The sequence below is a fragment of the Meriones unguiculatus genome, chromosome X, assembly GCF_030254825.1.
Source record: "Meriones unguiculatus strain TT.TT164.6M chromosome X, Bangor_MerUng_6.1, whole genome shotgun sequence".
In the NCBI taxonomy this organism is placed as follows: Eukaryota; Metazoa; Chordata; class Mammalia; order Rodentia; family Muridae; genus Meriones; species Meriones unguiculatus.
Window position 1 is genome coordinate 66,108,062 of NC_083369.1, and position 288,358 is coordinate 66,396,419.

At 38.0% G+C, this 288,358-nt stretch overlaps 1 protein-coding gene and 1 pseudogene across 2 annotated transcripts; one reads left to right on the top strand and one right to left on the bottom strand.

Annotated features, from left to right (window-relative positions):
• Positions 1–12,873: 12,873 nt before the first annotated feature.
• Positions 12,874–182,052, bottom strand: Ammecr1 (AMMECR nuclear protein 1). Of its 2 annotated transcripts, XM_060374996.1 has the most exons (6): positions 181,535–182,049; positions 117,952–118,062; positions 56,107–56,221; positions 28,952–29,042; positions 27,617–27,713; positions 12,874–17,550 (listed from the first exon to the last, which is right to left on the bottom strand). In XM_060374996.1, exons 1-6 carry the CDS (start codon positions 181,990–181,992, stop codon positions 17,436–17,438), a joined length of 987 nt encoding a protein of 328 aa, XP_060230979.1. In that variant the 5' UTR covers positions 181,993–182,049; the 3' UTR covers positions 12,874–17,435. The 2 variants fall into 2 exon arrangements, with proteins under 2 accessions (XP_060230979.1, XP_060230980.1); XM_060374997.1 differs by lacking the exon at positions 117,952–118,062 and having other exon boundaries at positions 181,535–182,052.
• LOC132650117 (ubiquitin-conjugating enzyme E2 S-like) lies at positions 43,712–44,382 on the top strand (annotated as a pseudogene).
• Positions 182,053–288,358: the final 106,306 nt, after the last annotated feature.

A 288,358-nucleotide genomic window follows, 5' to 3' on the forward strand; every position in this document is an offset into this window, starting at 1 on the left:
TGTGAAAAACTGTAAACAAATTTTAGCATGTAAAATCATTATAACACTTTGTCCTAGCTGGATGTGATAGCACAGGTCTGAAATCCCAGTATGTGGGATCCTCACACTTGGGATGCTGAAGCAGGAGGATTGTAAATTAGGAGGACAGCCAAGGCTATATAGCAAGACCCCATTTCAATCAAAGAACACATAAACCCAAGACTGTTTTCCCTTCTTTACCAGCATTCATGAGGTCAGACCAGCTTTCTGCTTCCTACCTGAGAGGTTCACTCTGTTGAACTGCCTACCAAGACAGGCGGTTTGTGGGACAGATCGTGAGGAGGTCAAGCACACCTGCATCAGAAAGACCTCTGTGCCAAATGATGGGAAGGGAGCCACACAAACCAAACCAGACCAGGCCAGCTCCAACAGCTTTGTTTTTTTGTTTGTTTGTTTTTTGTTTGTTTGTTTGTTTCCCAAAACAGCCTAGAAAGACAGCTCAGTCTGGTTTTAGGGAATTTTAAAGTTAGCCAATGCCAGACATGAGGTGAGCTGACAGCAGTGGAAAGACGGGAGAGAGAGCCTAGGCTGTTCAGAACCTGCTAGGTGGACTGAAGTAGTTGGCAACACAGAGGAAGAGAGTGACTTCCTGGCTTTCTTAAGGTGGAGGAAGGGGAGTCAGCAGGTCCTTCAAGGAAAAGCAATGTTTTGACCCGAGGCAGCGTGAACCCTGGGTATTTCCAGTAGCTGGAGCTGCTGGCAACTGTTACCACCCTTCACTCAGTCCTGGCTGCCTCACAGGTTAAACCTGGCCCATTATAATGTTCAGGTTATGCTCTTCCAGAAGGAGAAAAGGATGTCTGCAGCCAACCTGGGATACTTGGAGTCAAGAAACAGCTTTTGGACATTTTCCCCCTGGACGGTTTAGCAAGATCTGATCATCCTGGATTAGGGCTGCCCTCATGTAACTGGGTTAAAGTGTTGGCCTACTTAGGCCCCTCCTGCTATGGCCTCCTTCAAAGCTGATGAGGCCGATTAGGGGGCTATTTCTGAGCACAGTCATGTACCTACAAGCCCAGGAGCAGTGCTCCCCTGACTAGAAAGAATAACCGTGGCTGAGGCAGAGGCAGCCTTGTCTGTAGGAAAGCACTGTCAGACACACCAGTGAGTCCTTAGAAAAAATAAAGGAGTAGCTATATGTCAGGGCTGTGGATTGTGATCTTACTAAACCTGACCAACCTATCAGTTTTCAGATATAGACCTACAAAACCAGACCATCAATTCATTTTCAGGAATGTACTTAGTCCTACACTTTTTACCATCTCCATTTGTCAAGAGATGGTGGGTCATCAACGGGAGGTTCCAATGGCAGTCACTAGTCTCTGATCAGTAGGGACTCTGCATTTGAAAGATTATTGTCTTAACCCATCTGAGCCTCAGTTTGATGACGTACAAGAAAACAATATCAGTACCCACCTCAGAGTACTATGTAGTACATAAAACAACTGGTACAGTGTCTCACACCTCATTTTGAGAGCTGCTTCCATCAGTGTTCAGCGTCACCACTTCCACTGCCACCACCATAACCATCATCGTCATCACCATCATCTTCATCAAGACCAAGAATGAATGACAAAAGAATCTCAGTCTTTGGAGCCCAATCAGCTTGATTTGAATCCTGGATTTGTCACTTTAGGTAGCCATGTATAAGGGACAGCTTGTGTGGATTTCATTCTTACTTTATAAAATGGAAAATTCATTAGGCTATTGGAAAATGTATAATATGACTCTTAGTTCACAGGAACCATTTGATCCAAATTGCCTTATTATAAATGTTAAAAAAGAATGATCATGAAGAGTTGTGCCTAAGCTTTATGGTTGTGGGTATGAATATGCCAAGCAAGGGATACTTAGTGTAGTGAAATCATTCCATATGATGGTTTAATGGTGGATACACTTCTCAATACACTTGTCAAACCTAAAGGATATACAGCACCAACAGTTTACCCTAATGTAAACTGTAAACTTTGGGTAATAAATATATGACAATGTACATCCATCAGTTTTTGCAAATGTATCATTGTGGCATGGGATTCTGATAATAGGGGAGACTGCAGGGATAGGGGGAACTTTCTGTTCAATTTTGCTGTAAAAACAAAACTGTTCTAAACAATAAAAATCGGTTTTAAAGGAATATTCAGAAAGAAATGATTAGCTAGATGTTATATATATTCTCATGGTAATCACTAAGAAAATAACTAAAAATATAGAAAAAAAGGAAATGAGGAATGAATCAAGGAATATACTGCAAAAAACCATCAAACAAAAAGTAAGGTAGTAATGAAAAGAACTGAGAAACATGAAAAGATATATAGAAATCAGTTGTATAATGGCAGAACTATTTAATTATCAATACTCACTTTAAATATATGTGCATTAAATTCACCAGTTAAAATACAAATATTGGCAGAATGGATTAAAAACCTGGGGTTAGAGCGGTAGCTCAGAGGTTAGGAGTGCATCATACACTTCCAGAAAATCTGACTGTGATTCTTAGCACCCATGTTAGGAGTCTCACAACCACCTGGAATTTCAGCTCCAAGGCATCTGACACTTTTGTCCTCTGAAAGTGCCTGCCCCCATGTTGCATAAACAGACACACATATATACACAAAAAAGCACTTCCATGCAAATAATAACCACAATGAAGCTGAAGTTGTACATTCATTGATATATCAATCAGTAATTAATTTTAAGTAAAATATAAAAAACAAAGTACATTTTTATTGATAAGATGAATATTTTTATGTGAATATATAGCAATTCAAAATATGGATGCATCAAACAGAGTTTCCATCATACAGTTAGGTGGTGTGTTTTGTCAGAAGTGGTTTTTATTGTGGCAAAAATTTTGCGTTCCCTTCTGAATTTGCCACGTGTTCTCATTATGATAGAGTTATTGGCTCTTGCCAAATGCCTTGTCTGCCACTGGTGAGAGGATGATGTTTTTTCCTTGTCCAATAAGACTGGAAGTTTTTCTTCTAAGATCAGGAACAAGACCAGTGCATCATATATACCTCTGCCATTAACATGGTACTGGGACTCCTAAGCAGAGTAGTTGATCAAAGGTCTTTGTTCCCTCGTTTAAGTGTATATATTTATGTTAGTTTATATATGTTTATTTATAAATAAAATCTAGAAACCACAAATTAGGGAAATAGAACCTAAATTATGAGATATTTTTCTTTTTTAGATGTGCTTAAATTCTCTACTTGTATCTATTTTCCTGCAAACAACGTGATTCCATTTTTATCTATGGCTGCAAGAATTTCATTGTGATATATAGCACACAAAAATATTAATATTATACTAATATTAATTAATATTAATATTACACACAAAGGCTTGAAGCTGGGAAGGAAAAGTGTTAGTAGAGTCAGTGTGTAGTTGAAGGGAGGGATGGAGTGGAAATAAATGATCAAGGTACATTACATAAAAAGAATATTTTTTAAAATGGATCAATAAAGGAAAAAAGAAAGACATCTAAATTTGGAAATTAGGAAAAGGTAGGGACTGGGATATGGCTTGGTCAAAAAAAAGCACTTATCGCTCTAACACTGGGCATGAGTTCAGACCTCAGAATCTATGTTAAAATGCCAGGCAGGGTGGCACATGCTTGTTCTCTCAGCACTGGGGAAGCAGAGACAGGAGATCCCTGCAGCTCACTGGTTAGCTGGTTTAACTTACCTGATGAGGTCCAGACCAATGAGAAACATTGCATCAAAAGAGGAAGGTGGCATTCCTGACAATACCTGTTATCCTCTGACATGCACACACTTGAGTGGGAGCACATATAAACATACAGGGAAAAGCAAAACTATATGCAGACATTATCATATTAATATGCAAATGAAGTCCCATAAAATATATACTCTTAATTACCAGAGTCAGTAAGTAAATTCAGCAAGATTACACAACATAAAAGCCAACACACCAAAATCAGTTGTGTTTATGCCAGTAATTAACAATTTGAAAGTGAAGAAAACCCTATTTATGATTGCGTGTAAAGGAATTAAAAAAAAACTTATAAGTGAGTATATACCATGTGTGTCTTTGGATATTAGACATATAATATAGGATAAACATACTAAAATCTGTACACCTAAAGAAGCTAAGCAAGAAGGAGAACTCTGGGTTAAGATGATCAATCCTCATTCAGAAAGGCAAATGAGATGGACATCGGAAGAGGGAGAAAACAGGAAACAGGTCAAAAGCCTGCCACAGAGGGCCTCTGAAAGACTCTACCCAGCTGGGTATCAAAGCAGATGCTGAGACTCATAGCCAAGTTTTGGGTATAGTGCAGGGAATCTTACAAAAGAAGGGGAAGATATAAAGACCTGGAACGGGCAGAAGCTCCACAAGGAGACCAACAGAACCAAAAAATCTGGACTAAGAGGTCTTTTCTGAGACTGATACTCCAACCAAGGACAGTGCAAGGAGAAAACCTAGAACCCCTGCACAGATGTAGCCCATAGCAGCTAAGTCTTCAAGTGGATTCCATAGCAATGGGAACAGGGACTGTCTCTGACGTGAACTCAGTGGGTGGCTCTTTGATCACCTCTTCCTGATTGTGGAGTAGCCTTACCAGGCCATGGAGGAAGAAAATGCAGCCAGTCCTGATGAGATCTGATAGGCTAGGGTCAGATAGAAGGGGAGGAGGACCTCCCTTATCAGTGGACTTGGGGAGAGGCATGGGAGGAGATAAAGGAGAGAGGGTAGGATTGGGAGGGGGTGAGAGAGCGGGCTACAGGTGGGATACAAAATGAATAAACTAATTTATAAATATTTTTTTAAACTAAGAATAAATATAATCAAGGAGGTAAATGACTTGCACATAGTAAACTGCAAAATATTGCCCAAACATGCATAAATAAAATATTCTGTTGGAAAATTGGAAAATTACTAAGACTGCAATCATCTCCAAAGCTACCTACTGTAGCTACTGTTCCTATCAAAGTTTCCATGGCCTGTTTCTCTTCAAAATGGACACGTCAATCCTCAACTTTATATATGTATGGAATCTCAGCATCTTGAATATTGGAAACAGCATTGAAAAAGAAACATTTTTTTTTCAAAGCTTATGCCAAAGGTACTGTAATCAAGGCAATGCAGTACTAGAATAAAGACAAACTAATGGAAAACAATAGAAAAAAAGAAATAATCCCAAACCTTTATCATCAATTTATTTTCAACAAGGACTACCAAGCCATTCAATGGAAGCAAATATTGGGTTAGCCATGTAACCACATTCAAAAACAATGAAATTTCAATAGCTACCTCCCATTCATACAAAAATTAAGCTTAATACACCACATCCTGAAATATAAAGGCTAAATCAATCTATAGGACTATTAGAAGAATGCATAGGGTAAATCTTTATGATCTCTGGTTTGGCAATAAGTTCTTAGGTTTGATAGAAAAAGCATAAAACAGTAACTTAAAACTAATAAATTTGGATGAAGGTTTAAAATCCTGAGTGTATACATTCTTATAACTTGATAGCAAATAAACAAACAGAAGTCCCCCAAACAAATTGTCCAATTAAGAACAAAGAACTTGAACAGAAAATTTCTCCAAAGATACACCATAACCCAAATCATTCCACATTCCTAGTCATTAAAGAGCAAATACAAACCATAATGAAGCTGGGCATGGTGGTGCCCATCTTAAGGAATGTGGGAGTGAGAGCTTCATGAGTTTCAGGCTGCTCTCCATTGCAAGTGAGACCCTGTCTCAAAAGACAAATGCCAAAAAGAGTGTAGCAGATACCAGAGAGACAGAATTTACAAGGAAGAAATGTGTCCTTTTTGGCTCACCGCTATAGAGGCTCCTTGGTAGCTTGGCCTATTTCACATCATGGTGAGAGCCAGTGTTGGACAAAAGTGTGAATGTCATGGCAGCTGGATGCACAGGCAGACAGCAAGGAGCTAGGTTTCCAATACGACCTCCTCTACTCCCAGAACATGCCTGAGTCAATAGACTCACCTCTTAAACATTCCTTCACTTCCCAGTAGTGTCACAGGCTAGGGACTTGGCCTTTGACAAATAGATTTTTGGGGAACACTTACCAAAACCATAACATTGAGGTGTCATTTCACCTCCACTAAGATGGCTTTGATTTTTAGCAAAGACCTAAGTGTGTCTTTCAGAGAAATGAAAACATGTACACATAGAAACTTGTACAAAACTGTCAAAGGCTACACTGTTGCTGAGAGCCAAAAGGTGGTGGTGACAAGACTAATGTGCATCATGATGGACAAATGTTTATTTTTTTTTAATTTTTAATTATACTTTATTCACCTTGTATCCCCTCTCTAGTTCCCTCCCTCCTCCCCTCCCAATCCCTTCCTTTCTTCCCCTTCTCCACCCATGCCAAGTCCACTGGTAGGGGAGGTCTTCCTCCCCTTCCTTCTGATCTTAGTCAATTAGGTCTCATCAGCAGTGGCTGCATTGTCATCCTCTGTGGCCTAGTAATGCTGCTTCCCCCTCAAGGGGAGGTGATCAAAGAGCAGGCCAATCAGTTCATGTCAGAGACAGTCCTTGTTCCCATTACTATGGAACCCATTTGGACACTGAACTATGATGGACAAATTGTTACATGATACATTGAATTATTATTCACCTATAAAAGGGAACAGCACCAAGATGTGGGTGCAGGTTGAGGAGTGGCTTGACACTGTTGTGGGGTGTGTTCATGGAGTGATGCAAATGTGTTTTGAAGTTGAAAGCCGGCGGCTGTAAAAACACTGAAGACACTAAATGCTACTGAGGATGTACACTACAAACTGGTTAATTATATACAATCTCAGTTTTTCCTTAATAAAAGAAAAGGTCCAATAAAAGAATTAAATCCAGCGGTTTGTTTTTCACTCTCCCCTGTGCACCCTTCTCATGCTACTTTCTGATATAACCATCCACAAAGTAAGAATTGCTGCCCATACTTTCCCAGCCTATGCCGGTACATGCCTATTTGACTGGTCTTCAAAGCTGCAGAGTCTATTGGTGCGAACGAATGCAAATCTCCTGCAGAAGAGCAATCCATTCTATCTGAACGAATAGGCCAGCTCATGTCTCTTAAACCTGTCATTCAGTGGGAGTGCTTTTACTAGGTACACTAGGCAAAATGAAGACCCAAATCACCCAGGCGCATGGCTTCACTTACACTAGTAATGAAGGCCACACCATTTGCCTTTGACTGTGTTTCCGGTAAAGACTCTACTTCTGAGGTATGGGCTACAGGGTTACAATGCCTCTATGAATATTTCCTGGAATTCCCTTGGATGTTTGAAATACAGAGAGTGGAGGGATATATTTGCATTACAGCACTGTTCCTCAAAAAGATGTTGTTTTTTTTTGTTGTTGTTGTTTTCTTTAGGGCTGGACAGATGGCTCCATGGTAAAGAGTGTGTACTACTCTTCCAGAGGACCCAGCATCCATGCCTAGTGGCTCATAACCTCAAAATACCTATTTTCAGCTCAATGGGATCAGATATCTCTAGCCTTTGTGGGTATCTGCACTCGTGTATGTGTGCGTGAGTGCACTCACTCTCCCTCTCTCTCTCTCATACACACACTTAAAAATACTTTTTTTTTCATGTGGGTTTCCACTCCTTCCATTCATGCCACTCTTTCTATTCTGCCAGGCTATGCTTGAGTGGGCACTATTATGTTCCTTTCAGCTGTCTGGCCAGGCCCCAACGAAGTCTTATACTGAAACCCATAGTATGTATGCACCATTGTGGATCATTCCAGAATGTTACTTATGAGGAAATAGAAATTTCACAAAATGTGACACAAACATTTCCAGTTTTGGATCCACATGATATTCACTCAGTGGCCACAACTCAGCAGCTTTCTGTCAGTTCAAATGGCATTTAGAGAATGGCTGTGCCTCCTGTCTCAAAATAGTCACAACTTAATTTTGCCTCCTTACCCTTCCTATGTAAGCAGGTGATTCATAAAGTTACCCTGATTTCCCTTTCCTTGCCATTTGACTTTGTTATTCTTCATCTCCTCCTGCCCCATGAAGAGATTTTTGCCTCCTATGGGAATAGCATTCAACTAGGAAATCTTGCTATGTGCACTTTCATCTCCAGCCCAAAGGCAGCCCCTTGGAGCAAATGGCCCAGACTCTGTCTCCTGTCTTCTGTCTTGTCTCTGTCTTCTGTCTTGGTGCCAGAAGGGGCCATATGCTTCTCAGATGACAGGTTCACAGGAAGGAACATGATTTTCAGTGTCTGCATGTACATAAACCTTGTTCTCAAATGATTGTGGGGTGTGTTCATGGAGTGATGCAAATGTGTTTTGAAGTTGACCTTGCACATTTCTCATAGGGATCAAGACAGGCAAGTGGTGAAGATAGGAAAACAAAACGAAACAAAACAAAAACCTGGCCCTACTCACAAATCATTATTGCCTTTCATATGGAGTAGTTTATGGCATTGGCATGTTGGAGGGCCAGACATTAAAATGCCATTTTTCTTAACATCATTCTGCGGTTGAAGCCATTTAGAAAAGGTGTATGATGACAGGACACTGCTGCCTGGGTGTCTAAAGAAGTTTTTGCAGCAAGAACTAACTTGCTAACTTGTATGCCCCTCCCAACTCTTAGTCCACATTATTAATTTGTCTTCTGCAATTACATGATAGTCATTCTGCAACCCAGCAAAGCACTGTGACTCTGAGGCCGCAGGCACTCAATAAATATTGATGGATCACATTGAGCCTGACATTTGGGAAGAAAGGGCCATAAACAGCCATTTCATCTAATGACAGCTTCCCAGTGGCTCCCAGGATAATTTATAGTTAATACTCCAGCAATCCTCTTTGGAGTGTCCTGTGAGATCCTTGGGTTACTGTAATTGCTCCAGTTTTCCATAATCATAATTCAAGCAACACACTTACATGTGTATTTACATATATACTGTTTTTAAAATACGATAAAAACATAAAGAGAACACCTTATGGGCATCTCATATGTTACATCTAGAAAGGCAATAGATACCCACTGGTGAGTTAGCAGAAGCAAGTTGACTCATTTCTGCTCAACCATGGGGGTGATACTTCTTCCTGCTGGAAATTCTTGTAAGTTTTGAATCATTGGTTCAGAAGGTTGTAGCTGCACTAGGCTTTGCTGATATGGACCCACTGCTGTAAGAATGTATGCATTATATCATGCCTTTTCTTTGTGCAAAATTAAGCCTCCTTGCTGTTGCCCAGCCAAACTAAAATATAAGGAGTCTTGAAACTACCTACGACTGCCATTCCTCTCCCCAATCAAGACTGTATTGTAGTCATTAAAGTAGCCTTATTGTTCTTAACATTATAAGCACCTGGCATTCATTTGTACTATAGAGCGATGAAATACCACTTTGCATCTATTTTTAACATAGTCAAATGACAACTATGATTTTGATTAAAAAAATACAGCTCCTTTTTCTACTTTGAAAGGAGACTAATGGTTGGACAAATTAGCTACCTCTTATGACCTGCATGTGTTGGAAAGAGAGCAAGAGCTCAAGGATGCCAGGGCTGTTGATGAGCACTAAGGCATTCATGGCAGCCACTACTTAGCTGCATGCTGCAAACTTAGACAACAGGCTTTCTATATCCCTCAGTGTAAATAAGTAATCAGTGGCCAGGACAAAAATCTACAAATGCAGGTCCACACCTATTTTCAAGAACACATATGTCTGTCATCTCAGAGTTCTCTGAGTGGTCCCACTTAAAGGACTTTAGCTATCTAGTATCCACCGAAGATTACAGAGCTTACAGTCACCTTCTATGATTTAAGATACCCATGATCAACCATAGTCCAAAAATATTAAATGGAAGACTCCAGAAATAAACAACTATTTGTGTTTTCAATAGAATGAAGAACTCTGACACCATCCCACTAGCTCCTGTTCAGGACATGAGTCATTCCTTTGGATACTGTATCTGCTGTACCTACCAGTAGAAATCTCTACCAGATTCACAATTGCAGTATTGTAGTACTTGGGTTCACAGAACCCTTATTTTACTTAGTAATAGTCTAAACTCAAGAGGAGTGATGCTGGTGATTGTACTACAGCATGTGATCACACTTATTCTTAGTTATTAAACTCTTGTTGTGGCTAATTTATAAATTATGCTATATTATAGGTAGTTACAGGAAAAATAGTGTATATTGGGGTTTTCTACTGTTATGTTTGCACCACAGATAAGGAATTCGTATACTGTTCCAGGGCCATTTTTCTTTGTGGTGCAAGAGGTTAAATCCAGGGCCTCATAGACCTTAGACAGGAACTCTATATCTGAGGTCTACATCTACTCTTAATGGGTCATTTTAAAGAGACAGCACCCAAATTTTTGGCAAAATTGCCTGGCTTCTAAATGGTACTTAAGATAATTCCTCCCATTTCTTCTATCAAGCTTGGGACCTGGAAAGTAGGGGGCTGCAGGTATGGAGGTAGGCCTTTCAATAGTTGCCCAAACAAGATTAACAGTAGCAACAACAGTATAACAAGGGCTTGCCATAGCTGCAGTCTCCTACTTAACTTTCTCTCTTGAAACTGGGCAAACACAGATACAGTTATCAAGAAATTGTAGTATATTTACATACTATTAAAAACAAGGAAATCATGAGATTTGCAAACAAATGGTGAGAACTAGAAAAGATCATTCCGAGTGAGGTATTCCAGAAACAGAAAGATACACATGGTATATACTCACTTATAAGTGGACATTAGATATATAATATAGGATAATCATACTAAAATCTGTACACTTAAAGAAGCTAATCAAGAAGGAGAACCCTGGGTAAGAGGCTTAATCCTCATTCAAAAAGTCAACCGGGGGGGGGGGGGTCATCAGAAGGAGAAAACAGGAAACAGGATAGAAGCCTGCCCACAAAGGACCTCTGAAAGACTCTACCCAGCAGGGTATCAAAGCAGATGCTGAGACTCATAGCCAAACTTTGGGCAGAGTGCAGGGAATCTCATGAAAGAACGGGGAGATAGAGGAGGGTACAGGAGCTCTACAAGGAGAGAAAAAAAAATCTGGGCTCAGGGGTCTTTTCTGAGACTGATACTCCAACCAAGAACCATGCATGGAGATAAACTAGAACCCCTGCACAGATGTAGCCCATGGCAGCTCAGTATCCAAGTGGGTTCCCTGGTAATGGGAACAGGAACTCTCTCTGATGTGAACTCAGTGGCCTGCACTTTGATCATCTCCCCCTGAGGGGGGAGCAGCCTTACCAGGCCATAGAGGAAGACAAAGCAGCCAGTCCTGATGAAACCTGACAGGCTAGGGTCAGATGGAAAGGGAGGAAGACCTCCAGTATCAGTGGACTGGGGAAGAGGCATGGGAGGAGAAGAGGAAGGAAGGTGGGATTGGGAGGGGAACAGGGAGGTGGCTACAGCTGGGACACAAAGTGAATAAACTGTAATTAATAGAAAGGAAGGAAGGAAGGAAGGAAGGAAGGAAGGAAGGAAGGAAGGAAGGAAGGAAAAAAGAAAAGAAAGAAAGAAAAAAAGAAAGAGGAAAGAAAGAAAAGAAAAAAAATAAGAAAGAATAAATTCAATTGATCCAAACTCACACAGGTTTCAGCTCCCAAAGGCAGAGCCAAAGAAAGCAGGAGGAGCCATATTGAATGGGCAGTCAGTTGTTCACCAGCTCTGCTATCTCGCAGCTGGGAACCTTCAGGGGTGCTTTTCCCCCAGCACTTTCCCTACCTCACATTGATCCCATGGTGATGATGCCCCATGAACAGAGAAGTGCCTCAGACTACAAATCCACACTTGCCTTCTGCAGTAGTGGAGCTATTTAAAATGTGCCTAGTGCAGCATGCAATCTAAAGATGGAATACTGAAATTTGAGAACCGATTGTGGGAGGTGGAATTTGATTAGTGAAGCTGAAATCTGTCCAGACCATTGAGTTCACTGTTGATGCTATAAAAAGAATGCTGTGGGCCTATATTATTACTCCATTCTACCTGAAACTATTAACACAGTCTAAATAATAATCAAGAAATCTCAATGTCCACTTAAATACAAAGGATGAAAATGAATAAACCACAAGAATATAATGACTGCCTTAACAGAGTACTAGCCCAAACCACAATAGTACCTTAGGGTGTGAGATTGCTGTTTTTAGGTACTATGATTGACATAAGCACATGTTATAAAATTCTCATGGTACTAGGGCTTTGGGGCAATGTAACTGAAAAATTGTCCTGTTTATATTCAACTAACATCTGAGTCAGAAACTCATCATGCATGTCATGCATGATGAAAGCATGACAGCAAAGGGTTAATAAAGAGCCTTCCCATACAGAACAGACCCAAGTGGCAGCTGCTGGAGTTCCACACTGCAAGTGCTCCCTTTCTTCAATCAAGATCTTAGCTGGCCCTTGAAAGACACAGCAGCAGCAGCCCTATCCCTAAGCTTAGGCATTTTCCCCAAGCTGGAAGTCACCAGGAGTCACAAGTACCACTCTGGAACTGGCAAAGTACATGGCGTTAGTGTGTAGCATGACCATTGTGCACAGCCATTGGGTGGCCACCAGGTAAAGAACATTTTCAGGATCCAACCTGTACTCTGAAAAAGAGCAAGGCCTAATGTTAAAAACAAAAAACAAAACAAAATAAACAAACAAACAAAAAACAGGTCTGCACTTCATCATGTGTGTTGTTTATGGTTGGCCAATGTCCCCTACCAGCTCATGAATGATCACCCTTGGGCTCATAAGGCACAGGAGACCCTGTCTTTTAAACACAGAAGTACCATTGAGCCTAGCATCCTATCATGAGGCACATTAAACAAGCAAACAAACAAATTCAAAACAAGGATTCAGTTTTAACATTTTATTGGGTAAATGATTTTAAAGGTAATAACAATAGTGTCAAAAACTACTACAATATCTTTCCACAGCCATACCTTACAGACCCACATAAACCTTTTAATTTTTTTTCTTTTTTCTTCATTTTTAATATTTTAAAGCCATACATGTCATATAAAATGCCCACTTCCAATAGCTTCTTCAAACTAGTAAGCAATTCAATGTGGAAGGAGGGAGGACCTAGTTATAAGGAAAGGGTTTCAGATAATCCGTGATGTCCCAGTCTAATCAAAAAAACCAGGTTACTAAGAAGAAGGAAGAGCTACTCCAGGTAGCTTTTTGCTCATTACAAGTCTCACCATTGCATCATCAAAATTTTTTTATGCTGGTGACTGATTTAAAGTAATTTTGGGGAACATATAAAACATTAAAATAACTTAGAAACTAGATCCAAATATCTCAAAAGTAATCAACTTTGATATACAAAAGCAGTCAGAGGTGGTTACAAAAGTATTTTTGTTTGTTTAGTTTTCTTTTTTTCAGTGCGTCTATGTACCAGCGCAGTTACTGGGTCTGGAGCAAAATAAAAGGTTCATTTTCTTCTGAAACAGTAATAAAAAACAAGGAAAACATATCTTTGTATATAAAGGATCAATGCTGGTCTTAAGAATAATGTAATCAGAAACCCTTAAATTGAGAGGCACACAATGGGTTTCCACTTGTAAAAAATGAAAGGAAAGTCACCAGTTTATTTAAACGGAGGAGGTGCTCACACTCCTCAAATAAACTTAATTCAGTTTAACATCACTAGCAAAAAATCACTTAGAAACTGTACAAAAATAAAAAAGTTAACACATTTAATCCTGCAAGGTTTTTGTAAGGACTGGAAGGCAGGCTTTTGGAGCAGCATTTGGGCATGGCTGGGGGCTTCTTTGGTTTGATCTAACACACATAAAAGATGGAACCTATTCCAGATGACAATTTCGAATTCTTGCACATTTGAAGACAGGAAAAGAGGCCAGTATACAAACTTCCGGTGTGCTGTATGTGTGCAATGGAACCATTTGCATTGGACTGGACATCCTGGGTAAGGGATGGGGGTGAGGGTTGGGAGAGCAAGCCTTGCACTTCCTCCATCACTTTTACTGACCTCCTCAGGATAGGGGAGATTGGAGAGGGTAGCAGCACATTTGTGCAATCAGAAGGCCACTTAAGGGGGTGGGGGTGTTCTTTTAGAATCTGGTACCTGGCTGACCTTGTTTAAGAACAATAACATCTTCCAGAAGTGGAAGCCTTTTGCTACGTAGCAAAATAAAATACACACTGTTTTCCAAGAAAATACCCAGTTGCATTTGGAAAAAGAAAAAAAAAAGTAAAACTTAACTGGAACTAATTAACATTTAAAAGGGGCTCTGTAAACTTTGTGCTACTCAATTGAAGTTCAAGTATTACTTCTGAGCTGTTTAAAGATCACGGAACTTACACAATATTCTGGTGATAAAGAGTGCAATTCACATTTGTGTTTCTGAACAAATAAACCACAACTGGCTAGAACACAACTTGTGCAATTAGAATCTTTGTCTGAGTTAAAGACACATGCTACATATTTCCACATGTTCAAAGGTATTTCAAACCACATATTTAACAGCTTCGTAATATACAACAAAAGTGAAAGGGCCTAGCATTTTTTTGTTTGAAGCACACCATTATAGTTTGTATAACACCCTTTACACTACAAAGTCTTTTAGTCAACAGTTACTTAGACACAAAATGCACTGTGCATCAACTTGAATACAAAAGGAGACAAAACTATCCTTTTCCCCCAAGCCATGGTGGGAAATATTGCTGACCTCGTCCTTTGAAGCCTGCAGGATGGTTATTCTTCAGTATAACATTATTACACTGGTAAGAAAATCTGTATAACATCTGCATATATCAAGGATTTAAAAAAATCTGATATGATTTTAGAGTCCGCATGACCAGTCACGTGACCTGCTCAAGATTGATTAGCACCATTAAATACATGAGCACACACATATGCATGTATGCATGTGTAAGTATATGTAACATACATGCATATATGTATGTGATAGATCTTTTCTTTAAAAACAACAGCAACAACAACAAAAAACCAAAAATAGCCATAAGCTCACCCAGGATGGGGAGCTGTTGAAATGATGAGATGATGGATAAGAGATTTCACAACAATATTGGTCTATTCTGCCTCTCTTCAGTTTGTATATTACATTTACTTTTTTCTTTCCTTTCTATTTATCTTTTCTTTTTCTTTTTTTTTTCAGCAGACAATACAATTCAGCTTGTGCTCACTTTCCCTATAAGGGCAAGAAATGTCAGGTAGCCACTTGCTTTTTATACTGAAAGACTACTCTATCCCCACAATGTGTCCAAGTAGAAACAACAGAACCTACAAAAGCTTGTTCATTTGTTCTAAAGCCCAGCAGCTTATGTTTTTTTCTGCATTCAATGTAACTGGCTACTGAGACTGCCTTTCAGGCTAGCAACTGGCTTCTTAGTTAAGGCATCATAACTTAAAATGGTTACTTCACCAATGGTTGCTGTGGATGAAGGAATTCCAAACTTTGAAGAACTCCCATAAAAAACTGAAGCTGTGTTCTTTGCCCTGTTGGCAAGGAGAATGAATTCAGCCAATTACCTAAAAAAAGGATTTTCGAACTACCAGTCTGTCACTTGTCACAGCATTTAAATGTATAAGCTTGACCATTTCAATAATCACCTGTATGTCATAGTTTTAGAATATATATTCTGCAGCATAATTTCACTCATCACTTGTTATATTGACTTCCTGTTTGAAAAAATTATATATTTCCCAAATATCTATATATACATATATACTTATATATACATGTGTGTGTGTATGTGTGTGTGCGCGCACACACACATACACACACACACACACACACTACCATAAACAAAGGTCATCTTTTGCCAGAATCATCTGTGGGCTTTCGTGGGGATAAACATAAGGGTTTCCCATTGACATCAGTAACCTCTCTTTTATTGTGCTATGGGAGGAAAAGCTCTGAAAATGAGCTGGGCTCTTATTAACATATCTGCTTCTTGCTTAGCTTCTGTAGGTGTACAGACTTTACTATGATTATCCTATATTATATGTCTAATATCCACTTATACGTGAGTGTATACCATGTGTGTCTTTCTACTTCTGGGATACCTCACTCAGGATGATCTTCTCTAGTTTCCATCATTTGCCTGAAAATTTTATGATTTCCTTGTTTTTACTTGTGAATGCCATCTTTGCAGGTCCAACACAACATCTGTCAACATAGAAATGTGTTTCTATTAAAAGTATATAGTGCAGAAAGAGATTTAAACTCTTTATAGTATCTCTGAAACTCAGCATTGACTCCATGTAGACAAATCTGAAATCATAGTGTGTATGAACTTGTTTTACTAGATTATCTTTATCACATCTTAGATAGTAGCTAAAGTTGTCTCTGACCAATTATGACTCATTGAAACTTAAAGCTAATAAATTTAAATTAATACAAAATAGACAAATGTCTTTTTGGTTATTTGCTCAAAATATTTTTTTTTCAGCTAAAAAAATACTTTGGAGTAAGGAATTTGTTTAATGTGCTGTTTCTTATATAGAAACAATAAAATTTTATAAGAATATTTCTCTAAATTGCCTTTTTATACCCCTCTTAATTTGACTTAATTATAGTCTTCTCCAAGGCACTAAATTCTGCATCTGATCTCTTCTTAATATCTGCTGCCTTTCAAAATGATTTCTGCAGCCCATTTGAAAGGTAGCTCGTGTTTTCCTAAAACAGTGTTTTAGTTTGTAAAGTGATTTTATAGCACGAGGCAGTCTCTTCTACAATAACCAGCACAGAAGGCGTACACGGTTTCTTGCTCTCTGTGACAAGCCCTATCACTGACCTTCAAATGTTCATTACTTAAACTAAAGCTCACTTATTTTAACTATGGGAAAAATGTGTACTTGACCCACGTACTAATCTGTCATAACAAAGAGAAGAGAAATATACAAATACCTGAATTTGTTATGAATTAATCTCCAACTCAGCTATCAAAAAATGTCTATCTTACTGAAGAATACTAAAGGCAAACCTAATAAATCCTCAAAAACTGCATACTTTCTTCCATCCACAGTCAAATAAAGGAGGAAACAAAAAAAAAAGGAAAAAAGAAAAGAAAAAAGACAGAAACCTGTTTGAGATAGCAAAGCAAAAATATACCTAATATTTTAAAGAAAGAAAACTCCAAAAGCTGTATGTGCTACTAAAAAAAAAGAAAGAAAGAAAAAGAAAAAGAAAAGTAAAAGAAAAAAAATCAGTGATCTAAAATAACAAAACAGAATCTTCTTAACGAACACCATTCTCCTACCCGTTACCATGATGCACTTAACTCACAATGTTGAAGCTTCACCATGGCAACGGAAACTATCATCATAAAATAGTACAGTAAAAGAGATAGCTAGACCAAGAAGGTGTAGGGTCTCCTGGGAAGAGGTCTGCAGAGAGGCCCAGTGACTGGTTGTGCGGCTCAGTGTCAGGAATAATGGTTGTATGGCGGAAGGGGATGCCCAATGCCATTTTGGAAGTGATGATGCTGGCGGTGAGCAAGGTATTCAGCATAACTCAAGGTCATCTTTTCACTGCGGTACCTGAAAGAGAGTTCGGGAAGAAAAGTTAACATCAAGAAACAGATGACATGCTATTATCAGAGGTAGGAGGGCCCAAAGAGATCATTTTACCATCATGGGAAACAAGAAGCCCTGAGAGAAGCAATTACTTGTCCAAATTCAGAGTTGTTAAGTAGCAAAGCTGAGACTAGAACACAGGAATCCATACTCTGAGTCCAGTGTTCTTTCTGTTCTACTACTCCTTGTTTAAAGTGCTGCAGAAATGACATTACGCCTTTCACCCAATTTGCTAGCAGAAGGAACAAGGAAGAGCCATCTTTTACTGTCATGTATATATCTCCACCATATATACATCTCATTCTTTGGCCTACTTTTCTTCAAAGACCTTCCATCTCTTCCCCCTTTACTATTCCTTTCTTTGTGTACCTATCTTGCGTTTTGGCACTATGTTACAACATACGGGTACTGGAAAACTCTCTTTTGCTTATATCTAGTTATTTTACCATTGCCTTATTTTTCAAGAAAAGAATCCTAAGTTACTCTCTTCAGTCACCTTTTTATTTTATCAGTTGCTCAGGGTTCCTTCGTTCTGTCAATGTTCTTTCATGGCTGTCAGAGGCTGTTTTGGCTTCTGCTGGAACTTTTCATCATGGTGTCATTTGCCACTTGTTCTGTAGTGTCATGGGTTATATACTTCCACATGTCTCTGGTTCTGTCCCTGATTCTCAGATGGCTTCTTATCTCTTTGACAGTTGATTCTATTCCTACATTGTAGGCTTTACCCAGGTTCTAACATTTACAATTTAGACTTTACACTCTGTTCTCCTCAGTACACTGGCATCTTTCCTTACAGCTTCAACTTTGACCTGCTCACAGATTATTCCAGGCTATCAGCTGTATCATGAACTTTATACATATACATTTCAGTGGCATGTTAGACAATTGTATGCAGACATAACTCAAATCCAGGATTAAACATAACCTAAGTCTTATTTTGTGATCCCTTCATTTTTTTCAAGTGATTTTTTTCCTTTTATCTTGCCTCCCTTATGCCTAAATGATGGCAACATACATCATTTCTTCCACAACATGCCTCTCTCTGTCTTAGCTTCCCTATCCTGCTGTCACAGCTCAAGTTAAAAGCCAATACTATATTTAGTTTAGACTGCTGCAGTTTCTTAGATTTCCTGCATCATGTACCAGCCCTAACCTTATACTTCACAGGGTTTTTTTTTGTTTTAATTATTATTATTTATTACAATTTATTCAATTTATATCTCAGCTGTGAGCCCTCCCTAGTCTCTTCCCAGTCCCATCCTCTGTCCCTCTTCTCCCCTATGTCCCTCCACTAAAACACTGATAGGGGAGTACCTCCTCATCCTAGCATATAAGGTCTCATCAGGACTGGCTGCACTGTCTTCCTCTGCAGCCTGGCAAACTGCACCCTTCAGGGGGATGTGATCAGAGAGCCTGTCACTGAGTTCTTGTCAGAGACAGTCCTTGTAACACTTACTAGGGAACCCACTTGGAGACTGAGTCTATGGGCTACATCTGTGCAAGGGTTCTACGTTCTCTCCAAGAAGGTTCCTTGGTTGGAGTATCCATCACAGAAAAGATGCCTGGGCCCAGATTTCTTGGTTCTGTCGCTCTCCTTGTGGAGTGCCTGTCCCCTCTAGGTCTTTCTGCCTCCTCCTTTCGTAAAATTCCATGCATTTTGCCCAAAGTTTGGCTATGAGTCTCAGCATCTACCTCAATACCTTGATAAGTAGAGTCATTCAGAGGCTGTCTGTGGTAGGCTCCTGTCCTGTTCCTGTCTTTACCTCCCGAGGTCTATTTGCTCTTCTGAATGAGGATTGAGCTTCTTCCCTACAGTCTTACTTGTTATTTAGCTTCTTTAGGAGTAGAGATTTTAGTATGTTTATCCTATATTATATGTCTAATAACCATTTGTGAGTGACTATATAACATGTGTGACTTTCTGCTTCTAGGTTACCTCACTCAAAATGATCTTTTCTAGTTCCCACCATTTGCCTGCAAATTTCATGATTTTCTTGTTTTTAACAACTGAGTAGTATTCCACTGTGTAAATGTAACACAATTTCTGTATCCATTCCCCCATTGAGGGACATGTAGGTTGTTTCCAGATTCTGGCTATTATGAATAGTGAGTGCTGCTACAAACAAGGTTGAGCAAATGTCCCTATTTTAGAGTTGAGCATATTTCGGGTATATGCCTAGGAGTGGTGAAGCTGAATCTTGAGGTAGCACTAATCCTAATTGTCTGAGAAAGGACCAGAATGATTTTTAAGTGGTTATACAAGATTACATTCCTACCAGCAATGGAGGAGGAGGGCTGCCCTTTCTCCACATCCTTTCCAACATGGATTGTCACTTGAATTTTTTATCTTAGCCATTCTGATGGGTGTAAGGTGAAATCTCAGGGTTGTTTTGATTTGCATCTCCCTGATGACTTAGGGCGTAGAACATTTCTTTAAGTGTTTCTCTGCCATTCGATATTCTTTTATTGAGATTTCTCTGTGTAGCTCTGTACCCTATTTTTTTAATTGGATTACTTGGTTTGATGGTGTTTAACCTCTTCAGTTCTTTATATATTCTGGATATCAGCCCTCTGTCAGATATAGGGTTGGTGAAGATCGTTTCCCAGTCTGTAGGCTGTCGTTTTGCTCTGATGACAGTGTCCTTTGCTTTAGGGAAGTCTTTTCATTTTCATGAGGTCCCATTTATTGATTGTTGCTCTTAGAGCCTGTGCTGTTGGTGTTCTGTTCAGGGCGTTGTCTCCTGTGCCAATGAGTTCAAGGCTCTTCCCCACTTTTTTTTTTTTTCTAACATGCTTAGTTCTATTTGTTTTTCTGCTGAGGTCTTTGGTCCACTTGGACTTTACTTTTGTGCAGGGTGACAAATATGGATCTATTTGCATTTTTCTACTTGTAGACCTCCAGTTAGTCCAGCACCATTTGTTGAAGATGATATCTTTTTCCACTGTATTGTTTTGGCTTCTTTGTCAAAAATCAAGTATCTGTAGATGTGAGTTTATTTCTGGGTCTTCTATTAAATTCCATTGATCCTCTAGAGTGTTTCTCTACTAGTATCTTGCAGTTTTTATTACTACTGCTCTATAGTACAGCTTGAGATCAGGGATGACGATACCTCTAGAAAATCTGTTATTGAACAGGTGTGTTTTATCAATTTTGGGTTTTTTTGTTTGTTTTTCCATATGAAATTGAGAATTGTTCTTGCAAGTTCTGTATAGAATTGTGTTAGCATTTTCATGGGAACTGCACTGAATCTATAGATTGTTTTTGGCAGGATGGCCATTTTCACTATGTTAATCCTACCAATCCATGAGCATGGGAGATCTTTCCATCTTCTGGTATCTTTTTCAATGTCTTTCTTCAGAGACTTGAAGTTTTTTTTTTTGTTTGTTTGTTTTTGTTTTGTTTGTTTTCATATAGGTCTTTCACTTGCTTGGTTAGAATCACACCAAGGTACTTGTATATTTGTTGCTATTGTAAAGGCTGCTGTTTCCTGAATTTATTTCTCAGCCCTTTTTCTTATGTACACAGGAGGGCTTCAGATATTTTTTTTAGTTAATTTTATATCCACCCACTCCCCTAAAGGCATTTATCATCTGAAGGAGTTCTCAGGTTGAATTTTGGGGGTCACTCATGTAACTATGATACAATCTGTAAATAGTGATACTTTGACTTCTTCTGTTTCCAATTTGTATTGCCTTGATCTCCTGTGTCTTATTGCTCTATCTAGGACTTCAAGTACTATGTTAAAGAGATACAGAGAGAGTGGACAGCCTGTCCATTTAGTTTGATTTGGCTATAGACTTGTTGAATATTGCCTTTACTATTTTTTAGGTGTGTGCCTTGTATCCCTGATTTCTCCAAGACTTTAAACATGAATGGGTGTTGGATTTTGTCAAATGCTTTCTTGGCATCTAAGGAGATGATCATGTTTTTTTTTGTTTTGTTTTGTTTTGTTTTTTCCCTTCTCTTTGTTTATGTGGTAAATTACATTAATGGATTTCCATATACTGACCCTACCCTGCATGCCTGGGATGAAGCCTACTTGGTCATGGTGGATGATGTTTTTTATGTATTCTTGGATTAGGTTTGCAAGTATTTTATTAAGTATTTTTGTGTCAATGTCCATAAGAGAGACAGGTCTGAAATTCTTTTTTTTTTTTTTTTTGTTGGGTTTTATGTGGTTTAGGTATCAAGGTGACTGTGGCCTCATAGAATGAGTTTGGTAATGTCCTTTCTGTCTCTATTTTGTGGAACAGTTTAAAGAGTATTGGTGTTAGCTTTTCTTTGAAGGTAAGGCAGAATTCAGACCATTAGGCCCTGGGCTTTTTTTTGGCAGGGAGACTTTTGATGATTGCTTCTATTTCCTTACGGGATATAGGCCTTTTCAATCTATTTACCTGATCTTGCTTTAGCCTTGGTAAGTTGAATCTATCAAGAAAATTGTCCATTCCATTTAGATTTTCAAATTTTGTGGCATATAGGCTTCAGAAGTAAGACCTAATGATTCTTTGAATTTCCATTTCCTCATTGTCTGTCATTATGTTCCCCTTTTCATTACTGTTTTTGCTGATTTGGATAGTTTCTCCTGTGTTTTAGTTAGTTTGGCTAAGCTTTTGTCTATCTTGTTGACTGTCTTAAAGAACCAGTTCTTGGTTTCTTTGATTCTTTGAATTGTTTTATTTGTTCCTAATTTACTGATTTCAGTCCTGAGTTTGATTATTTCAAACCGTCTATTCCTCTGGGTATGTCTGCTTCTTTTTCTTTTTCTAGGGCTTTCAGGTGTGCTGTTAAGTTGCTTGTATGAGATGTCTCAAACTTCTTTCTGGAGACAGTGATATCAACTTTCCTCTTAGCACTGCTTTCATTTTGTTCCATCAGTTTAGGTAAGTTGTACCTTCATTTTCATTGAATTTTAGGCACTCTCAAATGTCTTTTTTTTTTTTTCTTCGCTGATCCAGCTGTCACTGAGCACAGAGTTGTTTAGTTTCTAAATATGTATAGGCTTGTTATTTTTGTTGTAATTGAGATCTAGTGTTAGGCCATGGTTGTCTGATAGGATACAAGGGATTATTAAGATCTTTTCGTATCTGTTGAGGCTTGCTTTGTATCCAAGTATATGGGCAGCTTTGGAGAAGGTTCTATGGGGTGCTAAGAAGAAAGTATACTCTTTTGAATTTGGGTGAAAAGTTCTGTAGACATCTACTAGGTCCATTTGATTTAGGACCGCTGTGTCATTATTTCCTTATTTAGCTTCTGTCCAGATGATCTGTCCCTTGGTGGAAGTAGAGTGTTGAAGTCTCCCATGGTGTAGGTGTTGGGATTGATGTTGGGATTGATGCGTGGTTTGAGCTTTAATAATGTTTCATTTACAAATGCTGGTGCTCTTGTATTTGAGGCATATATGTTCAGGATTGTGTTGTCCTCCTGGTGGATTTTTACTTTGATGAGAATGAAGTGCCCCTCCTCATCTTTTTAATTAATTTCAGTTGAAAGTGTATTTTATTATATATTAGGATAGCTACTCCAGCTTGTTTTCTGGCTCTGTTTTCTTGAAAAACATTTTTATAGCCCTTTATAATGAGGTGGTGTCTGTCTTTGTTCCATAAGTGTTTTTCCTTTTTTTTTTAAGGGTGGGTTTTTTTTTAATTTTTTAATTTTTTTTTAAATTTACTCACTTTGCATCCCACCTTTAGCCCCCTCCCTCATGCCCTGCCAATTCCACCCTCTTTCACTCTTTTCCTTCTACGCTCCTCCTGCAGTTCACTGATAGGGGAGGTCCTCCTCCCCTTCCACCTGATCCTAGCCTATCAGGTCTCATCAGTACTGGCTGCATTGTCATCCTTTGTAGTCAGGTAAGGCTGCCCCCACCTCATGGGGAGGTGATCAAAGAGCCTGCCACTAAGTTCATGCCAGAGACAGCCTCTGTTCCCCTTACTAGGGAACTCACTTGGAGACTGAGCTGCCATGGGCTACATCTGTGCAGGGGTTCTAGGTTATCTTCATGAAGGGTCCTTTTTTTTCAGTATCAGTCTCAGAAAAGACCCTGGGCCCATATTCCTTGGTTTTGTTGCTCTCCTTGTGGCACTCCTGACCCTCCAAGTCTTTTATCTCCCCCTTCTTTCATAAGATTTCCTGCACTCTGTCCAAAGTTTGGCTATGAATCTAAACATCTGGTTTATTACCGTTTTGGGTAGAGTCTTTCAGAGGTCCTCTATGATAGGCTCCTGTCCTGTTCAATGATTCTCCTTCTTCCGATGTCTATCCCATTTGCCTTTCTGAATGAGGAATGAGCCTCTTACCCAGGGTCCTCATTCTTGTTTAGCTTCTTGAGGTGTACAGTTTTTAGTATGATTATCCTATATTGTATGTCTAATATCCACTTATAAGTGACTATATACCATGTATGTCTTTTTGCTTCTGGGATAAGAGGTGTGTTCCTTGGCTGTCACAGTATGTTGGATCCTGATTCTACAACCATTCTGTCGGTCTGTGTCTTTTTATTGGAGAGTTGAGTCCATTGATTTTGATAGATAATAGTGACCAATGAATGTGAGTTCCTTTTATTATGGAGTTGGTGTTAATAGTGTGTTTTTTGTGCTTGTTTTCTTTTGTTTTGTTTTTTTTGTTGTTGTTGTGAAGTTATCTATGTTCTGTGTTTTCTTGGGTGTAGTTGATTTCGTTATATTGGAGTTTTCCTTCTAGCATCTTCTGTAGGGCTGGGTTGCTATGTAGATATTAAATTTAGTTTTTTTCAGGGACTATTTTCTTTCCGCCATCTATGTTGATTCAAAGCTTTGCTGGTTATATTAGTCTGTGTTGGCATCTGTGGTCTCTTAGAGTCTGCCCAGTTTCTTCTGGCTTTCATAGCCTCTGTTGGGAAGTCTGGTGTGATTCTGATAGGTCTACCTTTCTATGTTACTTGACCTTTTTCCCTTGCTGCTCTTAATATTTTTTCTTTGTTCTGTAAATTTAGTGTTTTGACTATGATGTGACATGTGGAGTTTCTTTTCTTGTGTAGTCAATTTGGTTTTCTGTAAGCCTCTTGTATGTTCAAGGGCATCTCTTTCTTTAAGTTGAGAATTTTTTTTTCTATGATTTTCTTGAAAATATATTCTGGACCTTGGATCCCGGAATCTCCTTTTTCATCTATTCCTATTCTTAGATTCTTTCTTTTTTTCATGGTGTCCTTGATATCTTGGGTGTTTTGTGTTCATAACTTTTCTGATTTTACTTTTTCTTTGAGAGATGTATCAATTTCTTCAAGTTTATCTTCAGTGCCTGATATTCTCTCTTCCATCTCTTGTATTCTGTTGGTGATGCTTTGTGGTTCCTGATCTTTTCCCTAAGTTCTCCAGCTCCAGGGATTTCTGTTTGTGTTTTCCTTATTGATTCTAATTCTGTTTCCATGTCCTGCAGTATTCCCTTCATCTGTTTGAATGTGGATTCCTGTCTTTCCATGATGGCATCTATTTACTTGTTTCCTTTTTATGTGCCTTTAATAACAGGAATAAGCATAGATTTAAAATAATTTTCCCGTGTTTAAAATAGCAATTGATTTTTGGGGTTGTTGGTGAAGCCATCATGTTCTGATTTTTGTTGGATGTGTTCTTATGCTGGCCTCTAGCCATCTGATGGTCTGTAGACTTCACTGTTTGTTCCTGGAGCCTGTACTGCAGACTGGGTCCGTCTGTCTCTGGAGTCTGGAGTATTCTTTAGCAAGATGAGAGAGGTCCACCAGTTTGAGAGTGGGTGTTGGTGTTTCATATGCAGCTAAGGGAGGCAGGTTGCAGGTGCAAGTGTGCAAGGGCAGGAGTGAGCATGGGAGTGTGCCTGCCTGGAAGGGTAGAGTTTTAGGGAGCAGCTTTTAGTGCAGTGTATGGTGCAGATGTGGTTCATGGGAGCAGTGCGCATATGCATGTGCAGGTGCCCCGAATGACTCAGTGTCCCACAGTGAGCTAGTGCTCCAAGTGCTCAGATCTGCCTGAGCTGCACCATCTTGGCTCCAGAAATTGTTTCCAGGAATTGTTTGGCTGGATTCCACTGGGAAACCCACACAACAGGGCTTTCAATGTTGAGAAGGCTGGCCCAGGGAATTCCTATGCTGCCCACAGTGGGTGGGTGGGATCCAATGTCTGGTGGCTAGTGTAGAGAGATCCAGGATCTGGAGGCTCTGTACGCATTCTCTCGAAGATGCACTCACTTGCAGGCATGTGTGGTAAGCACAGAGGCTCCATGTGCACTCACTTGCAGGTGTATGCAATAAGCTCAGAGGTCAAAGTTTTCTACTCTCAGACTTGGGTCCCCTGTTTGGCTGTTAGAGTAAGGAGTCCCAGTACCTGGGGTCATGTGCTCTCTGCAGTTGCAGCTGCTAGAACGCCACCTGAGCAAGTGAAGGTGCAACTGAAAGTGCAGGGGGTCAATAGTTCGCCACCCTCAGACCCCAGAGAGGTTCATAGGTGCATGGATCCAATTTGCCCCAGCTCATGGGTTGTCCCCTCTAGCCCAGGAAGCCTCAAAGTCGATGTTCTGGCTTCAGCTGCCAATCCACTCACCAGTTTTGAAGTTTCGGATCCTCGGCTCTTCAGAAACTGTGTGCATCAACTTGGAGTCTCTCTGTATAATTCTTATACCTTGTTAGGTAACTCCTTCTTTAGGTTCAGGAAATTTTTCTTCACTGATTTTGTTGAAAACATTTTTTTGTTCCTTTTCTTTGAGTTATTTTTTTCTTTTATTATTTTTTTCTCTTACTATTCTTATGGCTCTAAATTTGGTCATGTGGTCTAAGGCTAGGGATGAGAATCAAGTTGATTATTTTTAAGATAGGATCTCTCTACATAGTCCTGGAATTCACTATGTAGACCAGGCTGGCCTTGAAATGATAGAGCTCTATCTACCTGCCTCGGTTTCCTGAATGCTGGGATTAAAGGCTTGCACCACCATACCTGGCCTGGAGTACATATTTTAAAATCCTATAATGGACATTAAATGTCTATAGAATCAGGAACAAATTGCTTAGGTTAGAATGTCAAGTCTTCCATGGTCTGTTTCAAACTACCTTCTGGACCCCATTTTCCTTTAATGATATTTCTTATGTGCACTGAAAGACCAGCTAAATCATAATGCTTCTTTTTCCTTAAAATTGGCTTTGTACTTCACTACCTACATGCTTTGATTCACAGTACATCTTCAGGGAATCTCTTTCCTCCCCCGTTTTCTACCTGTCAAATAGTCTATACATTCTTCAAGCCTAGCCTTAAATTAATCTCCTCTTTGAATTCTTCTGTTACCTGCTGACTTCCTGGAGTTCCTCTTCCCCAGCATTATGATCCTACATACCCATAATATTCTTCATTGTAGTAGTAATTATTTTTATTCATGCCTTCTGTTCTCCTCAAACTATAAACTTGGGGAGAGCAGACATGGGGACATTCCCAAATTTGTAACTCTGCAGAGCTAAGAATAATCCATTTTTAGCTGCAGACATGTAATGCAATTTTCTGGAATTGAAATAAATAGAAACAGTAACCAATTTTCTTAAAATGTTCGATACTATTCTTCTTAAGTAAGTATCCCTATTACTCCATGATGAAATTTATTTAGCATTCAAGTTCAGCTCAATTGTGTTTTTCAATACGTTTTCATAGTAGACTCCTAACACTGCCAAAATTGTAAGGTTTAATTTAAATTTTAGAACTGCTTATCAGAATCCTGGTGTTCTGTTAGGCGATGTCAAAAGCTAGTGAATTCTGGTATTTTCTCCAATAAGGTAGTTTAAAGTCTCATGGGGTTGGTTGTACAAAGCCAGAATAACCACATGGAGCTAAAGATGGAAAGGACGGTCTCATATATCACGCAGTATTTAATGCCAAGCAGAGTTCCAATGTATCCACTCTCAGTATGGCTCTGCCACTTGTTTCTACTAGTTCAGACAAGAGAACCAAGTGTAGCTTGAAAGTCTAAAAAATCAAATTTATATACATACACTTGGATGTGTACTCATTAGTCTTGTGCTACAAAATGCCATCACAGTACCTGGTCAGCTTTATGGTTTTCCTGAATTCATTAGTAATTGGAGCTTTGTATCCTCCTTTTCTCAGTAAGGAGTCTATGGTCTGAATATGGTCCCATCCTGTGGAGAGGCAATCAGATAAAATATCAGTCAAGCGCTTGGTACAACGTGCCTCTGGTTAAATAAAAAAAAAAAAAAATGACTTTATAAAGATCAGCTATCACTGTCACCAAATGTCATCAATTCCTTTGGTCCTAAAAAGTGTCATACAGAATAGCTAAGATTTTATTTTTGTGCTGACTCAGGTTCATTACCACATGCCTTTAATTATCTAAAAAACCATTCAGTCATGTCTCTGTAACAAGTCACAACTACTATACACTTCCCCAGTGGTCATATATTCAAAGGGGAAAGAAAGCTTAAATAAATAAAACATGATTGTGTCAACTCACTACTATGTGGGGCTTCCATATGGTAAATGCTGGTCTTAATGGTATCTTCTATACTCAATAGCCTATATTTACGTGAAATACTCATTGACATTTTATATTGTTTCTGACATGAATGCTATTCCATTATCCTTATGAAGTTGATGATCCTGTAGTATGAAGACATTTTCTAAAGCAGTTCAAATAAATCTTCATGTGAATGCCTTAAAGATTAATATTTTCTCTCATATTTATATGAACAAACATGGGAAAAGTAAATACTTTTTCAAAAGATAAGCTCCATAGAATTTTTAAAAAAATCATTCGTTTGAACTAATGTGAAACTAGAATTTAGTAGTGGCTAGGAAGGACTAAAAATTATAGTGAAGTTGTTTGATGTTACCATATTGGTTCATAAAGAAGTGTGAATTATCTGTGAAACAAGAAAATTATTTTTGGTTATGAAGTGTAGGGTAAACATAAAATACTCCATGTATTTACAATGCTCCCAATCTTAATGAGAAACTTAATTTCACTATTGGCAGAATGAGTAATGGCAATCACATAAGATGAATGACATGGCCGCCTCTAAACCTAAGGCCTGTTAATGCCACCATGATAATTACTGTACATTGGTGCATGGAAAAATTTTCTTCCAAAGTAGTAATAAACTAAAATAAACCACAACTTTTACTAATTTGTGCCATTTTAAAAGTATGAATTTGAGTATGCTGTCAAATATCACTGCAAAGATACAGATTCAATATGAGTAACTCTCCAATTTGAGACAGACACTGCAGTGGCAGTGATGTAAGATTTGGTTATTATAATTTAGTGATGATCACTTATCAGACATAACTGCAAGGTCAGTTACTGCATTGCAGCTTGTTTAAAATCTTCACTAGATCATATGAAATAAAGTACAATGACCTTGCTCCTTTGCAACCTCCGGTAGGTAGGTGGCGGTGCGTTTTGATCCTTTTTCATTGATGAATTCTATTCTAATGCCATGCACACCCACCTGAAAGAAATTGGCAGTTTTATTAGTACAGACTTTTTTCATAGAAACAGAAAGAAAAGCTTATAATTTAACTTTCAATACAATTCTCTTCCCCTTTTTATTGATTTTTTTTTCTCAGAGCCAAGGACCAAACCCAGGGATTTGTATTCACTAGACAAGTACATTGAGCTACATCCACAATCCTTTCCCCTTGTTTAAGTATGTATCAATTTTCTCTTTTCCAATGCTTTGATTTTGGATTGAAAGGCCCGTATAACATCCATAGAGACTGAAAAAACACTGACTTGCATGTATTCAACATACACCAGGCTATGCTATTTTGTTTAGAAATCTGAAAAAAATATGCATAGAGTAGGATAGTTGATGACAAGAAACTTGCCACAACTCCCAACCTGGAATAAAGAAGCTACTTCAATTAGATAGCAAAAAACCCATGCAGTCATACTCACAACTTCAGATTATAACCCCAAACTTCTTGTGCTGACTCCGTCTCAAGCTTTAGTTCCTTTTAAACTTTAACTCATATGTAGGCAAACCAACACTGTCTGATAAGCCTAAAAAGGCAATACAGGAGGATCATATATTTGAGGCTAACCTATGCTACACAGTGAGCTCCAGGGTAGCTTGTACTACACAGAGAGACACTGATTTAAAAAGAATAAAAAGACTAAAAAAGAATGAAAATAATCAGACTGTAAGTTGTATACTATCTTTCAATGTATCAGCAATAAAGACTTCAAATTATTCTGGGACAGGGCATTTTTGGAGTTTATTGTCATAGCCTGGGAACCACTGTAACATTTTAAAGTGTGACACTTTTGGCAATACCCAAAAAGGAAGCCTGTGGGAAGATATGCCACTACCATATTTGTTTTATTTTTATTTTTATTTTGTTTTTAAGCAAACCAATGTGCTCTCCTTTCAATTAGCATATAATCAAAAGGAAGCTGTCCTTTCCCCTCATAGAATAGTGCACAAGGCAGAAAAAAATATTCAATTTTCTTAACTCCCTTGTAAACACTGATAATAAAAGTGAAAAAATTTAAAAGCACAATCGTGCTATTCCATTCTTCCATATCTATAGGTGCTTCAGAACAAGAGTTCACAAGAAGAGTATAAGGCTATGTAAACTATTGGAGGGCAGGTGTAAATGCAGCACACACTATTCCCAGGACAGAGGCTTCCTTTTAGAGTAGATGAGGGATGACAGAGACTTTTGCACTTTCCATATGTGTATACATGTTAAGGTTTAGAGGAAAGGTGCCAGTGACAACCTCTTTTGTTATTTCTGCCCTTAGGTACAAGTTTTTTACTTTTCCACAGTATGAAATGTCCCCTGGGAAATGGATTGCATCCTGTGTTCTAACATATACCCCTTGCACCTGTCATATCTCTTGAGCAATTACTATTTATTATTATTATTATTATTAAAGCGTATCCCTGTGGTTATTCTATCTACTCAATATAAATATTCCTATGAATATCCTCTTGTTAAAAATGCAAACAAGACAGCTGTTTAAAAACCATCACAGTAAGGCCTCTCAGACCCCATGGGATGTGACTGTGGATAGCTGAGAGAAAATATGAATGTTTAGTTACCGTATATTTCCAGGATGAAGGGTATCTACCTATCACCCCAATGTCAGACAGAACACTGAGGCAATGACAAATTTGATACTTTTTCTATACTAATTTCCTGATCGGTGACTCTGAAAGTTTATTTTTTGACAATATCAGATGTTCATAATTTGTTTCTTCAAAATACACAGGTAATTTATGCACCATCATTCACTGGAATGAATTTTGAATCTACCTCTATTTATCAAAAATCTGTCATGTTAAAATTGAAAAAAAATTGGTGTGATTAAGATGTCTAGTCAAAACTTTGAGATGGGTTCCTTATCTGCACAATGAGCAATACTTTCTTGTCTTGGGGTAAGGAAGGGGGTGAAAACTTAAACTGAATTGCAGTACAGATCATGTTTTAGAAAAGGAGCACCTCCTAACGGCAATTTTTATCCTAGTTAAACTAGATAATTTCTAATAACCATGCAAACTCTGACAAATTACAAGCCTCCTTATTGGGGAAAAATCACTAGTCAGATGGAGGAGTAGTTTAGACATATAAATCCTTTCTTTATAAGAGCACATTCTTTTTGATAGAAATCTCTGAGATTTTTAAATCCTTGTAATTTAGTAATTAAAATAGGCTTATTCTAATTGTATGGTATATACATTGTTTCTTAAAAAACCTGTTTATATGAGATCAAAATTTAAGGACATGTTGAACAAAATAAAAAATTACTCACCAACAGGGCTGTTTTTTTACTTTTGTATTATTGTGAGAAAGGCCAGACATCAAATTTGATTAAGAAAAAAAAAGAAAACTTTCTTGGCTTAATGGAGAGTTCCTATGGTGATTTTAAAGTAAATGTGTTGTGTGAAGCAACAATTTCAATAGATCAGAAAGATATTCTACAAACTAGTCAGCCCAAACTAGGATGACTGAGGTTTCAACTAACAGAACCACAAGAATAGGAATAATATTCTTTTTGGTACTTGTTAAGCAATAGTTTTTTCATCATGCTTGGAACACAGATGCCAACAAATAGTTACATTGAAGAATCTAAAGCAGGAGAATGAACACTGGTATTCTGTGAAAAGCAACCAATTCTGATTAACCTGTGGAAATCACTGGCTTTGCAAACTAAGTCTTCTTTACTGAAAAGAATGCCATTGATTGAATATGAAAAGTAGTCCCTTGTAAGCTCCTATATATGAACACTTATCTCCAGCTGGTGACTTTTAGAATGTGGAGATTTGCACTTTCTCAAAAAATTGGGAATAGCACTACCTCAAGATCCAGCTATACCACTGCTAGGCATATACCCAAAAGATGTCCCAACATTCAACAAGGACATTTGCTCAATTATGTTCATAGCAGCTTTATTTGTAATAGCCAGAATCTGGAAACAACCTAGATGTCCATCAACAGAGGAATGGATACAGAAATTGTGGTATGTTTACACAATGGAATACTAAAGCAAATCATGAAATTTGCAGGCAAATGGTGAGAACTAGAAACGATCATCCTGAATGAGGTAACCCAGAACCAAAAAGATAAGAATGGTATAAACTCACTTAAAAGCGTATATTAGCCATATTATATAAGATAGCCATCTAAAGACCCAAAAAACCCAAACACTAAGGAGGACCTTAGGGAGGATGCTTAAATGTCATTCAGAATGGCAAAACAGGATAGACATCAAAAGCAGTGGAAGAGAGGAAACAGGATGGGAGTCTACTATAAAGGGTCCCCTGAAATGCTCCACCCAACAGGGGATCCAAGCAGATGCTGAGACTTACAGCAAAACTTTGGGCAGCAAACAGGGAGTCTTGTGGAGGAGGAGGAGGCGTGATAGAAGGACAGGGAGGGGACAGAAGCCCCACAAGGAGACCAACAAAGCTAAACAATCTGAGCCCAGAGAGTCTCACAAAGACTGATACACCAATGGAAGATCATGCATGGAGAGGACCTAAACCCCCTGCTCAGATATAGCTGATTGGCAGCTCAGTCTTCATGTGGGTTTCCTAGTAAGGGGGCCAGGGCTACCTCTGTCATGAACTAGGTCGCCTGCTCTTTGATCACTTGCCCCTGGCAATGCAGCCTTACCAGGCCACAGAGGAAGAAGATCCAGGCAGTCCTGATGAGACTTGATAAGCCCTGGCAAAGGAGGAGAACTCCCCCTTTCAGTGGACTAGGGGAAAGGGATAGGGAGGAACAGGGATGGAGGGTGGGACTTCGAGGAATTAAGGGTGGGGGCTTCAATTGGGATATATAATGAATAAATTGTAAAAAATCAAAATTAAATTAAAGAAAAGAATGTTGAACCTTTCTAGAAGACGTAATTTAGGGTGAGGAATGAGGTTTTATAGCTTGGCCCCAGTTCTTGTTCTCTACCTGCCTGCTTCCTAATTGCTGATGCAATGTGAGGTACTAGTTACATGTTCCTGCTACCATGCTTTCCTCACTACAAGTGACTATATTCCCCATGGAACTGTAAGCAAAAATAAATGCTTTCTCCCATTAAGTTGCTTTGCTGTTTTATCACAGCTATTGTAGTTATCAATGAGATATAGGATCAGTTACATAGAGAAAGCTCTAAAATTACCTTAGTAACTCTCTTAGGAGAAAAAAAGAGAGTGTATCTAGGCAAAGAATGACAATGAAACAGTAATATATCCCTAAGTAATTGTACCATTCTCCAAAAATATAGCCAATTTGGTAAAAACTGGAGACTTGCAAATCTCACTTCAAGAGACTCTGCAGGTCAGTTTCAAAATGATAAGAATGTCTGAGAAAAAATGCTCTCAAGGTCTGTCAACTGTTGTAATATTGTTATAATCAAGACTGTACTTTTCAGGACTGGCTGCAAAGTCCTCCTCTGTGGCCTAGCAAGACTGCTCCTCCTTTGGTGGGTGGGGAGGTCAAAGAGCCTGCCATTGAGTTCCTGTCAGAAATAGTCCCTGTTCCCCTAACTATGGGAAACTAATTGGTTACTGAGCTGCCATGGGCTTCATCCCAGCAAAGGTTCTAGGTTATATCCATACATGGCCCTTGGTGGAGTGTCAGTCTCAGAAAAGACCCCTGTGCCCAGATATATTTGGTCCTTGTGGAGCTCCTATCCTTTCCACGTCATATTAATTCCCCCTTCTTTCATATGATTCCCTGTACTCTGCCACAGGTTTGGTTATGAGTCTTAGTATCTGCTTTAATACACTGCTAGGTAGAGTCTTTCAGGGGCCCTCTGCAGCAGGCTCCTGTCCTGTTACTTGTTTTCTCCTATGTCCAATGCACATCCCATTTGTTTTTCTAAGTCCTGAAGATACCTGATAAAACAGGGTCAGATGAAAGGGAAGGAGGTCCTCCCCAATCAGTGGACTTTGAAAGGGGCAAGGAGGAGATGAGGGAGGGAGGGAGGGAGGGTTTGGAAGGAAATGAGGGAGCGGGATACAGCTGGGATACAGAGTTAATAAAACGTAACTAATAATAAAAAAATAAAATAACTTTGTAGCTGAAATGGTTTGGTTTAACTGGATCAAATGGGTACAAAGGGGAGATGGATACACAATAGCACAGGCTTTTTGTGGTCAAAGAATAATGAATATCTGACATCAGAGACTTTGAATGGTCAGTATAAGAAAGGAATAAAGTTAATGGATACTTGAGCAGATGTGTCAGATAGTATGCAAAAATTAAAAATGGATAAAATGAAATAGAAAAAAACAAACCTAAAATTGAATAGATTGGAGATACATGTGTTAAGTTTTGTCTAGCTGTAGCTTCATGAACTTAAAATAAAGCTGTTTGGAAAGAAAAAAAGGACTGTACTTTTGTTATGTAGAGCTACAAATCAACTAGAGATGTAGTAAATTAAATGTAGGACTTATAGATAAGAGGATGTGGAATTAAAGAGAGCTATATCTGTGTGTGCTGAGAGAACATGAAGACCAGCTCAACAGATTTCTCTTTCATGCTAAAAAGAAAGCCATATTTATTCTGAACCATTTCATAAGCCAAATATTTTTTACTAATGATATTATACAATTTTTGTTTTTAATATTGTTCAGAATGATTAAATATAGAGATTATATTGGACCCCCAAATATATTATCTTCATTATTCTCTAGCTGATTATCCAGTTTGGGAATTATGTACCCTCAAGTCCACTGGGCCTTGGTACCCATCATCTTTCCTCTCTTGTCCATTTCTCTGTTTGTTCATTCTATCAGAAAGCATGTGGGTATAAGGCAAAGAGATACATGCAAATTAATCAATTTTGCCTCATAGTAAAAGGTTTGGTATAAGAGATTACTACTAATGGCTGAAATGAACCCTGAGACTGTCTGCAGATTTCATTTATCCTCATTATCTGGCCCCTTGTTAGAAATGTGGCTTCACTGAAAGTTATTATTCTCTAATACAGTGACCCTCAACATAAGAGCATTAAAAAAAGTGCTCTCTCTCTCTTTTATAATACATGGTCCATATTATGTTCTCTACAGCAGCATAGTCAAAGCTTAACAAACCCTCTTCTATCTCTAAGGAAAATGCTTGTCCTATAATACGCTAGCAGTACTACAAAAGGGTCCTGCTTTTAACACTGAGCTTAATCACTGAGCAGACAATCTGAGTAGGTTAAAATACGATGAAAAAAAAAAGTCACCTGGCCAACAGTATAACTGCCTATTATTAAATTGTGCGCCAGCTAAGCTGAATGGTCTCCATGAAACCTTTGGCCACTGAGGTCTACAATTATGTGCAAAGTCCTGACACTTAAAGCTAAATCTGAACCTGAGATATTTTGGCCAAGAATGTCAAATACTTTCTTTGGGTGTTATCTCAGCCAACAGCAGGACCACTTTCATTCATTCCTGTTTCACAACCTCATGCTCTTTCAATGGTATGGACATGTCTCACCACACTCTTTTCCAGTGAGTTCATAGTGAACAACATACAGAAATATATAGCAGGAGGTCGGAGAATTCAGAGTTGTTTGGCAGGCCTTTTTGGATGAAATTATTTGGCAAAATATACCTTATAGCTAGCAACACTTCTAGTTACACACCATTCTCAAAAGACTGACCTGTCAGGCTTAATATTCCAACACCATTGAAGTAAATGGAAGGACTCAGTTCTTAATGAGAGAAGAAGAGATGTTTGGCACACTCCCAACTCTTTCAAGGCTTGAATTACTGATGACATACCTATCCATTTAGAAAGAAGCCTAGTATATTGTGACCAGAAACAAATGCTGCACAAGATAGTCCATAGGTGTGACTCTAGAGTCTGCATCTTCCATACTTCTAGGTAGAAAAACTTGATGCTTCTTTTCTCCGAAAATACTACAAACCCACAGTGCTATATATTTTGTTCTCTAAAACCCATCACAACACAGTACATTTTGTCCCTTTCCAACTCAGCCTTTAACAACAGAGACTTTTCCTAGTGAAAGCAAATTTAACCAAAGAGATGACAACACCTCAAACCTGGGCATACATACTTCGGGTTTGTGATCTAGAATAATTCTGTGGGTAAGATTTTACTTGCAGAAGCAGATAGTGATCTGTATAGATAGTACTCAGTAGTTACCCCCAAACTCAGCACTACCAAAACTTTTGGCTGGACAGTGGTGGTGTACACCTTTAATTCCAGCACTTGGGAAGCAGAAGCAGATGGATATCTTTAAGTTTGAGAACAGCCTGGTTTACAGACTGAGTTCCAGAACAGCCAAGGCTGAGCTAGAGAAAGCCTGTCTCAGAAAAAAAAAAAAAAAAATTTCTAGACTGCATATTCTCTAGATTCTCTATTCAAGTTTTCAGTCATGTGGCTAGATGTATCTTTTTGCTCACCAGTATAAATGAAAATTCTGTAGTTCTGCAGGTGTCTATCTGGTTAATATGACCCCTTTAGAAACTGGGTAGTTTATAAATTTTAAAAGTCTTTCTAGAATTTGGATCTCTCTCTCTCTCTCTCTCTCTCTCTCTCTCTCTCTCTCTCTCTCTCTCCTTTTAGTAGCTTTTAATTTGTAAATTGTAACAACTGTGACCATGAATATATTTGTCAATAAGAAGAGATACACACATGTAACTTCTCTTTAGAATAATAGAATGGAGGAAAAGGTGGTGTTATTGTCCTGCAATCCCTAGTATAACTAACAGGTAACTTAGCAACTTAAAAATATTTTTCTCTTAAGCTGAGCCAATAAGAAGTACATCTTAGGCTGCTTTTAGCTATCACATACACAGCTGTTGGAGCACTCTCAATACCTCTTGCGAAGTTTTGTAGGTGAAATACCAGTAATATAAATCAAATGTGATAACTGATTACAAATTCATCATTTGGACACTAGTAATATTTTAACATAGCTGAATGTAAAGACTTGCCTCAGGTAATGTATTATTTTTTTTCTTTTTATGTAACAACAATTACAAGTGTCCCCTTGAATAAAATACATATGTGCCCTGTAAATTAGTCACTTTAGCTTAGCAATAATTAGTTCAGTTTCTAAAGACCAGTTCTTAACTTATGTAGTAATAATTTTGATCCATGTAGGAGACTTAGACTGCTAATTTAGTCACAAAGGCCTACAAACAAAAATCAGATAAAACGTTTATTTTACCTAGTAGCTTGACACCAAAGTACCTGAACTGTCTAACAATAACCCCTATGAACTTCCAAAGAATCACTTAAGATGTGAAATAGAGCAGTAATAATGAAGTATTTCATTCAAAAGCTATGAAGCCAAACATATTTATGTACCATTTACAATGAATGTAAATGTTCTTACTCAAAAGTTTACAGTGAATAAATGACAGCTTAGAATGTAACTATAGAAAAAACATTTCTATATTATGACTAATTATAATAAGCATTCAGAAAAACTGAATGCATGAAGCTTCCCATACAAAGTTAAGGCAACATAGATGACCTTTAAATATAAAGTGTGCTTTTCATCAAAAGTTTAAAGAATGTATTCCTACCATTTTTTAAAAAAGGAATGACAAGATTAATTTAAATATGAAGAAACTGAAGTTATTTATATTTTTCAAAGCCTAGGGCTATGACTTAGTTTATTGTTTAAAGGCTGGGGTAGGGAGAGCATCTCTGGCCAAACACATTCTGTAGGAAATGTTTGCCTGATAAGAAATTAAGAAAACTCTTATCCAAGGTCTAGCTGAAGACTGAATATGTGTCTCAATATGGGCTGAATTATTAAAATAACTAATATTGAAATCATGGGGAAGACAATAAGGAAACTATACTGTGTCCTTCTGCAAAGCAAAGTACTAAACTCCCTAACACAACTTTTACTTAGATTTAGATGTAAAATGCTGACTTAAAGGAAGAAATGACACAGTAATAAAATAAGACATTAATAGCTTAGAATATTTTGATACCAAAGAGAATTCTTTGTGAAAATGAAATGTAAAATGCATAATTTAAAAAAAAATGGACTCTTTGATACTTTTTGGGCAACAGTTACATTGACAATGGCCATTTCAAAAGTTAGAGAACTCTTTTTATGATTTCTAAATGGCTGATTCATTCTCTGGATATAAAATAAAACAGAGGCCATTTCTTTTTTAAAGGGAGTTTGTCAGAGAACCACACTCCGTCAGGAGACCTTAGTCCAACCTTTTCAACTTCCTAGTATAGAAACTGAGGTCCAGAAAGGTCATAGAACCCAAGTCTCCTTTTTCTCAGCAGTTTGAAAAAATTAAATGCTGGGGATACTTGCAAACTGCATATAAAAGGACTGTAACTGAACCTCCAGGGAAGGAGAATGAAGGCAGTCTGGATTTTAGGGAAAAAAAAAAAAAACAAACCAAAACAAAACAAAAAAACTTCCTCCACCAAACAATACACACAGGAAGGCAAGAGACCTGAGAATGGACTCTGTTACCCATTCACTCAGGGTGCAAATATTAATGGACTAAACCTGGTTCTAAGAACTTGCTCTACTGCTTGTTTACCTGATAGGCTTCTCTGTAGGTGTCCAGTAAGTGCAAAGCATTCCTTTCCCAATGTTCCACAGCACTCTAAACAACACTCAAAGCAAAGCTTCATGATAAGGACTGAATTTCTATAACCACAGTAGCATCTTTTACTACATCTCAAGGTCCTTCTGAAAATAATAATGAGGAGCAATTTCCAGATCCAGGTAGACTGTTTGATTTTTCAGTTCTTGTTTGCCTTGTGTTCATAAAGGTAGGAATTTGAAGGCAGAGGAAAATCAGAACATAATGTACATCATAGCTGCAGAAAATAATCAAGGGGAAAATAGACTGTATATATGCAATTAGAAGTCATTTCACTTGGTGACTTTGTGAGTCATGCTACCCATGTCTGTATGAATGGGGACTCTGTTTTTGGTTGTACATTAAGAGGACCTAAATAAAATGGAAACATTTATGGGGGAAGAAAAGTGAAAAGGAGAATATTAACTTTTAAAATATGGGGGGAGGGGGGTATCCAAGGTGGTGGTGACCAGTATGCACCGTATCTGAGGGACACAGAATCCAAAACTCTGAAATCAGTGAGTGGAGGGGCAGCTGAAGCCAGAACATCAACACTGAGGCTTCCTGGGCAAGAGGGGACAACCTGTGAGCTGGAACAGTTTGGATCCAAGTCACCCATGTGTTAATATTTAGGCAGTCTGCTTCTGGGTTGTCTAGCAACCTCTGATGTCATCATGTGTCCTCTGATAGGCAGGCATGGTTAAGTTGCTCCTTAAGAGGACCAACTAGCCACTTTGTCATTCTCTTGCCCTCTTGCTCTCTTACTCTCTCAAGCTCTCTCTCTTTTCTCTGTTGGGGCAGCCCCTTCCCCCTATCATGTCTCGATCTCTCCTTCTCTCTTTCTCTTCATCTCCATCCAATAAACTTCTTTTATATAAAATCTGTTGTGCACATCATCATTTCATTGGTACTAATACCATGGACATCTCCAGGGTCTGAGAGTGGCAAATATTCCACCCCCCTGCACTTCCCCTTGCCCCAAGCATGGGCCTCCCTGCTTGTAGGTGACTTGGTTGTCCCAAGCTCGAGCCTCTGAGCTCAGTGACTGAGATAGCACAGGTGGCAGCAGTAGGGCCTCCCAGTTCTGAGACTGCGGTGCTGGCTAGCCAAAGCAGGAACCTCCATGTTGGTGACTGACACAGAAGAGAAGTCTGCCCAAAGTACGGGTCTCCCAACCTGGTGGCCAAACAGTGGTTGCCACTGAGCTGATAGACCTCCTACACTTTCGTTTGCCCTTGCAGGCCCAAATCTGAGAGTAGAGAACAAGGGGGAACCCCTGTGCTTTCTGATTAGGCCTGCTAGCTAGAGTCAGTGAGTGAGCCTTCAAGTGATTGTGTGCAGTACCCCAGATTCAGGGTCCCTCTACGCTAGCAGCCAGACATCTGATCCCCCCCCCCCCACTGTGTGCAATGTAGGGATCCTTGGGACAGTGTTCTCAACATTGAAGGCCCTGTTCTGTGGGTCTACCAGTGGAGTCCAGGCAAATAATTCCTGGAGCCCAGACAGATTTGAATATAAGGCCAGTACAACAGGCTTGTAGGCCACTGAGGTATTCAGGGCACCCGCACATGCATATTGCAACCACAAACACAGCCCGCAACCCCTCCTGCACTTAAGCTCCACCCTTCCAGGCATCTACATGCTCTGGCACCCTGTCCTTCAAGGCACACTTACATGCACACTCCTGCGCTTGTGCACCCGTGCCTGTGACCTGCCTCCCTTAGCCACAGTTGAAACACCAACATCCACTCTCAAACCGGTGGACATCTCTCATCATCCTGAAAAATATTCCACATACCAGAGACAGACAGACCCAGTCTGAAGTACAGATTCCAGGAACAAACAGTGAAGGTTACAGATGGATAAAAGTAGGCATGAAATCACACCCAGCAAAAGTCAGGATGTCGTGGGTTCACCAGCAAACTCAAAAATCGATGGATATTCTAATTCATCAGAAACACAGGAAAATGATCTCAAATCTATGCTTATCCAGTTATTAGAGGCACATAAAGAAGAAACAAAGCTCTCAAAGAAATACAGGCAAACATCCAAACAAATGGAGGCACATGCAGAGGCACATAGAGAGAAAACTAACAAAAAAATAGAAATTATGGAAAGACAAGAATCCACATTCAAACAGATGAAGGAAATAGTGAAAGTCAGGGAAACAGGATTAAAATCAATAAAGAAAACAAAAACAGAGAAAACCATGGAGCTGGAAAACTTAGGAAAAAGATCAGGAACCACAAAGGTAAGCATCACCAACAGAATACAAGAGATGGAAGAGAGGATATCAGGCACCGAGGATACAACTGCAGAAATTAATACATCTCTCAAAGAAAAAGTAAAATCAGAAAAGTCCCAAACACGAAACATCCAAGAAATCAAGGAACGAAATGAAAAGAAAGAATCTAAGAATAAATAGGAATAGATGAAAAAGAAGATTCCAGGCTCTAAGGTCTAAAAAATATTTTCAGGAAAATCATAGAAAAAAAAATCCCAACTTCAAGAAAGAGATGTCCATAAACATACAAGAGGCTTACAGAACACCAAATAGACTAGACCAGAAAAGAAACTCCTCATGTCACATAACAGTCAAAATACTAAATCTTCAGAACAAAGAAAAAATATTAAAAGCCGCAAGGGAAAAAGACCAAGTAACATACAAAGGTAGACCTATCAGAATCACACTAGACTTCTCAACAGAAAGCAGGAAAGCCAGATGGGCCTGATCAGATGTCATGCAGACTCTAAGAGACTACAGATGCCAAGCCAGACTACTACACCCAGAAAGCTTTCAATCAACATAGATGGAGAAAAACAAAATATTCCAGGACAAAACTAAACTTAAACAATACCTATACAGCACCCCAGCCTTACAGAAGATACTACAAGGAAAATTCCAATAAAAATCAACTACACTCAAGAAAATACAGGATATAGATAACTTCAAAACAAAACAAAACAAAAAAACAAGCATAGAATCACAGTAACACCACCACTCCACAGTAAAAGGAACTAACATTCATTGGTCACTATTAATCTATCAACATCAATGGACTCAACTCTCCAATAAAATACACAGATTAACAGAGTGGTTGTGGAAACAGGAACCAACATTCTGCTGCATCAAAGAAACACAACTCTGCAACAAAGATAAACACTACCTCAGAGTAAAGGGGTGGAAAAAGGTTTTTCAAGAAAACAAGCTGGGATAGCTATCCTAATATTGAATAAAATAGACTTTCAACCAAAATTAATCAAAAAAGATGAGGAGGGGCAGTTTATTCTCAGCAAAGGAAAAATCCACCAGGAGGATATCACAATCCTGAACATCTATGCAAGAGCACCAGAATTTGTAAATGTAACATTATTAAAGCTAAAATCACACAATGATCCCAACACCTTAACAGTGGGAGACTTCAACACTCCACGCCCACCAAGGGACAGATTATCTAGACAGAAGCTAAATAGGAAAATGATGCCACTTACAGAGGTCCTAAATTAAATGGACCTAATAGATATCTACAGAACATTTCAACCAAACTCAAAAGAGTATACCTTCTTTTCAGCACCTCATGGAACCTTCTCAAAAACTGACAAATTAGGCACGTGCAAAGCAAGCCTCAACAGATACAAGAAGACCGAAGTAATCCCTTGTATCCTATCAGACCACTATGGCTTAAAACTAGACCTCAAGGATAACAGAAATAACAAAAAGTTTATATACACATGGAAATTAAACAACTCTCTACTCAATGACTGCTTGGAAAAAAGAAATTAGAGACTTCCTAAAATTCAAGGAAAATAAAGAGACAACTTACCCAGACTTATGGGACACAATGAAAGCAGTGTTAAGAGGAAAGTTCATAGAACTAAGTGCCTCCAGGAAGAAGCTGGAGACATCTCATACAAGCAACATAATGGCACACCTGGAAGTCCTAGGAGAAAAAAAAAGAACAGACACACCCAAGAGGAGTAGATGACTGGAAATAATCAAACTCAGAGTAGAAATCAATGAATTAGAAACAAAGAAAACAATTCAAAGAAACAAAAAGACCAAGAACTGGTTCTTTGAGAAAATCAACAAGATAGACAAACCTTTAGCTAAACTAACTAAAAAGCAGAGAGAAACTAGACAAATCAGAAAAAAGAGAAATGAAAAGGGGACATAATGACAGACACTGAGGAAATCCAAACAGTCAACAGGTCTTAGTATAAAAGCTTATATGCCACAAAATTTGAAAATCTAAATGAAATGGACAATTTTCATGATACATTCCATTTACCAAAATAAAATCAAGAACAAGGAAATAGATTAAATAGACCTATATCTCCCAAGGAAATAGAAGCAGTCATCAAAATTCTCCCTTCCAAAAAAGTCCAGGGCCAGTTGGTTTCAGGGCAGAATTCTACCAGACCATCAAAGAAGAGCTAACTACAATTCTCTTCAAACTATTCCACAAAATAGAAACAGAAGGAACATTACCAAACTCATTCTCTAAAGCCACAGTCACCTTGATACCTAAACTACACAATGACCCAAGCAAAAAAACAAACAAACAAACAAAAAAACAAAAAAACAAACAAAACAAAACACACACACACACACAAAAAAAAAACCTTCAGACCTATTTCTCTTATGAACATTGATGCAAAAATACTCAACAAAATACTCACAAACCGAATCGAAGAATACATCAAAGATATCATCTGGAATGCAGCCTAGCACACATATTGTTCCAAGCATTTTGTAAAGGGAGTTGAAGGTAGTGGAGAGTGGAGCTGAGCCTCAGGAGGCCTCCCTAGGGCCACAGCAGCAGGAAGTTGCCCCTCCCCCTGCCCCGCCAAGGCTGATGGTGCAAGAAGTGCAGGAAGGGGGCCGGGGGTACCCGCCCCAGGCCAGCAGAAGTCATGAACTCCAATGTAGAGAACCAGGGAGGGAGGTTGGGATTGGGAGGGAATGAGGAAGGGGGCTACAGCTGGGATACAAAGTTAATAAAATGTAATTAATATAAAAAAACATAGCTTTTTCATATTTCAAGGTTTCCTTCCAGGATACACAATAAATACCTGGTTAGTTGTAATACCTGGTTTTAAAACAAAAAAAAAGGAGAGAGAATCTGCCTCCCCACATCATCCGCCTAGTGTACAAGGAGGTGACAACACTGATGGCAGACCCACCTGATGGCATTAAAGTCTTCCCCAATGAGGAGGATCTCACGGACCTGCAGGTCACCATTGAGGGCCCTGAGGGGACCCCTTATGCAGGAGGTCTGTTCTGCATGAAGCCCCCACTGGGCAAGGACTTCCCTGCTTTCCCACCCAAGGGCTACTTCCTGACTAAGATCTTCCACCCAAATGTGGGTCACAATGGTGAGATCTGTGTCAACGTTTTCAAGAGGGAATGGACAGCTGAGTTGGGCATCCAACATGTGCTGCTAACTCAGAGTCTGCACGCAACAAAGAAGCAGGCTGCCTGCTTTTGGAGAACTGCAAAGAGTATGCTGCCTGGGCCGTCTGCTCACAGAAATCCATGGGGGTGTAGGTGGCACCAGCAGTGGGAGGGCTGAGGCTATTGGGGACTTTGCCAGTCCCCAAATACTGTGGGCTACAGCCTCCTCCACTAACCCTATGACCCCAGGGGTCCTAGGAGGAGCTGAGAGTCCCATGGCCAAAAAACATGCAGGTGAGCAAGATAAGAAGATGGCAGCCAAGAAAAAGTTGGGACAAGAAGCGGGCACTGAGACAACTGTAGTGGGCCCTTCTCTCTACTTTGTTCCTTCTGTTCTGTCCCTCCCACTCTGTCTCTAAGTTATTTAAATTATGGCTATGGTGGGGGAGGGAGTGGGGAGCACCAGAACCTGGATTTGTTTTTTTTTTTAATTAAAAAAAATGGAAAAACAGAAACAAACAAAACAAAACAAAATAAACAAACAAAAAAAAAAGATATCATCCACCATGACCAAGTAGGCTTCATCCCAGGCATGCAGGGGTAGTTCAGTATATGGAAATCCATCAATGTAATCCACCATATAAATAAATGGAAGGAGAAAAACCACATGATCATCTCCTTAGATGCTGAAAAAGCATTTGACCAAAATCCAACACCCATTCATGTTTAAAGTCTTGAAGAGATCAGGGAGACAAGACACATACATAAACATAGTAAAGGCAACATACAGCAAGCCTATAGACAACATCAAACTAAATGGAAAGAAACTTTAATCAGTCCCACTGAAAACAGGGACAAGGCAAGCCTGTCCAATCTCTCCATATCTCCTCAACACAGTTCTTGAAGTCCTTGCTAGAGCAATAAGAATTAAAGGAGATCAAGGGGATACACATTGGAAAGGAAGAAGCCAAAGTATCATATTTGGAGATGATATGATAGTATACATGACTGACCCCAAAAATTTAACCAGAGAACTCCTTCAGCTAATAAACATCAACAGCAAAGTGGCTGGATACAAAATTAAGTAAAAAAAAAAAAAAAACCAAACAAACAAAAACAAACAAACAAAAAAACAAACAAACAACCATCAGTTGCCCTCTTGTATACGAAAGACAAAAGGACCAAGAAAGAAATTAGGGAAACAACACCCTTCACAATAGCCACTAATAACATAAAGTACCTTGGTGTAACTCTGACCAAGCAAGTGAAAGACCTATTTGAAAAAAAAAATAGTCTCTGAAGAAAGAAACTGAAGAAGATATCAGAAGATGGAAAGATCTCCAAATGCTCATGGATTGGTAGGATTAACATAGTGAAAATGGCCACCCTGCCCAAAGCAATCTACAGATTCAATGTAATTCCCATCAAAATACCAACACAATTCTTTACAGAACTTGAAAGAAAAATTCTCAAATTCATATGGAAAAACAAAAATCCCTGAATTTCTAAAACAACACTGTACAACAACAGATCATCTGGAGATTTCTTCATCCCTCATGTTAAGTTGTACTACAGAGCAATAGTAATAAAAACTGCATGGTGCTGGCATAGAAACAGGATGGTAAATCAATAGATTTGAATAGATGACCCAGAAACAAACCCACACACCTACAGATATTGATTTTTGACAAAGTAGCCAAAACCATACAATGGAAAAAAAAAAAAAAAGACAGCATCTTTAGAAATGGTGCTGGTCTAACTGGATGTCTACATGTAGAAAAATGCAAATAGATCCATACTTATCACCCTGCACAAAACTAAAGTCCAAGTGGATCAAAGACCTCAAAATAAAACCAGACACATTAAACCTGTTAGAAGAAAATGTGGTGAAGAGCCTTGGCCTCACTGGTACAAGAGACATCTTCCTGAAAAGAACACCAATAGCACAGGCTCCAAGATCAACAACAATAAATGGGACCTCATAAAATTGAAAAGCTTCTGTAAAGAAAATGACACTATCCTCAGAACAAAAGGACAGCCTACAGATTAGGAAAGGATCTTCACCAGCCCTATATCTGACTGAGGGGTAATATCCAGAATATATAAAGAACTCAAAAAGTTAAACAGCAACAAATCAAGTAATCCAATTAAAAAATAGGGTATAGAACTAAATAGAGAATTCTCTATAGAGGAATATCTAATGACAGAGAAACACTTAAAGAAATGCCCAATATCCATAGTCATCAGGGAAATGCAAATCAAAACGACCTTGAGTTTTCACCTGACACCCAGCAGAATGGCTAAGATCAAAAACTCAAATGAGAACACATGATGGAGAGGACATGGAGAAAGGGGAACCCACCTCCATTGCTGGTAGGAATGTAAATTTGTACATCCACTTTGGTACTCAATCTGGTGCTTTCTCAGACAATTAAGAACAGTGCTTCGTCAAGATCTATCTATAGCATTCCTAGGCATATATCCAAAATATAATCCAAAATATATTCAAGTATACAATAAGGACCTCTGCTCTTCCATGTTCATAGCAGCTTTATTTGTAATAGCCAGAATTTGGAAACAACCCAGATGTTCCTCAGTTCAGGAATGGATACAGAAATTGTGGTACATTCACACAATGGAATACTATTTAGCAATTACAAACATGGAAATCAAGAAATTTCAGGCAATTGGTGGGAACTAGAAAAGATCATCCTGAGTGAGTTATCCCAGATGTAGACACATGGCATATACTCACTTATAAGTGGATATTAGACATATAGAATAAACATACTAAAATCTGTAACCCTAAAGAAGCTAAGCAATAAGGAGGAACCTGGAAAAGATGCTCAAACCTCATTCAGAAAGGCAAATGGGGTGGACACTGGAAGAGGTAGAAAACAGGGAACAGAACAGGAGCCTACCATAGAGGGCCTGTGAAAGACTCTACCCAGCAAGGTATCAAAGCAGAGGCTGAGACTCATACTCAAACTTTAGGCAGAATGCATGAAATTTTATGAAAGGATGAGAAAGAAAGACCGCTAGGGGACACACGCTTCACAAGGAGAGCAACAGAATAAAAAATCTAGACCAAGGGAATTCTGAGACAGATAACTCAACTATGGACCCTTCATGGAGATAACCTGGAACTCTTTCACAGATGTAGCCCATAGACTCAGTCTCCAATTGGGTTCCCAAGTAAGGGGTATAGGGTCTGTCTCTGACATGAACTCAGTTGGCTGGGTCTTTGATCACCTCCCTCTGTGTGGGGAGCACCCTTTCCAGGCCACAGAGGAAGACAATGCAGCCAGTCCTGATGAGACTTGACAGGCTAGGGTCAGAGGGAAAAGGAGGAGGACCTGTCTTATCCGTGGACATGTGGAGAGGCATGGGAGGAGATGAGGAAGGGAGGGTGGGATTAGGAGGGAATGAAGGAGGAAGCCACAGCTGGGTTACAAAGTGAACAAACTATAATTATAAAAAGTAAAGAAATTAAAAAATATAGGGGGATAATGACAGTAGCCAATTTGTTCATCTCCTTTGTTTATTCTCATGAAGGATGTTACAGAAGAGCCCTATTATTAACTGAACCAGATACATCAGAAATGGAACTGTCAGCACTCAAGAGGTGTGTATTAGAGGTTCTTTTGAAAATGAAGCACAGCTTTCTGAGTAGCACGAGTCCTCAAGGCTCTCATACAATGACAGATGCTTTGTTATATTAGGGACACAGAGAGACTACAGACATGAGGTCTAGCTTTAATGGAACAGATTTTTGAATCACACAGAATCATGCTGGCCAGCATATTAAGCATGGGATGATTCCATGTAAGTATGATATACTAAAAAATGAACCAAAAAGCTGTCTTTGAAGCCAGATAAGGAAGAAAAAACTCTTCAATTTGTACAATTGTCATTAAAATAGCTAAATATCATCTAGCCTCCTACTTTAGGGTGTGTTAGAAAACATTTGTTCTTCATGCCTTTAAATATTCTTCCCTCTAATGCTCAGAAGTAAAAGATTCCTGATTTTAATTTAGAAAATATTTTGACTCCTATCAGCAATGTGGTACATTATATCCCAACAAAATCATGGGTAGCATGCATGCCATATAAGTTCTACAAAAACAAAGCCTATTCATTTATACCATCCTGAAAATGAGCAGTTGAAGTGACTATACCTAGAATCCACTCTTCAAACTGTTCATTGTCTTTTGTCTTATACCCTTTCACATTGTTTTAAAAGAAAACACAAAACCCAAGCAGTGAAACTATACTAGATTCAGGCTCTGTGTCATTTTGGAAGATTGCAACATGCTACATGATGTTTCTTTATTTCTAAATTGCCACATCTGTCAGTCATCCTGTCATTTAGAATTAACATAATGCTGTCAGGGGAAGAACACTGAACATTGGTGGTGACAAGTTTTTATGTTCAAACACAAGGGAAATTTTGTTGGAATTCTCCCTGGTGAATAATTTTCCTCATTTAACAATCATTTTAGCCTTGCAGGTGGATAGGACAACATATCAGTTAATGGATTTTATTCACTTTTCATACCTTTAAAAGATGCCTTTAATTAGGTATTCTACTGAAGCAACATTCATCATCAGTGGCCCTATTCCACCTGCTGCTTATAACAAATGCACTATAAAATTCTCCATTAAAATTATTTAGTAATTTTGTTTTCTGCTATGGCATAAGCACGTACAACACTCTGCATTTCATATTAAAATTAAATATAAAAAAATAGGGTGCTTATTCAGGGAAAGGAGTTCTGATTACTTGACAATGTGAAGTTTCTTAAAGAGGTTATAGCTTTCATAATATAGTTGACTTCTCAAAATGAACAATCAAAAATACATAATTAATAAACAAATAGAGGCCATAAGGCCATCTTCCTAGTTTTCTTTTACATAATAATCACACATATAACTAAACATGAAAATGTACTGATACACAGACAAAGAATGTAAAGATGAGGGAGGTGGCTACAATCAGGATGTAAAGTGAATCAATTAAAAAAGTAATTAAAAAATAAGAATGTAAAGAAACATAGTTTAGGATAGCCAAAGCCAACAACAAGAAGTGCACATGTTTGCTATGGAGGTAATGTTTTCCAACCATTTTCAGTCTACAGCTGCCTTAATCTGTGCTTGTAGATTCTACAAATGCTACAAAGGTCCTGACTGTATTAAAAAATAAAATGGTGAGATTATGAGGGACTTACGTTTCTGTTTTATAATTTAAAGTTTTTGGTTTTCTTCAGTAAGTCAAAATTACTAAGGATACTCACTCTCTCACTCCTTCCCTTCCCCTTCCCATCCTCCCCCCCCTCTCTTTCTGGATTAGGCTATTGATAATCACTTGGGTTTTCACTGTGTGGTTATTGTGAAAAGCACTGCTAAGAGCTTTTTAATATAAATTATTGTTTTAATATCTATCTTAAATTAATTTGGGCATACATCTAAGAATGGAATTGTATCAGCTTATACTTAAAAATATTTTAAGTTCCATCTTGATACCTTGTTTAAATTAGCAATGGTTTTCATGATTAGTAAAGGCAAACTTTAGACTGTCCTTCCCAAAAAACATCATTCTCTTTTCAACCACAATTGTAGCACCCCTAAAACTAATATTCTCATTCTTATAGTTAAATGCGACCTCATGAAACTTAAAAACTTCTGTAAAGCAAAGGACACTATCTTCAAAACAAAAGGACACCCTACAAATTAGGAAAGAATCTTCACCAACCCTATATCCAGAAAATATATTATTCTAATATTATATATTATATATGTATTATATTACATATAATAATATATAATATGTTATATATATATTATATATAGGGCTAATATCCAGAATATATTAAGAACTCAAGAAGTGAAACAGCAAAAAATCAAGTAATCCAATTAAAAAATGGGGTACAGAGCTAAACAGAGAATTCTCTGCAGAGGAATATCGAATGGCAGCGAAACACTTAAAGAAATGCTCATCCTCATTAGCCATCAGGGAAATGCAAATCAAAATGATTCACCTTACACCTATCAGAATGGCTAAGATAAAAAACTCAAGAGACAACACATGCTGGAGAGGTTGTGGAGAAAGGGGAACCCTCCTCCACTGCTGGTGGGAATGTAAACTTGTACAACCACTCTGGAAAGCAATCTGGCGCTTTCTCAGACAACTATGAATAGCACTTCCTCAAGATCCAGCTATACCACTCCAGGCATATATCCAAAAGATTCTCAAGTACACAATAAGGACATTTGCTCAACCATGTTTGTAGCAGCCTTATTTGTAATAGCCAGAAGCTGGAAACAGCACAGGTGCCCCTCAGTGGACGAATAGATGCACAAATTGTGGTATATCTACACAATGGAATATTACTCAGCAATAAAAAAGCAAGGAAATCATGAAATTTGCAGGTAAATGGTGGCATATGGAAAAGATCATCCCGAGTGACCTATCCCAGAAGCAGAAAGATGCACACGGTATATACTCACTCATTATAGACATATAATATAGGACAAACCTATTAAGATCTGTACACCTAAAGAAACTAATCAAGAGGGAGGACTCTTGCTAAAATGCTCAATTCTTATCCAGAAAGGCAAAGAGGCTGGACATCAGAAGAAGGAGAAAAGAGGTAACAAGTCAGGAGCCTGACACAGGGGACCTCTGAAAAGCTCTTCTCTCCAGACTATCAATGTAGATGCTGAGACTTATGGGCAACCTTTGGGCAGAGTGCAGGGAATCTTAGGAAAGAAGTGGGACAGTCAGATCTGGAGAGGACAGGAACTCTACAAGGAGAGCAAAAGAACCAAAAAATGTGGGCACAGGGGTCTTTCCTGAGACTGATATTCCAACTAAGGACTATGCAGGGAGATAATCTAAGACCCCTGCACAGATGTAGCCCATGGCAGTTCAGTAGCCAAGTGGGTTCCATTGTAATAGGAACAGGGACTGTCTCTGACATGAACTGATTGGCCTGCTCTTTAATTACTTCCCCCTGAGGGGGAAGCAGCATTACCAGGCCACAGAAGAAGACAAGGCAGCCACTCCTGATGAGACCTAATTGACTAGGATCAGAAGGAAGGAAAAGAAGACCTCCCCTATCAGTGGACTTGGGGAGGGGCATGCATGCAGAGGGTGGAGGAAGGGAGGGATTGGGACGGGAGGAGGGAGAGAACCACAGGGAGGATACAAAGTGAATAAAGTGTAATTAATATACTTTAATAGTTTAAAATAGAAAAAGAAATGTTTAACATCCTTAGTCATCAGGGAAATGCAAATCAAAACGACCCTGAGATTTCACCTTACACCCATCAGAATGGCTAAGACCAAAAACTCAAGTGACAACACATGCTGGAGAGGATGTGGAGAAAGGGGAACCCTCCTCCATTGCTGGTGGGAATGTAAACTTGTACAACCACTTTGGAAATCAATCTGGCACTTTCTCAGACAATTAGGAGTAGTGCTTCGTCAGATCCAGCTATAGAACTCCTTGGCATAAATAAAAAATATGCTCAAGTATACAACAAGGACATTTGCTCAGCCATGTTCATAGCAGCTTCATTTGTAATGGCCAGAATTTGGAAACAACCCACATGTTCTTCAGTTGAAGAACGGTACAGAAATTGTGGTACATTTTACACAATGGAATACTACTCAGCAATTAAAAACAAGGAAATCATGAAATTTGAAGCCAGTTGGTGGGAATTAGAACAGATTATCCTGAGTGAGGTATCCCAGAAGCAGAAAGACACACATGGAATATACTCACTTATAAGTGGATATTAGACATATAAGATAAATATACAAAAATCTGTACACCTAACAAAGCTAAGCAAGAAGGAGGACCCTGAGTAAGATGATCAACCTCACTCAGAAAGGCAAATGGGATGAACATCGGAAGAGGGAGAAAACAGGGAATAGGACAGAGGACAGAAGCCTACCATAGAGGACCTTTAAAAGACTCTACCCAGCAAGGTATTAAAGCAGATGCTGAGACTCATAGCCAAACTTTGCATAGAGTTCAGGTAATCCAATGAAAGAAGGGGAAGATAGAAAGACCTGGAGGGGACAGGAGCTCCACAAGGAGGCAGGGGTCTTATCTGAGACTGATACTCCAAACAAAAACCATGCATGGAGATAACCTTGAAGCCCTGCACAGATGTAGCCCATGGCAGCTTAGTCTCCAAGTGGGTTCTCTAGTAATGGGAACAGAGACTTAATGTTTCTGACATTAAGGTCTCTGTCTCTCAGTGGCTGGCTCTTTGATCACCTACCCCTGATTGGGGGAGCAGCCTTACCAGGCCAAAGAGGAAGATAATACAGCCAGTCCTGATGAGACCTGATAGGCTAGGGTCAGAGGGAAGGGGGAGAGGATTTCCCCTATCAGTGGACTTGGGGAGGGGCATGGAGGAGATGAGGGAGAGAGGATAGTTTTGGGAGGGGAGGAGAGAGGGAGCTTCAGGTGGGACACAAAATGAGTAAAGCGTAATTATAAAAAAATAAATTTTAAAAATGCAGTTGTTAGCTGGGCATGGTGGTGCAAGCCTGTAATCCCTGCACTATGGGAGGCAGAGGCAGGTGGACCTATGTGAGTTTGAGGCCAGCCTGTTCTACAAAGAGAGTCCAGGACAGACAAGGCTACACAGAGAAACTACGTCTCAAAACCTCCAAAAAAAAAAAAGTAAGAAAAAAAAAAAAAAAGAAGAAGAAGAAGCAGCAGCAGATATGGAGATGTTACTCTTTGAGAACATAGTTCCTGTAAGTTTTCAGTGTCTTTTTTTTTTAAATGTATTCCTTTAATATTTCTACAGCTTTGTTGGTGCAGAGATCTTTTTTAAAAAAATTCTTTATTAATTACACTTTATTAATTTTGTATCCCCGCTGTGGTCCCCTCCCTCCTCCCATCCCAATATCTCCCTTCCTCCTCCCTCTACATGCATGCCCCTCCCCAAGTCCACTGATAGGGGAGGTCTTCTTTTTCATCTGATCCTAGTCTATTAGGTCTCATCAGGAGTGGCTGCATTGTCTTCTTCTGTGGCCTGGTAAGGCTGATCTCCCATCAGGGGGATGTGATTAAAGAGCAAGTTTTCAGTGCCTTACTTGAAACAGTGATGAAATAACAGAAAGAGACAGTCTTTCCTCCTAGCATAGCCATTTTAGCAGTGCATGATTCATGTTCAAATGATGATATACTAAAAGTAGAAACCATGTGTGTTGTTTTAATTCAACAATAGAAGGCTGCATAATAAGGCAAATATGTATGCTCCCAAACAGCAAGTTGAAATAATACATTATAATAATATATTGAAATAATATATTTCAATAATATAGAATCTTGTAGGAATTTAGGCTGGGAGATAGTGACCACAAAAGATAAGTAGCACTTGACAGAATACATAGTGCTAATATTTCAAGTGCTACACTTCTTACCATAAGCAGAAAACAGAACATCAAAGCCAATTAGCAAGGTGGACTTTTGCTGTTGAGAGTGCTTGATGTGAACTGAAGGTGAAGTTACTAACTCTGTGCTTATTCATACCTATTATTAATTGTTGAGGGCCTTTCCTGTGAAATATACACACATTTATTCAATATGCATTCATGAATGAAAGATATTTATGTGCTTACACACACTCAAACTGTATTATCTTTTTTTAAATTTTTTTATTAATTACACTTTATTCACTTTGTATTCCCCCTGTAGCTCCCTTCACTCCTCCCCTCCCAATCCCTCCTTTCCTTCTCCATGTATGACCCTCCCCAAGTCCACTGATAGGGGAGGTCTTCTTTTCCTTCCTTCTGATCCTAGTCAATTAGGTCATATCAGGAGTGGCTGCATTGTTTTCCTCTGTGGCCTGGTAAAGCTGATCTCCCATCAGGGGGAGGTGATCAAAGAGCAGACCAATCAGATTATGTCAGAGACAGTCCCTGTTCCCATTACTATGGAACCCACTTGGACACTGAACTGCCATGGGCTACATCTGTGCAGGGGTCGTAGGTTATCTCCATGCATGGTACTTGGTTGTAGTATCAATCTCAGGGAAGACCCCTGTACTCAGATTTTTTTGGTGCTGTTGTGGGGCTCCTGTCCTCTCCATATCTTAATATTTCCCACTTCTTTCACAAGATTCCCTGCACTCTGCCCAAAGGTTGGATATAAGTCTCAGCATCTTCTTTGATAGTCTGCAGGGCAGAGCCTTTCAGAGGCCCTCTGTCGCAGGCTCCTGACTTGTTCTCTGTCAAACTGTATTTTCAACTCAGTGGCTGAAAGTAAAGGTAAAAGAGCTTCTGTAGCTTGTTCATCCCCTTGATCTTAGGCCTTTCCCCATTCTCACTCTGCACAGCACCACCACTATATATATGTATAGTATATATATGTTATTTATATATATTCATATATTCATATATATATACACATTTTCCAATCTATAAAGTAAAAATTAAACTCTGGATGGAGAAGAGATAGCAACAGTCCTAAAACAGTATAAATAATCATCCAGAATATAGTAAATGTTCATCAATGGAGCCATTAAGTAAAACGTTCTGGGGGATAGTCCTTAAGTGGTAAACTTATCTTTAACAAAATAAAAATAAAAACATCTGAACAGGTCTGGTGTCATGAAGCATACCTGTAAGCCTCCTCCCCTGGAGGGAGAGCGTAAGAGGGTCTTGAGTTTGAGGGCAGTCTGGGCAACATGGTGAGACCCTATCTCAAGCAAACTAAAAGGTGATAGAGGGAAAGAAGAGAAGGAGGGAAGGAGGAAGGGAGGGGACATCAACAAAAAAAATAAAGTAGAAAATTTTAGTTGACACTTTTCAATTTTTCTAGTATGTCTTCTTAAATTATTTCATTCTTTTATAAAGATCCTAGGATGCTTTCATATTCTGATAATGATACAAAAAGCTTATCACAAAATCCCAAAGGGACACTTTCATCCTCTTCTATGCATAAAATAAAATAAAATAAAATAAAATAAAATAAAATAAAATAAAATAGCTCTGGTATCACAAAAACATTTCATATCAGAGATCATCTGAGATGAATCTACTGAACATTATTCTATGCACAGAAGTAGTGAACTGCAGTGGAACAAACCATTACAGTCTCACAAGAAATCATAGAGAAAGCAAAAATGAAATAAAATTCCTGTCCAATTAACTGTGAAGACAATGATCTGGTTACAACTAAGTCTCAGTAACAACAAGAATGATTTTTCAAAACCAGCAGCAGTACACAGTAATTCCATTTATAGGTAAGTATGAGATGATGCTATTTACTAACAAATTCCCCTTGTTTCATTCTTCTACCTCTGGTTTCTTCATACCTTACATATTTTTTTTCCTCTGCATCATGGAAGAGACCCTATCTTGCCACTTCTGTACATGTAGAACACTGCCTGCAACATAACTGATGTTCAGGAAGACAATAATGACCGCCACTCAACTATTTCAATCACCAAGTAAATCACAATGAGAACTTTTGAATCCCACATAGTAAAGTTGAATAAAAATATATGATTATATAGGTATCTCTGAGAATGGCAATGCACAGGTATACTCTAGATAGAAGACTGTTGTCAATATAATTTCAAACGTGTACATTGACATAGCCAAAAATAAGCTCACATTATTTCATTCTAGTTTACTAATACTCTGCCATTGTCACAAACTGTTTTCCCCCAAGTGACACTTTTTGCTAACTTTTGCTCCTTCTTTCTAATATGTGTACTCTGACTGCCTAATTGTTCTGTGGCAGTTACAGCACACTGCACTGGAATGGAATGGAAATACAGGGAGAAGCAGATTCCAGTCAGTCCTTCTTAGTACTTATTAACAGCCTTTATTGGGTGCTTAGGTGAGGTAAGAGGATAAAAGTGAACACCACATTCAAGTTGGAGATTCTAACACCACAAGCTATAGGGCCATTATAAAAATCATTCCTTCATATCTCATTGTTCAATGGGGAGCTTTATTTCTATGTTAGAATGGATGGAAAGCCATATTTTCTGGACCCAGTTGTTAACATCTACTCAGCTGTCACTTTCATGTTAAAGTGTCTATAATCTTACCTCCCAGTCCAAATAGTCACAGACATCTTCAAAGTTAGTGAGCAGAGACACCGAGCAGAAAAGCCGTGGCAGCTCATCCCTTGTCATTGGTGGAAAACGGCTGTCTTTAAGGGCACTGTTGAAGACAGAGCAGAGATTAAAGCCATCATTGGATACGATGGTTCCTAAATTCAAATACTAAAAATCATTTGAAATAGGTAAATAACTAAGAAGAATCAGAAATGTATCAAAGGTTCACAAGTGATCATCAAAGGCATTTTTTTAAATCCCAGAGATTTAAGAAGTCACTATTTTTCATTTAATAGAGTCTGTTTACTACACAATCCTGTAACTACTTCAACTGTAAAGAGTGAATGTTCAGTCTCCTAAGGAACAATTTTTTATGTTTCTCCATGTTATCTGTAAAAGCAGAACATGTTTTATTTTACATCTGAGGAGAATAAAAACTAAAGTAGCAGAAACAAGCTGGAAGGCATCTGAAACAATGACTGGAAGAGAAAATGTATAAATAATCATGTGTAACCACCAGTTTATATAGCAAACCACACTGTATTAACATAAAAAGTTAATACAAGTTACAATAGTTACCACAGAATATTAAATCAATCAAAAGACATGAAATTTTCACCAAGGAACAAAAATCAAAGAAAATGAAAATAATCATTCAAATCACAGACTAAAAATACAAGGATTTTGTGTGCCTTATAAAAGGACAACTGAAGACAGGAATCAAAACCATGGAACTACAAGAAAAAGAGCTCATCTGTACAACAGAAGTCTGATTAGGAGATCATGAGGTCATTAATGCCATCAGGGGAGTTCTGAGTTTCTGCATTCATCAACTCTGATTAGATCCTTTAATCAACTACCACTGTGCCAAACTCTGGAGAGACCCTTGTAAAGGATAAAAATTGTCTTCCAAGAGTAGAAGAGCTTAATCAATGGCACTCTTCCTCACCCCCCTCTTACTTTCTCTCTGCCTGTCACATACACCATATTCCTTGTACTTTTATAAGAAATCACTTCCTGGTCAAGCAAAACACACCTCTGATTATCGAACATCAATGAAACTATTGACCCAGAAACTTAGAAAACCTTTTCACTGCTTCATTCTCATAGATTACAACCTCAGCCTTCAAAAATAATTCAAATTATCACAGCTTTCAGAAATAATTCCATTCCCTTGTAAGTGACTCACTGCCAAATACATTCTCCTTCCACTTTTTGTATTTTTGAAATGGGCTCATGTTATGTACCTTTTTCCCCCTTCTACTGTCCTACCCTTCTTTGGCATTCTGAAACTCAGTGCATTTATATTTTCAGTGCATTTTGGTGCTACTTCCATCCTACTTCACAAAAGAAAATCCACTTAGGAAGATACGGAGATGTTATATATTTATAAGGTATAAATGTTCATGTCATTCAAAAAGCCAAGATCAACCAATGTTTTAATCACTTTTAAAGATCTATATTTCTGTAGAATTAAGTATATTCACAACTTTGTGTAGCCATCATCACCATCTAGTTCCAGAAATTCATGGATTCCTGAAATGAAACAACATACCCAGTAAACATCAACTTCCTGTTCTCTCTCTTCCAGTTCCTAGCATAAAATATAAGTTAGGTATACTTTCATAATTTCAAATAGCTGTGATATGACACACTTTCATTTTATTATAGTAATCATATAGCACTAAATTCATCCTTTAAATGTACACAATTTGATGAGTTTTACTATATTTAGCATTGTACATCTACCAGTCTTACTCAATATTGGAGTATTCCATTACTTCATAAAGAAATTCTGTCTTTTATGAGAAATCCAAGTTTTCTCTACTCCCAGTTTCCTGGTAACCACAAATCTACTTTTTGCCATCACAGACTTTCCTATTTTGGCCATTTTTATGTATGTAGTGTTAGACTTACACCAAAGTAAAAATCATGTTTAAAAATAAAATATTGCCTTTTATGTTTGGCTTCTTTCACTTAGCATAATGTTTCTGGGGCTTCATCTGTCTATCAGCACTTTATCCTTTCTATTATCCAATAATATTTCATTATATGTAAAAAAACATATTTTTCTCTTATTCATGAATGGATGAACACTTAGATTATTTTCCTCTCTAAAGCTATTATGAATTATACTGCTGTAAACATCTACGTAAGTTTTAAACAGGCATAATTTTTCATTTCTCTTAAACTATGAGTAGAATTACTGGTCATTAAGATAATTCTGTTGAGCTGGAGAGATGAGTCAGCAGTTAAGAGCACTGGCTGCTCTTCCTAGAGCACAAGGTTTTGATTCCCAGCACCTACGTGGCAGCTCCCAATCACCCGTGACTCCAGTTTCCCTCTAGTTCAGGGGATATGATGCAAATTTCTGAGCTCTACAGGACACAAGGCACACATGTAGTGTACAGATATACATTCAAGGAAAACATTTGCACACCAAATAAGTAAGTATTTAAAATAAAAATGTAATTGTCTTTAATTTTGTAAGAGTTCCTGCAAAGGCTGCATAATTGTACATTCCCACTTGTAGTATATTAGGATTCCCATTTCTATACAGCCTCACCAGGATTGGTTGTCATCTATTGGTTTTTGTTTGTATGTTCTTTTGTATAATTCTTTGCCTGTTTTAAGGAGATATATTTTGCAACCAGCTGTATCTTTTTTTCACTAAAAGAATACATGGAATGAAGTCACAATAGAGTTAATTTCTCAATACTCTGTAATAAGTTATGCAGTTTGCCTTACATCCTAAACTGACTGACAGAAGGGTGATTCAAGCCCAATAAAGTTAAACCTATTTCAAGTGGATGAATATTTCAAGTACCTAAAACGGAACAAGTTGTTCTCATGCTAGATCCTTCCTGCTCAGTCACTCTAGGACTGAAAAAAAAAGGATATTTAAAACAATGAGTAAGGTAAGAAGGATAGAAAACGACAGAGGTGCTTCACTATCCTAAGATGTAAAGACAGAGTTTCAAAGCTCCAAATAATAAATAATGGGACATTAGTCATGATGGGAACTGTCTGACTGTATAAAAAAATTCAAACAAAAAATTTGGTATGCTTGGCCATTCTGATGGGTGTAAGGTGAAATCTCAGGGTTGTTTTGATTTGCATTTCCCTGATGACTAAGGATGTTCAGCATTTCTTTTTTTATTTTAAACTATTAAAGTATATTAATTACACTTTATTCACTTTGTATCCTCCCTGTGGTTCTCTCCCTCCTCCCGTCCCAATCCCTCCCTTCCTCCACCCTCTGCATGCATGCCCCTCCCCAAGTCCACTGATAGGGGAGGTCTTCTTTTCCTTCCTTCTGATCCTAGTCAATTAGGTCTCATCAGGAGTGGCTGCCTTGTCTTCTTCTGTGGCCTGGTAATGTTGCTTCCCCCTCAGGGGGAGGTAATTAAAGAGCAGGCCAATCAGTTCATGTCAGGACCTGGAGCGTTTCATTAAGTGTTTCTCTGCCATTCCATATTCCTCTATTGAGAATTCTCTGTTTAGCTCTGAACCCCATTTTTAATTGGATTAATTCATTAGTTCCTGTTTAACTTCTTGACTTCTTTATATATTCTGGATATTAGCCCTCTGTCAGATTTAGGGCTGGTGATATCCTTTCCCAATCTGTAGGCTGTCATTTTGTTCTGACAGTGTCCTTTGCTTTAAAGAAGCTTTTCAGTTTCATGAGGTCCCATTTATTTATTTTTTACTATTTTTATTTTAATTTTTATTAATTACACTTTATTCACTTTGTATTCCCCCATAGCTCCCTCCCTCCCTTCTCCCGTCCCAATCCCACCTTCCTTCCCCCTTCTCCACCCATGCCCCTCCCCAAGTCCACCGATAGAGGAGGTCTTCTTCTCCTTCCTTCTGATCCTAGTCAATCAGATCTCATCAGGAGTGGCTGCATTGTCTTCTTCTGTGGCCTGGTAAGGCTTCTCACCCATCAGGATGAAGTGATCAAAGAGCAAGCCAATCAGTTCATGTCAGAGGCAGTCCCTGTTCCCATTACTATGGACCCCACTTAGACACTGAACTGCCATGGGCTACATCTGTGCAGGGGTTCTAGATTATCTCCATGCATGGTACTTGGTTGGAGTATGAGTCTCAGGAAAGACCCCTGTGCTCAGATTTTTTGGTTCTGTTGCTTTCCTTGTAGAGCTCCGTCCGCTCCAGATCTTACTATTTCCCACTTCTTTCATAAGATTCCATGGACTCTGCCCAACAGTTGGCCATAAGTCTCAGAATCTGCTTTGATAGTCTGTAGGGCAGAGCCTTTCAGAGGCCCTTTGTGACAGGCTCCTAACTTGTTTCCTGTTTCTTCTTCTGATGTCCATCCTCTTTGCCTTTCCAGATTGGGATTGAGCATTTTACCAGAGTCCTCCCTCTTGAATAGTCCCATTTATTGATTGTTGCTCTTAGAGCCTGTGCTGTTGGTGTTCTGTTCAGGAAGTTGTCTCCCGTGCCAATGAGTTCAAGGCTCTTCCCCACTTTTTCTTCTAACAGGTTTAGTGTGTCTGGCTTTATATTGAGGTATTTGATCCACTTGGACTTTAGTTTTGTGCAGGGTGATAAATATGGATCTATTTGCATTTTTCTACTTTTAGACATTCAGTTAGACCAGCACCATTTGTTGAAGATGCTATCTTTTTTCCATTGAATGGTTTTGGCATCTTTGTCAAAAATCAGGTGTCCACAACAAGTGTGTGGATTTATTTCAGGGTCTTCTATTTGATTCCATTGATCCACCAGTCGGTTTCAATGCCAGTGCCATACAGTTTTTAGTATTGTTGCTCTATACTACAGCTTGAGATCAGACATGGACAGACCCCTCTTTTATTGTAGAGGACTGTTTTAGCAATTCTGGGTTTCTTGATATTCCATATGAAGTTGAGAATTTTTCTTTCAAGGTCTGTAAAGAATTCTGTTGGTACACCTCACCTAAAGAAACTAATCAAGAAGGAGTACTCTGGCTAAGATGCTCAATCCCCATTCAGAAAGGCAAAGAGGATGGACATCAGAAGAGGGAGAAAACAGGGAACAGGACAGGAGCCTACCACATAGGGCCTCTGAAAGGCTCTAGCGTTCAGGATATCAAAGCAGATGCTGAGACTTATAGCCAAACTTTGGGCAGAGTGCAGGGAATCTTATGAAAGAAGTGGGATATAATAATACCTGGAGAGGACAGAAGCTCCACAAGGAGAACAACAGAACCAAAAAATATGGGCACAGGGGTCTTTTTCTGAGACTCATACTCCAACCAAAGACCATTCATGGACGTAACCTAGAACCCCTGCACAGATGTAGCCCATGGCAGTTCAGTGTCCAAGTGGGTTCCATAGTAATGGGAACAGGGACGGTCTCTAACATGAACTGATTGGCCTGCTCTTTGATCACCTCCCCTTGAAGGGGGAGCAGCCTTACCCAGGCCACAGAGGAAGACAATGCAGCTACTCCTGATAGGACCTGATAGACTAGGATCAGAAGGAAGGAGAGAAAGACCTCCCCTATCAGTGGACTTTGGGAGGGGCATGGGTGGAAAAGGGGGAGGGAGGGGAGGATTGGGAGGGGAGGAGGGAGGGAGGGATCTACAGGGGGGATACACAGTGAATAAACTGTAATTAATAAAAAGAAAAAAATAATACGAAAAAAAATTGGTATTCACATTTTTCACCTATCTCCAAGTAATTTTTCATTAAAGTTCTGAGCAGAGAAACATTAATGGCTCTCAATGAAAATTCTTATAGAAATACACTGGCAATGAAAGCCCAGGCAAGGACTTAAGGGATCCTGAAGAGATAAAAATTTAGCTGGAGACAGACCTACCAGCTGCCAGGCTGGTGTGAACAGCTGATACACAAGAGAATTCAGCTTACCTCAACCAACTTCTTTTTAGAATATATGATAGATACACACTGTTAAACCTTGGTCTTTGGAGAGGATGCCACATTTTAAAGTTGGGCAATGACTTATATGAGGTGACCCAACTAAAAAAAAAAATGGAGATAAGTTTATAACCCACATTTTTGGCTCAAGTCCCCAATTCTTTCTAGTATCATCATGTTAGTCTTGACCTTTGAATAGATAACAGTTTTAAATTAGAAAACCATGCAATTGTCTTACTTGGCAATTCTGATCACAAACCTGCAGTCTCTCTGCCTAAAACAAGATAGATAATCATTCAGCAGCATTCATTGATAGCCAAATGGTAAAAGTTCCTAAACTTCTTGATTTTTGGAAATCTGCAACAATAAATTATTAATATTGTCCATTGAAAACATTTTATACCCAATGAGTATCTACCAATTTAAATTTAAGGGATCTTAAGAAGCTGACAAGAAGATCTTGTAGTAAACTGATAATTAAATTCTCTTTGAAATGATAAGATGCTATTTTCTAATCTTTACATAGTACTAGGGAAAATAACCAAAACGGTTCTGCACAAAATCAGCTGGCTGCCCCTCCAACTATATGATGGATCTGAAAGGTTTAAAAAACAATTTAGTTCAAATTCCAAATTCAAATGTATTCACTTCAATTTGACACCTTCCCAAGTACACATTTCACATAATTGAGAAGCAGCATTAACATCTGTCAAAGTTAATATCTAATGTCAAACAGCCCTTCAATGAATATGTTAAGAAAATAAGACTTCAGCTATCAAGGAATCAAGAGACTTGTGAGAGCATCTGCTAAAAATGAAATAAAACAAAGCTGGAGAGGTAAAACATTAGATATTATGAGGCTCATCTTAAATAATATTATTACATGCAATAGAAATGACTGAAGTGCATTTGTCAAGCCATTCATTCGCTTCCTGAAACAGAGTTTGTTAATCAGTGAGAAGATACCAAAGTGACAGGGGTTTCCTATTATAGACAGTCATTTTGCAGCCCAAGTAATTAAATCCACAATTAAGTATTGCTGTTGAGTTAGGTAAAGAGTAGCAAGTGAAGTGTGGATGAATTCCTTTTAAAATTTCTTTCTAGGAGGTTTAGGCCATTGGGAAATTAATGATTTTGCCATTCCCATGCATTAGGTGGGCTCCCTAGAACATAATGCACATGTGACTCCCTGGCACATCAGAAACTTAGAAAACTAGAATCCTAAACCCGCATCTGAAAATTTATACATAGCTTTCTTATTGAGTAGTGTGTTTTAGCTTTTTCATGTTCGAGAAACAATGGGACACAAGAAAGAATGTAAACATGTAACTATTTGCTCAAACCTAAGCACACTGTCAACAGGAGAAATGAAAGAGAACTTGATTTTGGTAAGGGCTATGCAAGGAAATTTCTAACTCTCTATCATATGTACACTGTTGCCTGAGTACGAAGTGTTATTTCCTTAATAGTTATAAAGGCAACTTACTTTCTGTTTAATAAACATTTCTGCTGCTGATCTTGAAGCCCATTTTAGTGTGGTATTATAATAAGCAATTCATAAGGATTGGAGAAAAGGACACAAGGCCAGAATAAAACCAAGGGGGCTGAAAGGAAAGAAAGAAAAGAAAAAAAATGAGGAAAGGAAAATGGGAGGGGGAAAAAGTATGCATGTTGGACACCTAGAAAAGTCTCCAGTAAGGATACACATGCAAAGGGAGAAGAAAGAAAACAAGGAAGGAAGAATTATATGGGTGAGGGAATAAAGGGCAGCGGCTTATAGGATTTGCTATGTATTCTTTGGCTCTTATAAATTCATTTAGCCTTCAAGAGTGCTTTCACCCAACTGGCCTTTTATTGGGGTTCTTGGATTCTTAAAGTGCCTGCATATATTTATATTATAGTCTCAAAAATAAAAGAAGAAATACTATTTTGAAAGCCTGTGCTCTTCTGAATGAAGATTGAGCATCTTACCAGAGTCCTTCTTCTTGATTAGCTTCCTTAGGTGTACAGATTTTATTATGATTATCCTATATTATATGTCTAATATCCATTTATAAGTGAGTATATACCATGTGTATCTTTCTGCTTCTTGAATAACTCACTTAGCATGATCTTTTCTAGATCCCATCATTTGCCTGCAAGTTTCATGATTTCCTTGTTTTTAATTGCTGAGTAGTATTCCATTGTGTAAATGTACCACAATTTCTGTATCCATTCTTCAACTGAGGAACATTTGGGTTGTTTCCAGCTTCTGGCTATTACAAATGAAGCTGCTGCAAACATGATTGAGCAAATGCCCTTGTATACTTGAGCATATTTTGGATATATGCCTAGGAGTGCTATAGCTGGATCTTGAAGAAGCACTATTACTAATTGTCTGAGAAAGCACTAAACTGATTTCCAAAGTGGTTGTACAAGTTCATATTTCCACCAGCAATGCAGGAGGGTTCCACTTTCTCCACAACCTCTCCAACATAAATTGTCACTTGAGCTTTTGGTCTTAGCCATTCTGATGGGTGTAAGGTGAAATCTCAGGGTCGTTTTGATTTGCATTTCCCTGATGACTAAGGATGCTGAACATTTCTTTAAGTGTTTCTCTGCCTTTGGATGTTCCTCTGTTGAGAATTCTCTTTGAGACAGCCTGCCCACCAGGAATTTCCTCTTTGAGCCTGCCTCTATAGGCTCCAAGCTTTTCTTTTCATAACTAGAGGAACGGGTTGCAAATTTGATTAAGTGGAGCAAGATGAAAACTCCAAAATACATGATACCTGGCTAAATGTGCATATGGTAAATATATCGCATTTCCTCTTGTGTAATGTCCACATAACGCTTTCTCTGTGGTGTTTCTGAACTGTTTTATCCTGTTTTGGAAATACACAACTTGAAACAATTTTTTTTATTTTACTTTTTTCTGATGAAAATCTTTAAAATATATATTCTACCAGAGTAAATGGTAATTTAATTTTCACTTCATGAATCTGGTTCATCTTTAAGACTCAATATGAGTTTGAGTCATTCATTACTACACACGATAAGAATAGTACTCTTATTATATTGGAAAGGAAAGACTATGCAGGTTTGAAAAAAAGACTATACTATGGCCATGAACAATTTCCATTTTGGCAAATTTCAAAACAAGATTAGTGACTGAAATAGAATAATAGTCTGATGAAGAGTAAAATCTTCCATGGACGTTACCCTCATTTAAGTTAGGGCACTATAACTTAACTTTCATTGCTATTGTTTGGTTGGTGTTTGGTTTTGAGATAGTCTTACTATGTAGCCTCAGCTAGCCTGGAACTCGCTTTATGGATGAGGCTGGCTTTCAATGTAGAGGTCCACATGCCTCTGTGTAGGATTAAAGGTGTCCTGGGATGGAAAGCATGCATCACCATACCCAACTTGTTAAATTTCTTGAAACAAGGTCTCACTAAGCAGCTCAGGCTAGCTACCAATTCACAATATTTCTGCTTCAACTTTCCAAATGCTGGGATTACAGGGAAGCACTTTTACATGTCTCTGAATGAATTACTTCTTAACTTCCTTAGAATTTAAAAACTTTGTTTATATTCCTGAGGGAATATCTCTGTGCAGCAATTGAAAGTATGTCTCAATGGTGGAGCCACTAAATACAGGACCTAAAATGAAAACAACAACAACAACAAAAACCTGAAGTGTCAGTTAACACATGAGCACCATTTCCTAATTGTATAGAACCTAATATATTAATGTGGTCTAGAGCTTAGGTCCTGGAATCAGAAATCCATGCATGTGGATGTTGGCTTCACTGTATGTTAGCTATGTGATGTCTTTATCTGTGGAAGTTTCATTTATAAAAGAAAGATAATAATAGTTCCTCTGTATTCCTCATAAATGACAGATAGTAAGTGTTTAATAAATATTTTGAAAATGAAACAAAGGATTTTCAAAGCTGCTTGTTAAAAAAAAATCTTCCCATGTGCAACTGAAAGATCAAGCTTAGTCCTGTTGCTCCCTTCCTTTAACCAGACCAGTCCCTGGTCTCACAGTGATACTATAACAATAAAAGAATAAGTAATAAGTGCAGAATAAATAATAAAGGATAAATAATAACTGCAGAAATGACTTGCATACACTAGATGTTTAATAAGTAGTGCCTGTTGAAGAACTCTGGTAGTGGGTGTATTTTTTAAGCTTATGCCCAAGGACTGGTCTGGTGAAAAGAGGGGAGGTACAGGATTAACTTAACCCTTCAGTCGCACTATGAGAAGATTTTAACAAGCATCTTTGGAAAGCCTTTCTTTCATTTTCAAAATATCGATGAAACATTTACTATCTGTCGTTTATGAGAAGGACAACATAGGCTAGAATAGTAATGGCTGACTGGGAAAACCTAAAGTCCAAAATACTCCAAAATCCAAAAATTCTTGAGCACCTACAGAAGGTTCAAAATGTTTTGGATTTTAGAGTATTTCAGATTTCAGATTCAGATTATGTATGGCAAATAACCCAACCCTGGAAAATCATCCGAAATCTGAAGCACGTCTGATCCTGGGCATTTTAGGTAAATGATACTCAGCTTTGCAGTATGTGGAGTACTAAATAACACATGGATATGTGTAAAACCCCTCTTAAAATAATAAATTACAAAATGCCAAGAGGAAAAATTAAACCAGGTTAACTTCCTTTTTGGAAAGATCTAACTACTGGTTTGTCATTTTGCTTAAGTTAGTTGATCTAGTGTTGGAGGAACTGGTTGGACAGCTTAAGGAGATTGCTACAAAGAAACTGCAAGTTGAAAGAATGCACTTAACTAGCCATAGTAAACTGAAATACACTATAGTTGCTAAATGTGAATGAAACAATATGCTTCACTACCACACCACAACAAATGGTGGATTGACATACTTCCCTCAGAGATCCTCATTTTAATGTTATAGTAACCTCCAATGTGAAAGAAATGAAAGTAGGTCAACCCAAATACCAAATATTAGTAGGGTTTAAATATTTTCACATATTCTAGCTAAAATGACCCTAAGAAGAATTTCTAGTATTTTCTTCCCATTCCTCACTTGGGCATATCCCTCTCTGTGGAGACACTAACTGACTTTCCCTATCAAGTTCTAGAAGAGTGGTCCTAGTGTACTTAGTCATGCCACTCTGAGCAAAAGCAGCTTGAACCACTAAAGAGTCAAGATGAGCATTTACTGTGAGCCAGGTGTTCTGCATAGAGTCTCCTATCCTATTATGTATGTGAAAAAAATGGTTGAGATTAAGCAACTTGTCTAAAGTCACAAAATAGGTGAGAAACTTGCTGTCTGACGTTGGCACTGACTGCATCAAAAGACCACTCTGTTGACTATGTCAAATCCCAGAATGTAGCCAATAACGATAACCAGCTTCAAAAACTTGCCGTCAATGGTGGTTTCCTTTCAGGGCGTTTTATTAAAAGGGAGGGTAGGATTGGAAGGGGAGGAGGGAGGTGCAGGGGGCATATAAAGTGAATAAATTGTAATTAATAAAAATTTAAAAAGTGAAAAAACACAAAAAAACAAAACAAAACAAACAAACAAAAAAAAAAAACCCTTGAAGTTCAAGAATGATCAGGTTCCAAAACTTCTGGAGTGAAAACACCCATTTGTTTTCCTTCCTCCTCTTCCTTCTTCCATTTTGATCTTGGTGAATCAGAGCTGTTGCCACTGAAAATCATCTGTTTTGTCTAAACGTAATGAGTCTTATTAGTAGGACACTAAGCCTTCCCTTAATTCTGAAACCTTTCCACGGCTTGAAATTTAATCTACTGGAAATCATAATAAAGTTACTGAAGTACTAGGATTTTGATGTATCTAGACAGGTGAGCTTGTTTCTGATTTTTATCTGCTATTTGGACCTGAATACATTGTCTCATGTTCGCTACAAATGTCATGTTATTTTTCTTCTCCCTTTCCATGACAATCAGGTCTATAACTTGAATTTTATGAATTGCAAAACCTGTATCATTACTCTAATTCTTGTGCTATCTTAGAACCATTCAGTCTTACCTACTGATTTACTGTCCTTTCTAATATTATTGTCAGTCCTAGATGCTGGGGCTGGTGACAGAGTTTTATAGTTTTATGTTGTATGGCTTGTTGATAATTTTTATACTTATTACTGGCAGAAGACTAAACATAACTAAGGGATCAGATACAAAGTAAGCTTGTGTGCTTTATGATAACAAAGAAATAAAGAGGTAGAAGGAAGTAAAATCTCCCAACTATTTCATCATAATATATCCATCTTTATTCTTCCTCTACTGTGCCTTTCTAGATGTCTTATTCTTTTGCCTATTTAGTCAGGTAAGGGAGAAAGAATAGTAAAATGCTAGAAAGAAGGCATGAATGATAATACTGGATATGGGAGAAGAACATTAAGCATGCGTGTGAATACAGTTGAAAGAAGCACCTGTGAGGTAGGCTTGTATTCCCACATTTTCCCACTGGGTAAAGATGACCTTTTCCCTTCTGAACAGGTTTCTATGTTTCAGTTCATTCTTTGAGGAGAGAGGTGATCATAGTAAAGAAAAGTGAGCGATCCACTGTCTGCTTCTCTCTAGGAATTTTAGAGAACCCATCAGTAAGCAGAGAAGGGAGTAGGAAGAAAAGTAGCATACCCCATCTCCACAGGCTACCTTAGTAACCAACCAATGTTAGGTTGTGTCTACTGCAAAGTTCATTTGTACTTTTTACATGCCTATTTCTGTACAATATGTATAAGCACACATGAGTTCATAAGACCACTGTAATTTGTCATACATTCATTTAAATTGAGCTATGTTGGTCGTTACATTGTATCTTTATGAAGCACCCTTTAATCATTCATCATTTTCATTTTTTTGTGGTATTTCAATGTTTCCAAAGTATATTTACCTCTTTTATCATAGCTGAACCCCAAAGCAGCCTCATGAAATAGACAAAGCTGTCTGTTAGAAACTATGATAGGAGTCCTCCAAGAATAAGTCCACTATAGTCATGGGTTCAACCAAGTTGTACTGCTAGAAATCCTTAGAGAACACGCGGTCCTCACAAAATTGTTGGGTTTCTGTATTCAAAGTTACTTAGCTACCTGGCAGCAGAACTGAGACTACACTAATACATCTCCTAACTTCATCCTGTTTCCACTGAGCATTCCATTATTCTGCCACACAGTACTCAATCAGCTCCATCCTGAGCCAATAAGATTTTGTAGCAGATGTTTAAGAAGCAAAGAGGAAACAGTGAGCTATTGCTCAGCACAATTCAACAACGTTGGGCACCCGACACTTCTCAATCTGCTAAGGCCAAGGACAACCTAGAAACTGAGAAGATGAGGGCATGGGACAGCAGAGCACCAGTTGGCCAATGCAGTCTTAATTACTGTCCCTCTTGCATTTTGTACCCATTCCTTCTTCCTCTCCTCCTCTTACACAGTCCTTACATAGTCTTATATAGTAAGATTCTCTCCCTCTCCTGCTCAATTTTTAGTATAATTTTTTATTTATTACAATTTATTCACTTTGTATCCCAGCTTTAGCCCTACCCTCATACCCTCCCAATCCCAGCCTCCTTTCTTTCTTCCCTCCCTCATCTCCTCCCATGCCCCTTCCCCAGTCCACTGACAGTAGAGAACCTCTTCCATTTCCATCTGACCCTAGCCTATCAGGTCTCATCAGGACTGTCTTTCATAGTCTTCCTCTGTGGCCTGGACAGGCTGATCCCCCATCATGGGTAAGGTGATCAAATAGCCAGCCACTCAGTTCATGTCAGAGACAGCCCCTGCTCCTGTTATTAGGGAGCCCATTTGGAGACTGAGCTGTCATGGGCTACCTCTGTGCAGGGGGTCCAGGTTATCTCCATGAATGGTCCTTGGTTGGAGTATATGTCTAATATCCACTTATAAGTGAGTATATGTCATGTGTCTCTTTCTGCTTAGGGGTCACATCACTCCATATAATCTTTTCCAGTTCCATCCATTTGCCTGCAAATTTCATGATATCCTTGTTTTTAATAGCTGAGTAGTATTCCATTATGTAAATGTATCACAATTTCTGTATCCATTTCTCAGTTGAGGAACATCTGGGTTGTTTCCAAATTCTGGCCATTACAAATAAAGCTGCTGTGAACATGGTTGAGCAAATGTCCTTGTTGTATACTTGAGCATTTTTTGGATATTTGCCAGGAGTGATATAGCTGGATCTTGAGTGGTTGACCTGGATCTTCCTATTTGTCTGAGAAAGCACCAGATTGATTTCCAAAGTGGTTGTAAAGGGTTACATTCCCACCAACAATGGAGGAAGGTTCCCCTTTTCCACAACCTTTCCAGTATGTGTTGTCACTTGAGTTTTTGATCTTAAACATTGTGATGGATGTAAGGTGAAATCTTAAGATTGTTTTGATTTACATCTCCCTGATGACTAAGGACATTGAACAATTTTTAAGTGTTTCTCTGCCATTCCATATTCCTCTATTGATAATTCTCTGTTTAGTCCTTTACCCGATTTTTTAACTGGATTACTTGATTTGTTGTTGTTTAACTTCTTGAGTTCGTTATATATTCTGGATATTAGCCCTCTGTCAGATACGGGGTTGGCAAAGATCCTTTCCCAGTCTGTAGGCCATCATTTTGTTAAAATAACAGTGTCCTTTGCTTTACAGAAACTTTTCAGTTTCATGAGGTCCCATTTATTGATTGTTGTTGATCTTAGAGCCTGTGCTGTTGGTGTTCTATTCAAGAAGATGGCTCCTACACCAAAGAGTTCAAGGATCTTCCCACTTTTTCTTCTAGCAGGTTTAGTGTGTTTGGTTTTATGTTGAGGTCTTTGATCCACTTGGACTTTAGTTTTGTGCAGGGTGATAAATATGGATCTATTTGCATTTTTCTACTTTTAGACATCCAGTTAGACCAGAACCATTTGTTGAAGATGCTCTCTTTTTTCCGTTGTATTGTTTTGGCTTCTTTGTAAAAATGTAATATCCATAGATGTTTGAGTTTATTTTTGGGTCCTCTATTCGATTCCATTGATCTTCCAGCCTGTTTCTGTACCAGTACCATGATTCAGTTTTGCTCTGTATTACTGCTTGAGTTCAGGGATGGAGACACGTCCAGATGATCTGTTGTTGTACAGGATTGTTTTAGAAAATCCGTTTTTTGTTTGTTTTTCCATATGAAATTGAGATTTTTTTTCAAGTTTTGTAAAAAAAATTGTGTTGGTAACTTGATGGGAATTGCACTGAATCTGTAGATTACTTTTGGCAGGATAGTCACTTTCACTACCGATCCATGAACACGGGAGATCTTTGCATCTTCTGATATCTTCTTTAATTTCTTTCTTCAGAGACTTGAAAGTTTTTTCATATAGGTCTTTCACTTGCTTGGTTAGAGTCACATCAAGGTACTTTATGTTATTTGTGGGTATTGTGAAGGGTGCTATTTCCCTAATTTCTTTATCAGCCCTTTTGTCCTTTATATACAGGAGGGCTACTGATTTCTTTTTTCAGTTAATTTTTTATCCAGCTACTTTGCTGAAGGTGTTTATCAGCTGACGGAGTTCTCTGGTAGAATTTTTGGGGTCACCATGTATACGATCATGTCATCTGTGAATAGTAATACTTTGACTTCTTCTTTTCCAATTTGAATCTCCTTGATCTCCTTTAATTGTCTTATTGCTCTAGCTAGGACTTCAAGTACTATGTTGAAGAGATTGAAGAGAATGGGTAGCCTTGCCTTGTCCCTGCTTTCAGTGGGACTGACCCCTTTGTTTATTTTGATGTTTGCTATAGGCTTGCTGTATATTGTCTTTACTATGTTTAGGTATGTGGCTTGTATCCCTGATCTCTCCAAGACTTTCACCAGGAAAGGGTGTTGGATTTTGTCAAATGCTTTTTCAGCATATAAGGAGATAACCATGTGGGTTTTCTCCTTCAGTTTGTTAATATGGTGGATTACATTGATAGATTTCCATATATTGAACCACCCCTGTATGCTTGGGATGAAGCCTAGTTGGGTATGGTGGATAATATCTTGGATTCAGATTGCAAGGGCTTTATTGAGTATTTTTGCATCAATGTTCATAAGAGAGATAGGTCTAAAGTTCTCCTTTTTTTTTGTTGGGTCATTGTGTGGTTTAGGTATCAGGGTGACTGTGGCTTCATAGAATGAGTTTGGTAATGTTCCTTCTTTTTCTATTTTGTGGAACAATTTGGAGGGAATTGTAGTTAACTCTTTGACGGCCTGGTAGAATTCTGTGCTGAAACCAACTGGCCCTGAACTTTGTTTTTTTGGAAGGGAGACTTTTGATGACAGCTTCAAGATCCTTGGGGGATATAGGACTATTATATTTAGCTGATCTGGATTTAATTTTGATAAATGGAATCTATCAAGAAAATTGCCCATTTCATTTAGAATCTCAAATTTTGTGGTATATAGGCTTTTGTAGTAAGTCCTAATGATTCTTTGGATTTCCTCAGTATCTGTCATTATGTCCCCCTTTTTGTTTCTGATTTTGCTGATTTGGGTAGTTTCTCTCTGCCAAAAGTTACTTTTTACTTTTTAAAGCAAGACACTTAATTTCCTTTTTAAAAATGTAACAATTGGAAAGTCTTGTACCCATGTTAAGAAGCTACTGTACATTCTGGCTGTGTATGCACAAATCTGTCAGACTATAAACTGGTCAGGGCAAGATAACCTTAGTGCTCATTTTCAGTTAAATAGCACAATGCCACATGTAGATTCAGTACATGGGGAAATGTGTGGTGCTTGATGTACTAAGGCTCTCTTGGACTTTAATCCATCCTACTCCCCAGTCTTCTAAACTGGAACAGATTTTACTTTACTCTCTAATATATTTTAAATGAGCCCGAGAAATAGAAATGGACAGTTTAACTCTTCGTTTCTTATTTGGTTGTTACTTAAACTTAAGTTTCAAAGTTAAAAAAAAAATTGCTAGTATAGTTTTCCATTCTTTTACCATCAAAAATGTAATAACTCCATGAATAAAGACCTTCTACTTTGATTTTGTGTCCATGAGTAAAGCACTGGTCCCGATGTAATATATGAGAGAAGAATTTAAAAAGAGAAACACACAAAAGGAAGCCATGAGGACTATCTAGTAAGGCATACTCTGTGAAAGCTGTGTAGGAACAGTACACACCTGGCAGGACTGTCAACCTCGAAGGTTCTACAACTCCCCAGGCTCATAGGGGTTAAAGTGTTAGCATGCACTGGCATGCACTCTATCAATCACTTTAGACTTTAAAATTCCGAGGTGTGCTTTGCTTTTTATATGGAATAATGTTAGCTTCGAATGCTGCTCAGAACCTGCTCCTGGGTATGAGAACAGGTTATAGCACATCCTTTTCCTTTGCCACTGCCATGTCCTCTCTGTAGCCCTATGAAACTAAAAGCCACTTCTTAAAACTTTGTAAACAACATTAGGAGACTGAGTGAATATTTTCTGTGGACTTAATTTTCCTGGAAACAATTATCAATGATGGAAAACAAACTCTCCAAACAGAATAAAGCCTCATTAATTTAAGCTCCACTATTTCAAAAAATTGGCCAATTTCAAACAGACCTTGGTTGAAGGTTTTCTTTAGCAAATCTCGAATATAAGGCTCTGCTAAGCAAATCAAGTCTGTAATTAAGGTTGTATGGGTATACAGAACTTACTCACAGAGAACAAATTATTTTTCCTACTTTACTCATCTCCAAGCACTATAACATCCTAATTACAAATCTACTGTGTAGGTTAAAGGCAAGTTTCTGATGAACTTCCATAAGGTAACAAAACCTATTTTGAGACATTTGTGTCACTAAACCAAAACCAACTAATTTTAAAATAAATATTTTATTCATTCTTTACTGACTATTCTGATCTTCATGCAACTATTTTAAATTTGAGAGTTTTTCCTCATATGGTGAAATTACTACTCACTTGTTCACTGTGACAATGGGCACTAAGTTTATGGTTTACAGTAAATCTTTAATAACTAAAACATAAAATAAAAAGAAAACATCTGGACTAAGCTTGATTACTTGTTTAGTATCTGACCCAAGTAAGTTTAATATATGAGATAACGCTATCCATAAGAGAGGGAGAAAGGAAGGTTAAAAAAAGGCTTATATTCTCGAGGTTAGAGATCAACACACAATACCCAACAAAATATAAAGCCAAAACAACTAATAAAAGCTTTTGGAACACAGTATGTTAAGTAGCAAATATCTAGTAATTATGAAATAAAGACCAAGTAAAAATCCAACAAAGTATCACCACTGTGGAATTCAGAGGAAGCATTCCTGGAAGCTGTTACTCCTCACGGATTTACACTGGCTCTCACTGCACCAGCACAGGGCAGCCTTCCAGCTTTCTACACCCATTCCCTCTGCAAGCATTGCTCACTGTGTAGGAAGCTCTGTTACCAGGTCAAAAAATCTGGCCACTCCAACTATATATTGCTAACTCCTGGGTTTGTACAGTTTTCTATAAAGCCCAAGACACACTAAACTAACACATCACGGATTTTCTACTAGCTTTGCTTGGTTGGCCAGGAAAAGATGCCTCCTTTTCATATACAGAGCTGTAAATGACAGCGATACAAAGAAAAAAAAGAAAGAAAGAAAGAAAAGAAAAAAAGGCAACAAGATGTCCTGTTTCTATGGAAACCTTGAAAACATCAGAACCACCAAATGTGCTTGCTTAAGAAAATTTGGGACACTAAAATTGATAGGTATCTATCTGTTCAAAGGCCTATACAGGAATACTGGATAAAATAATCACAGGTCAATGTTCCAACAAAAGGAAAATGTTAACCAGTAGATTTTATACAGGAAAAAAGACAAAATGGTTTTGGGCTGGAGAGTCACAAAGAGTCTCTATTTTAAATGGAAGCATTCATTTTATGTTTTGAGTTAATAATTTAGGTCAGCTCTGTATTATTATTCCAAAATTCATCTATAACAGGATAGCATAAGCTTGGGACCTTTGAAATGAGAATTTTCTTAAGAGAATGTTTCTAAGATAGTCAACATGCACAGAGCACAAACCAGCTACTGAGTTGCTCTATTTGGGGATTACTTTTCTACAGAGCACTATAAAAATCAGTAAAACTAAATGTGGACTACCACATAAAAAAAAAACTCCTGGGCCATAGTATACACTTCTTTAAACCCAGCACTCAGAAGGCAGAAACAGAGGCAGATCTCTGTGAGTTCAAGGCCAGCCTAGTCTACAGAGGAAGTTCTAGGACTGCCAGGGCTCTGTTACACAAAGAAACTCTGTCTTGAAAAACAAAACAATATAATAAAACAAATAAACATAGCTAGAAAATATTTGCATACTTCCTTGTGTGAAATTGTTTTCTATTCAGTGTTTATCTACTACAACATATCAGCATTAAATGAGGTAATCTGTTACTTGGAAATGCTTCTGTTTTAACAACAAGTATAGTACATCCATTCTCTCTTTTATCTAAATTTCAGGAGTTCCCCTTTAGAACACTTGTCAACAACGGCACTTAAAGAGCCATCTAAAAATGTGTGTATGTGTGTAACCAGCTATTCATTTGCCATATATTACATGGACATTATTCAAAATGTAGGGACCCCAGCTGATTACTGGAAAAGTTATTTTATTTGCTAATGTACATTACTACAATGAATTCTGCCTCCAGGAGACTCTCCCCAACTTCCTCCCAAGAAGATCTGAAAGTCAAAATCAAGGCCAAAGTGTCACAAGGCACTACTCTAAACACTGGACAGTACCCAATTTACTGGATAGAATTTGATCCCACCTAAAAGTTTCAGTTAGGATGTCATACAGCTACACTGTAAAAGAAGACCTTGTAAATTAGAATCATATTCACATAACATAAGGAAAGCTCTCCAAGGGAGAAAAGATTACTCAAAAGTATTACTAAACATATGGAGTAGAAACACTAACTTTTTTATAAATAATTTTTTATTTATTACAATTTATTCAATTTGTATCTCACCTGTAGGCCCCACCACCACCCCCTCCCAGTCCTGCACTCCCTCCCTCATCTCTTCCCATACCCCTTCCCCAGTCCACTGATAGTAGAGGATCTCTTCCCCTTCCATCTGACCCTAGCCTATCAGGATTCATCAGGACTGTCTTTCATAGCCTTCCTCTATGGCCTGGTAAGGCTGACTACCACCTCAGGGGGAGGTGATCAAACAGCCAGCCACTGATTTCATGTCATAGAAAGTCCCTGTTCCCATTACTAGGGAACCCATTTGGAGACTGAGCTCCCACAGGCTATATCTATGCAGGGGTTCTAGGTTATCTCCAAGATTGGTCCTTGGTTGGAGTATCAGTCTCAGAAAAGACTCCTAGGCCCAGATGTTTTGTTTCTGTTGTTCTCCTTGTGAAGCTCACAAGGAGACCCTCCCAGGTCTTCCTATCTCCCCCTTCTTTCATAAGATTCCCTGCACTCTGCCCAAAGTTTGGCTATAAGTGTCAGCATCTGCTTTAATACCCTGGTGGGTAGAGTCTTTCAGAGACCCTCTGTGGTAGGCTCCTATCTTGTTCCTTGTTTTCACCTTCTTCCAATGTCTATCCTATTCACTTTTCTGAATGAGAATTGAGCATCTTTCCCAACGTCTTCCTTCTTGCTTAGCTTTTTTGATACACAGATTTTAGTATGATTATCTTATATTTTATGTCTAATAACCACTTATGAGTAAGCAAATGCCATGTGTGTCTTTCTGTTTCTGGGTTACTTCACTTAAGATGATCTTTTCAAGTTCCCACCAATTACCTGCATATTTCATGATTTTCTTGTTTTTAACTGTCGAGCAGTATTCTACTGTGTAAATGTACCACAATTTCTGTATCTATTCCTCAATTGGGGAACATTTGGGTTGTTTCCAGATTCTGGCTATTAAGAATAAAGCTGCTATGAACATGGTTGATGAAATGTCCTTGCCTCATACTTGAGCGTCTTTTGGATATATGGCTAGGAGTGGTATAGGTGGATCGTGAGGAAGCAGTATTCCTAATTGTCTGAGAAACTGTCAGATTGATATCCAAATTGGTTGTACAAGTTTATGTTCTTACCAGCAGTGGGGGAGGGTTCCCCTTTCTCCACATCCTCTCCAGCATGTGTAGTCACTTGAGTTTTTGATCTTAGCCATTCTGATGGGTGTAAGGTGAAATTTCTGGGTCGTTTTGATTTGCATTTCCCTGATGACCAAGGATGCTGAGCATTTCTTTAAGTGTTTCTCTGCCATTTGATATTCCTCTATTGAGAATTCTCTGTTTAGCTCTGTACCCCATTTTTTAATTGTATTGTTTGATTTATTGCTGTTTAACTTCTTGAGTTCTTTATATATTCTGGATATTATTCCTCTGTAAGATATAGGGTTGGTGGAGAGAAACATCAATCCCACTGAAATCAGGGACAAGGCAACACTGTCGACTCTTTCCATATCTCTTCAACACAGTACTTGAAATCCTACCTAGAGTAGTAAGACAACTAAAGGAGATCAAGGCGATTCAGTTTGGAAAGGAAGAGGACAAAATATCACTATTGGAAGATGGTATGATAGTATATATGACTGACCCCAAAAATTCTACCAGGGAACTCCTACAGTTGATAAACACATGTAGCAAAGTGGCTGGATACAAAATTAATGACACCCTTCACTGTTGCCACTAATTACATAAAGTAACTTGGTGTGACTCTAACCAAGTGAAAGACCTGTTTGAAAAAAAAAAAAAAAAAAAAAAAAAACAACTTCAAGACTCCGAAGAAAGAAATTAAAGAAGATATTAGAAAATGGAAAGATCTCCCATGATCATGGATCAGTAGGATTAACATAGTGAGAATGGCCATCGTGCCAAAAGCAATGTACATTCAGTGTAATTCCCATTAAAATACCAACACAATATTTTTACAGAACCTGAAAGGACAATTCTCAGTTTCATCTGGAAAAACAAAGAACCCAGAATTGCTAAAACAATCTCATACAATAACAGATCATCTGAAAGTATCTCCATCCCTGATCTCAGGCTGTACTATAGAAAATTAGTAATAAAACCTGCATCGTACTAGCATAGAAACAGGCTGGTGGGTCAAGGGAATTGAATAGAAGACCCAGAAATAAACTCACATTCCTATGGATACTTGATTTTTGACAAAGAAGCCAAACCCATACAATGGAAAAAAAAGAGAGCATCTTCAACAAATGGTGCTAGTCTAACTGGATATCTACATGCAGAAAAATGCAAATAGATCCATATTTATTACCTTGCACAAACTAAAGTCTAAGTGGATCAAAGACCTCAACATAAAAGCAGACATACTAAACTTGTTAGAAGAAAAATTGGGGAAAAGCCTGGAACTCATTGGCACAGGAGACAACTTCCTGAACAGAACACCAACAACATAGGCACTAAGACCAACAATCAATAAATTGTACCCTATGAAATGGAAAAGTTTCTATAAAGCAAAGGACACTGTCATCAAAATAAAACAACAGCCCAAGGATTGGAAAAGGAGACACTAACTTTTATTACAATTAAACTTTAGTTTCAACTGGCTATTCAAAAGATGTGCGGTTTATTTTTAAGGAAGCTTAGAGTCTATCTTAATTCAGCCTCAAAACTCAGACATACTTAAGTAATAAGTACAGATATTAATTACATAATAACCACTCACTGTTTACAAATATTTGTTTCATTGCAGATTTCTTATGCACAACTGTATTTTTGGTTGGAAATAATTTTTTCAGGGTTCTGTTGTATTTTTAACAAATGTTATAACATGAGGTTAGAGATCAACTTTGTGGAACGTTTTCTCTCCTTCTACCTTTAACTGGTTCTTGACATCAAACTCAAGTTGTCTTACATGGCATGTAATTTTACCCAGTGTGCCATCTCATCACCCATCCCCCCTACAAAAATAATTTTGTCTATAACAAAGAAACTCATTCTATTTTTAAAATTACTTTTACTTTTTTAGATTATAATACAATTATTTTATTTCTCTCTTCCTTTTGCAAACCCTCCCACATACTCCTCCTTACTCTCTCCCAAATTCCCCACCTCTTCTTTCATTAATTGTTGTTACAGAAATGTATGCATACATTTCTATTTACATGTGTATAACCTGCTTAGTCTGTCCAATGTTTTCATATGTATTTTTTCAGGGTTGATCATTTGTTGTTGCAAAACCAATTGGTGTGCTTTTCTCTAGGAAACTATCAAGAGATTAATATTTAATTAAAAAGAAAACTCACAGTAACACATACACACACACACACACACAATAAATTTTGAAGACCCAGAGAGATGGCCCAGCAGTTTTGAGTACTTGCTGCTCTTTTAGATGACCTGAGCTCAGTTCCAGCACCTACACCAGAAGGCTCATAACTGTCTATAACTCCAACTTCAAATGACCCAACACCTTCCTTCGGTCTTATAGGCACCTGCACACACAGATGAATATACATTTGCACACAAATAAAAAAATAAATCACCCATACTTAAATTTAGGGATAAAAGATAGGTTAAGACATATTCAAAATTACTTTGACATTCCAATATCTTGCAGACTTGTAACATTGTACCCATCTTTGTTACTAATTATCTGTCCTTTCCAAGTCACCTTAGATGTGGGCCACCAGAGTCATCCCTGATAAGCTTTCTCTTGTGTTGACATCTTTCAATGGCAACTCAATGCCTTTACAGTTTATCACTGTATCTTCCAAGTTCCACTAGAGGCCAAGCCATACAGCATTACTTACAATTCTTCCCCAAACAGCGTACAATTTACCTTCTTAAAATTAGTGCAAGGTGTTTTTTCGGATATAGAATGCATATCCTTTCCATATTCCCACCTTTGAAGGTTGAAATTAAATCTTAAAATGTCCATAGAGATTCAGGTTTAAAGTCCATTCTTTAAAACTGCCAACCTAAGCCGGGTATAGTGGTGCATGCCTTTAAATCCTAGCACTCTGGGAGGCAGAAGCTGGTGGATCTCTATGAGTTCAAGGTCAGCCTGATCTACGGAGTCAGTTCAAGACAGCTAAGGCTACACAGAGAAACTCTGTCTTGTGATGGGGGTGGGGGACTGCCAATCTATTGAGCCTCAACTAATCCCTCCCACTTTCAGTGGCATTATATTTCCACCTAATGCGGCCTTTTTTTTTTTTTCACTTTCTTCATCATAAATATTTTGTATACAGACAAGTATTCCTTATAAACCTGCAAGCTCCTTGAAGGTAGATTTGTCCTGATGGTCATCATTAATGCTGTGTAGTACTTAGTACAGTGACTTTTTCAGAATTCAATACTCACTAAATGTAAAACTGAAATGTAAATGTAAAACCTTAATTAAGCCTGATGTGATTAAGAAGCAAAACCATGAGGATTTAAAAAAAAAATCTACCTTTAACAATAGCTGTGTTGTTATAATTGTTGCATATTAGGAGAAAACTGAATGTATCAACTGAGCTTTGGAACTATAATGACTATTCTGAGTTGGAATTACCTTGTTATGAAAATAAGTAGAAAAAGGAAAGAAGCAAGAAAGCAAACAACCTGAAATCTCTAGTAACATGATGCCAGCTGGAAAATAAGGACCTTTACAGGAAATCCAGCTGTACAAGTTAAACCAATAAGCCACGAAGACCTCCTTTTGTAAAGCCCAGAATATTAAAAAGGCAACAGTAGGTACATTAATGAAAACTCACTGGATGACATGTACAAATTCTATTAGTGCTAACTCACACACAGCTCCATCTTGCAGCTAGGCTTGGATCTCCCACTGAAAGGGCCGAGTAGAGCTGATCCCACTTAATTTCCAACTCTGACAAAATCACAACTTGCAAGTGGCTGGCTGCTGGCAAACGTTAAACACAGTAAACTCCTTCTTGTTCTAGAGCCCTGACCCCACTCACTCAAAGGTCTTGCATTCACTTTTTGAACCAGATGTTTTGTTGAAAGTAATACATTCTTACCAAATGCATATCAAAAGGACATTGCCCACTGCAACTCAATCGTATTATATTAAGTCCTCCATTTAAACTCCAAACTGTTTACTTCTCACAGAGACATTTACTTTGTGATACTTATTCCACAGGGAATGAGGAAGAAAGTCAAGTTCAAAAAGGGGTGGGATCCTTTTGGGAATGGATATTACTACAGTTAATAACTGCAAACAGGAGCTCTTAGAGGCTGCATTTCAAAAGGACTTTTCTGAACTTGCTAAATTCAATGATACAAATGACTCAGTCCCTAGCTCAACTCTTCTTCCAGGAAAAAGATATTAAGTAGTACTTCATTTGTTAAATTCAAGTTTTATTTCTGTACCAGCAGAACCTAAGTGCTTAAATCCATTAGTAAAATTATTCATAATTAGTTAGCTACAATACCTGACAAAATATGAACCCATGACCTTAAGTTGCTTATCTAGAACTTTGGTGTTCCCAAATTGTTCTGCTATCAGAGAAAGGTCATTTCTATAAAGCCACCCTCGCCTATTCACTGAAACTTTGTAAAATGAGAAACTATAAACAGCATTTCACAGAAACGGCCAGCTCTGTTTCATGAGGGTTTAAAAAGATACATGTAGTAGTGCTACTATGAATAAAATGTCCTCTGAAAAACAATTCTAATAGTAGCTTCATTGTGTCTTCTCTTACAAATGTTTATGAGTTATGACTGTGTGCTAGAATATACACATAAACACAAACACACATAAACTGCACTTACTACTTATCTTCTAGCTACTGTTCTTTCTCATTCATCTTATAAACTACATATAAGGTTTTTTTCCCCTTGGGAACAAATTTAAAAATTGTATTTCAATTTCCTCATATTTAGAGTAGCACAACTTCACCACTACAACTAGAATATCTAAATGTAAGAACTGAGTATTCCCATCCTTTATTAAATGATGACTGACACTGTTGTAAGGTAATGAGGTACAATGTCCATGACTTAAAATATAAATAGAAAACAAAACACATATGCTTCCTAATTTCAAAGTAAAATGCTACAAGAGAAAAGAGCTCCTTTTTGCAAACTGATTCATTTTCTCATGACTATTTTAACACATATTTTCAGAGGTTTCATTGCTTCTCACATCGCTTATATATCTTAAACATCTTATAATCAGATACTCCAATGTACTAAGAAAACTGGCTCTTAATCAAACACTTATTTTGGTTTATACCTAACTCCTAGCAATTACCAAGGGAAGGCAAAATTGAGAAACATCTGAACTAGGTATTGGGAGCGAATAATCAATCTAAGTAGGGTACACAAGTATGCAAGTAAAAGAAGCAGGCAAACAAAAAGATGGACATAACAACAGACACTGAGGAAATCCAAACAATCATTAGGTCTTATTGCAAAAGCGTCTATGACACAAAATTTGAAAATCTAAGTGAAATGTACAATTTTCTTGATAGATCCCATTTGCCAAAATTAAATCAAGATCAGGTAAATAGATTAAATAGTCCTATATTCCCCAAGGAAATAGAAGCAGTGATCAAAACTCTCTCTTAAAAAAAAAAAAGCCCAGGGCCAGATGGTTTCAGTGCAGAATACTACCAGACCTTCAAAGAAGAGCTAACTACACTTCTCTTTAAACTATCACAAAAAAATAGAAACAGAAGGAACATTCTCAAACTCATTCTATGAAGCCACAGTCACCTTGATATATAAACCACACAAAGACCCAACAACAACAACAACAAAAGAAAACTAGGGCTGGAAAGATGGCTCAGAGTTTAAGAGCTCTATCTGTTCTTCCAAAGGTCTTGAGTTCAATTCCCAGCAACCACATGGTGGCTCACAACCATCTATGGTGAGATCTGGTACCTTCTTCTGGTGCACAGGCACACATGCAGGGAGAAAGTTGTATAAATAATGAATAAAAATTAAAAAGAGAAAATTATTAAAAAAATAAAACTTCAGACCTATCTCTCTTATGAACATTGATGCAAAAAATATTCAATAAAATACTCGCAAACTGAATCCAAGAACACATCAAAGATATCATCTACCATGACCAAGTAGGCATGCAGGGGTGGTTCAATATATAGAAATCCATCAATGTCATCCACCATATAAACAAACTGAAGAAAAAAAAAAAAAAAACCACATGATCATCTCCTCAGATGCTGTAAAGGCATTTGACAAAATCCAACAGCCACTATGTTTAAAGTCTTGGACAGATCAGGGATACAAGGTACATATCTAAACATAGTAAAGACAATATACAGCAAGCCTGTAGCCAATATCAAACTAAATAGTGAGAAATTTAAAATCAATCCCACTGAAAACAGGGACAAGGCAAGGATGTTCACTCTCTCCATATCTCTTCAACATAGTACTTGAAGTCCTAGCTAGAGCAATAAGACAAGTAAAGGAGATCAAGGCGATACACATTGGAAAGGAAGAAGTCAAAGTATCACTATTTGCAGATGATATGATAGTATACATGACTGACCCCAAAAATTCAACCAGAGAACTCTTTTAGCTGATAAACATCTATAGCGAAGTAGCTGGATACAAAATTAACCGAAAAAAAAAAAAAACAGTAGCCCTCCTGTATATGAAAAACAAAAGGGCTGAGAAAGAATTTAGGGAAACAATACCCTTCACTGTAGCCACTAATAACATAAAGTAACTTCGTGTGACTCTAACCAAGTGAAAGACCTATTTGGAAAAAAAAAAACAAAACAACTTTAAGACTCTGAAGAAAGAAATTAAAGAAGATATTAGAAGATGGAAAGATCTCCCATGATCATGGATCAGTAGGATTAACATGGTGAGAATGGCCATCGTGCCAAAACAATGTACAGATTCAGTGTAATTCCCATTAAAATACCAACACAATATTTTTACAGAACCTGAAAGGACAATTCTCAGTTTCATCTGGAAAAACAAAGAACCCAGAATTGCTAAAACAATCTCATACAATAACAGATCATCTGAAAGTATCTCCATCCCTGATCTCAGGCTGTACTATAGAAAATTAGTAATAAAACCTGCATCGTACTAGCATAGAAACAGGCTGGTGGGTCAAGGGAATTGAATAGAAGACCCAGAAGTAAACCCACACTCCTATGGATACTTGATTTTTGACAAAGAAGCCAAAATCATACAATGAAAAAAAGAGAGCATCTTCAACAAATGGTGCTAGTCTAACTGGATATCTACATGCAGAAAAATGCAAATAGATCCATATTTATCACCTTGCACAAAACTAAAGTCCGAGTAGATCAAAGACTTCAACATAAAAGCAGACATACTAAACTTGTTAGAAGAAAAGTGGGGCAGAGCCCTGAACTCATTGGCACAGGTGACAACTTCCTGAACAGAACACCAACAGCACAGGCCCTAAGAGCAACAATCAATAAATGGGACCTTCTGAAACTGAAAAGTGTCTGTAAAGCAAAGGACACTGTCATCAGAACAAAATGACTGCCTACATATTAGGAAAGGATCTTCACCAACCCTACATTTGACAGAGGGCTAATATCCAGTCTATATAAAGAATTCAAGAAGTTAAAAAGCAACAAATCAAGTAATCCAATTAAAAAATGGGGTACAGAGCTAACTGGAGAATTCTCAATAGAGGAACATCAAATGGCAGAGAAACACTTAAAGAAATGTTTAAGGTACTTAGTCATCAGGGAAATGCAAATCAAAAAGTCCCTGATATTTCACCTTAGACCGATCAGAATGGCTAAGATAAAAAACTCAAGTGACATGCTGGAGAGCATTGGAGAAAGAGGAACCCTCCTCCATTGATGGTGGAAATGTAAACTGGCACAACAACTTTGGAAACCAATCTGACACTTTCTCAGACAATTAGGAACAGTGCTACCTCAAGGTCGAGCTATACCACTCCTAGGCATATATATCCAAAATACATTCAAGTACACAACAAGGATATTTGCTCAACCATGTTCTTAGCTGCTTTATTTGTAATAGCCGGAATCTGGAAACAACTCAGATGTCCTTCAACTGAGGAATGGATACAGAAATTATGGTACATTTATGTAATGGAATACTACTCAGCTATTAAAAAGAAGGAAATAATGAAATGTACAGGCATTTGGTGGGATCTAGAAAAGATCATCCTGAGTGAGGTATCCCAGAAGCAGAAAGACACACATGTTATATACTCACTTGTAAGTGAATATTAGACATATAATATAGGATAAACATACTAACATCTGTACACCTAAAGACGCTAAGCAAGAAGGAAGACCCTGGGTAAAATGATCAATCCTCACTGAGAAAAGCAAATGGGATGGACATGGAAAACAGGGAACAGGACAGAAGTCTACCATAGAGGGCCTCTGAAAGAATCTACCGAGCACGGTATCAAAGCAGATGTTGACACTCATAGACAAACTTTGGGCAGAGTTTAGGGAATCTTACGAAAGAAAGGGGAGATAGAAAGACCTGGAGGGGACAGGAGAGCAACAGAACTAAAAAATCTGGGGGCAGGGATCATTTCTGAGATTGATACTCAAACCAAGGATCATGCATGGAGATAACCTAGTACCTCTGAACAGATGTAGCCCATGGCAGCTCAGTCTCCACATGGTTTCCCTAATAAGGGAAACAGGGGCTGTCTCTGACATGAACTCAGTGGCTAGCACTTTGATCAACTCCCCCTGATCGGGGAGCAACCTTACCAGACTACAGAGGAAGACAATGCAACCAGTCCTGATGAGACCTAACAGGCTAGGGTCCAGAGGAAAGGGGAGTAGGACCTCCCCTATTAGTAGACTTGGGAAGGGGCATGGGAGGAGACAAGGAAGGGAGGGTGCAATTCGGGAGGGGATGAAGGAAGGGGCTACAGCTGGCATACAAAATGAATAAACTATAATTTATAAAAAAATAATTAAAAATAAATAATTTTTTTAAATGAAAAAGAGGCAGGCAAGATAAAACAAGTGCTGTAACCCAGGCAGATACTGTGTGATGTGAGCACATAAAGGAAGGAACAGTAACTCTGGGAATTTGTGAGAAACGTCCCGGTGATTCCTTCAGGTAACACAAAAGGAAATCTACAGTATGACAAGTATAAAGCCACAAGCATTTATTTATGTATATGCTTTGAAAAAGTTTAAGTTTCTTTCTGGAAACCATGAACTGAAAATAACATACGCCTTACTCAACAAAGAATAGCAACAAACAACTGTGACAGTCAACTATTCAGCAAAATTACCACTGTACCAGGTCCTTCTACTTCTTTAGTCTATGACTTCAGGCTACAAATGACCCTTAAAATTGTGGGTTGGAACACTTCAGTGGTGGGGAAGTGTAGGTATGTTTGCTCTGAGCCAGCACATCCTGTGCAGCAAAGAGAAGCTATAGGGAGATGTGGACAATGAATAAGCAAGTTATTATGAGAAAGAGAATTAAGACTCCTACTGAATCCATACACTAGCTAGCAGTTTCAGGGAGCACTACTATAGTTATGGTGTCATGACTCAGACAGGAGCAGATTCACCCTATTTCCTAGAGATACTTTAACCTGAACCCTAAATTTATACCTCTTTGTTCTCAGTTATGACTGACTGATCTGGGATCCATTGGCAAGTCATTCACTGGTCCACTGTGTGAACAAAATAGCCCTTTGAAGCTGGTGTTGCTGACCCTTGTCAACAGATCCTGAAATTTTCTCTTACACAGCCACATAATCCTCAGAATCCACAAAACTGAACCTACAAGTTCAGTTTTATGAAGGCTTTAGATGCAGGCATGTTTAATGTTAACATTACTTTTATAGCCAATTCTTCTTGAGGCCCTGATTGAGGATATAGATGCATACATTGGCTGCTTGCAGGCCATGGGATCATTGAGATGCACTTTTTAGAAAGTGCTACTACAGAGTAGCAGAATAATAATTGTGGTCTTCATTCATCTTTCTATTAACTTAAAGACAGCTTAACTGGTTGTCTACAAATACATCTTCTAGCAAAATATTCTAAAATACTAGGATATTGCCTACATCAAAACCACATTAAAAAATAGGAGTAGACTCCCAACCAGACAAGAAGAACACATATCATTTTGGCAATAAGAAAGGAAAACTAAGAGCAAGCCACAGGATGATTAATCAGTGATGTCTTCTGAAAAAAAAAATGATCCAGAGACAAGAGGAAAAGCTATCAAAATAGAAAATGAAGTCACACTGATGGTGACGGTGCATGTCTGTAAACTCAGAACTTGACTTGGGAGGTTAAAGTAAAAGTATCACATATGAGAGGCCAGCCTACACAACACAGTGAGACCCTGTCTGAAAAGTTAACTACAAAAATTTGAATCACTTTTGCTAGACCTTCCAAATGTAAGTATATAATAAGCAATGGAGAAGAAGATTTTATAAATATCTGGCACTAATGTCTAGTTGAATGTCTTCTAACCTACGCTACTACTTGTATTCTGCTTGTGGAGTTTCCTTCAGGTGCAGGCTCTTTCATACCTACATGTTTCAGGAGACACTGATGGGGTCTACACACGAATACAGCAGTACATGGCATAGTACCCCAAATTTTCTCAAGGTTGAAAAATGGACAAAAACAAAGGGACTGTAAAGAGGGTCACAAAGATTATCCAGGAAATTTTATAATGGGAATGAGTACAGGCCAATCAAGGGAAACTTGGTGTCAGAGGAAGATTTTTTCATAGATTCATCTCCTAGTTCTAGCAGGTTGTTCTCACAGCTATATCTACAGATGAAAAGTCTTGTTTTTTGGTTCATCTTTTCTATAAATTGTAACTTTGCTAAAGGAAAGGCAAAGACAAATTGAGAATTTCTTTCACTCTGGTTCTGGCTAAAATTGTAAATAAATTCAATTTTCTATTTATCTATATTAAAAAGTGACATGAATACTACTTGGTCTCATTGATACCCCGAAAAAACAAAATGTCACCAACTTCTGGGCTAGCACCATCTCCAGCTACTTGCTGGCTTCACATCCACTCCAGCATTAACTTGCAGTGTTGCCAAGAGCAAGTATGTAGGCCTTGAATATGTGAAATGAGAATATCTTACACTTGTAAAATTCTTTGAAATTCAAAGAGATATGTAGAATGCACATGCCCCAAATACTGCTATCAATTTCATTATAATTATCAGGCAATATGTGAATAAAAATAAAAAGATGTTTTCACTGTCCAATTTGAAAATGCCTATCTTGACAACAGGGTTGCAGATGATGTATTATTTGGTTTGGACAGAGAAAAGCTCTTACTTGTATCAGAAATACACCCAGAAGACATTCAATCTGTATTTCTAAAGTTTAACAAGTTCTCACTGGCTGTATGGGAGTTCCTAAGACCAAACTGGACTAAGAACACTGTGAGAAAAAAACTTTAGTTTATTGTATTTGGCTTCCTTTTTCATAAAATATATCTTCAATAGTGGGAACAAACCTTTATTCCTAACTGAAGACCCAACCTGTTGCTGGCTGATGTTTTCTGAGGGAAGGAGAGCCAGTTGCTGATAAGAGAGATACACCTTGGGATTCTACAAGAGAAGACAAACCCAGGACCATTATTGTTTAACTCAGATTTAAAGACACTCCATCTATTAAAATATTATTATAGCCGGGAGAAGTGGCACGTGCCTTTAATCCAAGTACTTGGGAGGCAGAGGCAGCAAATCTCTGAGAATTCAAGGAAAGGCTAATCTACCAAGAGATTTGTCTTGGAATATGTATAACTATACATTTAAAGTATTTTCCTTTCTTTCCTATTACTCCTCAAATCTCTGCCACATTAAGAAAAAGACATTCTGAATGGTTTTAATAATTTTTAAAAAAATCCTGATTCTTGTAAATCTAAATATGGTAAAAAAAAAAAAAAAAAAAGAAAGGCATAACCTGTTACCACATATATTCAATTCCTTCCTGAAATACATTTATTTTTCTATGAGGAAGATTCAGTCATGGGTATATTTATGTTCCTCTTATATAACTGTTTCTTCTTTTATGCTAACTTTTCTTAAGGGAAAATAAAAAAGAAAAGAAAATGAAATGAATACTTGATCTAAATTACTAGAAATCTGGGGTTAATTATGATTTTTAAGGAATGGACTAACTTCTTGCTCCTGAAATGATGCCTCCTATGTGACCAGTTCTAGTGGAGAGAAGCATCAGGATGATTCTTCACAGTCCCCCCATAGCAAATCTTTCCCAAAGCCCTCAAGGTCATAATAGATTCCAGAGAGTTGTACTTTTGTAGAACCTGAGGACTGAACTAGTGTTGCACATAAACATCATGAGGTTGGATGCACACATTACACAAAAATGGAAAACTCAAAGCTTATAGCCTCTATATTCCCCAATGGCAAGCTCTCACTGGCTGTATGGGAGTTCCTAAGACCAAACTGGACTAAGAACACTGTGAGGAAAAAACTTTAGTTTATTGTATTTGGCTTCCTTTTTCATAAAATATATCTTCAATAGTGGGAACAAACCTTTACTCCTAACTGAAGACCCAACCTGTTGCTGGCTGATGTTTTCTGAGGGAAGGAGAGTCAGTTGCTGCTAAGGGAGATATACCTTGAGATTCTACGAGAGAAGACAAACCCAGGAGAAGACACATAATAATGGAACAAACAAACTGGGATATATGGGAAGTTAAGGAAATTAAGAGTTGAGAAACTGAATGCCTGAAAAATAAAAATGTTCGCGCAAACATTTTTTTAAATTGGAGATGAGACTAGAAGGTTAGTTGAGTGAATGAAGCAAATATCTATACAAAGAGGGGAATAAAGTTATTCTGGGAAGAGCAGTGGAGCACTATGACTTGGAATGCATGTTTTGGAGTTTGAATCAGACTCAAATCCAGGTGCTATTGTGTCATTCAATAAAGGTGAATTTTCCTAAGCCCCGGAATCCCCTACCTACATAGAAGGAAATGACTCAACTTGATATGGTTGCTGAAGGGATTAAATGAGGCAACATATAAAACACTTAGTAGAGGAACAGTATACAAAAAATAAAGGTTACTATTATGGTTAGAAAACATAACTAGTACTATGCTTATGACATTGTTACTTTTATTATATGTTTTTATTAATTCTTTAAGAACTTCATATAATGAATATTGATCATATTCATGTTCTCAGTCCTTCCCTCATATATCTCTGAGTATGGGGTCACCTACTAGACTGTGGTTTACTTACCAGGGGACATGCCCTCAACAGAAACTGACTCTCCTTCCTTTAGAAGCCATTAACTGCCAATAGGTCTTCAGTTAGGAGTGAATGTTTGTTTCTACTATTGAAGACATTTTTCATAAAAAAGAAAACCTGACACAATAAACTAAAGCTTATGTTTCACAATCCTAGAATAGCTTCTACTACTGAAAGTTTAAAAGATGATTATATTTATTTGTTGTCTGTATATAAACATGGGTGCAGAGGTCAGAGGATACCTGTGGTGGTCAGTTCTCTCCATCTACCAACTGGGTTTTAGGGATCAAAATCTGGTCACCTATCTTATAAGCAAGTGTCTTTACTCACCAACCACCTTGCTTGCCCAGTCTTACTCTTTAGCCTGAAAAGGTCAAAGTTCAACATTTTATGTAATTAATGTAAAAAATATGCAAGGCATATAGCTTGAGAGTCTTTCCATAATGAAATGATTTTCTACTACGATTTCTTTAAATCACATACATGTTAATATAAAACAAAAATACATAAATTTGCATACTTGTATACCTCCTATCATGTAAACAGTGACAGTCTAAGACTGTGTCTATGTTCTAACTCTGGGTATAGTTTTGTGTCATAAAATATTGAGACAAGGGGCTGGAGAGATGGCTTAGAGGTTAAGAGCACTGGCTGCTCTTCCAAAGGTCTTGAGTTCAATTCCCAGCAACCATATGGTGACTCACATCATCTATAGTGAGATCTGGTGTGCAGATGCACATGCAGACAGAACAGTGTATACATAACCAGTAAATAAATCTTTAAAAAATATTGAGACAACTGAAAGAGCTAATTCTAGTTCTTACTTGAAATCTCTAGAATCTACAGCCCAGTGAGCCATCGTTTATAGACAGTGGGAAAAGTTGTGGTGGCAGTAGCTTCAAACATTTCAATAATAATGGGCCAGTTAACATTCTTATGGCTGGGTGAATGAAAGTCAATTGTAAAATTTTATATCTTAATACTCCTAAATTTCTGAACATGAGCATATTATTTAGAGGGTAAGTTTGACCACTGCTGGTTAATATGGCTTTCATGAATATTAATGTGCTAAATACAGGCAGTCTATGGCTTGAGGCATTCAAACTAACTGGCCCCTAATGAAAGAGTAACTGGAGTAAAGGTAGAGAGGGTAGAGGGGTCTGAAAATGAAATGGTATACTTAGCTGGTAGTGATTCCACATCAATGGAAATAATTGAAATGTAAGCTAAATGCTCATTTCTTGAAAGATTTAAAGGCAATCAAATAAGGGCTGTCCTAGAGGACATCTAAGGATCTCTTTCTAGCTCTACAGTCTTATAAGCATCAGTTCACAGGCAACTTCTTCCATCACTTATGGTTATTAAAATAAGATATTAGTCTTGTGTTAATTTGCTCTGTAAAATAATCTGTACCTAGTTCCTGTAATGCAGATCATTCAAACTTCAACTGGCCTTAAACCAACTCATCACTATCAATCAGCTTCAACATCTCTTATATGCTCTAGTACATTGGCAGCAATGAAAGGGGACAAAAGCCAAAAGAGGCAGATGGAAAGAAAGAAAGTAGACATGACTATGAGGATTATGTAAGGTTGCTACCAAGCAATGAGACTGGTTTGTGTTTATTTGCTTTGACGTGGCTTGGTACACTACCACTAAGGGCAATTTCATACCAGAGAGACAAATATATAAAGTCAATAATGATAATCCAGTAGGTTAAATATTTGCAACAGAGGCCTGAACAAAGTGCTGTAGGAACACAAAAGACTAACCAGCTTTTCTGGGGAGTGTCAAAGAAATTTTATAGAGGAAGTAACAAGCAAGCTGGGTCTTGAATAATGAGTAGGAGTTGACTGGGTGGAAATGGCAGAGAAAAAAAAAAATGTTCAAAGCCATGAAAGAATATACATAAAAAATAGTGTATAATCAGCTTTGCTGGATTGAGAGGTTGGGACTTTGTAGGGTTGCTGCTTAGAAGGATGGGCCTTCCTCTGTGCAAACAGAGAGTAAAAGAAGCTCCTTTCAGCAGTGACATGAATTATGTCAACAAGGCAACACTGGAGACTTGTCTGAATGGTTTTGATGGGAAGCATGGGAATCCTGTGAGTCAAAATCAGAGCCTTGAGTAAAAGAGATGTATTAAAGTTTGAGATGCAGAGATGAACTGAGAACATAGTTACTTGGTAGTATAGAATCAATAGAAAAGGTTGACTGGTGGCATTTTGTTCAATGGTCACATGTGTGTGCATTTCAAAAACAAAAATGAAATGGTAACAGATTATATTGTCACTAATTTAATTTTTTTCACGAATTTATTTCTCAGTGATGGTTGTGCCTTTTTATACTGTAAGAATGCCTGTTAATTTACATGTACAAGAGATCAAGAAAAATCTGAATTCCTAAAAGTATATTTAAAATTTCACTTGTTTGTTTTTACTAATTAATTTCTTAAGTAGAAATGTAGCATAAACAGAATGTGCTAACACTTTATATAAGTGTCTCTTAACTTTGAAAAGAAATCTACTACATCAATAGCATCTCTATTTTCCAACTGAAGAAACTAAATTCCATAGAAATATTTTCGTTTCTCTAATTTCACAAAGTTAAGGACTGGGGTATTCTATTCTTAAAAACTAAATATCAAAAAGATGTAGGGTAATAAAATTTTGCTATTATCAAAAAGATGTACACAAGAAAATTCTAAGTCATTTGAATTGAGATGTAAAGAGAGGAAATAAGGCAAGTACATGGGTTTCTGGAAAATTAGTCCAGATGGAGAAAATGGCATGTACAGATTCCTTGAGAAGGAACCACACTCAGCATGGTCAAAGAAAAACAAAGAAGCTAGCTGGGCTATGGCTAGCTGAAGAGCAAAACAGAAGATTAGAAGGAAAGTGGAAGCAAGCAGAGCATTGTAACATTGTAGGATATTAATTTTACTCTGAGTAAAATGTAGATTTTATAATGATATTGGCTTTTACTTTAGGCAAAAAAGGGGGGGTTAGAAGAAGAGTTCTTGTCTCAAAGGGAACGGTGAGCTATGCCAATGAGTATCTGCAGCAACACTGGCTAATGGGGAAAGTGTGCTACTCTAAGCAATAATAAAACCTATGAAGTGGAAGAGGCAGATGCCCAGGAGGGCACACAGTTTGAGAGTACAGATAACCACTTTAGTGAGCTGCTACCTGAGGCACAAGAACATCTCCACCCACAACAGGTGAGCACTTTAAAATGTAGCCTTTTAAGATGTACTTTTAAATGAAAAGCAATTGTGCTTGATGCGTTTTTCACACTGGTAAATTTAATCTAGTCATCCTTTTCCCACTGAAATATTTAATACCAGCAGCAGCTTAAATCTAGTATTAGCTGGGATGATGCTCACTAATTCCACCCACTACTTTCTGGGTTAGAGGTGGAGACTCAGGAAAAGGAAAGTAATAAACAATTTCTTCAAGATGTTTTGATTCCAGATTTTCTCCTTTTTTTCCATAGTATTTTCAGGCCTTTTGAAGGCCAATCTATGTTCTCAGTTTTTCTTTCATTCCAAATAGCTAAAAACTTTTTCCCCAAAGACATATAGGCTCTCTTAAGAGAGCTTTTGAAAATCAGCAATTTTAAAAATAGAAGCACTTTTTCTTACAGAGTCAAAGCAAATATTATTACCTCTTCCTGGTATGGCTCAGTGATAGAACTCTTTTTTTTTTTTCACTTTTAAAAAATTTACTTACATTTTTATAAATTACATTTATTCACTTTGTATCCCAGCTGTAGCCCCTCCCTCATGCCCTCCCAATCCCACCCTCCTTCCCTCATCTCCTCCCATACCCCTCCCCAAGTCCACTGATAGGGGAGGTCCCCTCCCCTTCCATCAGACCCTAGCTTATCAGATCTCATCAGGAGTGGCTGCATTGTTTTCCTCTGTAGCCTGGTAAGTCTGCTCCCCCTCAGTGGGAGGTGATTAAAGAGCCAGCCACTGAGTTCATGTCAGAGACAGTTCCTGTTCCCATTACTGGGGAATCCACTTGGGAGACTGAGCTGCCATGAGCTACATCTGTGCAGGGGTTTTAGGGGTTCTAGGTTATCTCCATGCATGGTCCTTGGTTGGAGTATCAGTCTCAGAAAAGACCACTGTGCCCAGGATTTTTGGATCTGTTGCTTTCCTTGTGGAGTTCCTGTGTCCTCCACATCTTCCTATCTTCCCCTCCTTTCATAAGATTTCCTGCTCTCTGCCCAAAGTTTGGCTATGGGTGTCAACATATGCTTTGATGCCTTTTTGGGTAGTCTTTCAATGGCCCTCTGTGATAGGCTCCTGTCCTGTTGCCTGTTTTCTCCCTCTTCTGATGTCCATCCATTTGCCTTTCTGCATGAGGATTGATCATCTAACCAAGGGTCTTCCTCCTTGCCTAGCTTCTTTAGGTGAACAGATTTTAGTGTGTTTATCCTATATTATATGTCTAATATCCACTTATAAGTGAGTATATACCATGTGTGTCTTTCTGCTCCTGCGATATCTCACTCGGGATGATCTTAATGTAGCCTGTCTGATACCATGTTTTGGTTTTGTACTTGATCATGTGTATGCACTGAATGAGCTTTTTTATGTCAACTGCCTGGAACCTGGTGTAGAGGATACTATGTGCAACAAAACAAGGGGACTAGTTCAAATTAGAGCTTAAACCATTTTAATAATATAAGCCTAACTATCAGTGAACCATTCACTACTTTTCATATACAACCTTGCTTCCTATTCCAAAGACTTAGAATAATTTTCTAGATCTCGCTATCAATTTCCCTCATTTACAGAGTAACAAAAGGCCATCTTATAAAAATGACTTAGGTTAAAAGCAGCCTGAAAAAAAAATTCTCTACCCTGCCATTGCCATTGAAATGGCTACAGTTGGAACCTTTTAAACCAACTTTTTACAACACATAAAGCAGGCCTGAGGGTAGCTGGATATAGCAACAGGACGTTGAGCTCTAAGCAATCCTGGTAATTAGTGCTTCTGTAGAATTTTTCATATGTCTTTTTTCTAATTTTCCCTTTTATTATAAGGAAGGACACAAATTAGTATTTCAAGATCCAAATTGGTATTTCAATGTGGATTTTTTTTAAAGGAGGGGTGGAAATAGGCACAATAATATGCTAATCTCATTTAGATTATGTCCCTAAAGTTTTACTCATGTATAGGTTGCTTTTGTGAGCTGAAGGAAGGTTGCAAAAATTAATAAAAATGGTAATTGTTGCTCTTGCAAAGCACCTGGATTTGACTCCCAGAACCCCCATTGTAGTACACAACTGTCTGTAACTCAAGTTCCAGAGGATCTAATGCCTATTTCTGATCTTCCCAGGCACATGTACATATATGGTGCAGATACTTATATGTAGGCAATCACTTTGAGCTTACATCAACAAGATATTAATACACATTAAGTAAAATTAAAAACTTAAAAATTTTAATAGACAAATGTTTTCTCATCACAACACCAAGTATTAGGTTACATTTTTATATTCTTCATGTAAAAGATTTTAAATATATTGGAAAGTATTCTACATAATCTCTCTTCACATATATGATATGTATGTGTGTATATGCACATAATTTATTTTATTAACTAAAAGTAGTTCAAACAATGTAGCTCTTTAATACCTCCTTTTATACTTAATATTTGTGATTTGTTTAAAAAGTGAAAAAGAATGTAAAAACATCTGCAAGTTATTTCTAAGAAAAATACATTCTTGATGCAACATGAAAGGCTAACACAGTATTTAACCTTAGATGGACAACAAATTGTTATCAGTAATAAAAAAAAAAAAGAAGTTCTTCCATTGCTTGCTACTTCGAATACGAAACACTTTACAGTCTGAGAGGAGGGCAAGGATCATAGAGAAAGACTTTCTTTTTTGCCTTTTAAGGAAATCTTTTCAGTAGCATTTTCTCATGCTCAAAATTACCATAGCTAAAAATTTAATATGAAATTACCACACCCAAACCTCAACATTCATTATTTTATACTACTCAGATTATTAGCAGTATCAATCCCCAGCCTCACCCATCTCCAAGTGTGGTAAAACTGCACTGTTTGTGTGAGATTCTGGAATAATCATTTTGAGCTTACATCAACATGACTATTTTCTTTCTGAATATTAACACAAACCTATTTTCTTGTTTATTCAGGTCCTGCTGACTCAAACACATTAGACACTTACAAGTAGAACCAATATTTATCACAAAAATGTTCAGACCAAAAGAAAAATACTTTAAAAGGCAGCCATGAAGGCACAGGCCTATAATTCCAGATGCTCCAGAGAGTGTGGCAGGAATAACATGAGTTTGTGGTCAGACTTCACACATAGTGAGACTCTGCACCTCTCACTAAAAAAGCAATAACATATTATATACTGAGTATACTTTTAGGCCTCACTTAATACAATAATGTCAAACAATGATTCTATTCTAACAGAGCTTTGCCAATTCAAATATCTTATCAGAAGAAATGAAGACTAACTTGGGATTCTTAAGAAGAAGGTAGATATCAGTTTACACTGAAACAAAATAGGAATTAACTTTAATGCAGATAGATCAGAGAAAAATATGTTAACTTTTGTCATCATTTGTCAAATAACACAGCTATACCTCAACTTAATTATAGGTATTGTTTGCCAGTGGTGGTGGAGGTGCTGGTCTGTGTGTGTCTATGTTTGTGTGTGTGTGTACATACCTATGTGTACATAGACACATTTTAAAATAAAGTATTAAATTTTTAAAATATTATAGGTATGAGTGTTTTGTCTGCATGTATGTATGGTGCCTATGGAGTCTAGAAGAGATATTTGGATTCTTGATTCTCTAGACCTAGATTTACAGGTGGTTGGAAGCCAGCATGTGAGGGTTGGGAATTGAATTCAGGTACTTTGGAAGAGCAGCAAATTGCTCTTAACTTCTGAGCCACCTCGCCAGTCCAATATACACATTTTACAGGTCCTTTCTTCCAAAGGATTTTTCCATACTAAGTTCATTTCCCTTTTTAAAATATAATTTTTCTGGGCATGATGGTATGTGCAATTAATCGCAGCCCTTGGAAGGCAGACAGAGGTGGCTCTTCATGAGTTCAAGACCAATCTGTTCTACATACCAAGTGTCATACATAATGAAACAAACAAATAAAATAACAAAAAGTTATTAATCTCTTGAAATATCCAAAATTTCACATAAGGTAAGTTGGATGACATCAATCTGAATATATCCTTATAGAAAAGTCACATACAATATTTTATATGCAGTAAAACTATTTGCCAACTGAAATAAATTGCATGAAAGGTGTTTCAGTTTTATCTTAATGTATCTGCGTTCATTGTAAAAACTATTCTGCCTTGTACTGTAATTATTTATTTGACTTCTTTCTCCTAGTAAATCACAAATGCCTAGGGCAAAAACACAGGAAGATTGCAGGACAATTTATTTAAACATGATTAAAAAGGGGAAATATCAGGGACAGCAAAATGGCTATGACCAGCGCGCACCATATGAGGGGCAGAGGATCTGAAGCTCCAAAATTGGTGAGTGGATGGGCAGCTGAAGCCAGAACATTGACAATGACACTTCCTGGGTGAAAGGGAACAACCCGTGAGCTGATAACATTTATATCCAGGTCATCTGCAGATTTCTCTGGCGACTGAGAGTGGGGAATATTCAATTTCCCTGTACTTCCTCTTGTCAGCCCTCCTTCCTTGGTGGAGGTGGCCCACGGTTCCCACTGCTCCTAACACAGAACTCCCTGCTTGGTATCTGAGACAGAGAAGGTGGACCTCACAGTCCCTCAAGTGGCGGGCTGACTGCTTTAGAGCCAACCAAGGTCTGCCAGGCCACCCAGGTCCACTAGCCCACCCAGGTCAGTAGACAGCTGTAGGGGCTCCCCAGGGCCTCCCAGCAGGCATCTGTATGGCCTCCCAGTTCTGCAGCTGTGGCTGGAATCCCAGTGGACCACTTATACCAGCCTCCTAGTCCTGTGACTCTAGCACCACTGAGCTCACAGATCTCCTTCACCCTCATTTGCCCTGCAGGCCCAAATCTCAGAGTACAGAACAGAAGAACCCCTATGCTTTCCAATTGGACCTCTTAGAGAGTGAGTGTACCTTCAAGTGAGTGTATGCAGAGCCCCAGATACAGATCCTTCTATGCTAGCAGCCAGACTTCGGATCCCTCCCACACACAGCATTACTGTGGATAACATAGGGATTCTTGGGACAGCATCCTCAACATTGAAGCCCCTGTTCTGCGGGTCTACCAGTGGAGTGCAGGCAAGCAACTCCTGGAGCTGAGACAGATCTGAATACCAGAAAGACAGTATGGCAGGCCTGTAGGCCACTGAGGTATTCAGGGAATCTGCACATACACATTGTGCACCCAAAAAGCACCATCACCTGCTCCCCTCCCCCAATGCACCACATTCCAGGCATCTATAATCTTTACCACTCTACCCTTCAAAGCACACTTCCAAGCACAAGCACACTCACGCTCGCCAGCACTTGTGCACAAAAAGAGAAAATCCTGGAGCTGAAGAACTTAGAGAAAAGATCAGGAACCACAACAATACAGAATACAACCAAGAGAATACAATAGATGGAAGACAGAATCTCAGTCACTGAAGATAAAATTTCAGAAATTGGTACATTTCTCAAAGAAAAAAATAAAATCAGAAAAGTTTCAAACACAAAAAATCCAAGAAATAAAGGCTGCCTCGAAAACACGAAATCTAAGAATGACAGGAATAGATGAAAAAGAACATTCCAGGCTCCAAGGTCCTGAAAATATTTTTAAGAAAATCATAGAAGAAAATTTTCCCAACTTAAAGAAAGAGATCTCCATAAACATACAAGAGGCCTACAGAACACCAAAGAGACTAGAACAGAAAGAAAAAAAGAAACAAAACAAAACAAAAAACTGTTCACATCACACAATAGTCAAAACACTAAATATATAGGAAAACAACAACAAAAATATTAAAAGCTCCAAGGGAAAAAGGCCAACTAACATATAAAGGTAGACATAGCAGAATCACAGACTTCAACCAAGAAAATATAGGATATAGATAACTTCACAACAAAAATTAAAAGAAAACAAGCAGTGAAACAGAGTAAAACCACAAACTCTATAATAAAAGAAACTAACATTAATTGGTCACTATTATCTATCAACATCAATGGACTCAACTCTCCAATAAAAAGACACAAACTAACAGTATAACTGTAGAATCAGGATCCAACATTGTGCAACATTCAAGAAACGTACCTCTGCAACAAAGAAAAAAACTACCTCAAAGTAAAGGGCTGGAAAAATGTTTTTCAAGCAAACTGGCCCAGAAAACAAACTGGGATAGCTACCCTAATATTTAATAAAATAGACTTTCAACCACAATTAATCAAAAAAGGTGAGGAGGGGCACTTCATTCTCATCAAAGGAAAAACCCACCAGGAGGACATCACAATCCTGAACATCTATGCCCCAAATACAAGAGCACCTGCATTTGTAAATGAAACATTATTAAAAGTGAAATCACACAATGATCTTAACACCTTAATAGTGGGAGACTTCAACACTCCACTTTCACCAAAGGACAGATCATCTAGACAGAAGCTAAATAGGGAAATAATGACACTTACAGAGCTCCTAAATCAAATGGACCTAATAGATGTCTACAGAAATTTTCAACCAAATTAAAAAGAGTATACCTTCTTTTCAGCACCTCACAGAACCTTCTCCAAAATAGACCATATAGATGGTCACAAAGCAAGCCTCAACAGATAAAAGAAGATTGAAATAATCCCTTGTATTCTATATGAACATCATAGACTAAAGCTAGATCTCAACAAAAACAGAAAAAGCAAAAAGCCTACACACACATGGAAACTGAACAACCCGCTACTCAATGACAGCTGGGTTAGGGAAGAAATAGAGAAAGAAATTAAAGACTTCCTAGAATTCAGTGAAAATAAAGGCACAACATACCCAAACTTCTGGGACACAATGAAAGAAATGATAAGAGGAAAATTCATAGCACTAAGTGCCTGCAAGAAGAAATTTGAAACATCTCATTCAAGCAACTTAATGGCTCACCTGAAAGCACCAGAAAAAAAAAAAAGCAGACACACCCAAGAGGAGAAGACAGCTGAAAATAATCAAACTCCTCAGGGCTGGTATCAATGAATTAGAAACAAATAAAACAACTCAAAGAAACAATGAAACCAAGAGCTGGTTCTTTGAGAAAATTAACAAACCCTTAGACAAACCTGTAGATAGGTAAATCCTTAGCCAAACTAACTAAAAGGCAGACATAAACTATCCAAATCAGCAAACTCAGAAATGAAGAAGGGGACATAACAACAGATACTGAGGAAATCCAAAGAAATCATTAGGTCTTACTACAAAAGCCTATACACCACAAAATTTGAAAATCAAAATGAAATGTACAATTTTCTTTTTTTATTATTATTTTTTTATTTTTTTTATCAGTTACATTTTATTAACTCTGTATCCCAGCCGTGTCCCGATCCCTCATTCCCTCCCAGTCCCTCCCTCCCTCCCTCATCTCCACCGTGCCCCTTTCCAAGTCCACTGATAGGGGGGACCTCCTCCCCATTCATCTGATCCTGTTTTATCAGGTATCTTCAGGACTGGCTGCAAAGCCCTCCTCTGTGGCCTAACAGGACTGCTCCTCCCTTCGGGGGTGGGGAGACCAAAGAGCCAGTCATTGAGTTCCTGTTAGAAATAGTCCCTGTTCCCCTCACTTTGGGAAACCAATTGGTTACTGAGCTACCACAGGCTACATCTGAGTTCTAGGTTATATCCATACATGGTCCTTGGTTGAATGTCAGTCTCAGAAAAGACCCTGTGCCCAGATATATTTGGTCCTTGTGGAGCTCCTATCCTTTCCCCATCAGACTAACTCCCCTTCTTTCTTATGATTCCCTGTACTCTGCCAAAGGTTTGGTCATGAGTCTTTGCTTTGAAAACACTGCTAGTTAAGAGTCTTTCAGATGCGCTCAGTAGACTCCTGTCATACGTTCAATGCACATCCCATCTGTCTTTCTAAATGAGGATTGATCATCTTACCCCATGTCCGCTCAATTGATTATCTTTTTTAGGTGTATAGATTTCATTATGTTTATCATATCTTATAGGTCTATATAAGTGAGTATATCCCATGTTTGTCTTTCTCCTTCTGGGATATTTCACTCAGAATGATCTTTCCTAGATCCCACCATTTGCCTGCAAATTTCATGATTTCCTCCTTTTTGGTTGCTGAGTAGTATTCCATTATATAAAAATACCACAATTTCTGTACCCATTCCACCATTGATGGACATCTGGGTTTTTTCCAGGTTCTGGCTATTACAAATAGAGCTGCTATAAACATGGTTGAGCAAGTGTCCTTTTTGTGTACTTGAACAAACTTTGGGTATATACCTAGCAGTGGTATAGCTGGGTCTGGAGGAAGCACTATTCCAATTTTCTTGGTAGATTCCATTTACCAAAATTCAATTTCAATTTCAAAATCAATTTCAGGTAAATAGATTAAATAATCCTATATCCACCAAGGATATTGAAGCTGTCATCAAAAGTCTCCCTTCCAAAAAACAAAGTCCAGGGCCAGTTGGTTTCAGCACATAATTCTACCAGACCATCAAAGAGTTAACTACAATTCCCTCCAAATTGTACCACAAAATAGAAACAGAAGGAATATTACCAGACTCATTCTATGAAGCCAAAGTCACCTTTATACCTAAAGCACACAAAGACCCAACAAAAAGAGAACTTCAGACCTATCTCTTATGGACACTGATGCAAAAATACTCAGTAAAATACTTGCAAACCAAATGCAAAACCACATAAAAGATATCATCCACCATGACAAAGTAGGCGTCATCCCAGGCATGCAGAGGTGGTTCAGTACACATAAATACATCAATGTAATCCACCATATAAACAAACTGAGGGAGAAAAGTGACATGATCATCTCCTTAGAGGCTGAAAAAGCATTTGACAAAATCCAACACCCATTCATGTTTAAAGTCTTGGAGAGAACAGGAATACAAGGCACATACCTAAACACAGTAAAGGCAATATAGCAAGCCTTTAGCCAAACTCAATGGAGAGAAACTTAAACCAATCCCATGAAATCAGGGACAAGGCAAGGCTGCCCACTCTCTCCATATCTCTTCAACATAGTACTTAAAGTCCTAGTTAGAGAAATAGGACAACTAAAGGAGACCAAGAGGACACAAATCGGAAAAGGAAAAAGTAAAAGCATCACCATTTGGAGATGATATGATAGTATACATGAGTGACACCAAAAATTAAACCAGAGAACTCCTTCAGCTGATAAACACCCTTAGCAAAATGGCTATATACAAAATAAACTAAAAAAAAACAAAATCAGAAGCTCTCCTGTATACCAAAGACCAAAGGGCTGAGAAAGAAATTAGGGGGAAAAAACACCCTTCACAATAGCCACTAATAACATAAAGTACCTTGGAGTGACTCTAACCAAGGAGGTGAAAGACCTGCTAGAAAAAAAAACTTCAAGTCTCTTAAGAAAGAAATTGAAGAAGACATCAGAAGATGGAAAGTTCTCCCGTGCTCATGGATTGATAGGATAAACATAGTGAAAATAGCCATCCTATCAAAAACAATCTACAGGATCAATGCAATTCCTATCAAAATACCAATACAATTCTTTACAGAACTTGAAAGAAAAGTTCTCAACTTCATATGGAAAAACAAAAAACTCAGAATTGCCAAAACAATCTTGTACAACAACAAATCATCTGGTGTTATCTCCATCCCTGATCTCAATCTATACTACAGAGCAATAATAATAAAAACGGCATGGTACTGGAGTAGAAACAGAATGGTGGATCAATGTAATTGGACAGAAACCTCAGAAATAAACCTACACACATATGGATACTTGATTTTTGACAAAGAAGCCAAAACCATACAATGGAAAAAAGACTGCATCTTCAACAAATGGTGCTGGTCTAACTGGATATCTACATGTAGAATAATGCAAACAGATTTGTATTTTTTTCACCCTGCACTAAACTAAAGTCCAAGTGGATCAAAGACCTCAACATAAAACAAGACACACTAAATCCATTAGAAGAAAAAGTGGGTAAGAGACTAGAACTCATTGGCACAGGAGACAACTTCCTGAACAGAACACCAACAGCACAGGCTCTAAGATCAATAATCAATAAATGGGACCTCATGAAACTGAAAAGATTCTCAAAAGCAAAAGACACTGTCATCACAACAAAACAACCTCCTACAGACTGGGAAAGGATCTTCACCAACCCTCTATCTGACAGAGGGCTAATATCCCGAAAATATAAAGGATTCAAGAAGGTAAAAAGCAATAAATCAAGTAATCCAATTAAAAAATGAGGCATCGAGCCAAACAGAGAATTCTCAATAGAGGAATATCGAATGGCAGAGAAACACTTAAAGAAATGCTCAACATCTATAGTCATCAGGGAAATGCAAATCAAAATGACCCTGAGATTTCACCTTAGAACCCTCAGAATGACTAAGATCAAAAACTTAAGGGACAATACATGCTAGAGAGGATGTGGAGAAAGGGGCACCCTCCTCCACTGCTGGTGAGAACATAAACTTGTACAACCATTTTGGAAATCAATCTGATGGGTTCTCATACAATTAGGAATACTGCTTCCTCATGATCCAGCTATACCACTCCTAGGCATGTATCCAAAATATGCTCAAGTACACAATAAGGACATTTGCTCAACCATGTTCATAGCAGCTTTATTTATAATATCCAGAACCTGGAAACAATCCAGATTTCCCCCATTGGAGGAATAGACACAGAAATTGTGGTACATTTACACAATGGAATACTGCTCGGCAATGAAAAACAAAGAAATAATGAAACATGTAAGTAATTGGTGGGATCTAGAAAAGATCATCATGAGTGAGTTATTCCAGAAGGAGAAAAGACACACGGTATATAATCACTCATAAGTGGTTTATTAGACATATTATTAGACATATAATTATTAGACATATAATATAGGATAAACATACTAAAATCTGTACACCTAAAGAAGCTAAGCAAGGAGGAACCCTGGGTAAAGTGAACAATCCTCATTCAGAAAGACAAATGGGATGGACATTGGAAGAAGGAGAAAACAAAAAACAGGACAGGAACCTACCACAGAGGACCTCTGAAAGACTCTACCCAGCAGTGTATCAAAGCAGATGCTGAAACTTATAACCAATTTTTTTGGCACAGTGCAGGGAATCTTATGAGAGAAGGGGAGATAGTAAGATCTGGAGGGGACAGGAGCTCCACAAGAAGAGCAACAGAACAACAACAACAAAAAATCTTGGCACAGCAGTTTTTACGGGGACTGATACACCCACCAAGGACCAGTCATGGATATAACCTAAAACCCCTGCTCAGATGTAGCCCATGGCACATCAGTATCGAAGAGGGTTCCCTACTAAGGGGAACAGGGACTGTCTCTGGCATGAACTCAGTGGCTGGCTCTATGCTCACCTTCCCCTGAGGGGGGAGCAGCCTTGCCAGGTCACAGAGGAGGACAATGCAGCCAGTCCTGATGAGACCTGAAAATCTAGGGTCAGATGGAAGGGGGGGAGGACCTCCCCTATCAGTGGACTTGGGGAGGGGAATAGGAGGAGGTGAGGGAGGGAGGGTGGGATTGGGAGGGAATAAAGGTAGGGGCTATACCTGGGATACAAAGTGAATAAACTGTAACTAATATAAACAATAAATATTTAATTTTAAAAAGGGGAAATATCAACATCATGGCAGCCAAGAGGTTGTCACAGCAGATGTGTTCATAATAGTAAAAATATGTAAATAACCCAGATACCCCTCAACTGAGGAATGGATACAGAAATTGTGGCACATTTACACAAACTACTCAGCATTTAAAAACAAGTAACTCATGAAAATTTCTAGTTCCAAAGGGTTGGAACTAGAAGAGATCATCTTGAGTGAAGTAACCCAAAAGCAGAAAGACACATATGGTATATACTCATTTTTAAGTAGATTTTAGCCATATAATAAAAGATAAACATATTAAAATCTATAATCCTCATCCTGCACAAAACTGAAGTCCAAGTGGATCAAAGACCTCAACATAAAACCAGACACATTAAATCGGCTAGAAAAAAAGGTGGGGAATACCCTAGAACTCATTGGTACAGGGGAAAACTTCCTGAACAGAACACCAACAGCACAGGCTCTAAGAGCAACAATCAATAAATGGGACCTCATGAAACTGAAAAGCTTCTGTAAAGCAAAGGACACAGTCATCAAAACAAAATGACTGCCTACAGATTGGGAAAGAATCATCACCAACCCTTTTTCAGACAAAGGACTCATATCCAGTATATATAAAGAACTAAAGAAGCTGAAAAGCAGCAAACCAAGTAACCCACTTAAAAAATGGGGAACAGAGCTAAACAGGGCATTCTCTGTAGAGGAATATCGAATGGCAGAGAAGCACTTAAAGAAATGCTCAACCTCATTACCCATTAGGGAAATGCAAATCCAAACAACCCTGAGATTTCACCTTACACCCATCAGAATGGCCAAGATCAAAAACTCATGTGACAACACATGCTGGAGAGGTTGTGGAGAAAGGGGAACCCTCATCCACTGCTGGTGGGAGTGTAAACTTGTACAACCACTCTGGAAATCAATCTGGTGCTTTCTCAGACAACTAGGAATAGCGCTTCCTCAAGATCCAGCCATACCACTCCTAGGCATATATCCAAAAGAGGCTCAAGTACACAAAAAGGGCATTTGCTCAACCATGTTTGTAGCAGCTTTATTTGTAATAGCCAGAAGCTGGAAACAGCCCAGATGCCTCTCAACTGAAGAATGGATGCAGAAATTGTTGTACATCTATACAATGGAGTATTACTCAGCAATGAAAAATAAGGAAATCATGAAATTTGCAGGTAAATGGTGGGAACTGGAAAGGATCATCCTGAGTGAGTTGTCCCAGAAGTAAAAAGACACGCACGGTATATACTCACTCATATAAACATACAACATAGAATAAACCCACTAAAATCTGTACATCTAAACATACTAAGCAAAAGAGAGGACCCTAACTAAAATGTTCAGTTCCCATCCTGAAAGGCAAAGAGGATGGACATCAGAAGAAGAAGAAAACAGGAAACAACCTAGGAACCTGCCACAGAGGGCCTCTGAAAGCCTCTGCCATGCAGACTGTGAAAGCAGATACTGAGCCTGATGGCCAACTGACGGGCAGAGTGAATAGAATTTTATGTAAGAAGTGGGAAATAGTAAGAGCTGGAGAGGACAGGAACTGCACAAAGAGAGTAACAGAACAAGAAAATTTGAACACAGGGAACTTCCCAGAGACTCATACTCCAACCAACGACTATTCATGGAGATAACCTAGAACCCTGACAATGCAGCCACTTCTGATGAGAACTGATAGACTAAGATCAGAAAGAAGGAGAGGAGGACCTCCCCTATCAGTGGATTTGGGGAGGGGCATGCATGCAGAAAGGGGGGAGGGTGGGACCGAGAGAGGGGGAGGGAGGGAGGGCCCTATGGGGGGGATACAAAATGAATAAAGTGTAATTAATAAAAGTTAAATAAAAAATAATAATCAAAAAAATCTATAATCCTAAAGAAGCTAAACAACAAGGAGGACCCTAGGGAAAATGGTTAATTCTCATTCAAAAAGGCAAACAGGATAGTTATTTGAAGTAGAAGACAGGTAACAGGACAGGAGCCTTCCACAGGAGTCCTCTGAAAGACTCTACCCATCGAAGCAGCTGATGAGACTCATAGCCATACTGTGGGCAGAGTGCAAGAAACCTTATGGAAGAAAGAGTTAGAAAAACCTGGAGGGGGCAACAGCTCCACCAGTAGGCCTATAGAGCTTAAATAAATAAGTAAGTAAGTAAGTAAATAAATAAATAAATAAATAAATAAAAACCTGGGACAAGGGGGCCCTGCAGAGACTGATATTCTAACCAAGGACAGTGCGTGTAGAGGACCTAGACTCCCTGCTCAGATGAAGCCCACAGGCTGTTCAGTCTTCAAATGGGTTTCCTAGTAAGGAGATCAAGGATGTCTCTGTGAACTCAGTGGCAGGCTCTTTGATCACTTCCCCTTTGGAGGATGCAGCTTTGCCAGGCCACAGAGGAAGATGATGTAGCCAGCCTTGATGAGACCTGATAGGTTAGGGTCAGATTGAAGGGGAGGAGGTCCTTCTGTATCTGGGACTAGGGACATAGGGCCGAAGAGGGAAGGAAGGAGAGAGGGAGAGAGGGAGGGACAGGGGAGGGAGGGTGCGAGGGAGGGAGGCACTGGAAGGACAACCAGGGAGTGGGCTGCAGCAGGGATATAAAGTGAATAAATTGTAATAAACAAACAAATAAATAAATTTTAAAAAGCTCCATTTGCAGCTTCTCTCATTGCCTTGCTACAGATGGCACTTTTTGCTTTTCTGCCCTAAGGCATTGTGCCTGTGGCACTTAATCAAAGCTTCTGGGGAATTCCAAGTGGAGACTCTGGAGATATGAAAGATGTGATAGAGAATTAGAATCTGATACACTCAGTGCATTTAATTTCTATAGCAGGTGATGCTAGATGCATTTAGACAATTCTCTCTATCAGGAGCCATTAACAATACTCTGAATGGTTTGCGCTCTTTTGTATCTCTTTCCACATTATGCTAGCCAATATTTTTGGCCACATTTCTGCACAGTAGCACAACCTTGGGATACTGAATAGAGTGCATTAGTCCAGCAGCTAAAATGAAGATCCCAGATTTCTACAGATAAGTATCTTCCTCATGCTTTCCAAAGGTAATATTGAATAAAAAGCATTTAACAATCTAGGTTCCAAATTGTACCTTAAGTTAAATACTTTATAAAATCGGACAAGTTTTCATTTGATAACTGAGTTGAAAGGATCACAGTACATATAAGTCTTACAACTCAGGCCATTTTCCCTTTCTCAAACAGTAAAGCATAGATGGTAAGTTTAGGCTACTGGTTTTACATTGTACTTTTGATAAACCTATTTCCCCACAAAGCATATATGAGCCCAGAGTCTTGCCATAGAAATTTACCAAAAATAATCTGTCTTCAACATCTCAGAATAAGTTGTCATGACAATAATGTACAATCAGAAGTGACTCATTGATTTTTCATCAATCTGGGTGATGCTAACGTAAGGACCAATATTCCACAAAAAGTGAGAACTTGTTTAATTTAATTACTCACAATGAGTCATGTGTATTACTAAAATAATCAATCACAAGAATTAGCACAAAATAGTCTATTCTGTCTGAGTGGAAAAACATAATTATGTTGCTTACAATACTCCTCTACAAAAAATGAGAGATTATGTTACCAAATAGAAAAGAAAATTCAGTTTACAATGCATCTAGTCACCCAGAAGTACCCAATATGAATAAGACCTTTCAAAGAAAAAAAAAGCAAAGCTTGTTTATAATTTTCAATATCTCAATCTAACAGAAAGCAAACATTTGTAATGTACAATCCCTCGCTCACTTCCCTTGTTATTCCATTTCAGCACATACACACACTACTTGTGCACACAGAATAAAGAAAAGAATACTAAGAATCAAAGCAAACTCTTTTCCTTTTATATGGTTACTCCATTTCTTAGAAGGGAGTAAACCCCCATGGTTAATTTCTCAGAACTCAGAGAAAATCAAAAACAGCACAGTGAAAACTCAAGCTCCAGGTCATGCCATAACCTTCATAATTACTTCATTACTCAGAGGAGACATCTATGTACAATGAAATACATGAGATAGAAGAAAATAAGTGTGCTGACTGGCCACACCACTGTCTTTATTAAGTATCAGCCACTCCTGTATTCTGAAATAACATGCTATCGTCATGAATTGACATAAAAAATAGGAGTTGAGATTTCAAGAGTAATTTATATGCCAAAACTTAAGGATACCTTCATTGACCGAGATGACTGCATTCCTCCCTTCATCCTCATTCTCGGACACATAAAAGTATGTTTTTAAAATAAGCCTTTCTATAAAAAGCTACAAATCCACACAAATACTAGAAACTATTTTTATTCAATGAGACAAACACTACTACTTGAAAGTCTAAGCAATGAAAAGTAATAATTCATGTATTTCACCACCAACTTTTTCTTAATGACTACTTATCTGTGGATTTAAGGTCTACATCCTGCTTCTTGTTCAATATATTCTTTCTGGCTTTTCTCTAAAAGAGCCTGCTAGATGAGGGGGAAAGCTGTCTTATTCAGAGTTCCATACTGTAATAATTATGAAGTTTTCATACTTTCTAATTATGTATTTTTATAATTGGGAGAAAGTCATCAGATAATTTATAAAGCCTTCAATCTAAAACAAATTAAGCTTTCACTTCAGCAAACACTTTGACTATGACAAAATTTCAATTAGAAAATTAATTTATGAATCAAAATCCAGGGTAGATAGTTCATTTCAAAAGTTCCTGGTAAATTTTACGTAACTATTTTAAAAGGTTAATGGACTGAGATAGCTATCATTTATGAGAGTATTCAGGTATTTGCACAGCTGTTTCCTTAGTTTTTAAAATTATTTATTTATTTATTTATTAAATGTTATATTTATTATTTATTACCATTTATTCACTTAGAATCTCGGCTGTCTCCTACCAATCCAACCCTCCCTCCCTTTTCTCCCCCTATGCTCCTCACCTGGTCCACTAATAAGGGAGGTCTACCTCCCCTTCTATCTGACCCTAGCCTATCAGGAATCATTAGTACTGGCTGAATTGTCTTCCTTTGTGAGCTGGCAAATATTTTATGAAAGAAGAGGGAGATAGAAAGACCTGGAGGAGACAGAAACTCCAAAATATTTACTTATTTTTTTATTTATTACAATTTCTTTACTTTGTATCCCAGCTGTAGCCCCATCCCTCATCCCCTCCTAATCCCACCACCACTCCCTCTTTTTGAGATCAGGGATGGAGATACCTCCATAAGATCTGTTATTGTACAGGATTGTTTTAGTAATTCTGGGGTTTTTTGTTTTTCCATATGAAGTTGAGAATTATTCTTACATATTTTGTGAACAACTGTGTTGGTATTTTGATGGGAACTGCATTGAATCTGTAGATTGCTTTGGGCAGGATGGCTACTTTTACTAAGTTAAACCTACTGATCCATAAGCAGGGGAGATATTTCCATTTTTTATATCTTCTATTTCTTTCTTCAGAGACTTGAAGTTTCTTTCAAACAGGTCTTTCACTTGCTTGGTTAGAGTTACACCAAGGTACTTTATGTTATTAGTGGCTATTGTGAAGGGTGTTTTTTCCCTAATTTCTTTCTCAGCCCTTTTGTCTTTCGTATACAGGAGGGCTTCTGTTTTTGTGTTTGTGTGTGTTTTTGTTTGTTTGTTTGTTTTTAGTTAATTCTGTATCCAGCCACTTGGTTGAAGGTGTTTATCAGCTGAAGGAGTTCTCTGGTTGAAATTTTTGGGATCGTCGTGTATACTATCATATCATCTGCAAATAGTGATACTTTGACTTCTTTCCAATGTTTATCTCCTTGATCTCCTTCAACTGGACTTCAAGTACTATGTTAAGAGATATGGAAAGAGTGGACAGCCTTGCCTCGTCCCTGATTTCAGTGGGATTGATTTCAGTTTCTCTCTATTTAGTTTGATGTTGGCTAAAGGCCTGCTGTGTATTGCCTTTACTATGTGTAGGTACATGCCTTATATCCCTGATCTTTCCAAGACTTTAAACATGAATGGGTGTTGGATTTTATCAAATGCTTTTTCGGCATCTAAGGAGATGATCATGTGGTTTTTCTCCTTCAGTTTGTTTTCATGGTGGCCTACACTGATGGATTTCTGTATATTGAACCACTTGGTCATGGTGGATGATATCTTTTATGTGTTCTTGGATTTGGTCTGATTTATTGATGATTATTGCATCAATGTTCATAAGAGAGGTCTGAAGTTATCTTTTTGTTGGGACTTTTGTGGTTTAAGTATCAAGGCTTCATAGAATGAATTTGGTAATGTTCCTTCTATTTCTATTTTGTAGAATAATTTGAAGAGAATTTAGTCAGACTTCCTTGCAGGACTTGTAGAATTCTGCACTGAAACCAACTCTCCCTCTCCCTGTTTTTTGTTTTTTTTTTTTTTTTTTTTTAAGAGAGAGTTTTGGTGACTGTTTCTATTTCCTTAGGAGATACAGGGCTATTTAGTCTATTTAACTGATCTTGATTTAATTTTGGTAAATGGAATCTATCAAGAAAATCATCCATTTCATTTAGATTTTGATATTTGTGGCATATAAGCTTTTGTAATAAGACCTAATGATTGTTTTGATTTCCTCAGTGTCTGTTTGTTATATCCCCTTATCATTTATGATTTTGCTGTTTTAGATAGTTTCTCTCTGCCTTTTAGTTATTTTCGCTAAGGTTTTGTCTATCTCTTTGGTTTTCTCCAAGAACTAGCTCTTGGTCTTATTGTTTCTTTGAATTGTTAGTTTCTAATTGGTTTCATTAGTTTCAAATTAGTTTCATTGATTTCAGCTCTGAGTTTGATATTTTTCCAATAGTCTACTCCTCTTGGTTGTGTCTGCTTCTTTTTCCCCCTAGGTCTTTCAGGTGTGCCGTTAAGTTTCTTGTATGAGATGTCTCAAACTTTGTGGTATGAACTTTCCTTTTAGCACTGCTTTCATTGTGTCCTATAAGTTTGGGTAAGTTGTGCACTCATTTTCATTGAATTTTAGGAAGATTCTAATTTCTTTTTTCATTTCTTCCCTGACCAAGCTGTCATTGTGTATAGAGTTGTTTATTTTCCATTTGCATGTAGACTTTTGTTATTTCTGTTGTTGTTGAGCTTTGTTTGTTTCCTCTTTATGTGCCTCTAATAACTGGATAAGCATAGACTTGAGATCATTTTCCTGTGTTTCCAAAAACATAAATAGCCATTGATTTTTGGTGTTGCTAGTGAAGCCATAATGTCCTGATTTTCATTGGCCTCTAGTCATCTGCTTATCAGTAACCTTCACTGTTTGTTCCTGGAGCCTATACTGCAGACTGGGTCCATCTGTCTATGGAGTCTGAAGTGTTCTTCAGGAGGATGAGAGAGGTCCATAGGTTTGAGAGTTGATGTTGGTATTTCAGTTGTGGCTAAGTAAGGAAGGCCGCAGGTGCATGTGTGCAAGCACAGGAATGTGCGTGGAAGTGTGCCTTGAAGGACTGGGTGCTAATGCATGTAGATGCCTGGAAGGGTGGCATGTATGTGTAGGTTAGGGTGCTGGTCCAGTCTTCAGGCACAGTGCACATGTGCAGGTGCCCTAAATGGCTCAGTGGTCCACAGGCCTTTAGATATTGTGCTCCAAGTGCTCAAATCTGCCTGAGCTGCTCAAGGAATTTTCTAGGAATTCTTTGGCTGGACTCCAGTGAGAGACCCACAGAACAGGGGCTTCAATGTTGAGAATGCTGTCTCAGGGATCCCTATGTTACCCACAGCAGGTGTGTGGGTTGGAGGGATCCAATGTCTGGGCCCTAGTGTAGAGGGACCCCAGAACTGTGGCTCTGTAAGCACTCACTTGAAGGCTCACCCACTCGCTGGCACAGGGGAATATAGGGTTGTCGTCCCCCTCCCCATTCTCTACTCTCAGATTTGGGCCTACAGGGGCAAATAAAAGTGTAGGAGTTCAGTCAGTGGTGTCCACTGTTTTGCTGCTGCCTCCAGACAGGGAGGCCAGTACCGATGCAGCCTCTGCAGTCTCAGTCACAGAGCAGGGAGGCTTGAGTTTTGGGCAATGACAGCTGCTGCCATGTTAACTGGAAAGTGCAGATGGTCAAATGTTTGCCACTCTCAGATCCTGCAGACTTCCAACGGTGACCTGGATCCAAACTTTCCCAGCTCACTGGTTGTCTGCTCTAACCCATGAACCCTAAATGTCAATGTTCTGGCTTCAGCCGCCCCTCCACTCACCAGTTTCGGAGTTTTGGATCCTGTGCCCCTAAGATACAATGCACATTGGTTACTGTCATCTTGTTGACTCTGAATATCTGTTTTCATTGCAGCATTATTCAGAATGGCCAAAGGATATACACTAATCAAGGGTACACAGATGAACAAATGGAAACAAAAAACATCATAGATATCGACACTTAATCGGGAATGTTTTTCGGCTTTAAAAGGGGAAAAAAAAATGCCATATACTAGCTCACAAATAATCCATGAAGACATTATGCTTAGTCAAATAAGCCAGCCATGTGATGAGAAATAGGGACATTGAGTAGTCACTTCATACAGAAAATAAGTAGAAAAGTGTTTGCTATAGATTAGAAGGAATGAATGGGATGATCTTCTGATGGGTAAAGAATTCCAGTTGGGGAAGATTAAAAAAGTTCTTGAGATACAACAACATGAATGTATTTAAGATCACAGAAGTTCACATTTCAAAATGATAAAATATAATTTTAGTGGTGTAAGTTAAGGTCAGATGAAAAGGGAGGAGGTCCTCCCCTATCAGTGGACTTGGAAAGGGATAGGGAGAAGATGAGGGAGGGAGGGTGGAATTGGGAGGGAATGAGGGAGCAGGATACAGCTGGGATACAAAGTTAATAAACTGTTACTAATATGAAAATATAAAAATTTAATTAAAAATAAATAAATACTAAAACTCATGAAATAATAAAAAAAGAGTCGTATAAGTAAGCAGCATTCTAAAAAGTGGAATGTCTACACAATCACAGATGAAGACAACAAATAACTAGATATTCTATTTTTAACCCATCACTAAAATGTGGTTGATTCTATCACTCTATTTACTCCCTTGCTAACACCTCCCCAAGTTCCTAAGTTCATCTGATCCTCTATGTTCATTTGTGAGTTGTGGACTTTATAATAGGAAGACTAGACTCCAAAATTAATCACTACTTGATATGTTTAGAAATACTGAATTATTCTTGAAGTCTAGGCTATATTCCCAAAAATTATAATTTCCTATCTTAAAGTATTATTTTTATATAAGCATTTTTACAGTAACAATTCAAGTAAACTTTATTCATAACTCTTCACTAGAATCTTCAAAAATGTATTGTTCACTGACTTATTAAGTTCATAGTAATCTTCTTAGTTCATTATTTTCATGATGATGTTACAAATAAAACCAGAATAATAACTTTTATTTCCAAGGTCTTATTTTAATCTAACTTAATAAAGTTTCCACTAAGAGAACATATGACAGAGAATTCTGTGTATATGTTACAGTGTAAAGTATGTTCTTTGAATCCATGGCCTGAATCTGAATTTGAGTTCTACCACTTACTAACCAGATACAAGACTGAGTAAATTAGTTAAATTTTTCAATCTCCATTTCCTCGCTGTAAAAATGAAGATATTAATAACTCAGAGTCATAACAAACAATGTATAAAGGTCCTTACAGCAGCCTAATATATCTGTTTGAGTAAGCTGAGGATGAGAGAAGGGGTCATGGGGCTCCAGCACCTCACTGGTGAACTACTACTACTCGAGAATAAATGCTAGGGGAGGGGGAGTCATTGTCTTCTGTTGTGTACCCACTGCTGAAACCACCAATCTACAATACATATTTCCAGACTCATAGCCATACCAACAACCTAAATTCAGTGGGTCATAAACAAAACGGAGATGAGGATGTGAGAAAGGGACTTATAGGGATGGTGGGAGTTGACAGTGATGAGGAGATGAAAGAACGTGGGGTGAGTATATTCAGGATGCATTATATAAGACTGTCAAATAACAACTTTAATCAAAAATTATTTGCCTTTAAAAACTAATTCAAAATACGTTTCTCTAGACACATAAAAAAACAAACAAACACACACAGAAGTAGAGGTATGTAAGCACATTTTGGGGATTGAAAAGCATTATTACATTAAAATTTCTACAAAATGACTCCATACAGCTTGTAATTCTAAAATGAATTAATTTAAGATTTCTTTTTATGTCTTCCAAATATGTTAGATTGTATTGATACAATTATGGCAAGCAAACCAGATGTACATGGGTAATACATACAAAACACAAAATATGTATATATCCATGCATTCCTACTTAATGTACTATATACAATTTAAGGAAGCTGTACAGAAATACAAGGAAAAGGTAGAAAATTAAAAGGAAGTTCCCAATCACAAACCACAATGTGGTGAGTGTAAAAAAAGGTACACAAATACAGGCACATTTCAATTGTGTAAAAAAAAAAAAAATCACTCAGTTCACATTATTGTTGAGGGGAAAAACACCCAAAAGCTCAAAAAAAAAAAGGTGGATATTCTCATCTCCTAGTCAAAATAACTTCTCTAAACAAAATGAAGTTATTACCAGTTACCACTGCCACCAAATATTTGTAAAGTATGGCATACTTCATAATGGATTTTTTCCCCATAGTTTTACTTGAAAGTACAAAGAAACTATACAATAAGTTGCATGTGTGTAAACCTAACATACAATTTATAGCATTTGTAAAATTTCTTAACAGGCTTGTGTTTACAAAGTTCCTTGGAATCCTAGTTGCAAAAGACATTGGAGTAGAAGGATAAAAGGGGTCTGTAGTCAAATAAACTATAGTCTAGAAAATGCTGCATTATATAGTTTTCTAGATTTATAATAATACTTACACAAGGGTCTGAAACTTGCTGCAATGAAAGAGAGCTTTTTACATTTATCAACTGGTGTTAATGTTTCTCAAGTTCATCTGGCTACAGAACTCTTTCTCAGGAAATGTCAAGGAGCCAGTAACTTTGGGAAATGTATAATAAATCATCCATTATATTCAGTAAACACGCAATTTCATACATATCTGTTTCTCCAAAAAGTACTCACTTAAAGAATTTGATTAAGTACCCAAATGAATCTATCTTATTTCATGTTTAAACAGAAGTCCAAGGGTAGCATTTATTCAAGTTAGTGAGCTTGACTTCTCTCCAGAAGATGAGATAGATAGATTAGATAGATAGATAGATAGATAGATAGATAGATAGATAGATAGATAGATAGATAGATATGCAGACAGACAGACAGATGGACGGACATATAGATATTTGATCTCTCAGTTTTGTGCTGTTTAATCAAGTCCAAATACACTGTTTCTAATAGTTGGGAAGAGAAAATAAATGTACCCTTCCAAACTATTATATCTTTTTTCTTGTGATTCAGAAAAACTTGTGGCCATGAGCTACTGCATACCTTAAAACATGAGAATATTAATCTTACCGTTTTTTTCAATTATAGGTCAGAATTTACATAATTCTACAGTAAGATAATAAATTTTCATATTAATCCTGTAGTAAAATGTAATTGATTATTTCATTCTACTAATGTTCTCCCAACACCAATATTGAATGCATAGAAGAAAATACTAGAATTATTAGTTTACCTATGGAAGTCATACAATTTGCCTCAAGTATCAATAGTTAGCAAGGACCAATTTCTTTTTGTACCAGTTCTGTGTGGATTATTGCATATACTGTTAGACACACTAAAACATGAACAAAACCATGAAACACCTTTACTAACAGCTCATTATTTAAAACATTCTCTTCTTCTGAAATAATTTTGGAACAAAACTTGCTAGAAGTTGTTCTCTTAAAAATCAGATGGTGTGACAGATAGCTTTCTGTGTGTCTAGAAATTAAAGGCAAAGTCTTAAAAAGTTGATACATATATAAAACATTCCCTACACACAAAAAAAATTATAGAAAACTACGGAAAAAGAGGAAAGAAAGATTGCAATAGCCAGAGATCAAAGGTGATCCCTGCTAGACAGTTTCTTCAAAACACAACAGGCAAGGCTCACCTGTGAAATATTAACATTAAGGTCAGGACTTGCACAATCACAACACCAGCTGACACACCAAGGTGCTTGGGGAAGTTTTCACAAAGGGCCACTCCTAGATGAAAAGCTACAGGCAACTAATGATAAAAGAGGGGCAATGATTCTTCTCCAATAATGAGCCCTTTAATAGATAACCAGTGTCAGGGAAAATAAAGGGGGAGGGGGTGTGCGAGTAGTTGGAGGAAGACAAGATAAAAAAGAAAGAAAGAGTGTAATGGGGCACTTGTTAACTTTCTCATTGTGTTAGGGGAAACAAAATAAGCAAGCTACAATTAAGTTGAGGGTGAAGTGTGAATATGAAATGATTATGCTGCCAGGCTATGACATCACTTTCTTCATAGGATTTCTTTCGAAGTAGTAAAGTGCATAAAAGTATAGCAAAATGTGTAAAATGAAGAAAAAACAAGTATCCTTAAAAGGTCTAAACATGGAACAAATAAAGACTGTTAAGGTAGAAATAATACTTTTGGTAAGTTATGGACATTTAATCATTCCTTTTCAAATTATACATAGTAAGCCACTCACTAGAAAGAAAATATTTTAAAAACGAATGTCAAGATAAATGTCACCACAGCATTTTTTATATAATAATACATAGCAATAATACTTTATAAGAGAAGGTATCTGGATACCAAAAAGGGAAAATCTAACAAGAAATGAGAGAGGAATGTCAAAACTCTAATAAATTAAGAGGAGGTAAGTGTATTACGTTCAAGTATCATAGGGCAGTTTTTTTTTTTTTGTTTGTTTGTTTGTTTTTTTTTTTTTTTTTTTTTGTAAGGAGAAGTAAAGGAAACAAAATTGCTCTTCACCTGGTAAGTGTGTACTCCCTGAGTCCTGAATGCAAATTCATGGCAGAAAAAGTCCCTATGCATCCACGCAATCTTTTGTCTCGACCAATCTTCCATGTTACAAACAGTGGGCTGTAATGGAACATAAAACAGGGTAAATCAGTCAATTCAATAAAGGCAGCATTTACTGAATATTTGCCATATGCTAGGTTAGGTGCCTAAGACATAAAAATCAAAAGCCAAGCCCTCAAGCGGCTCAAGCTTTAGCTTAGTTATAGATTGCTTTGTGAACTGTGTTGAGTGTCTTTGTATGCTAGGTACCAAAATGAATATTTTAACAAAGTATGAATGATAATCCTCATCAACAGTTCTTGGTGACTGATATTAAGTTCCTGCAAACAGACCAAACATAGTAAAATATATTCTCAAACGTTGGTAATGTTGAATATAGAGCTTTACATCATCACAGATGTCTGCAGGATTCCCCATTTAAACTTGGGATCATTGACTGATTTGTAATTCTGACTTAGAAAATTTGGAGCAGGTAATCAACAACTTCATCAAATACCTTTTCTGAAAATACAGGGGCTACAAAAGATTAAAAGGCAGTCACTGGTTTGCAGGAAGGCAGCACAAAGGCAGACACATTCCCAGCTAACTAACATGAGGCAGATGAAAACAAGTACTATATACCATGCCCAAAATGCCATAAATTAACCTGTAGAGATAGAAAAACATTTCATCGGGCATGATGGGGCTTCAGTTTGTCCCAGGAAAATCAGGATAGTCCAACAGGTGAAATGTGGCTGCAAACATTAACCAGCAAATACCCTTAAACCAGAAATTTTAATTTTTACACAAAAGGTTTTATATAATACGTGGTAGACAAAATGTTGATGAGTATGGTAAACAATTGGGTTCTGCAGGAAACCAATGGCAGTTTCAACTAATGATTACGTCTGAAAACAATTATGTTCAAGATAGAAATATCTTTATACAATTTGTACACTTTAGGACATTTTGCAAAAATTTAAATACAGCACAGGTAAGGTGGTCTTTATTACTATGAATATTCACAGTAATAGTGGTATAACATTCTGATTTCTAAAATATTTAAACGTGGGGGAAATATATCATATTTGATCTATTTCTCATTATTCATTAGTGAGTTAAAGAACATTTTCTCTTTAAATGATCTTTAAAGATCATTTCTATAGTTTATTACTAGAAAAATGTTCTTATGAGGCCAGGCAGTGGTGGCACACACCTTTAATCCCAGGCCTTAGGAGGCAGAAACAGGCAGATCTCTGTGAGTTTGAGGTCAGCTTGTCTACAGAGCAAGTTCCAGGGCAGCCAAGGCTATGCAGAGAAACCATGTCTTGAAAAACTAACCAAACAAACAAAAACAAAAACAAAAAGAAAGCTTCAGTATCTTCATGACACAGGGCAACAGGATATTTGGGAGCAGTTCTGGTAGCAGTTCTGGTAAAAATCCAGTATTGAAAATATAGCAAAGCCATCTAAAGAAACTAATCAAGAGAGAGGACCCTGACTAAAATGCTCAATCCCCATCCCAAAAGGCAAAGAAGAAGGACATCAGAGGAGGAAGAAAACAGGAAACAGGTTGGGAACCTGCCACAGAGGGCCTCTAAAAGGCTTTGCCTGCAGACTATCAAAGCAGACACTGAGACTTATGGCCAACTGTTGGGCAGTGTGCATGGAATCCTATGGAAGAAGTGGGAAATAGTAAGATCTGGAGAGGACAGGAATTTCATAAGGAGAGCAACAGAACCAGAAATTTGAACACAAGGTCTTCCCAGAGACTCATACTCCAACCAAGTACCATGCATGGAGAAAACCTAGAACCCCTGCACAGACTTAGCCCTTGGCAGTTTAGTGCCCAAGTGGATTACATAGTAATAGGAAGAGGGACTGCCTCTGACATAATCTGATTGGCCTGCTCTTTGATCACCTCCCCCTGAGGGGGGAGCAGCCTTACCAGGCCACAGAAGATGACAATGCAGCCACTCCTGATGAGATCTGATAGACTAAGATCAGAAGGAAAGAGAGGAGGACCTCCCCTATCAGTGGACTTGGGGAGCGGCATCGGTGAAGAAGGGGGAGGGAGGGTGGGATCAGCAGGGGAGGAGGGAGAGGCTTATGGGGGGATACAAAGTGAATAAAGTGTAATTAATAAAATGTAAAAAAATTTAAAAAGAAAGAAAATGTAGCAAAGCCAGAATCCACAAACCAGACCAATGACTCACTGCAATGAACAGTTGCAAGTAAAGAAGTGTGGATAAAAAGGTATACTGTGGGATACACTGCAGCTTCCACAGTGTGATTTGATTGTTTTTCTATTTTTGTGGTGTTTTCTTTTGTGGGGAAGGTTGCTAGGGTGGAGGGTTGAAACAAAGGAATGGGGTGCATGATGTGAAATTCATTAAAAAAAGTCAATAAAAATTTGGGAGACAAGACAGTCAGTTAATGCAGGTTAATCATCCACCTCAAACAATTAAACTATTACAAGTTTTGACTGATAGACACAATGGCAGACTGAGTCCCAAAGAAAACACCACCAGACAAACTAGGCCTCACTATGAAAAGTTCCTTTCTCCACAAACACAGTGTTCAATAGTACTAAAAATATTACAGCAGTATCTAGGCAAAGGTGGCATTCAGTCACTGGATGACCTACACTAAAGATAATAAAGGAAACAAAACAAAACAAAACAAAAATGACAGCCCAAATAATCTGTTTTCTAGATGTTCTGTGCTAAATATAATCAAACATTTGAAAATTTTCTTCTAAATTCTTTTGATTTGCAGCGTATAAGAAGACAAGAATTAGATGGGGTTACACTATCACCAACTTTCTAATTACTCAGAAAAACACTAGTATCATAAGATTTATACATTTTTTGTTTTTGTTTTTGTTTTTCTAGACAGGATTCCTCTGTGTAGCCTTGAATGTCCTGGACTTGCTTTGAAGAACAGGCTGGGCTCAAACTCACAGACATATGCCTGCCTCTGCTTTCCCAAGTGCTGGGATTACAGGTTTGCACCACTGCGCCTAGATGATTATGAATTCTTTAATATAAATTTAACCTCTTTATTCTTCTATTTTCCAACTTGGTGTAGTCCATATCGGCATCCACTCCTATACAACAAGATCATCCATCTTCTCTCGTCACATTGAATAGACAACATCCCTACATAAGAAAGGTCCTGACAGCTTTGACAGCTTCAGATCCTGTAATACATATAAAGCCATGTTTTCAATGTACCTTGTTGACTCTTCAACAATAAAGACCTACCTACATTGTATATTCTTATCACCAGTGATTTAAGAAACCAAAAAGTGACAGTAAATTTGTTTCTTCCAAAACACATTAAATGGAAAGCATTTAAAAGTGATATACCTTCAATTATTTATCCCACTAGAATACATACATATGTCATTTTTATTATAATCACATCTTCTTCAGGCAATATTTAAAATATAAAGGTAAATAGAAGAACTACACATACTGAACACTACATATTAAACTATGAAATATAATAGAAGGAATTCAACCACATGGTAGGCAAAATTACATGTGGTATCTTATAATGCTATGCTCACTCTTTGGGAAATTGTTAATATATGGCTAAGGGTGCTACAAGATTGCATTTTTGCAAGACATCCTGGGAAGCAAAGGATACTCAAAACATGGGGATGTAAAATTGCACAGGAGATTGGTAGTCTGACACCAGCCTTTAGAACTTGCTGTGGTCTCTTCCAGATTGAGAATTCTTTGAATTTTTGGCATTATTGAGTATATGTTGTTAAGAGTCCTCATAACAGGTAAATTATCTGTTATTTCTTATTTCTTACCTGCCCTAGGCAATATCTACTTTGTGAGTTAAGACTGCAGTAAAGTATCTGTCAAAAATGATAGGGAATGTGAACCCTACTAAGTTAAAGATAGATGTTTGAAGATATAAGAATTCAGACTTTTAGTAGACAAAAAATAAACAAACAAAGAAACAAACAAAAACCTTTCCTTAAACGTCTGGGTCTCTGATTTATCACTTACAAATGCACATCCAGTACCCTTTATCTTGAAAAAAGTGTTCACAGACTTAAAAATAAGGTGTCTAAAATCATCTTTAATGGGAAAAAATAATCGAGGCAGATAAGCATTTTAAAATAGATTGATACAAAACAAACCATGGAGCCCAAAAGATAGCATCATTGACATAACAATGACTCTGTACAGGCCAATGGCTACAATGCCTACAGGATTATCTAAAAATATCAACAACATGTTTTCACACCAAACAGAGGGAAAGAACTGGAGATTTCATTCTTGAGTATAATATCAAAACATGCATGAGTTCACCAAAGTATGTAAGCTAAGCCATCAACATAAGCAGAATCAGATCAAAGGGAAAAAGCCTCTGCTGAGAGGAGCTATTCAAATAACAAGGAAATAAGGAAAAAAGTTCATAGTAAGACAGAGATTGAATATTTTTGGAAAATGCTTTATGCCATATGGTTTAAGGCCACCTACATACATTCAAAAAAATACTACAAGCTACAAAAAGACTCAAAATGAGCTAAAATATTAAGGGAAATATTTATCTAAGGATAATCAGATGCAGCCTTTAAAGGAATTATCCTACTTCTGAACATTTCGTACCAGTATGTTCTGAAAAATCTTTGAAGGAAAGTAAAGCCCATTTTTCCCAAGCCTGTACATAGAAAAAGGAAGAAACCACCTAATCTAGGTGAATCCTCTTGCCAACTGGCATCCAGTACTATCAGGTCAGAAGTGGCCCTCTGCAATGTAGCTATTATGGAACAATAATGATACAAAGAGCAATATAAATCTGCACAGGATTCTCTTAGTACAAATTTTATGCCAATTCCAACATCCTCTTCTGAAATGCTCTATTGATTTAAGCCACAATACATCAGAAATGTGTTTGTTGGACTGGAGTACGATTACTTGAGACAATGAGAAAGATGTATTTACTTAACAATAGTGTAGCTCAAAGCCTACCTCTCCTTCTGAAACAACAGAAAATGAGAAGTTAAAAATATGCAGTCCATGTTGAGCTCTCAGTTCTCTTGTTTAGAATGAAGCTTACAGGCAGTAACAACACATGATATAAAGCATTCCTACTTGCTACTGGCACTCAACAAGATTAATTTAAGGTTAGATTAAAACAAAAAGTGAGAAGCCTTGTATCTTAGTTTGTTTCTGACACCACCAAATAATGATTGTCAAGTGTACCTGGCCACATCAGCAACTTAGTTCAAAAATTTAATTATGTGCCTCATACCATGCACCTAAACTCTGGGATCTAGAAAGCTTACATAAAAACAAAAATGATGGTGCCTTCTTTCCACCACCAAGTTAAGACATTTCTCTTCCGATTTCAAGGAAAAGGAATTGTTTGTTTCCTTCCCAAGCCATATAAATTGTAGGTTTCATGAGCACAAAACAGGCCCAATATCATTACATGGTGAATTAGTCACCAGGGCTGCAATGATAATTGGTGTATCGTTAAAGATCATATCAATAATTATCTATAATTGCCCAAAGAAACTGTTCTTATAGATTAGGAGCTACAAACCCCATGATCCAGGTTATGTAGAGTTTGGTTGTTGGAGAGAGCCCTCTTCCAGGTTTTTAGAAAGCTACTTTGTCCTTATATGCCATTTCCCATGAGCATATTGGGGTGGCATCGTCAAGGTAGTAAATATAGCTGTAAATTACCACAGAATAGGATCATTTTATGGATAACAAACAGTTAACTACATAGAGTAGAAGAAGGGGAAGTCTCCTCCAATTCCTTCTCTGTCTTTGTTCAGGAGTAAAACATTAGCTGAAAAGATGACAGGATGCCCGTCCTAACACTGTTACCTTTTAATGCCGTTCCTCATGTTATGATGATGCGCAACCATATAATTATTTTTGTTGCTACTGCATAACTATTACTTTTCTACTGGTTTGAATGATAATGTAAATATCTGTGTTTTCTGATGGTCTTAGGTGAGCCACATGTTGAGAACCACTGATCTAGAAAGACCAGCACCAATTTACAAGTTCTTACACTGTTCCTGTTAGAAACCCATATCAAAGCCTACCATTTCTTCCTTGACTTCTTACAAATACAAGGATGCTTTACCAACAGCCTTTATAACTATCTCCCTCCTTCTCATTTCATGGTCTCCTGTTATTTAGCAGCTTTTGTGAAATCCAGCTTTTCTGTCTCATTCTCTACAAACTGTTCTCAAAATGAAAATATCTACTTACACTTGCTGAAAGATTATTAAGCTAGGATTGGGATCGGATGATTTAATTATATAATTTACATTATAGAATGAATAATATTTAAGCTCCAGATAATCTGAATTTCAAATCAATTGGCAATGAGGAGAAAATTGGCAACACTGGAGGAGTCAGGGAAGACAAAGTAAGGTTCAAATGCACTGTCTATAACATTTATTATAAATGAAAATATTCTTAGCATGTGTGCGCGCGCACACACACACACACACACACAACACACCATACCATTTTACTACACCCCTCCCCCCTCCTTAAACCTTTGTATGCAGCCTGTACCTCCTGGTTCCTGGGAAACTAAGATGATAAAGATAGACAGCATGAAGAGAAGAGTATAAAACATCAAAAATACCTAAGATTGAGAATCAAGAATTAACATATTCTAATACGTTTTTTGTTTGGTTTTCACAGAAATAAAACAATAGCAGCACTCTACGCTTTTCTCCCACTTTCATATTTCTAATTTAGTTGGTAAGTGCCAGGGGAAAATAGGTAAAGTCTAACAGAGGATTAGGAAAGCTAAATTCTCTTTATAAATAAAACTAATCACCACTGACATGCAGTCACCCCAATCAGAAGCATACTTTCAGAGATTACCATGATTCTGCCTAATTTTAAACTGAAGGAACCATTTCTTCTCCTCAACAAGACTAAATCAACCATTTTCAGCAAAGTGCTTTAAAAATTCAGTTTCACAAAGAAAACAATTCAAAGAATCAATGAAACCAAAAGCTGGTTCTTTGAGAAAATCAAGAAGATAGATAAGCCCTTAGCCAAACTAACTAAAAGGTAGAGAGACATTATCCAAATCAACAAAATCAAAAATGAAAAGGGAGACATAACAACAGACACTGAGGAAATCCAAGCAATCATTAGGTCTTACTTCAAAAGCCTATATGCCACAAAATATGAAAATCTAAATGAAATGGACAATTTTTTAATTTATTTTTATTTATTTACATTTTTTTATTTTTGAGTATTTTTTTATATACCAGTTGCTCAGAACAGCTCTAATAGTGGGCATTTTCAGCTGTATATGATAATAGCAGCCTTGTGATTTTCCAGGGTCACTCAACTAGCTGGCATGATCAAGAAGTTTGTCTGATTTGAGGGTTTATGTTTCTAATCAGGATGCTGTAGAATTGAGATTGCCCTGCTGAGGACCTTATGTAGTAGTTTATATTTACTACAGATCCTGGCCTACTTTGTGGTTCTTAAAAATGGACCACCTTGAAGATGGACCATTGAAGGCCTATGGGCATTTACAATTTTCATTTGGTTCCTAGGTGTTGTGGCAAATCCAAGGCATTCTTTGAGCAATTTTCACTTTATCAGTTTGTTTTCAGTTAGTATTGTTTCAGCTCCAGGCTTGCAGGCATGTGTGTGTGTTTGTGTGTGTGTGTGTGTACGTGCATGGTATGTGTGTATATGTTGTGTAATTTGTATGTATGTGTACACAAGTGGTATGTGTGTATGTGTTGTGTTGTGTGTATGTATGTACGTATTGTATTTGGTGTATTTATGTAGTGTGTATGTGCACATGTGGTGGATGTATGTGTGTGTACAACTTAGAAAGTGAACAAATACTGATGATCAGAATTTTCCTTATCTCCTTTTCAAGAAGATATCCTAGATCTTTATACTAAGGTCAAGCTGAGACAAGCACTTCTCATAGTGATTTCTACTTACCAACACTGAATCAAGACCAGTTAAATAAATTAAATAGTCCTATATCCACTAAGGAAATAGAAGCTGTCATCAAAAGTCTCCCATCCAAAGAAAAGCCCAGGGTCAGATGGTTTCAGCACAGAATTCTACCAGACCTTCAAAGAAGAGCTAACATCAATACTCTTCAAAGTATTCCAAAAAATAGAAACAGAAGGAATATTACTAAACTCATTCTATGAAGCCACAGTTACCTTGATTCCTAAACCTCACAAAGACACAACAAAGAGAATTTCAGTTCAAGCTCCCTTATGAACATTGACAGAAAAATACTCAACAAAATACTGACAAACTGAATCAAAGAATACATCAAAGATATCATTCATTATGACCAAGTAGGGGTGGCTCAATATACAGAAATCCATCAATGTAATCTACCATATAAAAAAATGAAAGAAAAAAAAATCACATGATCATCTCCTTAGATGCTGAAAAAGCATTTGACAAAATCCAACACAATTCATGTTTATAGTCTTGGAGAGATCATGTGATTTTTTTCCCCCTTTCAATTTGTTTATATGGTGTCTGTAATTCCAGTTCCAGGAGATCTGATACCCTCACAGACATACATTCAGACAGAACACCAATGTACATATAATAAAAAAATAAATTATTAAAAATTGTGGTTCAGAGCTAAACAGAATTCTCAATTGATGAATATCGAATAGCAGAGAAACACTAAAAGAAATGCTCAATGTCCTTAGTCATCAGGGAAATGCAAATCAAAACTACCATCTTACACACATCAGAATGGCTAAGATAAGAAACTCAAGTGACAATACATGCTGAAGAGGATGTGGAGAAAGGGGAACCCTCCTCCACTGCTGGTGGAATGTAAACTTGTACAACCACTTTGGAAATGAATCTGGCACTTTCTTAGAAAATTGGGAATAGTGCCACCTCAAGATCCAGCCCATTCCTAGCCATATACCCAAAATATGCTCAAGTACACAACAAGGTCATTTGCTCAACCATGTTCACAGCAGCTCTGTTCGTAAAATCCAGAACCTGGAAACAACCCTGATGTCCCTCAAAGGAGGAATGGATACAGAAATTGTGGTACATTTATACAATGGAATACAACTCAGCAATTAAAAACAAGGAAATCACGAAATTTGCAGGCAAATGGTGGGAACTAGAAAAGATCATCTTGAGTGAATGAGGTATTCCAGAAGCAGAAAGACACACATGGTAAATTCTCACTTATTAGTGGATATTACACATATAATATAGGTTAAAGATACTAAAATATGTACAACTAAAGAAGCTTAGCAATAAGGAAGAACCTGGGTAAGATGCTCAATCCTCATTCAGAAAGGCAAACGGGGGTGGTCATCGGAAGAGGGAGAAAACAGGGAACAGGACAGGAGCCTACCCACAGAGGGCCTCTGAAAGACTCTACCTAGCAGAATATTGAAACAGATGCTGAGACTCATAGCCAAACTTTAGGCAGAGTACAGGGAATCTTATGAAAGGGGGAGATAGAAACACCTGGAGGGGACATGAGCTCCACAAGGAGAGCAACAGAACCAAAAAATCTGGGCACAAGGATCTTTTCTGAGACTGATACTCCAACCAAGGACCACCATGCATGGAGATATCCTAGAACCCGTGCACATATGTATCCCATGGCAGCTCAGTGCCCAAGTGGGTTCTCTAGTAAGGAGAACATGAACTCAGTGGCTGGCCCTTTGATTACCTTACCAGGCCACAGAGGAAAACAATGCAGCCTGTCCTGATGAGACCAGATAGGGTCAGATGGAAGGTGATGAGGACCTCCTTTGTCAGTGGACTTGAAGAGGAGCATTGGAGGAGAAGAGAGAGGGAGCTACATCTGGGATACAAAGTGGGTAAATTATATTAATAAAATTTTTTTAAATTAAAAAATTATAAAGATCACTTAAAAAAATTCAGTTTCAGGTGAACAGGCCATCTTAGTTTTTATTATAGTCCAAATTTGATAAGAATGATTTCCTAGCCTGGAAAAAATAATATGTCTGTACACATTTTCTTTTCCTAATTTATACTGCAGTGGCCATTGAATACATGGCAACATTCTGAAAATGGACTGGCTATTGTTTCATGACAAGAGAACAAACCACAAATTCTTATTACTTGGGTATCTAATTCACTAATTTTAGGTGACAATTTACTACAGACTTCAAAAATGAAATAATTTCCATTTGAATTTCCAGTTCCAAAATCATTTTTCTCAAAGAGCTTTAAAAGCTTATGACTCAGTTTTTGTTATGAAAAGGGTCATTTTAATATGAAACAGACCAAGCAAAAAGGGACTTTATTATTCATATCTGAAGATTCTTCAGCATTTACAAAACTATGAAAACAAAATTAGATCCAGAAATTTTAGAATGAACAGAAATGAACACAATTAATAGATTGTCTCCTCTTACTTTCTTCTACTATTAAAGATTTTAATGGGGCCTCACTTTGGTACTTTCCTGTGAATGAGTATGTAGCACAATCAGGGAAGGCATCACACTATAAATAAAACAACAGAAAAAGCTAAGGAATTTAATTTTTAGACCTATATTCTATATCCTCATCTAGTGATCTCTCCTTTACTATCTTGTCCGTGCTGTGGAGCCCACTCAGAAGAAATGGGTCAATAGAAAATAAATATGCTGATTAATTTAAGCACTAATATAAAAGGTGGAAAATCATTTAACTGTCTTCATTCTAGATTTTATCTTGTTTCTCATTCCATGGAGATCTGATGAAATGCGTCAGACTAGTAAAAAAGGCCCACAATAAAACTGATGCATTTGTTTTTCACGTGCTTTCTGGATTAGTAAGGTTAACTCTTTTGATTTTAAGGTCCTTCTTTGGGTTGTATGCTCCCATGGGATAAAAATGCTGAAAAGATAACTTTGATCAGAACTCAGTAAGACTTCATTTTAGGGAGAAGAAAATCAGATTCCAGGGACAAAGCAGACAAATGACAATCTAGTTGTCCTTTCCCTCATTCCTTCTTTCATCTTCCAGAAAACTGCTGAAACTCCAAAGAGCCTCTATGATGAAATATATAAGAGGCGTTGTATGTGTGTGTTTGGGTTGTGGCATTGAAGATTGAACCCAAGCCCTCATAAGAAAGGTAAGCACTCTACCACTGAGCTACATTTGCCTGCAGCGTTTCTATAGATAGAATTGATATCTTTTTTCCAAAGTGCTTCTTAAACACTTTTACCCAAATGTAAAATTTAACAAACTGTAGCATGTGTACACACACACAAACATACACACACATTTATAAATTGAACCACAGTCAAGGTCTGAAACAATGTATGTTTGTTTGTTGTTTGTTTGTTTGTTGTTTGTTTGTTTGTTTGTTTTTGAGATGGGGTTTGTCTGTGTAGTCTTGGCTGTACTGGACTAGGGTTAAAGGCGTGTGCCATCACTCCCATCTTGGAACTCATAATATTATCACAAAGAATTCTCTTATGTCCTTTGCTAATAAGAGCTTCATTCCTTGCAATCCTAGACCATAGCAAACACCAAAATACTTTTTTGTATCAGTATAGTTTTGTCTTTTCTAGAATTTCACATAAATAGGATCATTATATCAAGCATCCATTGTGTCAATATTCTTTCACCTGGCATAATGCTCTGGATATCTAAACATCTTGGATGCTCATTATTATTACTTAGCATTTAACTGAACGAATACACCAAAAAATTTATCCTGTGAACTGCCGATATGTAGGTTGCCTCTATTTTGGTGACAGATGTGTAGGTTGCTTCCAGTTTCTTGATAGATATGCAGGTGGCTTCCAGTTTGAAACTACTACCAATAAGGGCACTAACATTATTTTTCTTCAAGTTTTAAAAGCTTTAGTTAGTTAAATTTAAATATACAATTTGATAAGTTTGTATAATTACAAACAACTATGATACTATCATTCCAATCAAGGCAAAAGACATATTTGTCAGCTTGCCCAAAGTTTCATCCTTTTAGTTTTTTTTTTTCTCTCATAGGGATGCATAACATCATATTGCCCTCATAGATTTTCAAATGACCATACTATGTTAACTATAGGACTATGCCACATAAGAGACTTTTACATCTTAAATAAAGTGTAACTATAATCTAACACACAGTGAACAACCCTTAAGACCTGCCTTATGCTTCTAGTGAGCACTATAACAGATTTCGCACATAAGAATCATCATGCAGTGTTAGTAATCATGCATTACATGTCTTCCTATGGCTACATTATTTCACTTAGCATATGACTCTTCACATTGTTGTAAACAGCAGGATTCCTTCCATTTTAAAAGCTGTGTAACATTTCCTTTATTTATTTATATGTTGATTGTTATGAGTTACTTCCATACCTTGGCACATGAATAATGACTCAGTACATACCAGACTGGGGATAAGCCCTAAGCTCCTGTTTTCAATTCTTGTGAATATTTACTCACATATAGGACTGTTGGAACACTGTGGCAGGTTGAATTAAAATTTTTGAACAATTTGTGCACTGTTTTCTATGGTTGTTGCACATTCTCACCAACAGGTTCCAATCTCATCTGCCACACATCCTGAATTAGGAAGAGTTGTATTGTCCTCTATATTCTGAATTTGACTTATTTGTTCTTTGAACAACTTATAGGATATACCAACATATATATCAGAGGCTATATTTTTCATTGTGGGATGATTCTTATTTTTTCTTTTTATTTATTTATTATTGATTACAATTTATTCACTTTGTATACTAGCTGTAGCCCTCCCTCATCACCTCCTAATCCCAAGCTCCCTCCTCTTCTCCGTGCACCTCCTCAAGTCCACAGATAGGGGAGGTCCCCCTCACCTTCCATCTGACCCTATCAGGTCTCATCAGTACTGGTTGCATTGTTTTCCTCCATGGACTGGTAAATCTGCTCCCCCATGAGAGGTAGGTGATCAAAGAATCAGCCAGTCATGTCAGAAACAGCCCCTGTTCCCCTCATTAGGGAACCCACGTGAACACTGATCTACATCTGTGCAGGGATTCTAGGGGTTCTAGGTTATTTCCATTCATGATCCTTGGTTGGAATATCAGTCTCAGAAAAGACCCTTGTGCCCAGATTTTTTGGTTCTGTTGCTCTCCTTGTGGAGCTGCTGTGCCCTCCAGGTCTTTCTATCTCCCCCTTCTTTCATAAAGATTCCTTGCACTCTGCCTAAAGTTTGGCTATGAGTCTCAGCATCTGTTTCAATACCCTGCTGGGTAGAGTCTTTCAGAGGCCCTCTGTGGGTAGGCTCCTGTCCTGTTCCCCATTTTCTCCCTCTTCCGATGTCCATCCCATTTACCTTTCTGAATAAGAATTTAACATCTAACCCAGGGTCCACTTTCTTGCTTAGCTTCTTAAGGTGTACAGATTTTAGTATGATTATCCTATATTATATGTCTAATAACCACTTATGAGTTAGTATATACCATGTATGTCTTTCTGAAGATGATCTTTTCTAGTTCCAACCATTTGCCTGCAAATTTCACGATTTCCTTATTTTTAATACCTGAGTAGTATTCCATCGTGTAAATGTACCACAATTTCTGTATCTATTCCTCCACTGAGGGACATCTAGGTTGTTTCCAGATTCTGGCTATTATGAATAAAGCTGCTAAGAACATGGTTGAGCAGTCTTTGTTGTATACTTGAGCATAATTTGGATATATGCCTAGGAGTGGTATAGCTGGATGTTGATCAAGAATACGTAAAGAACTCAAGAAGTTAAACAGCCAGAAATCAAGAAATCCAATTTAAAAATTGGGCACAGAGCTAAACAGAGAATTTTCAAAGCAGGAATATCGGATGGCAAAGAAACACTTAAAGAAATGTCAACATCCTTAGTCATCAGGGATATGCAAATCAAAATGACCCTGAGATTTCACCCTACACCCATCAGAATGGCTGAGATCAAAACTCAAGTACCAACACATGTTGGAGAGGTTGTGGAGAAAGGAGAAAACTCCTCCATTGCTGGTGGGAATGTAAATTCTACAACCGGTTTGGAAATCAAATGGCACTTTCTCAGAAAATTAGGGATGATTCTTAATTACAAAGTTAATTTCCTTGACAGATGTCAGGCTCTTCAGATTTCGTAGATCTTTCTGAGCTAATTTTTATCATATTTTATCCTTCTGCCTTTCAAGGGATCTTTTCATTTACCTCTGTTTAGACATCCCTAGCATAATATTCAGAATAGTCTCTACCTTGTCTCCAACATTGGAAATTTGTGCGAACATGTCTTTTTCCCCTTTTAATTTTTGTAAGTCTAGTAATAAGCTAGCGATTTTATTGCTCTTAGCAAGAGCTGACATCTGCTTTGTATTTTTCCTGTATTGCTTATTTCCATTTACTTTTCTTCATGTCTCTCATTTACCTGCAGGGATCTGCACTTGTTCACTAGTTTCTTAAAGCAGAAGCGTGTTGACTTTAGGTTCTTTTAAAGATATTTCTATACAAGTGCTGTGTTATTTGTATATCATCAATATATATATATGCTATATTTTCATTTATCTAAAATATCTCCTGATTTCTCTTCTGATTTTGGCTCATTATCTCTTCAGATATATATTAAAAATATATACATCTGAGGTATGGCAGTTCATGACTATAATCCCAGCATACAAGAAGTTATAAGGCTAAAGGATCATCATAAATTCAAAGCCAGTTAGGCTACATAGTATCTTCTAGGCTGGCATGGATTACACTATTAGACTGTCTCAAATGGACAATAACAACAACAAACAAATGTACTGTATAACAACCCAATATTTGAGAATTTCTACATACTTTTTTCTTCTATTTTAATTTCATTTTTGTCAAAGAACATACATTATATGAGTTCCTTGTTAAATGTGCTGAAAGTGTATTTTATGGCTCACAATGACTGTAACATGAATTAGAGAAGAAAAAGTATTCTGGTTGTGTTGCGTACAATACTTTATAAATGTCAATTAGATTCAGTTGGGCTATGTGCCTTCTATCTCCTCAATGAAGTTTTATCCACTACTTCTAGTTTTATCAAACACCAAGTTAAGGCAGTTAAATTATCCAATTCTGATGATATTTTGTCTATTTACCTTATCAGAATATATTCATTTAGCTGGGCATTGGTGGAGCACGCCTGTCATCCAGGGAGGTAGAGGTAGGCAGATCTCTGTGAGTTCGAGGTTAGCCTGATCTACAAACTGAGTCCAGGACAACCAAGGCTACACACAGTTAACCCTGTCTCAAACAAACAAACAAAGAATATGTTAATTTACCACGTATTTTGAGGATCTATTAGGGCCATATTTCCTATCATTTGCTTCTTGATGAATTGATTACTTTATCATTATGATATGGCTAGCCTTATTCCCTAGTAATACCACTCATTCTAAAGACTACTTTATCTCATATTAACAGGGTACTCTGGCTTCCTCATATTTACTGTTCATGTATCTTTTTCCATATTCCTGCTTTTTACACATGCTTATTCTTAACATTAGTTCTTTTTTATTTTTGCAACTTTTAATAGTAGTGGTTGCATTTCTTATATTTACTTATTGGTATGGTTACATTTAGGTCTAAAATATATTTGGGTGTGTGTGCATGTGTGTGCTGTATGCATACTTATGTGAGAAGTATGAGTACCTGCATATCTGGTGGCCAGAGACTGAAACTATGTGCCACCAAATCTGGAGCGCACCATTTTGGTTAGACTGGCTGGGTAGCCAGCCCCAGGTCCTACCTGTCTCTGCTCCTATCTGGTTTTAGTTTCCTACTGTCTGAAGAACTGTCATTAATATTTCTTACAAGTGAGTTATGCTGCTGCCTAAGTTTTCCATTTTCATCTCAAAACATATATTTTATCCTCTTTTTTTCCTTTTCATTTTAAAGATACTTTTATTACCTATGGATTTTCTAGCCTGAAGTTCCTTTTTCCACTTTAAAGATGCCAGCGTATTGTCCTCTGACTGTCACTGTTTCTGATGAGAAGTAAATGACCCTGCTCTGCACTTAATGTTTTTGTTTTCCTCCAGCAGCCTTTAAAATGCAATCACTGGTTTTAGCAAGTTGATTATAATTATTCTACTCTTTTTTTTTCTTTTTAGTTTTCTGTCTCTGATTACAAGATTTCTTAGCTATATGAAGAGAGATATTTGGAACATATTTGGAAACATTTAGAAATTTTATAGTCATTACTTCAACTATTCTCTGCTTATTTTTCTCTTAACTCTCCAGTTAAATGGTATGTAAATTCACTGAATACTTCCCTCACAATTCATTGAATCTTTCTCCAATTCGGCTATTCTCATTTTCTTTGAGATTGGACAGTTTCCACTCTTACATATTTAAATTTATCAGTCCATTTTTTATGTAACACTTTACTTGCTATGTATCTCATCCAGAAAATTTTCATTTCATATAACACACTTTCACTTCCATAAGTTTCTTTTCATTCTTTATAGTCATCAATTTTTTATGTTATAATTATGCTTTTTATTTAATCCTTCAAAGTATTTTCAGAGTTGCTTAAGTCCTTCTCTATTAATTCTATTGCAATCATTTCTGGTTCTGTTTTTATTGACTAAGTTTCTCCTAGTTGCAGCTCACATTTCACTGCTTCTTGGAAGATTTAATAATCTGCGGAGGGGACATTAGATTCTTTAACAATGAACTTATTGAGTATTTGGATTTTACTCCATTCCCTTAGGGAGTATTCAAGTTTTGCATGCAGTGAAATTACTGTTAGTCAGTCATTTTTAAAGGTATGGTTTTATGTTTTGTTCACTTGAGTTCAGAGTAGCCTTACTCTAGGAATGATTTAACTCTGCTACTATGGCACAACCACTTATGGGCCTCTACTATATGCAGGTGGTAGTTAGACAGCCTCTCCTAATTCCTGGTGTAGGAACTCAGATGTCCTTTATAATGACACATGCACAAATCTACGTCTATGTACAATTTTGGAGTTACTTCTTTGAGTAGCTCCCCATCTCTGATAATCTCTTTCACCAATTCTTGCTACCTACTCCTCCCTTTCTCTTAAGTTCAGCAAGATCTTGCAGATCTTGAAACTGCCTACAGACAAAATGTTAGGGTACTAGTAACGCTTATTTCACTCATTCATTCATTCATTCGTTCATTCTATTTTAGAGATTTTAGCCTATGTGCCTAGTACCCAAAGTCTGAATAAAGTTTTTTTTTTTCATATATTTTGTTGGGATTCCAGTTGTTTATGAAAGATAAGATTTGAAAAGTAACCAGTCATGTACCAGTTACTCAAATTCTTGAAGCCTTTTAACCCTGGATAGCTTTAAGGATCAAACTCTGATAGGTTTCATAACAAAAATATGGAAAAATTTGCCACACACAATAGAAGATTACTACGAGCAAGAAAATGGCTCAGGAAGCAGAAGGCAAAAGGTACAGATCTCTTCTGCTTTGACAGGTGGTGAAAATATTAAATGACTCAACCAATTTCAGGAGCAACACACTGCTCAGACCTAAAGGTTAAAGATGTTACTGTTAAAAATTTCACTTTGAAAACTTTAATGTCCAAAGTAATGAAAGAAAGAAAAAAAAAAAGCTAAAGAATTTGGGGAGAAATTGAACTTGACAAAAGTGCCAGTTAATAGTCACACTGATATTCCCCTACATCCCTGCCCAAAATAGATCACTTTTTGTTCTCCTTGAGTTAAAAAATAAAAACAATCCGAAGAACCATATTTACAAGACCTGACATACTTGAGGATGTTCTCAGTAATCGTGGACTATATCTGGTGTATATGTCTTTTTTATTTCTATTTTTAAAGGGATGTTTTAGCTATGACTATTTAAACAGTCTTAAGTCACAGCTACTTACCTCACTGTGACCAGAAACAACACTAATGTATTAATTTACTAGTACAAATCTCACAATGTCAGTGTCATATCTCTAAAGGAATAGTTACCTAAGGGCAGAATCTCCATATGAAGAAAAGCAGATATAAAAAGCCCTTTATCACAAAACAGCAAAAAAGAATAAGATAATATCATTAAATGACTATATCCAAAAAGTCTTTTAAAAGTACCCCACTAATACATCAGGTAGCACTAAGATTAAGTTCAATATTTATAAAGTAATATAAACTGTTTTCTAATTTGGGAGACAAAGAACAAAGTAAATTTCTACAGAAAATCAGGAAAGCAGTAAGAAAGCGAATGCAAATATGTGAGAAAAAACTAAATCCATGAATGACAATGGCTGAGAACTCCAACCAGTAAAATGGTAAAATGAAAATACCTACACACCTATAAAGCAGTCCTTCTCTTTACTTCACCCTTCTCTTTAATAGTCCTATATAACCGTCTACCTCAATGCCTGCATCTTTGTAAACAAATCAAATAGAAGCAAGAAAGAAAGAAAGAAAGAAAGAAAGAAAGAAAGAAAGAAAGAAAGAAAGAAAGGACCAAGTCCCCTGAAAAGATAAGAGAAAACACACGCACACACAACAGCTCTAAAAACAACCTCTAATAAAATAACTTCCTGTGTATATTTAAGTGCTTGGGTTTAAAAAGTCTCCAACTAAACTACTAGGTACATGGTAAAATAGAGACTAGGATATGGTCTAAAAATGAAAGCAATCTACTTAGATTAATCACAATGATAACAAAAGAAAGCACAATTTGTCAAGCCTAGTGGTACAGGTGTTATCATCTCAGCTACTTAAAAGACTAAGGCAGAAGGATTGCCAAGTTCCAGGCCTGCCTGGGCTATAGTGAGTTCAAGAGCAACTTAGGTAACTTAGTGGAAACCTTTCCCAAAATAGAAAGTGAAAAAAAGAGCTGGGAAACACAACTCTGTAGTGGAGTGCTGGTACCCAGAAGCAGGAGGCAGCAAGAAAGGAAGGAGGAAGTAGCGACCGTGAAGAAACCTCTTCTTCAATGGAAGGAAAGGAGACAATGGGGAAATTAATTAGCTATGAAGAACTAATTAGTTAGAAATAAACCATTAGAATTAAGTTAAATTCAAATTGCTTTCTGTGGGAACACGTTTGTAATTTTCAAATGTAAGAGTAGACTTCAAAACTGTACAATACATCAATGTCTATTTCAATGACCGATTTAATAAAAGGTATACATCACCAATATGTATGGGAAGATACTATTCAGTTACAGAACTCTAGATTGTATAGTTTTAAAAGAAACAAATATAGTTCTTTAATTTGGGATATACTGACACCTTTTTCACTATAGTAGGAATTTGATGCATAGGGCAAATAAAAGATTAGCATAGCCGGTGATGAGAGCATCAACTTTGTATGTGTGGGATGGTGGTACTGGGCACTGAATGCAAGGCCTTGAATGTGCTAGGCAAGCTACTCTATCACTGAAAAACAGTCTTCTATTTTTCTTTTTTAAATTATTTTTATTTTTATTAATTACAGTTTATTCACTTTGTATCCCCCTGTACCTCCCTCCCTCCTCCCCTCCCAGTCCCACCATCCCTCCCTCTTTCCCACCCAGACTGCTTCCCTAGTCCACTGATAAGGGGGGGTCCTCCTCCCCTTCCCTCTGATCCTAGTATATCAGGTCTCATCAGGACTGGCTGCATTGTCTTTCTCTGTGGCCTGGTAAGGGAGCTGATCAAAGAGCAGGCCAATCAATTCCTGTCAGAGACAGTCCCTGTCCCCATTAATATGGAACCCACTTGGACACTGAACTACCATAGGCTACCTCTGTTCAGGGGTTCCAGGACATCTCCATGAGTGGTCCTTGGATGGAGTATCAGTCTCGGAAAAGATTCCTGTGCCGACTTTTTGGATTTGTTGCTCTCCTTGTGGAGCTCCTGTCCTCTCCAGGTCTTACTATCTCCCCCTTCTTTCATAAGATTCCCTGAACTCTGCCCAAAGTTTGGCTATAAGTCTCAGCATCTGCCTTCATACCCTGCAGGCTAGAGCCTTTCAGAGGCCCTCTGTGGTAGGCTTCTGTCCTGTTCCCTGGAAAAACATTCTTCTAATGTAGAACTAAATTGTTGGGCTTTTAAAAAGAGAATATTTAGAAACCAGAACCAACCATACCAAAAAAAATCAAAATAAATATTAGAAGACTGAAAACTCTCTACAAAGAAAACGTGTTCTAAAGATAAAAGACTGAAAAAAAAGTACATGATACTAATAGAAATGAATTGGATATTAGTAAAACCTGTCCCACTGAGGCAAAGGCTGAAATGCTTATACAACATGCTTATTCAGTATAGATTTAATTCATGTTGGCTACACATATTTTTTTTTGAGACAGAAAACTACAGAGAAGAAAATATAAATTTTCCAACACAAAGAACAGAAAGATTTTTTTTTTAATGGAAATGTTGTCTATAGAAGTAAGCTGCAGGTATAGATCACTGTGTTGAAGTGCCTGCCGAGCACATGTGAGGTTTGATTCCCAGCACTGGTTTTTATATAGCTTGTTTTTTTCAGTTAAATTGTATAAACATGTTCCTGAATGGTTAGTATTCTTTAACAGAGTTTGAAAGGCTCCACGATATTCATTATGTAATTATTCTCAACCTTAGCTAATCATTCCCTTCTTGTTGAACTGTTGGGCAAAGCGTCTCTGCACTATGGTTTATCAAGATTTCAGATTTGTTTTCTCAGTATAGCTTGCCTAAGAAGCGTAATTAGCAGATCAAAGTCTGAAAATATTTTATTACTCTAAGCATTTTATCAAAATGCTTTCCAGGAAGGCACTGGCACTAAAGAGACTAGCTCCAATGAGTTAAAACTTTAAGAATATTTATTTATGAACAGCACTTATGAATCGGCTGAATCAATGGCAGCTGCTTTAAATGTTTTCCTTGTTAAAGATGCTCGCTTAATTTTTGGACAAAACATAGTTGTAGTTTAAAAGTTAAATGCAAGTATGTTTACACTATGGTAGAAATTGCTTCTTTCCATCTTATGGGCTCCCTCTTCTTTATAACCAATGTCAAAAAGAATTTATTCCATGGTCCTAATGCCACAGAACTAATATCATCCAAGTAGAATGTTTTTAAACAATCTTCATAAGCATAGTAGATTTAATAGATATTTTTAAGCATGTCAATTTTCATTGCTCTCAGAATAAGACACTACCAGGCAAGACATCTGAAAGAATATAAGGTAAAATAATTATGAAATGGCATAAGGCTGTTTCTCCAAAACCGTTTTATTCCTAACTTCCTTCCTCTAAAACCTGTTTGGCCATGACCTTAAACTCCAACTTCATCAAGGTTGTCACAAGTATATAAGAAATAGGCCAAATAAATGGAAAAGGTGAGCCCTGCAAAGAGCTCTCAAAGGCAATGTTCCTCCTCTAAGCCCACCTTCCCAGTTCTAACTGTAAAGGTAGCTCTTATCATTTGGTAATATCCTTACATAGGAAAATACGGAGTACTTTCATTTTTCTTTATAATAACTATCAATAGTTTTCATCATCTATCTCACTAGATTTTAATTTCCAAGAGGACAGAAAGTCAGTCATTTAAATGGACATAACCATAACTCTGGCACTTAATAAGGATGAAATAGGTTTGTTGAAAAACATAAAATACTTTAATCTAACAGTTCTAACACAAATCTGTCATATGTAAAATCATTTCTGTTACAAATCTAAGACCGAAAAATACCGCTTTTGAATGTATAGTACACGGAATATATACCAAAGACGTAGTAGTGTTCCTGACTTTCTAAGTCACACAGTTTAGACTGTCACAAGGAGAGAAACATCCCAGGAATAAAATTGGAAGAAAGCAAGGAATTTCTTTATTCTTAGAAATCCAGTAATTACATAAATAAGGTGCCAGAATCTCACAGTTCAAATGACTGTGTCTTAGTAAGACAAAGGTGATAGAACAGGGCAGGAAGGAGAGGGTTATCAGAAGACACGTGCCTATGGGATAATATCCAGTAGAAAAGCATAAGGGACCCACACCATTCTCTGCATTCTCAGACATGCTTATTCAAGAAGCCTACACATGCAATGAATTACTGTAGGGATTTGTTACTGTATCTCAGCGCTTGGCTCCAAGCTAATGGCACTGTTTCATGAGGCTGTGAAACCTCTGGCAGGCTTTGATGTTTATAGTCAGATCCCACTTCCTTTTTTTCTGTGATTCCTGATCCTCAGAGAAGTCAGCAAAACAAAACCCCACATTCTTACTACCACTCTACAATCATATCTTCCCAGCCACTGTGGACTTAAATCACTTGAAACCATGAGCCAAAAGAAGCCCTTCCTTCCTTAAGTTGTTACGTGGTCAGAGAAATGTTAAAAATAACTAATATATAACTCAAGGACATTAGTTATTAAAGGAATTTTAATAACTAACCTTTATTGAATCCCTATCAGTAAAGGTATAACTCTAAATGTTACTATCATTTTGGGTCAGTGAGACATCTATAAGTAGGTAAGTGGCCTCTCAGTTTCCTTGCTTAAGATAACTGTGGAGATAAGTACTGTTATTAACCACAATGAAATCCCTTTAGCAGGCAGTTCATGAAAGGATTCCATGTGTAGAAAGCTGTAAGCTTTTGGAGCTGATATGGGTAGATCACAAGAGATTGTACCTTCATCACTCAAATCAAGAAGGAAAATAACGGTAAGCACTGAGTGAGAGCACACAAGGTACTGAGTACTATTGGGTACTTTCATATCTGTTTTAAACTTCCCAGCAAAATCAGTTTACCTATGTACAACTGCCGCATTTTTAGGAAAAAAGGTAAAATAACTTACTTCCAAGCTTTAAAAGACTAGTTGACTTGCCTAAGACACAATGTAGAGCAGACATGAGGACCAACAAAGGCTATTTGACTTTTTTCATTTAATTAATTAATTGATTAATTTATTACAATTTATTCACTTTGTATCCCTGCTGAAGCCCCCTCCTTGATCTCCCAGGCCCACCCACCTTCCCTCTTGTCCTCCTATACAATTTCCCTAGTCCCCCTTCTATCTGACCCTAGCCTATCAGGTCGCATTAAGGCTGGCTACATCATCTTCCTCTGTGGCTTGGTAAGATGGCACCACCCAGGGGAGGTGATCAAAGAGCCTGACACTGAGTTAATGTTAGAAACAGCCACTGTATCCATAGGGAACCCACTTGGAAACTGAGCAGCCTATGGGCTTCCTCTAAGCAGGGGGTCTAGGTCCTCTCCATGCAAGGACTTTGGTTGGAGTATCTCTGTAGGCTTCGCTGGGCCCAGGTTTTTTTTGACTCTGTTGTTCTCCTGGTGAAGTTGCTGTCTCCACCAGAACTTTCTATCCACCTTTTCTTTGATAAGGTTTCCCATACTTTGCACAAAGTTTGGCTATGAGTCTCTGTGTCTCCTTCGATACACTGGTGGATAGTCTTTCAGAGGTCCTCTGTGGAAGGCTTCTTTTCTGTTCTTGTCTTCTCCTACTTCTGATGTCTATCCTGTTTGCCCTTCTGATTGAGCATAAAGCATCTTCCTTAGGGTCCTCCTTGTTGTTTAGCTTCTTGAAGACTATAGATTTTAGTATGTTTATCCTATATTATATGGCTACTATCCACTTACAAATCAGTATATATTGTATGGGTCTTCTTTTTTGAGGGACATCTGGGTTGTTTCCAAGTTCTGGATACTACAAATAAAGCTGGTATGAATGTAGTTGAGCAAATATCCTTATTGAATGGAGGGGTATCTTTTGGGTATATGCCTAGGAGTGGTATAGCTGCAGCCTCAAGTAGCACTATTCCTAATTATCTGAGAAAGCGCCAAATTGATTCCCAAAGTGGTTGTACAAGTTTACATTCCCACCAGCAATAGAGGAGGCTTTCCCTTTCTCCACAACCTCTCCATCATGCATTATCTCTTAAGTTTTTGATCTTAGCCATTCTGATGGGTATGAAGTAAAATCTAAGGGCTGTTTTGATTCGCATTTCCATGATGACTAAGTACATGGAACATTTCTTTAAATGTTTCTCTGCCACTTGACAATCAATCCTCTGTTGAGAATTCTCTGTTTAGCTCTATACGCCATTATTTATTTTGATTACTTGGTATGTTGGTTTGTTTAACTTAAGTTCTTTATATATTCTGGATATTAGCCCTCTGTCAGATGTTGGGGTTGGTGAAGATCTTTTCACAGCCTGTAGGCTGTTATTGTTTTGTTCTGATGACAGTGTCCTTTGCTTTAAAGAAGCTTTTCAATTTCATGAGGTCCCATTTATTGATTGTTGATCTTAGAGCCTGTGCTGTTGGTGTTCTGTTCAGGAAGATGTCTCCTGAGCCAATAAGGTCAAGGTTCTTCCCCATATTTTCTTCTAACAGATTTAATGTGTCTGGTTTTATGTTGAGGTCTTTGGACTTGGCCTCAAACTTGGTACAGGGTGATAAATATGGATCTGTTTGCATTTTTCTGCATGTAGACATCCAATTAGACAAGCACCAGTTGTTGAAGATGCTATTGTTTTTCCATTTTGAGATTTTGGCATCTTTGTCAAAAATCAAGTAACTGTAAGTGTGTGGGTTTATTTCTAGGTCTTTGATTCAATTCCATTGATCCAACCATCTATTTCTATGCCAGTACCATGCTGTTTTTACTGCTGTTGCTCTATAGTACAGCTTGAGATCTGGGATGGAGATACCTCCGGAAGATCTGTTATTATACAGGATTCTTTTAGCCTTTCTGGTTTTTTGTTTTTCCATGTGAAATTAAAAATTGTTCTTGCAAGGTCTGTGAACAGTTGTGTTGACATTTTGATGAGAATTGCAATGAATCTGTAGATTGCTTTTTGTAGGATGGCCATTTTCACTATGTTAATCCTACTGATCCATGAGCATGTGATATTTTTCCATCTTCTGATATCTTCTTCAATTTCTTTTGGTAAATGGAATCTTATCAAGAAAACTGTCCATTTCATTTTCATTTTCAAATTTTGTTTCATATAGGCTTTTGAAGTAGGACCTAAGGATTCTTTGGATTTCCTCAGTGTCTGTTGTTATGTCCCCTTTTCATTTCAGATTTCGTTGATTTGGACAATGTCCCTCCGCCCTTAACTTAGTTTGGCTAAGTGTTTGTCTATCTTGATGATTTTTTCAAAGAACCAGATCTTGTTTTCCTTGATTCTTTGAACTGTTTTCTTTGTTTCTATTTCTATTCTATTATTGAATTTATCCCTGAGTGGTCTACTCCTGTTGGGTGTGTGTGTGTTTCTTTCTTTCTTTCTTTTTTTTTTTCTTGTCCTTTCAGGGGTTCCATTAAGTTGCTTGTATGAGATGCCCCAAATTTCTTTATGAAGGTACTTAGTGCTATGAACTTTCCTCTTAACACTACTTTTATTGTGTCCCATAAGATAGGGTAAGTTGTAGCTTCATTTTCACTAAGCTCTAAGAATTGTTTAATTTCTTTCTTTATTTCCTCCCTGACCGATTTTGCTGAGTAGAGACTTGTTCAATTTCCATTTGTTTGTAGGCTTTTTGTTATTTCTGTTGTTGAAGTCTAGTTTTAGACCATGACAGTCTGATTTGATACATGGGATTATTTCAATCTTCATGTATCTGTTGAGGTTTGCTTTGTGCCTGACTATATAATGAATTTTGGAGAAGGTTCCATAAGGTGTCAGGAAGAAGGTATATTCTTTTGTGTTTGGGTGAAATGTTCTGTAGACATCTATTAGGTCCATTTGATTTAAGAGTTCTGTAAGCATCATTATTTCTCTGATAGGCTTCTGTCTCAATGATCTGTCCCTTAGCGAGAGTGGTGTGTTGAAGTCTCCCACTACTGAGGTTTTGGGATCAATGTGTGATTTAAGCTATAATAATGTTTCTTTCCCAAATGCAGGAGCTCTTGTGTTTGGTGCATAGATGTTCAGGATTGTGATATCTTCCTGGTAGATTTTTTCCTTTGATGAGACTAGTGTGTCTCTCTCCATCTTTTTGATTAATTTTGGTTGAAAGTCTATTTTATTAGGATGACTACTCCAGCTTGTTTTCTTGGTCTATATAGAAAACATTTTTCCAGCACTTTACTCTGAGATAGTGTCTATCTTTGTGGCAGAGTTGTGTTTCTTGGATGCAGAATACTGGATCCTGTTTCCACAATCAGTCCGTTAGTCTGTGTCTTTTTATTGGTGAGTTGAGACCACTGATATTAATAGATATTAGTGACCAACGAATGTTACTTCCTTTTATTGTGGAGTTGTTGGTGATTGTGTGGTTTTACTTTTCCTATTTTAATGTGAGGTGTCTTTATCCTGCGTTTTCTTGGGTAGAGTTGATCTCGCTGGGTTGAGGTTTTCCTTCTAGTAGCTTCTATAGCACTGGATTGAGTATATATTGGTTAAATATAGTAAATATAGTTTTGTCTGGAACATTTTTGTTTTCTCCATCTATGTTGATTGAAAGTTTTGCTGGGTTGGCATCTGTAATCTCTAAGCTTCTGTATGACATCTGCCCAGGCCCTTCTGGCTTTCATAGTCTCTGTGATTCTGATAGGTCTGCTTTTATGTGTTACTTGGCCTTTTTTTCTTGCTGCTTTTAATATTTTTCTTTCTTCTGTAGATTTAGTGTTTTGATTATTATGTGGCAGGAGGAGTTTCTTTTCTGGTCTAGTCTATTTGGTGTTCTGTAGGCCTCTTGTATGTTTATAGACATCTCTTTCTTTAATTTGGGAAATTTTTCTATGATTTTCTCAAAAATATTTTCTGGGCTTTGGGGCCTGGGATCTTCTTTTTATTTTATTCCTAGTATTCTTAGGTTTCGTCTTTTCAGGGTGTCCTTGATTTCTTAGATGTTTTGTGTCTGGAACTTTTCCAATTTTATTTTTCTTTAAGAGATGTATCAATTTCTATAATTGTATCTTTAGTTCCTAAGATTCTCTCTTCCATCTCTTTTATTCTGTTGGTGATGCTTACCTTTGTGGTTCCTGATCTCTTCTCTAAGTTCTCCATCTCCAGAGTTTTCTCTGTTTGTGTTTTCTTTATTAATTCTAATTAAGTTTTTGTGTCTAATTTTGTGTCTAATTAAGATTTCCTTCATCTGTTTGAATGTGGATTCCTGTCTTTCCATGATGGTCCCTATTTTTTTGTTCATTTCTTCTTTATGTGCCTCGAATAACTACATAATTATAGCTTTAAGATTATTTTCCTGTGTTTCAGCTGCAATAGAATATCTGTTGATTTTAGGAGATTCTGGTGAAACCGATGTTCTGGTTTTTGTTGCCTGTATTTTATGCTGGCCTCTAGCCATCTAGTTGTCTTGACTGATTATTCTTGGAGCGTATACTGCAGACTGGATCCACATGTCTCTGGAGTCTCGAGAAGTCTCCCCTGGATTCAATGCCTCTGCTGGCTCACTGTTTGTGAGCCAGGTAGCTGGGACACAGAAAGAAAGTTCTCTGAGTCTAGAGATGCTACAGTGTCCCACAGGCTTCCTTAAGATGGTGGAGGATGGGGATTTGTGTCTCAGACCTGTTTCAGTTCCACTGGGTTCACTGGCTGTACTGGCCATATTGTTTTTGTCCCAGGTGGGCTAGGCTGCTCGGGAGCAGAGAGAAAGATCTCCAAGCCTAGAGCTGCTACTGTGCCCCACAGGCTTCCTAAGAAATACAGATGTCTGGGTTTTGGGCTCCATTGTACGGCCTGCCAGTCCCCCTTTTCTCACTGCTAGGCTTCTGTTCAGATAACCTTGTGGTCAGTACCGCCATCTTGATAGGCTATTTGACTTCAAGCACAGAAAAGGCTTCTCAGTTCCAGATATTTTTACTCAAGCATTTGGTTAATACATGGCTTCAAATACGTGTGTATACACTGTGCCACCAGAACCTAGATTATTAAGGAGAAAACTCTGAATTCATGGTAAAAGTTGCTTCTCAATTTGGGGAAAGGAGTTAAATCTAGCCTCTTGGAGCAGGGAAATAAAAAAAAAGTCTACTAAATATACATGACATGACATTTCAAAACATTTCTCCAACTTGAAATATCTTTGTCACATTGTGTCAGCCAAAACCTCATTTTGCAATACCACCAGGTCTGTGGAATGGGTTCAGTGATTCTGGAGTCTCTTCAATGACCCCCATACCTCATGAACCCCTGCTTAGCATGGTTCTGATATATACCAGGAAAATACTAGAATAGTTGATGGAACCAAATTAAATATTTACTGTAAAAAAAAATCTTTGTCAACAAGAAATATCCATTTCCAATACTGTCCATATGATGAATATTCTCTGGTTTAGGAACTCATAGATAGCTGATTACATATGTGTTCTTCCTAGAAATACCTAAAGAAATGCCTACTACCTTAGTTCATTTGGATTGCCACAATAAAATGTCATAAAATGGGTAAAAATAAACAATAATAAACAAGATAATAATAAATAAAACAAATTGATTTCTCATAATTCCATATACTGTGAATTTTAAGATGAAGGTACCAGCAGGTAAGTTGTCTGCTAAGGGTCAATTGTTCATAGACAGCAGCTTCTCACTGAATTTTCACATGGTGGAAGAGATAAATAAGCATCCTCGGGCCTTCTGTCTATAAGGGCTCTAAGTCCTCCTTATGAGGCTAACATGAAAAAGTCCTAGTCACCTCCTAGAATCCTACTCCTTAATTCCATCAACTTCAGAATTATGACTCAGTATATGAAGTTTGAGAGGAAATTATATATTTACGTCATAGTGCTTTTTAAGAGACCCTTTCCCTATATAGGAGCAGAATACCAAAGATATTTGAATCAAAACAAAATAAAACTGCACAGCAAGGAAATAGTACCAGAGACAGAATGTTCTAAACAAAAGCCAGTTAAATCAAAGTATGGAATGTCCAGAGCAGGGGGGAAAAAGAACGTCATCAAACTTCAGAGGTAAAAATCTGCTATCAAAAGATAAAAGCAAGTGGGTAGGAAATGTTCTTAAATTGGATCGTAATGTAATGAAACTAAAAATTATTAACAGAATCTTGGAAAACACATAACTAGTGGGACATTAAACAAATCTTCTTAAACAGCAAATGAGCCACAGAAGAAATTTAAAAAGAAATAAAAATGCTTTAGTCAGAAGAAAATGGAAGCCAGGCGTGGTGCCATACACACCTACAATCCCAGCACCTAGAAGGCTGAGGTTAGAGGACTGCCATGAATTCAAGGACAGTCTAAACTCTTTAAAAGACTCTAACTCTATGGGGGAAAATCAGGGAAAAAGAAAATTGAAAAACATCATTAAAAACCCAAATTGAAAAACAATCCTACTGGTAAAATTAACAGCAGTAAATCAATATAATAAAAAACAAAGATCACATACATATAAGCATACTTAAGCTAGAGTAGAACAAACTCAAATATAATTTAGTAGAAGAATAAGGATCAGATCAGAAACAAATGGAATGTTCTAAAAAATAAAAGAGGAAAAAACAATGAAAATTTGTTTTGTTTTGTTTTGTTTTTCTTTTCTAAAGAGAAAAATAATAGTCAAATGCCTAGCTCAACTAATGATGAGAAAGACGGTCAAAATAAGATTGGGAATTATAAACATTACACAATTGCTATCATCAAAACAGAGAGGCTCACAAAAGATGTCCATGGATAAGTGTATGTTAACAAACAGGATCGCTTAGAAGAAACTTAATTCCTAAAGACATAGAACAAACTATAAAGGAAAAAAAAATTTGAACATAACAGTATTAAGTAAAAGGATTAAACACAATAACAAAAATCCCCAACTGAAAAAGTAAAACATGAATGATGTCACCACAGCCCAGAAAACTGCAAGAAAATCACAAGGCAATATTTCTGTTATATATAAGTGCAAAGGTCTTCAGAAAATATTGGCCAAACCATATTCAGAAACACATTTAAAGAATCAGAAATTGAGAGAAGACTTAGCCGAACACCAGTTGCTCTTACAGAGCTCCTGTGCTTGATTCCCAGCATCCACATGATGGCTCAGAACCTTCCCTCTTCTGATCTCTACAGGCACCAGGCATGCGTGTGGTACACAGATATATATACACACAGGAAAAACACACATAGACATAAAAATACAATAAGTAATATTTTAAACATATTTTAACATTTTTATTTTTAAAGAAAACAATTTCATTTTAATAGTAAATTTTTTAAAATATGTACAAATTTAATTAAGTAGAGAAAAGGCTATCCATTAGTTATAGTTCTTCTTGTAGTGAATAAAAAAATGTCCTCCAAAAAAAGTCTTATAAGAGGTTACTGTGACTCACAATTTTTCTGGTCCAGTCGTCATGGTAGGATAAGCATGGTGGTGATGGCGGCTCTAGCACTGAGGAACCTGGCCACATTATGTCTATAGTCAGGAAGCAGAGCAATGAATGCTTATGTTCAACTCAATTCTTCCTTCTTACTTTGCCCAGTACCCCAGCCCATGGAATGATGTACCCACATTTATGGTGGGTCTTCCCTCCGTAGTTCAACTCTGGAAAAATGCTCACAAACACTGAGCCTAAATCCACTCCAGTTGACAAGAAAGATTAACCATCACAGCTATAGACTAAAAAATATGAAACAGTGACAAATAAAAAAGAAAAAGAAAATAGATAGAAGGCTATCTGATATTCAAAAACTGGGAGAACTGATGCTGAGAAAATGCCCATACTATTCAGAGTTATCAGCAGAATCAATGTAGTCTCTATCAAAACTGTAATGTCCTTTTTCATACAAACTGAAAAACAATACTCATATGTGGATGAAAGAAAAACAAATAGCCAAAGCAATGCTGAGCAAGAACAAAATCGTAACATTGTGCTCTTTGAATTCAAAATGTATTATAAAGCAACCACAAAAAAGCAGCATACTGCTGTCATAGATGCAAACATATTAACCTTTGAGAACATTTATGTACCTTTTGTGCATTTATGGTCAACTGCTTGGTTATTGTTTTTTTGTTTGGTTTGGTTTGGTTTGGTTTGGTTTTACAAAGGGCCTGAGTACAGAGTGAGGAATGGGTAGTATCCTTCACAAACAAGTTAAAGAAAATTGAATATCCATGTACAAAAGAATGAAATTAGACCTTTACCATATGCCACATAGAAAAATTCCCCTGACCAAGGCTGGGGAAACATCAAACAAAAAGGGGCAAAAGGAAAGTAGGAGCTTGAGGATAGGAAAAATGATATAAAGTTCTGTCTTCTGGACATAACATAGCTGTCACACTCACGAACTCAGAGCATCTGGGGTTATCTACACAAGACATGCACAAAATTAAGCTAGCCAAAATCCAGGCCTAACTGGGGTACACAAATTCCAAGCTCCATGTCTTACTAGGGAGCTATTGGCAGTGGACAGCTTCTGTGGGAGAGAGAGAAAGATATTCTTTTTTGAGACGTGTGGCCACCAGTGGATTTCCTTCCCATGTTCTGGCAGATTGCCCTATACCATGCATCTATAGGCTACACTAACTGTAGTGAGTGGGTTATCAAAAAAAAAAAAAGTAAGAACTTAGGAGGGGAATTGTTGGGGAGAAACATAGGAAATACTGGGGGAAAATGAAGGTTATATATATATTTCATTGTATACATGTATGTAATTCCCCCCAAAAAGAAAAATACAAAAAAATAATTCAAGATAAATAAAAAAATTTAATATTAAATATAAGATATGAAACCATAAAACTACTAGAAGAAAACATGGAGGTAAGTTCCATAGTAGTGATTTGGATAGTAATTTTTTATATGAATATGAACCTGAAAACACAGGCAACCCAAGAAAAAATAGAGAAACAGGACACCAAGCTTAAAATTTTCATACAACAAAGTCCATTTCTTTTTTACTTCATATTAATGTAAGCTGGTTCTTCACATTGTAATATGTTAAAAAAATGTGTAGAGTAAAAGGAAAACCCATAGCATGGAAGAAAATATGTGCAAACTATGTATCTGATAAGGGGTTAATAAATGTCCAAAATATATAAGAAACTTTTAAAATGCAATAGCAAAAATTTCTGATTTTTAAATGTGCAAAGAATCAAACATTTTTCAAATGAAGACATATAGACAAGTGATCCATGAGAAAATGATTATCACTGATTATAGGTAAAGTGTATCAAAATCATAATGAGATATTGTCTTTTATCTGTTAGAATGGATACAAATCTGATACAGAGAATAACAATATTCATACATTGTCAATAAAAAAATGTAAATAGGGCAGCCATTGAAAAAAAAAAAAACTAAAAAGTAGGCATGGTCTCATTTGCTTGCTTTGTTTTTTTTTTTAATTGAAAAAATAAAACTACTTACTATATATGGCTGTGGTATGTAAGTATAGTTCAACAGTTAGAGTGATTGCCTAGAATGCATAAGCACACTAGCTACATTTCCCAGCACTGCAAAGACAAAACAAAATAAACCTACAGCACAACGCAGTATTCCTTTGGGTCTATACCCAAAGGAACCTTTTTGTGTTCCTTACAAAACCACTCATAACACCCAAGAAATAGAAACAGCCTCACTATTCATGAATAGGTGGATAGATGAATGAAGAAAATGTGATAAGACACATATTGGAATACCATTTAGCCTTTAAAAGGTGGTAAGGAATCTTGTCTTTTGCTACAGCATGGATAAAACTGGAGGGCATGCTATGTATGTGGTAATCTTTTCACAGAACTATAAATACCAAAAATCTCATCTCATATGTGAGGTTTAATATGTAGATAGTTGGAAGTTATACAAGTAAAAAAAGGTTAAGAATGATTGCTAATGAAAGCTGGAAGAGGGAGGGAATATCGGTTTCTTAGTCAAAGAATACAAAGTTAAATATAATTAGGGGAAATACTTCCTGTGGTCTCCTGTCCAGTAGGCTATCTGACTATAGCCTATAGCAATGTAGTATACATTTCCCCATTACTAAGAGAATATATATCAGTCATCTAATATGACTGGGAGTTACAAGGAGTCACTAAAGCAAAGGTTCGTTCCCCTTCTAGACCTAGCTCACTAAAAACTTTCAAGCAGTTCCTGTTTTTTTTTTCCAGTCCTAAAAGAGAGGCCACCTTGTTCCTGTAGATGAAAGACACCTGGATATCAGGATTCTGGTCACAACATTGACAAAACCTGGCACGGCTTATTCTAATTTCTACGTGAAGCAGCTGACTCTTTGTTGGATAACCAGGAGGATCCTTGTTTTTCTGACTTTCATTGTTCTGGGGGGGGGGGCGCAGAAATGAGTGTGCATACTGCTGCTCTGAATTCCTTGCTTCAATCACTAATTGCACTTCAATCTACATGCACCATCTTGTACATGGTGGAATGTGCACACTACACCCATGGAGGATTACTGTGCTACTTGGAGGCAAGTCAGTGTAGGTATTTCAGAGATAAGTTGCCTAAATTAAGATAGATTCCAAAGAAGCCTGAGTCTTTTCTTTGTAGACAGAATTGGTTAGAGTATGCAAGAAACATCCCCATAACACAAAATAAGAATCCAGATTGCAGGTGATCAGGTCAACATTATATTATTTCTTATACTATATTAAATTCTTATACTAATAAGAAAGAATTATGGGATAGAGAGACAGCTTGGCACCTAAGACCAGGACTGCTCTTGCTCAGAACCTGAGTTTAATTTTCAGGACCATGCTAGCTGATTCACAGCTCCAGTTCCAGGAGATCTGATACCCACTTCTAGCCTCCGCAGGCACTGTACTCATGTATACATAAATACACAGAGACACACATATATAACTAAAAGTTATTCTAAAAAAAAAAAAAAGAAACCATGATGGAGCATCTTCTCTATTACATGCTACATGCTAGGAATCAAAAGTTAAAAAGCCTCTTGAATGAGGACTGATTATCTTCCCTAGGGTCTTCCTTGTTATTTAGCTTTAGGAGTATAGATTTTACTATGTTTATCTTATATGTCTAATAACCACTTATGAGTGAGTATATACCATGTGTATCTTTCTGCTTCTGGGTTACCTCACTCAAGATGATCTTTTCTAGTTCCCACCATTTGCCTGCAAATTTCATGATTTCCTTGTTTTTAAAAGCTGGGTGGTGTTCATTGTGTAAATGTACCACAATTTCTGTATCCAATCCTCTGTTGAGGGACATCTAGGATGTTTCCAGATTCTGGCTATTACAAATAGAGCTGCTACAAACATGGCTGAGCAAATGTCCTTATTGTATAGTTGAGCATATTTTGGATATATGCTTAGGAGTGGTGTAGCTGGATATTGAGATAGCACCATTCCTAGTTTTCTGAGAAAGCACCAGATTGATTTCCAAAGTGGTTGTACAAGTATATGAGATAGACACTGGAAGCAGGAGAAGACAGGGAACAGGACAGGAGCCTACCACAGATGGCCTCTGAAAGACTCCACTGATCGAGGTATCAAAGCAGAGGCTGAGACTCATAGCCAAACTTTGGGAAGAATGCATGGAATTTTATGAAAGAACGGAGAGATAAAAAGACCTGGAGGAGAAAGGAGCTCCAAAAGGAGATCAGCAGAGGCAAAAAAACTGGGCCCCATGGACCCTGCAGAGACTGAGACCCCAACCAAGGACCATGCATGGAGAGGACCTAAAACCCTGCTCAGATAATAGCCCATAGAGTCAGTCTCTAAGTGGGTTCCCCAATAAGGAGAACAGGGGCTGTCTCTGGCATGAACTCAGTGGCAGGCTCTCTGATCACTTTCCCCTGGGGGGGTGGGGTGCAGCCTTGCCAGGCTATAGAGGAAGACAATGCAAGCAGTGTGGATGAGACCTGATAGGCTAGAGTCAGATAGAATTGGAGGAAGTCCTCCCTTTTTTATTGGACTAGGGAGGGACATAGAGGGAAGAGAGGGAGGGAGGGTGGGATTAAGAGGAGATGAAGGAGGGGCCCACAGCCTGGATACAAAGTGAATAAATTGTAATAAATAATAATAATAAAAGTTAAAAGGCCATCACCATCATTAGTATTCAGGGACTAAGGGATGGGAGAAAAAGTAAACAGAAGTTTGGTATGAAAGCAATACCTGTTAAGAATATAGCTATGATTGAGAAATGTGAAGAAGGGCAATTACCTAATTTTCAAGTTCAGGTAACTAAGAAAAGATTATTATGAAGGAAGTATACTATATACATATTTATGTCTTGGAGCAATCAGAAACCATAAATCAATAGTAGAAAAGGAAAGGCCAGAGTACTTTACGTTTTTTTTTTTTTTCCAGAAGACAGTGGAAATAACAGGATGGGCAGTTTTCTTTCAACCAAATGTCCATTCACTAACACACTAGCATCCATGCCCTCACATCTATTAGCTTAGTGGAGAAAGAAAAAAATAGGTACAAAAAAATGTCCAGCCAGGCCCACATCACATATTGTGTTCATATCCAGCAGCATTAAACTGAAAATCAGCAAAATATACCTGGCAGCACCTTACAAACTATGCTCTACAGGGCTTTAAAACAGTGTGTGGCTGACCAAGCTACCCGTACTCTCCATTTGAAAATGGAAGAATAGAGCTAGCCTAACAGGAAAATCTGAGCTATCACCCACATTATTTAATTAAGTTACAAATGATGCTCTTTCTTTCCTGTTCTATTATTTGCACCCTTTTGTTCTTCTCAAATCTAACTTCACAGGTAATTCTTATCTACACCAAAGCCCTCTCTGGCCTATACACTTCTGGTGATCTCTTTAACAATGCAACGGTTTTATTATATACAACTTTTCCTCACTGATTCATCAATATAACTCTTAAAGCATTCCCCAGTATGTCAGAAGATGCACCAAGTACCATGCGTGAAAAGGACATAGACCCCCTGCTCAGATGTAGCCAATAGGCAGCTTAGTCTCCATGTGGCTTCCCGAGTTAGGGGAGCAGGGACTGTCTATGATATGAACTCGGTTGCCTGCTCTTTGATCACTTCCCCCTGATGATATGGCTTTGCCAGGCCACAGAGGAAGAGGAACCAGGTAGTGCCTATGAGACTTGATAAGTTGGGGTCAGATGGGAAGGGAGGAAGACTCCCCCTTTCAGTGAACTAGGGAAAGGGAATATGAGGGAAGGGGGAGGGAGGCTGGAACCAACAGATGAGTGAGGAGCCACAATCGGGATATAAAATGAATAAATTGTAAAAAATTAAAATAACAATTATAATAAAGAAAACATGAATGAACAAATACTTTAATTTCAAGTCATTCCAATATTCTGGAACACACTTGATTCGAGAAAATTCTCAAATATCCTTTTTAGCCTTTAGTTCTCTGAACAAAACTAGTCATTTAGCCCTGTCTGTGGTCCTCAGTGACTGAAATGTCTCATCATCCTTACAATCGAATTCTAATCACTATGGCTTGACCCTAATTCAAATGAGCACGATGTACAATGCCCTTCCCATGGTCTATCAAATTTACTCAATTCAGCATGTGACATTTCACTCCCTGAGTTCCCTACTTTTAAAACAAACCACTTCACTAAAAGCAATCGAGCACACAAATGAAAGGACAGGTCAAAAAAAAAAAAAAGGAGGCAAGATCATAGTACTACGAAGTACAATGCTCCCTCACCAAAAAAAAAAAAAAAGAATAATGGCAAGTGACAGTCATCTCTATATATATTTAAAGCTGAAGTATCATAATTAAAGTGTATTTATATACATGTGTATATAGGCACAATTATAGATATACAAATATGTGATATCAATTTTTATTAAAAAGTGACACATACCTCACAGCCATAGAAATAGTCAATCATTCAGTTCCATAGGAAAGATAGCATGTGGGCTAGAGAGATGGCCCAGAGGTTCAGAGACTAACTGTTCTTCCAGAGGTCCAGAGTTCAATTCTCAGCAACCACATGGTGGCTCCTAACCATCTATAATGTGATTGGATGTCCTCTTCTGGCAAGCAGGTGCACATGCAGATAGAATACTCATACACATAAAAATAAATAAATAAATCTTAAAAAAGAAAAACATGTTTACGTATACTCTGTAAGACTAAGTGGGTTAATTTGATGGATATGCCACATGCACTGACCAATCACTATAAGATATATGTGCATAAACAAAGTCACAGCATAAATGTCCTCATCCTAGTCACTACTATAAAAAAAACTCCTGAAACAAAAAGATATCATTCTATTCTTTAGATTTCTATTAGTCTGCAATAAGCTGTCAGAAACATACATGGCACTCAAATGATGGTTGACAGTGATATTTTTTTGAATTCAAATTCAGGAGAAAATTAATGTTTAATCATAAAAAGTCTCAAAACCAACATCCTGCATGTTAAAGCATTCTTATAATTATACTGGAAGTAATACTGTAATTTACTTAGTGTAGCCAAGAATTTATAGAATCATGATTCAGAGTTGTGCATAATCTGATTTTAGCATTAATGTTGAAAAATAAACCTTCTGGAATCAACCCAACTTGCTGTATTTCCTGGAATACAGGTAAAGGTCTGTTATAATTAACAGCATGTTAACAGAGCTTTTATGAGACAATTCTATCACAAAGAACTCAAAATCATTTATTGCTTTGGTTCCAAAAACTGTGTATGGCAAATAATCAGAAAAAAAAAATGTTTTCTCCAATTCTCTTTAAGTAATAATCGTCCTTTATAATGAAATATTCATGTGCTGCTATCAAAGCGTTTATCATTTGATAATTCACTGTGAACATTATAAATGAAGAACTATCTCTTTCGCAGTTTCTTTCAATACAACTTCTACTACTCTCCCCTTGATTATTACATATAACTGGCCATTACGGATGTCAAGCAGTTCATTCCCTCATTTTAGGCTTACTTTTCAGAATCATGACATTTTTCCTACTACTGTTACCTAATTTTACTTGTCACTTGTGTAAGATATACTGATCTGACTGAACAGTCAATTTACTAATTTTATTTACTTATACAAAGTTTATGCAGAAGATGATACATTTAACAAAACAGTATAGTTTCCATTCTTGTCTGCTTATAGCACATATATAGACACACATATACTTTATATGCACACATATACATATATGTGTATCACATGTGATTCCAGTGCTATGTTTTAATGAAATATTTAATATAAATCCATAAAGCATTTCCAGTGCTTAATAGTAATAATAAGATCAGTTTTAAAAACACAGTGTTCCTCCTAAATCAATGACAAAATTAAGAGCTGATAAAATTGGCATTTTTTATACCATAAAATAAATGTGCTATCTCAGAGCTACACTTACTTAACATAAGAATACAATGCATATAATAGACTTTAGGTTTGTTCCCAATAGAGCTTAATATGCTTTCTTTGACCTATAAAAATATGAAAATTCTTTCACATACATCAAGTTCTTAAGACACCCTTGCAAAAAAAGTATTCCTCTTTCAATGTTATAATATTCAATGGAATCAAAACTCAGTAACTTGCTTATACACAAGGAGTACTGTCACTCTGGTTTTTCTTCCGTAAGCTATAATCTTTCATGCTTTTGAATCTGCAGTACCCCATCATTAGCTAGTTGATTTCATAACATATCCTTTTGCGCCCTTGCAAGAGTGGTATGTGTGGGTATTTTAATTCAAATACTTTGAGTTTTCAAATTTCAAGACACTTTCTTGAAATACTGAGAAACAGAGTTAAAATTCATTGCTCTTGGCTTACTTTAAAAAAGTCAACAAAAATTATTTCAGTACTTTTATTTGAAAATAATAGAGGACACCAAAGATGAAAACAAGAGGTCTCTGGTGTTTAAGAAGCTCACAATTCAATGTAATGGACAGACATATACATGATCGAAAATACACAACACCTGAAGTCCAAGTGATGAAAATGTGTGTGCTAAACCTGAGATGGCCAACTTCAAAGTTTCAAACTGGAACACTAATACCATGCTGAAGATTTCAAAGTATACTCCACTATCAAACATAGATTCCTATACAGATCCACAGAGATATGCATGTACACTTGCTAAACGCAATTGCACTGACTGTATTGTTTTCCAATATATGTGCTTATAAGGCTACATAAATTAAGAGGAATTTTCCTAATTCACACAGGTAACATAATGTTAGCCATGGCTGTAAAGACACAGATGTGTCCTGTTTCTTGCCCTTCCTTGTGCCAGCAACACTACAATCTGAATGCTCATCAATAAAGAACTGATTAAATAAACTATGTTATACCACATAATGGGACACTTTGAAGGCATTAAGATAAAAGAGTGGAGTAATTATATACTGAAAATTAATGGCTTGGTATGGATAATAAATTATATTTATGTAAGATTATTACTGTTAGTATTTTGGAACACAACCTGCTCCTGGGTTACCTCATAACTTATGATGTCATTATGTGTCGCTGGCCAGGTGGCCACACCTGGAAGGCGTGGTTACCTTGCCCCTTAAAGGGACAACCTTGACACATGGTCTCTCTCTTACTCTCTTCCTCTTTCACTCCTCTTACTCTTGCTTCTTTCTCTCTCTCGCTCTCTCGGGTCGCCCCATTCCGCTTTCTTTCACTCTCCTCATCATGTCCTGCCCCCCCCCCTTCCCTCCATACCCTCCTAATAAACCTCTTACATAGAAGATCGGTTGACTGAGCCTCATTTCTTTTAATATAGATCTAACAATTACCAATGGTGGGAACTATGATGAGTACATAGGATCTTCCTACCATTTTTACAGTATCTTGTGAGTCTATAATTATTTTGAAATAAAAATAAAAAAGAGAAGTACTTAGCATTTGGAAGTATACTGCTAACAGAAGTATGTCCAAGATTTGAAGTAACACCGTGACTCTCACTTATTCATGGGCAGGGTGGGGACTTGGGTGAGAATAGTCAAACCAACTTTGGAAGAATTTAGCTGTTACTCATATCTCCTTGGTATTTCTAAGAATGACTTAAAATTTTACGTCTATATAAAAACCCTATACATTGATGTTTAAAATTGGCTATATGCCTAATTTCCAAAACCTGGAAACAACTGTGTTTTAATAAGCAAATGGATAAATACAGTGTGTTACATCCATATAATGAAGTAATATTCAGCACTTAATAAGAAATGAGTTATCAAGCCACAGTAAGACATGGATGAAATTTAAATACAAATTACTAAGTGAAAGAAGCCCATCTGAAAACACTATATACTACATGATTACAATGACATATCATTCTGGAAAAGGCCAAACTATGGAAACATCAAAAAATATCAATGGTTTCCAGGGGTGGAAGGATTGGTAAGGTACAGAGGAATTATAAGACAGTGAAACTATTCTATATGAGGATATGATAGGAGGTGTTTATATTGGTTTGAGTCTATAAAATGTATACCATAAACAATGAGCCCTATAATAACTGAATTTGAAATAATGATTTACCAATGCAAGGGCATCAATTTTTAAAAATATATTCTTGATAATGGAATATATATGGAATACACACAGATAGACAGATAGATATAATAGGATATGTGGTATCCCTCTGCCCCCAAAATAAAATTTTATAAAAGTGACTCCCAAATCAATTCTTAACTGCTAAAGAGAATGTGTAGAAAAGTATGTATATAATATTCTTTTTATGTAAAACAAAAAATATAAATACTCTAAATACCAGCCTACACATAGGAACTCTCTGCAAAGACACCAACAATTGGCAGCAATGATGGTTATCTCTGGAGAGGCAAACTAGATAGCTGAGGGTTGAGGATGGGCTTACACTGCATTTTCTTCATACAATATTTGAACATACTATGTTTATATCATGAGCATATACTATTTGCTCAAAAAAGAAGTCTTTTTCATGGGCACACATTTTTTTTTTCTGTTACAGACTCTTAAGGTATCCCCTCCCCCTTGCATATTGCCTTCCACCCAACTGAAAAGGTCTGGAGATTGTGGGAAGACATTTGGGGATAAGTTTGTTTTCCACTAATCCAACATTCTGAGCTACACTCTGAGCTACTCAAGTGCAATGTCACCACTGTATGAGCTGTTCCTGTCACAATGACTGATGTACCACTGAATGAGCTGTTCCTGTCACAATGACTGATACAGTAACAGATACAGATCTTCACCAATTAATTCATCCTATTAGCCTGACCCTTCCATATGAATTACTCTTAGAAGTTCAGGTCCAGAAAACTTTCTTACTGATTGTGCTGTTCCTGGGATGACACTGTTAAAAACTTAAGGTCTCAAGCATACATCACTCTCTAGGTAACTGTCTAACCTTTACCATCAATACAGAAAAGGATGCAAGCTTATATAGTTAAGACAGAATTTCCTGTGGAAATGAGTTACTTATAGAATTCTTTGTTATGTTAATATTATTTCCCTATGTCTGTGAAACATGACTACCAGTCACCTTAGCTAAAATTCCCTAAGCTTTATTTGGACCTCTTTAAGGCACCCAGTAGTCTTCTAAGCTTAAAACTTAGTTCTTGCTCTAGAGAATAACCTTAAGGGCAGAAAAGTCTTTGCATCTATCATAGCATTCCTCCCAGCAAATATTATGTAGGTCACTCATCTTGGAGGTGGTTCATTTAATTAACATTTCAAATTTTAAAAATTAAGTAACTATAAAAATAGAATTTAAAACCAAACTCATTCACTTAAAATAGAACCGTGGTATTATTGTGAAGCAATGAAAGGATTTTGTAAGTGTGCTATAGAAAGAAATTATGCGCTCATAACTAACAAGGCTTTATCCCATGAGGATGTTGTTTTGACTTTGTGGGTGGTAGATCAGCATTTTTTGTTGTTGTTGTTGCATTAAGGAAAACTGTTCCTTTCTCCTGCCATTCACCATGCAGAGCTTGCTTCTCAGCTGAAACATTACTACAAAATTGCTAAACTATTCTCTTTAAACTTAGTAAACAAATGCTAAATAAGGAAACTAGGATCCCTGGAGGCAGATGGAAGATGGTAGTCCCTTCTGAAAGCACAAGTTCAATAGTTTCCTTACTAGCAAGGCATCTTGCTTCATCTGTTCCTATCCTGGATCCTGAAGGCTCCTGAAACATGTAGTCCTTTTGTGGTACTACTCGGAACCAATTCAAGATAATACTAAAAATTATTCAGTTTTTGCTCATTTTGTCTGTCACATTTTCCCCATAAGTAAACATAACTACAAACAAACCAAAGGAGACTGTACTTTCTTCCCATAGGAACAAATCAGCAATATTGTTATATAAACTATAATATTACTTAAACAGAAGTTTGTTAGTATATTCTGCAATTAATCAAGTTATGTAAGTTTGTGTTAAGTTCCAAGCAGGCAAAGATTAATTTCTCTTCAAAAGAGCTTTCTCAACTTCAAATTACAAGAACTCACAGTTCACTTTAATGTTGTGAATTTTTAAATATTTTATAAAAGTTTATTCCGAAAGAAACTAAAATATTCTACTTAGGCAAAATGTTTGTACCTAGCTATAATAGATGAAAGAGATTATCAAATAAAGCTTAATTTTGGAAACACCATTTATTTTACTTTCAGAATCTAGATTCTGAGTACATGACAAAGCACTGAGATTCTAATGCTAAATACAAGTTTTTAAGTCGTTTTCTCAAGGGTTACCTTGGGAATGATAATTATCTTAAATCCACCTACCTTAGATTAATACAAACAACATCAGAAACGTACAAAAACTCTTCCTCCATATCTGTTCATTACCACCTCCTTTATTTGTGTCATCCTACCATTCAGAATCTTTTACTTTTCTAAGACAGGGTCTCTTTGTAGCCCACAATAGCTTGGAACTCACTATATAACCCAGACTGTTCTGGAAAATATGATCCTCTTGCCTGAGCCTCCCAAATGGTGGGATCACAGGTATATACCACCATGCCTGACTTCAAATATCATATTTGTAAGTAATAAACCCATCCACAGTTTTATGATCAGTGTTTTATGCAGCTGCTGTCTTTTAAATCAGAGAAAGTAGTTATAAACAAAATATTTTTATGTTTACCTTTATAGTTAATTTTGCCCCTGTCCTTTATCTGTGTGCATTTAAGTTTATATCTACAGATACTTAACATATGTGGAGTTACATTCCAATAATCCCATCATAAATTTTAAAATACCGTAAGTCAAAAATACCCTTAATAAAATTAGCCTGCCCAAACATCACAGTTTAGCAACAAAGAACACTGTAGAGCCTCAGTTGTTTACCTTCAAGATGACCTGGCTCAGTGGGAGCTGGGACTGACTACTACTGCTTGGTGTTCTGAGAAAGGATAATACCACATATCCTTAGCCTAGTAAAAGTTACAAATTCAGAATCCAAACTGTGGTTTCTAGTTGTATGTACCACTTTGATATCAGCATAATGCCAAATAAAAACAAAAACAACACTTAAGATGAACTACTGTAAACTGTGAAATACGGGTAGCTTCCTTTCCTTTCAGTCTAAAGAATTCCTTTCTACTCCAATAATTTAAGAGGATAGCCAGCAACAAATTCTCAATTTTATTTACTTAAAAATTTCCATATGCTCTTGTTTTTATAAAAGATATTTTTTAAAAAAAAGATATTCTTATTAGACATAGAGTTTCAGGGTTAAAATCCATTTCTTTCAAGGTTTCAACTATTTTATTCCAGTGTTTTCCTGAGCCAAAATTTTCTGATGTGAAATCATGTTAATCTTACTGAGAGCCCTATCTATGATGAGTTTCTTTTCTCTTACAAGATTTATTTTGCTTTTGTCTTTTAAGAATTTGAATATGCTTGGAGGTTTATCTAATTTGAATTCACTGAGCTTCTTGGACATTGAAGATTTACATTTTCATCAAATTTGGGGAGTATTTATTTGTTATTCTTTCAAATATTCTTTCTGTCCTTTTCCCCAATTCAGGGACTTATGATGTTATAATACAGGTCTCTTAGACTGGACATTTTTTTCATTCAGTTTTTGTTGTTATTGTTTATCCTTAAATATGATCATGCAAATTAACTTACTTTCAAATTTCTTGATTTTTGTCTGGAATGGTGCTTCTTGCCATTAATCCTAGCACTCTAGATGCAAAGTCAGGTGGATCTCTGTGGTTTAAAGGCCATTCTGATCTACATGGTGATTTATAGGCCATCCAGGGTTGTACAAGACTCAGTTTCAAAAAACAAAAATAAATTTTGTTAATTCTTTCTGCTATATAACTTTACTGAAATTTTCATTTTATTTACTACAGTTTTAAGTCCAGATATTTGTTTCTTCATAATTTTTTTCTATTATATTTGAGAAGATACAATCCTTAAAATTCTTTGGACATGGTTTATTTTAAACAAGTTTATTTATAGTATCAAAATTAGTCTAATAAGCACTATATATGGGCTTCCACAGAGACAATCTCTACTGGCTGTTTATTTACTTGTGTATGTGCCGTGCTTAGGAAAATTAGATATTTAAATAATATGATGTAGAATGTTTGAAAATCAAATTTCCTCCCTCTTATGTTTGTCACTGTTGTTTGTTTAGAGACTTTTCTGGGCTAATTCTGTAAAGCCTGTATTCTCTGTCGTGTCTGGTCAGAGAAGTCTATTTTCTATTACCTTTATAGTCAGTTAATATATGGATAGGTTTATGATCAAAAGATCATTCACTCTTCATCCAAGTGTCCTGTACAGGGATGTACATTCAGTGTGGTAGATAAAATCCTACTTAAGCTTTTGCTTAGTCCTTAGTGCTTACACAAGGGTCTTTAAGTCAACCACTTCAGGAAGATTCAGGGTTACAATATTGTCCCTGATGGTTTTCAACAAGTGCCCTGGTCTTTTCCCAATAAGTGAGGAGAAGAAAGATCAAACTAGTACAAGTCATAAGAATACAGGCCTTTCATAGAGCTACCAGATAGGTCAAATAATGAAAATTATTTGAAGACAGGGATACTATAAAGATTTCCCCTTAGGAGGTGATTACATACTTCCAGTTACCGTGTCTATGAGGTTGCTGAGTTTCAAGGTATCATGGAGAGGGGACAGAGACACAATTAAGGGAGATTAAAACAAAACAGGGCTGCTGGAAGGATTTAATCAAATTTGTAGAACCATGAAATATTTTAATTATACTGTGTGTGTATGTGTGCACACACATCATGGAGTAAGTGTGGAGGCCAGAGGACAATTTGTGGAAGTTGGTTCTCCCTTTCCACCATGTAGGTTCCAAGGATAAACCGTAGATCTTTGCAGCAAGAACCTGAGAAGTCATCTTGTTGACCCCCCAAAAAGTTGTTTTTGACAACTGTTGTCAATAGTCACATTGATTTTATAAAGGAGTATAATTTCTAAGGTCTTTATTCTAGTAATGTCCTTCTTCAGGCTAAAAATCATACTGGTAATAGTGACTTTTAAAAATTACCTCCAGCTCTTATAATTACATAGTAAAATATGTAGGGTCCCTGGTGATATTTCCACTGAGACTGATATTCTAAGGTATTCTATCAAAGTCAATAAAATCAGTATAGAAAAAAATATGATTGACCTTGATACCTGTTCCTTTTTTTTTTTTAAGATCTGGTGAATACAAAGAAATAAATGTTATTTCCAGTGAAAGATACAGTAAAAATATATTTGTTATTAACAACATTCTGCTATGGTTTTAAAGATTCACATGTCACTTTTATATAAAGGAACATGAGAAAAAAAATGACTGATGTTAGCCAGTTAAACTAATTAGACAATAATATTCAATGTCTACCACTGTAACTCAAGAGATGAAAGTTTTCAAAGAGGAATCAATGCATTTCTTTGACGAAATGAAAAACATAGTAATTATAAGCTCGAACTCTTGACTTTCATAAATCAAAAATCTTTAAAAATTTATTTCAGTACAGAAGTTATTGTTTTATACACTATAACTGGCATCATGATATTGCCAAAACATATTAGGCTATTAAAGTTTGACAACAGTAATATTATCCTAATGCTAGATTAGAAGATATAAAACATAAAAGTGACTCTCCAATTAGAGAGCTTTCAGGATATGATTAATAACAACATGCATACAATGTGTGTGTGTGTGTGTGTGTGTGTGTGTGTGTGTGTGCTGGTGTGTGCACTTATTTATAGAGAAGGGTAGATGGGGCAGAGGAAGAAGGTGAGGAATAGTGAGAGTCAGGAAAAGGAAGAGAGAAGTAATGAGACTAGAAGACAGACAATTATGTCACATTTTTCTGCCCCTATTAAAACAGCACCTGGAGTTACACATGAGACTAGTTTGGGGACTCATGTGGTAGTATACAGATTTCTGCTGCAGGAAGAAAAATGTTGAAAATCAGTGGCAATTTATAAGTGAATGCAACGTCCAAGCCCTTTTCTGGGAAGCCAGTTGAACAGATTCTGAATATAAGAACTCACTCATAAAACCAGCAATAGCAGCCCCAATATTTATGATGCTGTTACCTTTCCCTTTTCCATTGCTTCATTGCTGTGTTCCATATGGATTAAAAAAAAAACAAAACTCATGGACATACAATGTATGATGTATAGCATATTCTCATTACTAAACCTTGAGAATCCATGGAATTAAAACATGCAATTCCAAAAGTTTATGAGCAAGAAAAGAAAACATTTATGGATAGCCATTAAGGTCCTTGATGAAATCATTTTTCACTTAACTGGAGCATTCATTTAAAGACTGTCAATCTTATGTGTTTTAAGGCTAATTGTGTGAAGGAGCTGCTTAGTGCGTCTGTCATATCATTTGACTAAGCTTGGATGTTTTCTTTGCATTTTAAATTGTGTAATAATTCAAGATGTGGTAAGAAAATTTATTTTTAAAGGCACTCTTCCCAAATACCCTACTGCCGGAGATTAACATAAGCAGTGGTTAACAGTTGTAAATTACTTTTGTTTCTCAGACAAAAAATATATATATATATTTTTGCTCAAGTTAAAGAGTAATGTGTTGAATTCAGTTTTGACTCAGACCTTCAAAATAACCAAGTGGGCCATGAAACATTGTTGAGGGAGATTACATATGAAAATAGTATTTGTGCTTTCAAAGATACTTTATAATCCCTTGGATCAGGCTTCCTCAAATCTGCTTTTCTACAATTTATTAATGTGAGTACAGACACACCAAGACTTTTTATGTAAACAAGGCTGAGTGATGTTTTAGTAGGTAAGTACTTGCTTTGAAAGCATGAGGACTTACATTTGGTTCCCCCAAACCCTTGTTAACAAACAAACAAATAGTTGCCATGAAAAGCTCTGCTGGGCATTGAGGAGCATATCTTTAGTCTCAGCACTTGGGAGGCAGAGACAGGAGAAGCTCTATGAGTCTGAGGCCAGCCTGGTCTACAAAGTGAATTACAGGAGAGCCAGGACTACACACAGGGAAACCCTGTCTAAAAATAATAATAATAATAATAATAAAGAAAACAACAACAACAAAAAAAAAAAACAAGCAAGCAAACAACAGGAAAAAAAAAAAAAACCAAAACAGTGGTAAATGTCTGTTACCTCAGTGATGGTAAGATGGAAGGCAGAAAACAAGATCCTGGCATAGCTGGCAAAACTTCAAGTCAGTGGCAGACCTTTTCTCAAATCAAAAAGCGAAGAGCACCAGAGAAATGACACACAAGGTTGTCAGTGACCTCCACAAACACATATATACATATACATCCACCTCCTACACGTACAAAATAATTTCTTTCCACAAAAAACAAAGACATTCTCTTTTTAAAATATTCAATTAAAAATATGGTAAAAGCCTGACATAGCAGTTCACACCTTTAATCCCAGCATTCATGACGCAGTGGCTGGTGGATCTTTGTGAGTTCGAGGCCAGCCTGGTCTACATAGCAACTTCCAGGATAGCCAGAGTTACATAGAAAGACCCTGCCTCCAAAAATGTGGATACTTATGTATACAAGTAATGATTTATGACAATCAAATGAACATATCCATCACCACCCATGCTGTACATCAGATCCCTAAAACTTGATTCAGCTTATAACTAAGTTTGTATACTTCAATCAACATTCATTTCATCCCCTCCCTTCAGACAATGGCATTCTACTCCATATCCATACATTTTCCTATGAGTTTGATACAATAGATAAAGGACATAAAGTGGCATTTTTTGTGTGGCTTATTAATAGCTAGATATCATTCCAAAGTATGTTTATGTCTGTATGTATCAATTTCCTTATCCATTTTATCAGTACATACCCAAGTCATTATATTGATTACTTTTAATAATGTAACAACATAAACATGCTGATAAAAAACTGTTGTTTTTTTCTCTTCAAATGTATACCTGAAAGTGCTTTAGCTGGATTATATGGAAGTTCTCTACTTATGAATCTCCATATACTACTTCCCATGATTGTAAGAATTAAAATACATTAACTCCAAAGATTATGTAAGAGCTCCTTTCATCCAACATTTGTTATGTTATCTCATTATTATGGCAGCCACCTTAGTAGGTATGAGGTGACATATATTTTAATAGTTCTGATTTGCATTTTCTTGACATTTAGTGATATTGAGCATCTTTCGTATCCTTGGTGGCTCTCTATGTATCTAATTATGAAAAAAATGTCTATTCTGGCTGAAAGGAATTTGATTTTTCACAAAATGTAGACTATCTAATATATGGCAATAATATAATGAAAAAGTGAGTACATTTTGTCAGCTTTCTATTACATTGCCTTATTACTATTTTTTTTCTAAGAAAGGAGTCTCACTGGTCAAAAGTTATCATGTTATATCCAAAGGATGAAAAAGCATAAATGGGCTGGATTTGATGACTCTTGAAGTGGGCAACAGTTGGTCAATCTTTTGTTAGGTGACAAAATACATGAGACCATCAACTTAAACAGAGAAAAGGTTTACTTCTGGCTTATGGTTTGAAAGATTTTCATCAACAGCCATCTGCTTCTGTTGCGTTAGGCCTGTGGCAGCATAGTGTATGATGGTGGAGTGAAGCTACTCACCTGATGGCAGCCAGGAAGCAAGGAAAATACAGGGGATATGGTCCCAACATCCCCTTTTAAGGGTATGTCCCAAATGACCTAATTTCCTCCTCTAAGGATCTATGTCCTAAAGGCTCCACCATATCTTAATATCACCAAGATAAGGAATAAATGCCTTTGGGAAACATTCCATGTTCTAACAATAACAGCAGTCCTTCAAAATTGGACATTTTCTTTGCATTCTCATGCTTTATTTTTGTGAATTTATAATCTATACTTATAACTATTTATCCTAATATCAAATTTGTATTCTAAATTTTTATTCTTGAAAGCTGTATCTTTGTTTATTTTCTAGCATGTACTATTTATCTTCTGCTAAGTATCTAGTACAGGTATGAATACATTCAGGTTAATGCTTGAATCTTAAGGTTTCTACAGTCAGGAAGTCATAATCTAGAATCTAAACTCTTCACTGTTTCTTAATATGCCTATATTCAAGTATCCTTAGTGTATAAAAGTAGATTTCAGAGGTTTGGCAAACATAATGAAAGTTTATGTAATATACAACATCTCACTTATGCTCTGCTTTAAATACAGTCTAGGAAAAAAATTACAAACTTTTTAGAATTGTATTACCACAAATTCAAATTTAATCCCACTAAACAGCACATACACATTTCTTTATATACGCAAATCCATTGTTTGAAACAACAGTTTTAGTCCCTTCCACTCATTACTATACTATATTCCACAAATGGAAGAAACAGTAATACTAAGAAATAACTTTCCATATGATATAAAGGGTTAAGCATTGCAAGAATTCAAGTATAAACTGCATGATGTAGGCGCTACCAGACCTTTAGACATTCAAGAAATTGGGCATTCGTTCTTGAAATCGGTGAAATAATAAAGAGGAATTACACAGTGGAGGGGGAAAGGGCTATTTCTATATCAAATTTAAGGTGAGACAGACTAGGAGAGAAAATATTCAAATTAACATTGCTATTCTGATACATGAAAGCAGAAGAAGCCATCCTGGGTTGATGAAAAATTATTTAAACTACCAAATGGTTATAACTCTTCAGGAATGTGAAAAGAAGTTTTAAGATTAAACAACAAATCTTCTGTAAGAACTGGCACGCATGTTGCTATACTGATGTGCAATAAACATGAGTCACGGTTTTAGGAGCAGCCTAGTCAAGACTAGAATGAAGACCCATGGGATCCAAGCCCAGCTTTCCACTTTAATATGGAATTTATTTGTTTTACTGCCATATCCAAAGTGATTCTTTCTTAACTATTACTTCTACCCTATGGTGGTCACCAACAAATAAAAATGCAAATTATTTGAAACCTGGGACAAATAAAGTTAGCTTGTATATATAAACAATAATACCCTATATAAACAACATCACCTCCTCTTCTCCTGGGCTGGGCATGTGGTTCAGTTGGCAGAGTAGTTGCCTATCATGCACTAAGCCCTGGGTTTGATCTCCAGTGCCACATAAACCACTCACGATGGCATGTGTCTGATACTCAACAATTGGGAGGTAGAGGCAGAAAAATCAGGAATTCAAGGCCATCCTCCACTCCGTGGGTAGAGGATACCATGGAATATATGGGATTGGCTAAAAAACTCACAATTTAACAGTAGTTAATTTTTGTGTCTTAACTTTATGTCTTAATATAATTAAAAATCAACCATTAGCAAACAGATGGAAAGTTTTGCTTTTTTCTTTTAAAAAGTAATCAGTATTCAATATGAAATAAAGTGCTGTTCTGTGGTAATTTAGAAAATGATTCTAAAATTTTTGTTCCAAAATAGTAGTATAGAGCCTTTACGAAGTTTGCTTATATGATCTGTCTCAGAGTTGAAACATTTTAAATAAAGTATGTTAAGAACTACAGTGAGGGGGCTGAAGAGATGGCTCAGTGGTTAAGAGCATTGGCTGCTCTTCCAGAGGACCCTGGTTCAATTCCCAGCATCCACATGGCAGTTCACAACTGTCTGGTCTGTAACTTAAATTCCAGTGGATCAGACTCCCTCACAGACATACATGTAGGCCAAATACCAAATGTACATAAAAATAAATAAATTAAAAAAAAAGAATTACAATGAGCACGTTCATTAGATTAATATGTTTAAACCAATTTAAAAAATGATATTTAATAATTAATATACAATCCTCTTAAAATTGATATAATTCTTACTACATTATAGTAAATAAATTTTGACTATCCAAGTAAAATTGTATTAATTGTGGGAGAAAAAAAGTAGTTTGAACTATTTAGTTCTATAATAATTGAGGTTTATTTTTAAAAATGCATAATCTTTGCAGCAAGTCAGTTTTTCCAACTTCACATTTAAGACATGGGGGTCTAAAAGAAAAGGATACTAGACACAGAAAGCACTCAGAGGATGACATAAATGTTTTAACTGACTCATGCTGAACACCTAGTGATGAATAAAAGCATGCTGTCACTTTGTCTACATAGTGGACTCCTGCCTGCATTATTTCCCAGTCTCTTGTCCAGGCTTCAAGACATTCATGGCATTAAAAGAGCTGCTAAAGCATAATTAACTGAACAAAGGGGATGCTTTATCAAGAAAGAGGGAATTCACAGGACCATTAGAAGCTTAAAATTGTCAACTGGTAGACCATCATTTCTCAATGCCTGAATTACAACTAACAGCTAACAGGTCCCATTTTCTTGCTAGGTTCTTCATAACTTCAATCTACCTTTTATTGGTATCCAATGAATACTGTACAACGCTCTTTCTGACCTGTTTCTTTGTTTCCCCACCTAGAATACTTTTTCTGTCTATGAGATTCTACCCAGACTGAATTCCACTTTGTCTATGAAGCCCTTGTATACCATCCCAAACCACTTCAACCAGTCCAAATTCCTATGAACCTCATTGTCTCTAACATTTATTCAGTGATGGAAGGATGGTAACTTCATTATGAATTTCATGAACCTCAACTCCTCAATATGACTATAAGTTTTTAAGAACATAAATGCCTTTTTATAGACTCTCATATCCACTCAAAAACCACACTAGCAGTTTTCTGCCCACAACAACCATATTGTTTGAATTGAATGTATTACAATTAACTATAACATAAAGAATAAACTACTCTAAAATAACACTGGCTATTACATGTTAAGGTTAGAAGAATATTTATTTTTAAAAGTCTATTTTAAAAATGATAATCATGGTGAAAATTCTGCTTTCTAATTTAGAACTGAAAAGCTATCATTAAATGGAAGGAAAAATGTTTCCAAATCCAAATTGACATTTTATAATTCCATGGTAACATTTGAAAATATCTGCATATTCCCACCAACAGTAATGATCCTCACATTGGCTGGGGAGCAACAACAGGGGAAATATAAAACCTAGATCCATGGCTTGACCATATCTATTATTTCACAGGTGCTACTCCCACCTTTAAATGACACTTTTCATTAGAAACAAGTGTGCACAGTATAAAAAGCAATCTCGTGAAATGCCTTAACATAAAGTTGCTCATAATACACATATGGACTTAAAAGCCCTACTTATAATACCCATTGTGAAATTTATCTTCCAATTTTCCACCTCTCTAGAAAGCACATTTTCTTACACAGATTTCTCAGAAACTGTCAAAAATCATTTTCTCCTTTAATGCCTTAGTCCTTGTACCTTTGAAAGTAGGTGAACAAAGGCAAGACTTCTACCTGTCAAAGATATCTCTGTATATAATTAACAGATTTATCATAAAACTGTAAAGGACAGAGAGGAGAAAAACAATCTAAATAGAAAACTAGAAAGTTGAGTTCTTCTCAAATACAAGTACTGAGAAGTAAGTACAGCAATAAATGATAAGTGGGAAGCCGAATTCGTAATTCTAGTAGTATAAAACATTTCTAATAACAATTTGTGGTTATTTATATTTTAACCCAGTTTAGTCATAAATATCAGCAAGTTTGGAAAAATATATTAAACCCTAAATTGAGCTATACTGAAAATAGTCTGTACCTTCTACTTTATGTTTGTTAAGTTTAATTTTTAAAGTATTCCCAAAATTCCTATTAAAAAAGACGGAACCACTATCATGTATCACTAGAAAATTAGTACTCTATAATATTTGTTAGAGGAAATATCAATTTTGTTATGAGTTTACTACAATAAAGGGACGGGGGGAAGAGGGAAGGAAAAGGAAGGAAAGTGGGACTGGAAGAAGATGAGGGAGGGAGCTACAGCTGGGATACAAAGTGAATAAATTGTAAATAATAATAATAATAATAATAATATTAATATTAATAATGAAAAATAAAAGAAGGTAGCCAGGCATGTTCATGTCCACAATTTTATCTTGAGAGCCTGAAGTTGGAGGATTTCCATAAATTTGAAGCCTACCCTGGTCTACAGAGAGAGTTCCAGGTCAGGGTGGGCTAGAGTAAGACACTTGGTCCAAAAGAAAACAAAAATCAGGCTGGAACGGACAGCTTAGCATGTAAAGCACTTGTTGGCACAAGTGTAAGGACTGGTGTTTGGATCCCTCCCCCAAACCATGTAAATGTGTGTGGTGGCCACCTGTAATTTCCAACTGTTTGAAAAGCAGAGACAGAAGATCCTTGAAGCACGCTGGCCAGCTAAACTAGCCAGAATTAGGGAGCAATAGATTCAAGTGAGAGATTTTGTCTCAATGAATAACGTGGAGAACAACCAATAAAAGTTTCGCAACATAGCACTGGCCCCCTACAGAGAGACATACGCATGCACACAGAGAAATGCATATACACACATGTGCATTCACACACACACACACACACACACACATTTCAAATGAATAATTTTGAAAAACCAAAAAATAGGCAATTCCTTGCCACAGTAGACAGATTATCAGTCTCATGTATGTAAAATAAAATAAAATCAGCAACATTCATATGATTAAAGATAGCTGATACTGTGGGAACATACATAAATTAGGTAGTTAAGGGTTTTGGGAGAAAACAATATAGAAGATAGTGGGATGAGTCTTCATGTAGCTGTATTATACAGCTGTACAATCAGAAACTATAGTGCAGGAGTAGGGATGCCCTGCAAAAAATACAAAGAGGGAGGGAGGGAGGGATCAAAAAGAAAATTATAGTTGGGTCTATTGTTTAATATTACCTGTCCTAATATCCTTGTTACAAATAACAAGCAGGAGCAAACTAAATAAAAGAAACATCACACATGTCTAGGTAGAGGCTATTACTATATACAGGCACAAAAATAAGATATGCTGAATACTCAAGAATCTATAACTATGTTTAAGAGCAGTATAAGAAAAATTAAGTGTAATGATCAGAGGCATTTATAACTAGGGTAGTTATTTGCCTTAAAGCTTTCAAATACTTTTAAAGACCTCATTCTGATAAAACCATGTGGTAATTGTTTTTACTGTGGTCTGTTGAACTTACTCAGAGGACCTACAGTAGGCACTCATATTTGTTTCTAATTAAAATAATTATTTTTTTTTTAACAGGAGTGCCATGGCCACTGGTTCTGAAGGAGAAACATCTCAGTTCATATACTATAAAACTCTCTCTCCTTTCCAAAGCTCTCTTCTCCAGACCATGTGTTCAGACTCAGAGGAGTCAAAAAGTATCTGACCCTAAATCCATGTTACACCACTTACTACGATATATTTTCTCCCTCCTTGATTCCCATGAGCCCCCAATTCCTGCCTCCAGCTCTATGTGATTCTCTTTCTGAAGATTAACAATATTCGTATGGAATGGAGAGAAACAAGTCTGGGGAGTTTGTGGAGTAAAATATAAAACATACCACAAACCACACATCATTTCGTGAATGTCAGAGAACGAGAAGGATCTCACTCCCATTTGTTTTTGAGGGTATTTATTGAACTGAAGACTGCAGAAATAGGTGGACTCTTGAACTGAACTAAAATGTTAACCACTGATTGCTCCAGCACCTACTGCTAATGTCAACAAACATTTTTTGTTGTTTTTTTTTTTAATGTGGGGATTCATGAAATGGGTTGAAAGCACCACTGTGACATAGAAAGAGGTCAAATGACGTCAAAATATTTGTCTTTAGTGAACAAATGTATACATACCATCATCTACTTACCATAAGAAAAGGATGCAAAAAAGCACCCATCATATATAAATACTTACCTCCTAACTGTTCAAAATCAGCAAACATGTAGTATTGCCTTACTATATGAAGATATGCACTGAGATCCAGCTTTTACCAGCTAGGAAACTTAATTTGTATCCAAATCACTTATAATTAATAAATTGTGTAGTTATTAGGCTACTATAAGCAATAATGATATCACACAAAAGACACAGTAATGTGACATTCACGTGAACATACGAGAAAGGCATAGTCTTGTAGAAACCTTAAGCTAACACTACCAATATTATTTTTTATTCCTTCAATTCTTTAAGAATGACACAAATATCCACTAACACCTGAAGGAAAGTGTAGAATCTGTTGACACCTCACATATCAAAACCCCAATGGAGGGAAAATACAGTTCTAGAATTCTGCAACATATGCTTACAGACTGCATTAAAATATGTGGTATGGGAAGGCAGACTATACAGGCTGTTAACTCAGTCTCAACTAGTTTCCATGACTAGAGGGCTGGTCAATATCTTCTGGCAGGATATTGCTTAATACAGTCAACCTTGCTTTCCCAGCATTGCCTGTGGCTTTGGGTCACAGTGTAGATTATGTGTAAAATGAAACACGCAGGGAAAAGGCAAGACTCATCAAGCGTATCACAGACCTTATTCTTTAACTAATATTAGTAGGTCTGGACTCAAGCAGAACTTTTTACATTGGCTCATAGCAAAGATAATAAAGCAATATGGCTAATCATGTCAACTGATAACATTCTTTCTCCACTGTTGAGCAAAGCTGCAAAAGACTGCCCTTCATTCAATCTATTTTACCTTTTAAGCTTGAGAGCATAAAACCTATCATCTAGTACCAACCAACACTTCTAGTCCTTCAAATTTTTCCTTTATTTGAAGTTCTGAAACTATTAAATTCCTTGGGTAATCCTTCATGAGACAAGTTTTCTGAAGGCTGTGTTATGATACATAACTAAGGAAATATTAAGACTCACTGACTGCTTTACAAATTGGCAAGCCTGAAGACTGAACATAATGTGTGTGTGTGTGTGTGTGTGTGTGTGTGTGTGTGTGTGTGTGTGTGTGTGTGTTAGGGAAATGCAATTTTCTGCTAGTTATTTTTACTAGCAGTACAAAGCTGAAAACTATCATTGCTCTCTGCCCATCTGCACAGTTCAAAGTCACTGTGTGGCTGAAGAAGCAGAAGTGATCCCAAGAGACTAACCAAAACATCATAATAGCTCTGTGGCTGCTCTGTGGTTCTGATAATTTAAAAAGAAATGGCTCAGAGGTAAAAGTGCCTGCCATGCAAGCCTGGTGACCCAAGTTCAATTCCCAGAGCCCATGTTAAAAAGGTAGAAGGAGAGAACCAACTCCACAAAAAGAAATGACATTTAATAACTGCTAATATGTGGAACTCTACATACCCAAAAATATGATTGGAACATTTGGTTTTCCCTGTTTTCTCTGGTATGCCCTTTCATAGCCTTCAGCCTATAAGCTCTGAATCATGTTCAAAACCTCTCTTCCTTTAATTCTCCTATCCCAGCAACTGGAACTCTGAAGAGTGCACTGTTTTTTAGTTTTGTTTTGTTTACTCATATGCAGTCACCAAGCTTAACATCCCCTTTCAAAAGCTATCCTATCTTTCTACTTCATCCAAATTCTATAAACCAATGTCTTCTTTCTCCTAAGGCACACTCATGAGCAAATTACACAGCCAGTCCAATAGAGTCCTTTAACAAACTTTTCTGAGCACAAGAATAGCAAGGCAATGAGGGAAGCCAAAAAAACAGGTGAGCTGCAATCTTCCCACTCCTACACAAAACCTGGCCCTAGAGAGAAGTGTCTGAAAATGCTGATACCTTCTTCCAATTCTTCATTTTGCAACATTCCCACAATCACAATCTCCCCTTGGTGTCAACTTTCCCACTTTCCAACACTACTTTCCTATTACCACATCATCTTAACTCTAGCTGGTCTCTCCTATCTGAAGACTCATCTTCCAATTCCTCTTACATTGTAGAAGACTTTCTTACATACCTGGTCTCTAATATAAGAAATGATCACATAATTCAAAAACTCTTATCCAGACTTCCCTGGGAAATTCCAACACAGAGTATAATTTCATTGAAGTTTTATGAATTAAAGACATCACAGCAAAGCAGAATGGTGTGAAGAATGCTGAGAGTGCAAGTTGCTGACTGAAGACAGCTGCTGGGAATCCCCAAGTACTGTGGAAAGGGTGTGGTGGAAACAGCAACTGGTTTGAGAACACCCAAGAGTTCAAAATTTGTTTGTCATAAAAGCTCTTCACCAGTGATCCCTGTACTGTTTCCATTTTAAAAGCCTAACTTAGGTCATTCCTTTCCAGATATATTTTTCCTGATCACTTTTTTATGCCATGCCGTTTTATTTTATCTGTCTTATTAACTGAGCATGTATACATTGTGTTGAAATAATTTTAAGCAACTTTCTTATTTGTATCATTGCTTGAATAATATAGGAAACTTTAAGGGGATGGGACTGTTTTTTCCATATGCTTAAAACAAACACAGAGACACACACGGTGACACAGAATTTCCAGTTAGCTATTCAACACTTCAACACTAACATATTTTAAGGTTGAGCAAGTTTTAAAGTATGATATATTAAGAAATGTAGAAAACACTCCCACACTTGATATAAAAAAAAAAATGCCACTTACAGTTGGACCAAACATAATTTTCTTCCACCCAATCAACCATATACTATCACACCATACATCTTGCTTTGAATTTTTTTCTTTGTACTATATAAGCTTGTGGTTCATTTTTGCTCTTAGCAACAATAACTACAGAAGCTCAACTCTAAATAAGTTTACTGTTGGAAATCTAGTCTTCCCACCTACACAACCACTGGCTTCCCACAGTCTCCAGTGTCTTGTGAGCAACTGCTCAATTACTGAATGTGGAAAGACAGCTTACACACTGAAGGTCCATTCTTGGCAGCCAATGGTTTTTACTGCTAGTCCTCACTTACTTAGCTTAATTGATTCAGAACAGTATTAAAAGAGACATTATTACACAAGTTTGAAAAAGAGACTATTTACAAAATGTAAATGTAAAAGCTCTGGTCATTGTGCTGCTTTAAAACAGGCAAGCATGTGTGACATGGAAAGCATAGAATAATGCCTATTGAAATCCAGGAAACCTGGGAACTCTGACTAATCTCATTACACAAGTTTAGTGTTCCACACATATAGATTCTCAAAAAGCAAATTTATCTATAAAAAGGGGAAACACAACTGACTTAAAAATACAATCCATTAAAAAAAATACAATCCATTGTAGCAAAAGGGTTGTGTGTCTACGACACAGCTTCACTATCAGAAAGTGTACAATTTTTAAAAGAGAGAAACATACTTAGAAAAGCATATTTATGTATGCTGTATGCTCATATATATGCTAACAAAGTACCTTTTACATTTTATGATTTTTCTTCCCATCGAACAAAAGATGCTAACAGACACTCCTCCTGGCCTGCTATGAAGTAAATGGAATCTAAACTCAAGCACAATTTATAAGCAAGAAAAAAAAATATGGACTAGATTATCACTTTTTTCAGCCATATGGGGAAGAATAAAAAATAAACACAGCTCCATATTTTTTAGCTAAATATACTCAACTGTATATATACCTGTATGATCAGATATAAAAAGTTTTAATTATTTATTTTTCTACATTTCTGTGTCAATCACTGATGGGTTTGTGGCACAAGTAATAAGTGAGAACATGCCTGTCTTTTCTATCAATAAGAAAAGACATCAAGTTGTTCACCAATGTAAATTAACATCAGTACAAAGAGCCACATTATACCTTCAAAGGTCTCAGTAAGTGTCAGAAAAAGGTAGTACCATTATGTTAGCATGGATAAGGAAATCTGTCATGGTCCAGTTGGATCATCTGCAGTAGAAATACACTTTCTCCTTATTTTAGTCACTCTTCATCCAAAAAAAGACAATAGAAATGCAAAAGCTTGCGCTGAAAATGCTAATTTACTATCATTTTAACCTGAATTGCATTATCAAATCATCTTTCTTGACAGGTCAATAAACAGGATTACTACTACTCTGGTGGAACACAGTGCCTACAGCTCTAACACAACACACCTCCACCCAAGCATGTTGAAAATGGTACTTTTATAGTTAATGCTCAGTCCTCTGACTTGAGCTTTATAAGCAAGATCTGCATGTCCAAGAGTGGAGTAGAAAAAATATATATCCTGTTCCTTGCAACAGAAAATCACATTTACTGATATTTAAAAGAAAAAAACCCATGTGCAACTGTCTACACAAAATCTAGTATTACATTAATTTCCCAAGTGGTGAGATAATTAAAAGGTTCAGGATATACAACACATACTACAACATTAAAAACCTAAGACTATACAGTCTCAGTGCTTTAACCAGGACCCTTTTCATATTTCTTTACTAATGAGGGAAATTCTTTAAATAAGTTCTAGCAAACGGAAGTACAAATAAGGGCTTTTTAAAAATTTCATTATATCCCTTTATTTAGGGAGCCAACTGTAAAACTACTTTTCATGAAAACAAGAGGGTCTTTACTAAAACACAAAACAACAACAAAAAATAACCTCACGTTAAGAAATTCCATTTGTGTTGCTTTTTACTCCTAAAATACAGCCTTCACGTGACTCACTTTCTTTTTAAAACCTAAAATCATGTAAAAGTTTCTTAGAGTAACCCCATCCCCAGAATCTGATTCCTGCTCTTGGTTACATTCAGTTTCCTTAGTGTTATGTGAGAAACATAAGGGAGAGAAAAACAGAATGAGGACCAGTCCAAACTGCCACAGTCACTCAAGCACCCATTCAGGAACCCATTTCTCTCTAGCCCAGTTACTCTGTGCGTGACCCCAGCTACCCTAGCATCAGCATCACCAGGGCGCTTGTTAGAAATGCAAATATACAGCTCCACCCCAGAGCAAGTACATCAAACTCTGGGAATGTGCCCAGCAACTTGCAGTTTTAACAAGCACAACATAAAACTACAATGTATGCTAAAGTTAGAGAACAAGTCTGCCATAAACATTAACGTGCATGAGAAATACCTGGGGAACTTGTTAAAATGCAGATTCTAATTCAGGGGGATTGAGGTGGGCCTTGGGAGCCTACCTTTCTAATAAGCTCCCAGGTGGTGTCTTTTATGGATCACATTGTAAGCATTCACCAAATTAATTGTTTACCAAAATTACCCAAGATGCTCATAAAATATGGAGTACATGGCACTACCCCTGATCAAATTAATCCAAATCTCAAAAGAAAAACCTAGAAAATAGCCAGCAGTTCTCCATTCCAATTACACACTAAAATTACCTGGGGAATTTTGAATGATTCTGATTCCCAGGTCCCATCCATGATGGACTAAATCAGATATCTCTGGGGCTAGTGTGCAGGTTTCCACATTCTGAATAACTTCCCAGTGAATCTGACGTGCAGCCATGGTTAAAAAGGACTGTTCTGGAGTCTAACTGGTTCCACACCTGCCACAGTGGAACCTTTATAGTAAACAACAGGTTATCCTAATATGGCTTGTGTGAGCTTCCCCACATAGAAGAAATGCTTTGATTGTTGAATAGGAAAATGGACCTAAAATGATTGTTTCCTTGTATCTTGAACCTTATTTCTGGAGAAGAAAATAAAATGTGCTCTCTGCAATGGTTGGGTACTCAAAAGACAAGGGCAACCAAGGACTATTTGTATCTATGTGACCTTTCATAGATGACCTCTTTCCCAACCCTGAATCACATAAATAATTGAAATTTCTAATGACCTTTTAAAGTGGCAGGGTAACGGATATATCTGCCACTTCTAAATCTATAAAAGTAGGATTCCACCAGTTACAAACATTCTGACAGATAGAGCCTAGAAGGAGATGACAACAATAGGCTTTTTACATATAACAATTTAAAATTGTCAAAAGCATGTCTTCTGGTAGATAGGAAAACAAAAACAGACCTTAAACATGCTGCCCATGACATTATATCCATAAGACAGTGGAGAGAAAAAAAAAAAAAAAAAAACTAAGCCTATAAGATGCCACACTAATAAGCACACAATATCATCAAATACATAAAAAGGAGAAATGTGTGCTGGTTACCACAGTACTGTGAAATGATTTAATCAGTTATTTTACTCCTACAATCAGATTTTCTTGAATTTGACATCGTACACTTTAAAAATTAGTTTAAATGAAAATGAGACAGTCCTTCATTTTCGGATTGCTCATGTTCCGCGCCTTCTATAAACTAGCTCATCTACAGAAATGGGACACACTGAAAGCCTACTAACCCTTCATAACTCCAATTCTTGCACCAGTATCTCAATATATTCACAGTGGTCAAATGGGTGTCTTATTTATCTGCTTAATAACTTGAGAGGCAGAAATTCAGCAACTAGAATATTAAAAAGAAAACAACCTAAGTATGTGTGGAAAGTAGCCACTGTTTAAAAAAATTTTAAAGCATTTCCTTTATGAACACTGGTCAAGCTCATTTTCCTCTTAACTGTTGTTATAGTCATTTAGTTAACCCAAACTCACTTTAAAATGTGCGAAAATAACACCTCCTGAAAGTGTGTTTTCATATTCTTTGGAACACTGGAGCGTGAATGCTAAACCAGCCTTTGCCAAACTCATGTAACAGCTCAAGAACTGAACAGGAGTAAATTTTTACAGTCCCATGACTTTATAGAACCAATCTAAGTATCATCCCACGTCTAGCTTTTACTATATCACAGCCTCCCAAGGGAAGGGGGGAAAAGTCACAAATAAATGACTTGAGCTAGTATTTCATAGATTCTTTTTTAACATTCCCATCTTTTTAAAAATAATTTTACTTCTTAATGAAAAAATAAATAGGCCAAATAAAGGTGTAGACTTGGGATTTAAGCTCCTAGAATTAACAGTAGGAAATGTACATAAGTACTTAATTTACTTGACAGTGTCAACCTGGACACCTTTTCATACATTTCTCATGAAGTGATGCCCGAAAGAGGAAACAAATCTAAAGAAATGCACAGAGCACAGCAGAGTCATACAAAATTAAAGACATTCAAAGAATGAAAGCAAAGAAAACAAACAATACAAATGTACAATTTCCAGGACACTTTATTATAATTTCCACTTTACATATTAATTTAATACTGTAGTAGAGTCAGACTGTTTATAATTATCCAGCAGTAGTTCATTCTTCTAATCTCACAAAATGAAAAGCAGCGAGTTAAAAAGAACATCAATTCAGGTATTTACGCCATGGGAAACAAGGAGCTCTTAGGCAAAAGGGAGGGGGATGATGGTTTTCAGGATGAGTGTATTGAAATTTTTTTCTGTATTTTCCTTGAAGATATGAGTAGTCATAAAAACAATCGTCCTTTTTCCCATTCTGCTTTCTTTTGGACTTTACATTCTGTCTAGCATTTAACTCAGAAATTCAGTTTACACTCAGTTTACACATTTTAAAAGAAAAACCATATGCCCCATCTCCCACACATCCAAATGGACAGAGATTAGAAGTAACCTGGCTTTTAGCTTGTAACAGTGCTGTTTTAAACAATTTCAACCATATACTTGAAGGGTAAAATCATGTAAAGTACAAAAACCAAAGAAAATCGTAAAAGTGTCTACACATTTACTGGATTGTTTAACTATTCTTCAAATCATTGAGTTTAACATAGATTGCTTAAATGTGAAATCCACACAAAAGCGAATGCACGCTTGGTACAAATTGACAGTGCCTCTTTGGGGACAACGTTCTTTGGCTGTACTATACCCAGACACTGGAATGAAGAAGGAAGGGGGGAAAAATCCCACTCTCAAATGTGAGGAAGCTGGTGGTGCGGTAGCTTCACTAGAAACACATTTTAATGTTATGTTCAGATAAAAATAGGTAGTAAGGCGAAAGGTGTTTTAAGAAACCTCTCCCCTCCCCAAAGAGCAGGGAAACCCGAAGAAAAAGATGGGCAACCTCCCTAGAGGTCGAAAGCTAAGTTCCATCACTAACAGAATAGAAGTTAGATCACTGCTATTTTTCACCCTGCAATGGGACAGTAGCTCTCCATGTGCAAGGTACGCGGGGCGGGAATACTGACAGGGCTTTCAGGTGGAGTAATGGAGAGCAAAGTGAGGGAAAGTCGGTACCAACAGTGATCCACATCTCCAAAAACGCTGGTAGGGTGGAGGGTGAGGGGTGGAAAGGACCGAAGGAAAGGGTCAAAACTCTTGGAAGTTAGCGCAAAGAGGAAGCGAAGCAGTCTGGAAGCCAGGGGGCCATGTCTGGCAAGCAGTCCCCTGCTCCAAGTGTGGGTTGCTCGCCTCGTGGAGCAGAGGAGCGCTGAGTGCCCCTCGGGTCGGGCGGCTCTGGGGACTGGGGCAACAAGAGGGGCTGAGGAGCACCCGCGAGAGCAGGAGGCGGGAGGACTTGCACTTTGCCTCAACTCTGAGCCCTATCCCGAGCCCGGGGGAAGAGGGCGACGGGGAGCGCGGTACTCACTAGGGCTCGTTGGTGAAGCGGGGGGTCCGGGGCTGCTGGTATCCATACAGGTGACAGTAGAGCACATCGAAGCAAAAGCAGCACATCTCCGCTGACACCACCATCTTCCGGGAGCCCGGGGATGAGGACAAGGAGGACGGCGAGGAGGCGGTGGCGGCGGCCGAAGTAGAAAGTAGGGTTCCCACTCCGCAGCTCAGAGGTGGAGACAGCGAGATGCCCCCGCCGCCGCCGCAGCCCTGGGGGGGAGAGAGGTTACAGCCGCCGCCGCCACCGCCGCCGCTCAGCCCGCCCAGCCCGTTGAGCCGCGTCCCGGCGCCTCCTAGTCCTAGCTCCCCGGCTCGGCACTGGCTCTCCCCGCTGCAGTGGGAGGAGGAGGAGGCGCCACCACCACCGCCCGAGCCTGAGGGGGGCGAACTGGACAGTTTCTGCTTCTTCACCCCACAGCAACCCGCCGCCATCTTGGAACAGTCTCCCTCACGCAGCGCTTCCGACCCATAAGTGAGGCGAGCTGGCGGCGGGGGCGAGCACGCTGCGGCCCCGGCCGCGGGGGCGCGCCGGGGGCGCGCCGGGGGCTCGCGGGCTACGCGCGCGCTCGGCTCTACAGCCGGGCTGCCCGGCCCCACTACTGCTCCAACGTGCGCGCGCCCGGGTTTGCGGAGCTTTTGTGGCTTGGCGCTTATGGTGGGTGCTGCCAGACTTGAGCCTCATGGTAGCTGGGCTCCTGGCCGAGGATGGAAAACGGAAGAGTGAAGGGGAAGGAAAAAAGCAACAAGACTGGGAGGAGCTGGAGGAAGGAGAGGAGGTGGGCAAGCTCCAAGAGGAAGCATGGAGACAGCAACTAGTGTAGGGGGTAAAAAAGAAGAAAGTCTGAAATAAGCATCCAAGTTCCAAAACACACCTTGGCGACATCCCATTGCATGTAGTGTTTGTGACTCTCGAGCCCAGTTAGGTGGAACCTGAGCCACCCGGCCTCAAATACACTGGTTCTGAACTGTTGGAGTGTAAGCAAACAGGTGCTCCTTGGAGCTCCACACCTGAGACAGCCACTAAAGAATGTACAAAGCAGTCTGGGAAGTGGTCTTTAATGCTAACCTAACCAGACACCATGGTTGTTCTGAGAATTTGCTAGCCCAATTCAATCAGTCTGTCTTGTATATCTTCTACTTGTTCCCTCCATCTTCTCCTCGTAGTCCAGGAAGAACGTATAAAAGCAAAAATAAATATAAAAATAAGTGTCTCACAAACACTTCACAGACTCAAAGATGTTCTTTGTGTTTTCAGACTTGCGGCCATGGACTGTTCTGGGTTGGAACTTGAAAACAAAGTAATTCAAATTATATCTGTAATGTCCAGACCTTAGAGATAAGTATATAGGTCAAGTACTGTACTTGATTACAAATTAGAAGATTTTGTTCATATATACGAGATTGTTTTTAATTCTTATTCTCAAAACTGCTTGAATGAATGAGGAGGTGTAAGATTGAGTCAGTACCATTCTGAGCACTGAAGAAGAGGCTGTAAAATTACAATAATCAGATGTAAAACTTCATTTAAAAATGGACCTGATAGAAAATAAGTGATCTCCATTGTGTCTACATCATGTCAAAATATCCCCCACAAAATGAGGAATCTGTCTGTTGTATGTACACAATAGAAGTTTTGGGGTTTTGGTTTTTGGCACCTTTGATTAAAATGTAGTGGACCTTACAAAGAGTTGAGAGCATTTCATTCCACTCAGCGGGAAGAAAAGAGAGGCATATTCACATACTAAACATTGAGCCTCTATGCACATCCTAGTGCCCTTGTGCTAAAATCTGAGACATGTGCACAAAATATATATGCTTTCCACTCTCACATTTATAAATTAACTCAGCTATATCTGATCAGAAACATTGCAACTATTTATTAAGCACTTTTTAGGTGTCAGTATTAAAAAATGGTTAAGAAACGAAAAACGACATAAAACTAAATTAACATTAAACATTAAACGACATTAAATAGAGTGGTGTCAAAGTTAAACAGAAAGGAAAACTTTGTTTTTATGGCTGGAAAGATTGGAAAACACTAAAATATATTACCTAGAAAGAAATCCATTCCAAAAAATACTGTATAAAATAGAAAGATCAACTGGGATGGTTAAATCCTATCTACACACACACACACACACACACACACACACACACAACCACACACACACACAGTTGGGTCAAATGGCACATACCTGTAATCCAAGTCCTCAGAAGACTAAAGCAAGAAAATCACAAATTCAAGGTTAACCCAAGCTATATAGCAAAGACCATGTGTCAAAAAATCAGATGAAGGGAGGGGAAGGTAGAAGAGGAGGAAGGGAAGGAGAGAGATTTAATCAACTGCTTTTAAATAAAGGAGGCAAATAATATTGCCAGCTACTATCGGAGTAAAAATATGCCTTTTTTTTGTCATGTTGAAAAAGAGAAAACAAAGTGCTTTTAAAAATTAAAAGTACTATTACTGTACTGTGTGTTTTGTTTGCTTATTCTACATATGAGCCTACTTTTAGAAACTGAATCAAGACTATTTGCTTATGTTTTTGTGTACTGAATTGTAATACTGCATCCGTTAAATAAGAACAACTATTATACTCCAATTAAACAAATTATTTTTAAAAGAAAGAAAAAGAAAATCACACTGGTATGACATAATGACCATGTTATCTAGCTCAGTTATGGTGACCATTTCATAATATAAGCACATGTGTTGGGAGACATTAAATTTTGAACCTGAAACAAATACACCTTGCTTGTCAGTTATACCTCCATAAAACGGAGGGAGGTAACTAGATCAACTACAATATTAAACAATAGGTGTTAATTTACTCCTCACACCCCCCAAAAATGAGAGCACTTGTGGCATATAAAACCTGAACCATTTATAACATCACACTACAAAGTAGGATACCATGGGTGCTGCTTCTGCTGAGGGAATTTAAGAAAGCAGAATGTAATCTCCTGATTTAGAATCTGGCCAGTAGACAAGAGTCTAACGCCCCTACTCTTGTGAAAATAGCAAGGAATCTTTAATAAGCACCAGTAGACATGTCCTTAGTTCTGCATTTCATCTAAAAGATAAAACACTGTCACAGCTGTCTTACCAGGCTAAGGTACTGACTGAGGCAACAGGAAACCCAATGACAAGGACACTCCAGCTGAATTATCAAAATAGTTTTTCTCCCAAGGATTTTTAATTCCAACTCCAAGCTTCACTATCACCAGGAAAATAGGCTACCACAAACGTGATCATTGCAGAAAAGACATCATTCCCTGACCACTGGGGCTTACTCATCTGGAGTTCTTTGTTGTAGTGGTTGGCTAAAACAAGGGGAAATAAACAGTAAACTTTCTCTGTGTGTTAACTTCTTAGCTCCTGCCCCATAGTAACCTTACAAAAAGTCACTAGAAACCAATACACATAGACACATACAGATAAATACACACAGCTATCATTCAAACACATCAAATCTACAAAATAAATAAATAAATAAATTATGCATCTCTATATAACTTGCATACAGGACAGGAAACTGACCATAATCAGGATTCTCTTGGCTCAAAGTACACATGTCAAAGTAAGATAGCGTGGTGTTTCTACCCTCTGCTGATTCTGGAGTGCAGTGATAATACCTTCCAGAGGAGGTTTTAAAGCACCTTTTGCTGTTTGTAACTGACCATCAAGCTGGGATCTAAAGATTCCACATTTCTATCAAGCTCTCTGTCTCTATTAAAATTGAGCATTCAAATAGAAGCCATCTCTGTTTCTGCTTCTGCCTTTAAATTGCTATTAACCAACTTGTCAAACATTTTGTTTTTACAACAGTGGAAAAACTACTCAGAGACTATGCATGCCATTTACTACATGGTAAACTTGAAATTGAATTAAACCCAATGGCTATTGATTATTTTATCATTGCCTCAATTTATTCTCGTATCTATGTTTTTTTTTTCTTTTCAGAAAACAAGAATAATTGTAATTTGATGTGATAGCGAACTTTATAATACTGTGGAATTATTTCTTTAGGTTTCTGGAGTTTGTGATAAAATGAGAAGCATTTGCATTGTTGAATTAAAAACAAAACACTATTTATGCCCAAACAAGTGTTATTTTTATCCTCTGCTATCCAACTTTCTCAACTGTCATCCTTGAACAACTGCAGAATGGAATATTCTTAGCTGCTACTTTGATCTAATCTTGAACAAATGTAACCCATGGTTGTGGTGATAAAAGTGGAGAATAGTTCCCCTTTTATGCTTAATGAATATGTGAGTTAGTACTAAAATTCCTTACCTGGTTTTTAATTCAAACTGATGAATCCATTTTTGTTTTCCTGGTAACAAAACATATTCTTGCCTCTTAAATCCTTGTTTTATCTAAAGAACATGTGTGTAGGTGAAAGTATTTCAGTTTTTTCTGTTTTTCCATTCACATTTTCTGTAGTATACTGGAGTACACACTAATTGAATGCTGGTTTGCTATCTATTTTCTTGAGACAGAGTTGCTTTAAGGCATTTATCTACATCCATTAGGGTGTAGAAGTTTGTATGTTACAACATCCAGCCTCTAAGTTAATTATTAAAATACTGTTGTTTTCTATAGCTAACCTCATCACAATCTGGAAAACCTACTCCAGTTAATTAGAGGCAGAGGTTGGACAAAGTGAGGATTAACTTTGTTAATTAAAATGAGAAAGTCTATTCTGAGTTAAAACTTTCTTTTGTGTAAACATACAATCTAAAGTTCAAACTCACTTACGCAACCGAGGAGTGAAAATCTAAGCACCATAATTTTACACAATCCTGACTGAAATGCAATTCATTTTCTTTCACTATATCTCTTGTTTAAAGGTCCACATTTTATGTCTCATTCTCTTAGCATGGGCAATACATCCTGATAACTGTGTACTGGAGGACTGCTGTCACTGGGTGCTTACTTTCCTGGATTCCAAACCCCAATTTCTAGTGGTGCCATTAAGCCAATTTCTGTCCAACTAGCTTTGACTGTTCATGCCACAAACTTTTGTCGAGCAGTTCTCCCCCATGCAACAAAAACTTCTCAACAGGTCAGCTGTTGCTTAATCCCCAGCTGTCTCCTGCAGCTGCAAGTAATTCTCCATATAATTCCACCAGGAGTTCTGGATTTCTTTCATGGGCTTCTCTAACTAAAACCCAAAGTGTCATTTCTACTATATATGCTTCAACATAGCATGCGGATTTTCAGCAGCACTTGAAATTTCTCATGTTCTACCTTGCTCTGGATCTCTCCCACACGTCTTTTTATTGAGATACCACCCAAAATGCCTACAAGCCACCCATTTAAGTTTTAGAATTCACTGTGTTCTGGAATATTCATGCAGTTTTACAAATATTGATTATGAAACAAATTCATCCAAAAGAAAACCCAGGGCCTATTAGCAGTTATTGCTCATACCTTCTTGCTGCCTCTTACCTCAGACAACCACTAACCTACTTCCTATTTCTATGGATTTATCTTCTCATTTTCATACATGGAATTACACAGTGTTTGCCCCCTTATTTCATTTACTTATTTCATTTAATACAATAGTTTCAAGATTTATCCACTTGACAGCAGCTAACACTAGTTTATTCCTTTTTATGACTAAATAGAATTCCATCATATGGGTAAGACAAGTTTTGTTTGCCAGTTTATGCAACCATTGATACTTAGGAGTTCACACGTATTGATTATTATGAATAATGCTGCCATGAAATTTTGTATATACAGTATTTAATTGTATTTTTGAGAATTTCATACATTTAATGTATTTTTTAACATATGTCTCCTCCTCTTCCCCTTCAACTCCTGCACCCTTCCTCAGTGTATCTTCCTCTCACTTTCATGTCCTCTTCTCTTTACATTTTTAAATAACCAACTGAATCCAACTTCTACTGCCAGTACTCACAAGGATATGGGCCATCCACTCAAGCCACACCCCTGAGAGAAACTGACTCTCCCTTCCTCCCCCAGCAGAAATCAACTGCTGACAGCTCTCAGCTAGGGGTGGGGCCTTGTGAGCCTCTCCCCTACCATGGCTGGAATGTTGACTGGCTTTATATTGTGCGGGTAACTAGAGTCCCTGTGAGTTCCTGAGTCTAACAGCCCTGTCATGTCAAGAACAACATTTTGCAGACTACTCCTGAGCCTCTAACTCTCATAATCTTTCTCTCCCCTTCTATGATATTTCCTTGGCCTTGGGATTATACACGTGATAAAAATAAAATCCCATTTAGGACCGAGTATTCCAAAGTCCCTTACACTCTGCATTCTGACCAGTTGTGAGTCTTTGTATTAACCATCATCCAATGTGAAAAAAAATAAAAGCTTCTCTTATGAGGGCACTGAAAGCTGTACTAATCTATGGGTATGGAGATAAATATTTAGAATGCAGCTTGATAATATGTCCATTTAGCAAATTAATGACAGACATTTTTGTGTAGATGTATGTCCCCATTTCTCTTGATTATATACTTTAATAATGAAATAGCTGAGTTATGTGTTTAATCACATTTAACCTTTACAGGAAACGGGAGACTATTTTTTCAAACTGGCTACGACATTTTGCAATCCTCTTTCAAAGTATGTCAGAATTCCAATTTTCTACATTTTTATGACCCATTTATTGTTGTTATTATTATTATTATAAAGTCTAATTTTATGTTTTCTTTTATTATTACAACTCACTAGCATTTGCTCTTATTGGTCATACTCTTGAAACTTTATGTAATAAACTATAACCAAATACAAGATCACAAAGATTTACAACCATACCTGCTACTTAAGGTTTGCATAGTTTTAGCATATAATGCCAGTGTGCAGGAGGCAGAGATAGGTAATGAATACCTGGAGGAACAACCTTGCCACAGGCTAGACAAATAAGCATGCTTTCACATGCATGCAACCTCATAACACACACACACACACACACACACACATACAAACAAACAATATAAGACTAGGATTGAACACTAAACCCAGAGTTCACCTTTAATTAATAATTTTAAATGAAAAAAAGTTTCATCAGTGATATAGGAGGAAAGTTAGTTGAGTATTATATTGTGTTGACCCCTCTCCCAAGCAAACGTTTCTATAAGCATGGATGGTTAACAATGTAAATGCCATGAGGATTCAAATAAGACAAAAAAGAGACATGCCTATTGGATGTGGGAAGATAGAGGTTGCTTGCTGCAATAAATAACATACATAGATTCTTCAGATCCTGGTGCAACAAACCTGATTGGAGTGGATTGAAAAAAGGGTGATGAGGAACACATAGACAATTCTGTCAAAAATATTTGTTTCTGAAGAGAAACAGAGACAGAAGACAGTAGTTAGAGAGCAATGATGGATCGAAGGAGGGCTGTTATTTAATTAAGTGTACGTGTAGAGCTCTTATTGCTAGTTATAATTATCTTTATTGGAATTATGGCTTTGATGGCCATCATTAAACTCTTCTGTGAAGTTTATCTACAAGCAGTTGTTGAACAGAATCATTTATATCCAGAAAAATCACAAATACTTAGATCTTAAAAATATCAATTATTCTTTTCTACTCCCATAAATAGGCCCATCAATAAGATAAAACAATCCAAGAAAAAGGACAGATCTAGATGATCTAGATGGAGCCTAAAACTGAAGGCAAAAAACAATGAATGGAATACTGTTGTAGTCCTACTGGTTCAGCAAACTTTTGCTCTCCAGAATTTCAAGGTTGCTTTGCACATAGCTTGGCTAAGGCTACAGGAAGCATCTATTCTTAGGCCTTTCCCACAACATTTGTTCATCTGCTGCACTACTTCAAGCATGTAATTTAACCTCACCCTCTTTATATCTTCAGTTGTACATCAGTATACATGTAATTAAGTGGTTGTTAGGATTTAAATAGAAGGATGCTACAGATATGTTGCATACACGTTAGTGCATGAAGCCAAACACTCAAACACGTGCAATATAAATCTTTTTTTTTGTAAAGAGAGAAAGAAAGAGAGGGAGAATGCCTAAATATATCAGCATAGTGTTTGTATTAAATCTATTAAAGTAGATTACATGCTCTAACAAGTAAGTTCAAAGGTGTAACAACTCAGTTAAGGGGCTTCAGTTTCTTCCCTAACAGTTATGATATTCCTCTCAGTAAAGAGGTTCTCTTAACAGGGTCATTCAAAGACCCAGTCTAATTCCACTTTGTAGTTTTGTTATCCTATGAGCCTTGTTGTGCAACTGATAGAAGCGAATTTAGAACATAGAAAGATATTTTAAATGCGTAGCTAAAAAAAGAGTTCACACACACACAAATTTTTCACTTCCATTGTCTAAAATGTAGTCAAATGGTCACATATAAATTTAAAAGAGACTAGAAAATTCAAACTAGCACTTGCCTAGTCAAAGAATAACAGTTCAGAAGTATTGGGAGCTGGGGAGGTTATGTAGCAATGTATGCCACTACTGTGTATCTCTGATTCCTTATCAAATTTAAACCATGCTGTTTTCCATGGATGTCTTTTGTTGTTGTATTTGATTGTTTGGTTGACTGATTGATTGACTGACTTTATAAAGGGTCTCATGAAGCCCAGGCTGGTTTCTAATTTGCTATATAATTGAGGATGAACTTGAATTCCTAATCTTGCTTTTACCTCCAAAGAGCTGTGGTTACAAGAGTGAGCTTCCATCTCCCTAGCTTCCTATAGAGTTATCTTCAGGACTAAATGAAGCCATGTGTATAACATCTTTATCAGATCTGACACAACAAAGCCATTCAAAACTGCTAGTTCTAATTATTAAGCATAATACCTTTAGATCTGGACAAATTTCCCCAAGAAATGGAGCCTTAACAATGTGGCATTTGAAATGAAAAACTAACCATTATTTAGGGTTTACTTTGTGCTAGAAAGTGCTGTGCTAGACTTTTGGGGAGTCTACCATTTAGGTCTCATGGCATTTTAGTGTTATTATCATCATTACAGTTCTACAGATGAGAAAAAACAAAGGCTTAAAATAAATAGTATTAACTCAGCCAAAACCATATTGAGAGCTTGGCTACTGATGGATGGGCTTATGGGAAATTACTGGATCCATAGATATCTGGCTGAATCAATAAGCTAATCTCTGGTAGACTCACAATAAGGTGACTTTATTGAAAGATAATGAAAAGAACAAAGCTAGGTCTTGTTGAAGAAAATTAATTGCTGGGGTCATGTTTTCTGGAACTACATTTCTCCATGGACTCTTCCTGTATTCTCTTCTTTTACTTTCTGTGGTGGGTAGCTTCTTCTGCGTGTTTCTTGCTGCCATTACATTCTGTTTTCCCATGGGCTTAGAATCAACAGAACTAAGGAATATGGACTGAAACCTCTGAAGATGTAAGTCAATCAAAATAAATCCTTTTTCATTGAATCATTTCTCTCAGATGTTCAAAGTAAAAAAAAAAAAAAAAAAAAAAAAAGCATACAATGTGGCATAACCTCATAGTACACTGTCTCGAGCAGAAAGAGTCTTCAAAAGGAAATTGTGGCCATCATCTAGATTTGGTAGGAAGATGAAGCCATTGTAGCTCCTCACTTTAAGATAAGGACAATGCAGTTGCAAGAAGCTTCTGTGTAGGAAGGTTATGGAAGAAGCAGACTTGTGAAGAGAGAAACTGGTTCTATAAGGGCAGTATTGAAAATAATCAGAGCATCTTTGGCAGAATGGCAAAAACCAGTTCTATACTGGCTTGGGTGAGTTAGACTCAAGTGTGATTTCTTCCTTGAAACATGTTTATTTAAAGGTATGTATTTAAATGTTCAGATATGTCTTTGTATTTATTTCTGGCTTTCTTACACTGTGATTATAGAGTGTCATTTTTTTTTTTTTTTTTTTTACTATTTGAGTCCTTTGCTTTATAAATCTGTATATGGTTAAATTTAAATTTGGGGAATGTTGTTAGATCAGTTTCATTAATGTTGTTATTGAAATCTTCTTCACACTTAATGAATTTTTGGTCTATTTCTCCTGGAAATTATTGAGGGAGATGTTAAAATCTCTCATGATTATGAACTTGTCTATTTCTCCGTTTAGTTTTGTTTATCTCATTTTATTTTGAAGTAAATATTAATGCAAAATTAACAACACATCTTCTTATTGGATTGGATTTTTATTTTAAAAAAAAGAAATAAAATGTACCTCTTTAATGTTAGAAATGATTTTTTAAACTACAAAGTCTATTTCATCTGAACTCAAATAACAGTACTAGCTTTCTTATGGTCACTATTTATGCAATATATATTTTTTCAACTTCTACCTGTCAAATCTGTCTTCATTTTAATGTCTCCATTATAAATAGCTTATATATGGACTTTTAGGAGACAGGGTATCTATATAGAAAGTAAGGAGAACTTCAATATTCATTCTTCCTATCTTAACTTCCTGAGTACCAGGATGACAGATATGTGCCACTGTGCTGCACTTATATGGTTGGATTCTTAAAATTTTGCGTAGTAATGCAGTTTTTTAAAAAAGAAAACAGGTTTATTTTTAATTGGTGTGTTAAAAACACAAAAATAAGCTGACTGTTGTAGCGCATACCTATAATTCCAACACTAAGGTGACTACAGTACGGGCATAATAAGTTTAATGCCAAATTGGGCTACACGGTGAAACTCAATCTCAAATAAACAGGTCATAAAATTGCACATATTAATGGGCTACCATGTGATGTTTTAATAATTATGCATATTGCATAATCAGGTAACACATATCTATCTCAAAAATTACCATCTTTTATTGAAAAATATTAAAAAAATATTCAAAATTATTTTTAGCATAATATGTATGTATATACTTACACATACACATGCACACATACGTACACATTCATACACATACACAGCTTTAGTTACTTTCCCATGCAGTAACACACCAGATCATCAACTATAAAGTAATTAATACAGGCCATTAAATTCTTCCAATTTCTTGACTATTGTAAATAGTACTGCAATAAGCATGGGAACTTAGATGACTATCTTTAAAATAAGCATTTAAACTTGTATTTAAATGTAATTTCTTACTTGTATTTCAATATAATTATTTATTCAAATGTATGTTGATTTGAATTGAAAATTTTTATGCTTAGTGGGGTTTTTTATTTTTTATGTTAATACAGTTTATTCAATTTGTATCCCAGCTGTAGACCCCTCCCTCATTCCTTCCCAATCCCACCCTCCCTTCCTCATCTCCTCCCATGCCCCTTTCCAAGTCCACTGAGTGAGGAGGTCTTCCTCCCCTTCCATGTGACCCTAGCTTATCAGGTCTCATCAGAACTGTTTGCATTGCCCTCTTCTGTGGCCTGGTAAGTCTGATCTCCCCTCAGGGGAAGGTGGTCAAAGAGCCAGCCACTGAGTTCATGTCAGAGACAGTCCCTGTTCCTCTTATTCCAGAATCCACTTGGACACTGAGCTGCCATGGGCTACATCTGAGCAGGGTTTCTAGGTATATCCATGAATGGCCCTTGGTTGGACTTTCAGTCTCAGAAAAGACCTCTGTGCCCAGATATTTTTGGTTCTGTTGCTCTCCTTGTGGAAATTATTTTTTTTTATTTATTCCAATTTATTCACTTGTGTCCCAGCTGTAGCCCCCTCCCTCATCTCCTCCCAATCCCATCCTCCCTTCCTCTTTTCTTCCCATGCCCCTTCCCCTGGCCACTGATAGGGGAGGTCCTCCTCCTCTTACATCTGACCCTAGCCTGTCAGTTCTCATCAGGTCTGGCTATATTCCCAGGGGAAGTGATCAAAGAACCAAATACTGAGATAGCCCCTGCTCCCTTTATTAGGGAACCACTTGGAGACTGAGCTACCATGGGCTACATCTGTGCAGGGGTTCTAGGCTATCTCCATGTATGATCCTTGGTTGGAATATCAGTCTCAGAAAAGACCCCCGTGCCCAGATGTTTTAGTACTGTTGCTCTCCTTGTGGAACTCCTATCCCCTCCATGTCTTTTTGTCTCCCCCTTCTTTCATAAGATTCCGTCCACTCTGCCTAAAGTTTGGCTATGAGTCTCAGCATCTGCTTTGATACCTTGGTGGATAGTCTTTCAGAGGCCCTCTGTGGTAGGCTCCTGTCCTGTTCCCTGTTTTCTCCCTCTTCCTATATCTATCCTCTTTGCCTTTCTGAATAAGAATTGATAAATAAATAAGATCACATTTCTTTGGGGACTTACTTGTAAGGATATTTAGAATTTTAGGATAAGAGTAACTTCTAGCAGTGAGTATTTGCATTCTGGCAAGTGCCTGATGATACTAGAGTCTGAGCTTGTTTTACTTAATTCAAGACAAAATGGACTTGGGAGTACCTAGGAAATATAAATGTGTCATATATATCTTCAATACATGAGATTATATAAACTCTCTGAAGCAGACGACTCTTCTCTTCCATTTAATACGAAGCCTGCTTTCCTCTTCAAAATCCTTATGTATGTATGAGCATGCAGCATTATTTCTAGTTCATCAATATTAACGTCATTTCATTTCTTGTCATTTCAGTTTTATCTGGGAAAGAATGTTATTAAATTCCTCACCTTGGACAGGTTTCATCTCTGTTTTCATATTCCTGAGAGCTCATTCCCTAAAGCTGGAAATCAGCATCAGGGAATGTTCTGAAAAGTAACTTCCTAATTCTCCCTTCCCCTAGGTCTGGGTTTACAATGATTTACTATCTTTCGGGCTTCATGACATCTGTAAGAACATACTTGTTTCCCTTCATCTGGCATCTTTAGTTGTTTTGCATGGGAAAGTAAGCCTGCATACTACGTTACTGGGACAACACTATCTGTTTTCTCTACTCCAGCTCTGTGGCAGCAAAGTCACAAAAATAAAGTTATTGCTTGCACAAGTTTACTATTTGCAGTCTAAGGTGCACCTTCTATGGTTGAGTTTTACAATTCTTTGATTTCCCTTACTTCTGCTCCACAGCTCATTTCTGACAATAGCTGTTTTAGCCACTAACTCCACTACTCCAGTGCTCTCAGCCTACCTCCTTCCTCTTGATCCAGTAGAAAATCAGGCCTCCTATTTTTAGTACAAAGAATGGCTCCCATTTTAAAATCCCCTTTCTATGCCATTCTATTCCAAAGTTCTCTCTCTTTTTCCTGGCTAGCTCCCTTTTTTAGATTATTCTTTCTTTCTGCTTTTCCAGGGTCCTCTACTAAAGGTTCTAGAATAGTACTCCTCAGAGTGTGACATTGGATCCCTTCCCATACTAACTTGTTTTATATGGAACCACAACATAATAAGCACTGAAGCTGAGAGCAAGAATTTAGAGACTTTCACAGTAACTTGGTAACTTTTTCTTCGTTGGATCTTGTGATGAGAAACAAGAACTGATAGTCTGAACACCTATTTTTGCATGTTTTTTCTAGCAATTAATTTGTATTGTATTTTACAAAAGTACAAGTACACAACAGATTGGAAATTTCAAGGTACTGACCATTTATCAGAGATAAATCTAGAATGAACTGTGCTAAAACCCATCCTCTCTCTCTCTCTCTCTCTTCATTTTTAAAAATTTGTTTGTATTTAAAAATGTATTTGTATACATCTTTAATTAAAATATAGCCACATCACTTTCTCCTTCTCTTTCCTTCCCACAGCCCTTCCCAAGTTTCATCTCTCCATCTCCTTCCTTGGACAATCACCATCTACTAGATGGCCTCTTTTTCTTTGATTATTGTTAAATATACATATATATGTAAAAATGTGTAAATACAACCTGCTGAGTCTGTCATTGCTGATTGTGTGTATATGGTTTTGGGGTTGACCTTTTTGTATTGGATCACCAATTAGGGGTTCCTCATCCTCTCTCAACTTGACAGAGACTCAGCTGCCTTAGTTAGCTCTTGCCTCTCTTGTGCCTCACTCTGCACAGGCATTCTTCCAAATTAAACAATCTTTCTTTTAACTTTGAAAGCCCAAGTCTCAGTCCTGTTTTCTTATTTTCAATTTAGCACCAAATGCTTTATACTTTCACTACATTTCCAACAAAAGAGACCAATGATGGCCATGTGTTCCAGCCCATACTGGCCCTTCCAGTCCTTGGTGTACCCTAACTTCACCTTGAATTTCTGTTCATAGGCAGCCTGAGCTTCACGAACTTCTCCTATATTTTTCTTCTAGCTTTCATCTGATGCTGCTTCTCTGTGACCTGTAGTGTTTACCTTTATGCCACTTCCCTGTCTTTAAGGCCTCAATCCTCAGCTCTTTCTTTATGCTTCACATGACCTTTAAATCTCTTAAATCCAGGCTTGGCTTCCTCAACTAATCTGCATGCTGAGTTTTTTTCAATTAGATTATTAGATTGTTTCTATAGGAAATCTCAAAGACACTTGAAATTCATCATATCTGAAAAAGAATTTCCTTACACACAAAACCTTGGCCCTCTTTTGGTTTTCCATATTTTGGTTAATATTTACCTATGGTCACTTGACTACTCTCTCTATATCCATTGGCCGCCTGTCAGAAAAAAAAAAATCAAAACTATACTTCTCTGTGTCTTGCCTAAGACTTTTCACACATTTTTTTTCAATGTCTCCAAGACTCTCAATATTGTAACATTGCACATTTACAAACAGAAAGTTACCAGAAAGGGAGTGGTGTTAAGGATCAGTGTGTGGATTCACTTTCTTCCCTAGTGATTTTGTTTTTGGGAGTCATTTCAGCCATCCTACATCATATTCCAAAGTTCTGTTTCTCCAAAAACAAAAAACCACATGTTCCTGTGTATGTCATATAATACAGAGGATAGTAATAGAAAAAAAATCAGTGTTCAATAAATATATATAGAATTGAAATTGAATATAGAAATGTAGAGCTATCGTGTCCTCAGACTTATTAGTACCATTTCTAAAATACTGGTAAGTTCCAGTAAGTATTTTAACATTTGTTTCAGGAGTGTGTTATTAATTGTTCTTGCCATACTTTTTTTCTTTTTCCCTTTCTTTTCCCTTTCCCTTTCTTTTTCATCTTCCCTTTCTCTGTCTTTCCTTTAAATTTTTTTTATTGGTTCTTTGAGAATTTTCTACAATGTGTTTTGAACATATTCAACATCCTTACAACTTGTCTCCAATTTAACTTCCTTTCCCTACCCACCCAACCTTATGTTCTTAAAAAAATAATTCAGGACCAAATTGTGCTACTCTAATATTTTTGATGCATGCTCTGTCACTGGAAGGTACAGAAATACTTGGACAGTTAGACTCTTAGAGAACACCGTCTTTCCCTCTCCTAGAAACTGACAACTGTGCGCTCAACTCTTCTTTCCCCAGTGGGATTTGTTCTGACATAGGCTTGTGCACAGGTTTTGTACATGCTGTCACAATTTCTGTGAGCTTTTATGTGTAGCTTCCCTGTTGTGTTCAGAAGATAATGTTTCCTAAAGCCATCCACTGCCTCTGCCTCTTACCCAGTTCAATAATCCCTGAGTCTTGGAAAGGTGGAATGTTCTTTTACGACTAGACATCCTGCACTCTCTGATTCTCTGTCTTCGTCCTTCCTTGTTTAATGTGAGGTCTTTGTAGTGAAAGCTGGATTTGAATATTTTTTGAAGCCCAGTCTAGCTTTGTACTCCCAATTCCACTACCTTAGTTTCTCCAAGATCTGAGAATACATACATGTGCTAACATGCCAGCTTTGCCAAATGTTTCCTTCTTCTTTTGGTCCAGGAGGGAAATGTTTGAATTAAAAACATAAGACAGAAGTTGTCAGATACCTAGATCTCCTGAACTCAAAGCTTTTGATTTCAAAATTATGGACATGCTGTGGGAAATTATGTGAACTGGTTCTACAGGGTGAGCAGGTAAGAACTTGAGAAGTAACAGAAGCTGTCTGATCTTAAGGTGGAGGATTCTATATATCATAGAGGAGATGGTAAAAGTAGAAAGTTCGTTGAGCAATTGCCCCCTTCTTATGCCCCTAAAGAACAATAAGATCATGAAGGAAAATATAAACCTGGCCCATAAGATGAATACATAGATACTAAGCCATGAGGCTGCTAAGCTCAACAACAACAACAAAATAATAATAATTCACAATCACCACCAATGTGTAAGGTGGCACAGGAACAGATGATTTACCTACTTTGTAGGGGATTCTCTTAACAAACAAATGAGTAATGAGAGTGTGGGCAAAAGGACTAAGGGCTTATCTTGACACTTATGATACTGTCATTTTGATGGGGTAGGCTGTGACCACTAATAACTATGAATGAGATTGAATTTTGACTCAGCTGCAAAGGTGAAGGGCTTACTGCAGACTGAATCTGTTGTTATGATATAAAAAAATAACACTTTTGGACCCTGGTGGTGTTTATCAAGTTTTAATGCCACAATTGTAATTTAGTGTTCTTGGTCAATTACTTGCCCACTTTAGCTTAAATTTATACTTTTGTAAACAAAGACAATACTTTCCCTTTTTAACATTCACAATTTTACGAGACAAAAAATGAAAAAGGTAAGAAAAATTTGGAATAGGAACAAATAAATAGGTTTGGTAAAATATGGAATTAGGATAAGACCAGAACATTGTGTAGCTTTGAATTCTATATTGAACCTAGAAGATATATTTTGATAGAACTGATAGCACAATATATTTATTTTCAGAATTTGAGTTGCCTGTATTGAGCTATGGTTTTAATATTTCTCTACAAACACACTAGCTGCTTTTCTCAGCTTCTAATTGCTTTGTATTTAATTATTTTCAAATGAAAAAAATACACTGTTTTCTTCTTGAAGTATATCATCAATATAGTGCAGCATCTTTTTTCCTCTTTTTTAAAATTTGTTTTATCAATTACAGTGTGTTCACTTTGTATCCCCCCTGTACCTCCCTCCCTCCACCCCTCCCAATCCCACCCTCCCTCTTCCCCATCCGTGTCCCTCTCCCAGTCCCCTGAGAAGGGAGGTCCTCTTCCCCTTCCCTCTGATCCTAGTCTATCAGGTCTCATCAGGAGTGGCTGCATTGTCTTCTTCTCTGGCCTGGTAAGGCTGCTCCCACCTCGGGGGGAGGTGATCAAAGAGCAGGCCAATCAGTTCATGTCAGAGACAGTTTCTGTCCCCATTACTATGGAGGCCGCTTAGATACTGAACTGCCATAGGCTACCTCTGTGCAGGGAGTCTAGGCCATCTCCAAGAGTGGTCCTTGGCTGGAGTATCAGTCTCAGTAAAGACCCCTCTGCCCAGAATTTTAGGATCTGTTGCTCTCCTTTACTGTCTCCCACTTCTTTCATAAGATTCCCTGTACAGTACAGCATCTTTATCTGAGGTTTTACTTTCTATAATTTCAGTTATCTGAGGTCAACTACAGTCTGAAAATATTACATAGAAAATTCTAGATATAATTAATAAGACATTTAAAATTTCTGGATGTTCTAAATGGCATACTGAAATCTTATAAGATATTTCTAGGAATATGAATCATCCCTTTGTCCAGTATATCTATGCTGCATATACTATACTACATTCCCATTAGTCACTTATCGGCTATCTTAGTTAAGACATCCATATCATGTTTGTGTTCAAATAGTTCCTAGTTTACTTACTATGATAACTGATATAACTGCTCCACATGAGTCCACTGGTGTCTTGTGTTCTGGACCATGCAGGAACACCTCTGGTTACCCTGTTGCCAGAGCCTCTGACAATCCTATAACATGAGAGTGTTTGAGTTGCCAGTGTTCGCAGAGTCCCATTTCTTAATTGAAGGGAGAGCAAATGTGATATATAAGAGCCACTGTTGCAAATGGGTTGGACATCAAAAGAGGGAGAAAACAGGTAACAGGACAGGAGCCTACCACAGAGGGCCTCTGAAAGACTCTACCCAATAAGGTATCAAAGCAGATGCTGAGACTCATAGTCAAACTTTAGGCAGAGTGCAGGAAATCTTATGAAAGAAGGTGAAATAGAAAGAGCTGGAGGGGACAGGAGCTCTACAAACAGAACCACAAAAACTGGGCCCAGGGTTCTTTTCTGAGACCGATATTCCAACCAAGGACCATTTATGGAGATAACTTAGAACCCCTTCACAGATGTAGCCCATGGCAGCTCAGTCTCCCAGTGAGTTCCCTAGTAAGGGGAACAAGGACTCTCTCTCCGACATGAACCCAGGAGCTGTAACTTTGATCACCTTCCCCTGAGGGGAGAGTAGCCTTACCAGGCCTCAGAGGCAGACAATACAGCCAGTCCTGATGAGACCTGATAGACTAGAGTCACATGAAGGGGGAGGAGAACCTCCCTGCTCAGTGGACTTGGAGAGGGGTATGGGAGTAAATGAGGGAGGTAGGTGGAATTGGGAAGGAATGGTCTACATCTGGGATACAAAGTGAATAAACTGTAATTAATATTCCCCCCCCAAAAAAAAAAGAGGCACTGCTGCATACTCTGCCACAAGAAAGATGTATGTGGTATTGGACAAACCATTTGATTTCTGTAAGCTTTTGTTTCTTTCTCTAAGAAATGAAGGGCAATAATGGTATCTTCATGAAGTTATTGGGAAGATTTACATACTCTTATTGAAGGGCAAGTACAGTGTCCTGATTACTGCTATAGGCCAGCCTAGAATAATGCTTGGCCTGTAGTCACTCAATAAACATGAATAAAGTAGATGAAACTGGAGGTTACCAATGGAATTGGCCCTAGACCTCAATAAAAAGCAGTTCACAATGCAGAGCTTAGCATAATGCCCTGGATACAGTAATGGCTAAAGAAAGAAAGAGTGGTGTTATCCACTCCAGTTATACATCTTTCCATATTTGTACCCATTTTACCTTGTCTGGGTACACTGCACTATCCAAAGTTCAGCTTTCTTTATGCTGACCCTGTTTTATCAGCTGTATGTCTCCACCATGACTTTAGATTTCCTAGTTCATTATGGATATTTATTCGACAAATACTCTTTGCTAAGTAATATGGTAGATTCTGGGAATTTGAAGGGGCTTATCATTCAGCAGAAAGATTTGCAGTGTACAAGTCAACAGATTTCAACTAGTGAAAAGTGAGTGCTATGAGAAAAATAAAAGAGGATAATATCATAGGGGTTACTTTGGGTTGAATGGTTACAGAAAGTTTCCCCAAGGATGCGACACCTGAGCCCAAGTTTTGCAATCAGTAATTGTGAGAATAGAAACAGCTTGCTGTATGGAACTGGCCCATTTCTTCTGAAAAGCTGTGAAAAAAAAAATGAGAAAATGAACAGTTAAGCAGACACTAGAAATGGCACAAGAAGAAAAATGAAAAGGGACTGGCAAATTGCCATCCTGCAAAACTAGTCTCATTTTTTTTTTATTGCAAAACTATTTTTACAGGTTCTTTCATTGAATGTCAAGGTTAGAAAGTCACTTAAAGATCATCTAGATCAGTGCTTGCTATATGTGGTATATATGAACCTGTAGGGGAACATGAGATGATTTCCATTGCTCACAGATGAACCATTTTTAAAATGCTTTTGAAACTACATCTAGAGTGGAACGTGATGGTACACACCTGTATTTTCAGCACTCATGAGATGGAAGCAGGAGGATCAGGAATTTGAAGCTAGGGTAGCTACATAGGGCATTTCAGGTCACTTTCCTCTACGTTGTGATACTTTGTATTAAAAAGTAAATTAATAATAATAATAATAATAATAATAATAATAATAACGATACCTAACGTGCAATGAATAGTTTTGTGAGAATTGTTTCTTGAAATGGGAATACCATGGGGCATTGAATTTTACTATTCAGAAACAAACCTGGATAAATAAGAATGGATGCTAGGGGAAAATTGCCACCTCCATCCCAGGGAATAAAAGAGAGAATACCCGAATATTTTTGTCTCTGATTAATATTTTTTCTTGGACATGTCAAAATTTGTGCAGTTTATGCACACATGAAAATATTTAGGTAGATGACTCCTTACTTTTTTCCATTACAAAATTTTAAAACTTTTTTGAGAACTTCATACATGAGTATTGTATCATATTATTTTCAGTCCTCCTGTCACCTTCTAACTTCTTTAATGTCCTCTCCCTACTTCCTCTCAAATTCATGACCTCTTCTATAACTATTGGCACACACACACACACACACACACACACACACAGTGGCACATACTTATGTTACATACATGGGCACGTATGTACATATAAGTACAGCCTTTGACTTCAATTAGTGTTGTTCATAGGTATATATGTTTAAGGATGATTTCTTGGGATGAGGGAGCTCCTCCCTGAAAAAGACTGATTCTCCCACTCTTAGGAGACATTAAATGTCCATGGCTCTTTACATAGGAGTAGGTCCTTGTAAGATTTCCCTTACCAATGTTAACATATCAACTGGTGTTGAGATTGTGCAGGTCTTGATTGGAAAAATCGTGTTGTTAACATTTCATTGGTAAATGAAAAAAAAAAAAAAAGATTTCATTGGTGTGCTGGGCAATGGTAGCAAACTCCTGTAATCCTAGCACTTGGGAGGCAGAGGCAAGCACAACTCTGTGTTCAAGGCCAATCTGGTCTACAGAGTGAGTTACAGGACAGCCAGGGCTACACAGAGAATGCCTGTATTGAAAACTCAAAAGGAGGAGGAGGAAGAAGAAGAGGAGGAGGAGATGTAGTAGGTGCATTTCACTGTCATATACACAAGAGTCACTTGACAGCAGACATCCTGATGCTCTCCCTCTAACAATCTTTCTACCCTTCATCTGGACTGTTCCCTGAAACTTTGATGTACAGACTGTGTTGTATATGTACCATTGGGAGATGGGTACCCCAGAGTCAACTGTTCTTCACATTTTGATCAGTTGTCGATTTCTATAATGGTCATCATCTACAGCCAAAAGAAGCTTCTTTGATGAGTGGTGAAAGTTCTACTTATTTGTGAGTAGAAGGATATGTATTTCGAGTATAATTTGAGATTATACTCATTGAAGAAAGTGGTAACAGTAGCTTCTACTCTAGGGTCCAAGGCCTTGCCAGTGACAGGTAGCTGGCTAAGTTTACAGTACAAGGCATAAATTCTCTCCTATTGAGCATGCCTTAAGTCCACTTAGGCAGCTGTTGGTTACCCCACAAGACATAAGTGCTGATATTGCATGGTTGGAGATATCTTGCCAAGCTATCTTATTGTGCTTCATAGGTTTCACAGCTGTGTAGAAATATTGACTGCTTTTCTTCCTTGGCATCTTGTATAGTACCTTCAGATACTATAACAGCTAGTCATCATGGAGGAGGCTTCCAGGTGACTTGCAACTTGATCCCTCTAAGGTGGATGAGACCTGTATATGCCATCTACAATAAACATCGTATGGTCTGACAGGATCTACTGGTGATAATAGGTTCTCAGTGTTAGTTAGACATGAATTTGAATCCCAGATCTTCCATTTAATTGTTCTGCGGCCTTGAGGAAGAGTCTCAAACTTACTTCACATTAGTTTTCTTACCTGTAGACATGGAGATCCCAGGTCCTCTTAGACTTGTTAAAAAGATTAAGTGAGATAATATACAAAAGAAGCACTTCTCCCAGTGCCTTTTACATAGTAAATGCTCAAAATATATTATAGCTATAATTATCCAAGTTTTCTGGGGCAGTCCCAATTTTAAATTATTCCGTTATACTTTCAGTCTATTTGTCATCATGTGAAAGTCCAAGATGTGATCACTGAATTTCTCTTCAGAGTTTGAAGGAAGCTTTTTTTTTCCAAGTAGCAAGATGTAAAACTGCTTCTCCCTGTACTTGATTTTAAAACCTCCACAAGTAGGAGATATCTTATTAAAACCCAAAGCATATGATGGCTATTATTTACAAACAGAAAATAACAAGTGTTGGAAAGGGAGTGGATAAATTGGAATACTTGCACTCCTGGTGTGAATATAAAATGATACAGCTGCAGCAGAACACAGTATGGTGGTTCCTTGAGATTTAAAAATAGAAGTGCCATATGATCCAGCAATTCCACTTCTGGATGTGCACCACAAAGAACTGAAATGAAGAGCTTTCATTGATAGCTGTACTTGAATACTCATTGCCACATTATCCACAGTAGCTAAAATGTCAAAGAAACTCGAGTTTTCACTGACAGATGAATAAAGAAAATGTGCTATGTTAATGTACAATGTATTATTTGACCTTTAAAAAGAACAAAAATATGCAAGAACATGGATGAACCAGGAGGACACTGTACTTAAAAAGCTGGTCACAAGAAAAGACCCAAGCACTAGGGCTGAAAACATGGCTTAACTTTATGTGAGGAGCTGAATTTAGATCCCCAGCATCCATGTAAAAAGCTAGACATGGTGTTGTGTACCTGAGATCCTATGATAGAAGTAAAGGAGATAAAAGCAAGGCAGTCTAACCAATCCGTGAAAGACCTTGTCTCACAAAACAAAGCAGAGAATCAATTGAAGAAGACAACCCACATCAGGCCCTGGACTCCACGTGTATGCAGACACACCCACAGAAACACATAAATAATAAGCAGAGCGTTACTTACCAGGGATTTAGGGTGGGATGGCAGAAAGAACTAACGTTCCTGTTGAATAGTCACTATTGTTTAAATTGCTAAACACTAATAGGTGGGTGGTGTAATAGCTGCACACCAGTGTAGATAGAGTTAATACCTGTGAGCTACACACTTAAAAGCAAGTAAGATGATTAATTTTATGTTGTATATATTTCAACGCAACAAGTATGGAGATAATAAGACCTACTGGGGAGTTGTACTTATGACAAATGGGGTAAAAGAAAAAAAATTGTGATCTTGATTCTAAAAGAACTCAAGGAGGAAAGCTTTGTATTTTCTTAGACATGTTCACTGAGCAGACTGACTTAGAAGCCTAGGTGGGGAGAGTCCTGTCACTGGATGTTACACTTCATTTTCAGTTTGATTTAAGGTTTTGCTTTAATTTAACACATAGGTGAAGCTCAGATTACGAATGGCCTCATATTGTTTATAATCATTTTCTTAATTATCTAAAGCTCATTATAATTATACAAATAAAATGTTCTATACTAAAATTACATTGTAATTGCATAGTTGTCAACATCAGTATTCAATCTGCAAGCTACAGCTGCCCTTTAATATTCATTATAATTAAATGCCACCTCCTCATAAATTGTAGCATGAAGAAATACTACAGAGTAAATTTTGTTCAGCAATCTATATGGTCATTACAGTCAGCCACAAGGTATAGAAAACTGTCATTTAATATATGTATCCATTCATCAACTCATGAGTTCTGATTACTACTGTGAAACTTATTAGACCCATATATTTCTCCAGAGCATTTATGAGATAGCTAAGAGTATTTAACAGTGGGTCAGAAAGGAAGTTTTTGAGATGATAATTTAAATTGAAAATTTAAGAGGCTGAGGGCCTACTTAGGATGCAAGTGAGACCTTGTCTCAAAATCATCCACTCAATTAGTTATGCTATAATAGGTGTTTAAGCCACAAATAAATCATTAAAATGGAGTCAATTATCTTATTTTTCCCAGTGCTTTCCAATGTAATGAGTGATGTGGTAGTTGGCCATTTCTCTGATAGCCAGCTGGCATTAGGAGGTGGTGGCAAGATACTCAGAAGGTCAAGGTTTTTCTCAGCTACACAGAGATCTTAAAGCTAACCTAGCCTACATGAGACTCTGTCTCAAAAACAATCAAACAAACATGAAGCTTAAATAAAAGAGTCTGAACCCCTTCTATAAAATACTAAATCCAAGTAGTTTTCATATACACACACATATATTCTTGCAAGGAGTACAAGTAAGTCAATAGGTATGTCAGCAATTTTGAGATTAACAAACTCGTAGTTGTATAAAGAAGGAAACTCTTCATTGACAGTTGGGATTGGGAAACAAAATGCTGCATCCATAATGTGCATCAGTAGGAGGAGGAGAAGGAGGAGCAATTAGCATCGTCCTCATTAATCTCCAATGGTGAAATGACACAGGCATGTAAAGTGGTTAGCACATGTAGAAACCACTTAATACATGAATGTTACTGTTATCAGTGTAGGTTGCACATTATCTGTTTTGAGTATAAATAGGTACACATTTTTATTAATAGTTCTGTCTTTGTCTACTTTCATTAAACAAATTCAAACAAATATTTTCAAGGGAAGAGACATTGAAATACAAGTCCTAAGTCACTTTCGGGAATCCACACACTTCATGTAGTATGGTTGAGGAGATGAGTTGTGACAAAGTTAAAAGCACAATTGGGCTATTGAGATAGTTCAGTGGACAAACTTGCTTGCTGCACAAGTTTGGAGACCTGAGTTCCAAGTCTTGAATCTATGTAAAAGCAGGAGAGAAGACTCTCCACAACATTTTCCTCTGGTCTCCATATATTTGCTTTGGTACATGCATCATCCCTCCAGTCATGAGTGTACTCATGTCATTCACACACACACACACACCCCCCTAAAAATAGATTTTTATAATATTTTAGAAGAACAGATTCTTAGAGTTGAAGAATCTGGTGTTGAGCCCCATCTCTGCTATGTAATGACTACTGGTGTGACTATGAAGAAATCATATAAATTCTCTGAGTTATAATCTCCCCATGGACATAAAAAATACCTTGAGAAGTGGTTAAAACTGGGAGAAAGATTTCCTGTTAAAGTGTTTGACATATATTAGGTATGCAGTGAATGTTTGTTGACTCTGAGTCACAAGGAGAGAATAAATCTGCAGAGATGTTAATGCTTTATCATTGAGAATGAGGGCCCAGGTTTCTGTGAAGCACTGGTAGTGCCTCAAATTAGCTTCTGCCATTTCTTGTGAAAAGGTCAGTATTGCTGTCATATCCACCAGACCTCAGGACCTAATTGTGTATGTCTGCAGGTATTATTTTAAGCAAGTGATAAAGTTTGGCTTAGATGCCAAAACAAAACTTTCTCAGGAAAAAGATCTGAAATAGTTCAAAGATGATACTCTTAATAATAACACCAAGAATAATGGAAAGCTTGAGGCAACAGTATTAACATCTTCTAGGTTTCTTTGTTATATTTTGTTTTAAATCAAAATTTACAGTCCAAGTTCATATCAATTGATCATTGAACAATATTGTTATTCAGATTGCCCCATATTTTGTTTGAATGGTGTTTAATTTGGTTTAGTGTACATAAAATAAGATCTAATGTAGAAACAGGCTATGTAAACACCATGAAAACATGCACACATAGACCCTATTACATGATTTATATTTACTGATATGTTTTATATTAACACTCTGACAGATATGAAAGCAAATTTTTCCCATCTCTAGAAGCTCCTACTCAAATGTAACAATTCCATATAAATGACACAGTACCATATAAAGAATCATTACAGATCAGAAGGATCAGGAAAAATGGGTAAAAATGTAAGCAGATTATTCTAACTAGAATTTTAATCACATAGCCAATAAAACCATGCAAAAATATTCAGTCTCATTAGTCTAGTCTTACAAGAAATAATAAAATACAATAAGAAACAAATTTTCAACAATATGAGGTTTTTAAAGGTATTTTAATATGCTAATAGAAAGGCCCAGGAAAACCCTTACTCCTGAGCAGTGCTGATACATGTATTCTCATGTGCACTATGTTTATTTATGTCCACTATATAGTATGCCTACAATTTACATTTCTTCAATGAATGAACAATTTTGTTGTAACCCTTGGAATACGTTTGAGACACCTAGACAATTCTTTTCTTTCTTTTTTTTTTTTTTTGGTGTTGCACACTTTTAATCTCAGCACTCAGGAGCCACAGACCAGCCTCATCTACATAATGAGTTCCCAGGTCAGCCAGAGTAACATAGTGAGATCCTGTTTCAAAAATAAAGCAAAATAGAAGCATCAGTGTTTATCACTCTCTGTTGCCTAACTGTAGATGTAATACGTTATCAGCTCCACACTGTCCTGCTTTCCCTACCACAATGGACTGGACCCTCACCCTGGGAGCGACAATTCTTTTTTTTTTTTCAATGCAGTTTATTCAGGAACCATGAACAATCATCTGACCCTGGGGAAAGCCAGCCCACAGCTTAAATAGCCTCTGGGTAGCCAACCCCAGCGTGCCACGTGGGCAATGCAGATAGGTCCACATACATGGAAGCAAGCCAGATCCTCAGCCTTAGCCAAATGTGGAGTTGTTTGTGACAGAGAGCACTCACCATCGGGAAGGTGGAAGGCGGAAACCAGCTCCATCTTTAAGGCACAGCATTCCGCAGCTCTCTACAGTTCCCCCTTTTTGTTTTAGACGCATCAGGCAAGAGTAGAGGTCTGATCTCTGATATTAGAAATAAATTGGGACTTTGTACCGATGTTCATTTAGGTGTCATCCACCCAAAGAGCATCAGACCCGACCGATACCTTTTTCTCAGAGGCGGGACCTGGGGCATCAACCCGCATGCAATCAGACATGCTCTTCTCTGGGTCCAAAGCGGCTGACCCTGAGTGCAGTGCTTAGCCTCGCATCCTGAGCGTAACATTTTGGCTTTTTATGGTAGCCAACCATGCTTGGGGAGACTGTCCTGCTTCAATGGCTGTAAAGTCCTGAATGGTCATGGCTGCATTACGCTGTTGTGAGACTCTAATCTTGCATATATATCACAGGCAAACCAAGGAGACCAACACCAGAAGGCCTGCTAATGCTCCCATGCCCTCCCATTCCTTCAGATGATTCTTAATGACAAAATTTATTCAAAAATTGAGAACAGAATTCACAGACTACTATTTTTGTGAAATGCACGGAAAACGTACAATTCATTATTACCAGTTTTAAATTTTACTCTAGAACTGTTTTTTATTTTAATTTTATTTTTATTGATTACAATTTATTCACATTGTATCCCAGCTGTGGGCCCCTCCTTATTCCCTCCCAACCCCACCCTCCCTCCCGCTTCTTCTCCTATGACTCTCTCTCAGTCCCATGATAGGGGAGGTTCTCCTCCCCTTTCATCTGACCCTAGTCTATTGGGTCTCATCAGGAGTGGCTCTAGGACTCTTTTTGATTGCTTTCCTAGTATATGGTTCTGAATTCGTTAAAAAAAACAACTACCAGTGAATCAATATAGTCATCGATTTTCTTATTGCTTCCCAACCTTCTGGAAGTTTATAATATCCTGCTATTATTAGCTTGCTTTTATGCCATTTCTTCTCTTCCTTCAATTTGTGTATAGCATACCTCTTTTAAACATTCAAGGACCTCATATTTAATTTTGTTTTGAGAAGTGTTCAGAAAGATCATGGTGCTCCTTAGGATAATTGTACCCACTCCAGAGAGAGGTAAATTTAAATGCCTCCTTTGAAGCATCCATATGATATTTCTTAATAGCTTTTCGCTAGTTCGGCAATACATTCTTTTCACAATGTGAACAGATCTTTTCCATCAATAAGGAAAGCATAATTTTGTTAATGGTAGGTAAGCACCTTATTATCTGTATTTGGCAGGCTTATACATATTGCTGTCTTTTGGATAAAGGCAGCTGCTTTCAGATGTCATTAAAGCAGGCATTACTACTGACAAAGCTTTCTCACAAAGTATCTGACAACAGTTCTGTCCTCTGTCAGCTGCTCGCTCCAAAAATTCTGTGGGAGTTGGAACCCTGTGGTTTCTTTATTTCTTTTTTATTTATTTTTTTAAATTTATTACAATTTATTGACTATCCCAGCTGAAGTCCAGTCCTTGTTACCCTCTTAATTCCACTCTCCTTCCCTCTTCTTCTCCATTCCCCTCCCCAAGTTGACTGATAGAGGAGGTCCTCCTCCCCTTCCATCTGACCCTAGCTTATCAGGTCTCATCAGGATTGGCTCCATTATGTTCCTTTGTGGCCTGGTAGGGGTGGGGGAGGTGATCAAAGAGCCAGCCACTGAGTTCATACCAGAGACAGCCCCTGTTCCCCTTACTAGGGCACCCAGTTGTACACTAAGCTGCCAGGGACTACATCTGTCCTCTCCATGAATGGTCTTTGGTTGGAGTATCAGTTCAGAAAATATACCTGTGCACAGATATTTTGGTTCTGTTGCTCTCCTTGTGGAGCTCCTGTCTCCTCCAAGTGTTTCTACCCCCCCCCTTCTTTTATATAATAAGATTCCCTGCACTCTGCTCAAAGTTTGGCTATGAGTCCCAGCATCTGCTTCCATACACTGCTACCATAGGCCCTCTATGGTAGATAACAGGATAGACATCAGAAGAGGGAGAAAACAAGGAACAGGACAGGAGCCGATCCTGTGATTTCTAATTGCTGATGCTTTGATTACAATCTCCTTCTCAGAGACTACAGTGAGTGGACGTTTCCATCTAGACACATGATTCCATTCATTCATTTTCTTCTCTTATACCACACATAGCTTCAGCATTCTCACACTCATGAACTTCGTGAATGCTTGCCTGAAATTCTGACACCCCTATCAGTAGCACACTAATAGTTTAGGCCTGCTGAAAAGGAACACAATCTATTTTGCTGAATTAGGAACGTTAAATGATCCTTTGTGTGTTTTATGTAAATGTAATCATTTTGAATGCATGGCTATCATATTTTGTCATTTCTCATATATGTAGACCCATTTTTTTTTCCTGACAGGGTGATTTTATTGTAATTCCCCAGCCATAAAAATATATAGTAGTTTGTTAGCATTTAGGTAGCCTTCTTCTTGGTTGCCTAGTAACCTGTGATGTCATCATTGGTCGCTGCCCATAGGGGCCTGGAATAATAGTACCCCTGTCTCTTACCTCCCTCTCTTGCTCTCTCTCTCCTGCTCTCTCCCTTTCTCTGTTGGGGTGCCTACTTCCCTTTCCCCACCATGTCTCTCTCTCTCTCCTTCCCTCTCCTCTCCATTCAATAAACCTCTTTCATGTAGTATCTGTTGTGCACATCATCTTAAACAAGTTTCATAGTACAAAAGCTCAGTTGCTATAGTGATTTAAAATGTTTTGTCCCTGGATTGGTTTACTTCTGTACTTACTAACTCTTTCTTGAACTTTTGATTTCCACTCCAGCCCTCTTTTATTTAGTCACACAATAGAAAAACGTACCAGGAAAAAAAAATGTAAATGTTAGTAATAATTTAGGTAATTTACGTAGCTGTCTTTTGTAACCTTACACCTTAGGATTCAATAAACTATGCATCATCTATGCAAATTATGAGTCTATTTAAACTGCATGTCGATATACTATATTGTTATATACCAGCTTTGGAAGAAAAGAGCACTATAATTGGCATCTTATAACCCTACTCATGCTGATTGCAGATTTTTGAAAACCAAACCATGGGTATGTCTATTTGATGGATTTCTGAATAGCTGCTAAGGAGGAAAAAAAATCAATCTTTATAGACTCAAATGCAAAGATGTTAGGCCCACTACTGTGGCAGAACTACAAAATCACAAAAAATGATGTAGTAAGGTTTAATTTATTTTTGAACATATGAATGTGTGTGTTCTTATGTATAAATTTATATGTATGTACAAAAAGGTCTAGGTCTTGCTTTTATTGTTGTTATTCTTGAAAAAAGGAAGGGATGAAGGTTCTGGAATAAATATGTAAAGAATTTTGCCTTTCATTATATAGCTCTATAAAGCTTGAATTTTCTATGAGAATGTATTAATTTTATAATTATGAAAATAATCTTTTTTTAATGGAAGGACATATAAAATTGTCCTTTATACCCCCAAAGCCAGGATAGGAGAATTTCAGTGATCAGAACTCATTGGTTTCAAGTTAAGGGCACGAACAACAGTAATAATACTTGCCATTCATTCATGTTTTGCATAAGAATTACCTAATTGATTCCTTCTAATAACCTTGTAAAGTAGGTTCTGCTCTACATTTATAATAAAAAGCCAATGTTTATAGAGATTAATTTGTTGGAGACCATACAGTTGTTCTGATAGTCTGATCAGGGCATTGTTTATTTTTCATAGTTCCAGAAGCTAAAAGTTTAAGATTGAAGTCAAGTTGCCCTTAGTTTCTGAAAAAGAATGTTTTTTTCTTATTTCCTCTCTTGGAAGTTCCAATTTCCTCCAAAACTTGGTTACCTTCTAAAAGGCTCATCTTTATGTTTGAACGTGCCCATATCAGAAACTGTGACCTCAACATGAACTTTTGGAAGACACAGATCCTTAGTCCATATCAGCTAAGTAGAGTTTTGAACCTGATTTATCTGGTTGGCTCTTACACCATATTTTTGTATTGAACAACACACTATAGCCTAGTGGCAAGTACATAAATACAATTTACCATGGTACCAGAGATTGTTCTTTGTAGTTTCATGTCATGATGGTTAATCTTGTGTCACCTTGATCGGTTCAAGGAGCACCTAAGAGATTAGTAAATGATACCTCTGGGTGTTTTTGTGAGTTAATCTAGAGATGGTTCAGTGAGGTAGGAAAACCAACTGTGAATATGGGTTGCATTACTCCAAAGCCAGTAGGCCCAAAGGTGGAAAAATAGTACACTAGTGTAGACATACTCTTAGATAAGAGTTACCACTGGTTACCACACTGTCATATGCCCTGCTCCATGACTGAAAGTTCTAAAATTGTGGGCCAAAATAAATGTTTCCCATTGTAACTTGTTTGGCCAGGCATTGCTCACAATGGATAAATATGACTAACACACATACTGCTCTAAGTATTTTTAGTACATAATAACTCATTTATTCTTCACAACAACCCTATGCATTTGGTATTGCTCTATCTTATTCATCCTGTGAATAAATCATACTAGAAAGTGTTCTTTGAGAGATGAGCTGGTTGTAGCCTCTTCATCAAGTAAGTGCATCATCCAAAGAAGGGCCAGCCACCAGTATATGTGTCTAGTAAACCCCCATAAGATTTCCCAATGAATCTTCAAGAGGTCTAGATTTGGAGCCTAAACTTAACCCAAACACTCAATTCCAATCTTGGGAACTCAACCCAATATTTTTTTTCTTTTTTTTTTTCAATGCAGTTTATTCAGGAACCTTGAACAATCATCTGACCCTGGGGAAAGCCAGCCTACAGCTTAAATAGCCTCTGGGTAGCCAACCCCAGCGTGCCACGTGGGCAATGCAGATAGGTCCACATACCAGCTCCATCTTTAAGGCACAGCATTCCGCAGCTCTCTACAGTTCCCCCTTTTTGTTTTAGACGCATCAGGCAAGAGTAGAGGTCTGATCTCTGATATTAGAAATAAATTGGGACTTTGTACCGATGTTCATTTAGGTGTCATCCACCCAAAGAGCATCAGACCCGACCGATACCTTTTTCTCAGAGGCGGGACCTGGGGCATCAACCCGCATGCAATCAGACATGCTCTTCTCTGGGTCCAAAGCGGCTGACCCTGAGTGCAGTGCTTAGCCTCGCATCCTGAGCGTAACATTTTAGCTTTTTATGGTAGCCAACCATGCTTGGGGAGACTGTCCTGCTTCGATGGCTGTAAAGGCCTGAATGATCATTCAACCCGATATTTTACTCCCAAATCTAACCTATCCATTGATCTCACGTTTTTCATTTGAAAAAACAACAACAACCAAAACAAAAATACAGTCACCTTTTCATCCATATTGTTCATTTTTTAAAAAAAATAACATTTATTTAGATTATATTGATCCTTTGTGCAACAGAGGAAGAGGAGACAGAAGGATTATTCTCTGTTTAAGGAGATATAGCAAGTGAGAACAGGTGAAATAGAGAAATTCAGGGAGACTGACTGCAGTCAGGAGAAAAGAAGGACTTCCCACCTTTTCTAGAGGACAGAGATTCAGGGTATGTGAGAGAGTTGGAAGAACAATCTTGCAGTGCAGTCTGGCCTTTTTGTGGTCCTGCTGCTCTGCATTCCAATGTGTTAGGGAGGTGTATATCCAATAAGGGGCCAAGACCTAAAATATATGAGGAACTTAAGCAACTCAATCACAACAAAACAAACACCTGACAAAATAGGCAAAAATGAGCCAAAAAATATTTTCCAAGAAATATGAGGAAAAAAAAAAAAGTCAACATCATCAACCATCATGGAAATATAAACTAATCTTACAATGACACAATTCTTACACCAGATGGAATGGCTAATGTAAAAGATAGCACATTTTGTTAAAATGTTCAGAAACAGAAACCTCTGCACACTGTTGGTAGAAATATAAATTGTTGGAGTCACTATGGAAAATAGTATAAATAGAGATTTTTAGTGAAAAAAAATGGAACTGCAATAGGATTTGCTCTCTCTCTGTATATATACATATATATGTAGTATATTATGTATATATAAAACAAATAAATTGAAATCTATATATCAAAAAGATATATACACCTGTGTTGATCTCTGCATTATTGCTAAAACATGTGGGAAACCTAAATGATCATCAGCGAATGAATAGAGAAAGAAAATGTGGTAAATATACACAATGGGATTCTGCACTGCAGCATCAAGAATTGTGAAATTCTGTCATTTGTGACAATTTGGAACTGGGGTATATTATGCTGTGTGAAATAAGTTAGACATGGAAAGACAAACACTGCATGGTCTTGTTTATATGTGATATCTAAAAAAAAAAAACTCGATCTCACAGAAACACAGAGTATAATGATATTATCCAAGGTGTGTTGGGACAGTGAAGGATAAAGAAAGGACTCAGAAGAAAAAAAAATCAAGTCTACAAGATTTTTGAGTCTGTACATCCCCATTTATATATTAAGAGGAAGACTGTTTTCATTTCCTTGGCAATGAAGGATTTTGAGAATAGAAAAATAGAACTGGGTATGTATCTGTTAGTATATGACTCTTATCATAGGTCACATTGCTATAAAATAAGTCTACTTTTGAAAGACTTAAATACAAATTTACCTAAAAAGTCAGACATTCTCAGGAGGCATAGGCTGATGAATTTGTTAGAATTTAAGGTGAGCATGGTTTACATAGTGAGTTCCAGGACAGCCAAAGCTACATATTGAGACTTATCTATCCCCTACTCCCCCAAAAAGATAATACAGGGGAAAACAACTTATGGTGTTGGTCGACCACCAAAGTAGGAGTGTTTATCGTATTTCACATGTGTACACAGACAAGAGCTAAGTGGTGGCTTTATAAATTATGGCTTTTTACACTCTCTTTGTTTTCCACTGTTCTTTTCAAAATTGTTTGTTTTTATTTGATTTAATTCGGGCCATTGGAGAGATGGACTCTTTCATGTAAAATATAAGAACATTCATTAATGGTAGTAATCATGGCCAGTGTCTGCCAGAAACAAAAATAACTTCAAAACCAAATGTGGTAAACAAAAAAATAATTAAATAGTTTGGTAACCATTCTCTCTTGTTTCAGACTTAAATAGTAATTGATCCAGTCATTAAACATAGTTGGATTTTCAAAGACTGGAAATGTTTTCATTCTTACTGAGAACAATTCTCCAATTGTTTTGTCCAAGCCACTGCAGGAGACAAGCCTTCTGTGATTGATACATGGGGGAGAAACACTATGTTCTCATCTGGTGAGCATAGGTGTGTTTCTACACATCTGCTTTGTGTGTGTATGGGAGGGTATGCTTGTCCTTCTTGGATTCTTCTTAAAGCAAGGCCCCATATTGTTCTCCAAGATCACTTTCTAGTCCCTCTCATGGTACCATGATGTTTCCCAGACTCATTTTAATAGGTTATAGAAAACATAGTTAAGTTGCTTAGCACTCAGTCTCCACATTGAACATTTATTTCAACTGGAGAACCAATTTAGGGAAAATGCAAGCCTATGCATTTTGAAAATATTTATTTCTTTGGCATTTAATAAAAGCTGTATTTTGTGTGTGTTTAAAAGCCATTTACTTTTAATTTTTTTATTAAATTCAAATTTACATGATGAGAATTAATGCAAGATGAAAGGCCTCAAAATCAAAATGAAATACAATAGAAATTGTTAAATGTGTAGAAATGTGCAAAAACAGAATTCTTTTAATGACAAATACATGATTTGATGATTACCCTAAATTTCTAGCTTACCCTAGACTTGTTTGTACCCTGCTGTCATTGATGCATTAGCAGACATACTGAAATCTGTGGTGGACAAATTGCTGCTGTTCTTTTTTCACATTTTCTTAACATGGTCATAAACATCAAATGGAGTATAAAATGTAGCGTGTTCACAATTTACTGGCCCCAGGAATATTTTTACACCTGTTAAGGTTAGAAAGGGCAAATCAAGAAAATAGGGGAAGAGTAGATGGGCACTGTAGCTGGCAGAATCTAACCCCATAATCATAGCAGTCATTAACGATAAATGCTAGCATTTTTTAAAGTGCTTACCATGTGCGAGGTCCTAAGGAAAATGCCTTACATCTATTTCCTCCTTTGATCATGCCTGACAACTACCAGGGAGGTCTCATTTTACAGACCTGAGTGTTCACACAGTTGATCTTTGACTTTCAAACTCCCTTTTACTTGATTGTAAAGACATTGCTATTAAGTATAAGGCTATGCTGCCTGTCTTTGCTTTCAGTGATTTTGGAATTCGTGTCTACTGAGCTCTGAAAAGGCTAAAGAATGGGGAAGACATTTTGCAGGCTGGAAGCCCAGTATCCTTGGAGATATATACATTTGTGTGTGTGTGTTTGTTTGTGTGTGTGTGTGTGTGTGTGTGTGTGTGTGTGTAGATGCTATGCTAAGAAGATTTGCCTCTGGAACTTGGAAAGTTGTTACCACTGGACTGCAACTTATGTGGCTCAGGGAGGAAGTGCCAGTCAAGGTGATGGGGTGCTTTTGAAAACTTTGCAATGATTAGCACCTTTCAGTCTTGTAACAACTCCCTGGAAATTGGTATTACTGTTATCCTTATAATACATAGGATGTAACTAAAATTCAGAGATGTTAATTTCCATGTCTGAGTTTGTACATCTGATAGCACCAGCGTGAGGCTTTGAATCTAGGCAGTCAGGATATAGTGGCTCTGTTATACTGCCTCTCAGTACAGAAGCTGGAGTTTCTCTTGTGCTTGGCCTTCTAGGCTACCCCCTAGCAAATGTACTGTGCTGCCAAATTTTCCCAAACTCCTTGGCATTTATATCATTAGTGACATCCCAGTTGGTTTCTGCAGTATCTTGGTGCTCCTTTGTCATCCACATCCAGAGTCATTTGGCATTACTTATGACAAACACCATCATTTCACCACATCCCTACCATTTTTCCATAAATTAGCCCATTTTAACTTGGAAAGTGTCCTAGTCAAAGTTCTATTGCTGTGAAGAGACACACTTAACACTGCAACTTTTATAAAGAAAAACATTGAATTGGGGCTGGCTTCCAGTTTCAGAGGTTTAGTCTATTATCATCATGGCAGAGTCAGGCAGATCCCTGTGAGTTCGAGGACAGCCTGGTCACTAGGGTTACACAGAGAAAGAAAGAAGAAAAAGAAAAAGTTTGGCTTATATTATATGTATGAAAAAAGAAACCTGAGCCATTTGCCTAATATTTCTACAACCAGTGAATGGCAAAATGAACTAGACTGCAGGTTCTTTCACTCTTAATCCAATTGTTCTTTCCCATTGCATCATCTAGGAAAATTCATAAACTTATTCATTTAGCTAATTGTTTCTTCATTATTATTATAACAATTCATTGTGTCCATACACAAGGCACTGGGGGATAAGAAAGGTCAGTATAAATCTCGAAGCTTCCAAGGTCATGCAAGTGAGATGAGGTTTCGCAGTAAAGAGCTGAAAACAACAGTCACCTATACTTAGTGGTCTGCTCAAGGTATATAGGATTTTTGAAAGTGGCTGCATAACATCAAAGACTGCTTTAGTAGGAAGGTATTTTTCAATTTGGCCTATGAGGGTGCTTAGAAGTGAGAGAAGGGAATTGAAGCAACATTTTCCAAGCTAGGGTATTATGTACACTAATGCTATCTGTTTCAATACTTGTCATGCCATTGGGCCAATGGAAACATAGTGTTTGAAAAGCATGCTAGGTAAATGGAGGAAGAACCTCAGAGGCAAGCATTCCAGGCATTTCAACTGCAGTGTGTCTGCCTTTGCCTGAGGGCAGAGAGCAAGACTCAAGAGTTGGACATTCTTATAATAATCTTGAGATGGTCTGCATCAAGTAATGGCAGTGTGATTAGGGTGGGTCTACTACTAACATGGCCATGGAGGTGAGATGGAGGGAATTTCCAGAAGAGCCATGCCATGGCAGATATGATTTGAAGGAATATTTATAGCCAGATGATGAAAAATTCTTTTATTTTGTGATACAAGAGACATGTAGATAAAATACCCATAGCATTATTTTAAGAAAATCTTATTGTCATCGGCATGGATGATACACTGTAAGGAAGAAAAGTAGTTGGTAGGTTATTACCATCTCCCATATAATACATTATGGTATTTTGGTCTAGAAAGGCTATAACAAAAGCAAGAAAAGGTAGGCAGAATGGAGTTATATTGTAGAAGTGAAAATAATATGATTGGGGGGGCTAGCAAGACGGCTCAGTACATAAAGATACATAAAGATACATAAAGGTGCCAAACCTGACGACCTGAGTCATATCCCTGGGATTCACATTTTGGAAAGAACAAACCAACACCTGCAAGTTGTCTCTTGACCTCCACATGTGTTCTGTGTCATGCACACACACACACACACATACACACAAATCCAATATAAATAAGTAAACATGTAGTAAAATTGTAAAAAGAAAATGATACAATTTGGTAGGAAAAATGGTTGATTTCCAGGTTTCGAACATGAGCAAATGAGTACAAATCAGGAAAGAAGTAGTGCATCATAGTGTACGTTTGAAGTGCCAGAGGACAACTTTCAGAAGTCAGTTCTTTCCATCCACCATGTCGGGTCTGGAACTTAAACTCGGGTTTTCTGACTTGTTAGTAAAAGCCTTTACCTGATGAGCCATCTCACTGGCCCAGAAAGATTTTATATTTTCATGATAAGAGAGATGAAATGATGAGTTTCAAGCTGAAATTTAAGAGACAAATAATCCATCCAGAAGAACATGGCAAAAGGCCAGTCCAGACAGTATGAAATTCTGGCTTGGGATAATAACTGTGAGAATGAAAAGGAAATGCTGGATTAAAATGTATTATGAAGACTTGATCAGATTTTGTCTTGGACTGACTATAGAGTTAGTTGAAAGGTAGAAAATATCTGAAAGCCTCAGATCTCTTCTGTTCTTTGAAGCATCCATTCTCATGGCTTGAAATACTGTTTTTACGCTAAGATTCTCAGATTTGCATCTCAAGGCTGCACTCAGGCCACACTTTCATGTCCAACTGCCTGCCTTTTATGTACATACGAACTTTGATGCCTGGTAAACATCTAACATCCCATGTCCAAAACTGAATGCTTGGTTCCCAGACTCCACTAGTCAACTTTAATCCTCAGTCTTCTCACTGAAAACTGACGTCACCCTCCAGGTGGCTCAAGCAAAAGACTTAGCTTTGACTTTTCTAATTTCTTTCACATCTTTTGTTATACCTGCAAATCTTGCCTTTGCCATAGATTACATCTACAATATAACTATTTTCATCATTTCCATTGCTACTATCCTTATTTGTATCATAATGATCTATGTTTTGGGGTATAGCATACTAGCCTCCCATGTGTCTTTTTTCCTTCTGTCTTTGCTACCTCATCAAAGTCTATTATTTCTTCATTGCCAATACAAACCAGATGGATTTTGTTATATGAAAGTCAGATCATGTCACTCCTGTGCTCAAAACTCCTTCAATAACTCCTATTTCACAAATAGTGAGAGCAAGTCTCCTTGCAATGACCCATAATAATATATATAACATAATTATGACATAGCTCATTCCCTTACATTCTTTGGGAATTAGATGAAATATCCCACTCAGACTGTCATATTTGACTTGGCAAGTGCTTGCTACCCCATTCTTTGTACATTAAAAACTATTTCTTGTTATATTATTTTCAATTCTTAGAACTCATTCTGCTTCTTCTGGAACAAGGACTATCAAGTGTTTTTGTTTGTTTATTTGTTTGTTTTATGTTATAAGTATTTATGATAGCAAATATTTCAGGATTTTTGAGTTTCCAGTCTCAATTTAACTGCTTACCTTTGTTATTGATACACAAAGCATCTGCAAATAATGTCCATCAGAATGATATGTTTGTGTTTCAGTAAGGCTAAAACAAATGTTTGGAGCTACTGTGTTGACTATTTTTTAATTTATATTTTTTATAAATTATTTAGCTTGTATCCCCACTGTAGAGCCTCCTCCCATATTCCCTCCCAATCTCACAATCCCTCCCTCATAATCCTCCCATGCCCTTCCACAAATCCACTGATAGGGGAGGTCCTCTACCCCTTCCATCTGACCCTAGCCTATCAGGTCTCATCAGGAGTGGCTGCATTGTTTTCTTCTGTGATCTGGTGAGGCTGCTCTCCCATCAGGGGGAGGTGATCAAAGAGCCAGCCACTGAGTTCAAGTCAGAGACAGTACCTGTTTTCCTTATAAGGGAACCCATTTGGAGACTAAGCTGCTATGGGCTATATCTGTGCAGGGTATCCATGGATTTTAGGTTATCTCCATGCATAGTCCTTGGCTGAAGAATCAGTTTCAGAAAAGAACCCTGTGACCAGAATTTTTGTATCTGTTGCTCTCCTTGTGGAGCTCCTGTCCATTCCAGGTCTTCCTATCTCCCATTTCTTTTATAAGATTCCCTGCATTCTGCCCAAAGTTTGGCTATGATATTTAGCATCTCCTTCAACACCTTCTGATTACAGTCTTTCAACAGCCCTCTGTGGTAGGCTCCTGTCTTGTTGCCTGTTTTCTCCCTCTTCCGAAGTCCATCCCTTTGCCTTTCTGGATGAGGATTGATAATCTTACAGGGTCCTCCTCCTTGCTTAGCTTCTTTAGGTGTACAAATTTTAGTATGTTTATCCTATATTATATGTCTAATATCCACTTATGAGTGAGTATATACTCTGTGTGTCTTTCTGCTTCTGGGATACCTGAATCAGGATGATCTTTTCTAGATCCCACCATTTGCCAGCAAATTTCATGATTTCCTTGTTTTTAATTGCTGAGTAGTATTCCATTGTGTAAATATACCACAATTTCTGTATCCATTCCTCAATTGAGGGATATCTCAGTTGTTTACAGATTCTGGCTATAACAAATATAGCTGCTACTAACATGGTTGAGCTAATGTCCCTATTGTATACTTGAGCATGTTTTGGATATATGGCTAGGAGTGCTATAGCTGGATCTTGAGGTAGCACTATTCCTAATGGTCTGAGAAAGCACCAGATTGATCACCAAAGTGGTTGTACAAGTTTACATTCCCACCAGCATTGGAGGAGGTTTCTTTTTCTCCACCTTCTCTAAGGCATGCGTTCTCACTTGAGGGTTTTTTTTTTTTTTTATCTTAGTCATTCTGAAGGATGTAAGATGAAATCTCAGGTTCATTTTGATTTGCATTTCCCTGATGAGTAGGGATGTTGAGCATTTCTTTCAGTGTTTCTCTGCCATTCAATATTTTTCTATTGATAATTCTCTTTTTAGCTCTGTAACCCATTTTTTTTAATTGGGTTATTGATTTGTTGCTATTTAACTTCTAGAGTTCTTTATATATTCTGGATATTAACCCTTTGTCAGATATAGGGTTGGTGAAGATCCTTTCCCAGTCTATAGGCTGTCATTTTGTTCTGATGACAGTATCCTTTGCTTTACAGAACTTTTTCAGTTTGATGAAGTTCCATTTATTGATTGTTGATCTTAGAGCCTGTGCTGTTGGTGCTCTGTCCGGGAAGATATCTCCTGTGCCAATGAGTTCAAGGCTCTTCCCCACTTTTTTTTTAACAGGTTCAGTGTGTCTGGTTTTATGTTGAGGTCTTTGATCCACTTGGAATTTAGTTTTGTGCAGGGTGATAAATATGGATCTATTTGAATTTTCTACATGTAGATATCCAGTTAGACCAGCACCATTTGTTGAAGATGCTATTTTTTTCCATTGTATGGTTTTGGCTTCTTTGTAAAAAATCAAGTATCTGTAGGTATGCAGGCTTATTTCTGGATATTCTATTCGATTGCATTGATCCACCATTCTGCTTCTATGCCAGTACCATGCAGTTTTTAACACCATTGTTTTGTAGTACATCTTGAGATCAAGGATGGAGATACCTTCAGACCATCTGTTGTAGAAGATTGTTTTATCATTTCTGGGTTTTTTTCTTTTTCTGTATGAACTTGAGAATTGATCTTTCAAATTCTGTAAAGAATTGTGTTGGTATTTTGATGGGAATTGCTTTTGGTAGGATGGCCATTTTCACTATGTTAATCCTACTGATTCATGGGCAGTGAAGATCTTTCCATCTTCTGATACGTTCTTCAATTTCTTTCTTCAGAGACTTAAAGGTTTTTTTTTTTTTTTCAAATAGGTCTTTCACATGCTTGGTTAGAGTCACACCAAGGTACTTTATGTTATTAGTGGTTATTGTGAAGGGTGTTGCTTTCCTAATTTCTCTCTTAGCCCTTTTGTCTTTGGTATACAGGAGGGCTACTGATTTCTTTGAGTTAATTTTGTATCCAGTCACTTTCCTGAAGGTGTTTTTCAGCTGAAGGAGTTCTCTGGTTGATTTATTGAGGTCACTCATGTATACTATCATATCATCTGCAAATAGTGATACTTTGACTTCTTCCTTTCCAAACTGAATTCCCTTGACTCTTACTACAGTATAAATTCCAGAAAGAAAAAAGAATTTCCTTTACTGCCATATCTCCAACAAATGTTGAGAACAGTGCCATCACAAAGTTGGCAACTGATATATTTTGAAATGAACAAGTTAGTGGGAGACTGTAGACCTGCATAATCAAAGGCATTATAATAGCACCATCGATGGCACAGTATATGAATAAGAATTGGTTTTGGTTAGATTGATAGCATATTGATTCTCCTTCCTACCATCCCCTCTTATCCCTATACTACCTCTTAAGCATATTCTGTGAAGTAAATATAAGTTGTTTTCATTGTCTATGCAACTCTCCTGGTGGGTGAAATTTCATTTGACTTCCTTTAATGTTGTCATTTGTCTACTCAATCCTCCTGACTCAGACTCTCTAATAACAATAATAATTCAAATAGTCTGCACTAAAAACAGAATGCTGAAATCAGTGTTTTTAATTAATTTAAAGTGACAGCAATAGCTCCTATTGACAACTCTACAGTTAACACTTTGGCAAATTTTGAAGGACTCTCAAGCCGCTGCCATTACTATGATATGAGGTGTTATTTTTCTTCCATGTGTTTGATGTGAATGATTTGTCCTGATATACTTTAGCTTTTGAGTACTCCCAACAGTACAAAACACGTGGTAAGAAATATGCTTAATTAAGTATTTATCAGTTATTCTTGACTCCTTTCTTATATTTTACTGGATCACATGTATGCTGTAAAGGTTTCTTGAGGTTATATATGCCATCTTGTTGAAAAGTCTCTTCAGCTCATTTACTGTATCACATGTACTTTCACGTGTTACATTCAATATGTATGTGGTGGTGTGCTGAGGACTTTCATTGACTAATCCATTTAATCCTTATTATGCATCTAGGGGGGAAGGGCCTATTATTATCATTATTTTACTGATGAGTGCTCTGTAGTACCAAAACAGAAATAATTTCTTCAGCCTGCACAGCCAGCAACCTCAGGGATTTTCTATTTACAAAGAAGTGGTTGATAAAGTGGGCATCAAACTATGAATTCAGTGTTCCAAAAAATAAAATGGTGCCTGTGGACTAGAGACATAAAAGGATGTGACCTTTACTTAATTCTAGACTTAATGATAACAAGTAGGCAAAAGCATGCAATTCTGAAGGATTTCAGATGATTATAAAAACTTTCCTCTTGGAAATTGGATAAGCTGCCCACAGAAAAATGTTTACTGATAAGGAACCTCCCAATATGGCAATAAATAGCATTGCTTAATGTAATCACTGGAAAACAGTATTGTAGCTTTGGAAGGGCTGTGGCTGGAAAGCCTGTAGACAACAAAGAAAGGGGCATATCATGACATGCACAAACAAGTTATTTGGCCCTTGTAGAAACAAACATAAAAATAATTAGAGGGAGAAGCTGTCTTTTTTCATATGTGCCCTGACCTGCTGGTACATTTACTGTCTTTTTGATAGGGGGATGAATAGTTGTGTCAGACTACATGAACTGTATGACTCCATCTTTTCAGATCATTTCACAAAGTTCTAATTGTGATAACTTTTGAGGAGGCTACAGTAAACCACTCCCTAATATTTTGAATTAATCTCTAAGTTCTCATTCCACTTCAACATTCTGATTCTAAAAATATTCCTGAGGCTTCAAATATGTTTTTAACAAACACATTGCTTGTGGCAGAAGAGACATATTTCCCTTCTGGGTAATGAGTTTCTTTTCTTTCTTTCTTTCTGTTTTTTTTTTTTTTTCTTCACAATGTATTCATTATATATCCTGATTAAAGCCCCCTCCTTCAACTTGTCCAGTTCCACCTTCCCTTCCTCTTCCCCCCATTCCCTTCCCCTACTCCGCTTAAAGGGGTAGTTCTCTATTATTGCCATCTGCCCATAGCTTGTTAAGTCTCATCAGGCTGCTTGGATCCTCTTCCTCTGTGGCTTGGCAAGGCTGCATCATCAGGGGCTAGTGATCAGAGAGCAGTCAACTGAGTTCATAACAGAGGCAGCCCCTACTCCCCTCACTCAGAGATCCACATGGAGACTGAGCTGCCAATCGGCTACATCTGAACAGCAGGTCTAGGTCTTCTCCATACATGGTCCTCTGTTGGTGCAACAATCTCTGCAGGACCCCCTGGGATCAGATCTTTTAGTTTTGTTGGTCTACTTGTAGGGCTCCTGTCCCCTCAATGCCCCTCTAATTCCACCCCTCTCTTCCTCCATAATACTCCCTGCTCTCTGCCCAAAGTTTGGACCTGACTCTCAGCATCCACTTCAATCCCCTATGATAACACATATTGGAGAGGATGTTGGGAACCCTCCTCCATTGCGGGTGGGAGAACAAACTTGAACAACCACTTTGGAAATCAATCTGGTGCTTTCTCAGAAAATTGGGAACAGCACTAACTCAAGACCCAGCCATACCACTCTTGGGCATACCCAAAAGATGCCCCACCATTTAATAAAGACATTTGCTCAACTATGTTCATAGCAGCTTTATATGTAATAGCCAGAATCTGGAAAAAAACCAGATGTTCCTCAGTGGAGGAATACATACAGAAATTGTGATACATCTACACAATGGAATACTACTCAGCAATGAAAAACATGGAAATCATGAAATTTGCAGGAAAATGGATGCACCTAGAAGAGATCATCCTGAATGAGGTAACCCAGAAGCAGAAAGACACATATGGTTTACACTCACTTTTAAGAGTATATTAACTGTATAATATAGGATAGCCATCTACAGACCTAAAGAAGCTAAACACTAAGGAGGACCCTAAGGAGGATGCTTAAATCTCATTCAGAATGGCAAGTAGGAGAGACACCAGAAGCGGTGGAAGAGAGGGAACAGGACAGGAGTCTATTATAGAGGGTACTCTGAAAGGATTCACCCAACAGGGTAATGAGTTTCTTAAGAAGAGAATGTTTTCTCATAACATATTTTTTTCCAGTACTTTGAAGAGTGAGACAATATTTGCACTATTCCAAACATCATGCGCCTGAGACAAGGAAGTGGTTAATAAATGTTCATGCTGCTTCTGCTACACTGCTACAAGAATATCTTTTGAATTATTGAAAATATAAAATTGGAGAACTGCCTCTGAATGAAAACTAGGAAATCATCTGCATTGACAATACTATATTTATTTGACTTTAGGTAAACAAGTTAAAACCCACATCTCTGCAGTCTAGCTCAGTGACAGAATACTGAGTTAGTCAGGAAAGGCATGAATTGCTGACATATATTCTGCTCTAGGAAAAAAGCGGTGGTGACTCTGACCCAACGAGTGTCTTATCCTAAAACTCAGTCTCTAATCTCCAACACACTTTCTGAATTAGCATTTCTCAGACTGCATTCCATGGTATACTTGTCTCTGGGAATGGACCTTGATAGTTTTTATAGACATGAGCTCTGTGAACAAGCAATGTTGTCAACCACTGTATGAGTCAATATGTTTTCCCACCTGTCAGAATATTTGGAGTCCTTGCTATGTTATCAGGTAATGTGAACCTCCTAGAAGAGGGTGGAGCACAAAACTTTAAAGTTTTACTTTTTCCTTTAGTCCCAAGGATAGTGGTCAGGGACTAGTTTGGGAAACACAGTTATGAGAAAACTGCTATAAGGTAAGTAGTGACTCGTATTTGCTAGGAAATATGGGTGCTTTTCAGATATAAATGTTAAAGAGAAACAAGAAATGAGCTGCCTCCCTAATGCTAGAGTTCTGTCCTTCAGCCTCTCCTAGTAGCTCCACTTTCTTTTTTGTGCAGCTCAGATTCCTTGTCCTACACTATAGTCACGTTGGCACTCCTTCAACCACCCTGGCTTCTCTGCCTTCATATAAAAGTGACCTTGCCTAATATCTACTTATGAGTGAGTATATAAACATACTAAATTCTGTACACCTAAGGAAGCTAATCAAGAAGGAGGACTCTGGCTAAGATGCTCAACCCACATTCAGAAAGACTAGGAGGAGGGAGAAAACAGGGAACAGGACAGGAGCCTACCACAGAGGACTTCTGAAATGCTGTACCCTGCAGGGTACCGAGGCAGATGTTGAGACTTATAGCCAAACTTTGGGCAGAGGGCAAGGAATCTTCTGAAAGAAGTGGGAGATAGTAAGACCTGGAGAGGATAAGAGCCCCACAAGTTGAGCAACAGAACAAAAAATCTGGGCACAAGGGTCTTTTCTGAGACTGACACTCCAGCCAAGGACCACTCATGGAGATGGCCTGGAACCCCTGCACAAAGGTATCCCATGGCAGTTCATTGTCCAAGTGGGTTCCATAGTAATGGGGACAGGGACTGTCTCTGACAGGAACTGATTAGCCTGCTCTTTGATCACCTCCGCCTGAGCGGGGGAGCAGCCTTACCAGGCCACAGAGGAAGACAATGCAGCCACTCCTGATGAGACCTGACAGAAAAGGATCAGAGGGAAGGGGAGGAGGACCTCTCCCTTATCAGTGGACTGGAGGAGGGCCTGGTGGGGAAGAGGGAGGAAGGGTTGGATTGGGAGGGGAGGAGGAAGGGAGGTACAGGGGGATACAAAGTGAATACACTGTACTTAATAAAAATAAAAATAATTTTAAAAAGTGACCTTGCTTTCTGTTTCACTGGGAAAACAGAAGCAGTAAGGAAAGAATTATCATTGCCTTGTCTACCAGTGTTTCCATATCTGTACCACAAGCTCTGCTTTTTCTTTTGTCACCATGCTTGATCCCTCTATTTATATAGTACATCCTACCCTCTTTTATATAATCAAGGTCATTGAGCTAATCACTTTGTTCTGTATGACATCAACAATTTTTATTTAATCAACCCCTTAACCTATAATGAAAAACAAGATTTAAAAACTTTTCTCCTCAAAGAAAGTCCATTTCTTTTGCCTTCAAGCAAAAATATTAGAAGTTATTTCTGTTCGTTAATCCCACTTTCTCTTCTGTTTTTTTTGTTTGTTTGTTTCATTTGAAAAATGATTTGAACCCTAACAAATCAGACATATGTCATTATCAGTTTACTCTGAGGGTTCACACCCTGGCAAACAATAACTCCTGAGTGATAAATCCAATGGTCATTTTACTGCTTTCATTTTATTTGACAAAGCAGTAGCACTTAATACTGTTGCTTACTCCCTCTTTGAAACACTGATTTCCACCCACTTAAGTTCTCGAACACCATGCATCTTAGGCTCTCCTCTCACTTCAATAACTAGTCCGATTGAGTATCCTGTACAGGCTAAATAAATGACAAATATCTAAGAAGACACATATGTATTAATTGATGCAAAAATCATACAATGTATATATCTATAGATAGATAGATAGATAGATAGATAGATAGATAGATAGATAGATAGATATCAAATGGTATATTATCAACCTGGTAGATTGTTCATACTGCAATGGATGTCCCCACATCCTTGCACATATGAGCAGCACTAACTAGATTTAGTAGATAGTCAAAAAAGAGATATAAAATTAGGAGGGAGGTCTGTTAGAGAGGGTATGGAAAGATTTGGAGAGGGAAAGGAATGGTTAGAGATGATCATATTTTATTATATACAAGTATGAAACCTTCAGAGTTATAGTTATTTTTTCTTTTTTTTTTTCAAAGTTATAGTTTTTAAACTTAATTTAAATATTTTAAAGACAGGTTTCTCTAAGACAATATGGCATTTTATCCTTTATCCCTGCATAATCAAGTCATTTTTATTCCTCTTTCTAGGTGTTCAGGTGAAATCTTTGGAGTATTTCTCAATTAATTCCTCTCTCTAACAGCACTTGGCTTCTGCTGCATTTTGACTATTTGTTACCATATCCACCACTGTCATCTTAGTGGAAGCTAGTATCACTTCTTAATTGGGTCATCTCAGAAATCCATTGACTCTGAGTCAGGTCATATTTTGCTTGTGTTCAAGCCTTCCCATGACTTTTTCAATTGTTCACAGTGAAAGTCAATGTCCTTAAACTGATCATCAGATGGTACACGATGTGCTTTCTTTCCCGTTGTTTGCCTGACATTATTGCCTACTGCTTTCCCCTTTGATTATTCTAACCTATTTGCTATTCCTCTAAAACACACCCACAGCACACACACACACACACACATACACACACACACGCCCAGAGGGCTTTCATTTTTCCCTCTAACAGCCCTCTGTGCAAATGATATCACCATTCTCTACATATTCCCTAACATTAATCATTTTTAGTTTTTTTCTGAGACACATTACCAAGATATGAAAACATACTTATTTTTTTCTTTTTACTGTCTATCTCCACCACTGTGTTTCAGGAAGAAAGGGGTTTTATTCTGTCACTGCTATATTCCCAACACCTAGCACAGCGCTTAACATATAATGGGGGCTAGATAGAAATCTGTTGCATTGACAAAAAAGGATTTTAAGTACAGTACGGGTTCTAATATTATTGGCATGTTCAGGGGATGCAGGTATTTCTCATCATACACTGAGAGCTTAACACAAAAGCTAACCCAGAAATGAGAATATCACAGAACTCTAGCACAGTAAAGCATGAAGCTGCATATAAATTCATTTCTTCAACTCACAGTCAAAATTCTCTTGGAAGAGTTCTCACATGCAAATAGTTATCCAATTGGTTATAAGCAATCACATTAGAATAAGAGTCCCTTGCTACATACACCAAATGAAATAATTTAATTCCAATGAGCTACATGTGATATAGTAACAGGAAAAGATGTTAAAAGATATTAACTGGAGCACAGTACCTAAAGGAAGAACATAACTTATGTGTTTGGATCAACGCATACCACAGAATTACTGTAAAAATTAGGTCTTTATATACTATGTGATAAACACAGGAAGACCTCAGCACTGATGCAAATTGTGTTTTAAAAGTTGATTGACAGGTTAAGAGAGAATGAGTAAAACACTTAACTGAGCAAATATGATCATAGAACATAGTATAACACTGTTGAACACTAAATGGCAACGAGAACGTGGATAATACATATAAACTTAATGAAATCTAAGGGCAAGGACAAAACAAAAAGAGGACAAAACATATTCATAGAGAAATGGCTAGCAGTTTTCGAGAACATAATAAAACGTGAATCCTTAGGTTAAGATTATATATCAAGTCCAAATCAAAATAAATCAAAACAAATCAGTTCCCTGTACATGAATTATGGGTAGCTGAAGAGAAACAGAAAATACTGAAGATTGCTAGAGACAGACAATGATACAAAGTATTTCTGTAGGCCAGATTATATGAAATGGAATTTTTGGAACAAGGGATGCAAACATCAGTGAAATGAATGTGTTTAAAATGTGAATCAAGCAGTTTTTAAAAGTATTTCTCTCAGTCTAGGTACATTTTTGTTTTATCATAGTCTGTGATGGCACCTCCCAACTATCCATTTATTTATATGTTTGCAACTGCATTACCACTATTGATTCATATTGAGCATGGAGCCAATTAAAATCCCCAGGTCTTTTTCAAATAAAAGGCTGTAAAATGAGGTCCTCTTCAGTATGGACCGAGGTATTAAAGTTTAAAATACAAATGCAGAACTATTCAGATATCCAACTGACCCTTTAAAGCTGGAGTCATTTTAAAAAGTTCCCTAAATAATTATGACTTAGGCTGCATAGGAGTTATTTTAACCTGGGGGTACAGAGGCGCACTTTTACTCTTGTGGGATAGAAGCAAGAATGTGTGTGAACCAGTCATAGGATAGGAGAGGAGCATAGAGTAGATATGAGGAGGTTGGAGATATGTGGACAGGAAAGAGATATCAGTTCAAGGGCAGGGTGAGACCTAAAGGAGCAAGGAGGAAGCAAGGCTTCTAGTCTCGATGCTTCTGGGGTACTGGACAGATTGTACAGCTAAGTAGTGTGGCTAAGCTAATAACTTAGGGATACAGGAGCGATTTGATGTATCACCTGTCCAACAAATACTATGCACAATAAAACTTGAACGGGAAACTAAAAGTGGTGTTCTAGCAGTGTAGGCAAGATTATTTACCATTGGTTTCAGTAGTTGTTGTTTGTCTGTTTTTTGTTTTGTTTTTGTCTTTCAGGCAAAAAATACTTTAAACCTATGTGGGAAGTATAAGAAAGGAAGATGATGAATACAGAGAAAGTCAAGACAGAATGAGAGTGAATATATTACAGTGAGCATCAGCAAACCTAGTTCTAGTTCAAACTCTAACTCCTATGAGCAATGCAGCTTTGTACAGTTTCCTTATCTGGGACTATACTAGAAAATGCGTCCTAGAAGGTTGAAACTAGGTCTGTTTCTTTTTTTTTTTTTTTTTTTTGTTCTTTTACAGTACTGTATCCTTAGCTTCATTTATAAGGTCTAGCATATGGTTGGGGCTCAGCAAATATTCATTAAATACATAAATGAATGATGCCAGTTCTGCCTCATGCATGGAGTTACTGTGACCTTCAGATGAAATTAGAGATGAGGAAATATTACAGGAATGAAAACATGAAGCAACCCTTCAGTAAAGTACTGCATGTACTACTGAGAGTTATTTCTTAAGTTAAATCATGAAGTCATTTGCAATCCTTTGAAGGTGAAATGGTAAGTGGCACGGTACTTTCAAGTCTTTTTTAGCATGGGAAATGACAAGAATGTTGAAATTTTAAAACACTTTTAGTGAGATAAGAAACACATCAGAATCTGTTCTCTCATTGTTAGCCACTGATCTAATGTTACAGCTAACAATAATGTTAGCGTTACCACTCATTGACCACACAAGATGTGTTAGGTCTATCTGTTATTTTAAAAAAAGAAACAAAAAACAAAAACAAAGGCTTGCAAAGACAGTAATAGTATTCCCGTTTGGAGGCAAAAAAAAAAAAAAAAAAAAAAGAAAAGAAAAGTGAAGGTTCAAAGAAGTTAAATTACTTGCTTAAAACCAAAATGAAGAGGTTGCAAAGATGGACTCATCTCTGGCCAACTTGTTTCTGAAATCAGTGGGAAGAAACTGCAGATAAACAGGCTTCTATACACCATAAAGACGCCCTCATTTAGAGACAAAGTAACTTCTCAATATAAAACCAGACACACTAAACCTTTTAGAAAAAAATGTGGGGAAGAGCCTTGACCTCATTGGCACAGGAGACAAATTCCTGAACAGAACACCAACAGCACAGGCTATAAGAACAACAATAAATAAACTTAAAAGTTTCTGTAAAGCAAAGGGCACTGTCATGAGAATGAAACGACAACCTACAGATTGGGAAAGGATCTTCACTTATATTTGACAGAGGGCTAATATCCAGAATATGTAAAGAATTTAAGAAGTTAAACACCAACAAACCAAGTAATCAGATTAAAAAATGGGATACAGAGCTAAACAGAGAATTCTCGACAGAGGAATATCAAATGGAAGAGAAACACTTAAAGAAATGTTCAACATCCTTAGTCATCAGGGAAATGCAAATCAAAACAATCCTGAGATTTCACCTTACACCCATCAGAATGGCTGAGATCAAAATCTGAAGTGACAACACATGCTGGAGAGGATGTGGAGGAAAGGGGAGCCACCTCAATGGCTGGTGGGAATGTAAAGTTGTACAATCACTTTGGTAATCAATCTGGCAATTTCTCAGAAAATAAGGAATAGCGCTTCCTCAAGATCCAGCTATTACACTGCTTGGCACATACCCAAAAGATGCCCCACCATTCAATAAGGACATTTGCTCAACCATGTTAGTAGCAACTCTATTGGTAATAGCCAGAAGCTGGAAAGAACCCAGATGTTCCTCAATGGAGGAATGGATATAGAAATTGTGGTTCATTTGCACAATGGAATACTACTCAGCTATTTAAAATAAGGAAATCATGGAATTTGCAGGCAAATGGTGGGAACTAGAAAATATCATCTTGAGTGAGGTAACCCAGAGGCAGAAAGACAAACATGGTATGTACTCACTCATAAGTGACTATTAGCCATATAATATAGGATAAACATACTAAAATCTATACTCCTAAAGAAACTAAACAATAAGGAAGATCCTAGGGAAGATGGTTTATCCTTATTCAGAACAACATATATATATATATGTAATTTTTTAATATTAATTACAGGATATTTACTTTGTAACCCAGCTGTTTGTAACCCAGCTGTAGCCCCCTCCCTCATTTCCTCTGAATCCCATCCTCCCTCCCTCATCTCCTCCCTGCCCTTCTCTAAGTCCACTGATAGGGGAGGTCCTCCTTCCCTTCCGTCTGGCCTTAGCTTATCAGGTCTCTGAAGGACTGGTTGCAATGTCCTCCTCTCTTGCCTATCAAGGCTGTTCCTCCTTTGGGAGGTTGGGGGTCAAAGAGCGTGCCACTGAGTTCATATTAGAGACAGTCCCTGTTCCCCTTGCTAGGGCAACCCACTTGGATGCTGAGCTGCCATGGGCTACATTTGAGCAGAGGTTCTAGGTTATATCCATTCATGGTCCTTGGTTGGAGAATCAGTCTCAGAAAAGACGCCTATGCCCAGATATATTTGGTCCTTGTGGTGTTCCTGTCCTCTCCAGGTCTTACTAACTCCCACTTCTTTCATATTATTCCCGGCACTTTGCCCAAGGTTTGGTTATGAGTCTCAGCATCTGCTTTGATACACTGCTAGGTACAGGCTTTCAGAGACCCTCTATGGTAAGCTACTGTCCTGTTTCTTATTTTCTCCTACTTCCAATGTCCATCCCATTTGTCTTTCTAAGTTAGGATTGATCATCTTACCCCAGAACCTCCTTCTTGTTTATCTTCTTTAGGTGTACAGATTTTAGTATGTTTATCCTATATTATATGTCTAATATCCACTTATGAGTGAGTATATACCCTCTGTGTCTTCCTGCTTCTGGGATACCTCACTCAGGATGATCTTTTCTAAATCCCACGATTTGCCTGCAAATTTCATGATGTCCTTGTTTTAATTGCTGAGTAGTATTCTATTGTGTAAATGTACCACAATTTTTGTATCCATTCCTCCATTGAGGGACATCTGGGTTGTTTCCAGGTTCTGGCTATTATGACTAGAGCTGCTACAAACATGGTTGAACAAATGTCCTTGTTGTATACTTGAGCATGTTTTGGATATATGGCTAGGAGTACTATAGCTGGATCTTGAGGAAGCACTATTCCTAATACAAGGAATCTTATGAAAGAATGAGGAGATAGAAAGACCTGGAGGAGAAAGGAGCTCCAAAAGGATACCAACAGAGCCCCAAAACTGAGTCCTGGGGTCCCTGCAGAGACAGATACCCCAACCAAGGACCATGCATGGAGAGGACCTAAAACCTGGCTCAGATGTAGCCCATAAAACTCCATCTCCAAGTGGGTACCCTAATAAAGGGAGTAGGGACTTTTTCTGGCATGAACTCAGTGGCAGGTTCTCTGATCATCTCCCTGCAGCCTTGCCAGGGTACAGAGGTAAACAATGCAACCAGTCCTGATGAGACCTGATAGGCTAAGGTCAAATAGAAGGGGAGGAGGACCTCCCCTGTCAGTGGACTAGGGAAAGGGGGTAGGGGGAGAAGAGAGAAAGAGGGTGGGATTGGGAGGAGATGAGGGAGGGGGTCCACAGCCGGGATACAAATTGAATAAATTATAATAAGTGATTAAAAATGGAGAGAGAAAGTAACACAAAGGTGGACCAGATTGGTCTAATGAGTTTCTCATCACTGAGACAGGGTTACTACATAAATTACAGAGCTTAGCACAAAATGAAATGGCCCGATGGACATGAAGTCAGGTATCACTAGATGTTTTTGAGAAGTTCCTCAGCCTCTGAACAGGGGTGTTAGACAGGAGTGCTTCACATTGAGATTTTGCAGTCCTACATTAGTGGTTCTCAACCTTCTTAATGCTACAACCATTTAATGCATTTCCTCATGTTGTGGTGATCCCCACCATAAAATTGTTTTGTTGCAACTTTATAATTATATTTTTGCTACTGTTATGAATTGTAATATAAATATCTGATATGCAGGATATCTGATATGTGATCTCCAACAGGGTCAAAACTCACAGTTTGAAAACTGCTGTTCTATACCAACTAAACTAAAATGGGCTAAGGGCATTTCGTTGGGGTGGTTGACATGACACCTTTGAAATAATCAGATGAGACAAAATTCTAGAACCTCTGCTCGGATGTGACCCATGATAGCTCAGTAATCAATTGGTTTCCCATAGTAAGGGGAACAAGGACTATTTCTAACAGGAACTCAATGACTGGCTCTTTGACCTCCCCACCCCCCAAGGGAGGAGCAGTACTGTTAGGCCACAAAGGAGGACTTTGCAGCCAGTCCTGAAAATACCTGACAAAAGGGAGTCATATGAAAGGGGAGGAGATCCTCCCCTATTAGTGGACTTGGAAAGGGGCAGGGAGGAGATGAGGGAGGGAGGGTGGGATTGGGGAGGGAATGAGGGATACAGCTGGGTTACAGAATTAACAAAATGTAACTAATGAGAAAAATAAAATTATAGGAAAAAAAACTCAAAGAGATCAAGAGAGCTATAACAATCTGGGATACTACAAACAGAGAGAATAAGAACCAAGCAGAAAAACAAAACAAAACAAAACAAAACAAAAACACTTTTAGTTACATTGAAGCACAATATACTCGGTTGTGGATTTAAATTCTAACTCTGAGAGTTACTAGCTAACCTATAAAGAAATCATAGAAACCTGCCCCAGCTTATTCTCTCACTTAGAATATGTTCGCAGTATCTGCCTTACAATATTGGAATAAAGGTATCAATGAGAATGCAAGTGGGTGTTGACCAGTGTATCTAAAAAGTATTATTGGGAAAGAAGTATTTATTATGTTCATCATTTGCTTCTTTTTGAGTTCTAATGGCTGCTGTTGTTGCAATGTTTCCCCAAAGGGATATTAAGAAGGATCTATTCACCTTATATGGAGAGAGAAACAATGCAAGCATCTGCTTGAGGAGTTTGTTAGAAAGAAAGAGCAAACAGGCATGGCATTTAACCCATTCTCACTAGAAAAGCATTAAACTATTCATAACAATTCTTTCCTCATCACCCAAAGAGTTGTCCCTAGATCTAATCCTAGAGACTGCTACAATAATCAAGTAGCAGTATGAGTTTGGGAAGGAACAAGGCATATTCAAAACAGAACAATGACAAAGTAGTCAAGTCATCCAACCCACCTAGAGGGCACAAAAAGCCTTATTTAAAAAAATATTTATTCTTCAAGCACAATTCACCAACCTTCCATTAATTCTTGCTAACAGTTAACAGAGCAGATGTAGCCATCCAGATGATAAAAATCTAGGTCTAGATCAAACTTACAAAGCATTCCTGACCTGAGTGACCTCCTGGACCAGTCACTCTCAGCATACAACACAAGAGTAGCTCAATGCAGCAAGATCAATTCACTGGCTTCTCTTTTGTCTAGTCCATGCTTGTTTTAGGTGTGGGATATGTGACTGGTTCAGATTATCCACAACAACAAAGTATTTTCCTCATGTGGGCTTTGAGAGGAGCTCTTTGTCAGCTGCAGATAGTTTGATTCTGAGGACTCTGGAGAGAGAATAAATAAATGCCAGAACCCAGAGAGTGTTGGAGGAGCTCTGAGAAAGAAGGCTGCTGCTGTTCCTGATTGCTGTTGATGCAATTTGTTGAAAAGTTGGAGATCTCCTGAAATGAAGATTGGACTTTCCACAAGGAACCCAACGACCCTGACCAGCAGGAACTATCTAAGAAAAACCATGCCCCATCTCCTCACTAACCTCCTTTCTCTCCTACATGGAATTGGGGTGTTGGAAGGGATTGGGGTGGAGTAGAGAGAAAAAGGAATAAAAGACATAAATAAAGTAGTTTTAAAAGTACGCTAAAAAGGTTATTTATTTATTCACTTTACCTTCCAATAGCAGCACCATCCCTGCTTTCTTCCCAGTCCCACCCTCCCAAACTCTTCCTCCTCTTTCCCAACCATCTTCCTCCTCTCCCATTTCCCTTCTCCTCAGAAAAGGGAAGAACCCTTCCACCCTGTACTGTGTTGGTACAGGGTACTTTCTATGGGTTGTATCAAGTTGCATCAAGACTAAGCACATCATCTTCCACTGAAGCCCGACAAGGCAGTCCAGCTCGGAGAAAATGATCCAAAAAGCAAGCAACAGAGTCCACGTTAGAGATAGCTCCTGCTCCACTTGCTAGGGAACCCACATGAAGACCAAGCTGCCCATTAGTTACATATGTGTAGGTGGTCTAGATCCAAACTATGCATGCTCATTGGTTGGAGGTTCAGTCTCTGTGTGTCCCATGGTCCTCAGTTAATTGACTTTGTTGGTCTTCTTGTGCAGTTTTTGTCCCCTCTGGGTCTGTCTATGTCCCCTTCCCTCTGTTCCTCTATTCCCCCCCCCTCAACTCTTCTACAAGACTCCCCAAGCTTCACCTAATTACAAACAGATCCTGAGACTGTGGGTCTCAGGATCTGTTTCAATCCGCTGCTGGGAGGAGCTTCTCAGAGGACAGTTATGCTAGGTTCCTGTCTGTAAGCAAAACAGAGTATCAATAATGACAGAGGTTGGTTTTCTTACTTGGGATGGGTCTCAAGTTGGGCCAGTCATTATTTGGCCATTCCCTCAATCTCTGCTCCATCTTTATCCCTGCACATCTGTAGTCAGAATGAATTTTGGGATGAAGGTTTTGTGGGTAGGCTGGTGTCCCCATCCCTCCATTAGAAATCCTGCTTAGCTAGAAAATGGCCACTTCAGTCTCCATGTACCCCACAGCTAGCAGTCTCAGCTAGAGTCACCCTCATGTCCTCCCAGGAGTCTACCCTGTTGCAGGTCTCCAGATTGTTCCAGAAATTCCTCCACCTCTATGGGTTTCCCTTCTCTCTCTCAGCCTTCTCACTTCCCATTCCCCACCCCCACTCTCCCAGAGAAATACAAATCAAAATGGCTCAGATTCCATTTTATACACATCAGAATGGCTAAGATAAAAAACTCAAGTGACATCATAAACTGGAGAGGTTGTGGAGAAAGGGGAACCCTCCTCCATTGCTGGTGGTAGTGCAAACTTGTACAACCAGTTTGGAAATCAATCTGGTGCTTTTTCAAAAAAAAAAATGGGAATAGTTCTGCCTCAAGATCCAGCTATAGCACTACTGGGAATATGCTCAAAATATGTTCCACCATACCACAGGATATTTGACCAACTATATTCATAGCAGCTTTATTTGTAATACCCAGAAACTGGAAACAACCTACATGTCCCTCAACCAAAGAATGGATACAGAAACTGTGGTACATTTATACAATGAAGCATTACTGAGGCATTAAAAACAAAAAATCATTTCCAACAAATTTTCCAACAAATGGATGGAACCAGAAAAGATCAACCTGAGTGAGATAACCCAGGCCACACGGTATGTACTCACTTATAAGTGGATTTTAACCATAAAATACAGGATAACTATAGTATAATCCACAGGCCCAAAGAAGTTAAATAACAAGGAGAGCCCAAGGGAGGGTGCTTGCATCTCACACAGAAAGCCTTTTATACCGTAGTTCTAAGTACTGCACAAGTTAGTTGTTGACCATGAATTAAAGTGAAGGGAGTCTTCTACTGGGTACTAAAATAAACTTTCAAGGTGAATGGGGTTGATAAGGATTACCCCTCGTCCTGAAGACACTCCCTCACTGGAGAGAACAGTTTCAATCCTATTTTGTAATTCTTCCAGGGAACCTTTTTTTTCTTACACTGATTTTTCACAGAATAAGAACTATGAATAAAATAAAATAAAAAAAACTACTCTCTTACCACCTTTTTCTGAAAGATCTTTTCTACCTCCTCACAAGTCTGTGGAATGACCTTCATAGTTGAGCACAAATACCCTCATTTTTCCAAGAACTTCATTGTCCTATATGCAATTCAGGAAGAATAGCACAATATCTAAAGGAATATTGCAGAAAAATCACTGAGTATCCTGGCTTCTTATCTACTCTTTTAATAATAATAAAAACACATCCTCATCAAATCCTTAATTAACTGAGCAAAAAGGCTGTAACTATTATGTACTAAGCACCATTCCTCGTGTTTACATGTTGCTGTGCAGTCTCTTAGGATAGGTGGAACATTTATTTTGCTTTTCTTTGAAAAACAATATTTTTTATTTGGCCTTGGAATCTTTTATTTTTAAAGAAAGGGGTTCATTTCAGCTTACAACTTAGTCTCTTGAGGAATTGAAGGCAGGAACTCAAGACAAGGAAGATGCTCATGTAGATGCCAAGGAGGAACACTAGCTTGCTCCCCATAGCTTGCTCAGCCTGCTTTCGTACACAACCCATGACCACCTGCCCATGGGTAGCATTACCAAAATTGTACAAGTTCTGCCACACCAATCACTAATCAAGAAAATGCCCTACAGAGTTGCCTATGAACCAATAAATGCAATCCATCACTTAATGTTACTTCTTTCCAGATGATTCGAACTTGTACCAAGTTGATAAAACTAAGCAGTGCAGAACTAGCTCTATGATTCTAGGACAGGAGTCCTTTCCAGGTACATAAAATAGGCTCAAAGGACGGCATCTCAAACATCTGTCTGTCAGAAGCCTCTGCATAGCACAACAGCAATGAAGAATTTTTAATAATGAAGAATCTTCCTCCATTAACAGCTAACAATAGCCCCTTTGTTAGTGCTGGGACTTCAGAAGGCTATCCTCTCTCCATTATTAAGTGTTTGAATGGTTTGACCTTGTGCAGGTAAGCTGAGCCTCTAGTTCCGACAGAGCAGTCAAGTAATGTCCAGATGAAAAAATTTCACACTTCTCTTCAGCCTCCACCTGTTAGATTTTCTCTACGACATCTTCTATGATGTTCACTGAACCTCCCGTAGTTTCCGAACTGAGGAATCATCTTTTAACTTCTTTTTTCACTAGGTTACACCAGCCATATGTCTGCACAAATATTTTTCAATTTTGCACAGGGATATTGAAATTTTAATATATAAATATGTATCCCCACTTCTGAGATCTCCCCAGTTTTGTCTTTTGTAAAAACATCTGTGTTTCCTTGTGGACATAATTCTTGAGAGCTTATATGTTTATTCTGTCCAGTGTTTGGTCCACAAGGCTTAGTTTTACATCACAAATATGAAATATTTCCATCATTATCTACCTTTGGTGGTGGGGATTTAAGCTGGAGGGGAAAACAAGGTAGAACATGGAAGTTTATTGCCTAATTACCGATTTTAGCAGATGTTGGTGTTCTTTCACATCTTAGGTCTTCTCCATCCCTGTGTCAAAACACTAGTTCAGTTCTTCATTTTCTCTTTCCTGGACTGTTGCTATAGCCTGCAAACAAGTTACTGCATGCTTAGTCTCCTAGTCTTCAAATTATCCTAAACACAGCTATTGATCATCTGCCTAAACCATAGCTCTTGAGTAAAGATCCTTAATGAGTAATATGCAAACTTCGTGTTGGCATTTGAGGCTCTCCTTGGTTATGTAATCACCAGTCTTTCCAGTTGTTTTTCTGCATATGGGCTTGAGCCAAATCTGACCACTCCTCATTTCCAGAGGAAACTGCTCCAGTTTTTTTTTTCCACTTTGTATAAATTCCACTCAATAGACATTCTGTTCACTATCCTTCCTTTCTTCCTTCCTCTTTCTTTCTGCCTCCCCCCTCGCCTCCATTTACTCTTCTCTTATTTTACTCTATTGGTGTAACAGATGGAATCCAAGCCCTCCCCCACCTGCTTGCCTGCCTAGTGCCTTGTCGCTGAGCCACATTCCCAATCCCATGTTACTCATTCCTTAACACACTTGTCAAGCACTATTTCATGAAGCCTTTCCAGGACACTTCAGCAGAATACAAACTTTCTTTTCTGTGAATTTTTATAGCATTAACATTTAGCATTTTTATTATAAAGCTAATCAAGCATTCAACTATGCTTATGTGCATAATAATTAACATTACCCTCCACATGTTTTTTTATTTTTTATTTATTTTTATTTTTATTTTTATTTTTATTTTTTATTTTTTTATCAGTTACATTTTATTAACTCTGTATCCCAGCCGTGTCCCGATCCCTCATTCCCTCCCAGTCCCTCCCTCCCTCCCTCATCTCCACCGTGCCCCTTTCCAAGTCCACTGATGGGGGGGGGACCTCCTCCCCATTCATCTGATCCTGTTTTATCAGGTATCTTCAGGACTGGCTGCAAAGCCCTCCTCTGTGGCCTAACAGGACTGCTCCTCCCTTCGGGGGTGGGGAGACCAAAGAGCCAGTCATTGAGTTCCTGTTAGAAATAGTCCTTGTTTCCCTCACTTTGGGAAACCAATTGGTTACTGAGCTACCAAGGGCTACATCTGAGCAGGGGTTCTAGGTTGCATCCACACATGGTCCTTGTTTGGAGAAACAGTCTCATAAAAGACCCCTGTACCCAGATATAATTGGTCCTTGTGGAACTCCTGTCCTCTCCAGGTCATATTACCCCCCCCCCTTTTTGATTCCCTGCATTGTGCCGGAGGTTTGGTTATGAGTCTTAATATCTGTTTTGATACACTGCTAGGTAGAGTCTTTCAGAGGCCCTCTGTGGTAGGCTCCTGTCCTATTACTTGTTTTCTCCTATGTCCAATGTCCATCCCATTTGTCTTTCTAAGTGAGGATTGATCATTGTACCCTGGGTCTTTATTTTTTGTTTATCTTCTTTGGGTGTATAGATTTTATTATGTTTATCATATCTTATAGGTCTATATAAGTGAGTATATGCCATGTGTGTCTTTCTGCTTTTGGGATACCTCACTCAGGATGATCGTTTCTAGGTCCCACCATTTGCCTGAGAATTTCATGATTTCCTCATTTTTAATTGTAATAAGTACATTTTAATGAAACTAACTGTATATTATTCTCTTCCCGTATAATAAGAACAGATTTTTTTTATTTTTACAAACCATTTCAGTATAAGGATTTAGAGATGCTGTCTAGATTTTAATATATGCTTCTGCTATTACAATATCACACTTCACACAACCCCTGGGAAACTCTACCACACATTTGTGATAGGATGAGGTAGAAATAAATGAAACAGCTTTTAGTGTATTTATTTTTATTTATATATCATTTATTTATTTATTTATTTATTTATTTATTTATGTGTGTGTGCGTGTACCAGTATGTGTGTTGAGATTCAGAGGACAACTCGTAGGAGTTAATCCACTTCTACCACATGGAACCTGGGGGTTGAACTCAGGTCATGAGGCTTGGCAACAAGTACATTTATCCACTAAGCCATCTCACCTGCCCAGCTCTCAGTGTTTTATTGAAACAATTTTGACTTCAGAGCTCTACAAGGTTTTCTTAGCCATACTTTGGGAACTGCTGGCCTGAGTTAAAGACATAGCAAATACAATACACTTAGAATGGGTCTGTTCCATAGTAAGCAGAATAAATATAATATAATATAATATAATATAATATAATATAATATAATATAATATAATATGGTACAATATTGATTATTATGGTCTCTAAAGAAACTAAGTCATGGAGAACTTAGAAGACATGTCCTAGAATACACAGGACATAATGGAGTAATACAGTTCAATGATTGGAAGTCACATAGTCTTTTCTTAGTACCTGCCTTAGCTCTTAAGCACTGTGAAATAATGACTTTCTACTTAGTGAATAGATTAAGGCAAAGGCTATGCTGTAACATCTCTATATACCTAGGATCTGACTCTCTACCTGCTGGCTTTTAAAGCAAATAATACTAGCATTCATGACACTTAACCAAAGGTCTGTAGAAGGTTAAAATGTTAAGAGAAATCCATAAACTTGTGGACTAGACAAATGAGTGTTTTCTAATGTCAGTTTCTCCATTACCTAGCTGTGTAGTCTTTACTATTTTGTTGTTGTTTTTCTAAGATAGAGTTTCTCTGTGTAGCCCTAGCTCTCCTGGAACTCACTCTGTAGACCAGGCTGATGTCAAGCTCACAGAGATCTACCTGCCTCTGCTTCCTGAGTGTTGGGATTAAAGATGTTCACCACCACCACCCAGCTTGGTTTTGTTTTTAATCTGCTTGAACTTTAGTTATTTCTTCTGTAAAATGGGAGTAATGATTTTTTGTACAGGTTATTGTTGTGAAGAGTAAATGTGATCATGTATGTGATATAGAAGAGATTCTCAGTAGCAGCCAGCTTTCTTTCTTCTTTGATCTCAGTATGGCAGTGTGTCCATAAGGACAGGCATTTTTGTACAATGTTGCCTGATACTCAATGAATACTCAGCAAATGAATGAATGATCTTGTATGTCTAAGCATAACACAGGATATGTATACATGTATCATGTATATTAGTATTATGTGGAATTTACCAAATTGCATAGCAGCACAGTTTGGGGAAATAGAGCTTCCCCAGGCAATCTCCTTTATGTCACTAATGATTACTTAATGAACACACCATAGTGGATACAACTAGTCTAAATATACCAACCAGCTGCCAAGTGGGTGTGCTCTGTGATCTACACTGTTTCCTCCTATGAAATGTTTGAGGCAGGGGACATATTTGAATGGTCATGAGAATCACTGAAATGGCAGCTGTTGTTCCTCTATGGTGGCTTTAACAGTCTAGTCTAGCACAGACCTCTTCAAACTGCAAACATACCCTCCCCCAGGGACCCTGCTCACTATGTATCTCTGTTCTCATCATTTTTCTCATCACTCAGATGAAGTTTGGAGGCCCCTCCTTGGTTTTCCTTTAACAACAGCCTTGCTCTTTTCACAATACCATACTCCACCTCATGATACCCTCTGCCCGTTTCACTGTGCCTTTGACTTGCTCTCTAGTGTTCTAGTCTTGATTGCTTTCCATGTTTACAATAACTTATAAGGAGAGCCTTTCCTTGGCCTACTTTCTTAGTAAATGCCTCTGTCAAATTTTGATTTTCATCTACTATTAACTCTTTCTCTATGAAGGACAGGAAAAGAATGCCACTTTCAGCTGATTTTTACATTGTAAGTCATATAAGGCTTCTGTTGGGTTGTCACCTTTACTTCAAGCTACTTTCTTCAGTGATGAGTTGCAACTTCAAAGCTAGAGAACACTGCAGACCCTTGTGGTTTTCTATACAGACCTCCTTCTCACTTATTTTTTTCCTGAGTCTTCTTTAGAATGACCCCACTTCACATGCACTTTATTTCACTTACTCGGGGAAAAAAAACAAAACAAAAGAACAACAACAAAAAACAACCCTCTTTTCTTGACTCTTCTTGAAGTGTAATCATGAAAATAAATACCCACTGCCCTTCTTCAGCACAGACACAGTCTACCACGTACACATGAAATTATAAAATACTTTGGAAAGATGAGGAAAGAAATGGTAAATGGAGATATAAACATTGTTTTTCATTTAGATAGATTTTTCAAAAGTAATGAAATAAAAGTTCAGGGCTTTGCCATTTGAAATGTATAGGTAACCTTTGAGTGATTTGCATTCTCATGAAATGTATGCATGAATTTATTAAGCATCTACTACATGGTGGGCACCATGTTGATATTGCTGTATATGCTGTATGTTCTTGAGAAGAGGTTGTTATGATTCTCATTGACAGATGAGACCATTGACAGATGACTCTCATCCAGGAAAAATGACTTGCCCAACATTGCTTAGTCAGTAAGAGAAAATATGAGTGACTTGTTATTACCATTATGTCTCCCAGATACACGGAACACTTGACATTGTGGCACATAGAAAAAAGGTAGGATGGGAAAGTGTGAATTTTGAGAATGAATAAAAGTATAGACATGAACAAACACAACTTATTCATCAGAAAGAAATAGGAGTTATAATTGCAACATTTAAGAATACCTATGAGTTATAAATATGACCTCTTTTCCATTGACCCAAAGGAACAATAAAAGGCTTTGGAGTGAGCCAATATAATCAGAGATATACTTTAAGAAGATTAATATGACTCAGTGTTGAATTCATGGTTCCTCTTTCTTATTGGCAGTATTTTAAAACAAAACAAAACTCCCTTACTAAGAATTCTTTTATTCACCCCAAGCCTATACTTTGGTCCAAATTCTTTGCTCTCAAATATTTTAGTGAAAATTTAGAAGGCCACATGGAACAAAACACAGACAAAACAAGCCACACACAAACACAAGATAATTATGTTCAAGTTCTGGACTAAAGAGCACAGTGGGCCATGACAAACTTTTTTGAATGGACTGTGAGTAAGCTATGTCCCAACTGTAAAGGAAAAACTAGCTACAAAAACACCACCCTCAGTAGCAAGAAACAAAGGCAGCCAGGATGTGAGAGAAATTAATGGAGATTAGATAGACATGGCATTTTCACATATGCTGATTCCCTTGCTTATAAAATCAGGGGGGAAACTAAGGCAGAAAGCACAGGAGAACCATAAAATTCAAGGGTAGAGTAAATGGGGTAATATAGAAGGGAATTGGGGAAGGAGGCTACAATACAGACCTGGTGTGAATGTATCAACCCAGTCAGACAAGCTCACTGGGCTTCAACAGGGTGCTACCAAAACTACCTGAGGATTGCAAAGAAAACTACTGGTGATTAGTTTCTCAGATTTGTTGACTATTTCAAGGGTCTTTTCTTATTCACCTCCTTTCTTCAATTTATCTTCATGTTCCTGTTTGTCTACCCCAGAATGGTATCTTGAACCAAGACTCTCCTTCTTCCCTCTCTAACAGGGACAGCATGCTAAATAACATATTCTTCCTCATCTGGACCATACTTTCTGTCTATAGTTCCCCAGTTGCTCTAGTGTGAGCTCCAGTGTTGGTAAGATTGAGTTTCCATATATTTTCCTGCTTATAGCTCTTGTCTGGCAGCCCAATGCATCCTGAAGACCATGGAATGTTTTAAGTTCTGAACGATGTAAAGGCAAAACAACCAAAGAATGCTTCAGATCCTGGATGATAAGGTAACTAAAGAGCTACAAGTGGGATGAAAAACTCTTAATATAAAAAAAAATAACTCTTCCTTCTATTATCATCACTATCCTTCTTCCAAAAGCTTGTGTAGAGTGAAGGGGTGATGGGTAACGTTTCCTTGTACTTAATGTTTGTGTAGATTGGTCATTTCCTTCTCAACTGAATATACAAGGGTCCTCATCCCAGCATGCTGTCCCAATTACAACCTTCTTTCCCACCATGTTCTATCCTCTTTCCAAAAAGTATATCCTTCATTTAAACATCTGTTCCCCAAGCCAAGAACTCTTGTCCAAGTCTAGCACATACAACTCATCTCCTACACACGGAGAAAGGGGATCTTTTTTAAAAGCAGGGGTAAGTAAAGGAGGATTCAATCTTGTAGTAGACAACATATTAAACAGCTTTTAAAAATGGATTCTTCTACCATACCTAAGGTTTTGCCCTCTTTGTTTACCCAGATAACTGCACCAGCTTCACCTTGCATTTTAATTCTTTCTCTCCACCCTTCATAATTCTACCATACCCTAGACTCCAGCAGTGCTGAACTTGCCAACATTCCTCAGATAAACCAGGCCTTTATAAAGGTTCATGCACATAAATGCTCCTTTTGCTTAGAACACCCTTACTCTTCTCATCTTGCCAATAAAGCCTATCTTTCTTTAAAAGTTCATACATGTTGCTTCCCAACATTTCCCAGCTATGCCACTGAGAATTAATGTCATTCTCCTTGAAATATTTTTGAAATACTTTTCATATTCCTTGAAATATTTTTCATATTCCTTAGTATAGAACCATACTCACTGTGGCAATGCAAAGTAGTAACTAAATAAATGGGAGGTTAAGGACAACTGTTTTAATTTGAATAGATCCTGCCTCTAGTAAGTTCTCTGGTGCTAGACCAAATCCTTAATTCTTTTAACTTCACTTCCTTGATTATTTTTTTCCATCTTGGGTGGATGAGTTAATTCTTGTGACGAATTTAGAATATTCGGTTATATTGAAAAATATAATTAATATTAGACGTGAATTTTGTTTTATTGCTACCATATGTATACTTGTATACATATTACACATCTATTTGTGGCATTTCTATAGTGTTATGTATTTTTTGCTGTCTTTATATATTGTCTCCTCAACTGGCTCTCTGGTGTTTTGAGTACAGGATATTTATATTATCCTTTCTTTCACAGTGCCTTGTATAAGTGTGGGATCATTAAATACATGCCAGAGGCAGTATATAGCAATAGTAAAAAACCTTTGTAATTAAGTTTTGACTCTATTCCTAACTGTTGTGTTTAATCCTCCTAGCATAAATTCACTCATCAGGAAAATAAGGATGATGATAGTAGTACATACCTCATATGAATATTTTAAAGATTAAATAAGTCAGTACATGTAAAGCTTAGCACATAATAGTTACATCCTAAATGGGTACTTTAATCAACTCATTTTCTCTTTGCATTTAGACTAATAAATTCTTGCACCTGGGGATGGGAAGCTAGCTCAGAGGTTTAAGTATTGACCTCTCAAGTGTGAGGACCAGAACTCAGATTCACATAAACCATATAAATACCAGGAAGGCATGGCAACCTGCCTGTCATTCAAGCCTTGGAAGGCAGAGACAGCTCTTCAAGGTAAATAAGCCAGGGAGACTAACTGTCCAAAGCTTTGGGCTTGACTGAGAGACCTGCCTCAAGGAATAAGGTGAACAACTGAGGATTTTTCCTGACAAAAATCTTGGATCGCCACTTGAACACACACTCATACACACACACACACACACACACACACACACACACACACACACACACATGCATCTATGAGAGCACGCACGCACTCGTGTACACATGTCCACACATATCCAAAACATGTGTATGCACCAATGAAAAAAGGAAAAAACCTTGCGCTGAATAAGCTCACCAACCATTAAAAAACATAAAACCACCACCTTGGAGTCAAGGGGATCCAAGCTGATCAACTCTAAAGGCTCCAAGGTAGAAAATGTGAATCATCCTCATTTTGTTTCATAGGTCACTCTGAACCAGGACATCATCATACAGAAGGCAACAGATGCAGCCAGTTGAGTCACTATAAGAAACTTTCTCACACAAGGATCGCTCTAGCCCCCACTGTAGCTCACTGGACTCAGTGCCCCTGATATCAAGTGCTAGGCACATACACTTGCTGTGACAAGAACAGAAGGGTTACACAATTACCAAAAAGCTTGAGTGTTTATGAATCAATTCCTGTTTCTACTGCAGTTTCTCCTTCTATTCTAGTCACTAATTCCTTCTATTCACCTCCAGCATACTCCATCTTGATGAAGAAAAGATATGTTGAAAGTGCTAAACTCACTCCACATTGTATTTAGAGAAGCAATAGCAAAGTCCAGTATAACACACTAGGCTGAACAGAATACTAGACTAGACCCAGATGGCCTGGGTTGAGAGGTTAGTTCTGCCACTTACCTGCAGTAAATCCTGGAGTGAATCAGTTAAACATTCTGTGCATTCATTTCTCCATCTGTCAAGTAAGGACAGTACAAATACTGATGTAGACTTTTGATATTGATTGAGTAAATATACAGCTTAGAAGAGCATTTGTCAGAGAGTAAGTGTAATGCAAACATTCACCATTTTCATTTTTATATGAATAGCTTTATTTGACAGCATCATGGTGACATGACTGACAATGTAGTAAACAACAAGAATTATTCATTTTACAGTATACTGTTTAGTTGCTTTTAGCATACTTGTACATTTGTGCAACTATCACCACAATCTAATCCTGGAAGATCTTCATCACTCCAAAAAGAAACTCTGGATATGCTGATGACCAGTCTTATCTCTGTGCTTTTTCCTTACTCTGTCAGTCCCAAATGACCACTTTTTGTCTCTATACAATTTCCTTCTCTTGGCATTTTACATAGATGAACCCACCCAGTAGGTGATCTTTTATGACAAGCACCTTTCACTCAGCAAAACATTTTAAACATTCATCCATAATGCAGTGTGCCTCAGAGTTTTCCTTTCATGAATGAATGTCCACTGTATGTATATATTACATTTTGTTTATACAATCATAAGTTAATTGACATTTTGGCTCTTTCTAGCTTTATGAATATTATGAATAATGTTACTATGAATGTACCTGTACAAGATTTTGTTGTTGGCTGAGATATATTCTCACTATGTAGCCCTAGTTATCTCAGAACTTGCTCTATAAACTAGGTTGGCCTTCAAAAATCTTCCTGCCTCTGCCTCTCCCCAAGAGTTGGAATTAAAGGTAGGTGCCACCACACCTATCTCTTTTAAAAGTTTGTGTGTGACGATATGTTTTCAGTTCTTTGGGTGTATACCCAGAAGTCAAGTTGTTCAATTGTGTGGTAACTTAGTGGTTAATAGTTTAGAAGATGGTCAAGTTGTTTTCCAAATAGGCCACAACATTTTAAATTCCGTCCTGTTGTGCAAATGAAGGTTACATTTTTTTATTTCTTCACCAATATTTGTTGTCTTATTTTATTGTTGTCTTTTATTATATCCATCCTAGAGGGTGTGAAGTAGTATCCCACTGTGGTTTTGATTTGTATTTCCCTGATGGCTAGTGAGGTTTCATATAACTTATATGTGCTATTAGCTATTCTCATGTCTTCTTTGGAGAAGTGTCTATTCAAATCCTTTGTCTAATTTTCAAGTAAGCTATTTGTCTTTTTATGATTGAGCTTCAATAATTACTGTATTCTGAATACAACGTCCTCTGCAGATACATGTTTGTGAGTATTTTGGACATTCTGTATGATTTTCTTTTAACTTTTTTGAGGCTGTTATTGCTAAGGAACAGTAACAAGTACACATATAATAAAATAGAAAAATGGTAGTCAAAAGAATGAGATCTAAAATTTGGCTAGAAGATGTCCTTAGGTACACTCTCTTGCTCTACAGCTTTCCTTTGAAACTAAATCCAAAACAGATCTAGCTTCCTTTTCTGTGCCAGGCACTGTGGGGAGTAAGAGCTTGCCCATATCCTCAAAGAGCTCACTAACACAGAAGGAAAAGAAGATGCAAACATGTGGAAACTTAAACAATTATAACATGTTTAAAAAGCAGTTCAAGACCACAATAGAGAAGAAGACACAAGGCACTGTGTGATTAATTGCTAAATGAATTGTACAGAAAATAATTGCTATGGGACTTCAGCAGAGAAAGAAAGCACTTGGGGCTGGGGTGGTCAGGGAAAACCTTAAGGAGGAGGGATCTAAGCAGTATATAATTGAGTACAGCCAGGCCTCTGTAATACAAAGCAAAGCCGTAGAGAGAAAAGGAATATTGACTTTGTCGGAGGTGAGTTACTTAAATGATTAAACTGATAGTAGTATTCAATTTCAACTTCAGCAAGAACCTTCATAGCCAAACCTTCCCCATGAAGACTTTTGAGGCCTCTGTCTCATCCAGAGGTGATCAGTTAGCAAGCCAACTGGCCACATCTGGCTCACAGATCTATTTAATTTTGCCCAATTAAAAGAATAGAATGAGCTGAAATTTTTTTTCATAGACCAATTTTCATATGAATTATGTTTAAATGGCATTTTTCTAAAAATGACAGAAAGATCTGGAAGTTCTAGGATAGAATACTCACTATTCAGGGCCAAAATCATAAACTGTAAAGGTACCCTAAGTGTACATCTGTTTCCATTTTGCAATTGTGAGGTATTATTACTCCTAATTTATAAAACATTAACTAAATCCATGTTCTCTGCTTCTCAACTCAACATTGTTTTGTTGTTGTTCTTAGTGGTAGTGTTTCTGAGACAAGGTTTCTCTGTGTCACAGCCCTGGCTGTTCTGGAACTCACTGTGTAGACCAGGCTGGCCTCAGACTCAGATGTTGGGATTAAAGGTGTGTACCACCACCACCTGGATTCAACATTATTTTATACTAAATCAAATGCATTAGAAGAAAACATTTGTTTGCCAAATGACTCTTCATTTGATTTTTCAGGAAGGACAGAGGATATGGCTATTGTGCAGGTGTACATTACTGGATTGAACCTTGCCTTCTCTTGGTTTTGAATGATAAAAGATGACATAATAGACATCCTTGGGAAAGCAATGTACATCTTTCCCTAGTAGGTTATTCATTCAGAAACTATCAGAACCTACTTAAGTGCTTGTTAAGCACTGACATACCCTCCCACAGAGTTATTGGTTCTGTAGATTTAAAGTTATTAGGGTACAAGGATTTGCATTTCTAACACTTTCTGAAGTGACACACTGCTGGTCTAGAAACTACATTGTAAGAACAATGACCTTGGGTTCACAGGAGAGCTGTCTATAGAGTAGCTACTTAAAGACATCTGAACACCTATTAGCAACTGGTATTTAAAAGAACGTGGAGAAAGCCTGTGGTATAGATAACACAGAGATCAAGGACTGGCCTGGAGCCTGGAGGAAATGGTTTCCAGTACTAAGGGTATCATATCTCCTTAAAAAGCATCCCGAACACAGTAAATTTGATCTACACATTCCTGATTTACTTTACTAGCATCTCTGCAATCATTCACTAGGGAAACCTTACTTGAATGTCACAGGGAATTCCACGGGATAAGAGAAAGTAGCTACAGTGAAAGAAGTGAGAATATAAATTAAAATTGTGTAGTTCTTTGCTGCAAGATGACTCATAGTGAATGTCATACCAGTCTCCACAGAAAGGTAGTGTGTGCAGCATTTTACCTATTACTCATTCTATTCAGATGTAGTTGGCCAAGCCTCCCTTATTAACTCCTAACTAGCTTTTTTTAGAGCATGGAATAAGAACCCTTAATGTATAACGAGTTCCCAAATACTTTATCAATGGGCGAGGATGCTTGTAACACTAGAAATTGTACTGGGCCACTCTGGTCTGCCACAAGTAGACTTGCTCCCATAAGTAAGCAAAATACATCATTCCTTCTCTAATGGTGACATTTAGCCAAAAAAAGAAAAAAAAAGATCACGCAAAACACATTGTAAAAATAGCTAAAACTCAGCATGCCCAAAGACACTCTGTCTTCCAAGTCAGAAAGGTGAGAAGCCTTACGTTGAGAAAGAAGGTCGAGAATAAAAGGACAGGAAGAAAGAAGAAAAGCTGACAGGACCTTTGAAAGGCCAGGCTGAGAAGCAGACACATCCTGTGTTTATTTTATTCCTGGCACTCAACAAAAATTATGTTTCACCAAAGACACCTCGTCAGTTTGTTTGTTTACCACAGAATACTGGAAGTGCATTTCTACCTCAATCTTTTTTTTGTTGTTGTTGTTGTTGTTGCTTGAATGAAATAGAAACTGGAAGCAACGGGAAAACCCTGTGAAGTCGTATACCGTCACAAACCATCCACATTAATACACACATAAATTTCATGGCTGTATTAAACTGTTTGTAAAGAAACTGAGTAGGTTTAAGATTCAGTGACTACTTTCTAAATCCATAGGTGGCACATAAACACAAAGGTTCTTCAAGGTGGAATCCAGTGTATGATGAAAATATGTCATAAACACATTGAAGACAGCCAACCTTCTAAACAGCATAGCCTAGCAACAAAGCACATGCTAGAATGTCACTTGTTTCTCTTCTTGATCACATGGCTGCCTAGGACCGAAGGCACTCTGCTGCCAGTACCCAGAATGAGCATCAATTACTAGCCCAGGAAAAGATCAACATTCAAAACTTACAGTATGGTTTTATCGATTTTGTATCATTTCAGCACCATTATAAAGCCTACATCTTGAAAATCAGATCATCCTAAATTGGAGATCATCTGTATTCTCATAACTCTGATTACCTATTTGATTGCAGGAAATGACAAGAACATCATTGCTGCCTTTACCTAAAATATTGGAGAAGCAGCAACTCTGAAGTCTCATTTTCATCTTTCATTTTCAAATCAGATCTCAGGTGGATCTTGAATCTATGTGAACTGTATGTGGCTAAAGGGGCTCACAGGGGCCTCCACTGTTGTAAACCCCAAAAGCCTAGTGCTTGGTAAAATCACACCAGGTGATATACCACCACCACCACCCAAAAAGGAAGAAAGCAAAACAGTTACGTTATGTTTTAGGATCGTGTTTACGTTCAGAAGGTGCTAAGCTGTCTTGACTAAATTGTCTGGTTACTGTACTCAAGCAACTGATGAATCCAGTCAAACAGCATTATCAAGAAGGTGAAATTGAAGCCACGTGTGGTGGCATATTTCCGTAATCTAGCTATTAGGAGATTGAGGCAGGAGGATCACACTGTTGGGGTCAGTGTTATATAGTGAGGCAGTGTTCTCAAGAAAGAACATAGTATATACTCAGTAATGAGTGGATATTAGCCATATAATATAGGATAAAAGTCTTGAAATTTATACTCCTAAAGAAGCTAAACAACAAGAAAGACCCTAGGGAAGATGTTCAATCCTCATTCAGAAGGACAAACGAATAGACACTGAAAGCACGAGAAGACAGGGAACAGGACTGGAGCCTACCACAGAGGGCCTCTGAAAGACTGTACTGATCAAGGTATCGAAGCAGAGACTGAGACTCATAATCAAACTTTGGGCAGAGTGCAGGGAATCTTATGAAAGAAGGGGAAGATAGAAAGACCTGGAAAGGACAGGAGCTCCAAAAGGAGACCAACAGAGTCTATAAAACTGAGGCCTATGATCACTTGAAGAAAATGATACCCCAACCAAAAACAATGCATGGAGAGGACTTAAAACCCCAGTTCACATGTAGCCCATAAACTCAGTCTCCAAGTGGGGTTCCTAATAAGGTGGACAGGAGCTGTCTCTGGCATGAACTCAGTGGCTGGCTCTCTGATCACCTCCCCCTGGCTGGTGCAGCCTTGCCAGGCGGAAGAGGAAGACAATGTAACCAGTCCTGTTGAGACCTGATGGGCTAGGTTCAAATAGAAGGGGAGGAGGACCTCCTTTATCAGTGGACTATGGGAGGGGCAGAGGGGGAGAAGAGGGAGAGAGGGTGGCATTGGGAGAAGATAGGGAAGGCACAACAGCTGGGATACAAATTGAATAAATTGTAATAAATGATAATAATAAAAAAGAAAAAAAAAGAACGACAATAGTGAAAAAGAAGAAAGTGGAATTGATTCTGATCATGAGGGCTTTCAAGAGAGGGTTTCAACATCTCTTAGAAACCTTTGCAGTATGCCTTTCTTTCTCATGAGAACTCACTGTCTTTTACTCTTCAGTCATCCTTTCATCCATGGTGGTGAAGAGTGCTGGCTGTTCCTCTCTCCCATCCGCTTTTACTTTTTTCTTTCAACTGGAACAATGTGTTATTCAGAGTAGCCACCACTTCAAAAGGAGCCAGATTTACTCTGGGATGTAGACTGGAAAGAAGCATTTTGAAGCCCTTTCTCTCTGCCTATTTCCTTCCTTCTACAATTTAGTGATATTTTCTATGGCTCTGCAGATTGAAAAGGTGTGCAGAAAGTATTGCTCTTCCCTGCTGCTTTTCAGGCACCTGAGCTGTTTTGGGTTTGCTTTGATAAAGTGAAATCCTCTCGTTTTGCTCCCCATTCTGTGACTGTCCGCTAACTCAATTCAGAGATACAATTGAATAATGTATCAAGAGTGGGTGTGACTGCCATGTGGGCCCTCAATTGCTGGATTGATGGACCAGGCATTGATTCTCCAACAACCATACTCAGGACTATCACATTAGCTTCTGGTGGTATGGATTAAGCTGTCACCCAGACTAAACAGTTCTCTGCCCAGAGCTATACTTTTGATTTCTCATTCCCTTCCTTGTGTTATATAATAGGCATGATCCCTCCATCATCCTTGAAGCCTTCTAGTGTTGCTTTAATAATCTTCCAAGGAACAGGAAAATATGTAAACAGGCAGAGATAAAGAGCTTCAAAACGTAAAGTGAAAATGATGAGATGAAGGGAAATCATGGTACAAGTCATTCTGGAAAGGGACTCTGCCTGGGCTGTAGAGTAAATAGTAGCAGAGACAGGCCACAAAATTTCTATCTGGATAAAAAGGAAATACATCACCTCTCTCACACCAGATACTTAGGTATTGACAAGAAGTACCTGGATCAGCAGCCTAGTCATCAAACAACATCATCTTTTTATTCACATAGATATTTTGGCTTCATGCAGACATGGCTAAATTTTACCCTTGCTTGATTTTGTCAAAAACTAAAACAAAAAAAAGCTATGAAAACTATTATTCTTGCCCTAGGTTATTATCAATGAATTCTCTGCTCAGAAGAAAAAACAGATAACATTTCTTTTTAAAAAGGCTAATAATATTGAATTTAAATAAAATTTCTATGACAGTATATTTTACATTCTTATGAATCACAAATGAATTTTATTATGATCCATGCTTGCAGAAAAGAATGACAAATGAATTCATATTGATTAGACATTTGAAATAACATGTCTAAAAATGACAATATGATACTGTCAGGCAATTATTCATCAGCTTCAAACATATGTGGAAGAAAATGGGTCCAAAACTCAAAACATAGTAAAATATTAGGAGCTAGCAATTGTTAAGGAGCTAAAACTCATACACACATGCTGAAGTGCCTCTTGATTATGTATTGGGTTGGAAATCTATAGTTAGGACACTGGCTCTGTAGTATATAGAAAACAGTTCTGGTTTAGAGCTAAGTGACTCAGTTGGTGTGCCATGACATTTATTATTCAACACTCAGAGTATCTGGAAGAGGCCTGAGGAAGAAAGGGCCTTTGAGACTTAAACATAGACGTTTCTGTGTGTCTCATGAAATTATGGAGACATAGACAAAATGATAGGGCAGTAGACATGTGATAGTATGTGAGCTGTCAACAAGAGGCTGTATTAGGAATCATTAGGCTGGAGAAACAACAGATGAGAAGGACAGGGATTTAGCCTGTTTGAAACCTCTTAATAGGGGTACGTGCTCAAACAAGCCTGGATTCCTGGATGAAGCCCACACTGGCCCCATTTTTATATTGTCCTTTAATTTTCAGGCCTGCCTCCTGTAAGTATTCATAGATCTCCCATGAAAGAGGGACATATTGAAACCATAAGAAGTCTGGACATGAAGTCCAACGCCTGTGTTTAAATACTGGTACTGGGATGAGGTAGCAATAAATGTAGATGGCTCAGTAGGTGAAAAACTTGCATGTCCAGTGTGAAGATCTGAGTTTGCATCCCCCAAACACATGGAGAACCTGGCTCCAGTAGCACATGCCTGTAATTCTAGTATGCTTTTGGAGATGGGAGGCGGGGTTAGGAGAATCCTTCGCAGTTCTCAGGCTAGATAAAGTCACTGTCTGAAACAAAGTGGAACGTTAGGCTTGATCCCTGAGGCTATCCTCTGGCCTCCATTTCAGAAGCACAGTGGTACACCTACACATATATGATGATATACACAGACAGACGTGCACATATAACACACACATATACGTTAGCACCCGAAGATAAAAGAAATGTGGATACAATCACTAATTTTCTGTGTCATCTTGGGTTGGTTAACATGTCTCAGCCTAGCCTCTCCTCACCTATACAGGGAAATAAATTAATGAAAACAGCAGGCATCTATTGGTCATTGTGATCAATAAGCAGCCGTTATGTACCAGGTACTTTGTCTTTCATCTTCACAACAACCTTATATGACAAAAAAAAAAAAAAAAATTCTTTATCTCCATTTATAGGTGAATGGGCCACAGTTTACCTTGAGGAAAACTGGAAAGCAGCAACAAGGTTTCAAATCCTCTCTTCCTTACTCCCAAGGCTCACACTCCATAATACATCGCTTTGCCTATGCCTTTAAAGTTTTCTTTGTGTTATGGAAAATAATAGCCAAGTTGCACTGCTCTAGAAAAGGGGCATTCTTCTTCCAGTGGTCATCATCAGTTTTTTTTTTTTTTTTTGTTTGTTTGTTTGTTTGTTTTTTATCTTACCCTTGGCCTTCCCTTGACTGAGCACTGTTTGGAACAATTCTGTTTCTAGAGACAATAAGGAGAAAAGGGGAAGAAAGATAGGAGGATGAGGAGGACTGGTGTCACTTGCCAGCTCTTGCACATACATTAGACCATGTTGCACAACCCATTTCACCTCTCTATGCTTTTGTCTCTTCAGCTGGAAAATATGATTTGCAAACTGGGGCACCTGGGTTGTTTTTGTGGCATTTTGCTTAGCCTTTAGGAACAGAAGACTAACTCTCTATAAGTACAGTTATATATATATATATATATATATATATATATATATATATGGACATATGCAGAGCAGTTGGGGCTATATGTCATTCAGCTGGTTGTCTGCCAGCCTTGGGCTGTTCCAAGATTATTCTAAGTCCAGATTCTGGTAGCTAGGAATCTCTGTCTATCTCTTTTATCTCTTTTTCTGTCTCTCCTCTCTCTCTCTCTCTCTCTCTCTCTCTCTCTCTCTCTCTCTCTCTCTTCTCTCAACTTTGTGGAATGACAGAGACACTGTATGTAACCCAGACTGGCTTTGAACTCATGGCATTCCTCTAATCTCAGTGTCCAAAGTGCTGAATATTGTTTTGTGTTGCCATACTTGGACAATAGCTGATGATTCCAGATCCACAAAAATTACAGGGTTAAAGAACCTGTTCAATTCAAGGGCCCTTTTGCACTAGGGATGGAAGCTAGGGTCTCCTGCATAATGATCAAGTACTCTACCACTGAGCTAGATCCTCATTCCTCAGGGCCTCCTTTTGTGCAACTCTCAGTACGTAGATGGAGCATATGATATGAAATGTGAGGAATGGTGTGGGCTTGCTTCAGGGCTGCTTTGTTGTAATGATCTGAAGTATTTGGCAGAGTCAAATATTTTTCTTGTTGAGTCTCTTCTAAAATCCTAGGATACCTCCACATCAAAGAATCTCCATTGCTGTGGAATCTCTGGCCTCTGGGAGGTGAAGCATATCTTTTGCCCAAGGACCCATTCTAAAGTGGACCCTTTCAGTGCAAACCCTCAGGTCTTGCCTCAGAGACACTTTAGCTCTTGTCTTCTTCTCTCTTCACCATCGCTGGTGATGTGGACAGTTTTCTCTCTTTTCCTTTAATAACAGTAGTGCCTAAGTTTTACACAACATAGTTAATACCTGGTAGGGTGCTGAGTAATCTTCATATTGATTAATTAGTCTGCCTAATTAATGCTTACAATGCAAAGAGGGGAAAAATATCTTTTCATATCTTTACAGAAGAAGACAGGGAACAGGGCATAGAGGTGACATGCTCAGAATCACTAAAAGGGAAGGTCTGGAGTCAGTGTACAGCTGTTTAACTTTTGCCTCCTGACTTTTGTTACAAAAGTCTGTGCAGCTTTGAATAGACAGGGGAGGGAAGTAAGACACAGTTTGCGTAGGACCTAAGGAGGCCTTGGGTCTCCTGGGAAGGAGAATTCGTTCAGTAGGCCTAGATGAGGGTGCTCAGGCATTCAGAATGCAGACCACACCTGGTTTTTATAGTACCCCCTGGGGAGGACTTTAAGACCTTCTTGCAGCAGAGTTCACAGAGTGTCCTTAAGTAGGGGGTAGTTTCTGTCTGCAGGCTAGGAGAGAAGTTATCAGAGAACAGTCTGGTCTTCAAGCAGAAAGAACAAAAGAGAAGATGAAATAGACACCTCATTTTCTTCTGGCCATAGAACATCTAAAATCTCTTTCTCTCTCCTCCTTTCCTCTCAATCTCCTGCACTCCTGATCTCATTTTGTAACACAGCCTGACCTCAAAATTTTGATACTTGCACCTCAGCCACCTTACCAACTAAATGCATTTTTTTTTCCACTTGGGAATCCTGACCCTGTGTTTTGTATCTAATCTACCTACCTATTGCTACTGAATCAAAGTTCAAGGCTTCAAATATCTTTATCATGTAAGAGCTTGAATGAATGGTGCTAAATCCAGACCTGACCCTAAAATATATACTTTTGAAAGTATTATGAAAAAATTAAGACACAAAAGTAATATAATAATATTATAAACCCTTAATGTGCCCATATTCAACAGCTATCAAGATATTTTCATGCTACTTCTAACTACCTTCTTTTCTTTTTCTCTTTTTTGCTTTGCCTAAGTATTTTGAAAGAAATCATAGGAAATCTCTCATTTATTCCTAAATGCTCCGTGTGCATCATAAATAAGTTGAGCGTATTTTTATAAATCATGGCAATTGTTATTACCCCTAAGTATACTAACGAGAATTCCTTTCTAATCATGCTGTTGAGTGCAAAACTACCCTACACTTTTATCTTACTCAACCGCCATAGGAAGCGTTTCATGAGCATCTTTTCTTACACCCAACTCAGATCGGGAATTGCAGTTTGATGTGCACTGTGCACTCACAATGTGTCCTTTTAGGTAAGTGGGGAGGTCTAGATGCCCTTCGCCCTGTTTTACAAAAAGAAATGAAGGAGACAGAGCTATTGAGTGCCTTGCTCAAGGTCATACAGTCAATTAGTGGCTGATGAATGGGACTCAAGTACTGTGGCAGGGTCTATACAGCCCCAAACACAATTTGCAAGGAAATTAAGTGAAGGGACGCCTGTCCTTAGGATGGTACTGCATGGTTTCTGCTGCTATTGAACTGATTGTGTGTAGCCTCAAGCAAATTATTTTCCTAGGACAGTCTGATAATAGTCCATTAGGATAGTCTGATTGATAGGATCAGTTGGACTCCTGTTTATTTTCCACCAAAGCCTCAACTTAAACACAGGACAGTGACCTCCCCTACAGTCTCCCTCTTCTCTTCTTGTTCCTGGCCCGGGCTCTGGGGTTCTCATTTCTCCCGTCTTTTTAGGCATAGACTTGCTCTGGAGTCCCAGAGCATTCAGAGGGCAGGGCAAACACAAGGAGCAGCAGGACCAGCATTTTACTTCCTCTTCATTTCCAAGATGTCTCCTTAGATGCACTTCCCCCCAAACACACACACAAAAGATTGCCTCCATGTCTAATTCCCCAGGCTTTTTCTACTTCCTTGATTGTGCACCCAAAATCTCCACCTAATCACCTGTAAGTCTTGAATTCGAAATTGAAAATTGTCTAGGGGGAATTGTCTAGGTCTGGGCTATTGGCTAATAGAGGATTGATAACCTTGGGTCCAACCCATGGTGCAGAATCAGTGTATTTCATGATCTCTGGATTCAGAGCAGGGAATTAGCAACAAAGGTGATTAACAGCAAACCCAGGAAGCAGAATCTCTGACTATTTCTGGAGAGTATGGTTCAGTGCAGAGACCTGGCTGGCCATGAAGGGGCTGCAGCTTCAGGCAGGGAGTGGCTTCCACTCCTATGCTAAAACCTTCTTCAAGGTCAGATTATGGTATCAGTAGCCTGATCAGTAACCCCACGGTCACAAAAGAGGCCCAGCCACTGCTGTTGCTTACTAAACAAGACAGGAAAGGATAGAGGACAATACTTTCTCATGGCTTACCTTTCCCATCTTTCCGGCCAAACCCACCAGACCTAGTAAGCAGTCTACAAAAGGTATCTCTCTCAGACCTTTCTATGTTTCAATAGACATCAGAAAAAGGGAAAGATGAATTTGGAGGGCAAAGGGGCCTTGGGACAGCACTGGTCTGCTCTTGTTTTTTTCTACCTCATCTACTAACATATTTGACTATCTCAAGGTCCATCTAGAAATAGTGCTTTTGCCCAAAAGAATGATAATAAAGCCGACACTGGGGAGTTTTACACATGAGCAGGGGGAGTGAGAACCTGCTTCTCTGGTTGTCAATGGGCACATCTCATCATCTAGATTTTATTCCAGTTCTCTTACTTCTATGCTTGAAAGCCCCACCCCCAACACTATACAAGGTAGAGGTCAATAGAGATAGGCAGGCTGGTTTTCTTTCTGGCCAGGTATGATACATGCATTGACTTTAAGGAGCATCAGGCTTTCTTGCCTTCTGGGCTCCTGCCTAGCAACAAGTCTATGAGTTGCAATGCTGTCAGACTTGTCAACCTGCTTGCATCACAGTCCAGCAAACATGTCCTGATTCTTTTGGTGTTCTACATATTTGAATGTGTAGGTAAAGAGAGATGTCCAGAGGAGACATATAAAGGAAAGGAACCAAATTACGAGCTTCCTCATACTTATTTTAGTTGCTCAGCTTAATTTTAGATCTACAGAACAGTTGTAATGGCAGGACATGTATCCTTCATCCAATTTCCCACCATGTTAACATAATCTGTTGTACAACAATATTTTAACTACTTTCAAAAATGAAGAAACTGGGGCTTGCAGAGGTTAAGTGACTTGCCAGAGGTCACAGAGCATAGCACACTGAAGAAACAAACATAAATCTAGGTGGATCTTAGTGTGTCATGTTATGCCCAGTTCTCGAATCCCAAAAGACCAGGAATAAATATCTTCCGCTATAAATACATGAGGGTTTTTTAATGGTATACGTGTTTGAACATGGGATTCAAACCTCCTGTGGAAACAGGAGAGGAATGCGGCCCTGAGGTCTAGGAGTACAGAGTTTTTAAGGGAAAAAACGCAAGCAGTGACATACATGCTTTGGCATTACATGATTGGGAAATTGACTTTTGAAATTATTAGTCCACTTTAGGCGCCAAGACTACAAACAGTTCTGGCCTGGTCATTTGGGCTGGTTTCCTAGCAACTGTATAATTAGAGGGTGGGGAAAGAATGCAGTAAGGCCAGTTCTTCCCCTCAGGGCATTACTGGACATGTCTCCACCTAGCTAGCCTTCCTTCAGGCTTTAAACTTTAAAATAATACCTACTGATTTTTAAGTCTTTGGTCTCTCATGTCACACATAGCTGAATTGCTTGCTTTTATCTCTTTACACATGAAGTCACTCTCTGAACTTAGAACTCTTCATCTCAGTTGAGTTGCCAACATTATTAGAGGGCATGCTTCCCACAGAGCCATATAACGCCTGTCTTGAATGTTACATCTGAGCTTACTTAATTGAAGGAAGGCAAACAAGCTTCATTTCATTTGCCAACTTTAATTGTACAAGGGAATCTAATTGGAACCCAGTATTCAAAATGATTTGAGGCCCATGCTTTTGCTTATTAGGAATGAATGTTGTTTTGGATTGTTAGGTATTGAAGATAAGAGTGGTATAGTCATGCTATCAACTATCCATCCATCAACAGATCTCATTCGATAGACAAGGTTTCTTGAGGTGCAGAAAGGGATCATTGGATCTATTAGTCCTATTAGTGCTACAGCTAAGAACATAACTTGGGCTCCTGGTTCATAGTTTATATTTGTTCTGTGGTAGAATAGACTGTTGATAGCAATAACAGCAATAATGATAGCTTAACAAGTGTCCATTTCCTGCCAGGCTGCATACTCAGCAGTTTTTGCTTTTATACATTATCTTAATTCCACTCAGACTTGCAAAGTTGGTAGTTTGGTACCTGATTTACTAATCCAGAAGCCTAGGCTCAGTGAAGTTTAAAAACAAAACAAAACAAAAAAAATCCCCCCAAAACAAACAAAAAACACTTACCAAAGGTCTACAGTGAACAAATGGTAAAGCTAAACTGCAGCTGGTCTAATTCTAAATCTGAAATCTTGGGCTCTCACTTCTTATAAACATGACCTTGAATTTTACCTCACAGCCTACAGAGGTGGCACCCCTGGTCCCACCTACTTAGTTAGGACTAAACGAAATAAAATCATTTATGTTTTAACTAATTTTCTCAACAAGGTTTGCTAACAGGTCCTTACCTATGTAGAGGTAATTTCTTTACTCTATTTTGCATGAAATGTGTTAAAAATTGACATTTTAGGAGAACTGATGTGAAAGGTGACCTGGTTCCTTTACAAATAAATGATTAATATAACCTCATTTTGAGGTTCCTCCACCTTACTTCTCTTGTATATGAGGTATTAGGACCAATGAAATGATGATGCACACAGATTTTATATGAAAGAGGTTTATTGGACAGAAATGAGGAGAGAGAGAGAAGGAGAGAGCAAGACATGATGGGGGACATAAAGGGAGTGTTCTGACAGAAAGGAGAGAGAGTAGGAGAGCAAGAGAGTTAAGAGGGCAAGAGAGCAAGAAATCAAGAGAGAGACAAGTGGCGGGTTGATCCTTTTAAGGAGCAATTTAACTAAACCAGCCAGGTGTGGCTGCCTGGCAGGTGACACATGATGACACCATATGTTGCTAGGCAACCAAGAAGCAGGCTGCCTAAATACTAACATTCCTCCCTTTTTCTATAATTAAAAAAAATGAGGAACTTGGGCTGCTTCTCATGTAAGGTAAGTCAAAGTATATAAATTTAGTGTCATTGAAAGCAGTCTTGGTTGCCATGCAAGAGAGAGAGAGAGAGAGAGAGAGAGAGAGAGAGAGAATAATAGCAACAAAATTTCCAGAGTACATGGTCAAGGTCAAGAGGAGGAGGGGAAGCCCCTGCAGTGGAAAGTTCTGGGTAGAGGATTGCCAGTAGAGAGTTGCCAGCCACTTAAGACAGCAGGTAGGGACTGAGGAATGCTGGGAGAACCTGCAGCTACTTGTGCTGGTCATGAAGCACACCATTCCAGCCTTTTGTTAATAATAAGTGAAGAATGGGTGTAGATTCTCTTCCAGCTACTTCCTACTGACACTGGGGGAGCTGTAGGGAGGTCAAAAGGCTGAAATGCTGGCCAAGTCTAGGAAGAACAGCCTGTTTTGATGCTGTTCAGGGTCTATGAGAACATCCATGGCTGGAAGGGAAAGTGCAGGTCAAGCTTGATGGAAGTTTGTGAGGTCAGACTGGAATACCTGTGGTAGCTGCTTTGGCACTCTTGCCATTATAGGAAACACCTGGGTCTGGCAGGATACTGAAACATCTATAGGCAGAAGACAAAGTTAAGTAGGTTATGGAGAAAATTCCTTTTGGTGTACATTTAAAGCTTTTGGGAGAGCGAACAGAGCTGGAAGGTTTGGATCAAAGAGACTTGAACATGGGAACCTCCATTTACCTAAGAAACCTCCATTTACCCAACCACTGGTAGTAAGTAATTTAAAACGTTTTGCTTTTAATCTGTTATCTAAGGAAATTGAAGTCAAGTTTGGTTAAAGATGTGTATAAGATTAGAGGCCCTTAAAGCAGGCACTGTGTAGAAATCTGAAATTCTCCAGAAGATATACCAGAGGAGAATCTGGAGGAATGGACGAATGGACTATTCCCATTAAGCAGATAGGAGTCAGTGACCTGTCAAGGTGCCCTGAGAGCAAGGTTTGACTCAGTAGATTGGTGCAATCTGTTCCAACAGCTCATCAGTGTTGGCCAGAGATCAAGGGCACAGTTGCCCATAACAGATACCGTTTATATAACTAGGATTTTTGTAGACAAGTGAGAGCGGGAGGGAGAGAAACTGTTCTTGTAAAGGGAAAATCTTATCTAAAGGAGAAGAAGGTCCTAGATGAAGGTTTGGATGTAGGCTGGCAAGAGTGGTAAGAAGTGTTTGTGCCAACCAGAAGTGAAAACTCACCAATAGGCTGGTGTTGGGTGTATGAATGTAGCAATTGGTAGCCAGGAATTGATGCCAACCAGAAGGGAAGATTCACCAGTTAGTTGGTGTTGGATGTAGGAATGTAACAATCAGGTAGCCAGGAAAGGGAAGTCCCAAAACTAGGGAAAGGGGAGCAATTCCATTCTCTGATATAGGCAATGGGTATAGTACTTATGTGGAGCCCAACTGACCTGAGAGGTGGATTCAGGTGGATTTCCTGCAGCTTACAAGAATTACTTTTAAGTTTTACAAAGAAGATAAAAATTTAGGTATGTTAGCATCACAATTGTAATATGCACTGAAATATACATTGTAGAAAAGGCAGTAGACATACACATTTGTGTTAACAGCATAAACATTCTTTAAGGTGAGCTCTGAAAAGGCAGAAGCCTTTCTCATAAAGTAGAAAGGACAAAAGCTCACTGGATCTTAACCTTTATTATGATTACACATTATGGAGATTTAAAGGAGATTAAAAATCTTGAGCTTGGAACCATGATAGTGGGTGGTATAGTGGAATGTTTTTGTATTAGAGTTAGATTAATAAATCAGAGCTCTACTGCTAAAGGTCAAAACTATGGACAGTCAATATAACAGTAGCATTTCAACAGGAGGAAATATTCAGCATTTTTACCTATTTAAATGACCTTAGACCTTGCAACCTTTATAACTTGCATTTACCAACCTTAAAACACTTTCTTAGACCCTCAAACAACATTTTTCTTAGGCCTTTGTATCTAGTTATTTACCATGAGACAGGTGTGACTGCTATGAACATTTATCCTCCTGTAGCTAAAGGGATGGTAAAATGTTACATCTGAGGCCTGTTTTTTTGAGTGTGGCAACAAGGAATACTGTGTCTAGGCCCTAGAAACTCTAAGACTCAGGCTTAAGGCCTGGTCTCCTTTGTATGAAGAAAACTGAGAAGGCATCTGAAATCTCCCAAGACAGAAGTTGGCAATATGACCTTGGGACCCCAGTGTGAGGCCAAAACAGACCTGCAATGTTACCTTAGGCTGGGCTATGGTGGTGGAGTTCGCTAAATCTAGCTGCCATTTGTCATCCACCAGGCCAAGGAGTTCAAAGGCTGGAAGTATCTGTGGCTCTTGTGCTTGTTGAATCGCTATAACTGGGCACAGAGGACAAGCCTGCATGGGAGCATTTTGTCTTCTAGAGGCCAGTCTGCCAGCAGGCAGTGTGTGGTTTGTTGAGGCAGTTGCAGGACTAGCGTCTCCTTTGGCTGCATTTGAAGTAGCTACCTGGCAGAGTTGACTTTAAGCTATACCCTTGCAGGATGGGGCATTGCAGACCTCTTGTTTTCTGTGAGAAAATGCCAACAGCCTCAGAGCAGCAGCTAAAGTCTGGAGCATAGTTTTTGCTGTAGATGAGCCTATCAGGAAGGCTCCTCTCTTATTTTTACCAACTCCTATATTGTGACTCAGGGACCATCCTCAGCTGTTCAATTAAGATAGCAGTGAGGCCATGTTTGCATCTTAGGACTATAAATATATTTTGGGGCATGTTAGAGGACTTGATCATGTATGTGATGATTGAATATTAACTTGCATTTGTTACCCATCAAATATTTGGACTTTAGGTTTTGTCCCTGTTAAGTTGGAGTCATAAACATAGTCAATAGTTTACAAAAGTCTAAGGCTATACTATAGATTAATAATGTTATCATATTTAGAAAATAAGACTAAGCATATTTTAACCTTTTGATAGTGAAGATATAGCACAATGACCAAGTTTTAACATAAATAAATGTCTCTAAATTTAATAGATCTTAACTTATATTATTGGTATAAACTTATACATAGTAACCCCTGAGTTATGAGATTTCAAACCAATATAGTAGAACAGTATAAAGCTATTTGAAAATTACATTTGAATTAATTATAACAAACCTATTAGCCAGAAAGCCTAGTGGTGAATCTGGATCATAGGCCGCTCATGGCAGTAAAAACAGCATTTATTAATTTGGGAACTGATAAAGACATACGCAGTTAGATAGACCTACATTTTAAATCCTCTTAATTTGAATAGACATTTATACCTTTGAAATTTTAGCATTATATAAAAATTATTTTGAACCAAGGTAGAATCATATATATTGTAAAATTTAACTTTGAATTTTTCTAAAAAATCCATACCAATTTAAAATGATACTTGTTGCTGTACTAGACTAAAAGGAGATAAAATAAACAGGGAATTAATTATGATTAAAATTGTTCATACCATGTGGTCACCATAAGTTTTTCAGTTTAATTTTAATGTTTTTTGAGAGTATAAAAGGAAACTAGAGTGTGTGTTTAGTGAGATAGCAGGCAGAGAGAAACAGGCAAGACTTTGAGAAAAGAGAAATAGAGGATTGTTTTTTAGTTCACAGATCGCTGTTAGTGTTACTGGATATTATTGGATATTATACATTTGAGTAGGGCAAATACAGGTGCCAAAGGTTTCCCTGAGAGGAGAGAATATATGTGGAATCCATTCCTGAGAATGAGAAGGGAAATGGGAATGGACTGTGCGACTAGTGGTTTGTCAACTAAATAGTCTGACCTGAGAACCTCAGTGCCTTGTACCAGGACTTTATCAGCAGTAAGGCTGAATTCTTGTAGAGGGAATCTCATCTGTGGGAAAGGAAAGGGCAGACAGGCTGTTTTAGAATGGAAGTAGGAAGGGGCACAGTGGCCTTTTAGGGTATATAAGAGACTGCAGTTTTGCAACTCCAAAAATAATGAGACTGAAAGTAGTAAAAGCAGCTGACAGTGGGGGAAACCACAGCATTTTTTAATAGCCAAGATGGCTGCCAATCATGTGACTGCCCTTGATTGCCCTAAGTTAAGATAGTAGTGAAACCATGTGCTTGCTCTTAGTGGAGATGGCAGTGAAGATGTGACTCCACTCTCCTTACCTCAAAATCAACATGGTTGTTAGCCATGTGTGGTGTGTGGTCACGGTGGCATAGCAAGACCAGGTGGGATGGCTGTCCTGGCTTGGTTCAAAACTCTCTGTGTGCACGTGGCATGGATGACTGAAAGTCTGCACAACTGAAAACCCCTCCTCTGCAAGACAGCCTCTAGCGGCAGGTGTTCTGTGGGAGATTTAAAACTTCACCCATGGGGCCTGAGGCAGAGGTGCAATCTAAAGCCATCTGTGTGTGTGTGCAGGGTACCCAGCAATGGCTTACCTAACAGCAATAGTTTAGGAGCAAGGTGTTTCTGTGTATGAAGTGGCAGTTTCAGTATCTGGTGTGAGCATTTTAGTTTCCCCAAGCTGATTCTGGTGCAGTATGGGGCGTCTGCCTTGTCGGGGTGCTCAGAGCACATGGCAGGACATCAAGTATGAGTGGCCTTGAGCCGAGGGACAAGTGTGTGTGGTAAGGGCAGGGCAGTTGGGAGAAAAAGTATAAGTTTTAAGGCATATATGGTTGAGTGGTGGTTAGGGATAGGTAGAGCAGAAGAAAAATCTGTTGCAGGCATCATGGTATGATTAAGGGGTCCTGGTGTGACAAGAGCAGGTGCTACCAGGAGAGCCCTTCCCGGCACAGTGCATCAATGTTAGGACCAATGAAATGATGATTCACACAGATTTTTATATGAAAGAGGTTTATTGGAAGGAGATAAAGAAAGAGAGAGAAGGAAATAGCAAGACATGATAGGGGGAAGGGAGGAAGCACCCCGACACAGAAAGGAGAGCGAGAAGGAGAGAAAGAGAGTTAAGAGTGTAAGAGGACAAGAGAGGAAGAAAGCGACAAATTGGCTGGTTGATCCTTTTAAGGAGCAACTTAACCATGCCTGCCAGGTCTGGCTACCTGGCGGGTGACACATGATGACATCATATGTTGCTAGACAACCCAGAAGCAGGCTGCCTAAATACTAACAGGAAGAACAGAAAAACAACAGGTCACACAACAAAATCTATACTAGCCTGGGATCACAGTGTAGGAGGCCATGGATGAGTCATAGAGAATCAGGAGATAATTAATGAAGAGAGCATTCCACAGAGCTTAAAAAGAATTTAAAAAAGCTCATTTTTAACCTAAGGATATCTGATATTACCAAAAACAATGAACAGATAAGAGGAAAGGGGAAGCTAGTTAGAATTATTAAGTACCATGTTTAAAAGAAATTGACAGAGATCAAATTTCCAAGGGAAGACATTCAATACAACTGACTTTGTAATAGCCTTTCAACATTGGTGAGGGACATGTTATATGTATGGCCTATGTGCTTAGGTGAGTTGGTAATTTCTCCACTCTCGCTCCTTGGGAAAATTCTGAATATATTGGGGAGTAAGGACTCTCTTAGGCACAGATATGTGTGAAATTTGTAAAATTGATTCTGAAAAATAGTGTGTGAAGTATATACTCACTTACAAGTGGATACTAGACCTATAATATAGGATAAACATACTAAAATCTGTTCACCTAAAGAAGCTAAGCAAGAAGAAGGTCCCTGGGTGAGATGATCAATCTTCACTCAGAAAGACAAATGGGGTGGACATTGGAAGGAGGAGTAAACAGGAAACAGGACAGGAGCCTACCACAGAGGGCTTCTGAAAGACTCTACTCAGCAGGGTATGAAAGCAGATGCTGAGGCTTATAGCCAAACTTTGGGCAGAGTGCAGGGAATCTTATGAAAGAAAGTAGGGAGAGAAAAAAAAGACCTGGAGGGGACAGGAGCTCCACAAGGAGAGCAACAGAACCAATAAATATGGACCCAGGGATCTTTTCCGAGACTGATACTCCAACCAAGGACCATTCATGGACATTACCTAGAACCCCTGCTCAGACATAGCTCATGGCAGCTCAGTGTCCAAGTGGGTGCCCTAGTAAGGGGAACAGGGACTGTCTCTGACATAAACTCAGTAGAGGGCTCTTTGACTACCCCTCATGAAAGAGTAGCATCCTTGCCAGGCCACAGAGTAGGACAATGTAACCAGTCCTGATGAGACCTGATAAGCTAGGGTCAGATGGAATGGGAGGAGGACTTCTCCTATCAGTAGACTAGGAGAGGAGAATGGGAGATGAGGGAGGGAGGGATTGGGAAGGAATGAGGGAAGGGGCTACATCTGGGATACAAAGTGAATAAACTGTAATTAATATAAAAATAAAAATTTAATTTAAAATAAAACCAAAACCAAACAAAAAAATAGTGTGTGCGTGTCTGTGCCAATGTATGTATATGTTAAAGGACCGATGGAACTCTTATTGTCGGGCTAAATGTTCGAGGAACACAGAAGCCTCAGTAATAACAAATCTATTAGTTATCTACCTATATTTAGCTTCAAAAGTTGTTCTAAATCTAAGAAATACTAGCTAAGGAGTAGTGGTGAGATGGCTGAGTAGGTAAACATCCTTGCTGCCAAGACTGACAACACAAGTTTGATCCTTGAAAGCCAGATGGTGGAAGGGTTCCATAGACTCTGACTGGGGCTCTGTCTCTGACATCTAACCATGCAGTGTGCAGTGCTCTCTGTCTCAGTCAATCAATGACACCTATCAGTTGAGAACATAGCTACCTGACAGAGTTCTTGACCTACAGTACTCAAGATCCTGGACTCATTTCCTAGTACTGCTTGAAGAAGATGAGAAAGAGGAAGAAGAGGAGAAAAGGAAGTAGGAAAAAGGAGGAGGAAGAGGAGACTAAGAATAAGAGTAAGAAGACTAGGAAGAATTCATTTTTTCAGAGGCCCTATTGCTGTAGGCAGTTTCTAATTGCTTGGTTTCTATGTCGTGTGGTTATTTATATTAACTTTTCAATTTCATCTTTCTCTAGGTCCAGAACTGTCACTCAATGTTCTCCTACCCCTCTACTTATTTCTTTAGCATAATTGTTCAACATCTACTGTATCCTGAATTCAGTAGTCAGCTCCATACTCCATAGAAGCCTGCCATGCTTTGCACTCTTTACATCTTCTTTACACATTCTTTACTCATCTGCTTAAAAACAGCTACTTAATCCTAAAATATTCTTGCAAATATTTTCTATGTGAAGCTTTCTCAGTATCACTGGGTGTCTGCCCATCTTTCTTGGTTATAGCCACTTACACTGTATGTCAAAAATTTGTCTGGTTTTGACCATTTGACTGTGAATGGATTAATGATATTATGACAGGAGTGAATTTGTTTTTGTGAAATTTGATATGGTATGAAAATGGGTTCAACTTCTTGTACTCTCTTGCCGTTTTGTCATGGGTTGACCTGGAAGGATAGACTATATCATGTGCCAGCCTTTTGATATCAGAACTCTCTAGAACTCAGAGCCAATTAATTTCCTTTAATCACAATATTACCTGGTCTATGATACTGTGTTATAACAGCACAATTTATACTAAGCAGAAATTTGGAAGTGAGAAGTATGTCTATTTTTGTACCAAATACCTGAAAAAGTACTACAACATTTGAATCTAGTAATGGATAGAAATTAGAACACCTTTGGGTAAATGTATATTATCATAAATGGTCTATTTCCAGGCTGAGTATTGTGGTACATGTCTATAATCTCAACACTCAGCTTGGGAGACTGAGGCAGAAGATAGCTGTGAATGTAAGGCCAGGGCTAAATAGTCACTTTCCAACCAGCCTTATTGTTAGGCATCAATCCATTGCAGACAGATTCAACCAGGGTAATTCCTAGCAGAGCCATAGATCAAGGGTATTTCAGAGACTTCAAGTTTGTTACCACTGGGCAAAGTCCTGCCTTGGGGTGGTGCAGACATGTGACCACAACCCCTGCAAGATGCCAATGTTTTCCTTGTCCATTTCACATGGTTGTAGCACAATATCACAGGTCAGATAATTTTGTAATTGACAGAAATTTATTGGCTCTCAGTTCTCGAGAATGGGGAAAAGGCAAACAAGCATGCATGCATACATTCAGGACAGTTTGGGGCATGGATCAGAAGAAAAGAACAGTGAAAGTTTGGGTAGATATGGACATTAAGGGCAGTTATGTTGAGGTTTCAGGTAGAAATGAGGAATAATGTAATAGAAACTGAAGCAATGGTCATAATTGTTATGCAGTTGCAAGAAACTTGGCTGAATTGTACCTTGCCCAAAGAATTACTGGGAGCTAGAACATAAGAATGTTGCACTAGGATATCTGACAGGAGAAATATACCAGTAGCCAAAAATTCAAGTGCCACAAATGTTCTTTTGGCTATTTATTGTAAAATGAAAAAAAAAGAGAGGAATAAGTTAAAGATGGCATTTATAGCCAAAGGAAAGGAGAACACAAAATCTAGAGACCTCTCATCCTGCTCATATATGCAATTAAAGACTGAACTTTGGAAAGAATCCTGAGAAACTTCTTGTTAGAGGTCAGTATGACTAAAAAGCAGCTGGGTACTTTTAGATAATGAGAGTGACTCAAAAGGCCTTGCAATGATTTTCAAAACAAGTTAGGACTTTGAAGTCAAGGTTTTAAGAATAGCCTTGTGCTGGCTAGGTGATTTTTCTTTTTCTTTTTGTCTTTTTTCTTTTTTCTCATTCCTTTTCCTTTCCTTTCTTTTTCTTTCCTTTCCTTTTGTTCCCTCCTCTCTCTTGTGGTCAACTTGACAAACTAGGGTCATCTGGGAAGAGGAGCCCTCAACTGTGAAAATGCATACAGGCCAATCTGATAGCGGCATTTCCTCGATTGATGTTTGATGGGAGCTTAGCCCATGGTACGTACCACTACTGGACAGGCAGTCCTGGGTTATAAAAGAGAGCAGTCTGAGCAGAGTGTGGTGGCTCGTGCCTGTAATCCCAGCACTTGGGGAGGCAGAAGAAAGTGGATCTCTATGAGTTCAAGGACAGACTCGTTTACAAAGAGAGTCTAGGACAGCCAAGGCTACACAGAGAAACTCTGTCTTGAAACACACACAAAGAAAGAAAGAAAGAAAGAAAGAAAGAAAGAAAGAAAGAAAGAAAGGAAGGAAGGAAGGAAGGAAGGAAGGAAGGAAGGAAGGAAGGAAGGAGTCTGAGCCATCCATGAGGAAAAAGCCAGTAAACAGCACTCCTCTATGGCCTGTGCTTCAGTTTCTGCCTCCCCAGGTTCCTGCTTTAACTTCGTGTTCTGACTTCACTCAGTGATGAACCTGGGCTGTATAAGCCCAACATACCCTTGTCTCCCCAAGTCATTTTTGGTGGTGGTGTTTACCACAGCAACAGACAATCATACTAGGCCAGCCAAGGAAACTGTAGTGTTTGCTACCTGGAGCCTGCTCCCCATATTTTAGTACAGCACTCCTCTGAACTTCTCCTCCATGGCTCCAGGGTGCCATAATTTCAGCAAGAGCAGACGGTAAGACTAAGAGGTATTCATGTGGTGCTTGACTCTGCAGATGCTTGGAGTATATAAGGCAAGCTGTGGGAACACAGAGGCCTCCGGACAGATTTCAAGGCAGACACTGAAAAAGCATTAGAAGCAGAACTAGAAACCTGTTCTAGGCAGCAGGTCACAACGGATGGCCCCAGACAGGACAATTGCCCAGTGGAGGCATGAGCAAAAGCTTAGAGGCCCCAGATGTATGGAGTCATTAGCATACAACTCCAGCCTAGAAGCAGCCTAGAAAAGCTGCCATTGTGCAACCTCAGCCACTGCAGGCTGCTGTAATGTAATGAGGCTGGAGAAAGCGAAAAAAGGTTGGGCTGCCCAATATTTTCGGAACTCAGTCTCTTCAGTGTGTTCAAGAGGTGCCACATGGAATGGAAGAGTATTCTAAAGTCTACAGATTTACTGTTCTCTGCTGGTTTCTTTCTGAACTTGTTTACAGTGTGGTTTTCCTTTCTTGTTCTTTCTCCCTTTTGGAATGAGACTATCTATCCTATGATTGCCAGTCACTGCACTTTAAAAAGGACAGAAAAGGGTTGACAAGGGTGAAGTTACATAGCCAGTCAGTTAGAAAGCCAGGGCCTGAACCTCTACTGTTACTCTCTAGTGCCTGTGTTCCCTCCCTGGCACTTCTTCCTTCAGGATCAGCATGGAGTGCAAAAGGCAACTCTGGACAAAACAGTGAAGCAAGTTGACTTGGCTTATGATGTCTTCAGACTCCAAGCATGTCTCACAGAGTTGGTGCCAAAATGTTAGCCTGCTCATATGCCACCTCCCCATAGCATACCGTTGAGCCATCCAACAGCCCACCTTCTCAGAGCCCTCTCAGTTCCTCTAAGGCCTTTGAACTGGACTTTATGCTATGCTGTTTTGTTTGTTTGTTTTGTTTTGTTTTTTGAAGTCCTGGAACTCAATTTGTAGACCAGGCTGGCCTCAAACTCACAGAGATCTGCCTGTCTCTGCATCCCAAGTGTTGGGATTAAAGATGTTCACCAATACGCTTGGCTTGAAGGCATTGTTTAACCCAATAGCTGGTGCTTCTTGTGAGAGGAATCATGGGTAATTTGGTTTCATTTTGTTTTGCATTATTTTGTTTTGTTTTGAGGTAGTGTCTTGCTATATAGCCCAGAGTGGCCTTTAATTGGAGATTCCCCTGCCTCAGTCTCCCAAGTGCTGAAACTGGCTTGTGTTGCCATGCCCTGTTCCACACACTGGCTTCATGGTTAGAGTATATGTATTTTAGACCTTACAGACCACACATACTGGGCTACAATAATATTATCACCACACCATGAAAACAGAAGACAAGATGCTGTGACTTTGTTTTAATAAAACATTTACAGAAATAGGTAGCAAGTTAGGCTTGGCTCATGGGCCATAGTTTACATCTTAATCTATTCATCATGCCTCTGGGGTTTATTTTCCTTTATTTCTTTTTCTTTTTAAGACTGGGCCTCACTTTGTAGCCTGTTAGTTTGGCACTCACAAAGTAACCTTGGATAGCCTCAAACTTGTAGTGATTCTCCTTGCCTAAGTCTCCCAAGTGCTGGAATTACAGATGTACACTGAAGCCTGCTTATGTGGCTGATGTTATAACATGGTGAGGGGAATGGGTTATCTGGAGTCTATTACTAAGAAAGATCCTTCTAGAAGCAAAAGCTGTTTGGCTCCTTGCTCAGATACCTAAGATGTGTACAATCAGATCAGTGTTTGAACCTTGCTTCTACAATTAATCTGTTGTGATTTGCTACAAACTACACATCTGCAAAGATCCAGAATCTTCCCTTCTCAAACAGCTTTCATAAGCCTGTTGTAGTGACACATGCCTGTAATCCTAGCATTGGAGAGGCAGAGGCAGGAGAGTCACACACTTGAGCGTTGGCTGCACTACATACTGAACTCCAGGTCAATCTCGAATATGCCGTGTAAACTTATTTCAAAACAATCAAAACAAATATATAAATAAAAAATTTGCTACTAATTCTCATCTCATTGAGTTGCTGAGGGAGATGATGTGATATAACACAGCTGCAAAACTCAGTATAAAATAAGCACTGAAAAGTTAACTATTCTCTCCAATCCATTGTTTCTAGCCATCTGCTTCACCCTACTGACATCCACATTCCTCTCCCTCACTGCTTCTTCCCTCATTTCATTTTTTTTTCTTTTCTTTTCTTTTCTTTTCTCAGCAGCAGGACCCTGCTTTAAGTCTCTTCTTCCTTCCTCTCCAGTACATCAAACCTTTGGCATCTCTATATCCCAGACTTTCCAGGTCTATCCCCATTCCAGATAATCTCTCCAGATGTCTGACTTCATAACCTGTTTTGAATTCAGAAAACAGTCCATTATTCTGAGGAGTGTTCCTATCTTCCATCGTACATCAAGAAGGCCAGAGCTGGCTTGGTGGTCTTCCATCCATAATCTATTGGACACGAAAAAGGCATCCAGTCCACAAATACCCTTTTTAAAAAGTTGTGGATGATGCCAGGAACTCCATCACTATACAATTCACTTGAATTTGGTCGAAAGGGGTGGTCTGGCAGGGGAGTCTCTGTAAATCAGTATTATTATTTATATCACACTGCAGATTCCTTTATCACAGCCTTTCCTGGCAGGGAGAAGGAAGGGAAGGGTTCCAGGGAATTGACTCCTCCAGGAAGGAGAAGGCAGTGCAAGCAGGGGTGGGGTGTGGGGGTGTGGGAAATCAGCAGACTAAAGACAGTGTCCACAGCTCAGTTTTGTCTAGGGTAGGCCGTTTGTGTGTGTTGCAACAGATGTGTGCTTTGGAATGACTAGGGCTGGGATGGCAGGCCTCAGAGGGAGTAAGGGAGTGGTTACAGACTGAGCTCATCCCGAAATGACGTGGACTCAGATTCCTGGAGGGTGGAGGGGAATACTGGGCCAAAGGGGAAGGAAGACATGCTTTTGCAGGCCTCTAAGGCTGAACAGAGTGCTGCAGCTTGTTTAAGCTTCTGCATAGGAGATGGTTGGGGGATAAGAGGAAGAAGAAAATGGCTCTTAACAGCAATCTTTTTAACTGAAGAGCCAGCTTATAGAATGCCTCCTTTTTCTCGGAAAGCAAACAACTTGTGAGGGTGTGGCTAAGTTCCCTGGGTGTTTTCCCATAAGGGAGTTTGCCCCTATGTGAAGCTGCCTGGCTGGTAGAGAGTAATTGGGTGTTCCCCAATCCTGATAACCAGAAGGTGGTGCCCCTCCCTGTGGGGCTTTCAGCTTTCTTTATCATCTGCTAGGCCCTGTCATCTTCTGGAGTCTGTGTGAGAGAAGAAACAAGGTGGGCCAGGCTCTCTCCGTCCCAGCTCTTCACAGAACACAGAAGGCCAGAGATGTGACTCCTCTCACAGAAACACAGTGGTTCTACCTCCATCGAGAAACCCCATACTAAGGTGTTTATTCTAGAAAGTTCACTAACATGTTCCTAGGAACTCTAGGACAAATGTTTGAAATCCTATGACAACACAACCTACTTATTGAGCATTAGGCCTTGTTCCTTTGGGACATGTGGGGAGGAATGACATTCCTCTGTTTAATACATATCACACACACACACATACACACACGCACACACACACACACACGGGGGTGGGGGAGAGAGAGGGAAGAAGGAAGAGAGAGAATCCAGAGCTAGTGTACATTAGATAGGGTTGTACAGGGTTGGGGTTTTAGCCCAGTGGTAGAGTGCTTGCCTAGCAAGCACAAGGCCCTGGTGGTTCAGTCCTCAGCTCTGGGGAAAAAAATACAAAATACAATATAACAAAAAGACCAACAAAACAAAACAAAACACCAAGGTAACTAGATTGGGACATTGTAGACATACAGAGTAGTGTTATCAGATTCCTCTTACGTAGGCTCTCAGTCCCCTATCTATGATTCCAAACATAAAAGGGATATGAACAACCTAGAACCTTCACGAATTGATGACACACTCATTTGGCAGCCAAATTTGAGCTGGTCTGAGGCTATCTAAGTATCACCTTTATTTATCACACTGGGTGAAATTTTATGTATTTTTGCTAAAGAAATATCTAGGTACTTGATGACTGGGCTTGCTGCAGACCCCTCCAGAGAAGACACGTAAAGTATGCTATGTCATACACTAAATTATCTTTGAACAATCCCAAACGTTTTGAGTTTTTTCAATTATAGCACACGTGACCTTGCCTTCTCATGATCAGGTCTGTGTGTCACTCCCAGTTATCCTGTGAGGTCCACCAGAGCCTTGCATATAGTCTATCCCTAGGGTTAGGTTCACATGATGCCTTAGAAATGAAGAAGGAATCTGGGCAGTGGGTAGTTCATGCCTTTAATCTCAGCATTTAGGAGGCAGAGACAGGTGGATCTCCAAGTTCAAGGCCAGGTGGTCTACAGAGTGAATTCCAGGACAATCAGGGGTACAGAGAGAAATCTTATCTCAACAAACAAACAAACAAACAAACAAACAAACAAACAAACGAAAGAAATGAAGAATGGTCTTTACTGATTAGAAAGACTAGTTAGGAAGTTCTTTCTTCTATTTAAGCTAAATATTTCCTGACACCTTTCATTTATTCTGTCATCAATGAAATGAAGAACAGCTCATGAGTATTTTATTTATTTATTTTTCTCTTGGGGCTAAATTGTCCTTATAATCCTAATGCCTTTAACCTTTTCTCCTCGATCCCCTTCTTCAATCCCTTAATCATCTTCATTGCTGTCTTCTGAAGTCTTTTCACGTTTTTCCTTGTGAAATTGTGGCCCTAGTGGCCAAGATAGGACTCAAAGGGCGTGTGGCTGTTGCACGCCATTGGCTTTTCCAGTTTCATTTTGCCTGACCTAAGAAGCACTGCCTTTTAAAATACATTTATGGGGCAAACTCATGTGGCCAGGAATGACTTTCTCCTAAGCATGCTGGCTGGCAATAGGAAGGGAAAACAGTTGTCTGCTCATAAGAGACTGTAATTACAGTAAGTTGACAGCAACAGGTAACACACGCAGTAGGCTCCTGAATGAAAAAAAAAAAACAAAAAACAAAAAAACCAAAAAAAAAAAACCACCACTACCACCACCACCACCACCACCACCACCACCACACTGCTTATCTTAACTGTTAGTCAGAGCCTTTTGTACGTGTTTTGTGTATGTATATTTTCTCAAGGCACTGTTTCTTTTTCTTTTTTTTTTTAATAGAGGTCATTCATTTTGAAAAGGTCATATTACAATTTCTCTAGCCTTCTCTAATCCCTTGGGGAAGAAAATGTAGGAGGAGGAGCTGCAAAGAGAACAGGTAAAGGGAGGAACAGTATTGAAATTGAGGACCATGAGCTCAGAGCAAGGGGCCACAGTGGCAAAGGGGCAGGGACTGGCAGGGAAACCCAGCTTAACCTGTGGGGAGACGATGTGGGATACTGGATAGACACTTCCTATGTTTTCCCACTTTACTTGGCCCCACTGGGATAGCCTCTGCTCCATAGAGGAAGGGTCCTGCCTTTATTGCTAGCATGAAAGTTTCAGAGGTTTCGGGATAGTTTTTATCAATGCTAATGACAGTCATTTTCTGTCCTTTAATAATCATGGTAAGCTAATATTTGGAAAACATTAGCTTGCAGTCAGTTCCATGCCATGAGATTTACATGAGGTATGCCTGCCCCCTCAGCCTCTCATGTTGCCCAGGCTACTGGCATCAAATCATTACTAGCCAAGGCTGGCCTTCAGCTCCTGCCTTCATCCTGAATGCTGGTACAATAGCCATGTACCACCATGACTAGCCATAGGCATCTATTTTAAACACTGTGACAGTCTTTTAAAGAAGGGATTGTTACTGTCTTGTAAATCAATATTTTTTAATGGTGTTTTTCCTACATGTATGTCTGTGTGAAAGTGTCAGATTTAGGAGATAAAGATAGTTGTAAGCTTTCATATGGGTGCTAGGAATTGAACCCTGTTCCTCTGGAAGCTCTTCAGTACTTTTGACCATGGAGCCATCTCTCTAGCCCCTGTTCCTGTTTTCTATGTCCACAGGGGAACCTGGTTCAGAGAGAGGAGGCATTCTGGGCAATGCTAAGCAGCTAGGAAGTAGCAGCACTAGTTAGCTCCAGATCCTCTCAATGCCAAAAAGACTGTTTCTGTATCTCTCAGTGTAAGTCCTTGAGAAGTCAGCCAGCATAATAAACCTGACTGCATTTTTTCCTTTTACAAATAGCAGAACATCTGGCCTGCTTGATTTTATGAGATTGTAAATACAGCAACTAAAAGGACATGAGCACTTCTGAAATCATGAGCGGTGCAGCTTTCCATTGCTTTGGATGGAGATTTTTTTTCCCCCTCATTACTCCCTGCACCATCCACTGGACAGTGAGTTCTTCATGGGAAGGCTGTCGTCAATCTTATACTCTTCTGCTTTCTATATCCCTCACCATGTCAGGTACATAGCACATGCTCAATAAATATTGACTGACTGATGAATGTGTGGCTGTACAATTCAATTGTTTCTTGGTATTTCAAGACCCTTTCTTTATGCCCAGCAAGCAGGTTAGGACCTTAAAGATGTCTCTTACCTCAATCTAGTTGCTTGTACTAAGGTGACTATTTAATATTGTCTCTGTACAGGAGCCGGATGCTTTCTTTGGCACCTGGATGATTGATGTTGTTTTCTCCTTTCTTCCAAGAGCTGTCTCTGCAAAGACACTGCTTGTGGTGCTTAACAATACAGTCAGCCTCAGCCCTCTCAGACACTTCTTGAATTCTATAGAGACGCAGGAGCCCAATTTAAGGGCAGTTCCTAGTTAATTGCACTCCCCTATTCCAGTCTGCATGATGGTTACCTCTCAGAATTGCTTCTTGGAATGAAACAGGATTTAAAAAAAATTCTTGATGTCTGGTTGGAGATTTTACCAGGCCAGAGTTTCTGATTGTGTGGGATTTTAAACCAGGGTGTGCATGTGTCTTGGTCAGTGTCATTAAAAGTTTTTGTCTTGGTCTAGATATCGTAGCAAAATATATAAGGTGGGTCAGGTCAAGTCAGCCAGATTTTAGCACACAACATTTGCTTACCAGAATCATAACAACTGTGAGCATTTGGGGGTGGGGGATTACTATGTGTTGAACATTATCTACACGCTGCAAAGCATTCCTTATTATCACCATTTACCAAATTAACAAATGAAGCTCTCTCTAAGCAGCATCAAGCAGGCTGGGTGCTAAACCCCCCACCCACCTGATTGCCAGGAAAATACTCTTTTTTCTAATTCTCCTCCTCCTCCTTCTTCTTTGAGATAGGATTTCTCTGTGTAGATATGGCTGTCCTGGAACTCATTCTGTACATCTGGCTGGTCTCAAACTCAAAGATTCTCCTATCTCTGCCTCCCAAGCACTGTGATTAAAGGTATGAGCCACTGCCACACAGCAGGCAAATACCCTGGACTCTAGTGCCCTGGAAGGAGGTGGGCCAGCTTCTCAAAGGGTTTGGAATTTCTCTGGGGTGAGGCTGATAGAAGAAACACCCAAGAATGGTTCACATTCTTTGTCCTGCTATTTACAGAAGGGGGTTCTTTGTTACTTAGGTATCCTAAGGGATCTTAGCTACAGAGATCTGGTGAGGCCTGAGTTCAAACCTTATGGTTGCATTTGTTCTACTGAATCTCAGCAGGTTGGGTGTATTGGCAGCAGTGGTGCAGGTGGTCAAAGGCTCAAATGCAGAGTTACGGACACCTCTTGGGCCTGGGCAGGACAATGGCTCTAGAGGCTAAGTTCCATGGGAACCTAGTTTCAGAGAATGTAAACCAAAGTGCAACCCAGAGGGCTTTGGTGGAAGGAGCAGTACTATTCAGCCTAGCTGAACTGATTAGGAGTGCTGAAGCTTAGGAATCTCACTAGATAGGAACATAAACAAGGACCCAATTCCAGTCAAAGGCGGGTGGGGCAAGAGCTTGACCAGAACCAGGTGAAGTCCCTGAATGATTAAACAGAATGACTAAATTGGATTTCAACTGAGGCAATACTGCCCCCTGGAGGGAGTTTTGGAAACTACATGAGGGTATTTAGTGTAACAGAAACGCCCAGGATAGCGTTGGAAACCAAAGAATATAGTCAACATCCTGAGTGGGTTTTGAGTGTTTGCTGGACTTCCTTTGAAGTGAAAACCCAACTTATAATCATGTTGCCTCATTTTTGTTCATATAACAAAGAGTTTTTTTTTGTTAATGCAAAAATTATGAAACTAAATGGAATTATGAATTATTTGCCTCGAGGTTGACCTTGAGTCATCAGTTATTTAAAAAACCAATCACGTCCAGAGTAATCAAGACAACAACCCTCTACCCATTTGTGTTTGTAGCTGCATTCAGCGAGATTTAATGGAAAAGTGCACATTTATGTATTTGTCACTCAGTCTTTCTGTGTGGGACTGATTGTGCAAGCATTTACATAGTATTTTCTTATGGGTTGCTTTCATTTCCTTTTTCTGTGGCTCTGCATTCATCTATCTCTTTGAACTTGAGGGCAGACTATATATTTAATCTGAGAATAGGAATGAAGCGAAACAGATGGATATTTATTTAAAAACATGGGGGTGAGATGGGTAGTGATATTGATAAGGGTCAAAACTGCCTGTTAGATTTCTGGGGGGTCTGTGCTGCTTTCATTTGGCCTAGTTAACTGAGGGGTGGGCCAGAGGACATGCCTGGCAAATAGCCGGCGAATGGATGATGAATAACGAATGTGGACTCACGTACAGATCTAGGCCATCGTAGTGGGAGCATACAAACATGTCCTGGGATGTGGGTGGTTGATCATAAATCCAGTCAATATCTTAGACAGCAGAAGAAATATCCCAATGCAGAGGTTGCCTCGTTGCTAGAGTACAGCAATGCCAAAGCTCAGTAAATCTTATAGTTCCCTGTTGTCTCACATTATGCTGGTGGGGTCAAGAGACTGAGCTTGAGAGTCAAGAGACACTCTCCAGTGGTGGAGAAACAGAGGGGTATTCATACTCATGGACTGCTAGCAAACCTAGGAAGTTTCAGGCACCTATGATTTTGCTAAAGCAAGAGAAGGTACTTTCCCTGCAGAGTGAAATCCCTTTGAATGGTTTTGTTTAGGCCAGGACTGAGGGGACACCAGGAAAAGGAGCTTCAGGTTTTCTCTTTTCAATATTCAACAGTTTCCATGACCCTGGTAGGTCCTCAGATCAGCTTGGTCTTCAGGCAGTCTCTCCAGAGAGTTTCTTTGTCATTCCTGCTGTGCTTCACACCTTTGATCCCTTTCTCATTGATAAGGTGTGTATCCCCTCTTGGAATGGGTTCCCAGCCTTGACTCTGCCTCTATCCCTTCAGGTCTCTTTCCAATGCATCTGTGGTGCTTCTATATGACGAAATTGTGGGACTAAGGACCGTCAGATTCATGGTAGAAGCTGTTGTCCACTCTGTCTGCAGGTGGAGGACAGAGGGGATGATAATGTTTGCTCTCTCTACCTTATTACAAGCAATAAATTTGTTTCAGAGATTGGGAGAGAAACAGTAACATATCAAGTTCGGACAATAGGACAAGCCCTTGCCAGCATGTCTGCCTGTGCTCTTACAGTGAAATAATGGAGGCAATTATGCATGTATTTTGTTGAAACATTCAGCTGAAAACCGCCTTGTAACTGAGGGAAAATGTGAGCCTAACATGCAGCACTGTCTCAAGTAGCCTGAATGATTTCAATTCCCAGTTCCTTTTCCCCTTTCAGCTAGGGATGCTGTCATAAGGTGCCTCTCCCCTGGATGGGTGGGATGAAAATGCCCACATCCATGACAAATGTAAACTCAAAAGGGAAACGCTGCCTTGCCACTACCAAATGTAAAGCAAAACCAAGCCATGATGGATTGGATGCAAACACTGGCCATTTCAAGATGAACTTATGGGTGCCAGAGAGATGTCTTAAGGTGCAAAGGCTCTTTGTCTTCAAGCCTGTTGAGCTGAGTTTGCTTCCTGAGACCCATAAGTGAAAGATGAGAACTGATTACCCCAAGTTACCTTCTGACTTCTGCCACCCCCTCTCACATAACCACTCTCTGTCTCTGTCTGTCTGTCCGTCCGTCTGTCTCTCTCTCACACACACACTTATATAAATGTAAAATAATGAAAAAAAACCTTAAAAAAAATCTAGCCAGGTGTTGTGGCACACGCTTATAATCCCAGCACTCGGGGAGACAGAGGCTGGTGGATCTCTGTGGGTTAGAGTCCTGCCTGGTCTACAAAGCAAACCAGGACGACCAAGGCTACACAGAGAAACCCTGTATTTAAAAACATTTTTTTTTTATTCAAAGCCTGTTCTAACTGGGATCTTGAAACAAGACCTTGTGGCCTCCAAAGTCTCCAAGCCACCAACTTTGACATAATCTCAAGTAGCCCTGTGAAAGGCTTTTGACGTGGCAGTTGTCTTATCAGTTACCGAAGTAAAACAATGCCAAATTATTATTTTTATTTAGGCTAGACATGTGCTATTGTGATACCTACATAGCTACTCTATCTATTCTCTAAACCCAGACTTCTGTGATCTAAAGTTGCTTCAATGTGATGAATTTCAACAGGGATCCACAGGTGTCTGATTAAAAAACAAAACAAAACAAAACAACAACAAAAAACAGGTGACATGTGTTATGAGTCACTGGACTCCTTGTACTTAAGGAGAGATGAGATGCCAAAGTATCATTGCAAATGGAAGGTAAAATGGCTGCTATGGTGAATCCTGGTGTGGGTCAGACAAGGAATGAGCATGGAACAGCAAAGGTCAAGTACATCAAGGGATAGAGCTATGGCGATTATATACCGTTTGTGTCAATGCCACGGAAATAAACAGTGTTGGTGCCCACGAACAATTCTGCTACCACTGATTTGATGGCCCCATGCAAAGTTCTTTCCACCTCTGGGACCACCCTTACCATGTCTGTGGGAAAGGATCCATCATTTTGTACTTGGTACCATTTACTGTAGCAAGCCATCTACCATTTAAAATACAAAGCTGAGGCTGTATTTCATTCTTTTTTAATTTTTGTTTTATTTTGTTTTGAGATAGTGTTTCTCTGCATATCCCTAGCTGTCCTGGAACTCACTCTATAGACCAAGTTGACCTTGAACTCAGAGATCTGCCTGCCTCTATGTCTCAAGTGCTGGGATTAAAGGCATGTGCCACCACTGTCTGGCCTCTGAATTTCATTCTTTATCCTAAAAGAATTTGCAGCTAGGTCAAAGAGTTAAAAAACACTCTTTTCTGTTTACCAGGTGAGGGACATTGTGCTAAATCCATAGTATCCTCCCCCCCCAAAAAAAAAAACAGACTAAGGCTGAGTTTGAGAACAGCCTGAGATACATAAGACTAGTCTCAAAAAAGACCTTTAAATATCAAATTAGATTTTTTTAGATGCTAGAAGGCAAAAGCATAGGAGAATATTTTAAATTTTTTGAAGTACGCAGTTGCAGCAAATTCAGCAAAGATAGTCCAGGAGTTGCAAAGAAAAGAGAATGACAAAGTGATTATGTAAAAAATTCAACTTAAAATATATATCATAAAAACAATAACCGACAATCGCAAAATGATGACACCAGTAGTAAAAATAGAGAAAGATAATTTTAAAAATAATGCTAAAGATATGAGGAATGGGAGAGTTTAGTAGTTGTAAAATGGCAATGACACTTGATGCAGGTTAGCTGGAGCCAAGAAATTAGTAGTGATTAAGAAAAGATCAGTATCACTGAGGTGAAATCTTCTGTGAAGGGTTTCCTGATAGCACAGAGAAGCTTTGTTCCAGAGGTAACCAAGGCTGTATCTCTTGCTGGCAGCCAGACTTGGTAATGTGACCCAGGTGGTACTGGTTTTGAAGGCAGGAAAGGGTCATGGAGAGCAGCTGAAGCTTGACACTGTAAGAGGCCAGAAAAGGCCATTGGTGAAGGTGCAGCCTCAGTGGCAGTTGAAGGCCCAGGACTGAAGGGAGCATGCAAAGATGCTGAGGCTTGGCATCATGAAGAGAACCTATAAGAGGCTCTTAGTTACACGGTAACCCATTTGCAGCAGAAGGCTCGAGCATTTTGGAAATGCCACTACCATGTGGTGACCACCAAGAACAACAGCAGCGGTGGAGTGGAGCCAGCCAGAGCCTAGAAGACAATCTGTGTGTGCTGCAGAGGGCAGAGCCAGAGAAATGACCCAAGCCCTTTGGAGGAGTCCAGAAGATAGTGAGAGGTTCCTGGACACTGGACAGTTTCAATTTGGTTTTGCTTTCATTTGATAGTGACTGTGCCCTGATTTTTCCCTCTTGAAGTAAAAAAAGTATTTGGTTTACTTTTGATTTTACTGGAGGCCACAACAGAGACACTTTGAATTTTAAAAGACTTTGGATTTTAAAAGAAAAGAGCTATTCTAAAGGGACTAAAATTTAAATGTGTTTGAATTTGTAAAGATTGTGGGACTTTTAAGTTGTTTATGTTTTTAATGTGAGATCTTGGGAAGGAATATGAAAGAAAAGATTGTGCCTTAATAGTGATGTGTTTGTGTGTCAAGTTGACAAGGGGTCAGTTGTACTGGCTGGTTTTGTGTGTCAACCTGACACAAGCTAGAGTCATCAGAAAAGGAGTCTCAGTTGTGGAAATGCCTTCATGAAATACACCTGTAAGGCATTTTCTTTCTTTTTCTTTTCTTCTTTCTTTCTTTCTTTCTTTCTTTCTTTCTTTCTTTCTTTCTTTCTTTCTTTCTTTCTTTCTTTCTTTCTTTCTTTCTTCTCTTCCTTCCTTCCTTCCTTCCTTCCTTCCTTCCTTCCTTCTTTCTTTCTTTCTTTCTTTCTTTCTTTCTTTTTCGAGACAAGGTTTCTCCGTGTAGCCCTGGCTATCATTGTGGAACTCACTCTGTAGACCAGGCTGGCCTCAAACACACAGAGAACTGCTTGCCTCTGCCTCCCAAGTGAGTGAATAGGATTAACGGTGTGAACCACCACTGACTGGCATGGCATTTGTTTTCAATTAATGATCAATGGGGGAGGACCCCGACCATTGTGGGTGGTACCTTCCTTGGGTTGGTGGTCCTGGGTTCTATAAGAAAGCAGGCTGAGAAAGCTAGTGAAGTAAGCCAGTAAGTGGCACCCCTCCAGGGTCTCTGCATCATCTCCTACTTTCAGGACCCTGCCCTATTGGAGTTTCTGTCCTGACTTCCTCCAATGATGGACTATGATCTTGAAGCATAAGACAAATAAACGCTTTAATCCTCCCCCAAAATTCTTGGGAATTAAAAAGTATCTAACAACTTTGGTATGACTAAGGCAAAAAAAAATGTAAAGTAGGATACAAGAGTCAGGCTAGTCACCATGTTACCTAGTTATGATGGGGTTCCAGCGTCTTGAACACATTGTACATTGAATGCACTCTCAACCGAAAATGCAGTGGATATACTTTACCATACTTAGCATCATTACTCAGTATAGCAACCCAGGACACGGTAGAGTACCCATTGTGTCCCTGATTATCATATACCCACCCGGGGAACCTGCTGCTGCTGTTCAGCACTAGGTCAGAACCTCAGGCTGTGTAGCACCTGCTCTGGAAAAGATTCACTTTTGAAACTGGAAGGATGGTTTCTGGGTTTGCACTGGATATGGATTGCTTTCACACTGGTCTCGCTGAAAATCCCAATTGACCCGTCGTGAGCCAGGTACTGTCTGTTCCGCTTGTGAGAGCTCTATTACAAGAAGTGTGATCTTTCCTCGAGTGCATTTGCAGCCACCTGAGCTTGCATTAAGGTGATTATTCCCTTGCTTGTTATATATGTCCCATACATTCAAATCAATTTCAAGAAAGCTGAGGGTTCATTTACTCACTATTCTCTTCCTTGTGCTAGGACAGTGCGTGGTGCTTAATAACGGAGTGTTGAGGGAAATGAATGAGGGGGCGCCTGTGTATTAGTGTGAGACTGATAAGCCATCTGGTAGCCGTATACTCAATGAATGGTGAACAGCCACAAAACAAAACAGTTTAGGCCATACGAAAAGATACATAATACAGTAACAGTTAAGAAATGGAAGTTCAAACAGTGTCAAGGTAGTTGACGTGCCATTTCCATCTTTCAAATAAGCTACATTTACAAAGGTTGCAACAGTCTAGGGTTCGTGAGGATGTGGTAGTATCTGTGCTGCACATCTGGACAGCAGATGGAAATGGCATACTGTCCAAATCCGCCGTGTTAAGTATTTCTCACTAAAATATTACTTGTAGGCAGCAACAAAATAAAAATAACCGAAATGACCTCGGTGACAATTTGGTTAAATCATTTGTAGCACATCTAAATAGCATGCTAATAAGCTTTGCTGTGATCACGAGGAAGAAATTGGGCTTGGGACTAGAGAAATGACTCAGGGGGAAAAGTGCTTGCCACTCAAGTATGAGGACTTGAGACTGAGTCTCCAGAACCCATGTAAAGCCAGATGTGGCAGTGCATGTGCCTGTAATCTCGGCTCTCCAACAGGGAGGCAAGGGACTCCCTAGAATCTCAGGGGGAAGCTAGCCTCGCATACACATCAGAAAATAAGACCAAACCAAACACATGAACAACCTTCTCCCCCACACACATAAAGAACCTGTCTCAAGGTGCAAGGTGAGGATAGACACCCTAGGTTGTTCTGTGACTGTCACATGTGTGTTGTGGTACACATGTGCGTACACATGCATGAACATAGACACACACATATGCTCATATATATAAAGAACTTGGGCTCTATTATCACCCTGCCTTTATCAACTCTTTGGTTTTGAAGAAGTTTCCAAATACATCTTGATTTTCCCACCACTAAAATGGGGAAATTGGCAAAATCTCCACCATGAGGTTATGAAAAGCAAATGAGATAATGCACACAGGAACTGCTCAGGTAGCAACTGGCGCATAACAGCTAATAGTTGCTACCCATTTCTATTCTAATTAGACTACAATGATGACAATGACAAAATTTCCCCAAATAAGGACAATCTTGGTCTCTGCACATTGATATGTAGCGATGTTCAATATAGTGTTATATCAAAAATCACATTGTAGGCTATGATTTTTGTCAAGGGTGTTGCACAAGCAGCTCTCGCTTTTGGCAAACAGGTTGCAGGAGCTAGATTTTCATCTTAGTAATGATTAGACTCCTTTGAGACAAGCACGTGTTAGTTTTATAATAAACAAAAGATGTAAAGAGACGGTCAAAATCTCCATTTATAACTGCAAGGACAGTTAATCCTACCGGGCCTCACATCCCCCTGTCCTTGGCTATAGCCCAAGTGCTAAGCCTTCCTGTCCTTGGCGCGTCCTCTTCCCTTCGTCCTCCCACTGCACCCCCGACTCCTAGAACTCCCCACTACTGCTCTTTTCCACTTCTCTCAGAGCCCTCTAAATGTGCCACCCTACAACCTACGATTCCCTGTCTACTCAGGATAAAGTTTTCTATACACAGTCGTCCCGTCTGCCGCCCTTTCTGGAAGTGCTGAAACCTGAGTCGCGCCGCCAAGTTCACGGCTTTGCCGGCAGCGCCCTCTAGTGGTCACTTTCCGCACTTTTACACTACAGGCACCCTGGGGCTGGGAGGTGGGGTCTGTGCTCCAGCTTCCCCTGTCTGCTTCCAGACCGTTTAGTCCTCCATCCTCCGCCAAGAACTCCTCCTTCCCATGCCATCTGGCTACAGCACCCTCTTCTCTCCTCTCCTCGCCGGCTCTTCTTTTTGGTCAACCCCCACTCCTATATTCAAGGAAGACTTCACCATCTGGCTCACTGTCTTCTTCTTCACCCCAAGTCCTGACATCAATATTGGTGAGTTTAACATCCACGGTCCATGTGCAGGACACACCTCCTTTCTAACCTTACCATGCTTCATCATCAGCCCAGAGCCGCCTTCATCCACATCCTGCCTGCTGACCTCAAAGCTTCTTTCTTTACCTCAGGAGGCTTTTGAAGCTCTTCCATCCATGGTCTCATTCCATCAACCTCTCCTACCTTACTTCCTTCCCCTTTCATCCTCAAACAAAAACCACACTAATGATAAGAATAGCAACAAATATGTATGTGCCAGGCACATAATGAGTCTATGATGGCATCATTTCTATATTTTCATGTCATCCTCACAATAATTGTACAAAATAGCTACTGTTGTCCTTTATAAAATGAGATTGCTGGGGCTTAGAGAGGTTGAGTGACTTACCTAAAGTCCAACAGTCAGGTTGGGACAGAAATGAGAATAGAAGCTGGGTGTGTTTGCCTAACTCAAGGAACATAAATTTCAAGACTTTGTCTATATTGACAACTTCCTTTTCACATCCATGAAGCAAAATTCAAAGACTGGATAAATTTAACTGATAGTCTCCTCCTCTACAGAGAAAATCCCATCACTTTGATAATTAGTCCCAC

Excerpts from the sequence above, each read along its gene's own strand:
- Ammecr1 (XM_060374996.1), bottom strand. The coding sequence starts at position 181,992 with ATGGCGGCGGGTTGCTGTGGGGTGAAGAAGCAGAAACTGTCCAGTTCG. Across the intron at positions 118,063-181,534 it reads CGCTTCACCAACGAGCCCTA|CCCACTGTTTGTAACATGGA; the intron begins GTGAGTACCGCG and ends GTTCCATTACAG. Across the intron at positions 17,551-27,616 it reads AAAACCATAAAGCTGACCAG|GTACCGCAGTGAAAAGATGA; the intron begins GTACTGTGATGG and ends ACTCTCTTTCAG.